The sequence below is a fragment of the Buteo buteo genome, chromosome 22 (genome assembly GCF_964188355.1).
Source record: "Buteo buteo chromosome 22, bButBut1.hap1.1, whole genome shotgun sequence".
In the NCBI taxonomy this organism is placed as follows: domain Eukaryota; kingdom Metazoa; phylum Chordata; class Aves; order Accipitriformes; family Accipitridae; genus Buteo; species Buteo buteo.
The window spans coordinates 2,167,241-2,455,598 of NC_134192.1; the positions used below are offsets into that span (position 1 = coordinate 2,167,241).

The 288,358-nt window shown below is 41.2% G+C and overlaps 4 protein-coding genes across 6 annotated transcripts in view; all 4 read left to right on the top strand.

Moving 5' to 3' along the window:
• Positions 1 to 4,686, top strand: part of ARHGEF9 (Cdc42 guanine nucleotide exchange factor 9) — a 218,761-nt gene extending 214,075 nt beyond the window's left edge. The window contains exon 12 of one of the 2 annotated variants that reach the window (XM_075053735.1): positions 1 to 4,686. This exon is cut by the window's left edge and continues 146 nt beyond it. In XM_075053735.1, coding sequence (XP_074909836.1) covers positions 1 to 36 — 36 coding nt within the window. In that variant the 3' untranslated portion in view covers positions 37 to 4,686. The other variant, XM_075053733.1, reaches the window with a different exon arrangement.
• A 54,371-nt stretch (positions 4,687 to 59,057) lies between these two features.
• On the top strand, positions 59,058 to 200,282 carry LOC142043375 (vascular endothelial growth factor receptor kdr-like). 2 transcript variants are annotated; one of them, XM_075054530.1, is made up of 30 exons: positions 59,058 to 60,165; positions 97,338 to 97,434; positions 101,423 to 101,634; positions 115,563 to 115,690; positions 119,969 to 120,128; positions 121,526 to 121,662; positions 123,183 to 123,342; positions 123,960 to 124,077; positions 125,915 to 126,090; positions 137,503 to 137,653; positions 140,633 to 140,738; positions 149,833 to 149,941; positions 157,024 to 157,317; positions 159,483 to 159,629; positions 161,337 to 161,462; positions 161,571 to 161,677; positions 162,931 to 163,066; positions 164,396 to 164,500; positions 166,878 to 166,991; positions 170,005 to 170,093; positions 171,321 to 171,486; positions 172,038 to 172,135; positions 173,063 to 173,185; positions 173,294 to 173,405; positions 178,834 to 178,933; positions 179,522 to 179,627; positions 181,358 to 181,482; positions 181,741 to 181,819; positions 185,132 to 185,226; positions 194,569 to 200,282. In XM_075054530.1, the coding sequence occupies exons 1-30, from the start codon at positions 60,102 to 60,104 to the stop codon at positions 194,771 to 194,773; spliced, it is 3,945 nt and encodes a 1,314-aa protein (XP_074910631.1). In that variant the 5' UTR covers positions 59,058 to 60,101; the 3' UTR covers positions 194,774 to 200,282. The 2 variants fall into 2 exon arrangements, with proteins under 2 accessions (XP_074910631.1, XP_074910632.1); XM_075054531.1 differs by lacking the exon at positions 194,569 to 200,282 and adding an exon at positions 185,622 to 185,899.
• A 55,614-nt stretch (positions 200,283 to 255,896) lies between these two features.
• On the top strand, positions 255,897 to 270,467 carry LOC142043376 (homeobox protein CDX-1-like). The gene is made up of 3 exons (XM_075054533.1): positions 255,897 to 256,329; positions 266,302 to 266,447; positions 270,222 to 270,467. Exons 1-3 carry the CDS (start codon positions 255,897 to 255,899, stop codon positions 270,465 to 270,467), a joined length of 825 nt encoding a protein of 274 aa, XP_074910634.1.
• Positions 270,468 to 279,835: 9,368 nt separating this feature from the next.
• Positions 279,836 to 288,358, top strand: part of LOC142043136 (homeobox protein CDX-4-like) — an 8,573-nt gene continuing 50 nt past the window's right edge. Inside the window, exons 1-3 of the mRNA XM_075053936.1 lie at positions 279,836 to 280,265; positions 285,301 to 285,446; positions 288,135 to 288,358. The exon at positions 288,135 to 288,358 is cut by the window's right edge and continues 50 nt beyond it. Of these exons, the coding sequence (XP_074910037.1) occupies positions 279,836 to 280,265; positions 285,301 to 285,446; positions 288,135 to 288,341 (783 nt within the window). The 3' untranslated portion in view covers positions 288,342 to 288,358. The remainder of the gene's footprint in view (positions 280,266 to 285,300; positions 285,447 to 288,134) is intronic.

A 288,358-nucleotide genomic window follows, 5' to 3' on the forward strand; every position in this document is an offset into this window, starting at 1 on the left:
CAAAACTTCAGCAGGTTAACACCATTCAAAAAATAATACCTAGAGAGATGGAGAATTTTAACTTAAAAGAACTAAAATTTAAAAATAAAAATAAATAAAATTATATTTATAGATGGACCTTTTTTCGGAGAAGCACTGTTGCAACTAAATATATATACATATATATATATACACACAAACATTTTAAAAATAATAATATATATACATATATGTATATATATAGAAGGACCAAAAACTTTTTTGTTGTTTTTGGGAAGCAATCTGCTACTAGATACTAGGAAGCACCAATGATTTCTAACCATGTGACCTATTTTATTTTATTCCATTGGTCGGACATCTTTTTTTTTTCCTTTTCTTCTTCATTTTCATTCAAGTCATCATTGGCATCCCAGAATGCTTTCTCGCTTGTGTGAATTCATCATCGAAGTTCCTCATGGACTACATTGGTGTATATTTTATTTGATTTTATTTATGGGGGGGGGGTGTTTGTTTTTTGGAGTGTCGGGAGATCTCTGCTCCCTCTCCCTCCCTCTCCGTCCCTTCCTTGGCTGTCCCCGGAGTTGCCATTTCAACGAAGAGCATCGACCCTTTCCCCGTCCCCGTCCTGCATTCTCTGGTCTGACTTGTGCCTGTCTGGATGTGCTCCCTTGTGCACCATGCTCTGCTGCGCAGTATTTCTCTGGCTTTAACTGTTTTGTTGTGGGCAGGTGAAAACAAGCAGAAGGGGTATCAGCTCTTTAGGAAGTGAGAGATGGGTTTTCCTCAGTTAATTTTTTGCAGTTTTTTAAGCACTGTCTTTTTCTCAATTCAGTGTGATTTGTTCACACTCGGAGTAAGACTGAGAAAAGAATATCAGGGGCTTTGATTTCTTTTGCATTTAGTTTTATTTCTGTGGGATTATCTTTGATTTATTTTCTTTTTAAGCTGAGACACGACTCTGAAAAGCCCACTCCTATCTTTGTTTTCCATGCAAAGATAAAAGCTTAAAAACTGACGGCTTCATGCCCTCCATTCCAGCTAGAGGAAAATTGGCTATTAGGCTCCAACAAATGGCCAGTTTTCCTTCTTCAGGAACTAAGGTCCCATCCTGTTGGCCACACTCACGCCTGCACAGTACTGCGTTAATGAACCACTAATTGCCATTTACAGGAGCAATGATCCCAAAAGTGAGGACCATGACTGCACTCACTGCCTGCTCTACTCTATTGCATACCAGATCCCCGGCCTCGCTTGGGACCGACCTCCCAAGCAGAACATGAGCTGCCGGTAGTGACCCCTTAGCGAAGGATCATTGCCTAAGTAATTGGAAGTATTTACCTGATATTTAATGCACCCAAGCTGCAGAGGAGTTGAGAACTGCCTTTCAGGAAAGATAGGGATGTGACCTGAGACGTTTAGCCGTATGACCGTGATTGCGTGACCTAATCTAAATCGGTGATCAGTTCAATCTAAACGGCATCAATGGTTGGGCAGAGGTGTATCAGTGTCAGTGGGCTCTGGAGTGATTAGCTAAGCTCTCCAGGTCTCTTTCTCTCTCTTTTTCTCCCTCTGGAGATTCATAGCTCTATTTTCAAAGACATTTCCTACAATTTCAGCCTTAAGTACATTTGTTTGCAAGCGCGAAAGCTTATGTTTAAGCTTGTAAAACAAATCATTGTGCACTAGGATGATTTTTTTTTCCTAGGGCAAATGAGACTGTTTAACCAGATTTAGAAGATGAACTTAAAAACTTCGCAGAGCTATTCTGCAAGCTCCTTTGAAAATGTGGGATGAAGTGATTGATCATGGTATTTATCATTTTCTTTTGAATCTGATACACCACAGAAGCACCCCAGGCCAACATGTTTTTTTCTCCCCTAGGAAATACAAGTGAATGGGAAGAGCAGAGAGTGTGATTTCATTATTTTGATGGAGCCTGTTTTATTTCAGGGCATATTGCAAGGCAGTGGCTGTATTTTTTATTGAAGTACAAAAATAATGTCAGCACTTTTTAGTAATCTAGAAATGATCGATAAACAGCAAAGCTGGATGAGTGTTTTGGAGAGGAAGAGTGGCCCCTCTGTGATAGGCAGCTGCGAAACACCGGGAATCCCAAATAAGAAGCAACCCAATTTTATATCAGAAATTATTTTTATGCTCTTTTGTATCTTTGCATTTTTATGGTCAGATTTTAATATTGAATATGTAGCAAATATTATTTTGTTTCTTTAACAGAATGGGTATTTAAAGAAGTGAATGAGATGGGTTCTCAGAAGTTAACTGAAATGTTTTACTATTTCTGAATGGCTGGAGAGATGGAGAGAGAGAGAGAGAAAGAGAGAGATTACAGACTGTTGTCAACATGATGAAAATTTCACTTATTCCTTTGCCTTTTTAATTGCTTAGGGAAAAAAAAGTAACAAGCACATTAGTTAAGCCTGTTCATTTACTGTTTTGTGCCTCAGAGAGTGAGAATGAGACATCCATAATTTTTATGAGAAGATGCTTCCTAAATATTCAGCACTAGGAAAAAAGAAACACCACCGCCACACCATTATTTGCATCATAAATCAAGACTCGCTTGATCTGACAAGGCCACTTGTTGGACTCGCAGCTTCTTTCTTAAACGGAAAGCCAAAACAAACTAGCATTGCTCGTGCTTGCCGAAGCCAGGCGGCAGGCAAAGCAGATGCAGGCGTTTGTTCCAGAGGGAAGAGGGGCTGGCTCTCAGGCAATGGCATTCAAGAAAGCTCTTCCCCTCCATAAATTGCCAAGGTGCTGCAAGAGATGGAGCATTATCACAAAGAAGAACCAGCACTGGGTCCCACTTTCACTACCTACTGTGGCTTTCCCAATAGGGAGCAGGGTTGGGCTGCCTCATGTGTCTGAACGCGCTGGAAGCAGCGTAGATGCAATCAGACTGGGGTGATTTTGACCGAGCATCTGATACAGACTTTCATTTCAATGCCAGACAGGAGGAACCCACTTACCATTCCATATGCAGAAACAAGAGAGTTGTAAAAAACTTACATGTTTACGGTATTTCTCTGTCTGAATCTATATATATATATAAAAAAATAAAAATACCCTCTTCCCTAGGTAAATGACATGCATTACCCCTTGACCTAGACACTAGAACAGAGGATCTAAATTCAAGACTTTCGCCTCCCCACCCTCTCCAAAAAGATCAAACAAGAACCAACCTAGGTGCATCTAACAGTTGTAAATAGAAAATAATACATAGAGAAATATATTTGAAATTTGTTTCAGTTTCTGGATGGTCACTGGCCATCCGTTGCAATGTTATTGATAGTACACTGTGGTGCTTTGGGTTTCTGGTTTTGTTCTCTTTATGCTCTGTCATCTTTTCATTGCAGCTACATTTCAGGGAACATGTATATTTAGTAGCTATTGTAAGTTCTGCATGGCATCACCAAGCTTATTTTTCCTTAAGAAGAAAAGAAGAGTCTGTAGGAGTTTAAAGGCACTATGACGACAGGGACTTGTAGCAGAGAATTTAAAAAAAAAAAAAAAGGTTTTTAAAATTCTAGTTTGAAGCCAAATACTGATATTTTAGTGCTTTTGGGGTTTTAACAGTAAGAGCAAAAAAAAAAAAAAAAAAAAAAAAAAAAGGATTTTGGTAACCCAGCTGATCCGCACTTGCCAGTTTTATTATTTTGTTTATATTGGACTGTTTGACCCTGTCAAACAAGTGTCAAAGTTGTGTGTATAAAACAAAAAAGTGTTTAAAAAAGTGTTGTAAAGACACTGAGCCTTATGAAAATATTTATGGAATTAAATAAAAAGAAGTGAAAAGGCATCTGAAGGCATTTTAAATCATTTTCCTCAGAGCGGTCTCACTCTTTTTCCCAAAGGCTGAGCACAAATCGCTGGGGTGGGGCTCCAGCTTGTCAGCAAAGCAGACACTAAGACATTCCTGTGTAACCAAAAAATAGGTTTGTTCTGGAAATATCCCACCTCCCCCTTGCTTTGTGTCCTCCAGCTGAACTGAGTGACATGATTAATGAGTAACCGGAGGTTCAACGCTGACAAAATACCACCTTGCAAGTGCTAGCTGGGGTTGCTCTAAGTGGAGCTCGGATCAAGTCTTCTGCGAAACATGGTTTTAAAATGCTTTCTATTACTGAACTTTGCTCAGCTCCAACCCAAACTTGAAGACAGCCGAATTCTCCAAACAGACATCTAATCACAAATACGTTGTGAGCAACATAAGGAGCATTTCAGAGCATGTGGAAGTAGAGCAGGGGGTGGGTTTTCGAGGGGAGGGAGCCTGGCCACACGCTGCTCCGCTGCAGAGGGCTGAACCCAAGGAGAGGAGCAGGTTCCTGCCCTGGTTTTCCCTTGGCGTGGAGGGAGCAAGTGCCCACAGGCAGAAGGAACCCTGAAAGGCAAAGCGCTCTCTCCAGAAACCCAGCGGCATTTTGCAGGTAAGACAGTTGAGTCATGTATTTCGAGATAGCCCAAAAATACAGTTACAACCAGGAGAACTGGGGTTACCGCACCATGGCATCCAGACCCAGCAGCGGTCGGGAGCGATGCCTGCCGTCACGTGGAGAAACACAGAGGCACACGTACCAAGTTGCCATAAATAATTGCAGCCAAAGAGCTGCATTTTCAGTAATGACACTGACTTTCTGCTCTTTCCTGTCTGTCCTGCGGGTGCCTGTCTGGGTGAGTGACGGCCAGTTTGCTGGCACCCGGACTGACCCCATCTTCAGCCCACACATATTAGGAAACCAGTCAGACAAGGGAATAAAAAAATGCAAAATCAAAGCAGCTCTGCTGTGGGAGAAGGAGAGGGAGACAGGACAGAGGCAAAGCTGCGAGCACAAAGGCTTCTCCAGGGCCAGAGTTTGAGCGGGTTCAGGAGCAGGCTCACCCAGCCCTCAAACATCACAGCTTCACATTTGCCTACTGCTTCAGCAATACCCCAAGCCAAGCTTTTTTCTCTTGCTTACATTATTGCTTGCAATGAAGAGGACATTGCTGCCGTGCCAGGGTTCACCTGTCCAAATAATCCTGTTTCTCTGGTAGCGCGTAACTGAAGTCGCTTGGGAGGATTGGCAAAGCGTTTCCAAAGCATGCTGCTGGGGAGAGCAGACGCAAAATGCAGTTACATATAAAACCTTCCATTAAAGAACACCTCTCCTACCCACACTGGATCTTTGCAGGCCAAAAAAGTTGTTTGCCAGAATTTCACGCACTCCCCTCCAAGTTTGCAAATGTGAGCTGTGGGGAAGAAGGAGGGGTTGGTCAGGGAGAGCACGAGCTATATGCATTGCCCAAGATGTGTAACATACCAAAAAAAGCCCTGACGAGGGAATGGGGAAGAAACCCGATCACTCAGCATGTGTGTTGGGAGCAAGAGCACCACCAAAGCTTACTCAGAAGCAATAAATAATCTCCATGCCCCTGCAACGCGCTCCCACCCCGGCTTGCTTTCCTGGTGGTGGGCAGAGAGAAGAGCACTCTGTGGCCGGGAATGCCGCTGCAGCCTGTAGTGGATAGTTAGCTTACGTATGTCATTTAGTGACAGTATTCGTTTGTTTTTGGCTTTCTCCAGCCACCCAGCATTCAGCCAGCTACTATGAGCTGTGGTTGCATAAAACAAAAACAAAAACCAAAGAAACCCAGTTAAAAAGTAATTTGTCTTGTGGGGTGCTAGGTACGTTAGGCTGTATTTCTGGGTAACAGACCAAACCGACCCTCGGAGGCGGCAGCAGGGGCACACCAGGACAGATGTGACCAGCTGATCTCTGAGACCTTGATGGAGAAATTCACATAAATGCATGCCTAAAAGTCCACCATTTTGCACCAAAGCTTTTATTACCTACATGTCAAAGTACAGAATTCAGTTTCAGAATGAATGATGATTAGTAGGGAAATGACTTAAAATGAACATCTACATTGATTCTGCCTGGTTTGATGCTCTGTCATGCTACTTCACCTGCCTGTGCAGCTACCGAGCTGTGTGGCTGAGGGCACGTTCCTGTGCAAAATACATGGGAATGCCATGTAGAGCCGGCTGCCTCCATGGGCACAGTCAGGCCCCGGCTCTGCTTGGGAACTGTAATAGAATGAGTAAAGCTTTTAGGCTGATATGCTTGTGACGTGACAGGAATGTTGTATGAACGACTTCGTATGTCAAAGCCATCTCTGTTTTATCCGTGTATATATCCATGGTATTACAGCCAAGCTTTTGCTTTTTAAGGAATCGGACTTTCAATCTGACTGATGGTGTGGGATTACAGATCCCAATCTACTCCAAACAATAAATTTTCTTGTTATTCTGTAGCTAAGAAGCAGCACCAGGCTTTGCACTAAGTACAGTAGCGGGTCAGCATCCTCCAAAGCATGTAATGCACCATCTGTGCTGGGTTTATAAAGAACAAACTGGAATTGCATGTTGCTGGGGTTGCAGCGGGAATAACTGGCATTTTCGAGAGCGTTTCTAAGCACTGTCCACCGAGGGTTTCGCAATCTTTTGCTGCTAGGGAAGGACGCTAACTGTTTAACTGCAAATACGATCTCCCCAAAACTGCAGGTACAAATTGTAAAACTGTGTTTATTTGTCTGAATCTCTTACCTTTGCTATGGAAATGAGAGACATGGTATTTCTTAAATGCTTTTAATGTTCACCTCCTTTTTTTTCCAGCTCTCTCAAGGCAAAAATGCATCCTGGTGAAGATTTGCACCTTCTCATTTCAGAGCCACAGTAATTTGTTACCTCTTGCAGGTTTGCCAGGGTCTCTGTGCTCAGCCCTTTCCACAGGTTGGGCCAGGCAGCAGCAATGGCTCAAAAATGTTTCCCTGTTCCAAGACACCCCCCAGCACCCATTTCCAAACCTTCCTCCAGCACCTCCCTGTCGACACAGCAGCCAAAGCCAGTCTGGTGGCATGTGCATTTTCTGAGGGACATGGAGCACTTTCCTCTTCTTTCAGTACTGGTTACAGCAGCAACAAAAAAAATCTTCAAGACAGGAACACTGTGGTTCTTTTATTTTTCAAGTAGGAGCACATATAAAAAAGTTAAACCCTTGCAGAAGCACTTGCTTCATAAAGAAAACATCAGTGCTTGAAAAAGTGCTCTGGTGTGGGGCATCTTGTCAAGCATGTGTCACTGCTGCCTACCTCTGCAGCTCACAGCTGGAGAGAAGAGTTGGTAATCGCATTTTGAGCTGAGATGAGGGCTGTGCGCACACAGGGCTTCGTACACACGCGCTTTCTTGCCCTGTTGCTATAATAGCAGAAAGCTGTAAAGTATGCAGTTAGAGCCTATCTGGCTTTTGTACCCATTGTACAGCTGAAGGGGAACAGACACACATTTTTGCTAAGATTTAGGTTTTTCAGTATAAACCATGGTACTAAATTGTCTTATAAATAACCTCTGAGAATTCAGGCTCCAAGACACTCAGTGGTATCTTCCTGGCTGGTCCTGGAAGTCAGTGGAAGTTAACTTCAGAAGAGAAGTTTTTGTCTCTTTTTTTTCATCTGAAGAAGTATTAAGAGGATATATTGGTATGTTTGCTTCTCTTTTTAGCTCACTTTTACAAAAGCTGTGAAGCTTTTATTCATGAAGCAGCTACTCAGAGGGTGTGTATGTGTGCATTCAAGCCTTTGCAAGTTCATAGGAAATCAGAAAGTAGGTGGCCCTTGCCCAGAGCACGATTTGCCGTGGGCGGTGATGCCAAACAAGTAACAGCCGTCATCCATGCCAGCAGGGCCAGGGCTCCTCTTACCTATACAACAGCCACCCAGCGTCTCCTTTGAATCAGTGGGATTTTTCCCTAGAACTGTGTAACTGAGGCTTAAAAAAACAAACAAAAAAACAAAAAAAAAACCCAAACCAAAAACATTCCAGACTGTTTTCTGAACTGGTATAAATTGGAACAACCCCAGTGACCCACCACAGGCTTATTCTTATTACAGGTGTAACCGAAAGCAGTACTTGATCCAAGGGTTTAGTGACTGGATTGATCCAGACTGGAAATGCTTGGAAATAGTTTAGCTCAGCCACTTAAGAGGAAGTACCTCTTCCTCCTAAAGACAGTGATTTTTAAGGCAGGTTTTATATTGGCTGGGTTGATACTGTATCACATTCACTGCAAAACACTGCAGAAGTGTGAAGAGAGCAGCAGGTTTGAGCAAATAAGTCATTTACAGAGGTGGAAGTCACTGCTGTCATTATCTCAGAACGTCCTTTGTCACTGGCTATTTCTTTATCCTGAGCAAGAGCTGGTCTATCTAGATGAATGGTCTGAGCAGAGCTTTGTTGAGCCGTATTGCTCAGGTCGTTCTAATGTCAACTTGACGCTGGCTGACCTGGACATTTGATAGCTTTTCCACCATCAGTCACTCCTGTGCAGCCCAGGCCACAGGGGTTTTTTGAGTCAAAGGTATTTTAGCACATCTTAAAGTGGAATTGCTTTCCATGTATTTGTGCTATCACACTAGTTCCTTGTTTTCTGTTTGGAATCTGGATAAATGCAAAGAAGTGCTATTTGCTGTATTTTAACTCCCCAGCAGCCAGACCAGTGCTTTTCCTGTGCCATAAACGCACAGCCTTCCAGCACACTCTGGTCCCCATCCAAACGTCAGCTGACATGAAAGTGTACAGTTTTTAGAGCCTCACAGGCCCAAATCCAGCAAAGGACGAGACAGGCAAATTGCACTAATAGTGCAATTGTAAAAAAAATCTGTCACTTGCTGCCTTATCTGACCTAAACCACACCATTTGTATTTCGCAATTTATTTTTCAGTTTGGCTGGAGCCAAGCTCTGTTGTGGTGGTGCCCATGGCCAGCTGTGGGGGGCCCTCACACTCCCAGGGGACACCCAAATGACACAAAAGCCTGTGGCAGCCACCAAGAGCCCTGCTCCAACAGGCAAAAGCACTGGTGCCCGTTACGTGGGTGGGTGCTGTGTGTATGCACAAGGTGGGTCAGGAAGAGGGAGGGTTCTCTCATCCTGTCGAGGGGAGCTGTAACCATGCTGCCACCTGCCTTAACAAAGCCCTTATCCTACAGGCTGGTTTTTGAGGGCATATGTGACCAATGCACTGATTTCCTCAAAGTTTCACTCCCCCACAGATACAGGGCAGCAAGAGAGGAGTCCCTGGCCAGCCCTGCTGCTGCGGTGGTTTCACGCTATACAAAGGAAATCCAGAGTCTTTGGACCAGGAAAAGAAAATAGGAGCAAATACAATAAATACTCGTAGCTGTGGTGAGAGCCGAGACGGGTGACGTGGTCTCTGGTTCTGCTCCCAGGAAGGTTTGTGCCCATTCTCTAAGGACTGTGAGTGTGCAGGCTCCCCAGAAAGCCACTGCGTTTGGTCCTGCCGAATCGCCGCCTGAAGGCATCTGCTGTTTGCCGGTGACAGTAAAGGTGACTGCAAAGGTGATGCTAAATGGCCTTTGACATGCAAGGTACGTATCCTGCCTGCAGCACCTGCCCCAGCCTGGATTCCGGCTGCGGTACTCGCAGCCTCCTTGTCAGGTGCGGGCAGGATCGCCGGGGGCAAAAGGAAACGGATGGAGAAAAGCAAAAAATTTTTGTATGCCGCAGGGAAGGGGCTGACTAACGGCATGTGGCCTGCCTGCTGCAGGCAGCGCCGGCTGTGCGTGCTGCCGGCTGGCTGTGGAGGCGAGCGCGCAGCCAAATTGCTCAAGGATGTGTCATGCTGTTGTTATCGGTGTTGCTAGCGCAGTTACACTGGCCTTATTTTTACTGCCTGGATGTACCATTAAACAAAAGTTTGATTTTGTTGCCTGATTACAGATGAGTGGTTTCAGCCTCGCACATAATTTAGTGCTACACAGGGGCTCCATTAATGACATCCCTCGAGAGGGAGAAGTTGTTTGTTGTGTGCGGATACGATGTGGTTTTGTGCTGGAGCGGGTGGTAACAACACTTACCTGGCAAAAGGAAAGAGGCGGTTGGGTTTTCCCATCCACTTCTTGCACCTTGGGCATGCTGACCCTGCGGATTTACCAACACATGGGAAACCAGACTGCAGAATTTGAGGTAGCAGAGACTGTGTTCATGTTGTCTCCTGGGGGGGTGAAAAAGAAATCAGAGCACATACCCAAGAGGCAGCACCCACCAAAGCCCACGTTCATTGTAAAAGTGTTCCTTCACACTCCCCAGACAGACCCAGTTTGAGTTAGAGACTAGAAGCAGGATCAGGACCTAACAGGGATGTTTTACAGTTCAGGAATGACAGGTCCCCAAAAAGCCAGAGATAACAACCCTGGGGGAGAGCAATGTGGAGACTGCTCAGCCCTGGTTTTTGCCCTGACTCTGTAATTCTTTTGGCTTTTCATGAAAAGGCATGTTAGTAATACCCAGTCATGTAGAGGGTTAAAGGCCATACTTATCCTGCACCAAACACAAACAAAAAGCTTTTGCTGGAAGAGAAAGGCTGATATAAACTGCTGTAGAAGTGCCAGTTTGAATTTCACTCCCCTCCAATTATAATTCCTGTGCTATTCCCAGGCTGGAGGATGAGAAATTCAGGGAGGGCAGCAGAAAAAGGGCATTGCCTTCAGTGATAGGCATTATATATATTATATTTATATTATTATAGGCATTATATATACCTGCCAGGATCCGTTCACTTGGATCTGCTGTACGGCCACTGCCAGGTGTGCAAAGAGTTTGAGGACCAACAGAAATATTGTGATGGGCTATCTTTGTGCCAATGGAAACAGATGGTTTAAATAAATAACCATGTCTCTGCAGTGTTTCTATCCAAACACTGCAGTGGAGCCCCTTCAAGTGAAACTAAGCATAAAAAAACCAGCTAGCAAAGCCGATTGCAGTTACTGTCCCTGTCCGGTCTAGCAGAGTGCTCAGAGCAAACAGCAGGCAGATTGCAGGCTAAGTGGACTGTAAAAAGACTTAGCAAATGAAGGCAATATTAATGACATAGTAATGCTTGCCTAAGTAAAATATATTGATTTTTTTTTTTTTTAAATTGTTCCTCTTGACTTATGGCTCGTATCAACTTAAAGCTGCTCGAAGAAGCATTGTTATGATTTGGCTCCCAAGAATAGAGTTCAGTGCTAAAGCTAGTGAATGATTAGACTGGAAGACTAAGGTGGTGGGAAGAGGGTGCTGTATTAGGGGACATCATTTCAAGCATGCCAGTGTAAGACATTTCAGCAGTATTTGAAAGGAACAGAAAAGTTGAGGGCTTACAAAATGAACAAAGCCAGTACTGATCAAAGGGAATCCCGTGCAGAGACCACAGTGTCTGCTGTAGCAATCGCAGGCGCCGGGGACCCTGCACAGCCCAGGCGAAAGCCTCTTTATGCCTAGTGAACACCTGCCTCTTACCGCCTGGCTGGATGCTCCTAAGGGCCACCCCAAACTGCCGCAGGGGACATTGGTAACACCACCACCCCTCTCTGAAGAAGCAGTAAGCATTTCTAGCCAGATGGTCCTGGAGAGACTGACACACAGCTGGAGCAGCCCATGCCCGGGGCAGCTGCCCAACACCGTGTGTTCCCAGCGCATCCTCGGTGACCCCGTGGCCAGCCCGCTCACTGCCTCCTGGCCCCGCAGCCTGGGGAGACGCCAGAAGCCATGTCTTCCACCAGCTTTCCTGTTTCAGTTGTTCCACAGCCCATTCACCTGCTGCCCTCTTGCTGGTCACCCTGTGCAGCGTGTCTAAATAGTCCTGGCCAAGCCCGCCATCGCAGCCCCTTTTCCCACAGTGGGCCATAAGGGACCGCCGGACTGGCCAACGTGCCACGTGTCCATCCGAACCGAACCGAGCCCCGGCTGCAGCCACTGCCAACCCCAGCACCAGGGTTTCTGCAGAGCCTTCAGCCAGGGCTGGCCTGGGCAGCAGCTCGGAGGGGTCCTGCTCCCATCCTTCTGGATAGCTTTACACTTACAAATTGATGTATTTCTTCCCTTCTTATTTTCTTTTTTCCCCTCCCTCTTTCTTGTTTTTCTTCCTCTCCTTCCTTTCTTTCCTTTTTGCTTTTTTTTATTTTCCTTTTGTATTTTATTCATTGCCTTCTCACTTTCCAGACACATCTTCCTAGTACAGCCTGTTCAGAAAATGTAGACTTCTGTCATCACCCTGTTTCCCTGCTCTGACCAGCGCTGAGCATTGTAAAGCCTTGATCGGTGAGGTGATTCACAAGCTCCTCTGCTTTCTACTTGTGATTTTTAACATGTGCTGCAATTTATGGGCAAAATTTCTTCTTTCTTGTTATCTGCCAGCCCGATGACATTACAGAAATAAAGCTCAGTGTGTGCATTCATTTGTGACAAGGACGTTGCTGTAATGTTAGTGATTGGCCATTAGTTCTGCAATGTTGTAACGGCTGAAACAAAGCCATGAGCGAGTCATTTAAACAGCAGCATTTCTTCCAGTGACATTATTTCTTGTTATTCATGTAATGGTGCCTAGAAGCCCAGCACAGATTGGGAAAGCACTGTGCTTGGGCGCTGTGTACACACCCACGCTCCCTGCCCCATTCATTTCAGTAATGAGAAAAATCAGCACACCGGCGCACCAAGATGTGAGGGGGGTCCTGACACTGCTCAGCATGGGGGGCACACTGCAACTCGTTATTTCACCTCTTATTTCCCCCCAAATCTCTTCTCACCTTACCCCACTGCCCAGGTGCTAGAGTAGAAGCAGTTAAGATTGCACCTGAAGCCTGCATTAAGGACATCCCTAACTTCAGTTGTTTGGATCCTATGGTTTGATTCAAATGCAATTGAGAAGCAGTAAATAGCATAATTAGAGCTCTTTTGAATTCAAAATTAGTCTGATGGAGCCTGGATCCCAGCTAGATAGGACATCTCTGGAATGTTTTGGGAGCAATGGCCAAGGCAAGAGCCCAGCAGCCCTTTCCTAACTTTTGTTGGTTTTAATAATTTCTCTTTGCATTTAATGATTTCCATTTTTGCTTTCCTTTTTTTTTGTTTTCATGCCAGCAGCCAGTGCAGGTGCATAGAGAACTGTATCATCCTGGCCAGGCAGTGCCAGCTCTGCTCCACAGCCTCCTCATTTCACCTTCTCTCGGTGGAGAAAGCAGTGAGATAAGGGGCCCTTTACTTTGCAGGCCTCTTGGCTTTCACTTGCAAACTCCTTTCCAGCCCACTCCCTGCTAGCTATCATCTCATATCCTGCATCAATCATTGTCATTCTCCATTTCCAACTGGACCATGGTGCCTCCCCGCATCCAGTTCTCAAGCATTTGTCTGTGCACATCCTTCCAGACCTGGGGCAGGTTTCCACAAACATCTGCAAAGCTCCCTCCTTAAAAACTGTCTCTTGCTAGGGTAAGAGGCTGTTATCTCTCCCACTTTTCCTCCTGAGCATTTTCTCTCACTCTTCCTCTGCCTCTCGCTGTGGCTAAGTTTCCATTAAGCAGTCCCAGGCAGGCATAGATGTGTTATGAGTGCTGTATATCAGCAGTGAGCCAGGCATAGAGGTTACAACTGCTATTGCTGGTGGTGGGAAAAGGCATCATTTCCAGGAGTAATGGACGTGGCCGTACCCAGTGGTACCAAGCTGCTGATGCACGTGGCACTTTGCAAAAGACATTTGTAAGCTCTTGATCGTAGGAATAAAACCTGAGCTCCACTGCTATGAGTGAACAGCACTGAGCAATCAGTTAGGAGCTATGACAACAAAATGACAGCAGTGAGGGGGAAAAAATGTATCTCAAACTAGATAGCAAGCAGAACTCCCTAAGGACAACCATTTTAATGGAAGGGATAATACTGAGCAAACCTCCTCTTACGAGCTGCTGAGAACCAGCCAGACACAAATCATAGAGTCATTTAGGTTGGAAAAGACCTTTAAGATCAAATCCATGGTCCTGGCCCATCTCTCCTCATTCCCTGGGCTGCAGCAATGTTTTCCCCCCACATTTCTTCCATGCAAAGGTTTCTGTTACCAATACTGCATTGCCATCTCTAGGGTCCTAGAGAGAAATACCATGTATTCAACAGTATGCCTTGCTGGCCATAATGGTAAGGGCACTCACGCTGCTCCCAGGAAAGGTGCTAGAGCTTTATTCTCCCCAGGCAAAGCCCCAGTGAAGATGAACTGAACCAAATCTGGCAGCAGCAGCACAGAAAGAGCCTCCTTCAAAGTGTACTGAAGTCTATGGGGAATTTTCCTCTGGATTAATCGTTAGGCTTCTGCAGTCTGCCGAATGAGAAGCTGGGTCAGGTGTTTGTTCTTTCTGGGTGTGATGTACCCACATATTCCCAGTTTTATTGAGGCTGTATACCAGCTACTCCCCCTTCAGCCTCACTTCTCTGGAGTCAGTCAGGGTTTTATTGTTGACTTGCAGGATTTCAGCCTTTCTTGGGAAATAAAAGTCCAGTCCAAGCACTGCATGAATTTCGGGGCAGCTTTACTACTTACTGGGGAAGAAAACCCCACCTTACCTGAAATGCTCCAGAAAGAATATGGTTGCTTAGGCAGCAGCATGGCTGCCTGGGAAGGCTGGTATCTCAAGTGTACTTCACTGAGCAAAAAATAAGTTTATTAAAGGAAAACAAAGTCTACATCCAACAAAGATATGAGAAGGATAATGGCAAAGAGATGAATCCACAACAAAACAGGAGAAAGCCCCTTTTCCTAGACTGTATGCTGAAACCACAGAAAGAGTGAGGTTCTGCTACTGAGAAATAAAAGGGGTTTAAGAACTGAGTGTATTATAAATAATATTCTCAGGAAACCCTTGACTACAGCAAAGTTCACATTAACAATACAGAATTAAAAGAAAGGGTTACACCACATGAGCCTTACTCATGATTGTACTAAATTCTTAGACAATTAATCCTTATGCTTGGGGCTGTTCCTCTGGTCTGTACTTAAGCAAAGATGTCTCGTACTTGCCCGGCGAGGCACATCTAAAATTAGTCACATTGGCTGGTTAAGAGTTGCACAATCTAGCCACAAATTAACAGATCCAGTGGATGATGCTTGACATTGTGCAAAAGTCCTTAGTTCCCACTCAAATATAAAGCTGGTCTGGAGACTAGAACTTGGCAGAAAAACAAGTGAAACCTCAAAATAGTATGTGGCTGCATGCTCTTAGTACTGAAAGTGCTAGCTAAATGATTTAATTAGCTTGTGTTAATGAAAAGCAAATTTTTAATGATCTTTCCTCCAGATTTCCATCTTGCCAAATGTTAAGATAATGCATTTTCAGATGCTTCAACTCCTCCTAAAGCCCAAATAGTTGGAAGCTTCGCAGTAGCAATAATCACAAGTGTCAGTACTCTGTCCATCCTCATGAATGCAGGTTGTTCTCTGACACTGCTCAGAGAAACACGTATTGAAAAGCAACGGGAAGAAACAACCTTGGTCCATGGTTCATGGTTGCCATTTCCATTGTGCTTAGTTAGAAAGACCCTCAATTCAGCCGCATTTTCAGCATCAAACTGCTTTTCAAAATCAAAGCTTTACATGGAGATGACCCAAACTGGCCAGCTAGTTGACAGCTGTCCAGCAAAAAATACCTGGTGGATGCAGGGTGGGGAGAACACCCATAAAAGTTAAATTTAGATTTCATTTCAGTGAGGGAAACACTCATTGCCTGCCAGTGCTGTGCCTGCTCATCGAGCCTTGTTTCCATCAGAAGTAAGGAAGGACACATTCTTTCCCACCCAGCAACCCTTTTTTATTAAAGACCATCTCCACTTAAAATAAAATGGGAGAAAAAATTTGTTTTCTTTCAAATTGAGCAATCTGCACTGGTTTTTTCCTCTCTCTCTAGGAGCATCATTCTTATCTTCTGGATGTGCATTAGAGTTTTAGAGAGAAAGCAGGGGCAATAGCATCTTTGGCTTAAGATGTTCAGGCAAAGATGCCAAGAAAGTAATGCCAAACCATTACAGTGGGTTAACCTTTGAAGCCATTCCCTTTGTGTGCTGCATTGCTGATTTGATTTCTCAACTATACAACTGTGTTCAAAAAAACACCTGGAAAATATTCTCAAGAGAAGCATTCATGCCAAAAGAGGGCCTGTATTGTAGCCAGAGCTTCTTGAAATCAATACAAAAAATAAATACCGTTGGAAGTGTTTTTGAAAGGAGACACACTTTGTATGACAACAACTCCATTTCATTTCTAAGTCCCAATTCTCTCACTAGCATTCATCTATGACAATAGATTGATGAGGGGGTTTTTGACAAAAAAATATAAATTCACTGACTTGGGCTGCTCCCTGTTATTCTGTTCTAATTGCCCCCTAGGTGTTTGTTATTGATGGGGAAAAAAGTTGCCCTTTTTCACAGAGTCCTAGAAATGCAGAAAGTTTGTACTTTTAATGCATACCAAATTCAGCAGAACAGGAAAGAATCAGATTTTTTTTTTTTGCTTTCAGGCAACTTACTTAGGCTATATCAGTATTTTCATTTATTTGTGCAAGTGGCAGCCTTATTTTCCATACTTATGCTTTGTACTTGCAGTTCATAAAAAGCAGAGAGGAGAGAGTGCTTTAAGTGGCTGCAAACAAATTTTGTGAAATCAATTAGCACATTAATGAATTAAAGTGTTACCATTTCACATTTCTTCTCCTTGATAATGCCAAACAGTTGAATAGGAGGGCAGAGATTTTCATGGTTTGTTATTGCTGTGAGCTTTGCTAATTATTTTTTCTTATGTTGTTGTCCCAGGAAATGGCCATCGAACAGTGGTGAGGAGGGAAAGTACAAAGCAGGGCTTATTCACCACATGTATGAGACACTTGGTAAAACCCAGCGAAAAGGGGTTCCAGATGGGAACCAATATACCAAAGCCCTTCTGGGTCCTGTTATTGCCCAAAATGTAGGAACATGGATGCTGCCGAAGAAAGCAGCTGAGGAGCAGGAGGGAAGGAAGGAGGATTGACTTGGGAGGAGAGGCAAAATATCTGTCCAGCGCTTGCCTAATATATCATTGTCATATTAATGAATTCTACATTGAGTAAGTCAGAGGTGAAAAGGGAGAAGGGAGCTAAGCACAGGGAGGGATGAGGAATTCCTAATCCAAACCCAGCTCTTCCACCTACTCAGTTTTCTAATGACAAGGCTGCAAAATATACGGTGAATCATATTTCCCTTCACTTTCCATTTTACTCTACAGCCTCCCTCCATGTATTTCACTGCTAGGGGTGAGCAGTGGTGCCAGGAAACCAGACAAACAGAAGGTTATTGCTTCATGATTCTTACAGATATGCGGGTTTGGGGGTGGTGGGGTGTGGGGGGGTTGTCTTCTCATATTTAGGATTTTAAATAAATAAATAAAAACTATTTCAATGCTTAGAATAGAGCTGTTTCCACCTAGATACTCTCATCAAACTCATCCAGTGGAGCATCCACAAATGTATTTCAGCTGGAAGTAAGGTGCAGAGAATCCATAGGGATTTCACCACATCATAATAGTATTTTCATTTCAGTGGACACATGCATCGTATCTATCATACAGATACAAGTATCATTCTCTCCATGACACCGAGTAAGATGATACTTCCAAGAGTCAATGGCCAAGCAGCTGCAGAGACCTCCAGAATAAGCACATAACTCTCTTACAGCAGTAACACAATACCTTTGTCCATCCCAGAGTCAAGGATCAGAATATACACAGGCATAAAAGTGTATGAATTCCCTTCTCCAGCCAGGCATTACCCTTAGGTCCTCATTTTTGCTGAGAGCCAAACTCAGAGGGAGCCAGGAGCTGATGTGGGAGAGGTAGGAGGTGTAACAGAAAGATGTGTGGGTGACTGTGGGGAGGGGAAAAGGGGGGAGGGAGAGTGGTGTTCAGTGGTGTTTAATTTCTTCAACTCTGATTAAGAGTCTTCTAGGTTCTAATACAGCTCTTCTAAATGGTTTGGAAACTAGGAATGGAGGAGAAGAGACTTCCAATAGCTACTTCCTAAAAGATGATGACTCACAAGAACTGTCGCTGGGGGATTTTGATTGAAAAATCTGCATGACATAGCAGGTTTCACTCAAAATAACAAGAAGAAAACCAAATATCCTTATGTTATTGTAGCAAACAGGTTAGTGAGCAAGCACACATCTGGTCTAAAAATGCTTCCTAAGGCAAAAGCTTTGCAAATGAGATAGACTCACTACATGACAAGGAAAACACCTGCATTTGTCTTGCAGGTCCCCTAACTCTTACCAACCTTGTACTATTTTATGTTCTTCTTAGGATCTTAGATTGCAAAATGAAATTTCAAAGGTTCATATATCAAGAATATTAGCAAAAAGAACTTCGGGATATCATGCCAGAAATAATGATTAAAAGGTCACAATTTGCAACATAGCCTATTATTTTGTGGTACTAAGTTCAGTAGGCCAAAAATAAGCACTTTTTTCCTGTCCATGCTGCAGCCATTTCTACTTGCAGTAGTATGAAAAGCCAGAGCACCAGAGAGAAACAAACACTAGAGGTTAGATATGAGTGGAGGGACACATTGTCCTCTGCAGCACAGGAAGAGGACAGAAGCAGAGGAGAGGGTAACAAAACAACGCAATTGCCTGGCTGGGATATTTAAAGGGTGCAAGCTGTTAATACTGACGTGATGCAAAAGACAGAACATAGCTACAAACATGGCTATAAATAGCAAAATATAGATATAATAAAATAAACATCTCATACAGTCAAGTTGCAAAAGATAGGAAGGCTGTCATACAGACAGGGGGAATCTGTTGACCACCTGCGGACACAGCAGGACCGTGCTGAGTGCTTTGGACTCCTGCACCCGGTGTGCATCAGCTTTTGAAGCTGCCTAGGCACCTCCACGCAGCATCTAACATAACATGTGTAGCACACCAACTGCCAGCTCTTTACAGCCACGTGCCGCAGGAGATAATTATGCCCCACCGGCAGCACTGCCTGACCCGCTTTGGGAAACGCCGAGCCCGGTGCACAGGGGCCGGTTAGCAGGTGCTGCACGCAGCTTGGTTTTTTGAGTAACACTTCCCGCATGGGGTAGGGGGAGGAGAGCTCCCCCCCAGCTATTTCGATCGCAGCGGCAGATGGAGGAGACAGGTTGTACTTTCTCAGGAAACACACTTCAGCAATGAGAGGAAGGGTGTGATCCTGACTTACAGAGCAAAGAACTGTTCCTGAACTGTGTAAACAAGAGTAAAGAGCAAGGCACTGTCCTTTATTTTAGCAGGGAAATAAAATTAATCTTTCTTACCATTGGCCATCTTGACCTTTCCAGGTGAGCTAACACCTGACTTCTCTCTCTCTCGGAGGGGCTTGATATTCAGAGGTTTAGCACAGACCTACTTTGATACATGTAATAATAGAAAATAAAAAGAAAATTGTATACAGTGTTTTGAAAGGATTAGTGATGAATGGGATGGACTCGGCACCACAGCAACCAGGGTGCAACAGTTACATGTCTGGGAAGGGGTTCCCAGGCTCCCAGCAAGATTGGGTTTGAAGCAGTCTGCAAAAAAGGCCTTTTTTTTTTTTTCTAACAGAAAGAATTGCAACCCCAGGAGGATTCCCATATACATATAATGTAATACATGTATATAAAAATAGGACCAATGGGGAGGGAAAGGAACCTAGATGCTCCTTTCGTGGGGAGGACCCATCGCGTGTGCAGAGACTTCCTCCTCTCCATTACCCTCTTTGAAAACTAGCTTAACATTATGCTCCTCTAATTCCACAATTAGCAATTTAGCTTACTGAGGAGGCAAAAAGTGTAAAAATGTGAAAAAATAGTTAATTAAATTTAAATTTAATTCATTCAAAATGAGCTCTGAAGCAAAATTATGTCAATTACCCCTAACTTCTCGGTAGGCTAAATGCAGAGATAATTGGTGCTACAGCCAGACAGGCACAAACCCTTGTGAAAACCTGTGATGAAAGGCCAGATCCTGCCCTTCACTCCCAAGAAGGAAGACTGGGGTGGGAATGCCTTTGTGCACACACAGGTATAGCAGGCACAGGACAGCAGCAACGCTTATTGCCTCTGCTCCGGAGCAAACACCTCTGGCAGGGTTTGGGGCCCTACAGCCCTGGCAGCCAGCAGGGAGCAAATGGGCTGGCTGGGGTGCCCGGGTGGCCCCATGTTTGCCAGGATACCCCCAAAAAGGTAATCTCATTGTTTGTGTTCAAAATCATTTAGTTATGCTTCAAAAGAGCAAATACCCAAATGAGGAAGGCTCTGCTAGAAAGGGCCACAGACACAACCACAAAGGGTCTGTAGTGCATCAGATAAAGCTAACTGGAGATGACAAAAAGGTTCATGGGACTCTCTGGGAGCAGGTTGCAAGGACAGCTGTGAGGGTTTGTTTTTCTTTTTTTGCCTTACATCTAGTTTATACCCCAGAGGCATGGAAGCATCCTGTGTTAGATGTTAGCCATGGTCCCACATGGGTGATAAGGGGACAAAGGCAGATCACAGGCCTGCTTGTGCACACATGAAGATCCTTGCTATGCCCGTACAAAAGATGGTTTCCAAGAAAATGAAGGATAGGAAAGGCACTGTGGCTTTTTTTTTTTCCAAAATAAAACAAAAAAGTAAGGACCTAGAGAAGAAATTTAAGATCCACTCCAAAGTCCTCAAAACAAGAGGAAGACTTTGGTCTCACCTTTGGACAGGTTTAATTTGCAACCCAAGGACTAACAACCCAATTTAGCAGCTCTCTGGGCTTTCACTACAGAGACCTCAAATCTTGCTGATGTGCATCTGGCTCTTTAATAGGTGAAATCTGCCATTAGAGAAGGCTAGACCTGCCTCCACTGTCCAGATTTCATAGGCTCCTTTTCCACAGTTTCCTCCCAGTTGCATGTATGACGCATCTATTGCCAAGGCTCTTATTAATAAAATAGCACTGCTTCAAGGCTGCGCAGTGGTGTACCCATCTGAGCTTTTGTTATCTCGCAGTCCCTTAGGGCTCATTAAGGTCTGAATTAGCTGACTGTCCATGGCCCTAATTAGTACCTCAGCTCTCTGGGAAGCAGCCAGGGCTTTTTTAACCATTGCTCCTCACCCGTGGCATCAGCTCCCTTCTGTGATTTGGAGCATACAATCTGCAACAGCTTTGAAACTAACCAAGATGATAGGCATTTATCCCCTTGCTGCTCAGAACTGCTTTTAATTATTATTATTTGTAATGGCCAACCCTGGAAAGTGCCCAGTGAGGGTGCATTGCAGGACACTATGGAAATGCAACTTGGTTTTGGTTTGTAAGGCTGTTCTCCCAAAGAGCAGAGGGAGGTTGCTAGGTACAAACACCTAATGTGGTGCTTTATGATGGACAGGGTGAAATATGGGAAACACTCCACACAAGGGTATAGCCATATATAGGTCCTTGCAAAACAGAGGAGGAAGTCTTCAATCTGTCATTTCTTGTGGACTTGGTGGAAAAAGCAAGGACCCCATCACTCTTGCAACTCCACTGCCATTGCTCTGGTTAGGCTAATCTGCACACACTGGGGTATGGACCCTGAGAGTGAAGTTGAGGTGAGAAATATGAATTTCACCCTCACTGCAAAATTTTGAAGAAAAATGAAAAAAGATTTAATCTGTGTTGAATATGGAAAATAGTGAGTCTTCACTACAAGGCAACCACAAGTACAACATCAAATGTATCAGGGTTTCTGTGTGTGTTTGTGTACATAAAACAAGTATGTAATTCAGCCTGGGAAACTATTAAAACTGATTATTGGCTGGATCACATTCTCAGCAATTTGTCAGAGGGCCTTATCAGAAATACCTCACAGCAGATCTAAGCTTCTCACTGAACCCAGTAAGACCAGAAGCCTCCCATGCTAATAGCTCTATAATGACCTCTAACAAACCACATAACAGCTCTGTGCCTTGATAGAAAAATGAGGGCAATACCTCAAGTGTGATGCAGTTTGGGATCCCCAAACAGCTGGCCTGTAACAACATTCCCAAAGTATCACTGTTTTTCAACAGGAATTTCTAGGCAAGTGTAAACAATACCTGCTCATTGACCTCCACAGCACCTGGCACAGCTGGGGAAAGAGGAGTCCTACAAATAAGATGAAAATGTGTATCTGTATTCTCAGTACACTTTGGCAACCTGAGGACCTGCTGGTTTCCTCAGAAGCATGTGGCAGTAACACAGAATGCTAAAGTGAGAACTATGTTGGAGGAGTTCAGGAGGTCTGGGTCACTCATGAGATCCAAAGGGATGACAAACACCAGCGAGGCAGCTGGGCTTTATCCTGAGCATAGCTCCAAGGCTCTCACCATACTACGGAAAACCATTTTGTGCTGCTTGCAAAAAGGGAACAAGCTGACAGTAACATAACATCTAGAAATAGCAGCAGCCGTGCATGTTCCCTGCCTGTGCTCAGGGGAGGAAAAACCTGCTTGTTGAAAATAGCCACTGTGGCAATAGCAGAATTTCCCTTTGAAATACAAAGTTTATGACTGGGGAGCTGAGCCATAGGATCACCTGCACGAGCACAGAGGCAGACGTCGGTCTGATCAACGGCTAAGGAATGGGAGCCATAGGATCAAACAGTGATCCTAACTGTGGGGTCATCTGTTTGGGTAACTGGTACCATTTGGTCTGAGGACAACATGCTGCAGCAGTCTGTAAGCTGCAGACGGGTCTGTCAGACTGATGACTGCTTCCTACCAGAGCGGGTGGAAAGCCAGCCAAGAACAGGCCCAGGCTGCATCAAATTTATTAATTTGGATACAAAACCTTTCCCGTCTCGCCTACATCACTGCTGCAGGCAGTGACCTCATGGCGTACTTGGCAGCCACCTAAAGGGACAGATCAGCTTCGTTTGCAAACTGTCAATCCAAGTGAAACGATGCGCTCGGGCGCTCCAGGATCAGACCTACACTCTGTCCTGAGCTCTTAGCAACCGTCAATGAAACAAATGGCTCCTCTGCTTAAAAGCCTTCCAAGCTTATTCTTAAGGAAAAAGTCATCCCATTCCCCAGACCCCCTAGAGTGCCCTAATCAGAAAGTGATCCAGTTTCATAACTGCAGAGAAAAACAGCTGAGCGCTCAGGCCTATCACTGCAATGGAAAAAGCGTGCCTTGCTGAGAGCATTAGGCCTGCACACCCAGACTGTTAAAAAATCAGAAAAATATTCCATATGACCTCCATAAATTTGAGAAAAGCCCTGCTGCAAATACTATTTCAGGAGGAATAAGGTTGGCCCAAACTTGCATTTTTTTTCTTCTTGACACAGCTTTGTCACACCAGAAAGATGACAAGCTGAACTTTCAGGAAGTGAGGTGCAACTTTGGCGCTGCTTACCCATCCAAGATTATGTTCAGATCCTGCTGGGTTCATAAAGTTCATCAAAAAGTCACAGTAGCTTTTATTCAATCCTAGAAACAAGTAAGAACAGAGACCTACATCTGCAGTCCCACCTTCTACAGCAGCACCAAGAAATGCTGGGAAATGATCTGGGACCAGAACTTGGCTTCTCTTGGTTCTAACACCAGGGTGAAGAAAGCCATACAAAACAGAGATGCAGACTTTCTCCTGTCAATGCTTCTACTCCTGCCAGCAGGTACATTAACAAGATCTCTGCAGATCTGTCTTTAAAAGAAAATACATATATTTATTTTTGAAAATAGCCTTGGAGTCAAATCTTTGTGTCCTGTAGAGGACACATCTGAGTAGTCCTGGATTCTCCAAGCAGAACACAAGATCTTTTTGCTATGGATCTTATGGCATCTGTCCCATTTGCCTGGCAATCAATCTCTTGCTTTTTCACTCATTTGTAGTGGACAGCTGAAGATGGGGGCACTACAAAGTAATGCAAATTATTTATGTGTCTCTCTGTTAACCCCCACCTTTGGTTCATGAACTCGCTGTCTCTTACAGTAACTCTCCAAGACAGGAATGGATTTTTAGTGCAGTGCTTGCAGGACTTCATGAGGTCAGGCCCCATCTGCAACTGCAGGCGTCACAGCATTAGCAGAGGTCAGAACAGATTTTGGACGCAGCTTGCAGCGTATGCAGTCATGAGCTCACATTATGCATACAGCTCTGATTATCACAGAAGTCTAGGCCTTCTGCAATCAGGCCAGCTTATGGCTTTAGGCTTCCCACTTGAAATTAAGTTAAAAATAGTTGGCCTTTGTTTTACTGAAAGCTTGGGCAGTGATGACCTTTTGCGTCTGTTAAGCATCTCCTGCAACATGCCCCTTAACATTTAGAAGATGTGGTTCTCAACTCCAACAAGCTGCTCTCACTTTGCTCTCTAGATTCTGATGGTTTTAGCCTGCAGTATTTTCTTTAGGACCAGACCTGCTGTGGAGCACCAAGTAGTTCATACAGACTTTAGCAAGATCAAGCCATTCAGTTAGGGGGGAACCCTCCTCTGGCATTTCCAGCACATGCAGGTCTGGGTACAGCACCCTGTGCTATTCTCCACACCAGAAGCTGAGTTTTGTTCCCACTGTTTTCTTCTTAGAGATTTGGCTTTCCATCTTCTCCTGTAAGGCAGAGTTCCCATGCATCCTTGTAGCTCCATTAGGGATAAGCTGAGGCTCACACTATGTCTGAAGAAATGTATTTCTTTCTTTCCATGCTTTGTACTCAGCAGAGGTGGTTAGTGTGTGGCTACACCCGGGACACACATCGAAATAAAGAGCTATAGACAACCCTCACTCCCCACTGTAGGGTTCACCCTGTCCACCCAATACCCATCTCTCAGCAAACCAAAGACCTCCCTAATAGGAATTTTCAGGTCTTTCATTTAATCTGATCTTCAAGAGATGAGCTACCATGCAGACAATATTCCTTATACCAGCTGTTAATATTTACAGTTTGGCCGAAGACTGGTGCTAAACTTTCTTTTAAAAGAGCATTGCAGCACATAAGAGTTCACTAACAATGTACGTACTTTTGGTGGCAGCACTAAAACCAGATGAACTATGCCATGGAGGCAGGCAGGAAAAGCTTGTGGTCTCAGACTTTGCAGGGAGCCATTGAGGGAGTCAGATGGAGAACATGGATATGAACAGGAAGAAGTTGAATGAAAATATAACAAGCCTCTATTTTTATTGACCACAGTAAGTGAAATGCAAAATGCAAAGGCACAGCATAGAAACTGCAGACTAATACCAGCCACAACAGTAACAGATGCCTTAATTTTGTAATTTTAAAACATCTGTCAGTAAGAAGCATTTCCTCAAAGAATCCAATTCAGAAGAGCATTTATGAAAGCAAAAAAAGCATGTCAACTTCAACATGTCCACCCACAGTTCAAATTTCCCACCAGCTTGCATCTACCCAAAATAGTAGTCAGCAGTGGAGACTAAGACACACAGAGGCTTCATGTCCCAGAGCAACCCAGTCTATGGCTAAAGTTGGTCCTGCTTTGAACAGTAGGGTAGATGAGGCAAGCTTCGGAGGTCCCTTCCAACCTGACAACACTCAGTTATCTGGTGAGGCTTTAGAAACTTGGTCTTTTGCTATTTTAAAATGTTGTGCTTGCTCCATGTTCTTGTTTCTTCTGTCTCTGCCTGAATGATAATACCAAGAAGTCTGGAGTGTTGTTTCCAAGCAGTTTATCTGTTTATTCTCCCATTTGTGGGAGGAGGTGTCCCAGCCATCAGAGGGAGATGGAAGTGCTGCATCACTGTCCTTCAGAGATGTTTTAACCTAGTGTCCCAAGACACATGGCAAATGAACGACGCAACCTCCGCAGCCAGGCTCCTGGCAGAGCAACCCAAGCAACCCGCCCCATCCAGCCACACATCCAGCACCTGCAGCGTCCCCATGTGCTAGAGACAGGCCTCAGCTGTGGGTCTGGGATAGAAATAAAAACAGACTGTGGCCTTCAGGAAAGGATCCCCTGAGCACTGTAGCAGAGAGCTGCAATGGAGCCTTCTCATCCTGAGCCCATGCAATATTCACTGCTGCAGTACTTGTGAATCAAAGTAAAGCAGTGAACTGGGAATGACTGGGAGAAGGATTATGAGTGGCTGCAAAGGAACTAAGTTTGCTGAAGACTGTTTAGCTTTCCCAAGCCATCTTATTTGTGATCAAATGCACTGCAGAACAGTTCACGCAATTTTTATGGCAGATTGAATCCAAATGATTCTGTATTTTTAAATTGTTAAAAAAAAAAAAAATTTACATTCTGTCCTTGAATGTGATCCTGACAACAACAGTGGTGGAAATATATCAACAATTTAGGATAATTCTTTCAAAGAAACAAGAGTCATTTCAGTTTCTGGAACAAGCACAGAAATAATTTTCTGAGGAAATAAACGGACACCAATACTTACTGTCATTGGTGCAGAAGAATTTCCAAAATTACTCATAGTGCATGTCAGGCATAAGACAGGAAACAGCATGGATCATGAAAGTATTTCTAGCATAACTTCTCTGAAGAAAGATCTTCAATTTTTTTCACTGTTAAGTACTGAGAAAATATAAAAAAATGACAATGTATCTACTAGAGAAAGTAAGTGGAACGTAATACAAGGAAAAGACACTCAATTGTGAAAACAAAAGATACTAAATTAATTTTGTAATGTAATAGCGCTGTTTTCCAAGAATCAGTGACAGCTAAAGTGATACCTATTATTAGGACAAAGGTTAATGCATTACAAAGAATTTACTTACTTTTCTTTCAGCACAGTAAGTAATTACAGCTCTGGTTGAAAGGACATATTTTTCTCTGTGGTCACCAATGCCTCCAACAATAGAAATGGCAAAGTGTTTCCAATAAGTGGTTGGTACTGCACAGCTGAAAGAGAAATAATGCATTGTCTCCCATGAGGCTCCCGAGTGTGTGGAACTGCAAGGATCTGCCAAGCTGCAAATGAAGCCCCTCCGTGGGGGCTGGGTTTACGCAGGACAGCCTCACCAGCAGCTGCTGGTCAGCCTTTGCTTTGGGGGAAACCAGATGGCACGGTCCCACCCGACAGCTATCTCTGTGCCCTTCTGTTAAAAGAAAGACTCACAAGAGGTTTCCGAGACTCCTGAAGACCACCGTAGCGGGGGATGACTATTCCCAGCTGCAATGTCTAATTGCAGTAAGAATGACAGAAGGGGAGAAGGTAGGGAGCCCCAATTCTTCCTAGCTATCCAAAAAAGCTTCTGGACCATGAAAGAAGAACTGTGCCATACAGTTTATGCCAAAGTGTAGAACAACACATGGATCGTAAGAAAAGTCACACACGAGAAAGCAACCCAGAGCAACACGTGGCAAGTTTTTGATCACTTGTTTAAGTACTGAAAAGTGCACATGGCAAAGGAGAAAAACTGAACAGGAATTCAGTTTGGTGGCGCAGATTGGGTCTCAACTACCTGCCATAACGCAGGTTCAATCACTTCCACAGGGAGGAAAAGGAAAGGGGGGAAAAAAAAAAGAAAGAAAGAAAGAAAAAAGGTGGTGTTCTGACGTATACCGAAAGGTTGAACCTTGCCTGAAGACTGGCCCTGGACAGTTTCTGAGGAAAGCTGTACTGACTTCTGAAAAACAAAAAGAAGACCTGAGAGGTACACGAGCTGCCTGAATGGTCACCTAGTAGCTAGTAGGATTTATCACAGCAAGCTGGACCTGAGGACAACTGAATTTGAAGGCCAAAGCATGAAGAAATGATGCATGAAGCTGTATAAAACCAGAAAGCAATGCCTGCAAAGGGCAATCCCTGGCAGGTCCCGTAACATGCAGCACAGTCTGCTCGGGCCCTCCCTGGGCATTACCTGCTGTTTGCAGCAGACCGCGGTGGCCCCCAAGACCGAGGGGCCATCCCCTCCTGTCCCTGCAAGGGACACATTTTCTTAGGGAGATAGATGTAGAGCCAGGTTTTGGTCTCCAGCCTTTCACGCACATTTGAGGCAGACAGCTTCCCTTCAAGTATCGACTACAAAGCGCGGAGCCCTTCAGCTCATTGCCCTGTTAGTGAAGATCTCATTCTGTTTTTTTAAGCCAATATCATGATTTTTGGAGAAGAGCAAGCAGTGAAACAGCTGGTCTGGGAAAGCTTGGGGTGGACAATACTGCATTAAAAAAACAAAGGCTGTGAAAAACCTCAGCACCCTGATACACACCATAAATCTGCAACTCCCTATTAAAATAGCAAGCACTATCAACTATTTTCTTTATCCTTGGTTGCCTACCATAACAACTAGATTATACAAATCAGTCACTGAAACAATGAATCTCCTGTAGCAAATATATATATATGACTCAAAAGCAGTGGAGAAAAAAAATCTCTTTAAACACATCCTCTGAAAAATGTTACGTTCAGTTTGCCCTGCAGTTCCTTAAGGACAGAGCACAAAAGATAAATATTTAATTGTGCTCTTGACAAAACCCCTTCTTTCTACTTAATCCTTTTTGTTCTATCCACATCTATTTGCAGTTTACAATGGTTTACTTATCTTATTGCTATACCTTCCTTTTTATGAGCATATATTGCCTATTGCCTTGGGAATTGAGCTCTCAGCATGCTTTATTTTCCAGAACAGGACACGAGGATTTTTTCAGTCACTCGTAGACTGCTAAACAGATGAATTTTTCTTTCTTTTTTTCAAAGGGTGACTGGTAAACACCCAGTCTGCTGTCTTTTGGCTGGAATTGGAAGAATTTCTTAATTCTGACCCAAAAGTCTTAAAGTGTTGCTGGCTGAAAGTAAGTCTTCTCAGAATTTGTATTCCTGTTGGCCATTTTGCAGGAATAAAAGCCGTGCTCCTCCTGCTCCTGCATGAAATTCTGTGCTGAGCTGACCATGTGAAGAGCAATCACCATGCTGTGGTCAGTGAAGTTGTTTCTGACTCACAGTGGCTTAATTATGAGCAGAAACTGCATTCTTCTAGGAACACCTAAGTGGCCTGTCATGCAATCTCGTCTACTAATAGAGACTTTTTTTGGTCACAAGCTGCCTACATGTGTTTATACACAGGCCACTCTGCAGTTTATCTAGTGTAGCAACAGATTGGTTTGGGGTTTTTTTTTGTTGGCCACATTTTCTTGGAATATGTCCCTCTTATATGGATTAACTTAAAATATAAATTTAGAATCATGGCAGGTGTTTTCATTTTTATCATGCCCTCACCTTCCCTCTTCCATTTTCTCGGCAAAACACACCAGGAACAAAGCTGTACCGAAAGCTGTATTAAAGGATGGTTTGTTTTGCTCCAACTGGGTATGACAGTCATTCAGTTTGTCATTAATAAAGATGGTTTTACACATCTCACTGCACTTCTTTTCAAAGAGGGTAGCTATGGTTACAGTTGTATGGTAATGGTCATTTCAGGTTACGACTGCTAGCTGCAATTCCCCTTCCTCCAAAACATCACAGCTTTCTTATTTCAACAGCACTTCTCTTACTTTGCTGTTTAATGAAAGACACAGCATAGAAAACTACTTTCTTCTCTTCGGCCTGTGCTCTGATCCACCACTGACAAACAGCATCACGTTCTGTGCCACTGCATTTTTTTCATCATCAACTGTTCTTTTCTAAAAAGCTTGGAAAACAAAGATGGACCAAGCTCTGGATTTGAATCTGGATTAAGCAGAAGCACCTGAAAGCAGCAGTGAGGTTCAGTTCTCCTGTTGCGATCAAGAGTGTTCGCAAGATCACTATGGGGATTCTAATGTTTCTCCATTTAACAGCGTGGTTCAGAGTCAGATCTGGTTATCAGGTTTCTTGAGCTTGCACATCTTGGATTTAGAAATACTCTGCAACAGCAGGCCTGGCCAGTGAGTCATGACCACTAATTCTCCTATTCATTCTTTAAGCCCACCCATGAATCTCAGAGCTGTTAGTCTTTTTTTAACTCACCTCACTGCCTTTACTAAACGAGATTACTTAGAAAAATTCTTAAACATATAACCATGGTCTGTTCTGCAAGTTTCCAGCATATAAGCATGATAAAAGTAGGTGGTCCAGACCAGTTCAACCTACTGATTACTAACAGATTTTGTGATATGCTCTGATATTTTTTCCCATTTCCATGTCTTTTTCTAGTAGGCAGTCAAGAAACTTCCTTGAAAACAGTGAACAACTTAAAACCCAATGACAAATGTAGCAGCCAGGCAGTCCATCAACCTAAAAAAGCTGTTTTGCAGGAACATCTGCACAGGTTTTCTGACACAGCCACTGAACAGCACAGTTTTTGCATAAATCTCTGATTTGGTCTACTGGAGGAAACTACATGAAAGAGGAAAAAATAAAAGGAAAGACTAACAGCATGGCAGCGAGCACAGTGTATATGAATAGCTCTCCAGTGAGCTGGAAACAACCTCCACTGGGATTTTGAGCCTTAGCACACAGGTAGCCATGAGTCTCAACTCTTTTAAGTTGTGTAGAAAAGTCTGGCAGACGCCAGCTGAAAATACATGCTGCAAGCTACTAAAACAGTCACCTAAATTATGAATGTGGGTGCCCTCCACCCCAATGCTGTCAGTGAAGAAAGGGACATCCGGAAACAGAACCTTAGTCCATCAAATATCTGAATCCCCTTTGCAAGGGCACATCTCTCTGAGGTGCCTCAGTTAAGTATCTAAACTCAGGTAGGAGGAATCTGGACCTTAGTAAAACAACCAGCCTCCAAGAACAGTTAAAAACAGATGTCTGCTCACAACTATCTTGCAGAAAAAATAGCCATAGGTCTTGAAAGTCATTCCTGCAGGAATTACACCTTTACTATACCAGCCTGGCGTGTTGCAGCAGAGAGACAGGTACCAACCCTGGAGCTAGTTGGATTAAATCCAGTGTAGACTTGTCTACACTCCACTGCTCACACCCATCACCATGTACCAAAATGCCTCACTGCTTCAGTGTACACCACCTCACTGCACCCTCCCAAGGTAGGGTCAGACACATTTCAGAGGTGAGGAAACAAGGCTCAGAAGGAAAACCCTCAGGTCACACAGGACAGCCATGATTCCTCTCATGGACCTCCAAGCCTCAAGCCAATGTCCACTGGCCCACATACCTCCTTTGTGGTGTCTGCAATGTCTGAGTTTCTGAACCTCCCCCCGCAGTGAAGTGACACGGGGCAGCCTACAATGGAGCAGAAGCAGGAGCAGACCTCAGCCCTTCTCATTGCTTAGGCAGGTGCCATAGCACCATGCCAGCCCAGCTCCTTCTCCCAAAACTTCCTTCAGGTGGAGAATTCAAGGTAAAATTGTAGAATACTTTGTTTTTCACAGCTCAAAGGAGATTTCCTTTTTTAATGCAATGTAGAACTGTACCCTTAGCGCTCGTTATTTGTAGAATTTTGAATCAAACACTTAAGGCTTCAATGTTCAGCATCTAAATTGGGTAACAGAAAGCGTGCATTCAGAGAAACCCCTGTGGAGACATACAGCAAGTGCACACAGCACCTGACATTTCCAGTGCAGTGGCTGGCGATGTGAATGGATCTGGAATTCCACATGGAGCCCTGAATAATATCCGGAAACCTCCTGAGCAGTCACGTCTCCATTTCAAATGATGCATCGTTCATGTCCTAATAGTTTATAGCAAAAAATGGCTTTAAATGGCAGGGGGTATCAGCATGGAGATACAGCAGTGTTGCTCTTCAGTAGCCCACAGAAAGGCAATGAGGCACTGAGGGTCTAACTTGGGTTCATCAGAATATAAATGGATATTTGTGCCTATCAGTCTGACCCATGCTGAAAGAGGAAGAATTGTAGCAATTTAGAGGGTCAGCTTTTGCAGGTACACAAAAACAGATACCAGCGATTGAAATGTGTCTGCTAAAATGTTTTTTTCTGATAGGAAGCTGTTTTTCAAGAAAATGCTGTCTGAGATTTTTGGAGGTTTTTTTTACTTCAAACAGGATTCATTTCATGTAGATTTGGATATCTAAAAATGAGGTTTTTAGTCTAGACTGGTCATCTAAGCTTGCTCTCTAGAGAGGGCAATGGCAAAGAAAAGTCCTAGGTTGAAAGGCAGTTTCCAACCACCTCTACTAAATGTTGCTTCAGATTTTTGTATTCAGTGTTTTTAAAATTAGAACTGAGAAAGTAGTACATCAAATATCTGCCACAGCAGCACAAAATGGTGCTGAGGTCAATTAATATTTGTACACTTTTCTTTTAAATCCATTGCTAACCAGTGTTGGAGAGGATGAGTATATTATTAACAGAAATTAGAGGACATTTGAAGTTAAGTCTGGTGCTCAGAACCGTATGTATTTGCACTCAGACAATAGCAATAGTAATGGGTGACCTAAGCCTTGACTCAATATTAGCCACCACAGCAGAAAACCTAAATATAGAACCAAGCAAGGGAAGACTGAGAATTACTCATAAAACTTATCTGATGAATAACTAGTACCTCCCAGAAAAAAAATGGGTGTATTTGAGAAAACCGCAAGCTGTTCACAAAACATTTCTAAGCAGAAATAAATAGGCAAAGTCACTGAGCAAATTATTCACTCAACTCTGATTGCATTGTTTGAACTGATGCAAAACTGTATCCAAGTTTTAAGTAAATGTTAATTGTGTCCCATTTTCTAGCTTCACTTTACATTTTGCTAAGAAATTAAATGTCAGAATGTCCCTGAATGTGCTCTCTGAGAAATGAAGCTCTCTTGAAGTCTTTTAAATTCCTAATCTTATTGCACTTAAATGTTATTCCTTCAACTGAAAGAATAATTTAATGAAATACAGTATATTTTAGGGTGCCACATCAAAAATGTCTATTTCACCAATCTCTTCTTTTATCACATCAATTTTCTATTCCACTTTATCTTATTGGAACACTGAAAGTTCATCCCACTAAGCCTCTTGTAACTGTTGTCAGAAATCAGTCCTGAAGTTTCTCAGCTTCTAGTTTACTTGATTTTTTTTCAGTCAAGCCACAGCATATGAAACATTTCTCCCCTGCAAAAATCACTGAGTGCAGAGAAAAAAATGGTTTATCTTTTTTGCCAGTGTCCATGCATGCCATCAAAATGTATTTATCTTCAGGGTCTATGTGCCAAAGGACTGGTACCCAAATCAGATGCACGCTGAGTGCCTGTATGGGGTGTCACACTTATGAACAACACCCTAATTTATTGAAAGATGGGAAACTGTTGCTCCTACATTAATTGATATCAACCTCGCTTCAAAGCCCCCAAGTCATGCTTGAATTTCCATGATCTCTGGAAAAACACAGTGTCTACTTGTGCCACCGGTGGGACTAGTGGTCTTGTGGTTGATCTGTCTTTTTATATATATATATATATATATATAAAAAAATATATGTGTGTGTATATATATAGATAGATAGATAGGCATTCCCCAGTAAAATCCCTATTAAATTTAAAATGCTCACTGTAAACTGCCCACCTGGAATTAATGGGAATGTAATTTCTGTGTTATAAATTCAGTGCCACATTGCTTATGATCAACCCTGATTTGATTGATGCTATAAGTATTTAAAATAAAAAGAATGGAGAAAAAACATTTTCTCTATTTATCTCATTTTTTACATCTGTTTATTTAAGTTGGAAAAATTAACCAAAAAAAAATGCCAGGGACCTGCCTCCAGCAACTCATTTTTGCGCTGCAATTTTTCTTCCCCCTCTCCTCTCTGCTCCTCAGGAGAGATCATTAACATGAAATGCTAGGGGACAGGCCAGCAATCCCACATTACTCACTCAGAGAGAGCAATTATTTCTAGTCTGATTTGCTCCTCTTGAGCAGGGCTTGGTTCGCAGGCGGGACCAGATGGTTCAAGGAACCACACGGCACAGGAAGGTGCTGGGATTTACTCACCAGCTGCTCAACTCCACCCTAGAGTGCTGCGTCCCACTGGTGGGTGAACACATTTTTAGCTGGTGCTCAGTAAACCTTAGCTTCCCTATAGCATTTCCTGTGCCAGGGTACTTCATGGTGTTCCACCCCCCCGGGTGGGAAAACTGAGGCACACAAGGCTTAAATCATGCAGCTGCTCAGGCTGTCCTTTCCATGCGCCATGTCCTACTGTCTCTTTTGAGGCAACATGATGGACTATCAATTGCCAACATCAGTTAGGAGAAAGCAGGGCAGATGCTGAAGAGTAAAAGATGAGCTAAAAGCAGTTTCCTAATGATCTGTGTCCTCTGTAGCACAGAATATCTGTGTAGGACCAAGATGCAAGTACAGCGAAGTGATCAATTCTGCTACTGCCTGGCAATGCTTACAGCCCCTGCTTCTGCAGCAAATTAATGGGGGCAATCTTGGCCAGTGTGTGCAAGTGCATGGGAATCACTTGGAATGAAAAGCACTCTGTCTAGAGAGTTCAGTGTGACTAATTGATTTTTACTTATAATTACTTATTATTGCTATCTTACTCCAAGTTCCCACATTATTGTTGTCATCATCTAGGTGGAAATTCACACTATTCTTCAATCAGAAGAAAATCATTAATAAATGTGATGGAAAAGCACAAAACTGCGTCAAAGCCTCTGGTTTTACCTAAGTGCATTATCAGTGGAAACACGACCACATTGCAACTCCTGTAACCCTCAGAATTTCCACAAGGCAAGGGGAACACACCCTGCCCTTTAGCTTCTTTTGACTGCTCTGGCTGTGGGAAGAGGTGCTCTTTCAGAAGATGGTGCTGCCAGACCCCTGCAGCTCACCAGGCATGGGGTGAGTTAGGGCAGCCCCAGGCAGCAAAGTATCAAAGAACAGTCCCAAGACAGGGGGAAGGTGGCAATGACCTTTCTGTTCCTGTTTAAGAGCTCAAGAACTGCGTAGGAGTGTTAAAGGCCACAGGAAACTTGGCCTTTTAGAGCTAAGTGCTATACACCCATATTCCTGCCCAGTTATCTCTGCATTTACCCTTCCCTAGGAATGCCAAACACCCTGTAGCGTCAGCCAAGACTGTAGCCCACTGTCTGCGTGCAGCAGACTCCCCTTCCCACCCTGCCCTGCCCTTGCTTCCCTCCGGATTCTCCATAGTTCATCTCTAAAATTTTTCATACGTTTTTTGGGTGAGTCTCCACCCCGTCCTCGTTTCCTTCAGAGCCGCAATGGAGCCGTCCTTGCAGCCCTTGGAAGGAAACTGGCAGCTTCACAATGAAGCTTTATCAGACCCGGATGTGTAAATATTTCTCATAAAATGTGACCTGATGTCAGTTCCCACACCATGCCACTTGGGACTGCACTGCCTTACGGTCTTTCTCTAAGTCAATCCAGAGGCGATTTTGGGTCCGTCAGCCACCCAAAGGGGCACTTTCCCTAACAAACAAGCCAAAATTGAGCGTAAGGCACAAGACTAACAATGCACCCCTGCCTAGTTGCTTTCACCAGCCATTAAGAAACAGGGAAAATGTTGGTTGATGAAACAAAGATGAGCTAGACCTTAAATTCATACCTAGAGCCCGTGCACGAGGGGATGGGAAGTTTTTTGCTGGCAGCTCTTGGCTGTAGCTTAGCCAGCTGTAGCCACCATCATATGCCCCAGCATGTAATGCCAGGTCCATCTGGGAAGGAGCCCATATCGCTGCTGTGAAGAGAAGCAGTGAGGGACACCAAAGCCAGAGGAGGCCCACACCAGGCTCCTGCTTTTACCCCCTACCTCTCCTCTCTCACAACAGGAGCTGAACCTCAGCACACATTCAGGTCCCTCCTCCGAACGCAGCACAGACGTTGCCATTTATTTCCATCTCTGATGGCGCTTCAAATCATTTCATCATCTGTTAAATGAAACCCATGGTCCTTAAGCATGCAGGTCACTCAGACAAGGCTGTCCCTGGAAGCTTCTTCCTGGTGGCGGACGGGACTGCACTAGTTAATGGTGGCACATTGATGGAAATTGCCAGACAAATGGGAACAGTTCTCATCATTTTAATAATCTAGCACTACTAGCAGCACAGGTATAGATACTTTCTAAAAATGATTTTATCATGATGGCATCAGTATCAGAGAATGTGTTTTTCCTGAGGCTAGAGAGTAGAGAAGGGAAGATACTGGGTTTCCTTGACTACCTTTCATCTGCCTTAAAAATTATGATTTTCCTTTATTAGCTGGTTTCATCAGTTATTGCAAGTAAAATAACACATCCTCAGCCCTGTTAATAACTTGCATGTTGATGGCCTCCCCACCTTCTCTGCCTTGTCTCCACAGATGGGGAGAATATTTCCTGCTCTCCGTGCTCCTGGTTTCCTCCTCTTCCCCATGCTTCTCTCCCCCCACCTACCTCTATATTTTGAATGAGAAAATATTTCTTGTTTGTTTACAAAAAGGAGGGAGAAAGTATTTTTCAAACAAACAAACAAACAAACAAACTCACCCCCAACCAGATAGGGCTCAGGTGATGTGCAGCGGAACAGGTTTTGGCTAGTTGCCAGAAGAGGACTCATCAAATTTCCTATAAGAGAAATTATTACATTTCAGATGGAGCTGGCCTGGCCCTGAGTGGTAGTTGAACCAGATGACCTCCAGGCCTGAGCTCCCTTCCAGCCTAAATTACACTGTGATTCAATGATCATCAGTCCCACTCCGGAAAGGCCCTCTGTCTCTGTGGGACAAACACCATCTCCCATAGTGCTGGCTGCATCCTGCCTAGCTCCACTTGTTGCTTACATTGTGCTCAAGCATCACAGGGTGCTTGGCTGTAATACTTGCCATAATTTTAAGAGCTTTTGGGACAATTTTCTGTGATTTTAACATTTCAGGGCTCTCTCAGATGCATGTGTCAACAGAGAAATACATCATTTTGGGCTCTGTCTTATTCCCATTGCTTTCCACCTCCCCCAAAGTGAATGATTATTTTGCATTCAGTCTCTCAATACCCAGGATTCTAAACCATTTGACAAGCCCTGCTTGACTCCTGAAATCTGGTTGCTTTTGACATGAAAATCATCAACAGCTTAAAAGCAACGCTGCGTAAGGACTTGCCTCAGGGAGTAAAGGCAAAGTGTCCTCTGACATCACCGGTGTGGCTGATAACAGGAAAAGAAGGGGAAGATGCAACAGGCTATGTCCTGTTGACATATATTGAGCTAATTCAAAAATATTATTGTCTGTATTGGAATATAAATGTATAATCTAGGTTTTTGCTGTTGTTTTAGATGCAATAGTTTTAAATAAACATTGTTATTGTCCTTAAATAATCATTATCTCCTTTTTTATGTCTGGCACAAAATAAAGCTACAGAAAAGTGCAGGGCACATTTAGAGATTGAACACAGAGAGAAATGCATTCATCCCTAGCTGTTGGCCAGGCACTTATCTATCGGCTGTCCAAGCCCAGCCAGCTCAGACATGCTGTGCTCACAGGCCAAAATGGCAGGTAGACTGCGGTAAACTGTCACGTGGCAAAGAATACTTATTTTTGTCCTTCAGCCTGCAGGAAGAGAATCTGCAGGTCCACTGAAAATTACTTTTCAGAGGGTCAGGTCCTTCACTGTCAAAATTCTTGATGTTTTGTCTGTTTGGAGGGGTAGAAGCAAACATCGGATTTTGTATGTGCTCTGCTAATGCCAATGCACTCTTTTTCTCTACTGGCAATCTTGTGAAAATCAATTTCTGTCTAAAAAGATCATTCCTGCAGTTGTTATCAGCTCCTGCCATATTTCAAGTGAATGAGAAGGGACTGTCATTGCTTTCAGCTGGTCATGCTGGCTCTTCTAGCCCCTGTTCACCTCATGGTCCTTGTTCAAGCATGAATGTTCCAGTCTGTTTCTCTAAATAACTCCTGGGTCCCTCATCCATTTGGCTCCAGGGACCCCCACACCCTCTTTATTCCTGTAGATAACTAAAAAAAGGTGCTGGTTTTCGCACAAAGTCACCAGATCGTCCAGGATCAGATCAGTGATTCCCAGCATAATCTTACTCTTGACATGGCATTTAAAAATACAATTATTTATAAACAACACACGAATGTAGCCATTTTTTAAATATTTGTTCCACAACAGTTACTGGTGAATCAACACTTCCCATCCTTCCCCTTCCAGTAACTGTCTTAGATAAGAACATGCTGCCCTTCCTGCTGCAAATCCTGTCGTGTCTTTGGAGACCTCGTCTTCTCCCTTCCTCTCCAAGGATCCACCAAGAAGGAAGGAAAAGTTGTTAGGATAATGAAATCAGGTTTTTGTCCATGTAGGGGCTATACTTTAAAATTCAGACAACAGCTTTGAGTCAGATCTGTTGAGGATTTTGTGCCATGCTGCAGAACAAAGATAATGACATGGATGTTTCCTACCAAGACGAATAGCGGTACTGCTTTGAGGAGCACCAGGTGCACATAACCCAGGTGGGCTGCATCAAGATGCACAGATGCAATTGGAGCAGGGGACATCCCCTTGCTTTAGGTCACATGTAGTAATACGATGAAGCTTGGCTACCATCTAAGAAAACTTCAGGGTCCCCAGGACCAGCAGTGCTGGCTAAAACAACTGCTTCTGCTCATGTATCCCTTGCTTTACACAACTTGCTTGACAAGATCATGTCATCAGACTAGGTACTTTGGCAGTGTTTATGTATGCAAGGAGGAAAACTGCAGAAACAGAATCAGTATATTCAGGGGGTGGATTTCCTCGTCTTCAATCTAAGAGCGCTTTAGCTGTCAGAGGACTCTCCTCAAAGGCCTGTATGGCACATTTTATATTGCAGTCAAAAGCACTTCCTGCTGATTGCAGTAGTACTGAGATGGTCCCACAGGAATCACAAGATTGAGAAACTTTCCTTCCTAAGTCAAAACCTGATTATGAAAAGTAAACATGATAGAGACACAACTGGAAGTAAATACAGGCAGATTTCAAGCCAAAGGTGAAGGTCAAATACAGGCAGATTTCAACCCAAAGGTGAAGGTCACTGAAAGAACTGCCATGGAGTTGTTTTTAGTAAGCAACTTTTCCACTCAGGAAATCCTCAGGTACTTTGCAACTGAGAATAGGGGTTGCAGAGTACACTAGTTTGCATGGGACTGCATCATTCTTGGATAGGAAGCGGGTATAAATGCAGATTATTCTTTTTGTAATTCTAAGACGGTGTAGCACAATCATGCATTTGATTTTCTCTTTTTAAGCTTCCTGAGGTACTTTGGTGAGACTTTATTGAAATGCTATTTAGTTTCATTTGACCTATTGTCACTGTATTGTCACATAAATTGGGAATAAATCTGACATACTTAAAATGCTTCAGAACAGCTTCTGCTTCCTAAGCCTGCAATTTCTCTGCAAGGTGATAAAACAACACACTGAAATCCATGTTAATTTTGTTTCAGAGTGATTTGATGTAGATGGCCTGGCATGCAACATTTCAAGCTTGTGTATCCTCTGAGCTGTCACCTAGGCTTTTCTCTGTGACTATGATGGCTAGAAACTTCATTTTACCATTAAATGAAAACCAAGACTCTCATGCAACCTCATCTCTGCAGAAACTGTCACTACCAGAAAAACACAAATTATCATGAGGCCCTACAATAAACGAGATCATCAAGAGCAATGTACTTCCCAGTGAATTCCACATTCAGGGTTTGATTAGCAATGAAAGCAAACAGAAATGGAGAAGAAATCCTTATTATGTCTTTTGGCTAGCCAGGTTTATTCACTGGTGTGCTGCAGTTTCCTAGAAGCATGTGATTGGGCAAATACCCTGCAATTTGATTTCTTGTTCCAGTCTGCCCCACATTCACAGGGTGCTGGGCTGGGCTATTGGCAGCAGGTGCAAGGCTGGTTTGGGAGGCCGTGACACTTTTTACAGTTACTTCACCCATCAGCTGAACACACATGAGTCAGTCCCATTCTCTTCTAAAAGCTCCCTCTAAATCATCCTTCCAGTTTGTAGTAGAGAAAGCAAGCTCAGCTTTGCGCTGCTGATCTTCTTTGGGGTCTCTTTAGTTATAACTTTCTGGCTTGCAGCCTCGCTGTCAATGACCACAGAGGAAGTAATTTCCATAGAAGGAGGAAATTCATTCCTGTGATAAGTACAGAGGTAACAAAGCCAAAAGTTTTAGGTACTCTTCCAAATTGCACTATACATACACTTCCTTTTTGCAGGGCAAACCATTTAACCTCTCTACCTGTTTCTCCTCATCTCTAAAATGACGAAGGCAGAACTGACCCAGTTCTTATTTCAAATGTCAAACGGTTTCAAAGCGTTTTGATGTCATTAAATAAAAGGCATTACAAAAGGACAATGCATTGTTCCTGCCACATTGCCATGTAACACATAACAAGAGGTAAAATGTGAAATCAAGGGAAAGCTTAAATCCCTCCTGAAGCTTATAAAGGTTAATGCTCTGCCTTCAGATTCAGATGCGAGAACTGTCCTGAACATGCTACACATATTTAGGATGAAGAAGCAATCGAGCTGACAAAAACAGCAGTTGCCTGTCTCTTTGCTTGTAGAAGTTTTAACACCGCGATAACAGCTTTTGCCTTAGTGATAAACAGACACACACACACTTGTAGGTTTGGTTCCTTTTATGAAGGCTACGTCAGGTGAGGATCTGGCTCCAGTCCTTGTTCTGCTTTTTCTATTTGCTTTTCCTGTTACAATGAAACTATTTCACTGTAAAGCTATTAATACTTCAAGAGAGAAGTGTGGTGACGAAAAAGCAGTCTTGAGGCACAGAGGATGTAATTCAGCTTTCAGACATCAGACCAGAGTTCACACGCATTTCCTTTACAGGGTGGATCGGCTGCTCCATCATGCAGGCACCACAGCCATGCTGAGAAAAGGGGCACCTATTGCTCTCCTTCAGGTCCAGCCACATCTGCCTCCATTTATCTTAGAATGAGGCATTACTGTTATGGCTAGAAAATAATTTAGGAATCTGTGAGTGCTACTAAGATCAGGGTCTGCGTGTGACACCAGATCATTGATTGCCTTGTGTGCACGGAAGAGCTGGTAAGAATTTGTAACTTGAGGAAGCTGAGAGAAGCAACCCCAAGAGCCAGATTTTAACCTGAGAATGAAATGAAATCTTGTGTGTTCAAATAAAGACCCTGAAATTCAGGATCAGAGGCCACACAAATATTTACTGCAGGCCCTGAAAAGAAATGTAACGCAGAGAGACTTGGTGAAGCTGTTCTGGAAGCATTTCACAGGGTGAAAAAGCCAGCCTTAAGATACGGAGTTTGCTCCTGTAGACATCAGTGGGGATTTTGCTGTTACTGCACACAGCAGCTACAGTTCTGACACATGGGTCAGACTTGTAGCTCAGAGTCCAACACATACCAACAGCATGGAGACGAATGCCAACCAGAGGAAAGTTTACAGGACATTTTTGTTGACTCTTCAAATACACCTAATATTCAACCCTGACCACCCTGGTACCACACCTTGCATCTGGCACAAACCAACCTGCTTGGCAAACTCAACCACTGACCCGCTGTTTCAGTTCCCCAGACACAGCATGGTGGGTCGGGTCAGCTCCAAGAAGGCTCCCTCACGCAAGGCTGCAGGTTGAGGATGTGTCCTTCTGCATATTCCTACAACAGCCCTGACTTTTCCTGGGGCTCTCTCCCAGTATGTGGTGTGGGGCTCCTGCCATTGGTACACTCACACTCTTGTGAAACAGAGCAGAGTAATATGGTAACGGGCTTTTATTTGGGGTCTGTCTTCTCACTGCTCCCCTCTCTGCACATTCTCTCCATGCTCCCCACTAAATCCTCTGCTTGTTTCTTAAGCAGGGAAGGATTCAGGATAAAGAGATTTTTACTTATTTTCATTAGCTGACTTGAACAAAGTGGCCAGAGAAAGAGACTCAGGACAAGCCTGGGTGCATGAGGATGACATGAAAAATTGGGACATATGGTTGAATGCAGCGGGATCCTGGATGCCTGTCTCCAGGGCTCAGAGTTGGCCAAGCTCTGCTCAGCATGGGGTCTGAAAGGAGAAGCAAAAGGACCAAACCTCCTCTCCTGAATGCCCCAGAGATAACCTGTAGCCTGAGGACAACTTCCATGTGGACACGGGCCCCAAATCTTCACCCGCTGGCTTCTATAGAGCTAAACTGGTGTTTCTAGGTGCATTTAGTTCAGTGGAATTTACATTTTTAATACTGTCATTGTTCTCCTGCCAGAGGTGGGATTTCTAGCAGTTAAAGTGTTCATTGATTCCCTAGGAAAACAACTGTCCAGAACAGAGGAAAGAAAATTAAATGCAATATTGATGCTGCTCATCTACATTTTCCTGGAGGAAAATTTATTCTGTGAGCATGAAGTGTGTTTTGCATTAATGTCCTAGGTCTGAACCTAGGATTTCGTTCTTTCACAAAGTGCTCCCTCCTCTCCCACTTCCCCTCTCATTCTCATTTATCAGACGATGTCTTGGGTAGTAAAACATGTTTTATAGGATTCTCTTTTTTTCTTTAGGGGAGAGGAAGACAGGACAATTATGACTGTCTATCCAAGATTAAAAGCTTTTCCTGTATATCCCTGTATTTAGCTCACAGGAGGCTTTTTTGTTTAGGCTTTGTTGTTTTTTTCCAGGATGTTCTGTCTGCCACCAGGGAATCTTGCGGACTGCACGCAGTTTGGGTGCTCTGAAAGTTGAGCTGGAGTCACTTGGTTCAAACCAGGGGAGTTGCTTTTTCTGTTGCTGAAAGGATGCCGCATATATTTATAATCACTCAGTGCAACAGTGATCCCCACCCTGTTCCCATCAGTAAACAGAACACAAGGCAGTTTACCAAACAGGACCTGCCAAAAAATAACCACAGGGATGAGTAACCTCAAAATACATTTTTCATGGGAATTTTGCACAGGACTGGTGTTCACGGTCTGGTATTACCTCTCCATTACAAGTTCTGGTTAGCCTATTTGAGACAGGGCAGGGCCGTGTTTGGAGCAGGATGGAGAACAGCTAAGGTGCTTGGATGAGGGTATTTGCAGGCTTTGCAGCAAGTAATAGACCCCATGTCAGGCTGTTGCTAATTAGAGGAGTTCCGTGCACAATTTTAACTTCTTTTCAAAATCACTTTGATGGACAACACTGTGGGGCTTTTTCAGCCCAAAAGATTATTAGATTGTTGACACAAAGTGAGGCAAGAATCTCACATTACATTCCTGGGTGCTGGGCATCCAATCGGCAGCTGGAAATTTGGCTTCTTCCAGTTAGTGTCAAAGTCTAATATTTATTTAAAGCTAGGCTTTATAGTGCTCTTTATTGTATTTAGAATATTTTCTTTCAGTCTCAGGGAAGCCACCAACTCAGCCAAACATGACTCCTGCAACCTAAAATTATTGCCTCAACACATTTCTGGGGGACTGAATTAGGAACATATTGACTGATTTATGCAGAGCTAGCCAGCTATCAGCCAAGGTTGATAAGCTGCTCCGTCCAGCAAGTGCTAACAGAATCATCTATGCTGAAGCCAAAATTAGGACAGAGCTCTGTGAAGGAAACAGAAGTAGCTTCATTACACCCAGGACAGCTGAAGCCTGGGGCTGGCTGAGACACACAGGACGCCCACCCATGGCTGCGAACCAGAGAGCTTGTCCTATTAACCCCCACCCCATGGGAAAATGGAAGGAGGTTCAGTGAGAAATACAAGTCCCGCAGTTCTGTGAAGGAGCTGGATTATTACTGCTCTGCTCACACTGCCTGAACAGCCTTCTAATAGTTTAGTGCATCTGAGTCATCGCTAATTCCTGGAACTGATCTACTAATCAGTAAGCAACAGCAGGGATGGTGATCATTTGCTCTTGGTGCCTACTGGGGAAAAGACCAGAAGACATTGGCTGAAAGGATGATACTGGATGAACAGTAGAAAACAGATCTCAATGTGTGGTCAAATAGCAGAGCGGGTTGGTGGGTGAGATGTGAGTGATCTCTAAGAACAGACCATTCTTGACAGCTGTCAATCAGACTGCAGACCTTGCCCTAGAACCAGCAACTGAGCTTGATGATTACTTGGATAACTGCTTGATCACCAACAGCGCATGTTTATGATTAATCTGGAACGTCATGAAAAATACTTGTGGGGCAGGAAGGGGAGGATGAAACACATAAGTGGTAATGAATCCTGTCTTAGTTTTTCATCCATATAGGCCTTGGAAGTCACATGTGCACTGAGAGAGCATTACAGACATGTTCCATGTCTACTCACAAGCAGAAAAAAAGAGAAATACTATAGAAATATAATAAAAACAAAATATAGAAATATATAAAAATACTAAATAGATCAAGTACCACTCTATGGTCTCGAGACATGTGCTGTAGTTTTGCAGGACCAATCCTACGGCTGGTACAGTACTAATGGGTCTCTCTGTCCACCTTTAGTAATAAAGACGCTGCACAGAGGACATACTTTGAAGCAGTCTCTCTTGCAACTAGGAGAGAAAGTATTGTGTACAACAGACCAAAATCTCATTTTAAGGAAAGCCAGAAAGTCTGTGGCTGCTATCACAGCCTGAAGAATTAAGTGTTTATTCCTTCTCCTTCTTCCACATCAGTGATAAAATTCTAGTATGTTTTTGAAGGAAAAGGAATCGCATTCCCCAGATCTCCTTACTTGCCCTCTGGTTTTGTGCTCTGTAGTCCCACACAGACATACAGACACACATACATACAAAGGCTAGAATCTACCTTGAAAAAAACCCCAAAGCCTCCCAACTGGCACATCCACTTAATTCCAAGCATTTGGACTTTAAGACAAATGCACTATAGTTGCCAGAGTCACTAACCCCTGAACTTCAGTTCTTACACACTAGAGTGTGTTTCCCAGGCAAATCTAGGATACTTGAGGTCTCATAATACAAATGCATCCAACTCTGTCCTTTCCCTCATGCTGGTGTGAAGCCTCACAGCAGCTTCTGTCACGTAATGCATTTTTCCACCTGCTTCTAAAGCTGTAGGTAGAGAGGGCGATATGAAAGTTTGAGTTGCAGCCACTTGCCATCGCTATGCAAAGGAAAGAAACATCTTTATGCCCAGCTAATCTGCAGGACTCATTACCACAACATGTCATCCAAGTCAAGAGCTTAGCAGTGCTGTATGCACAAGGGGAGGACCCACAGTTGCACAGAACTACATAAAAACCTGTAGCGATAAGGCAATGTTATGCTGTAAGGTGTCCACCAATTAGCATTTGGCTCAGGAAGCAAATTGGCTCAGAGAGCAAAGCCCATTACAAGCAGATGGCTCCACAATTTTTACTTAATGGAGTTGTCCTTTTCCTCCAAAGTATTGCTACAATATACCAACAAAGGCAGAACACTGGATTTTATATTGATCTCAGCCATTACAGATATTCCTTCGTTTCTCTGTCTCAACAGGAATGGCTGTGTATGTCATTTGAAGAACATCTATTTTATTTATTTCCCATCTCTTCATCCCCATTCTCCATTTTTATAGATCTATTGGCATAGAAGTTGGATATTTCAGCAAATGAGGTTAACCTCTGACCATAAATTACTGCTCCCTCAGGAGGAAATGGTAATAAAAAAGGCAACTGCCACAACTACAACGCAGGACAGCAAAGGCAGACAGATGAAGGCTTGTACAAATTACAAAACCACCAGCCCCTGAAACCCATACCAGGACTAGCCATGCAAATAATAAAGTGTGACATAAACACACACAAAGCTGGACTCCGTTTGGCCAGAACAATCATTTGTATGCCAAGAAAAATAAGCAGCTTTCCCATTTTCCCTGGAGTTTCCCATATAATGGCTCTCAGGGCCTCTGTCACACCAGAGACAACACGTGGCAATAGACCACAGGCAGCTGAAGAGAGAAACGATCAAATCATCTGTAGCATTGCTTTTAACTACCATATCATGCAAGAATAGAGGGCAAGATAGCCCTTGGTAACAGTGGTCTGTCCAGGATAAATCAGAGTGAATGCATAGTCGAGTGCACTATCAGATGTCCATCATGATTTCCATATGAAGATTGTGGTCTTTTCCCAGTCTGTGGCTGAGAATTACTTGTGTGAATTTACATGCTCATCTTAAGATTTTTAAAAGAATGAGAAAAAGATAAACATCTTCTTTATGATTAACTCCCCTCTAAGGCACCTCAGGTTGAGCTTCTAAGCATGGAGGGACCCTAAAATCACTGCCATTTGGGGGAAAGTTGCACAGGTCAGTTGTAAGAAGGGAAAGAGAGAATGAAATTCTGCAAGGCTGTGGCTAGGGAAGATGGTGCTGCTGAATGAGGGGTTTATGGTCTTCATTTAGGGGTGTCATGCACAGGTGGCTTCTTAAAGCATTCTGGTGAGAACCCAGCACAAATTGTGAGTGTGGGTGAAAACAAAACTTGAACTAAGCACAGAAATAAAGACACTTGGGAAATTTGTCTCAGAAAGGCTCCCTGTGCTTTCTGCTTTGCTTCTCTTTTTTTCTTGGCTGATGGGAAACTCTCTACAGTTGTCCTAGAATGTATTATGGGTTTATGGGGGCCAAAACCTTCCTCACCTCAACGGACTCCCATTTCTGCAGACTTGGCCTGCTCCATCTCTCCTTGAGGCTTTTTATTCCATAGGTGCAGAGGAAGTTATTGCTTCTTTTATTAGCATCAAGTTAGAGACTGATCCCCATTGGACAAGGTTAAAAAAACCCAAGGTGATATGAACTAGCTTCAGTGCCAGGACTGGTGAAGAAAACTGGGAGTTTCCAGTCTGAAAAATAGGTAACTGAGGGAGAGAGGGAATGATGTAGGTCTATAAAATCATGGGAGGGGCACAAGGAGGGTGAAGATGCAACAAGAGCTGCACTGAGAAACTTGGGGAGCAGTGAATGAAACTAGCAGGTGGCATGCTAAAATGAAGCCAAATAAGATGTTTCTGCATGCACCTTGCAGACAGGCTATGGAAAACCTTGCTGTGCGTATTAAAAGCATACATGCCCTCAAGAAGAGAGTGGTTAAGGTCATAGCAGACAAAGTCACCAAGAGTTATTAAGCAGAATGACACCACCCCTCAGTCAGCACGTGCCCAGATGGTTGCAGGCTGGGAAACTAATCCTGGAAAAGACTATTTCCTCACTGCCTTCTTAAATGCCTCCAATTTGAGCCACTGGCAGACAGGATGATGGAGTAGATGAATCTTTGATATGATATACTATGGATGGTCTTATGTTCTTAAATGCTTTTGGGCTAAATGGAGAACATAACAGGAAGCTGCTTCTCCCTCACCTCACACTCCTTCGTGCTGTTCCCAACCCAGTCTTATTTCTTACTAGCATCCTTAGATACGTGCTGCCTCTCTGCAAGCATCTGCAGGCAAGCATCCCACAGGTCTTAAACCTGCCTCTCTTCCCCCTCCTGTGCAAAAAGCAGAAGGAATGTCAGAGGCCAAAGAAAAGGTTTGCTGCCTTTCTGCTTAGAGCAGCATAGTCTTTGCAGCAATGGCAGCAGCCCCACGCTATGGTGTTTGGGCCGGCTGCTGGAGGCACACAGGGAGCTGGCTGCTCCCATGCTGTTGGCTCTCCTCCTGATTTCCAGCTGCTAAATTGCCTTAAAAGAAGCTAGGACGGTAACTGAATAACATGACTTTTCAGGGTAAGCAACTGTCATAGTTGCCAGAGGGATGTGGCCTGTGGAAAGGAGGAAGCCAAGACACTCACCCAGGGGAAGGGAAGTGTTCAGTGGACACTCACTATTAAATTAGATCCACGCTTTCTCTCCTTTTCTGGACCATTTTCCCTATCTTGCTTTTTGTTTGGCGGGGGTGGAGGAGTGACATCAACATTGCTATGAGATTGAAGCAGTAAATAATTATCACCATAACATTGCAAACCATTGCAAAACCTCTGTTGCTATCCACGCCAAGACTTGTAATAAGCTACTGCCAAACAGGATGGCAAAAAGCAAGAATTAGCAGCTGACCCTGGAACATTTTCCTTGTCATTCAGGGGCAATGGTTTCTTGACTCAAGGAAGAGGACAAAGAACAGTCAAATCACACAGAATTGAGTTAATATCAGAGCTGTAAGAATGTTGTGACATTACTTCAGCTCGGGTTTCCGGGGCTAGGAGAAGGGATTTGAAGGATGCTATTATTCAGCCATCAAGCTGTAGCATTATTTTGGTGTTCACGGGGCTAAAAGAAAAACTCTTCTACAAGAATGCTATATGCTTTAACACAGGCTAATAATTTTAGTCTACAGTTCGTGACCATACTCCAACAATCTATGGCAGACAACTCATTTGTTACTCAATTATATAGCACAGAAAGACAAACAGTGTATAGCAGCATTGCTCTACTGATTTTGCCAATATACACTAACAGAAGATGTAGCTTATATATTTTTAAACAATTTCTATAAAACACATTAGATTTCTACACAACCTTGGTGGTTTCATGCCTATTAAATTTTAATACAGTGCATAAAATTGGCAGAAAGTACCTTCTGAAACGCTCTCTGTTACATCTCTGTAGCAGTTTCCATCTGCCAGATTCTGCTACCTTTATGCATTTTGAATAGTCCCTTACTCCTGAAATAGTCCCACTGAAAGTGATGGGTTTTCTGAGACCACTGCAATGTATCTCTAATAATGGAGTAATAAAGCCAACATAGCTGGGGGATAGAAAGATGTGCTGAATTGTACCCCCACAGGTACACCTCCAATACAATTACATGTCTCCTTGGAAAGCAGACACGGTGCAATTTTCAAATCCTGCACCTTGCCTCTTTCCACACAAACTATCATCACTACTTCATCAAGGAAAGTGGGAGTGATATTATTACTAAAAGAAGTACGTTCCCTCCACTTTGCCCCAAGTAAAACCTACTCCCTGGAGTGGGGTGTTGCAGTACATGTCAAACACAGAATAACGCAATGGCTTTTACTTGCTTGCGATGAAACCCAAGGAACACAGAGCAATAGTGGCACTGTGCGGGGCGACACAGTGTTTGGGACAGCACAGTAGCTAGGCATGGACGTGTAGCATAACTGTCCAAACAAGCAAGGAGGGTGAAAGTACAGCACTAGTGGTAACACCATGAGAAAGGCTGACAGGGTAGGACAGGGTGTGAAGAGAGATCAGGGCCATGCTGAAGCAGCAAACAGCAGAGGAGCTGGTGGGGTGCAGGGGTGCACAGGCTGGTGACAAGGGGGAGCAGAAGGGTTGCTGTGAGAGGCCAGCATGACTCAAAAAGAGCTGGGAGGACATGAAGGGCTTCATCACGCAAAAGCAGATGAAGGAAGACAAAATGGTATGGCTGAATGAGATGCTGAAGAGCTGAGGGGAAGATCTGAAAACATGTGATGAGGCCATGGGGAGCTGCGGGAGGAACGTGAGTTAGAAAGTCTTTTTGCCTTTGGCTGATATGAAAGCAAAGGTCAAATCTTTCTAAAGAAGCTCCACTGTCAGTGTTGGTGTTCATGCCTGTTGGCTTCAGCAAGCAGCATTCGGCAGGTGGAAATAGGAAGCTTGGTTATGAATCCTGAAGGAAACACTGAAAGGACAACTGCTTTCCTAAGTGCTCTGGGATAATGCTGGGAAGGAAGAGGCAGCTCTTGGCCTTGCAACACCCCCATCAACCCACTGGTGCTTGCAGGTTACCTCAATGGCTCATTTCCCAAGGCTGCCTCTTCCTTCAAAAGAAGCTGCTAGTTTAATCCTTCTGCAGGCTAAAGATGTCACCAGTAAAATCCCCATTTCACCTGCACAGTGCCAGTTTATTGACTGTAAGTCAGTGAAGTTTGCCCCTTTAAAAGTCATTTATGATCCTGTAGGAATGTTGTATGAGCGCACAATGGCATGGAGTAAGGGTGACACACTGTGTGGACAGAGAGAAGTGCAATTCCTCCCCTCCTTCCCAACTTTTCTTGGTCCTTTTTTTTGAAATCTGAGTCTGGATTGAGACAAACCCAAAGCAGTCCCAGTGGTGCTCTTCTTTGGTCCCTTCCTGCAAAATGGCCAAAGCCTTGCAGGTGTGCTCCTCCGCACAGCATTGCCGCTGCTGTGGCAGCACAACCTGCCTTCACGCCAAGCGCTCCCATCATGGATTAAGCCAGTAGCAAGGGGCAATAAATCCGAGGATGTCCCTGGACTCTGGAGAAGAAGAGAAAGTTTTCTGTGACCTGCTGACTGTTGCCACAAACCTATCAGTAACAAGAGACACACAGCTTCAGAGCAAATGTGCAGTTAGTTGCAGATGGCAATTTCTCCAGTAGTCAGCGTGGACTCTGCGCTGCATGGAGAAATGGAGCAAGACTGACTCAACGAGCTTGCAGCCAAGGGAAAAAAGATTAAGCAGCAGTTTCATGTTTTGCTTGCATTTTTAAAACAGACTGAGTTTAACCCTCATCTGAATAAAGTACTACGTTACACACCACTAAAAAGGTTGCTGTGATTAGAGATCTCGATCCTAATTGCCAAACACACCAGCCAAGAGACTAAGACAAATACTTGTACAAAGAAATGCTAGGAGAGAGAAGCAGAGATGAGAAATGCACCAGTCAGTCTTCAGAGCCCACCTTGCTGATTTTTAAATCCTTGTTTTTCCTATTGAAAGCCCTTGCTACTCCCACCTCTGTCATTTAGTGTATGAAATCCCTGCAGTATTTTTCATTCTTCCTGATGCCCAGAAGACAAAGAACCTCTGTACAAAAAAGCCTTGTGGCTTTGCTAATTGCTAGGGATATTAAGGCCTTTAACAAATAACTGCTTTGTTCTTTAAATGTTAGTAAACAGGCTGTGAGGTGGCAGGTGTCTGGCCTCCAGAAAACACAAAGTTTTGGGGTTTTTTTTCAAAAAGGAGGAGCAGCATTTTTTTTTTCACATGTGAATTTCACCCGTTACTGAACCTTATGGGCAGAAACAAGCAAAACTCCCCTGCCACAGAATACAGGCTTTACAGTACCACAGTTTTAAGTCAGCTTGCCAGGACCAGTCAGTCTCATCCCCATGCCTTGGTACCATGGGAGGCTGTTGTGACGTCCTTCTCCCATTTAACCCTGAAGCACATTCTTACCTTGCGAGTAAATCTCGTATCTTGCCAGGCTGAGACTCCTTGTTCAGGGCACTATGGTGCTCGACAGCTGGTGTTACTGGAGAGTATGGAGCACAACTTTTATGAGAACTCTGTGTCTTTGGGATGTATACTTAACCCAGCTTTACAGATGAGGAACGGAAGGACAGAGACATCAAGTGACTTTTCCAGGAACATACAGGTGGGCTTTGGCAGAGGAGCAGTTTAAATCATGCTATTGAACCGGAGGCTAATGTCCTGACAACTAGATCATTCCTCTCATCTAATATCTGACATCCCACTGAGTTTAAGAGACCGCTAATGGAGAAACTTGGGGAAGGAAGAGCACCAAACAGGAAGAACATATCTGAGTTCATTTACAGGCAAAACAGCAGAATGCAGTCACCAAGAATGGCAAGGTCTTGCTAGCTTTTTTTTTACAGGAAACAGCATCCAAGAAGTATATACTTTATCTCTGAAATTCATGGCATGGACTGTGCTGAAACAAGGGCCTGAGCAGGGCTCCCTGGATGGGGCGGTGACTCCCAGAAGACAAAGGAGAGCCTGTTGTCTCCAGCTCCACACAGCCGCTCAGACGTGCTGGTCCTGAGCGCTATTCCTGGCCTTTTGCTGACTCACTCGGCGACCTTCCTGAGAAAGACTCTTACATCCAAGTCTGCCTGCCTGTAAAAGCCATCCTAAGATTGGATTCTAGTCAAAGCATAGACGATGAACAAACATGAACTATTTCTTCTGCTTTCCTTCAACATCCACCCCCTGGGGTGAACAGGAACTGGACAGACAGATGAAATTGTCCTGCTATGCTCCTATAAGGTCTCTCTGCACCTCCTTCCTTAATTTTACAATTAACTGTGTCAATGAGTCTTGGTTTTGCAGTGCCCCAGGGCTGCACCAAGTCCTTTTATCATAAGAAGGGCACACCGCAGACTTGAGGCAGGTGCTTATTTTCTCGAGCGCTTTCTGTTCATATTCATGGCTGTTCATAGTTGCCCTGTGTTCTCTTCAGTGTGACACCTCATCCTTTCCAGGTAGCAGTGGCTGGCCTTGGTGAGAGGATGCCAAAGCTGCTAGCATGGTGGCTGGTGGAAGAGAGGCCTTCTGCTAGGGAAGCCAGGACAGGTTTGGCTTTTCTGCTTTGAGATTCCAGCCTGACGGCTGCTGCTGCTGACCTATGCAAGGACAACGCGTGAAGCTTAGAATTTTTATTCAGTGTGGGACATAGCCACCTTTTGAAAAAAAACTGTATCGTATACAGATTCCCTTTGTCATTTTACTAATACCACTCTGTTCTGTTAAAGGTGAAAGGATTTTTAGAATCTAGTTTATTCATTGCTCATTACGTTTCTTCATCTCGGTTCAGAGCCAAAACTCATTAAAGGCAGTGGGAATCTTCCCACTCACTCCTATTCACTTCTATTGGCTTTAGCTCAAGCTGTTATTCAGTCCCTCTTGGCTTGGACAATGAAGATCAGTGATGGCAGTTTCACTATCAGTGTCTTTGTGCCACCATGTCTCATTTCTAAAACCTTCAGCACAATGTCCATTTGTCTTCAGCAACTGCTCCCTTTCAGATTTCAAAAATAAGTAAGTCCATGGAAGAAACATTTCTTTTGGCTCTGCATTGGCTGAAAGCTCATTTGCAGACATTTTAATTTTGGTAGACAGTGTCTCTTTGATTCTCTCCATCATCTCAGCACACCAGCCTGCTATTTTTGCCTCACAGGCTTGGCTGCACTGAATCATGTAGCTCTCTCTGGTTTACTTTGGAGCTAGTGTAACCAGTGATAATCTCAGTGCTCGTCCTATGGAGACAAGAAGCATTTACTTGTGAAATCTAACAGAAAGATGGCAGCTCAATGAAAGGAGTGCTGAGCATATTCTTGTAGCATATGCAACAGGAAGAAAAAAAAGTCATGATTAATGACATTCACATGACTGCAAGATTATCACACGCTCTCCAGCTGATGGCTGGATTGTGTAGCTTTGCTGGATGGCCTTGCTGGCGAGTGGGACATGTGGGGCTGTCCTGGCCTCTCCCCACTGGCCTTCCAGGTCAGTGCTGAAGAGAACACCTTACATTGTTCCAGATGCTGCTCCATGGTTACTGCAATCACTAAGAGGTAGCAAATAGGGTGAGAAAATAGGCCAGTACAGGCTGATCCAAAACTCCCACCACAGTTTGCACTAGGCAGCATGAGAAGGGGAAGGCTGGAGTGGGGTGTAGCATTTATAACATAGCTTTTAAAAATCTTTGGACTAAGCATCAGTATGTGTTAAGACTTAAGTGATAAACTGGGGCACAGTACCCCTCTGGTACCAAGTTAAAAAGCTCACAGTATAGGATTCCAGTCTTGTGCTATCAGTTGAATTAACCCTAACACTTTTGTGATCGATGTGGCTAGTGTCCTGATTAATGTGAGTGCTCTGGAATCACTAGTGTTTTTCTGTCTTGCCACTGTCAAGGCCTGTCTGTGCTTTTTCTTCCTCTAAGGCTTCTCTCCCTCCACTCCAGTTATTTGAATCAGACAGTTCTAATTGGTGATCGTGCTTTGGTGATGTGAGCAGAAACCTTCAGCATAAAGGGAACGTCTGCAGAGTACCATGGATGTGAATCATGTTTCTCATTCTCAGTCTTAGTGGTAAGAAAATCCTGCTTTATCCCCAAAGAGAGAGAAAGAGGGAATTAGAATCCAAAGAAAAATAAATAAAACGAGCATTCTTGGTTGCTCAATCTGAGATGTACAGCTGGATGAAACCCATTTTTCTCACACTTTGAAGTTCACATTCTGGTGAAGGAAAACCTTTTACATGAAATCTGGCCTCTGACTGAGGAAGGTCACTGCAGGGAGAAGATCTGGATGAAGGTACCTCAAAGGGATGGAATATTTTTCTTACCTCAAATGCTGTGTATGGATGAAACCTGGCTCATTAATTTCTTCCTCATTAGGTAGATATCTTTGTCTTTCTGCCACAAACTCTAGCAGAACAAAATACCAATCAAATCCCATGCCTGTCTCCTTTTGTTGATGGCTATTTATTTTCCTTAACATTTCTCTTGTTTTGTACTCTTGGTTCTTGGAAGTCTGTCTACTGCTCCAAACCAGTTAATTCTTCCTAAGAGCTGTATGGGCCCAAGGCCTAGATTATATTTATAAGCTGCAAGATCTCCCCAGGCAGCCTCAGTTATAAAGGATTCGAGTCAAACAGCTACAAGGAGATACTCAAAAACAACCTCAGAGAGGAAACACAAAGAGATGGAACATCACACATTTCCCCCATGTTAAAATTTTAAAAAACTGACTACAGTTCAAAGTGACATATAATGGGAGGTAAGTAATCTTTATCCTTTAATCTCCCATGTTTCCAGCAAAAGGATGAAATGTTCTGCTTTCCTCTGGTGTCTGAACACATGTGTTTAAGAAGTTTTTGAGGCAGGTGCCCACATTTTTGCCCCAGTGCAATGGCAAGAAAGATTGCGTGAGAGAAGAGCAGCAGGGCAGGCCAGGACTGGGGCTTGGACAGCTGCGGATGCAAGCAGTGACAAGCCTCAACTGGACAGCAAGGAAAAAGCCTGCCAGGATGGTAGGCAGGGATGGATAAAAGGTCACACCAGAGGAAAACTCCTCATTCTTGACAGTTCTTAAACAAAAATAAAATTGCTTGCAGTATATTACTTTACTTATACTTCTGCTTTGTTGTTGTTAAAAGTGACTGACAGGCCTCTTCCAGTCTTGCTTTGTGGCTTCAGATGATTCATTAAACCCTTCTTTGTCTTGTTTTCCCTTCTTGTATAAAGAAGAAAGTTGCACAGAAACTCTGTTAATGACTATGCGTGCTTCCTGTCCTTCCCTCTGAAGCTGCCATCCCACAGAGGAGCAGCAAGTCATCAGAAACGTGCCCATGGCTCTGCTGGCCCCACATCTCTTGCTATTAGGCTTCTAATCACCCGTGTACTACTGTGTATTTCAGCAAAGCTGTGCAGGAAATGTTTTTCCCAGCTAGAGAAACATTTTGTTCCCGTTCTGTGGTTGAGCCAAATGGGGTTTTCTTGAGGCCTTTTTTTCTATTTTTTCAAAACAGAGGAATAAGTAAGCAAACATGTCTGCAAGAAGGTGAATGAAACAGCCAGAGGACAGCCAATGGACTTGTTGAGCAGAGGACCCCTGCAAGATGCGAGAGTACAGTTTTCTGACCTAATTCAGGCTAGCATCTTGAAACCAGACCTTGCACACACACAAGATCACCAAGTTGCAGGCAAGGCTGGGATGGTGCTTTCCTTCCCTAGAAAGTGCATCCCTAGCAGAAGTTATTCCAACCTAAGACTTCCCACAGAAGGTTTCTTTTTTGATAACATGCCATTTTCCAATGAAAAATATTTTCATCAAAAAGTTCCCCACCCTGTTTTCTCACAGACTGCCAATGTTAACTTGTCTTTTGATCCCCAAGGGACTAGAGGCTGTGTGTACATAAAAGACAGCCTGACCAGATTGTGGAGAGAGGCACACCCAGCAATGGCTTTGCAGCTCCCCTCAGGATTAAGGCAGCTACCGCTGGCAATGCTACTGACCATGTGAGGGGATGTGGTACTGAGGTTGGACTATGATGTACCCTAGGAAGTGATGGCTTTACTTCTGTTTACTGGCTTAGGGACCCATATGTAGCCAGCACCTTGCCTGTCTTGGACATCAGCGTATGCCTCCAAGGCACCATATACATCAAATAAATAATAACTGAATTCATGCGACATGCACTGTTTTATCCCAGAACAACACAGTAAAGTGCAAGGCACATTTGCAATGTCCTGCCTGTTTCCACCACCTCTTCTGGGGGCTTGAATTTACAGGACTTGGAAAGCTGTCCATCCAAAAAGCCCTCTAGGTCCTCTCAGGAAAATGATAAAGAGCTCCTTGATACAGCACACCGCAATGAAAATCTGCGGGCCTGTCAACTCAGTGTCTTTAAAGGCAGTCACTACCCTTGTCCTCTCCTTCCAAAGATCACTAACACAGAAAAGTGACTTTCAATCCATTGTGATGTTCTGCTTGCTTCTCTTTCTGCAGGCAAAGCTCAGCTCTGGAAGCCTAAGCCAGCACTCACTAGCATAGCACACAGCTGTGCATATCAGCTCTCTCCAACTGAAGGGGCAAGTGCTGCTTTGGAGAACAACTCCATTTTGCAGAGCATGCCTCTGGTCAGGACTGTCTCCCTCAAGCTGATAGGAAAGGCTGTCTTTGTGTCGAAGGACACAGTGTAGAATTAGCCACCTAAAATTTACGCGTATAGGTTAAACTTGTCTCTTCCCTCTGCTATTGTTGAGGGACGCAAACAGGCACCTGCTAAAGGTTTGTAAAGCAGAGGTTTGCATCATGGGATGAGTCAGGAGAGCCTATCTCTGCAGTCACTAAGCAGGGCAGCCTCAATAACTAGCCCAGATTAGGCACCTAACATTTGGACAGCTACATTTAGGTTAGATACCTTTTACCTTTGACTAAGGCTAAACACAGCACGCAGTGGAGGATGCAATTCCAGGCCCGGCTCTGATCAACAGCCACTCCCTCTGCTGCGCTTCCTAGATACATGCTTACTTACGATGAACACCAACAGAGGAGCAAGACAAAGCAAAGGAGTTCCCAGCTCTGGTATCATCCCCTGCCAAGCTATTCCCTTTTAATAAGTCACGTAATCCTCTATGTCAGGCCAGTGCCATAAAGGATGGAAGATACTCCAAGGGATGGCCAGGCAAGTTGCATAGTCAGTCTCTAGTTAGTGCAGGTCTCATAGACTACACTGCCTTGGTCCTGCAAAACTGCACTCCTTGGTCCTAGCGCTTCATGGTGCATGAGGCCATAGCCCTGATATTCTGGCCAAATTCTTACAGGTTATTGCTTTCCATCCCAGTTGTCTAGTATTTCCACCAGACGCAGCAATCTTCACTTCCTTGTTATTATTATTTTATTTAGTTATGGTCATACTGATACAACTGCCAGGTGCCTTTGCAAAGCTAAAAGCATTTCATTAGGAAGTGAAATGACCTTTTCTAGCCCTACTTCAACTCCCACGAGTATTGTGAGACTAAGATATTTGTTAATATTAGTAAGGAGCTTTGAGTTCCTCAGATGGAATAGCTGTCACGGCAAAACAAGTTGTACTATTATGAAGAGGTTCTAGTCCAGTTAGCAAATGGCTTTTCCCATCTGTACAAACAGAACATGCTGTTGTGTTAGGGAAGTCTGCTATGCTTTGGAAAAGCTCTAACAGGTTGCTACAGGCATATGAAGATGCTCAGGAACGAACCATACCATTCTTAAAATGGTCTTTTTTATTTTGCATATTTTGAGGGAGAAAATAAAGAATTAAAAATAGTTCTCAGGACCATTTGGCCAGGTTCTCACACCGAAATCCTTGTGAAACTACACACTGTAGGCATTTAATCTCAGTTAAAAGATCAATTAAGTTTATCAACAGATAGAAGATTATTTGGGGCATTACACAAATACAATGTGATTTGCTAGCAGCTGGTCAGTAACCTCCAATGAATTCTTAAACACATCCCTGTAAATAAAAAATAAACTAGGGTTCTATAATTAAGCTAGAATTTTCAATCTTCAGTTAAGCTTCCTAAAAGATTGGTCTTTACTATTGTCCATAACTATTTAGAAGTCTGTTACTGCCACACAGATCTGGGAGAAGTTGTATGTTCTAAAAATTAATTTTAGGCATAGAAAATGCATTTGTCATCTTAAGAGTGATCTGGGCATTTATACGAAACTTAGCATTAACTGGTGGCTTCATGTGATGTTGAGAAAAGCGTTCCTGATTTAACACTGTGCATGAGAAATGATGCTTCTTGTTCAGAAAACTAGAAATATCTGAGGCTATTCTGTGTTCAGTTTATTGCTTGAATTTGGGACATTTCTAGACTGGGTATCAATTCTGATCTTCTGAAGTGCCCATTTTCCTTGCAGGATAACGTATGGATTTGTAACTCACAGAACCATACCTATGTCTCCCTTTGCTCTAGTGCATTTTAATGTAGCGTACATACTTGTTATGTGCATTAAGAATTTAGAAGTATACTAAAAAAAAGGCCAGAAAAACTTCATAATACTTTGATTGCAGTTCAGTTTCACTAAACCCCTTAATATAGTATAAGGTTTAATGCACCTGCTGTCTTTCTCTTCTTTTGAAAACGAACTGAGCAAGAGTAACAAAGAGATACAAACAAACCCCGCCATTCAGCCATGGGGACTGACAGTGCTTTACTGTAAGTCTGTAATAGGTCATGTAACCCCAGTGTCTCATTTATGGCATTATTGGGAATGACAATCTGTGTGGGCAGCTGTAGAGCTTCCACCACTCCCTCATTATCAGCATAGTGTAGCCGTTTGTGTACATTAAAAGCCATATAACTGGTATGTGTATTGCAATAGCACAGTATAGCTCCCTCCCCATCACCTGAGCACCGGCTGCATTTCCAGAAGTGCCCCTTATGTGCACCAGGACATCTCCCAGGATGCCTGGCACTAGCTAAGCACAGTTTTTAACCCTTGCAGCTGAGGCTGCACTGGCCCAAGAGGCACCTGTGGCTGAAGGAGCAGCCCTGAACCAGGAAAAGACTGTGCTCTCCCAGGGCGGAGGTGAAAGGGGAAGCATCTGTGCATCCCCTACCAAAACCAAGCTGTCCCCTACCACTGCAGGAGTGCTCGCCCCTGCTGAAATCCTGTCTGGCATGGCAAGAGCAAAGGCACGTGGACAGGCTGGAAGCCTCGACACGTGGGAGGATCTGTCTACACCCAAGCGCCTGGAGATAACGCTCAGGTGACACAGAAGCAGCTGCTATGAGAAACCCATGAGAGATCAGGGAATAAATAAATTCGTGTGTATAAATATAAACTGTGCCGTATAAATAATAACACCATTAGGGTTGCCTGAAATATCCTATTCAAACAAGAAACTTTCTCTGTGCCCCAAGAGCACGGGACACACAGCAGTGGCTGCCGCAAGAAGGGGGGCAGCAAGGCAAGGAGGACGGAGGTAGCATTCCAGCAGGATACACTGAGCAGCGTAAAGGGACCCCCCAAACTGCTAAATAACCAGGGGAAGGGGGGCAAAGACAGCACTCCTGCAAGAGAGCTTGTTTCTCGGGTGGTGTCCCTCTGTGCTCCCCTTCCCCGTGCCCTGGAGTCCCAAGAGCCCCGGAGCCAGGAGGGAGATGGTGACGCCCTGACCACCTTTCTGCCTTTGGGGAAAGCGGGGGCAGGACTTGGGGAAGATGTTGCCACCTGATGCTCACGCAGCTCTGGCTTTGCAGGTACAGGCGATGCTGGGATGCTGGTAGGCAGCAGGGGACAACCCAGTTCATTTCTTTGCCCCATCTCAGGCAGCAGCAGCAGCAACAGGAAATCCAGGAGCTCTGTGAAAGCACAGGGAGGGAGAGAGAGCATGAAGTCCCCTTGCCTCGGCTGGTGACGTCTCTCCTTCCTCTTTTTTTTTTTTTTCCTGTCCCTATAAAGAATCTCGGGCTCGCATCAAACTTCCCAGCGAAAGCAAACCAAACCAAACCCAGAGGCGTGGGGGAAAAGGGAAACACCTAAGGCGGGATCTGGCCATGCCCAAGCTCCGCTGCCTGCCGGCTGCCTGCCCCGGGCGCTGCGGGGTGCCCCCCGGCAGGTAGCCAGGCTGGGGGACTTGGAAGCTCCCTCTCATCCTGCCTTGCGAAACTCACTGAAGTTGAGAGATTTGTTCTTCTTCCTCACCTCTGCAGCACCTGCACCTCCTTGGATAAATACGTCTAAGAGGAGGCTTTTCGGTTCAGCCACCTTATCCCAAACTCCAGGCAAAGGACTGCTCGGAGCAGCGACTCACTGACTGGAGGAAACTTTTTGCCAAACTTTTCTGGTGCTTTGCTCTGCTGTTTAACCCCTTGAGTTGCTTTGCACCACTCAGGCGGGCTGGGGAGCCTTCTCTTCTCAGGCATTGTAACACTCCCCCCCAGGCACCCCCCGAGTTAGAAAAGCAGGGGGAAACGAGGAATAAAGTTATTGTGAAAAGGGGGGGGAAAAAGCCTAAAAACTTGCACCTCGAGAAGAAAGGAAGGAAAACAAAATCCGCAGCCCAAGGATGAAGCAGTGAATGGAAAGAACAATTTAACTGGAATCAACAAGTGGGAACTTCTGCACGCCGTCCTCTTCCCCTCCCTTCCCGCTCCAGCCCCGCAGGCTTTCAGAAACTTGTTGCTGGAAAGAAAACTTATCCCCGGTTCGCGGACCTCTCCTCCCGCTCCTCGCAAGGGATATAGCAGTCCCCGGCACCGGCGATGGTCCCCAGGCCCAGCACCGCCCTGGCCGTCTATGCCCTTCAGGGGCTGCTCCTGATGCACGGTAAGACCCGCTCACACCTGGGTTTCTCCTTCTCCCCCGCTCGCCTCCCAGGGCGGCTGAGCGGCGGAGGGCGGCGGGGCCGAGGAGAGGGTGGTGGGGTGGGGAAGGGGTCCCGGCAGGCCGCCCGCCGCTGCCCCTTGCCCGAAGACCGCCGGTACCGCCCGTGTCCCCCCCGCCCGCCCCGCTCTCCCCGCTCTTCCCGCGCTGTTACCTCAGGCGAGCGCGCGCGGCGGGCGCTAGGTGGCGTATCTACAGGGAAAATAATAATGAAAGACAAAAAAATCTCCTTGAAGTGTTGCACTTAAAGGACACTGTTTGGGGGGTGTTTTGTTGGGTTTTGGGGGTTTTTTTTGTTGTTTTTTTTTCCCTGCTCCTGATCCCCTCGAGGGTTCGGCGCTTGGTTAAAAATAGCAACTTGCGGGGCCCGGCGTCTTTGCGCCTCTCCCTCCCCGACGTGGGAGCGTTTTCGCCTCGCATTTGATGGTTGGAAGCAGACCTGAGGAAGAAAAGGCTTCAAAAGGCGGAGGAAGAACGGTGGCGTGTCTGGGAACGCTCCACGCGGCGTGGGCAGGGCGCGTGGGCTACCTCGCTTTCTTCGGGGGGGATCGGTGCTTGTGTCGGAGCTGCGTGGGTACAGATATCGCAGGCAAACGCCTACCTTCTCTTTGATATTTCAGTTCTTATTCATGTGGCGTTTCTCCGCTGCGTCCCCCTTCTCAGCCCAGATGCTCGGTTAGGTTCCCCGTTCTCCAGCGCTCATTTTACCCTGCTGCGAAGGCGCTCGCCCCCCTGGAGTTACTCCTGATTTTCGCTGATATCGGAAAAGCCAAGAGGCAGGTTAATGAGATTTAGAAGAGCTTTTCCATCTGCCGTGTGACTTTTCATTATCTCATTAAGCGTAAGGATTTTGCTGGATTACCATGCTATTCATTCATGACACTGCAAATTGTGTAAAGGAGATGGTCTGTTATTTTCTGGGGAATTCCTTCTGACAGTAATGATGATTTATTTTTTTTGATACCGAACGTATTTCATAGCACAAGACTGTCGCTTCTTTAGCATATTATAATCTTTTTGTAGTTTAATATCAAGAGCATAGCTTCTGGAAACACTGTGAAGCACCACTGTCCTTGATTTTCTTGGATTCATTCAGGGATTTAATGTATTCCTTCTGCAGAAAGGAACTGATTGGCAAGCACTAGCCCCAGTGAATTTCACACATCCCCTACAGCACCTTCCCCACAGTTGCCTACAGAGTAAATAGCTAAGCCTGAGATTGCGCTCCAAAGGGCTCTTCCTGGAAAAACTGAAGCAGCAAACCGTACAGGTAGAAAGGAGCCCCTCCACCACAGAAACCCTAGCAGTGCCCAAGTTAACCCCCGAGGAGGCAGTCCCACACCACGCCGGACACCAGTACCCACACCTTGAGTTGCACCTGGCCTGACATAGGAAGCTCATGCAGCCCTCGGAGAATTCCCGTAATGTGCTCCATCTGGCTGACACGTGCGCGAGCAGCCAGCTGCATGCTATGTTAGTTTTAACATCTGAATAGTCTGGAAAGGTTGCCCATAGAAGGCATATTACCAGAAATCCAGCGTGATTTTCACAAAGGCATAAATCACCGCAGACTTTCATGGATCAGAGAGAGATAATAACAAGTATTTGGCAGAAGGGAGAAAGCATGTCTTGCCACAAGTGTTTCTGAGGCTCCAGGATGAAGTGGAGCACAGTGCAGTTGTTACTGAGGAGGTGGGTGAGAAGCCTGGCTAGAGATGCTACCCACGTTTCAGGGCTGACTTCGGTCCTTATTTACCAGGTTATTTCCCTAATAATTGTGGTCCTAAATAACTTTGGAATTTGGTCCAGATTCACTTTCCCATTAGTGCCAGGCACAGAGAAGGCAGAGAGAAGGCAATGTCCGCATCCTGTGACAAAGAAAGGAAGGCAGGCACATTGCTAACTGTGCCTGTAGGCAAAGACTGATGATGGATTTGGAAGCAGCATTATGGATGTCAGACCTTTGCCCATCATTAGGAAAAGATAGTATGTAAGCACAGTCTCCGTGTGCCCTAATTAGGCTGGAAGCCAAACTGAAACAGGGCCAGGAAGTCGGAGGATTCTGGATAGCACTGATATTATGGAGGTATTAACTCCTCGGCCACCTTTCCCTCAAAGTTCATCTCCAGCAATGAATTCAGTGAAACTTTGTTTGACCTCCCAAGGCACAAGAGGCACAGATCTATTCTGTAGGCTGTAGGTTAAACCTTCTCTGGGATCTTTGTGGTCAAAATTAGGCACATTTGTGCTGAAGATGCTGACTCTGATTCAAACCTAAACAATTTCATCTGCAATGCAGATAGAAGATTTTACAACTGTGAAAGACATTCAGTACCTGAGGTGCTGAGTGAGGGCAGCGCAGCTGCTCTGCCCAGGGATACCTCCCCAGTCAGGACTTCCCAGGTGCCTGAGTGAAAAGAAGCTCTCTCAGCTCATACCAAACCTCAGCAAAGGAGTCTGAGTGCCCTCTCCTTCTCTATTAGTAGCTGATCGCAACCACTGTGTCCTTATCTTCTGCTCAGCAGCTTGCCAAGGCTGTCTAGGTGTGCTGTGGATGCCAGAGGACAGAAGATAACCATAGCCGTATAGTTCATCCAGATCAAAGAATGGTCTCCTCTAGAGAACTCCTGACTTATTTGGCGCTTTCAGTCCTTTGTGGGTGTTTAGCAGGGGGGAAGAGAGCATGCAAACATCATCCCAATAATTTCCTGCCTTATTATAAAACACAGCTTCAAAATATTTTATGCATCTTTAAATTTCCTCAGACAGTTCTATGAGTGTCATTAAATTTCCACTTTCTTTTTGCTTGTCACACAGCTTATGTTCAACTCCTTAGAGTATTAGTTAGGGTCTTTCTGCTCAAAACTTTTGTTGTAGTAATTATTGTGCAGATGCCAACAGCTGGCACATGGTTTAGGTATGGAGTGCGTTGGTTGAAAAATAGCCCTTTAAAAAAAATCTGAAAATAATTTTTTACCCTAGAAACACCTTCTATCTTGCATGAAAAATTTAGTATCTTTTACCCCCTGAGATTATCATCAAAAAGTTTTTAATATATAAGCAATCCAAAGTACTTTTCAGGTATTGGAATAAACTCAGTAATTTCAGTGGTTTAATACTGGAAAACTAACAAGATTCAAGAACAAAAATTAGGTCCTGCCTGATCCCTTTGAAATTAAAGCAAGTTTGAAATAAAAAAATTTTTGTTTCATTTTGCAACCTCTTCTACGAATAGAATATACTAGGGTGGGCAATTTAGCTTGCTAACATATACATTTCAATTATACCACATAGCAGTAGCTAAGTCAAAAGCTTCAGGAGCTCAGATTCCTCCTGGTTTGCCAACTAGGATGCTCACTGCGTATAGCCGGGAAGACTTTGGGCTCAGCAGTGCACTGTTGCAAATTCAGAGGCATTAAGGGTATGCTTTCACCTTTCTCTGAGGCAGTCAGTGCTGGAAAGTTGAGGATTGGAGAGCTGACAATACAGGCTGTTGATCGGTTCTAGTAAACCAAAAATGTGTCTCTTAATTGGTGTTATTCCTAAACATTTGCTTTACTGTGGGAAAATGTTATAAAAAGCAGAGAAGACTTTTTTTTGACATTGTGATATATGAGCCTCCTGCCTGAAGCTGCCACATTCAAAACCAACTGGAAATCTCTTTACACTAATTCATCCATTTAAGGCAAGGAAAAAGATGTAAAGTATTACTGAATACTCCCCAAACTTCTCAATAACAGCATCATACCCAAAAGAATACTGAGAATACAAACCAGATTGTTTGTTGAAGGTTTCAGTTACAAGAACTTATAATATTTTCTTTAAAAAATTTTAAAAATATTTATCTGCACACATTTCCCCATTGGTCTGCTAATACGTATCAATCTAAATAAAAGCAATGAGGTACATTTGAGTTATCTCTGTGCTTTCATACATTCTCTGAATTGTTCATTTTATGATGAAGTATTTGTACAAAGCAATAGCTCAATCTACTTCACCTTTGAAGTAATATATCAAGTTGGGCTAGATATATAATATTTATGGTGCTACTAGGTTTATGCACAAGGGCAAAAGGTTTCCAACCACAGCAGGAGATTTCTTAGGTACAGTCAGTGGTAGGTGATCTGCTTTTTTCGTAAGTTTGTCTTCCAGATTGCCAGCACCGTTTGAAGGAGGGTGAAAATCTGCCCTATGCCATATAAACTCAGAGATGAAACTCGTCTTTTCCTTCCAAAGACATTTGCAAAGTATAGGCAGCAAGGGTCACTTGATCATCAGCAAAGGACAGGATGAACAAAGAAGCTGCTTTCAGTTTACATTGCAAAACAGTTTTTGGGGCAGCAACAGCAACCTGCATTTTATAAAACTACGCAGGAAATTTCCAGGAGGCAGCGTTTGACTTTCAAAGTGAGCATGAGAAGGACACTGAAGCTTAGCCCTACCAAACTTCACGTGCTTAGTTTGGTATTTCCTCTGATCAGCCTTACTCCAACTTCCCTTTTTTTCTCTAAACCAGACTGATGTCACTGGAATGGGAATTACAAGTGGAAGTAATTAGAAGATGTTTGGAATGTCTAAACAACGGCTAGGAACAAAGTAGATGTGTCCCTAGTGTTTTCCTTCAGAAACCAGCTCAGATGACTGACAGGACATGAAGGCTTCTGAGTGCCGATCAAGGCATTCCTGTTCCTCCAGTCCCCACCTCCAGGCAGAGCATCTAAATGTACTCAGTCACAACAACCAAAAAAACCTGGCTACCTAAATAAGCTGCCATAAAATGTGCGTAATAGAGAACTGATCTCCTCACCAAGTTAGGCACTTCTTTAATTTTTCTTTTTAAGGCCACAGGGAAAATAGTAGAAGCTGCCAAAAGCAACCAGCCAAGGTTATTATCTGGAAATGGCATTTAATATAAGCGCATGCTTGAAGCTTGCCCCAGGGAGCAGAACTTCAGCAGCAGAGAGCTTGCAATCATCAGAAGCAAGGCAAGATTAGAACAAATCATGTGAAGCAAGGTTTTCTGTATGAGAGGTGTGACCTTAGAGACTTGTCCATGAGCCACTTCCTCAAGTGGGGAAGGAGGAAGGTTCAGAGAAGGTAGGGAGTCTGATCTCATGAGGCTGTGATGAGCAAAACCGATGGCTGCCCATTTTGTGCAAATTCCTCACTGCCCGAGTGCTGAACACACTTGCGTGGGGAACCCCAGCTCACCTGAAACCAGGTATTAACATAAATTCGGAACTGAACTAGGCAAATCTTGTGACTGCTTTTATAAGCTGATTGCATCTCCCACATTTGCCAATAACTAGAATACAAAACAGGAAAGAATCTCTTGCATCAAGTCCAGTCCCCACTTCAAAGAGCGGAATCTGGTGTGATGGTGCTTTTCTTTGCCATAGCTGAGGCAGGGCTTGCCATTACACTTCATATACCCGAGTGACTGTCTCAGCTCTGTGCTTTCAAAGGCTTTAGAAATGTAAGCAGTGAATTCACATACTAAGGGCAGCTGAGCTACTGCCCTGTGCAAATGTTGTTAACTTTTGTATTAGGCTGTTACTAACAGTGAAACACAACTACGCACTCTGGTGGAGCGTAAGTCTGTGGACTGCTTATGAGGCAGTCCAATACCCTCATCTCCAAGTCCTTGGATTAGTCTGTCTTTACAGCACATACTTTTTGTCGTCACTACATCCTACATCCCTCTCCTGCTCTTCTCCTCCGTGCCCCCCCCCCCCCCCCCCCCCCCCCGCCCCCTTTCCTGGATGTCTCCTAAACTCCCCTCAGGGCTCTGGATTCCTTGAATTTTTACATTAGAAAAAGCCAAGAGGAATTTCTCAGCCTTCCCATAACAGGAATCTGCACAGTCTTTCTCCCCTGTACCAAAATGAATTTTGCCTTTAAAATTGTGCCTGGTGCACAGATTTTGGCATGCCGAAGTGGGATTGCCCAAGACCTGCAGCTGAATCGCCTGCTTTCTGCAAGCAGATGCCCTAAGTCTTCCTGCTGTAGTGAATTTTACAAGAAGCAATTTTTGCAAGTCTTCCCCCCTCAATATCTAGAAATGCAGGAGTCACAGCTAGTGTGTGGTGTGTATGTAACTAGTGCTCAGGGCTTTTGTTGTGTCTCTAAGCAGTAAAGCTTTTAGAACTGAGGACTCCTTGACATTACAGAGCAAGAGGAAAGAACCTCATCTAACCCTTCAAATGATGAAAGGCTGAACACGCCAGTTTTCCTTTGTGCCCTGCAGGGAATGGCAAAAGCATATGGTCCCCAAGATTTCAAAATTCAGCCAAAAACTACACTCAGGCCCAGAATGTAAAGGAAATATAGGGACCAGCCTTCTATTTTCAGATCACTTGCCTTTGTCTTCTGCGTTTCCACATAGGTTTCCTTAGATCTTCCTGTGTTTTTCTGAACTGTGGGAACATGATTGCCAAGGAAGTAGAGAGGGGAGTTTTCAGCCCTGCTGGGATTGTTCTTGATTTGAGGGTCAAGGAAGCTTGACCTAGTCATTACCTGTTCCATTTTTTAGAAAATCTCCATGAATCTAAACCACCTCAGCCAAAATGTTTGCTTCCTTAGAGCCCACAGCTCAGAAATTGCACACCTTAAATTCTTCCTTACAGATACACTAAGGTCAGTTTGCAGGAAAAGCACCAACCACCATGGGGCTACTTTACCTATTCCTCTATAGCTGTGAGTAAAATGGGACTGCTCATAGGGGTAGTCCACACAAATACACAGAAGTAGCTATTCTGTAAGGCATTCATCCTGTTTGCTGTTAACTCATATCTCATTAACTGAAAGCAGTGCTGGACACAATAATTTAAGAATTAAAGCAGTTTTCTCCATGTCCCCAGAAGCCTGCAGTGGGTGATGTGAGCGTGGGCCCTCCCAGAATCCCAGTCCTGATCCTCTATTCCCTCACAGCTACTGAGAAAGGCTCACTTTGGCCCTTTGTAGCCATACGGATCATCCCTGAAAGCTGATACTGAGTCCGGACTTCCCTAGCTTTTGGGTTGGGTTGCAGATTTTAATGTGCAGATGCCTACTACAGTATGTCCTCCAGGAGTTATAAAATGTGTTTTTCCCCCTCTGCTTCTTCACTTGTTCTTCCAGCTGCCTGAAGCTGGCTCCCTGAGGGGCTGTAACACTTGCCCACACAGTGGCACTTGGAAGCCCTTCTTGTGGGCAATCCTAATTACAATACGCCTTCATACAGGAAATGGCTGTTGGAAGAGATTGCCCAGAACCCTTAACAGGAAGACGCATACGACTGTGTTTGAAAGGAGGGAAGTAAAGCACTGCGGATTATCAGTTGCAAACCTCAAGGTCTCTGTCTTTCCTTGCAGAAAAATAAATCCCACAGGTGCCATGTTGTCCAGCACTGGGTCACTAGGTCCATCCCCCACCTCCACTTAGGGAAGGGTACCCACTCCACTCACTGCCGCTTCACTCCTGAATGAATACTATCATTGCTAATTTGCAAAGATATGGGAAAGGACTTCATGAGCATCCACTACTTAAAAGCGCAGGTACTACTTTGCTCCATAACCCAGGAGGAATAGCAGAAGAAACAAGAATGCAGCGCCCAGGTGTGGGGAAAAAAGTTTTTCCCAGATCTCTTTCTGGATGTAGATGAGGCAAGGAAGTTGTATTAGCTCTTGCTGCATGACACAGCAGGACGGAGCTAAACAGCAAATTTGGCTAGTTAAAAGGGTTTTGTACTGTTACAATTAAAGGATGATTCAAGTGAATGTAAACAATGATGTCACCCTGAGAACCTTTTAAACACAATTTAAGTTATTACATGGCGCGAAGCAGAGAGAATCGGCTAACCTTTTGGCCTGCCACATTTTTTTCTCTACAAATGGATGATGTCTGGATTACTTTCATTTCATGTTAATGCACTTGGGACAAGCTTTCCTCTCAGTTACACAGGTTTAAAGCTGTAGCTTGGCTGAAGACAATAGCCTGCCTTTGAATTTTCCTTTGTGTGACTAAGAACATTTATTTTATTATGGTTGTTTATACATTTTGTGGTAGAATCTGAGTGAGAAAAGAACTGCCTGAAAGCTGCTCTCTCACTGCATGCTTTATAGAGGTAGATCTTGCTGGAAAATCCCGATTTGTTTTGGAAGTGAAAATTCACTGTGAGAAAGCTAAGTAACCTGCTTACTTTCCTGTGATGAAGGAAAGCCAGTGTGTGGCCCCTGCACCGAGACTGCAGCAACATCCCGTTGTGTGAGGCAGCACAACCCCTACTGCTACTCCTGAACGCTCCAGTGTACGCTCTCGCTTCACATTTCTTTTGGCTTTAAAGATCGCATTCTGCTAAGCCTCCTGGAGGCTCTCATGCTTAAACCAACTTCCCTTCAGTCTTGGCAAATCTTCTATTGAGTAAGGACAGAGCAACAGCAAGAGAACAGGGTTTGGCCCAATACGAATTACCAGAGAGAGTAATTAATCCCCTGAATCCTATGTCAGCATGAACCAAGCAGAGCTTGCAATGGGGAGGGATTCCCTGGGGCAGAGCCTCCTCTGGCTGTGATCTCAATGCAGTTGGCCCATCTCACTTTGCAAGAGCCGTGTGTTTCTCACAGCTCATCATCCCACTCAGTGATGACTTTTCCAAATATAATGATACCATGGGTCTCTGGGAAAGTAAGGCCCAGTTGTTACCATGAAGCTGCTAATGATCCCGTTAACAGTTTTATTACTTAATCCACTGATACATCAGGTTCTGACTTTGTCCAGAAAGGAGATAAACCCAAGTCTTCAGTGTGATGTATTTACAGGTTTGGAACTGCTCCGGGGTTTCTAGGCTGTGCTCACATTTGGACTGTTTTCTCATGGCTTTCTCACCAAGTCAAATAAACATGGGTAGCTTCGTTCTCTGGGTCAATTTGGGCAATATCACCCTACCCCAATGAAAGAGAAGTGCAGGTCAAAACAGAAAACCCAGTATGGCACGACTCCTGGGATGAAGGAACTGTCTGGGCAAGGTGAATTCAGGAAGACAGCAGGCCGCTGAGCAGGGTATGTCAAAGATTCCCCTCATCTGGCTCCAGACAGTATTGTACACTGCAATTCCCATCAGGAAATTTTGTCATTACATTTGAAGGAGGATGTATACAAGGCTGATTTCTTCTTCTTAGTATTATGGAGACATGGGATTACTCTGACCTATAGACTTTTCAAACAGAAAGACCGGTAGAGTTGGTTGTTTATATGCTATGGCTTATACCAGAAGAGCATCGTTAGACCAGAAAGAGGAACTAGGAAGACCCCTAAAAGAAATATGGGGTTTCACAATATATTAATTGGACTGTGATCTTTATACCAAGGATAAAAATATTTGGTATAAATTAGCCATGTACTTTGCCTTTTTTATTGTTGTCTACTTTGCATTTGAAATGTAATGTTCAAACCTACATGGTGAAACACCATTATTAATTTAATTTAATAAATCATGAAGTAGTGTGCCTTCTGGTTACTGAAGTTGATCTCTGTTGAATTTTTGTGCATAACTATGGTTCTTATATTGTTATTAAAAATAACTTACTAGCATTCTTTTCCTAATGTACTATCCAGCATGTCAGAGCTGGTATACAATATCATCTAGGGCAGGCATCCACAAACAGGCACTATGACATCCCATAAGTCTACAAGCACAGACTAATGCTCCCAAGAGAAAGGCTCTCCTTTTCCCATCCCAAGAATACGTGCACAATTTGTTTTAACATTCTTCATGACAGCATCTTCAGCTTTCTGGAGAGTTTCTGGCAGAAGGACAAAAGAAGAGGAAAGGATACAGTTTTGTCTGGGTATAAATCTCAGTTTTCATTTGCCAAACCTGACCTGCACTTTTGAGAAAATCGGGGCAGTAAAGCTGAAAATTCTGTGCTCACAGTGGGATTAGTGAAAAAGCTAAAACTGAGCTAGTTTTGATTTCCATGGAGTAGAGTTTGCATAGCTGCCATTCAAGGCCATTTGCTATTCCACTGTACAGTATCACAGTATCACTGTACTTTAAAACATTAATGCAGACTTTTAAATACTACATGGATTTGTGTCTGGCATGGAGCAACGCAACTTTGATGTTCTGCCTTTCTGTTTACCTATGCCTGGGACGTCCCTCAGTCTGACCACTTGACCTAAAAATTTTGGTCTCAACATCTTCCCAATTTAACTGAAAGTTTTATACAAAAATTTTGTTTTCAAGATAGTTTTCGTTAAAAAGATAAAGGTGTATTTCAGAAACAGGCAGCTATTGCTTGGGAAAACAGGAATAATCATTGTAAGATAAATGACTGGGTAGAATCAGTTTGGCCAGAAATATGAGACACAAAGCTGACAGCATGAATCTCTTACCAGCATAAATCAGATCTATTTGTAAACACTAGTTGGTCCAGGGTCTGCAAGTGCCCTGGATAGCTCGCACTGCCTGCGCAGTACTGCAGAATGTCCTTTAGGGGCTAGTTTGCTGCGTAAAGAAAGCCACTAAAGATTTTCTTGTGCAGAGAAGGGACAGAGGGATGTGCATTCAAATAGCAACGGTGCTGTCACTACTCCTTCTCCTCAGGTGGCTTCACACCTAGTGTGACCACACTTCATAATTAATAAGGTAGAAATCACCTTATCGATGAACTAGCCCTCTTCCTGAACAAGAGGCCAAGTGTAATCTTTAATCCAGAGTCCAGTGCATGACAATCTGTATGAGGGAAATACTGAAGGCTTTATTTTATGACTCTGAGATTGCTATTACAGGTTCTGGACATTTCTAATATATGCATTTCTTTTGCATCCCTGGAGCAGCAATGATAGTTAATATTGACATCATTAAAGCCACCACCATTATGGTTCAGGATAAACACTTCACCTTGATGAATCAGGTAGCTAATGCTTTGCAGAGCCATTGCTTTGGGCTTCTGATTCTTTAATTCCCAGACTGACCAATGTATCTGGTCTTGTCTGGTGTCATCATACGCAGTCTCCTTAAATTTAGCGCTAAATTTATGCTAACCAGACTTAAAAAGAGACAGTAAAAGGGGTTAAAGAGAATCATTAGGAGAGCCCAGAACAGCCTAATTCCTTTAGTCATCTTTCCTGTTTTAAAATCTTTCTGCTTATCTCAGTTCTGGTCTTGACATCTGCTAGTAGTGAAAGCAAAGTAGTGACAGTTGGGCGTGGTGGGATGTAAGGAAGGTATCCCATACGCTGATCTTCTTGCAGTGTATACGATAAAGGAATTGAGAGGAATTCACAGCATACGTAGGGCAAAGGTCTCTCTCTTGTGCTCTTTCATTTAATGGTCGAAGTGATGTCTTTTAGTGTGTATTATACTGCTAGCCTTTGAACGGCTGCATTTTTTGTTTGTTTTGATTCTATATTGTTCTAAGTTAAATAGTAGGAAAAGAGAAATCTCTGCCACCATAACATTCTCTTATAGGTCTATTCATTATAGATCCCGAGAGGAAACTGAGAGTTCCCCTGTACAATGGTCTGATATACAAACGAGCATACATTAACTTTCTGTGGTTGTATAGTCCATTTTGGCTGCATTTCCTTTACATTCTTAGGAACATGAATTCAGGCATAATTTGGTTTGATGTCTTCCTCTGCCTTGAACTGCTGTCTTGTTAGACGTACTGCACATCAGGCAGCCTCTCTGCAGCAGAGGCCTGAAGTGGAAGTGCTTCAGGCAGACGTGGTGGTGCACTGAGGGACGCTTTTGGAGTGAGTGGGAGGGCCAGGAGCAGAGGACACCAGGCCAGGTCTGTGGGGTTTTGGCTCAACGGGTGGGGGATGCTGGGGCGGCTGCTGGCCAAATGCCATGCTCCAAACCAACAAGGACATCAGGTAGGTTGGACATAAGCCACGATGTTTAAGTAGCTCAACTTCGGTCCCTTGTCCTTTGACAAACACCTTAGGGGATCTCAGTTGGGGCACATCTGCAATGGCTTTGGCTGCACTAACTCCAGCACTGGGGCTGCAGCAGGGTATGATACAGGAACACCCAGAATCTCTGGATGGGAAATGGCTGATGCAATTACAGCTGTGTTCACCGCACTAATTAGTGTGGACACTTTGCTCAGGACCACAGCTCAGTTGCTGCATGAACTGCACTCTTCAGTAGGTACCCACTCAGACCTCTAGCGCTTTGGGCACTCTGGCATTGCATTCCTCTCTGTGGCACAGGTATGTTTTCTGCTTTTGTGCCTCTGCTCTTCTTCTGTAAATCGGGGAGATTAGCACTTCCCTTCCTCCCTGGAGGGATGGAGTGATAAATGTTTTGAAGAGAAAAAGCAGCTCAGGAACTGCAGTAGATTTGCTTCATCTTTCACTTCCATCACCAGAGAAAAAGCCATTTGAAGCTACGAAGATACCAAAGCATTTAAGGTTGTAAGGATTAGGACTGGGATACCGTGATAGGCTTGGCCTGAACTGTCAGAAATGAATCTCTCCCCTGTCCTCAAGACAGACAGCTACAGAACTTGGGTTTGGCTGTTGCTCTTTTGCACTGACATGTCATGCTCTCACTTACTTTGCATGGGGACAGAGCCAAGGAGATGAAAAAGCTTAGAGACTAGATCAGTCATTGTTACCCTGCCTTCTGTAAACAGCTTTGCACAGTCTGAAGAGTGTGACTGCTTCTGAAATGCTGCCTGTCCCACCCAAAAGGTGTGTCTAACACATCGCTCCCTGCTAATGCTGGCTTGCATAGCCTGCTTACACATCCTGGGTACCACCACGTGCATGGCAGTGATGCACAGGGCTTGGTTGCAAGGCTACAGTTTTTCTCTAATTTCTTTTAACGCAGGACCTCCCTCAGCCTCTTGGCCCATGCATATGCAGTAGATTGCTAGTTTCCTCGGAGGAATAATGAAGTGCACACGCGGACGCGCACACATGCATAGGTGCAAACGGATGCAGTGTCACTCCAATTGCAACTATATTCCAAAAAGCCTCTTGGTTTTCATTCTGACTGTGTCTTCTGGCACAGAGAAATTTGCAAAGCTAATTTTCAGCTCCCATCTAATGGATTCCCCTGCTGAGTGTCTGTTACAGTTAAAGGATTCCAGATTGAGAGTTTGTTCTCGCCTCCCCTGTGCACATCTATGTTGGAGGTACTTCTTGGGGAGCTGGTTAATAAGCCTGGAGTGCCACTGAGTGTTTGTGCTGACATTCCCCTCCTCCTTGGAGGAAGGTAGCCCTCACACCCTTATAACCCATTTGTTTTCTTACTGCTTTCACCCCAGTAGAAATAAGGTGATTATAGGTATCAGACTGTGCAAGAGAATATTGGATTTATCAAAGTTGAGAAGCAAAAGGAGAAATCCCCCTTGCTAGGAGCTCATTTGTTCTGGAGCTTGCACACTTTTTGGGAGGAGGAAAGAGCTGCAGTTGAGCAGCATGCAGCAAGGTTCAAAATATACTGTTGCACTCTATTTCCTCCTTGCCCCCTGTGCTTGCCTCACTGGCCACCCTCAGAGGAGAGGGCACTGCCATCCACACCAGATATTCACTAGTACCAGCTCCTTCCAGCTCCTGTAGAAACCGAAGAGAGCCTTTCCCTGGATGATCCTGCAGCTCAGCACAGAACTTGGAGCCAATTTACTTGAGCTCTAATTCCTGCCGTGCTGCAGGCTTCCTGTACAACCTTAAGATACTTATCTGTCTTCAGTTTCCAGCAGTATATAACAGCAATTACTCACCAACCTCACAAACATGTTGCAAGGTTAAATCCCTTTGTAAGCCATCTTGCAACTAATCTTAGAAATGCAGACTGTTGTTGTTGTTATGATTATGATTATTATTATTGCCATTTTGGCACTGCCCTTTCTCAGCCATGGATGTTTTGCTATGACATCTGCACCTACCCAAACCTACAACCCACGCTTAAGCATCAGTTTCCACAAAAGATTTTTCTCTTTTTTGGACACAGTATATTGGATCTTCACCCCCAAAGGCCCTTAGAGGGTGGGCGTAGCCATGCAGAAAACAAAAGATGAACGGGACACACACATACAAACAACACAACCCATTTCATGCATCTTCTCTTCTCATACCTGGAGACCAAACTTCTAATTCTTATTTTAGTATTTGTTAAGATTCTGTCTTGAGGAATGGTGGGAAGAAGGACAAAAAGAGACATTGGTCCTCTTTGGAAAGTGTTTTGTTTTTCCCAAGCAGCTGACCAGGCAGAGCTTTAAGTATTTACTTTAAGTACACATTTCAGTCTCCAGCAGATACAGACATCTCTGGTAGGACAGAGGCCAACAGGACAAAAGGAGCCCAGGTGGGGTCAGTGTTGGACCTGGGCACTGTGTAGGGTTAGGATTAGGGTCAGGGTCAGGGTTAGGATTAGGGTTAGGAGAGAGAAGCACACAGCCTGAGTGTGAGTGGGGTTGCGAAGGGGCTGCCAAAGGAAGAAGGGGGCTGCAAGTCTCTGGGAATGAAGTGAGCAAGAGGCAGCGAAGACAGAAGCCTATAGTGCAGAAAGATGCCCCAGGAACCCAAATGCCTCACTGAAGCTCTGTGTGGTGGTTTCTGGAGGGTGTGGGAGGTATCAAGGTGTGCTGGCCATGCCTAGCTCATGAGGGAGAAGTCTGCCTCACAGAATGACTGTCACAGTCACCTCTCGGTGCCAAAAGACATGGGACTGGTATGGATGATGGTTGTCATGAACTCACACGCTGGAACAAAATACGTTTGTGAAGCCAGTCCAGAAAGGCTACTAAGCACTCCTTCAGCCACTGCTTTGGATATACCTGACCAATAATCTGACTATTTTTCATGTGTAGTTAAGCCGTCTAAAAAAGATCAAATTACTGAAGAGGTAGAAAGTTAATCTTTACCTCCAGGCTAAGCTAGAATTACAATTGCTTAATCTCTTACCAAGCAGTTTCTCTCACTTAAAAGGGAAGAGCATAAATGAGTTTTCACTGGAATATGCTATCCTAGCATTTTAATTAAGATGAAAATATATAGGTAAAACAAAATACCTGGGCATTATCAGTTTTCATGGCTATTATTCTATTTGTCAGCTGGGGCAATCCATTTGCTGTGTGAACTGCAGTGCTAAGGGTACGGTATCTTTGTGCTCAAGAGCAACATATTCCCAAGCATGTTGTCTTTGGCATGGCCAATATTTTATCTGCCAGAGCCAACGTTAATGAAAAATTCCTGAAAAATTCCACATTTCAACACAGCAACACTCTGATGGGAATAACAATCTCTTCTGACCTCGTTCAAAAGCAGATATCAGGCAGGATACAGAATAGGGAGATATTCCTGAACTCTTCTACCCAGGACTTTGGGTACTGTGTGCTAAGTTTGTGATGCTTGCCTGCCTTTATAAGTGATATCAACACTGTCAGGTTGTGTATTCCCCATAGTACCTGCATCCAAAATCAGCATTTCTCAGAATAGTCATGCATGCAGTCAGAAACACTGAGTTGGTGAAACTACAAACTGCCTTCTAGTTTTGTTGCACAACTGTCTCACCTCTTTGAAACAGAGTGATGCAGCAGCTTTATAATGAGAACATATCTGCTTATAGAAATGTGTTTGCCCTTCTGGGACAAAGTTGTGAGTCTTTTTGACATGGGGGGTAGGTATATTTGTGATCCATTACAGTCAACATTAGCCTAGATGATTTGTAATATATGGGCTCATCTCCTCATTGCGTTGGACAGTCTGGACAACTAAGGTCAAGCAAAGTGAGCTGTGAAATAAAAGCCCAGTCATGAGTAAGGTGGCCTTAAATCACTGTCACTGACTGCAAAGGGACAGTCCAGGGAAATGGAAGGTACTAGTTTACTTTGATTTGCATTAATTGAATTCACACAGCTCGTCATTTCCCTTAGGAGTTCAGAGTATCATGTACTTTTGTTGTAGGCAGGATAGTACTAAAGGTTAACTGGCATATGGGCTGTGCCACAATGAAATCGCTGACTTGAACAAGAGAAGAGTCACCCTGAATTTCTCCTTCAGTGCCTTCACTTGAGCCTTGCACAACCAGACCATCTTTCCTGCTCTGAAAAGGCTTCTTGTCAGGACAGGCAAGCCAGAGCTGTGGGAATTGTGGAAGATCCCAGCATAGGAAAGAGAGGCCATTCTCAGGAGACCTTGCAACAAAGCTTAGGGAGACATGCTGGATTTATTCACCTAGTGTAGGTCACTCAGTGAGTGGAGAAATAAGTGACCTTGTCAACAAGCAAGGAAAAACCATGTATACAGCCTCTCCACACGCTATCCTACAACTGAAACCTTTGTGTTATATGCCTACTTTTTGGACCAGAACACAGAGAGCAAAGGAAAATCAAGACTTACAGGCATCCAAAGTCAGCTTATTACACACACATCCACACCTGACAAAAGGCAGGGCAAGCAGTGTAATTTATTCTCCCCCTGTTGTCAGAATCCATGATAGCATCTACTATCAACAACTGCCTGTCATGCCCTAGAGACAGGAGAAAGCCTGACAGTACACAGATAAGAGCAGGTGCTAATTTGATGCCATGGTCCAGCACATAGACACAATGCTGTGTAAATGCTCCAGTTTCAGCCTCTAGAAGGTCCTCTCTTGCCAAATTCTCCTCTTCTTTGGAGACTTTTTAAATGGCAATTGCTCAGTCAGCAGTGAGAGCACATAGCGTTCCTCCTGTGTAGACAAGATCTTTGATGTGCTCACACTCTGAGCTGCTACCTTTATTTCAGTTTTAAAGGGGATGCAAAGGGAGCAAAAGGTTCTTGCCAATCACAGACTTGCCTAAATATTTATCTCTGCTAAAAACAGTTGAGTTTCTGGATTTAGCCCAGGGTTGATTCTGATGAGAGACATCAAACACAATATCCATGAATCAGGGACAGCACATCTGGCATTGCCTATGTGCTGTAGGAATATAAATAAAAGAGCCAGTAAACTCCAGCTGGTGAGTTATTTGTACTGCAACAAAGCTGTCAGCTTTCTAATACCACCACCCAGTGAGAAGAGGGTGCCATGAATCACTTGGGGCTGCTCTGTGGTCCCCTGTTGGCATGTGTCTTTCTTTTTGCATGAGAGGACTCAAAAGCAAAGGATCATAAACACGTTTTTGAAAATGACTTGCAAGAGTGCCGAAGAGAGTGGCGGGCCAAGCCAGCAGTGCTGCCAATATTTAGAACATGATGGTATTTTATTTTTGGAAGTATCTGATACAAATGTTCTTTTCCTGGAAAGATTCCTTCTCCTGCCTGTCTCCCCTGCCTCCCTCAGATTGCTGGTGCCAATATTTCTGCTGCAACTTCCTTGCTCCCGGCCATTTCCTACTATAGATTTCCCTCCCCTCTCTCCTGGAGCTGATGGTCCAGGTTGCACCCTGCATTGTTCTGCGGGCCTGGAAGGAGGCAAATGTCAGTGCCTGATTCAGCTGCCTATGCAGAGACACTCAGTGCTGCTCACGATGTCGGCAGGTAACGCTGTAGGCTTCCAGCTCATACTATGGAAGGGCACAAGCATCACAGAGATGCCCTGTATCTGCCAGCCCTGGGAGGATGTCTCAGATAGCCACGTAAGGCCCTAATCTTCTTCTTTATAGGATGAGCAGAACACATTACAGTGCTGCAAGGCGTGGCAGGTGCAGGTAATGGCCAGAGCTCTGGACCCATGTGCATGGGGGGCACTTAAGTACATGCCGCGTCTCACTCCTTTCCAGCCTCTCATCCAAAGGGAGCACTGCCCTCAGAAGTGATAGTGTCCATTAGCGCCTTTTACTTCATTGCTCTGCAAACTGGTAAGATAAGCATGAGCTTTAGTTGGGCAAAATTTGGCATGGAGGCAGGAACGGAAGCCTTGTAGCTGAGGGTTAAAAAAATTGCAATGCCCAAATAGTCATTCCGATCACTTTAAACAAAATCATCGTGCAGAGCAGCCATGGAGACTTATCACACTACTTCCCTGATTAGCCCAGGACACCAATTTTAGGTACTGTAAAAACAGTGGAGGTTAAATTTACTATGGAGGGCAAAGACCAGTGATTCATTTTTCCTTATTCTTTATAGTCACTTTTCACCTTGAAGAACAAAAGGGCCTAAAGTCAGAGAATGTTTGTTCTTGAATCTTGTCAAAGCCTTTTTTTTTTTTTTTTTCAATAAACCATCATTAAAACCTGGGCCCACTGCCTTGACAAAAGAAAAGAATATATTTGTGTATACTTAAGAGACGGAAAAGAGACTGTGCGCCAGGCCTAGTCACAGATAAAGGAATTCCGGACATTATTCCTTGTGCTCCTAGGGGTTGTGACATGGGATTTCCTTTCAAAGTGGTAAATAGCCCTACAGTTGTTGTACGCCAGGGTGGGGTGATCACTGGTTTCTTCAAAACCGGGAGAGATGAAAGCACATTATGAGAAGAAAGAAAGGCTGGATACATGTGTACAATGAACCCCTGTGAATGGGGGTGAGGGGTGCAGATTCACCCCCACCCAAAGCACCAGCTCAAAGCTTTGCCCTCATAAGCTTCCCATGCTTTAGAGGTGCTACCAGCTGATTTCTGCTTTGGGAAGAATAGGTCACGTCACAGCAAAATAGATTTAACTCTTAAGAGGGAGCCAAAACCTCGGGGCTTGTCAGCACCTTACATGGTCCTCCTAGATCTATGGGACATAGATGGAACTTGCGGGGAAACAGATCTCTCAAAGCCAGATGGTCTTTCCTTGTGCCCTGTGGGACACTGACTGCCAGTCCTGGCCTGGCATGGGAACAGAGAGGGTGGCAAGGGTGGGATACCATAGCTGTGAGCTTCAGGAGGAGCCTCACCATGTTTTGGAACAAGAATCAGACAGTCAGGTCTTTTGTAACTGAAAGCACCTTTCTCTTTTTTGCTGAATCCCACACAGGATTGGGGCGAGCAGCCTTTTCTTTTAAGAAAACAGAAGAGCTAAAGCTGCAGATTTTATCCTGCTTGCATTTCAAATAGAAAAATGTTCAACTTTGTACTTGGATTACTTCTTCTGTTGGACTTTGCATTAAGGACTCGCCAAAGTGCACTGATTTTGCAGTGTCGGGAGAAGTCAGAAGGGGGGAGGAACGTGAATCGCTTGATGAGGGAGAAAAGAACATCAAGCTGATTTTATATTTGGATCTGAATACAAAACGATTTCCTTTCCTCTCTCTTCCTGCGGCTGTCCTGGAGGGTCAGCAAAGACTGCAGATCCTAAACCTCATAGTTAAAGTAGGACTTAATGAGAAGGGGAAAGAAGATTTGCATGTTACTATTCTCCAAATCCTCAGGATTCAGGCCTTCAATAATAAATGTTAATTTAAGGAATCATCAGTGGAATAGATAAATCAGCATATTGCAGAAGTTCACAAATGGAAGGTACCTACATGAACCTCCTTATTGCTTTCTATTTTATTGCTAGATGCCTGAATTACAAGTCTATAATCCTTCTACCATGTAACAACACACCTGCAGATTTATTTTCCCTTTAAACTACAATGAGATCTCATGTGAGTATAGGGAGGCACATGATAAAATTCTAAAATTCAGCTTGTAAACTTCATGCAAAGTGGAAATGTCTAAGAGGTTGCACTGCTGCTTCCAGTACAAGAGCCAGTTTGGATCTGCTGCAAAGGATCTTGTTCCTCTAGTGAATAAAGATGCGCACGAAAGCCTAGAGAGATTGAAGTCATAGCTGTATTCAGTCCCTACTGCAACTCATTGGCTTAAGAGATTGTGTCAAGAGGGTCTAAGTCCATACAGGACACATGGAAGATTCTAACCAAGTTCAGAACTGGAGACTTCAAAGGAAAAATGACAAATTTTCCTTCTTTCTCTTTGACCCCTTCCTAACATCCCACATTTTTCTGAAAACCGGGAAAAAGAGAAAGTTCCCTTGTTCATTGCAGCAATAAAATAACACATCTTCTAAAATAACTGTATGGCTGGCCTAAGGATCAACAAAGACAGCTAAATGAATCATACAGACAGAATTACTCATACATACACCTTTTCAAAGAGTAAACAGGTCATGCTTAGCATTGTTAACTCGCAAGCATGCCAGGCTGTACAGTCCACATTGCTGCTTGGGTGTATTTGAGGAGATCAGGAGAAAATCAGTTGGTGCACAGCAGTAAAACTGATCTGAATCAGGCCCTGGGATTGCACTCAAACATTAGCACTTCTACTGTGTGGGTATGGGGCTGTATGGCAGTCACACATCATGAGAGTACCATGTACTTGTATGAATTGGATCACATTTTCTGAGCCCCATAACAGACCACTGAATCATGCTTTTTTGATATCCTGGTACAATCACATTAAATCCCTTAAGATGAACTATATTTTCATGGCCAAAAGCCAAACAAACAAAACTCTTTGAAAAATAAACAAACAGAATCCTTTTAGAAGAATTTTTTAAAAGATCTAATACTTGTTTTAGGGACTTGTAATTTTAAAATAGCTCAAATAAATTAAGAATACCAAAACTGATCCTTCTTCCCAGTGGTGGTGTGAACACATGAGAGTTTCTGTTTCCTTGCAGTGGAAACTGCCCCTTAGTTATGGTGCCATTGCCCATTGTCATGATCTCTTTATCTTGGCCTGCAAGGTGGAGTCAACCTGGGCTCAGAGGACTGTTCCCACTGGATAGATGTTCATATCAACACAACAGCTCTTGTGAATAAGTTTTGCAGGATTGGTGCTTGACATACAGCTCTTTTTACTCTCAAACAGTATTTTTTTTTCTCCCAAAGCTGCTTACATTCTATGACCTTGCACTAAAGCCCAAATGAAATGCCTCACAATTTTCCTAAATACTATCTTTATTCTTATGGCTCCTGTATGAACCACTGCTATGCAGTTAATGCTGTGCAGTTGTTTCTACCCTAAGACCTTTTAGCCAAGGGTTTACAATTCGGCATCTGAGGTCTCAGCCTGAAAATTCATCTTTGTTTTTATACTCTCCCCAAGAGTCTGTTTTAAATTGATATAAACATTTCGATAGCTTAAGAGTGCAACAAAATGGTCAGCCTCCTTTTCCAGCTGGAAAACAAGCCAAAGTCAAAGTATTGCATGTTGTTGGCTAGACTAGTGGCTGGTCTCATCTTGGCTTGGTCATGCAGTTCCAGGCATCTGCGTAACCTTATGGCACATCCAGAAAAAAATTAAACTCCACCTTTACTCGACTGTGCAATACTTGCTTCTTCAATGTATCTGTTTCTCTGTAGTGGGCGTTGCTTCCCCATTTTCCCGATATATATCATGCACATATACCACCATAATCAGCTAGAGACGCTAGGAGACTGTTGATTTTCTTCAGCATGTGGAGAAATCCCTCATTAACATAGTTCACATCTGCCAGACCAAAATTCATATGCCGTACTAAAAATTTTACTGACTAATCAAGACGAGAGGGAACAGAACTCTGAAAGAAGTAAATAAGGACCCCAGCAAATGCTTGCTCTACCTTGATAAGCCGTTTGCTTATTCTGCAGTGTCTCAGATCTGGATTTCATTATTGGGATTAGTTGTCTGAAATCTTAGTGCAGCAAATCAAGGCTGTATGTGTGGATTCAGGATGGGAAGGAACCTTAATAATTGCCTGCATGCATTTGCATTATTCTTTCATCTCTCACCTTGGTACTTTTCTCCTCCTGAATCCAAATGGTGACATTTTTCTTTCTTGGTGACATAAAGTTTTCACTTTGCTTTCATTCAGTGCTCACTTAACTTTCATGATTCTCTTTTCTCTTAGGCATTTTCATATAGTTCTGTATTTCTTACCAGGGCTTCTGATACTCTGCAAGAGGTACTCAGGAGACAGCTCCAAATAAAGGAGCTGCTTTCCTTGTTTAATTACTTTTACAGTCATATTTGTTGATTTTCTTAACTATCAAGCACAAGAACTACTTTTATTATTCAAAAGGCAACTGCAAGTTTTGTCTGTCTATAGGAACTGCAGTAAACTCTTGGGCTGAAGAGGTGAAATTTTTAGGAAAAGAAAACAGTGGTGTGCTTGTTTCTGCTCTGTTTGAAATCAACAGTAAAAACAGAATCAGTTAGGGGTTTTATAAAAAAATGGCTTTTCATTAGGAAATTACACTGTGGTAACATTTTGTGTAGAAAGTGGCTGGGTTAGATGCAGTTTTCCAGGAAAGGTTCTCCAGCCAGGATGGTGTTTCTGGTCACGACTCAACAATGCCATGACCTTGTCATTGAGATGCATGCGTAGGATGCTGGAAACACCATGTTCCTTGGTGGAATCAAGCCTCCGAATCGTGTCTCCCACTACCAGGGGCTGCCCTAAATATCTGGGTATTTTTAGACGAGTCTTTTTCTGTTTCTGCTTTTCATAATAAGAAAAACCTTTGAAGGTTTTGTGTTTTATCCCTATGCACAACAGGAATTAAAATAAATAAATAGATCTTAAATATTTAGACATGAAGAGAGAAGAATTTCCTGCCCAGCTTTTGCTAAGCGGCGTAGGTGGCTTTAACGCAAACCGGCTCTACTCCTGGGTACCTGGCAATGTTTTCTTTTCTTGGAAGTGACCGCGGTAAAGCACCTTTAAAAGCAGGATCCCACAACACAAATCTGCTGTTTCCAAGGTCCCTGTGCAATCATCTCCCCTATGCCCTAGTTTTTTTTGGATGATGAACTTATCTGCTGCAACCCAACCAACCTGTTAGAGAAGGAATTGCTCTAGCTAAGGAGCTACAGCAGCACAGAGGATATAGCCAGCAGCAGGGCAGCAAGGTGAAGGAGTCCTTTAAGTGTCTGACCCCCTGCAAAGTCCCTCAAAGTAAACCCAAAAGTCAGGATCTGGCACTAAAGAAACAAGTTTACGTCTGGGCATCACACCTGGTGTATCACCCACCTGCTGCCCCTCCTCTGGGCTTGTGGGAGGCTGCACCCAGACACCAGCAACTGCTTTTCTTCCAAACTTTCGCAGGTCAAGTGAGCTATTCTGGAAACCTGCAGGGGATAGAAGAAGGGACTTTTGTCAACAGGCAGCCATGCTATGTAGACTTGATAAATATGTGCAGTGCTAATTCAAAGCAGATTCCTGCTTTGCCACAAGCAGAATTCCTCCAAACCCTGCCATCAAAAACATTATGTCACAGCTGCGGAGAAGCCTAACAAACAGGGGAGAAGTTGGGGTCATGTCAGGGTAACAGTGTGGTGGAGGCTGTAAGGAAGTGATTGAAGCCCTGTTCCATGGCCTGATGGAGTTTGTCATTAAGAAGGATTTCACAAATGATTTGCAGCCAATTCCCTGGGTCCGATTGGTACTTTCCAGCTTAATGCAAACCAGTGAGGAAACCAGCTTCCAGACCTAGTTAGGCCAAACTATCCAGGGAGGTTGCGAGCAAGAGATAACATAACATCGCCTGGGGCTGCAGAAATGTAACTGAAACTGGGACTGGTTTTTAAGGAGATCGTTAGGTTCTCTCTCCCCATCTCAAGCAAACAGCTTTTATCTTGTCTCCCAAAATAGCAACCTCCCATCCTTCAAAACAAACCAAAAAAACCCGAAAACCTCTTGAGACACGCACACAGACAAAGTCGACAGAAGTGGAACACAGAGCTGATCGAAAACAGATTCCAGCATCAAGTCCAAAGTCAGTTTCAGCCCATTTCTTCTTAATGGGTAAAGTTAAGACACTAAGAAAACAAAGTAATCACCCACCAAGCAGATTTTACTGACACTAAGCATTTACACATTTCTGACACATACGATCCCTGCGATTTGATCAAATCCATCTCTGTTTAGGGTGGCACATCAATTGAGTTGATCTCAGGAGGCTCTGGCTCATTTGCTTCTAGATTTATAGCTCAAGGAAAAATGATAAAGCCGTGCTAACTGGGGTGGGCCTTTGTTCTGCTTTACTCTGACCATCCACCTTCCTCATTCTGATTTCAACCCCATCCCTCTCGTGGCCTTCCCTTGGCCTGCTCCTTCTGCAGGTCAGTGATTCATCACACAGGAGGACACAGATGTTCTTTACAAAAAAGAGTTTCCGTGCAAGCTGATATTTTTCCTAGAAAAGTGGGTTGGGGATGAGGAATGAGATGGGGAGGAGGAATTCACCACTGTGCAAAAGGCCTGAGAATACGTATTGCCCAGCTTCCACCAGAGTTTGTATGATGCTGCCTACATGACAACCCCAAGAGAGCAGGGCTGACTGCCAGATCCACACCGGCAAGGGCTTCAAGTAGGAAACCTTGGGGCATGTGGCCTGAGAAAAGAGGCGGTCTCTCTGAGCAGCTAATCCATAAGTATTTGGTGGTCAGTGGGCAGTCATCTTTCCTGATGGCTATACTAGGATTTAGCTATGGAGCCTGGGCAGAGGTTGTTTTGCAAGCCACCCTCTCATCATTCAGTAGAACCTCATCCAAATTCCTCTGTCAGCTCTTGCACTTCTTAGAAAACAGCCATAGTTCTCTTTTGAGGTCTGGTTTATGGACACTTTTGAGTCCAAAGCTGAGAACGCCCACTCTGCCTTTGAATCTCAGCAGCGCTGAGGTAGCGCCAAGGAAGTTTGGAAAGGGAAAAGACCTGTACCACAGCTCAGGCCCTGGTAGGCCATCTCAGAAGAACATCATGGCCCTAATACTGCCTAAATGTGCCAGCTGAAGCTCTCAGAAATTACTTCATGTGGGTCACCATCAAATGTTTTCTGAAGGACACCTAGCGCTTTATCTTGTCTAATTTTAAATATTCCTAAAGATAGGGCTGGCATCATTGCTTCCTTCGGGAGATGAATTACACAGGCTGATATAACTCAACCTTGGGAAGATTTTCTTTTCTCTCCCTAGACTCTTACCAGTTGCAACAGAAAAAGCAGATAAATAGCTGCTCTTGGTATCAGATCTCCCATGATTCCAACCTCTTCTGTTAAGCACTCCAATTTACAAAAATTTTATTATTGTAGCATCTAAAGGACCTGTTACAGTGTGCTGTGCAAGAAAGTAGTATCAAATCTACCAAAAGGGCTCTTGGTCTTCACGTTAAACAATGTGGCAAATAACCAGATTAGCAGCAAAAGGGGTGGGAGTTTAAAACATACTGACATTTTGCTTGAGATATGGAAAACTGGCAGAACACTTAACGATATTGAGGCAAAATTGTCTATACGAGCATCCTTGACACCTGAGATGTCAGAGTCAAGCTACAAAACTGAGGAGATCTGATTGCATGTATTTAGTATCTTAATTGTTCCCTTCCTTATATTTGGGCTACTGATCGTTGACTGAATATCAAAGAACACAGAGAAAATGATACTCTAAAATAATAACTTGCAACATGCAGGTAAACACATGCTTTCTTAACAACAAACAGCTCTGTGGCACTGAAATATTTTTGTCTTCAGTGGAGTTAAGACACCAGCTTAGATGCAGGGACAAGTTTCTTTATTCTTTGGCTTGCGAGCCACTAAACAGGTTTCCTTACTGAACTCTGTTGCACTGAAAGCCCACGCTAGTGTGTGCAGGAACGTGTCAGTCTCATCTAGACAGTTTTCACCAAACCAAAACAAATGAAGGGCTGTGTTAAGTCTCCCTCTTACGCCTCATCCGGCTCTACTGACTCAAATCACTGCAAACAAATCATTTCTGTGTACAAAGATTTCCCGAAGGAAAGACAGGACCCAGAGCGGATCCACATGGCATATCCTAGTAATTCCCATCAGTTGGGCTCAAAACATCTTTCTTCAGATCTTAGAAAGGTCATTCTGTACTGTACAGTGCTTAAGGATATGGTACAGCTAGTTTGGGGGTTTTCTGAACAGTCTCATGCGCAAGTGGCTGATGAAACAAGAAGAAAGACTTGGGAGTCACTGATTTGTCTGCAGATGGTAGAGAAGGGACATGAGTGAGCATCCTCCTCTCATCTGATACATACAGGCAGAGGGTGAATGCTGGCAGAGACCGTACAATGCTTTCAAAGAACATACTTTTTGCTAAATCAGAGTTGCAGGGATTTTGTAACTTCTCTTTTCTTCTTTGGTAATTTTAATGTCTCTCTAGGGTATCCATCTTATACTTTTCCAAAGTCTTTTACTTAGGATGAATTATCATCATATTTTATTGTCAAAGGAGTAAGCTGACATACAGTACAATAATTTAATTGACTCAGTAGTTTGAAATACTGTGTCGCTTGTTAATATTACCTTGTGTTACATGCAAAATTTCTCTGTTAATGCATGTTCTAGCTAAGAACTTAAATAGCCAGGCTAGGTGAATTTCAAAGTTATCATCCCTCAGCAGCTATGCAAATGTATGTATATATGGCAAGTGGGGTTGTATTTTGGGTTGATACTGGCCAGTGCTTTAATTTGTGTGGTATGCCCAAGTGAAATTTAATTTACCAACCTCTTTAACTTGAGGAACTTTCATTTTCATCTGTTTGCTTTTAATTTATGTGAGTGTTACTTTCCAAGCCCCCATGGTACCAAAGATCTCCTTCAGAAACAAGTCTGACAGCTCTAAATTATTATTGAAGGTTGTTTCATGATTTAATTTAAAGACGATGGGGACTAGATTAGATCTATGGCTCTAGCTGTATGCTCTGGGTGCCTGTACAACCAGATACCAGAACAGATTTTCAACATGTGTGAAACCAGTATTATTTTATTGAATTCTGGCAAAAATTTCATTTCACCACTGGTGGTTGCTCCTGACAGCAACTTTTATGGAAACTTAGGAGAAATCCCTCCTTAATAATTCATGTCACCAGCTTAACGTCTGACCTCTATTGGCAGTCGGGATGAATTATAAACCAATGCATGTATGGGTTATTGCATTGCCCCCTAAACACTTAACTAAAGGCAACTTCTTGCCTTCAGAAAAATAAACTCCACTGCATTCTCCCTGTCTCCTGCCTTGTGAACAGACTGACCTGCGTCTAGCTTTAATATTGCCTTGGTGCACCATGTCCCCTCTACAGAAAGTGCCACTATAGTATTGGAACCACTATATCTATTTCTAGTCTGCCAAGAAGTGTGCAATAATATTGCGATTAACATGTAAAAAAAAAAAAAAATTACCATACCATATCCACACAGAAAAGATAATGATAGGGTTTGTTGTTTTTTATTTTTTTAATCTGATGGCTATTGTCACTTCAATAGAAAAAGATGAGAAAGGTATAAAACTGTATATAAGACCTATTGAAAACTTTTCTGCTACCGCTCTAACTTCAAAAAAGTCCATTCTCTTTAATGAAGTATCTAGCCTGAGAGCTTTACTCTTATCCTGAGTGTAGGTAGCCCCTTTATTCCAGGTTAAAAGTCCAGTATAAATGTTAAAATTGGGTAGGAAGAAGAGAGAAATCACTGCTTGCATCAATAGAGATTTACTACTTGTTTTTTCATGACAGGTCCTGGCTCATATCAAGACAGATTTCAATAGTGACTGATTCTTTCTGTGCACATGAGCAGGTTGGGGAATAGTTCTTGGAATAGAGTCAGCACAATTGCTTTCACTATTTGCAGCTGTACAAAACAAATAAGTTTGAGAGAAATATAGAGAGGTGCCAAATTCAATCCAATTGATGTGTGAGTGAACACAGTGTTTAGTGCCGCGCTGTGACACACACGAAGTCTGTGAATTACTGCTGTTGACTTTTCAGCCTTACATGTCACCTTTGATAAATGAGCTAATCTGCTGATAGCTACTCAAAATAATAAAGTAATTTAGTTTAGAGTTTTAAAACATTCCTTCCTTAGCATCCGAAACTTTCCAAGTAACTAGTTACCACATGCAAATTACCCTGCATAGAGCAATACTGATTAAAGGGAACTGAATGTAGGGTTTTGACAAGGTGGAATCATAACTTGATCCATGGGTTACTGTCTGTAGCTATGAGGAACTGTTGGGCTGATGTGCAATAAAAATATCCAGCTATCTATCCATCAATACACAAATATGCTCCCAGGAGTTCACCTACGGTGACAATCTAGAGTTGACACAGGGACACAGGGAAGCCTGGAAAGGACCCAGTGGAGGCAGATCTAGATGGCCTTCTACCTGCCCATTTTCCTACCAGTGCTCTGGAGGAAAGGGAGAAATCTTGGCTAGATTCACTTCCAGATAAAAGCTGCATTGTGTCTGAAGACTGAGTAGCAGTAAGTCCTCATTTGTGGAGTCCTCTGGGAGGAGGTGAAGGGCAGGCAGAACATGTGCTGTGGTGGACCGCAGTGAGAGTGAAGGGTGAACCTTGGGGCCAGAGCCACCAGCAGAGAGGTGGGTCAGGCTCCTTCTCGGAGGGACTGCTCCCCATGGTAGTTCATCCTAGAGACCAAAGTGTGTCCTTGTTCCTTCTCTCACTTGCAGCCTTGTCTAAAGAACGTGCCCTCTCCTCAGGATGGTCAAGTCAAGGAAGAATGAAAGCTATGTCTGGAGTGCCTATGAAGTAATCCTGTCTGGGAATCATTAGAAACACGCATCTGCAACCCTAAAGCTTTTCTCAGGAGAGCATGTTGGGGGAGAGGCAAAGACAGTTTCATACCTCACATTTTTTGATTTTTTTTTCCCTGAAGTCTTTAGCACATAGCATGGTGTCTTTTTTTGTGTGTCTTGTTCCCACTGGGTCTGCATATTTGCTAATCATGGAGATGTGCCAGGTCTTCACTTTCCCAGAGGAATTGCCATAATTTTGATCAAGAAATAACATTCCCAGCCTTTTTTCCATCGACATGAGATTACTGCATTTCCTAAATACTTTAAACTGTGCTTGAGTGCCTGGCAGATGATTGCAGATGTTGCCACCTCCTTTCCCAGATTTCATGTTTATTTTATGGCTTTAGATCTAAGTTCTCGACTTGTCATCCAGTTACAAAGAAAGGACATGTCCCCTCACTACATAACTCAACATAAGCACAGGGTGGTGATATCTCTGTCATTCTTTAGGACTCCACACTCTGCAGTGTCAGAGGGAAAACAATGGCTCTGATTAACGAGCTGCTGCCGCCAAAGACCAAACAATTTTGACCTAGAGTTGCTTTGTGTGACCTCTTTCCATAAATCTGCAACTGATACAGTGATCCATATCATGGACAGCCAAGAAAGCACATGGCATTGTACGTTCAGGGAGTTGCCTTTGAGCAGGTGTAGTCAAACTCCAAAGGTTATGTTTTGATTACAGAAAAACAGAGAAAAGTTCCTGTTAATTGACACAGGAGCTTTAAGCGTCAGCACACAAAGCAATAAGGTGGCCTTGCTGAAGAGTTTCTGCTGATTACAGAAGGAAACCAGAGTGACCCTGTGCCACTTCATCAGGAAATGCTGATGCATCTATGGGTGAGGAAAAGCCTTGTAGGAACAAATCCCAAGAGCAGGGCCAATGTCTTATCTTATCTTTAAACACTTGCTCTACTTAGCAGTTGTTTTTACTGTGCTGTTGTTGATGTCTCCTCCGCTTGAAACTAATGATTTAATTTTTTGTTGTTGTCATTAGGAACATTTACACCCAAACTACTGTCTCTGGCTGAGCTACACAAAACTATTTGCGGCAGGCGAAGAAGAATGGGTGTGAACTACTCCCCTTTCTCATGAGTCAGCTAAACAAATACTAGCTTCTCTGGCTTGGAAAATCAACAAAAACATGAAGCCTGTTGCTTTGCCAGCAGATACTCTTGGGTTAACACTAGCATTTGAATATCCTGAAAGAATCTTAGCCGTCTCTCCTGATGAGTTTGTGATTGCTAATTTAATTTTGGATTAGCTTCTTCAGCTTCTGTAGGAATGGAAGCTCTGGCTCTGGTCTACAGGTTGCTAGTTCTGTGCCCACACACAGCATGCCTGTTGCAGGACCACTCTGGGGGATTTCTGGTTATTTCTAGGTGGAAAACAACAGGAAGATATGCTTCTTGTAACCATTCCCCTGAAACAAACAAAGAAAATAGAAAATCTTTAAAAGTTGCTGAACCATTTTCCTTAAAAATAATCCTGTTTCAATAGCAGCAGTGTAGGCAAGGGAGACAATTTTGGCAAAAGATAGGGATGGGTATTCAAGGGCCCGCTGCATGTGGGCTCTTTGCTTTTCTCACCTAGATGATGTGTCGGGCTTGCAAGAGCCAGCAGAGAGGAGCATGCTCCTGGGTGCTTTAGCACTCTGGAAGTGGTTTCCAGGTGAACCCTGTGCTCTGCTCATGCCCCTGTTGCTAAGCTTGGTTGGTGGGGGTGGGCACTTGCAGCATTCAGCAGTCCCACTGGGGTGGGTGGGTTTCCCAGCTGGCAGGAAAGAGGGTGGGTTGATCAATGGCCAAGTGACAGTGAGGTCCTGGTCCCTCGGCAGTGGCATGGAGAAGCAAGCTCCGTACAGAGCATGAGCTGCACTTTCCTGACAGATCTGCAGCCCATTTCCTATGCACTTTCCAGGGACAGGCTTTTCAGGGAGATTATATTTTCCAATTACAGTCGAGCCTGCTTCTTGAGTCCATTAATCATCTGCTTTCTTTGTGTTTTACCCTCCAATTGTGAGAGTTGTCACATGTCTATGGTTTGGATTCCTTGGCAGAGGTGGTGGAGCTGTCTTATTTTAGTTTGCCCACCGCTTTTGGGTAATTTTTCTTGATTTTGCAATTATCTTGGAAGTATCATGTAACTGAGATATCCAGTCTGGGCATGCAGAGAACAGCTTGGCTACCAGACTCCAGCACAGGGAGTACTTGTTAAAGTGGCATTCCTACCTCGTGTGTGAGACTAGGACTGAGATAGGGTCTAAACTCCTACTCATCTTCTCCTCTAGGAAAAGTAGTTCAGCAGGGAATAAACCAGTAACCTACAGGGGACTGGCCTGTAGCAGCACCTGATGAGGAAGTCACAGCCCCACTACATGTACAGATGTATAGGAAAAGATGAAGGGTTTAAAACTTTTCAGACAAATTAAAATATTACGCTCGCTATACACATGGAGAATTGAGGCTTAGGAAAGCAAATAACCCCATCAAAACCAACTCCCCGAGAAAATCAGGAGAGAAATGAAATGGGAGAGAGGCAAGCAAACCACATTAGGTCTAGAGGGTAAGTTACCCTCTAACAACCCTTTCTGACCTACGCATTCCCCAGCTGCAGCCCAACCACATGTACTGGCTCGGTACCCATCAGGTGGCCTGACACAGAACTCACTAGCCCGCAGGAAAGAAGAAAATTGGGAGGTTTGTTCCTGACTTACAGCCAAGATCTTCACCACAAGAGCATCCCTCCTTCTTTGCTGGGAAAGTCAATGGTGGCAATAATATTTAATTTAGAAAATTTTACATTTTGAATAGAGAGCATAGGACATAATGTCAATGCATGAGTCTAGCAGAATCAAAAATTGTACATCCTTCTCCCACCCACATTCACAACAAAAAGGGAGGAGGTGGGTCTTTTTAGTTATTTCCTGCTGTCTTTTTAAGCCTTTAAAATAATAGAAAATTACTTGATTATAACAAGTGAAAGTTGACTCCAGCAGCTGAAGACTTAATAAACACACCAAATATTGCAAGGCTTGTCATACAATAATGCTGACAGTACTGTCGTGTCTTCTCTTTTCACAGGGGGTAACCTTGAAATAAATCCTAAAATGATTACAGGCCATTGGTTTAAACACACGCAGCTTTTCAATGAATCCTTGAGCTTTCTAATTCCAGTGAAAATAGGATTTCCCTGGGGATATAGTCATGAAAATACCCTTTAAAATGGGTACCTGTTCATTTTTTAGATGCGCTCACACTGTGTGCTTGTGATGAGGTACCCTGGCATCTCGGAGGAAAGCACGTTGTCTCTCCTTCATGTCATTTACTGCTGCAGACACAAAGTCATTTGGAGAGACTGAGCTTCACCAGTTTTTCTGTGGCAGGCAGCATAGGTAACAGCTCTTCATCTGCATAATCCATGTTATTGGTGGTCACCATATTACGGGTAACCAGAGCCACGCACGCTGTTCGTACAGCCCCCGTTAATTCCAGAGTGCTCTCAGAGCACAGATTATGCTCCCGATCCAGGCTCTGACTCAGAAATGCTTTAAGGTAAGCACGGCTTACGAAAGTATCCCCAGTCTATTGCCAGCAATGAACAAAACAGTTTTTAAATGTTGTGTATGTGCCTCTCCCCTTCCCCCACTAAAATCAGCTCTAAAACTCTGACTTCCAGTCCTTTCTAATGGGACCTGATGTGTCCTAGGGCCCAGATCTATGCACAAGAGTGACTTTACACACATGAATAGTCCCTGGAGTTCAACCATGTGCAAAAAGCTATTTGTGTGCCCAAGTCCTTGTGGAATCTGGGCTTTAGTCTAACCTGCTTCATTTAGCTGTCAACGCAGCAGTCTCTGGTTTGCCTAGCAATTATTTCTTTGTCATCTGATGCAGAGGTTAGGTGCTTTTTGATACTGTTCTTTCAGCCTTCCCCTCCTCTGTGCGCTGCAGTGCCCAAAAGGGATACATGGATCTCTTAATCAGATATCATATTGACGTTAGCTGTCACTATGTACGATACCTAGATACGTTCAATCTCACAAGCATTTGCGAGTGCTTTTTTGGGGCTAGCTACTGGGTAGTTACAGTGCCTAGAGGATGCTTGAAGGAAGGCTGTTACAGTAAGAAACAGAGATTAAAAATAGTTTTTATTCATGCTCACTGATGGTCCTAGCATGAACAATCAGGCATTCGCTTAGCGTGGGAGGGATCTCCCTCAGCCAAGTGAGACAGAGTTAGAAATCATCTGACAGAGAGGTGAGGGAGGTCACACATTACCCTCTGCCTGGGGATCCTCCCATGTTTAATGCTGGCTGTGCTGCAAAATCAGATTATCCCAGGAAAAACAGTTTTCAATATACTTTTCTTCCCTGGTTAATGTATCAGTCAACCTTTCAATCCCAAACATTTCAATCCCAAGGATTTGTGTGGTTGTGCTGTGTTTGGGGTTTTCACCATCAAGAGCAGAATGTTAAAGTCTAAACTGAAGGTAAGAATAAACTCACAGAATTAGAAACGGTGCAATGAGGCTCTGGACAGAAGGTCTGTCCTGACTCATGGCTCTTGCTAGGGGCTATCTTTAGCCTGGTGACACTATGCTCTTGAGTCTTGCTGTAGGCAACTTGCATTGGCAACAAGTAATCGAGGGCAGGAATCTAACATCAGATGCAACAAGTCACTTCCCAGGAGGAGCCTGTCTTTATCCCTTGGTTTACAGAGGGGATGTTGTGCTAAAACCTATTTGTAGCTCTGCAGGAGGCAACAGGCTTTCTGCTAATTCTGCAGTATTATCATTCTAGCATCTTATCGCAAACCATGCCAGAGGATCTAAGAAAGGATGCTGCACCAGGTTCCCCACCCCAACCAGGCAGCAGTGTTAGCTTCACAAAGAAAACAGCAGGGACAGCCATGGTACCAATGCTGTTTCCTGGGCCTTTATACATCGTTCTGCAGAACAGAGCTGCCAAGCTGTTTGTTCCTCTGCAGAGCTTTGCTATGGTAATGAAATGGTTGGCGCGAGTACTTGTTTTTAATTTTATGACCCTTGTAGCCCTACAGCAGGACCAAAATTATTTAGCAGAGAAGAGGAGAATGTTATTTTAGGCCTGGACATTGTAATGTGAGCTGTGCAATCAGAGAACATTAGCTTCAGCAGGACTTGGTCCAGCAGCATGGGTCTCCCACCCCACCCTGGGCAGGTTGTAGGTCCTGGTTTTATAGCATACCACTGAGTACTACCTCAGAGAGATGTTCCTCAAGTCTGAGAGTTTTTATATAAAGTGCAGAGTAGCTATTAAAAACTTTTCTTGAGAAGTGTGAGACATTTATTGATTAAAGCCATAAAACCAAAATGAAATACATTAAAATGGTGAGCATTCACATTCATTCTAAGAAGAAGGAAAAGTAGTGCAACTAAGCTACATGGTGTATTTAAACAATGCTTTTCTATGGGATGCCAACATTGGGTTAACTGTGCCCTTTCCAGAACTAGATCCCACCTGCCTGTGTTTCATACCTCCTGGAATCAAAAGCTTACCAGCAAGTAAGAGACCTGCACACCATGTCCCAGAAGACTCAGTCTTTGTATAAGCTAAACAGTATCTACCTCCATCCCAGTTCCCCTGGCACCACTGACTGGTGTGGATGAGACTCCAAAGCTAAACGAATGCTAGGGTGCAGGATTGTGGAAAGAGGGTATGCACTGCCAAACACGATGCAGCCTACATGCCTGCTTCTCTCTGCAGGGAGCTGCTTGCAGCATCCTAACACCTTCTTAAAGCCATGAGTCTCCTCAAATATATAAAACAAATGTGAAAGTGGAGTAGATCCCTTTCTTCTCACCCAACATGCCTGAGGGCTGTCCCCAGCTTTGTCTCCAAAAAATGAAATCCAGCTTTAAAGGGACCATGGGAGGTTAAAAATTTTGTGGGGCATCATCCTGCCAGTTTTGGCATTTAGGCGCACTGATGTAGCACAGCCTAACCTTTTCCCCACTACTCGCTGTTTTGCCCTCAATTTTTTTTTTTCCAGTCCACTCAGCTTTGGCTCTGGTGTGCCAGAAAGGGCACATGCTGTGTTTATATAAACCCTCTGTCACCTGGCAGCTGTGATCAAATGTGTGTGTGGCAGAGGAATTTCTTCTCCTGTCCTCCATGGGGTAGAAAAGCACTGAAATTACACTTTGCTTATTCTTTTCTTCAGCTCCCGAAGCCAAAATAAACTTTGGGAAAGAAGTAGCTCAGAAGTATAAACAGAATAATTGAAAAATACTTTTCTTTCTTTTAGCAAAAACAGTCTCAAATATTATAAAAGCCCAAGGCCTGCATTGCTCTCTGGTCACAATAGCAGCTTAAGTCTAATGCCAGCTGCCTGGCACTGCACTCCAGACCCCTCTGACAGTGTCACACTTGCTCATGAGAGGTAAAATTCAGGCCTGTTCAAAAGGCCAGCTCAAGACATCAGCTAAGCCCCCTTAAGCCCTAAGAACAACTGAAGGCACAAGAGGAAAGAAATAAAGGATTATTTCAAACCCCAGGATTTTCTAAGTCGAAGCGGCACCTGCCTGAAGTCACAGCATAAACAGCCCAGAACAGATCCCAGTAGTAGCTGTGTCCCGGGTGAGCTACACAGGACCCAAACAACCCTCCGCTAGCAAATTATGTGACACTTGACAAACATATCCAAAGCTGTTGGCCATGTTTTGGATTGTTTTTGCAAAGCTCAGCACATGGTCTTAAGAGAAGTGAAATACCTCAGCACCGTGAAATACCACATGCCAAAGCTCAACCCACGCTCAGTGTGAACTGGTTGTTTCTAGAAACCGGAGGGCACTCGGAGCCAAGTGCAAGGCCATACTTGCCTGACAGTGTCTCCTCCTGCAGAGTTTGGGGCTTTTTCTGTTGATTCTTTGATAAATGTGATGCTGCACCCTGCACATGTCATCCTGAATGTGTTTAGGAGTAATGGTACTTCTTGAAAGAAACGGGAACTGCAGGGCTGGAATGCACTGGCTATTTTGCTTCCACAGCATTACGTGCAATAGCAGTTTTTAGGTAGGGCCATGCTAAATAGTGTCACACACATGCACTGGAGGGAGTTTGTGTTGGCCAGACTCCAACTTCTAATTCTGCAAAGGACTTTGGAGATAGAGCTACAGTGTCATCAGTTATGCAAAACTAGGTGGGGGGGGGGTGGGGGTGGTGGTGGTGAATGTCTCTGGTGCTGAAGCAATGGCCAGGAGTAGTTTAAAGTCTCAGCTAGAGGTCTATAGGAAGGGTCACTATGCCTTCGAAGGGAGTCCAGCAACATGCTGTCTGGGCAGGATCCCCTTTGGGAAGGATTCTCTGGTGCTGTGAGATTAGCTGACCTCCGCAGAGTTACTGAAGGGAATTTGAATGGCTCACGGGAGAAGCTAGACTCTCCAAAGTGGGAGTGATTGACTCTCCACACTGAGAGACTATGCCAGGCTAAGAGCATTTTACTCAAATCCAGCAAAAAAGAGATGAGAGTTGGGAGGTGGGAGGCAAGAAAATCACTGTTTCATCCAGTTGAAAAGTTAAACCCTAATGTTTCTCTTTTTGCTAGATATGTTATCTTCACTATTCTGCTGAGAATAATGCCTCTGTTATAAGCCCAGCTAAAGATTTCTGGCTTATCAAGTTCAAGGCAAAGGAGGAGATAGAGATTTGAAGAGCAGGAGGGGAAAGAAAACATACAGCTTTAATGTCAGAGCTTTGGAAATTGAGATACTTATCTAAGTCTGTTTTCTTCTTTCCTTGATTACTTTACTTTGAATTTGGACAAGAAAACCAGCTTGGCCAACCTCACTTCTGTTCCTTCTCAGTTTCACTTTCTGAAAATTATATTGTCATAGATGTACACTCAGATATGCATCTCACTGAGGATAGTTTCACATTCAGAAGACATTTCCAGAGCCAGGAGATGGTGATGAGAGAGACCTTTATCACTAATGTCATTAAAAACCATTGTCATCAGAGACCTGACAAGCCTTGTCACACTAGCACTGATGATTGTGTCCCAGACACCACTGCAAATTTGCCCTGGAGCATTACACCAGTATACAGCCACAATGCCCACAAAGCAAGCAGCTCGCTATTAGTTCAAATGCAGTATTTGTGAATGGTGCTTTGGAAAACAGCAGGCTTTTTTATTTCCTTTTAATATAGCAGATGCTTCACAGTCATGAATCAAAGAATTGCTCCCCAGAATTATTTGTCTTCTCTTCTCCCACTGATTAAAATGTAATGTATAAGCTCACACACCAAATTATTTCCCAAAGACCTGACTCCTTCCACTTTTATATGTGTGTAAAATCCTTTTGAAATGAATCTGTTCTCCTAAAACTGCAATAATTCAGTAATAACACTAGCTATAAATAAAAAGAGTGAAAGACTATTAGCAGAAATGCAGGTGTTCAATGTTAGAAAAGAAAGAGATGAATAAAGGAAACTAAAAACAAACTAAGGGGATCTCACGACTAACTCCACGCTCAACTGAATTGCATCAGTATAAATGCAAGCACTGTGTAGGCCCCCAAATTAGGAACTATTTACAAAACAAAAAGCTTGCCTCAACTGTATTGTGCCTGTTCTAACCATACTGAATAGCCTGTCTAATGATGATTTCTTCTTTATTTGGGTCAGGTCTTGCTGAGGAAGAATTTTTTGAGAAACCAACGCTAAGCATTGCAAAAGACCACATTGTCATCTTACCAGGAGACACGCTAAAAATAAAATGCAGGTAAGCATTGCTCCAGCCACACTGGATTTCCTTCGCTGTATTGATTACCTTGGCACAGTACAATTTCTGGGTAGGGTAGAGCAAAGACTGCTGCACAGCCAGCTGGGAAGCAGTGCTGTTTACCCTCACATGCATTTCTGCGTGGAGGAGAATTTGACGGGCTGTAATAGAGCAGGGAGGAAAGTCTCAGGTCAGCATTCAGCTTGGCCAGATTCTTTATGCTGTAAAGGGGCCCAAGCAAAATCCTGAGTCAGCACAAGGGAAAGCTTATGGGAGAGGGATGTACCATGCTTAAGGACATGGCTGGAAAATCCTCATCTGAAAATAGGTTCAGATTCATCTCCTCTGCAGCTAAAATCACTCTTTTGCTCCCTGTCCGTAAGCAAATGACAAACAAGATCACCAGGGCATGTCATTAGCTCTTTACATATATATATATATATATATATCAGCTTAAACTTCCTAACCTCAAATACCATCTAGCCTATAAAATGACATTTAAATAAACAGCAGTTAGTATGTGTACATTCAAAGACCTGACCTGTTTAAACATATCATATTCTTTAAATCAAAGATAACCAGCACTCATAAAAAACCAGACTGCTGATATTGTAAATTACAGCAGCTCTCCAGTTCTTGGCACAATGTGTGAAAACTAGCTGTGCAAGAAACAAGCAAAATTTTGGTAATGACGTGTGTTTACAGGGAGATGATCCTCTGAAAATGGGGGATATAGCGTTTGGTCACAGCCGACTGGCACACAACCATACATAATACAAAGAGTCGGAGCCCTTTCTGTTGTGTTAAACATACATTAGCTTGCTCAGTCATACAGAAGGCCTCAGACTGAGATGTACGTAGGTGTTACTTGTTCTGAATGTGATTTATATGCCAAGCTACTGTGAGAGATTGCTTTTTAAATTTTTCTGAGAGCATTGTAGGAGAGAAGGCTTAAGGTAATACAAACTATCACAGTTTCTCTCTCACGCACACATTATTTTTACACCTTCTTGCAAAGTCCCCTTGACTGTAGCCACTACATGGATGGTTTTTTGCAACAGAAGTTACTGGAAACAGTAAGAAAAAGCAGTGGGAAGGTGAATCTAAGCTGCAGTTTATGCTGACACATATGTCCCTTCTGATTTTTGTCCTACTCTATTTAATTTGTTGTTATAGTGAAAGGTAAATTTACTCACACTGTGTAAATTTGTGATGTCTTCTGGAGTGTAAGGCATTTTTTTCCAAATACCTCCAGCTAGCGGCGTGGCTTATGAGGTCAAAACAACCTTACAGTGGTATTTTTAGTTTGGCAAGGAGCAAGCATGATGGCAATAAAGTTTAAACAGTCCTTTAAAATCTAGATGCAGTGCTTCATAAAACACATTATGTGGACATGAGTTTGGTGTAGTGTTCCGGGCCAATTGAATCAATACTTTACAGCAGTTCTCCATCCACTGCCTTTTTAATCTGTAGGAACATGCTATTTTTCTCATATCACCAGATGAATAAATAGATGAAGAAATTATTAGCACTTCAGTCCCAAATTGCTTTATGGATGCAAAGCAATAAATCCACACGACAGATCTGAGAACCAGAAAAGTATGCTAGCATGCTGCCATGCTAGCACGGGAACAGAGGCCTGGAGCTCTTCAGTTCCTTGACTCAGGTCACACAAGAGCTGGGAATAGAAGCTAGAAGTGTGATTTCTACACTTCAAGATTCCCTGCATCAGGTCCTCCCTGGATGTCTGTCATCCTGCCTCCTCTAACACACCAGCATCTGCACACTCAGATTAGCTCCGGACTGTCCCTAAGGCAGCTCTGAAGTCCTTCGTACTTCCAGGGGGCATTAGTGCTGTGTGGAGCACAACACGAGGCAGCAGACTGAGCAGGTAACTGCCGAACACTGCGCTACCTCTATGTGAACATCCCTTCTCCCTTAAACTCCATTCATTTAAGCTTCTTGGCTAGGATTTCCTGGCTTTTGGCTGCCTGGGCAAAGCTACTGCTGTGCCTCCCCTCTGCCAGAGGTGTGAAAATCCCAAAGCCATAGCCAAAGTCTTCATCTTCCACCAGGATAAAATAAGCAGGAGGAAAAAGTGGGCACACGTAAGGAAGCACAGGCGTGTGAAATCCCTGACTTGCTCTGCAGAGCCACTGTTGCAGATTTCCAGCCCTGATGGACACCAGACTGGGTGACGGTAGACAGGCAGGGACGTGATGACATGCTGGGAGCTGGGTGTCTGAATGTGAAGTGGCATTGTTCCATATTCCGGCCAGGAGTCCCATTTCTTGACAGAAGCGGTCATTACGTCATTAATAACGTTAGTAAGGTAGGGAAAGAGCACTGGGTAGGGACCTCCATGTCAAAAAATAATTCAGTGCTCTGAGGGACAGGAAGCTGGTATGACGGATGAGGTGGGGTTGTCTAAGTCAACAGTGCATCCAAAAATGAGGGTGAGGCTGTTCACCAGAGAGGATATTCACACTTTTCCCAGTGCTCTTGTTCAGCTCTGTGCTGGGAATAACCTCAAGAGTTCAGCCCCATTTGCGCATCATCTTCAGGAAGGCGACAAAAGGACTGGCAGAAACGGAGGCCAAGAGGATGTTTGTTTAAGTGTCACTGAATTTTCTGGCAAACACGTTCCCTTATTGCACCTACTGCACTACTACAAAGCCACCGGCACAGAAAGAGAAGTTAGAGTTATTAGCTAACTGGAAACTTCACACAGCTTGCTTGTTAGACACGTTCGGTATTAGCATTTCTACACTGAGTTGACGTGTCTGGACCGGATTTCTCCCTGGCGACATGCAGTTGGGGAAATCCAGAGGTTCTTACTCCTTCCTCAGCTCAGCAAATGCCATTGGGTCAATGGGAATTCACTGAGTGAGAAGGGGTGAGTCAACCCCCTGTCCTTTTGAAGAGCAGCTGCTCTCTGCAAACACAGACAGAACTGCCTTTCTCTAATACTAACTTCCTCCCCAGAAAAATCCATGGACCCCCATACACCACCAGTTTCCACATTGACCACCAAAAACCAGTCTGCTAGAAAAAGACCATAATCTTCATCTCATAAGCATGTATAGCATGTAGTAGTACATCATCAGAGCCCTCAAAGTGCAGCCTAAGCAGAAGAGAGCTCCAAGAGCTCCTGCTGCCATGGTGTGGTCTGATGTTTCCAGCACAACAGGACTAGCGCAACCAGTGCCTCTTACCGAGCTAACTTAGATCAGTTGAAAGCTCTCTTTGAGTCCTGTAACAGGTTATCAAAAGGCCTTGCTTTTTGCTGGTGAACTACGTAGAATTGCACTTGGCATTAGCTATGATCATAGATAAGACAATGAACGGGTCAGGTGGGTGAAATGGTGTATCATCTGCCCCGCTAGCTTTATGTTCAAACTGCTGTGACAATGTGAATTGAAAAAAAAATGTGTCTTGAGCAGATATTCTAAGATTTGTAACCTGATTACTTCCAGACCCTTCAGAAAAATCAAGACTGAGTCACTGCTGATTAAGCAAGAAAGGTGATAGGAAGTTACATAAATGTTCTCCTCTCTCCATGCAGCCTTAGTATAAGAAAATATAAGTTAATTTAGCTGTTAAAATACGCAAAGTCCTCAGCTTGGAAGAAACATATAATTTTATCTAGTGCTTTCTAATGTTTGTAGTGGCTAAAATATAGTGCTATAAAAACAAACTCATGTTCAGGAAGTCTGTTCAAATAAAAATCAAACTTTCCTCCAGGAGCTAGCTTGCTACAGTTCCCACAGACTATTTCAGGAATCTCCCCTGCTCTGGGGAAGAGTGTGGGGTGATCCACCTTAATTTCTTATGGGTGGAAATGCAAACACCCCACAACCTTTATCATTCATTTGCAAATGACAAGAGTAGGAACACTGGGAACATCGATAAGAGTTGGCCAGAAGGAAGCCCAAATTTTGTCTGAAGTCATGAATCTATCTTTGATTTTGGTGTGTTGTGTTGACAGGGGACCACCTTCTGTAAGCTGGCTTTTGAGGGGGGACCAGAAGGAAGACCCCCGAGTGCACATAAGTAATTGTCGCAATAACACAAGGCAAAGCTGCAGCATGCTCGTCATCAGGAAAGTCATAGCTAATGACACCGGTTACTTCACCTGCAATCATGATGACTCCCCATCTAATGAGGATCTCGCGGCCAAGATTTATGTGTTTGTTAATGGTAAGGATTTCACTTTGGGTTTTTGTTACAGCTTTTTGGTAATATAAGCTGTGTTCAACTGTGGGATCTGTGCTAGGTAGAACAAGCAATCCAGTTCAGATGCTTTCACAAATCCCACCTTCCCACCAGCCCAGCACTGCAGCAAGCACCAGCTTTGACATTTTGAAGAGGCTGGATATATTTGGATTTTCATGCCAGCTGAATTCACAGGTGCACAGATGTGAGAACCAGAAATTACCTACCTTGTTCAATTCTGGGACTTGAAAACTGGATTGTCCCATCTAGTTTTGTGTTCCAAATAACTGATACACTGATTTCTTTAAACCTCTTTTCCTTTTAAGACTAAATTCTTATATCCTAAAGGGTTTTGCTATCACAGTGCTTTTCCTAAGATTCATCCTGAATAGCCAAGTCCTCTCTATTTCCCTTCCTCCCCAGGCATGAAACTCCCCCACAACATTCTTTGTAATTCCTCTCTCTCCTACACATTTGTATACTGCTTTGTCCTTCACATCTGTGAGACATACTTAGCAAAGCTGGACGACTGCATTATACATATTTTATTGTAAAAAATGGCCCATTGCTCATTTCTGTTCTCTTTGAGCTGCCTCTCCCCATGTGTCAGAATCATTGAGTTCAGAACCAATAATAAATGGAAGCAGAAACTTTGGAGGAGTGTAGTCCTCTGATTAACTGAATATAATATACTGAACAACTATTTCAATAATACAAACTTTTGTTAGAAGAATATTCCCCAAAAATGCTGGTTGGTTTTTTTTTTCAAATCTACTTGACAAATGCATTGCAAAACCACTGAATCATCTTGGATCTTCCAAGCTGACATTGTGAGTAGTCAGATAAAGGAGCTGACTTTTAGTGTCTTGAATAGGGGATGACATGAACTCCATTGGTGGTGAATAGGCTTATTATTCAGTTCCCCACAAATACTCATGCAAATGAATTAATTTCATTTCTCTAGTAAATGCTAAAATGTGATTCTTTGAATCCTCTTACTAAAACAAATGCTAGAGAGGCAATGAGTTTGTCTGATATTATTTGAATAGTTCAGCAAACTTATACTTGCAGAAAACATATATTTGCTGCGCAGTTCTGATAGTCTCATGGTAATGCTCATGATGGTGAAACTATCATGAGGCATGACTTCCATTCCAAGGGGCTTGTGATATACCCACACAGCTAAATTCAACTTCTGCACTATAGGTGAACACACCTGTTTGCTTCATGTGGATGACATTTTCCTGTCTCTTTATGTCTGTTGAAAATAGTCCCCTTCTACCCTTATCCTGCTTTCCCAGCAAGTCTTCCTCTTATCGGAAAGTAGCTTTTTGGTGTTACTTGTTAGTTCCTGCAGTCATTTTTTTCTCCCTTTCTATTTCCTTTTTTTTAATTTTTCCCTGTTACTCTAAGCCCTGGTTGCTTTATCCACCCCACTTCTTGTGCTGAGCTGTTTCCTTTTCTCATTACGCACTGCTCAGATGCCCCACATCTAATATTGTTAACCCAGCCCAATGCCTACGCATCAGGAAACAGTGCACCGAAAACTCAATTCTCTGTCCTGATTCAGTGCCCTGGCTGGCTACCCAGGCCTTCATTACTCTATGGTGGGAGCACGTGCAGGAAATGTTATGGATCTTTTGGGACTGCCTGAGCATTTTTCTTAAGAAAATGTCTCAAGTTATGAAATGCTTGCCAGCGATGCACTTGGAACAGTGCTAATCTAAAAAAAATCGCAGGATGTCCTCTTGGTTGCCTGAGACTGCTGTGCCAAGGTTCCCCTGAAAAACAGCACTGGAGGGCTGTTTCCTCTAAATCACCCTCCAAGCCTGTCCTCTCTCAGAAGCAATTTAATTGTGTCATATGCTGTCCCTGCTCTACAAGCTCTTACTCAGCCTCCTGTGCTTTAAAAGTTATTGAAGGAAAAGTGGGTAGAAAATGAACCAGCTTGTACTATGCACTCCATGGGTGAAATAGTGAGAAAGGTAAGTCAGCGGGGACCCCTCTGGTCCATGTCCTAGCAAGCCAGCTGCTCATCCACCCCAAAGCAGAGCTCTGCCACAGCAGTTCAGTCTATAAGCTTGCAAGTGCCTGCTGGGATCTGGCCTGCCAGTCTGAGGAAGCTGCTTGGCCCCAGTGAAATGAAGCTATTTATACCTCAGCATGGATGCTGTCCTCAGGGCATGCTCTTCCTCCCATTCAATTTCTGTGTATATTTGTTGAAAGCCAGCAGGCTGTTTTGGGGACAAGAAAGCTGTTCTTCAGTGAGGGCTGTACGAATTGTGGAGTTAAGTAAGGCATTCAGAATGTACCTATGATCTTCTTCAATATTTAAACATGCCTTTTTAAGGAAATTGGTCCAACGGTGTCTGGACATCACTGTGAAACCCATCAGTTGTCTCCAAGTGAAGAAACTCACAGTTCCCTGTGAGTGCCAGACAAGGGTGAGGTCCAAACAACATCTCTCCGGACGTTCTATGGAGAGAGGAGTGCTCAGCAGGGTGTTTATGAGACTGAGCCAGGTGGAGTGAGAAAATGTTGAGCCAGACCCTGAAGGCTGGAGATTCCTCTGAGGTTACAAGCCATTATTGCCAAAAAAGGAAGGGGAATGGTATTTTTTCCCTTCATTCCTGGCCTGCTGCTTGACACCGAAATGAGAACATGATTGTATCGGAAGCCCTGCTTATTGGCTATTATTTCCTGTGCTCGCTTCTGTTTTTACAGCCTCCCTGGTGGAGTTTCTAAGCTCTGTCAGAATCTGGCATTCAGCAGCTCTCCCCCCCGGTGCAATTGAGCTGTGACCCCTGCACATCAGTCAGATCATAAGGGACCTGAAGGCGGCAGGGTCAGCCACCATGCCTCAGCTGTGCACTGACAGTCTGGAGGGAGGGAGAACTCAGGATCTTAATCCTGAATAATTGTTCCCAAGGCCTTTTCTGCTTCCCGCTGCAGCTGCAAGTCCCAAGGATCATAATTAATAAGCAAGACCCCCTTGCTTATTGTAATCCCCTTCTCCTGTTGCCCATCTCCTTGTTGAAAATACAACGTAGCTTAGGGCTGGAACAGAAATAGTTGGGCGGTTTTTAACTGCATTGTTTAACTTCGTTGCAACTCTGAGGGATAATCTCTGCAGCGAAACGCAGCTTCTGGTCAAAGACGGCATTGCAGTGCTGAACGGCAAGAGCAGCCAAGCAACTCTCTCGTGGCTGCTGTCAGAGAACAGGGTGCATGGGGGAAGCCCACCCTCAGTTCACAGAATACGCTGTCTCTGCTGAGCCAGCTTTCAACCAGTAGCAGTAAAGACAAGTCTTCACTGCAAATTAGCTGCTGACATAGGAGCCCACGTCAGAAAGTCTCATGTGGATGGCATTTCCACTGCAAAGGCTGCCAAAGCCAGCTAGCCAATGTCATTTGCTTCTATCCATCTCCTGCAATTACCCTTCCCAACCAAATGGATACTTCCCTGTGTGGAACATACTCATTTATTTCAGCCTTTGAGATTGCTGTGCCAAAGGAAAGGGCAGGCTGTCTATTTTGTGTTAAAATATAGAGAGCCCTCTCTACACTGTTTCCTAGGGCACATACAAAATTTAACATGGCTTAGAGAAGGAGGAAAAAAAGACAAATCAAGCAAAGATTCTCTTCACCTTCCCAACGGATTATCCCAGGCCCCAGCCTAGACAGAAGTCAGGACTTGCAGCTCTCAGCTATTTGAAATACTGTTACTGTCAGCAAAGCAACTGTCTCAAAGTAAGATAGTCCTCAGGGGTCAGCTCAAGAGCTCTCTGTACCAGCTGAAATGCTGCCTCAGCTTTCGCAGTGATTTCCCCTTGCTCTCCTTAGCTCTATGTAGCAGTAAGGGATTTGCTACACCTTTTTGTACCACTCAGTCAATGCATCAGTAGGAAGGAGCATGAGCTCAATTCTGGTTTGCTTCCCTCCATCAGCAACTTGTCTGACATCATTACTGTGGTAACTGGAACTGGTCACGTCCTGCCAAATAGTGTCTAGAAAAGTTCAACCAACTTTCCAAGCCATGCTTTGATTCCTGTCGACACACCCCAGTAGTACTGCTTTGCTAGAACTGTAGGGCTAAAAGAAGCAATGTCCTCATCGCAGACATGGGGCGAGCAGGCCAGCAGCAGACATCCTCTATTATTTTTTATGCAAAGCAGGGCTGTTACTCTGTTTCTCGAAATAATTATGGCCATGATAAGAGCCAGTTCTCAAATAACTGCTTCAGAAACATGACTCCCACCTCCTCTCACCAAGATACTGTAATTGGCACAAAATTATGTATGTGAGCCCAATACATCAGCGTTGGTTGCTGCACAAGGGTCCAAATACACTGGGGTAGAATCACCAATTCCTTTTTGTGCCTAGCATGGTTCACTCTTTGAACACATAGATTGGTGAACGTTTTAACAATGTCTCCCCACCCAGAGCAATTCAGCTGCTGGTGATTCACCATCTCAGTGTTACTGTGAGTTAGGAACATGGCAGGATTGAGGGAGTAATTTGTTTCTATACATTTGGTTTTCAGCACTGATGTTCGCAGGAACACAGTGTAACTAGAAGAATTTGAGTTCTGGCTCCTTCTAAAGTTCATACGGACACCATGAAGCGCCAGCACTGCAGGCTTGAGCCAGAGTGCAGTCCTGCCAGGAGTCCAGAGCACAAGAACTGGAAATCAAATCTGAAGCAAGACAGACTTTTATATGGCAGCACAAGTTCTGTTAAGGCCGTTCTGAAGGAAAAAGGGGGATGCATCCAATCAGCTTGTCCTGTCAGAGCATGCATCTCACTGCTCGTCAGCTCCAGCAGCAAGGCATTCACAAGGAAGAGTATGAGCTGTCCCTTGCTAATGCAAAGAATGAGGAGGAGAGGTGGTACAAGTACTGCATCAGGGTAGAGTGTCACATCAACCACAGTCTCTTCTTTATCAAACAGTACAGTCCAGAGATGTGAAGCCCCAACTTCTTCATCCCTTCCCCGCCAAGGGAAATCTAAAGAGGATGGAAGTGCATGAAAGCACCCCTCACATGAGATCATATTTTGGTTCTGATGGTCTTTGAAGCTGATTTCTGCCTCCTTAATTCTCTTGACAGTTCACAGAGATAATCCGAATGTGAGAAGCAGAAATGCAGGGCCAGGGTGACAGCCCTGACTTGGGCTTTGGCTTGCTTTCCAGAAGATATTACCAGTGAGAACAGAGCTGGAGCTGCATTTCTTCTTTCTTACACGCTGGAGACACCGAGACAGTTACACTTGCTGCCAGACACTCAGCAAGCTGCGATAGGCAAATGCTGTCCCGTCTGCTCAGTGTGGAGCCCAGCAGATAAGCTGGCTGTCTTGCACAGACTGGTGGAAGGGTTTGGCACCATATCCTAGTGTTTAGGGCCACGTGGCATGGGAATATAGGCTATGTCACTGTGCAGGACCCTCTCTGTTGTTCCTCAAGTATTAAGGGCTGGATCCAAGGGAAAAGTAAGATGTTTTCCATTCTGAATCAAGACCTTCAGTATCTTCAAATCATATCCTAAAAGATCACTTTTAAGCGGAGGAGCCTTGTAAGATATGATGGTGAGCAAGCAGCGTAAGTTCCTGGCACTTGCTCAGTGACAGCACTTGACATCCCAGCAGGAAGAGGTAATGATCCCCTCCTTCTCAGTGATAAAGAATTTCTAAATGAAAACCTGACAGCCAAAATTACACACAAAGTTCCCCCACTTCTTCCTTTCCATTTCTTATCCACTCAGTAATTGCTAATTGCTGAGCCTTACCCAAGGTCTGTGGCTGGCAGCAGCTAATGTAGGAGACCTGTTCTTAATAATGCGACTTCAGGTAAAGCTGGTCAATATTTTCTACAAAGTCTATGTCTGCCTAAAATCTAGGAGTCAGAGTTTATGAATTCTCCTGATGCTTGAAATATAATTTCAGCCAAAGTATGGAGACTTGTTTTTTTAAAAAAAGAAATCTTTCCATGTTGGTTTTTATTTGTTTGACAATGAATGAGAAGCATTTGCTTCCACAATTTTTGAAGTAACACTTTTTAAAGTGATTTTTTTCTCTACAAATATGCTTGTGTTTCTAACAGTAATCTCCAGGGGAAGAATGTATTTCATTTGACCAAAACAGAATGCTTCATGTTGACTCAGAATGGCTTCTGGGGGTTTTGCAGTCACTTTTGTTTTGTCTAAAGAGAAAATATTCTGCTTTCTGTTTAATCTAAACATTCCACCACCAATTCTTTTCATTGGGCTGCCAAACTGAAAAGTCCTTTATTTTCAAAGATCCAGTTTCAAATCAAGTGACTTTATAGAAGTTACTCCTGTACCTAGAAGAAGCTTTGATGGGTTACCAGGAGGAATGCAGCAGACTAGGCAACTTCCTTGTAAAGCTTTCCAAAATACTCTGACCAAAGTGTCATTTAACTGCTAATAATCCCATTAATGTAAAAAACAGATCATAAACCTCCTCAGTGTTTTTGACCTTGACGAAGACAAACTTCATGTGGATTATGTCAAAACATTAATTTAAAGAACCTGTGAAACTCTGCCCAGGCTTCCCAGCTAAGGTATGATGGAATGAAGAAAATAAATAGTGAGGGTGAGAGAATTATCTTTAGCAGGAGCAAAGTGAGAAGCAAAATGAGAATGTTCAGGAATTTCACAGACATGAACAGCCATGGATGACTGTCCTCAAAGGCCATTCAGTGCTTATCATCTCTATGGGCTGGTGGATAGTATCTGAAGGGAGAGGTGATGTTATCTCCACAGCTTTAGATATGATACAAATATCATGAGACAAATTGCCATCACAGTGTACGAAACACGAGCAGAAATGAAAAGCACCCAAAATCCTGTACAAAACTGTGTGTGTGCATCTCGGGAGGATGTTCCGAACACACAGGCAGGTGATACAATGCTGAAGAGTAAAGAGCTGTAGGAGGGAGCCCGAGTCTACAACATGCTGGGTTCCTGGGCTGCAATGCTGAGGGCTTTTAAGTCCCTCGGCTTCATCAGCTGGCAGGACGGGGCCCATGAGCCCTCTGGAGAGTGGGATTCAAATGGCAAGTGAGCATGACATAATTACAGACCTCCACTACTTCCTGGTAGATAGCCACCTATATTACAGATAACACTAAACAAAAGAACAGATGTCACTGCGGGGCAAAGGAGTCCCATATCAGTGTTCACATGCTGTCACTGCGGAGGCTTGAAGAGAGAACTGCACGTTCCCCGGGCAATTGCTATTACACCGCTGAGTTAAAAGGGACCCTCCCTAAGCTCATCTCAAGCAGCAATTAATCTCCTCCTAGACAGAACAAGAATTTAAAAATGAAGGGCTTCACTGCCTGAAGGTAAACAATGTTCTTGTAGGCACTTGACCTTTGAGTTGCTTTTGTGTGCGGCATGCTTGATTTTTCTGCCTGGCTCTGTCCCCATGGCTGGACAGCAGGCCCCCTTCCCCTCCACTGTCCTGCTGCCTCTGTTTCCTTCGCTTTGCTGTTTGTGTTCCCTCTTGAGCTGTGCTGGGTAAACAGTAACACCCTGGCCTGGCTGCAGCTTCCTGCAAACTTCCACTGACCTGGAGAGCTAGACAGCCAGTCTGAGACTGAAGGGAAGGGGCCTTTCCCTCGCCTTGGAGCTGGTGCTGCAGCTGATAAGTCCCTAACGTGCTACAGCTCTTGTCTTTCTTCACATGTAATGAGCTTTGCAGCCCATGGTAAATTATTCTTTTTAACTGTCCCATGGGAATTGATGGGTGTCTCTTTATGGGTGAGATTCATAGGGCGTATTACCTTCCCAAGTCAGGAGGAACAGATGTGCCAAGCTACAGGGAAATACGCTATTTTCACAAAGCGTTTCTTTGCTGAGAGTTTTTTCCCTTGGAGTTCAGTGCTGGTAACTGCAGAGAGGACGACACCTGCATTTCCCATGCCACAGCTCTCCAAATTGCAACAGTTGAGTGCAACTGATTTACACCATCTGGAATTAGAGATCTTCCTTGAGGCTAAGGTTATCATTTTTAAAGAAAAGTGACCCTGTCCCTTTTGTTTCCAGAAGTTCTGTCTCTGAGAGACTTTTTTACAAGGAGTTAACTGATTGCTGGTTAACTTAAGGTGGTGAACATGTTTGTAAAGCTGGCAGTGACACTCCCGATGTTCCAGCAGATCATTTTTCCATGCCACAGTCAGTCTGAACTACTTAGGAGTTTCATGAAGGATTCACTTTTTTGTCTGCACAAACCATAACAAAGGTATCAGCTGGCAGCTGATTAGTTCCCTATTCAGTATTTATTCTTTGTCATTTTGTTAAGATCCAAAGCTGAGCCACTTTATATTTGCTTATCTGTTAAGTGAACAGTCAGGCTGCCTGGAAAGTGCTCTTGCTTAGAGCGTCTCCTTCCCAAGGCAAGTGGGGTCGGCTTGCTCCTGCTTATGTGGGTTTTTAGAGCAGCTGGGGTGAAGCACAAGCAGACTGCAGGACGCACAGAGATTTGCTCCATTCCTCTGTGTGCTGGTACTCTTCAGTGCTTGATGATATTATTTTTTCTTTTGCACAGACTTTCACAGTTAGGGAGGAAAAAAAGCCTCCCTGGCCTCGCTGACATACCCGGGGTTATTTAGTGAGTGCTTGACCTTCACCTGCAACTGCCTTTTCCTTTCATTCCAGAATCACTTTCCACTGATGGCCAAAGTGTAGACCTAACTTCATGTTTAACCTCTCATGCCAAAACCATAGTGGTTTAGCCCTGCAAGTACCTGCCACCTTAGCATCTTCACTTGAGGAGCTGCTCCACTAATTCACACAGGTATCACACCCTGTTTAAGAGCTGCAATATTGCAGACTGAAATAGGGAGGAAAGGAGGCCTTTAGCAGACAGAGAACTCTCTTTAGGCTAAGGCTATAAACTGGATAAAGCACTGAGATAACACAAATTACAGCCATCTACTTACTGCACAGGGCTCTAGGAAACCTCACTTACTGTAGGAAAGAGAAGGACTCATAAAATATAAACCCTTTTTCTCTCTTTTTTTTTCAAAACAGAGTGAGAATAATGTCCACAAGACCTGACATCCACTAGTGATTAACAATCAATTACAGCTCAAGCCATCCTTTTCCTTTCCCAACCCAGTCTTTATAACCCAGAAACTGCCTTTTGCTGTTGTTAATTGCACAGTGATTTTAAAACACTATCTAGATTTCACATACTGATGGTAGAAAGCTAGATTTATGTATTTTGGCTTCCAATTCAGATTATAGCTTATTATCTGGGATAGTGTAATTCTAGCTACTGGCTAGACATATGGCAATTCAGGTGCAGGCTGCTATTAAAAATCAATTAGGAATGAAATACACCTTCTGTTACATACACTGTAAATTCATGCTTCCCGTTTAGGTGTTCTTCACTAGTTTAGTATCACCATGATGAGTATCTGTCCTATTTACAGCTTAAAAAAGCAGACTATTTTTAGGTCTGTTGTGAATCTGAAAATCTGGTAGACGTCAGTCTTGGAGGTAGGGAGAGATGATGGAGGAGAATGGGGTTAAATAATTATTTTTTTTTCCCTGAACAGGAAATATTTTTGAGAAATTTTATGCTGTTTTGACTAAGATATTTCAATCATTGCATAATTCAATATTTTCTGACATTTTAAGATTATTTAACTTTTGCTTAGCTGCCTTCTTTTGATTTATGTTACTTTTTAAACAAATAGTGCTATTCTGAAATTCCCTCTAAAAATACTGGCACAAATATTTTTAAATTCAGTGTTCCCATCTTTTCAGTCAAAACAATTAGTCAAAAGTTGATCCAGGTTTGTGAATAGTTTGGTATCAAGAAGCTCCTTTTTTCACAGCAAGTTTCCTCTTGGCCTATATTCTTGTCCTATCCCCCTGTCACGTGGCACATTAGTTTTCTCTCTTTTTTCTCCATAGACTAGAAATAGATCTGAATACACTTCCCCTGACACGTTTTGCACTCCCAGTGTTTGTTGCAAATACAGAAAAACCTACTTTCTCTGCTTTTTCCTATAACAAATAATCCAAGGATCTTCTTTTAATAATCCAGGGTCTTCTTCTAAGTAGAAAGGCCTTTCACCATTTGAACAAGCTTTAAAATTGGCTATAAAAATATCACCACATTTGATACCTCCAAGTATGGTTCAGCTGGAGAGCAAGACTGCAGAGGTATTTAGCAGCACTAATGCTCAGGGACAAACCTTAAAATTGGCTATAAAAATATCACCACATTTGATACCTCCAAGTTTGGTTTAGCTGGAGAGCAAGACTGCAGAGATATTAAGCAGCACTAATGCTCAGGGACAAACACTAAACACATTTTCATAATGTGACTCAATAGAATAATTTAGCAGACCTGTTTGGGAAAGTGCATAAAACATTGGATTGAGTATCAGTATTTCCTATTAGTTTTAGGGATTTTAATAAGCTACAAAGTTGTGGTCCGGAGATCAGGTTTCTCAGCTCAAGGCTTGATTAGAACCAGTGCCTGCCTAACCAGATGTGTATCTGAAACTTCCTAAATGTGAGGACATTACAGGTCTAATTTTTAAATTCTAATTAATCTCTCTCCCACAATGTTTCTTGCAATGCCCTTACTCCCACGTACATGCTTTTAAATAGACCAACCCAGTCAGAATAAATCAATGGCATGGACTAAAAGCTGACATGAAAAGACATTACTAGAAATGATAGACATCATCCAGATTTCTGGTCTTTATCTTCTGTTTTACTGCTTCATGTTCAGTGCTACTGATCAGCTCCTTGTCATAGCTCCCCACATTAATCACACATCTCTTGTACTTGCACAGTGACCCAAGTGCCTTTTGTAAAACATCATCATAACATGCGACCCTTCGGATACACACAAGGAGCTCCAACATTTGCTCTCATCATGATGAAACATGGGGTACATTTTGTCCACTAGGAATCCTATTTCCAGTTCTTAGAGCTAAAATTAAGCAATCAAAATTACAAAAGGCAACAGTCCCACTCTCCTGTCTCAGTCTCTGCCTTTCACCCTTCACGTTTTTGTGAATGAAACTGTTTTGGATTGTGGAGCAAAGGAACTCCAGCTCTGCACCGAGTTAATTCTTCTAAGATGAATTCCAAGGGACAGCACTTGCGTATTTCCATGACATTCCTTAAGCAAAGACTGTTGTCATTAGCGAAGAAATGAACATTGATATCCCCAGATGAATGACCTGTTCCCAGAGGAGTTACCAGTCATGGGGAAATAAAAGACAAAGCGAGTGACCTAAACCAACTCTGTGTTTTCCTTTGTCAGTGGAGCTGTGGCAGCGCAAATCCAAATCTCATACTCCACGTTCAAACTGTTCTGCAAGTCACCAATACACATAGTTACATCACTTACATGTAGAACACTTGTTACCCAGAAAAATTCAACATAAATAAGCACTTCACCTACTGTTTAATTACAGATCCTACAGTATGGAATACACAGTTCCTTGCCAGGGTCCAAAGGGTGAACATTTGTTTTAAATTGAAAAATGGATCCCCACTGATTTGAAGCAAAAGACTGTTTGCAGGGATGGAGTACTAGGAAAGGAGAAATTCTGGAGGGTGTCACAGTTTTAGACTCTTTCTCTAGAACAGGCAAAATGGCCAACACCCAGAAAGGGATACTTGGAATTTTTAAAACTCCATGTATGGGATTTTTTCCTCACTAGCTAAAAAAGTTAGAGAAATATTTTGCCATCTTTTCATGGAGATTTTAGAACATTCCCCATTTTGCCAACAGATGAAGGAGGGAGAGCAGCCTGATACGGTAGTACAAGGATTAATGGGATGAATAGATAGCGTTACTCCAACACGCTTCAACTGGGGCTTTCCTCAATCACGGAGCAGCTGCCACAACAGCCTGAGATGTAAAATGAGAGCATGCGTTTAGGTGAAAGGATCGGGGCCAGCTGGCCTGACGCGTTGGTGCTAAACCAAGACAATCACACCGTCCAGGCTCTTAAACACAGCCCGTGGCTTTGATTTCTGCGTTCGAGAGGCGTCTGATCACAGATGAGGGTACACGCAGCCTTTACCGGAGATACTCTCATGCCGTGCTGGCGCAGTCAGGCCAACGCGTGCTAAACCGAGGGGCTGTAAGAGAGGAGAGGTGCTGGCCCTGCTGCCCCCGGGCGCTGCCCCCGGCGCTGCCCCCGGCGCTGCCCCGCCGGGAACTGTCCAGCACGGCCCTCCTGAAGCGGCTGCTCCTCCGCCTCGGCCGGCCGCCTCCGGCTCCGCTCTCCTCGCCCGGCTCCAGCGCCGGCCTCTCGGCTGCGGAGAGCGGGAGGGTTCCCCGAGATCTAGAAGGAGCGTCGTCGTCTTGATTTGGTAGGGTGTGGGCTTTTTCGTGGATTTGCACGGAGGCAGGCCGTGCTGGGCAATTTCTAGATGAAGTGGGGGGCTAGATCCACCGAGCTATAAGTCATTGTTTTTTTCTCTATAAAACATCCCCTAATATTACATCAGAAATTAGGGAGGAAACATGGCATGAGGATACTAGGGGAGTTCAGGAAGTACATTAATGACCTTCATCAAGAAGGACATTTTTCCTCATTATACAACATCGGAGAACAGGTTGCCTACACTATAGGTGTTTCCCTTTTCCAAAGCCATAAAGTGTTTGGCCATTGTTGAAGGCCTCCTACCAACCCAAAGCGCTGAGATATGTCAGCCCCGGCCGACTGCATTCATTACCAATTTAGGTCATTTGGGAATAATTAAACATTCTTTTGAAAACTGATTTTAATTTCCTCATAGCACATCCTTTTTTAAAGTACTGTCAGAATGCTTCAGAGCATATTTTTGCAAGCTAGATTGTTCACAAACCTTTCATGTCAGCTATTTCCCATACTTTAGGTGAAGCCATTTCCAAAATATAATTAAGTGTGTGGAGGCAGGTCCCAAGCCAAGGATAAGCAGGTTGAGGTTATTGTACAGGGTGCACACCCTCCCCTGTCGACAGTATAATCCAAACCAAAAGCGGTTGACTGCCTACACTGTGTGGTGTAGTTGGTGTTGCATTAGCTGAATGGTATTTGAAACTTTATACCATAAGAATATCAAGTCAAAGAATGCTTTTTAGAAAAATCTTGAAGCTTTTAGGATTTCACGAACATTATTTTAATTTTCTGATGACCATCACTGTATTCATACAGGGGAAAATCAGTGAATGAGACTCAAAAGCTTTATTAACTTAACCTACCTCAGATTTTTATTTATTTCTATTGTATATGTATATCCAGTCTGATTTATTGTGGCAGTCTGTAGAAAATCCCACAGTTCCCCAAGATTGTGACCAAGTTACTGCACTGTTAGGTTAAACAGATTATTCTTGCCTAGCTTTGAATATCGTGGGTCTACATTCCCTTTTTGCATGCTTTCTGCAGTATTATAGAGATTCTCATTTACAAAAAGAAGCTTTTTTTCTTTCAGTGGATTTACCTTCACTGCTGTAAACCTATTGTAACACTTAACTGCTGTGGAATTCAGGAGTGCTGCCATACAATATCACCTATGAAAGAAATTCAGACTGCTGGGGAAAGAACTAACTCCAGTGCCACGAAGACCTGTGGAGCTGATTTATTAAATTCATTTTTACAGATGGACAATGGATAAGAAAAGGAGTTTTTACAAGATTACACTGCAAACTGGTAAAATAGGGTTAGAAATGGGGTATTCCAATTCTTGGTCATTGGCTATAATCCCTAGATGACACTGGCATTTGCAAACAAGCAAGATGTGACTGGAAGTCTTGTCACACACTACAGTGAGCCTTCTATGGGCAGTTACCCGCTCAGATTTCAGTGCCCTTCTGGTCATTGACCAGTAAAGGAGCAGTTTTTCAAATAAATGTTCTTTTCCCTGCAGACTCCAGAAATCCATTTGTGGAGATTCACCCGGAACATCCCGAAATAATCTACATTTTAGATGCTAAGAAAACGGTTGTTATCCCTTGCCGAGTTACCTCGCCAGATATCAAACCTAAGCTTACCCAGGTAAGTGACTGTTTCAGAGAAACTCAATCAATTCAGAGGTCTGGGCTGCCAACACAATGGGTAAAAATACAAAATAAAAGGTATGAAACTGGGTAACTTTCAGAAAAAAAATAGCAAAGACACTGAAAATCCAGAAGCACAGTCCTGCTCTTGCAGTGTACAAGGGTGTTTTGGGGATTAGGCTGAGTTTATCACATATTTTTCTCAGCTTGTGGCTTCATGTTCCTCCATAAATTGGCAAAGGTAGATGACAAGGCACTATTTTTCTTTAGAATTCTTTGTATAACACCTGGCTATTAGCTATCCTTATGAAAGCTTATCTCTTTTTATACCTTGAACCTCCTCAGAACATTTGCCCATTTTTTATTGATTTCATAAATTTAAACCAAGTTTCAGCCTTGGGAATAAATGGCTACAGCATCTATCCCTTCAGCAGCAGTTACATCTGAATGTCAAGGTTACAGAATCGTCTGTGGAGGCCAAGGCCATTTTGTATTAAAAAAGTGGAAATTTAAGGTCTGGGGCTTCCTCAATTGATGGAGATCTAGTTACTCATTTAAAGGGCTTTAGAACTGCTCTATAGAGAAGCCTATCATGGACTGAGGAACAGAACATAGGTCTCCTGACTCCAATCCTGTCTTTTACCTAATAGGTTATGTGCCTTTCCATTCCCCTGCTAGGCTGACTGCTTGAGCTGTCCTAATGGGAACAAGAGCTCATCCTCTGCCTCTGCCCCTTTTCCACGGCCTGTTCTGGAGGGGCTGTAAGAGATGAGGTTGTTCTGTTGGATATAGCGTGATAGCAGACCGCATGCAGATGGGCTGATGCTGTGCTGGTAGAGGGGTCTGAGGACCTCTGCTCCTTTTAGCAGTTAGATGTCTTAGTTGTTAGATGTGTCCTTCTCCTGGGAGACAGCACATGAAATCACGGAGGCCTGAGACCGTGCTCCGGCTCCTGCTGAGACCAATGGCAAATTTCCAGTAGACGTGCAGAGGGACAGCACTGGCCTTATTGCTTTAGCAGATCTCTATTTTTAAATTCTGTCAGTAGGGATTAAAGGGGGGGGAATAAGGCTCCTCTCCAGTTACAGCTTATCACTTTAGCCTGGATAAGTGTTATCACCTTCTCCTCCTTGGCTATAAAAATGAAACATCCCCATCATATTTTAGCCTACTTCAACCAAACTCATTGCTGGAGTACTGCTGCTGACTTCGGCACAGTCACATAAGCCTAAATGTGGCCTTGGAACCTCGACCAAGCAGACCTCCACATTTATCCCCTTATTTATAGGCAGCCCTGCTCTCCCTGCTTGCCAGCTGAATTCTCTCCTGGTAATTTCTTCAAACACAAACTGAAGTCCTTTACCTTGCTGCAGGCTGCTGCTGGAATGAAATCTCCACTGAAATCTCCCTTTCGAATTGCAAAGAAAATTGTCCCCAAAAGATTTTTCCCCTTCAAGGGAGAGCAGCTGGACTGCGGGGCAGGGATGTAGGTGTTGAGTGCCACTCCCCAGAGACACTCTCCTGAGGCTGTGAGCTGTGAGCTACTCAAGGGGACGCGCTTTGGGAGGTGTGTGTTGGCTTCAGGAGCCGCCAGCCCCCGGCTCCCATCTACGGAAAGTCACCACTTGTTTTGCCCTGTCTGGGAATGTCATAGCGCCGTGTGGAGCCAAGGTGGCGGCTTCCCATGCGAAGAGGAAGCGGGTGGGAGAGGGGTGGAGGTAAGGATGGGGGAGGAGAGGTGAATAAGGCGATCAGACAAATTTAGAACATCCTCTTCTTCCAAATTTAATCTCCAATAGACAACAAACTTCAAAGGGAGGAAAGCCACTGTGATTTCCTTCAAGTAGCATTGATGCTTTTTGTTTGATTGTTTAAGTATATATTTTTTGAATATTTTATGAAGACGTTTAATATGAGTGTAGTGTTGAAAAGGGCCTCCTGAGTAGGGTTATTTTTTCTTTCCTCTTCCCCTAGCCATCAGGGAGCAGAGCTGCCAAACCATGAAGTTCAGCTTTATCACATTTTATTATTCTTGTAGAAAATGTACTTTTTTCCACCGTAAATTAAGTTCCTTATGTTACCATTATACTTTAAAATCATTGCACTCTCTGGCCTTTAAATATGTATGGGGAAAGGTACCTCTTGCTAATACTAAACAGATCCCAGCTAACTCTACATATCATCTTTGTTATTAATAAACCCATGCTAAGACACACAATTCAAACTTCTAATTTTGCTTAATGTGATATTAATCCTGGGCAAAAAAAAGCATTTTCAGTCTTGTCAGATCTGTTTAGTCACTGATCTGGTTCAGTGTGCTTTTGCCACTTACAGCTTTGACCTTCATGGGTGTTAAAGCATGATTTAAGCCTCAGGTCTCAGATCTCTTTCTGTAATTTTCCTGAATTTTCCTAATGGTTCTGAACAGAGATACCACAGCTTGATTACTTTGAAAGTATTTACATGAAATCCATGTTTCCTCCTACTGCCAGAAGAGAACTGCTGTTCCAAAAGAAAGCAACTGCCTCGCTGTGCCTCCTTCCCCACAGCGGCATCACCAGTCACTGCCCCACAGTCATAATTCCTTTGTCTTTGGTCTCTGCTGAAAATGTAATAACAAGCGACCTAAAACAATGCCAACCTGATCAATTGTGTATTCATATGAGGGGTATGAGCATCAGCTCTCAAGGCCTGGAGCTGAAATTTCTTCGCAATAGGAGTATTATTTAAACAGAATCCTTTTTAAACTGCACTGCCATACAAGACTACTGTTTGTTTGGAGACAGAAAAATAAATTGCATGGTGCATAACAACAAGAATAAGAGCAAAACTATTACATCATTGGGGAAATTCCCACTTGTGGTCCCTAGTGCAGCTCTTCCCCTGGTTAGCTCCAAAAGCTAAGGTAGCTCTGAAAAGGAAAACATTAACTTGCCTCATCTTTGAGAAGCCAGTATATGCTAAGTAGGAGGGAGAAGCACTGTGCAAATAAACTTATCATGTGGCAACTGTAGGCACATTGAGCTTTCCTCAAACTCTTCATTTTTCAGCCAGAAGTGATCTCAACACTCCTACAGCACATCCTCAGTCCTAAAGAGCTTTCCTGTGTCCTGCTGGAAGAGTCAGACCAACAGCCTGTGCTTCCACTCACCTGCCTGCAAATAGGCTGAAATGGGTGAATTTCAGTGATCTGCTCTTTTACAGACTCCTGAGCTATTTGTCTGCATTTAATTTCACATATTTATTTTCTACTTTATAATCCAGGATTTTCAAAATTATTGGAAAGTAAAATGCATTTTCTCAAGGAAATAGAGGATTTCCCCATGTGGTAATAATAACAACAACAACAACAACAACAACAACAACAACCTCCTAAATATTCCCACCAACAAAAGCTAACCTGCTTGACATTGGTGCTGTCCAAGGGTATACAGAGTGTTCATTCTTACTAAATGAATTTTTGCTCTAGTTTATTTTCAACATTTTCCTTCTGTATCCTCACTTCTTCCTCATAAGCAGAACTTATAGATACTGTTTCTTCAAGAATCTCAGAACATTACAAGTATTTATGAATTTAGGGAAAAAAAAGTCTATGTTACTAAGTCCCCTTATTTCTGCCATCCTATGATTTACGATCTTAAGTTATCCAGGCTGCTTCTGTGCCTAGTGGAAATCAATAGGCTGCTTTGAAAATGTCTCATCCCTTTCTGTGATATAGAGTGAATCTGATAGATTCATAGACCATAGCTTACAGATGACTGCCATCAGGTGAGTTAGTAACATGAAGAATTCTGATTTTGGGGGGTCTAACTTCACATTATTTGAAAGTACCGTGAGATCCCAGGAAAACATGTGGTAGCTGCACATAGCATTAGGAGAAGCAAACTTTGTCCTTAAACACTTCCAAAAAGATTACCCTACAAAATCCATATAAGATAAGCATAATTATTTCCAGTATAGAGATGAGGGAAATGGGACCTACAATGGGTAGCATGGCATCTTGCCTAAGATCTGAGAGGACAGGGGCTACTGAATCAAAAGCCCCAGTTATGGTGTCCAAGTTTTGGATTTCAAAGACAGTCATACCTTAGGGAGGGCTTTTCTATTTGCTTATGTTGATGTTGCTTAAGATATGTGTGGAATGAGACCACCAACCACTCTGAAAGGTCAAATATCTACCCTGCCTGTAAAGCAGAACAGCCTTGGCTGGTCGCCGCTATGGTCTGGGAGGAAAGGGAATGTCTCACAAGCCTCCTATCTGTCTGTTTTCTTTCAGTATCCTTACTCTGTAGAGATGAACTTCAAGAGGATGGTGTGGGACCCAAGAAAAGGATTTGTCATCCCCTCTCATTCTTTTGTTTACTCTGGAGTACTCACATGCACTGCAAATGTCAATGGAAGTGTGTTCACCTCCTATTACCTAGCACAGAGACTGGGTGAGTGACTACTGTGAGCCAAGGAATGACCACAATGTTTCTATTCCATAGCTAAGCCCCTGGGTATTATTTCTTGGTTAGCCTCAATTATATTTGATATATCTAATTGGTATGTGTCTGTAGCAAGTCCAAGCTGGAATGCTAAAAGCAAACTCACTCTTCCCCTTTTTTTCCTATTCAACAGAACTTGGATTTGATCCACTCTTGGTTTTGAAAAATTACCAAGTGTTGAGGTGGTACAAAATAGGAGTATTTTATTCAAACCCCACCAAGGCTTTGTTTGCTTGGATTGAGCTATATTTACATTAAAACAACTGCTGGTTTAGGGTAAACCAAACAGTAGCTTTCTTTTTGCTTCTGGTCATTAAAAACACAAGATCATGGTATAAAAATCTCATTAAACTGCTAATTCAAATCTTTGCTTTTTTATATAGTTTCTCTTGGTGATTTACTATACCCTTTCCATTGTATTTACAGTTGAGCTTCAGCTCAGAATTAAAATCTGAATTTGAAGCAATTAAACATTAAATTGTTGAGTGCTGGGGATTTATATGAAGTCAATTAGCATTTATTTTTCCTTTGTTTTCAATGTATGTTCTTTCTCTCCTCATATATTATATTTTTGACAGAGGAGAGTTTATTGTGACTTCATTCCCATTAGATCATGGCATCCTTCTATACAATTAGCACTCAGCTTTACACAACAGGCTTGTAAATTTGTATGGCAGCCAAATAAAAGTCTTGTAAACATCTCTCTCTCTCTCTCTTTCTTCATTGTTGGAGTAATTATTTTTTACTAGAATCATGAATGCAAAGCTAAAAAACCCATTAGGTCATCCCTCTCTAGCCCAAAAGGACACAGGCAATACCTTACTCTATAATATGTTACTGTACAGTGGTCAGATGTGTGTTTGGTATGGGGCACCATAAACATAATGCAGGCTTATTTCAGAGTTGATGTATTTAAGGCATTAATAAATACAGAAGACCAAGATTTGGGGATCCCATTCAGAAAGCAAAGGTAGCTGGTTATCAGATGGCAGGAGAAACATGTTTCATGAGACTCTACTGAAAACTTGATCTAAGAATAGCTGAGAGCTGGTGAGTGAGTGTTGGAGCCAAACATGGAAAATGCAAGAAAAGTAATTCATAAATTAGTCTGTCCACATGATCAGTTAGTTTGATCAGCTGATGTTCAGGCATTCATATAACTGACCTAATGTTTCCATTGTGTGGGCATTTCCAACAATTTCCATAGAAATGACAGAAGAAGGTGAGGTGTTCTGGAAACTGTGAAAGGAGTGGATGTTGGAGAGGCAATCGGAGTGCAGACTCCATCTTAAATGTCATTTATGTAGAGAGTGCTGCAAGGTTATACCTTTCCTTTTTCATTTCAGAGGGCAGAGTACAGAACCTGGCTCTGAAAGCAACTCCCAAAAAACTGCTGGTTGGAGAAACTCTTTATTTGGAATGCAAAGCAGAAACCTTCATCAATGGGCGCATTGAGCTCATATGGACATGTCCCAGTGGGAGAGTGAGTTGATGAAAATTCAGTATTCTGCCCTCATGCAGTCTACCCCTACCCAAAAGAAAGATCTGTTCACAGGGCTGAGTAAACCCTAACTACTACTTATTCTGAAATACATCCAACCATTTGCAAGCCTACAATTGATTGTATTTTTAGTTTGGATGAATCTAAAACTTATCTGACCATCTTGAACCTGCGAATTAAACTGCAAATCTCAGGCTAAATATGTGCTTGCAAGAAAAGACAGGGGTGTATGTTTCTTGTTGGGAAGAATAGCTGTCCCATCTCTTCTGGCCTGTTTATTGATCCCAGCTTACAGTGGCAAGTTTCAAAGGCAGCCATGAAGGTTGCAAGTTGTCAATCTGCTCATCCATCTTGGCATTTGTTAAGTAGGAAAAAGTGAAACAAAAGCCAATTGTATCTGCTGAAATCTCCACCAAAGAATGAAATCTAAATTCTGAGTGTAGGTTCTTGAGCTTTCTGTGGAACGCAATACAAAAATGCCAAATTTGAAGCAGAAACATGTAAGAGGCTGAGCATTTTCTTTGATGTGCTAAAACCTTTCAGTTCTATGGAAAAACAGCGGGAAGAAGGGGTATTTTCCAAATCAGTTCATTTACCTGAGATATTACTCATGGTTCTGTTTGATCCTCGGAATTAAAATGATTGCTTTTTTTCTTTTTAGTTCAGAAAAATATACATTTCAAAGAAGCATCTAAGCCTCTTGGAAAAGTGTAAAATGTGATTCCTAAAAATTGATTATTTTTTTACGTATTTTGTTTGCTTAAAGAAAGAATGTCTGATTTTGTTTTGGTGAAGAAGCTACAGAAAATATAGTATAGAATTTACAGAAGTGCAAGCAATATGGAGTTACTGAAGTTTGTTTCGTGGACCCTATATGATGGAATAGAGTTGTTTTTCTCTGAACCCTCCTTAGATTTCTAACATTTTAAATGTAAAATTTTGCGGCCAAATCTCTGGGATCAAAAATCCTATCAGAAGCGATAATGCTTTCTAAAATTCTTCAACAATTTGTATTGGCACTTGGCTGTCATAAGATATTATATTTCTGTCACAATATATTTCTTTTAGAAAGTAGGAGGGTTTTAAGACAGAAAAAACCTGACTGTGACCAAAAAAAAAAACGAACAACCAAAACAAAACCAAAACTCAAAGCACAACTCTGACCCTACAGATACCCACAGCATGTTTGCACTGAGATCCCTGAGATTTGATCCCTAAGAGGGGCTGATCTGTGATGCATCCCCTTATTTACCTGCCTGCCCAGATTTCAGTAGAGAAGCACCACAGTTCCACTCTGTTTCTCTCTCTTATTAGACTTGATAATGAAACCTCACACAAGAACTCTTCCTGCTGATTTGTCTTTTATATTATTTATTTCAGTGTTGGGGAGATATGATAATTTTGATATGAATCACTGTTTTTCTTTACTGGCAGGCTTTGAAAGGATGAACAAAATAATCCAGTTTATGCCGCTTTTTGACCCCCTTTTTTCTGACTTCCAGCACCCTTATCCTAGAAGAACAATAGACCAGACTGGCATGGTGAATAAAGTTGGCAGTAGCCTGACAATTGAAAACGTCACCATGCAAGACGGAGGCCTGTATGTATGCAAAACATTCAACGTAACAAGGCTGGAGGCCAATGTCACAGTTACAGTGTATGGTAAGTTCTGCAGCTAAACCAGAATACCCAAGAACCAGGACTGTTAAGCTTAAACAATAATGCCACATTATTAAATCTGTTGACTAAGTCTGTAGAAATGGCATTAGGAAGCATGCCAACTAGTTAAAACAACCATTTATCATCTATAATCTGTAATCAGTCTATGAGAGAGGCAGCACTCAGCACTACATTTTCAAAGAAACTTTAGAGAGTTCAAGACTGAAACATGTCTGAGGACATGGATTAACTGGGAGCTGAACTGGCTTGAAAAAGCTGGCACCAAATGTGGTTGCTGATGCCCTGGAAAATCTGGCCTGCTGGCATTCACATGGACAAGAGATACCCCAGGCATTTTTACACACTGCTCCAGGGGCAATGCAGATGTGTATCCTCTGCTTTAAATATAAAGTCCTTCATCTGGAGATAGACCTTACTGGCTGTGGCCAAGCTTTGCAGGGGAGCTGCAGTAACAGCTTGTCATTCCATTTGGTTGTCTGCAGCTTCAACAGATCTGTATTGCAAAAAATCCAGGGTAGACACAACACAGTTCAAAGATGTGAGCACTGTACTGTGGCAGATCTGCCATTACTTGTCTTCCTCTTCGTTTCTCTTTCCAGACAAACCTTTCATTACAGTTTCACATAAGAAAGGGCCTTACTACGAGATTACATCAGGACACAAGTCACTGAAACTAGCTGCAAAGGTTGACGCCTTTCCTCGTCCAAGCGTCACCTGGTGAGTACCATCATCTCGAGCAAAATCAGGAATACACAACCTTCTTTCGGGCTCCTGTCTAGAACAGATTTTCACTGTTCCTTACCACACAGGTAAAAGAGGAGAGCTGGGAAAGCTCGTAGCTGTGGTCTCACAGTTCACCTCAGATGTGACTCCCTTCTGTGCTGACATGCTCTGTGAAGCTGAGCAAGCCATACCTCTTTCCCATGCTATTTTTCTCTTCTAGTCCTGTAGAAAAGGTCCCTACAGGAAAAATGGGGGTTTTGTTACCCTGGACACAGAACAATTTGGAAGATTCAAGTAGAAAGCTGTTGGGGAAGGGTTGCCAGTTTACCACCGTTAGTGGTGGTCAGTCTGCAAGGAGGCAATGCATAACAGAAAGCTGCAGGACACATCCTCAACATGAGAAATTGTTTCTCTTCATAACTTTTAAATAACTTTCTCCAATCCTGTACCACCAGCAATGTCAGATCCTTGCAGGCAATGCAATGAATTCTCTCGAGCAAACTAGAGGCTCCACCAGTACTGTAGTGGATCAGCTTAATAGGAGGGGCAACATGTCAGCAACTCCAGGAGACATTCATTTCTCTCATTACCCTTTCATCGTGTGTCCTCTCTCTTGCTACTTTTTCTGTGCTTCATTCTGCAGGGGCTCTTTAACAACCTCATCCAACACCTCATACACCTTTAACTGTATGAAATCCCGTATGACAGCTGGCATGGGTTTGCCTGTCCTGGCAGAGGGGGTGGCTTGGGTGAGTTAGCACCCGCACAGTGCACTTTTCCTTGGCCAGCCGAGTGCTGCTCAGGGGGGCCTGGCAGTCAGCAAAAGGTATTGGTCAGGGAAGGGTTTGCTGCATTTTTTTAGCAGTGAAATAACATTGAATTCTCTAATATTCAGTCAGACCAGTGAAATCAGTGCTGCCAGGAAATATTTTTAATTGTTGCTGTTATTTAGGAGGTGGAAATATTTTTGTGAGTTGAAGTGGGGACCGTCTCCCTTTTCTCTGCCAAGGCTTTGTTCTCAGGGCTCAGCGTGGAGCTGCGTGGTAGCTGCCTGGGACCACCAGAGCTGCCTTCCCTGCATGTTCGAGGCTACAGCTGTTGATGTTGGAGGTCTCTCAGTACAGTTGTTTAAACGACTGTAAAGGAGGTTTCCAGCATTCTCAGGCTGTAGGACACATGCCCCAGCTTCTCCTTCCACCAAGCCTAAAGCTCTGTGTGTGGCAGTCAGGCCCATTTCATATTCATATCCCCAATCTGCATGTCGGATTAGCAGTGAAGAGGAGTCTGCTCTCCTACTCTTAGCTGGTGAAGATACAAGATTGTGGATTCCTCACTGACCTTCCTATAGACTGTCAATTTTCCAGGTCACAGACTTTAGCTTTTTCAGAGACAGTAAAGGGTCCTATACACATATCGAAAGACAATTCTATTTAATTAATACATTGTTTTAAAACTGATGCCATAAATTTTGGCTAGTCCATGATTTCCTGCACTTAGTATTGCACATCCAGCATAATTTGGGTGCATCTAGATGGACATTTCTGATCATAGTTGAGCATGCGAGAGGCACTGCTCATTCAGATCCATTAAAATGTCTTTTTTCTGTTTGTTAGATGAAGCCACCCCATAGCACTGCAGATGCTACTCAGTTTTAGTGTGGAAGGATAAAAGGAATAGTTGTCCAATTCAAGCAGCGATTATAGATCTGTGTTTCCCTTGCTGTTTCCAAAGGATGACTCTTTACCCACCCTAGCTTGGGTAAGAGTTAAGTTTTCTGAGGGCTAACATGCATACATGCACATGATGAGCCTTGATGGGACTTTCAAAACAGGTACAAAGATGGCAAACTGATCAAGGATAACCACACTTGCTATGAGCCGGATCCAATGAAGTACAGACTGGGCATAAGAGATGTGAGACCAAAGCATGCTGGAAACTACACCATCGTCTTGAGCAATGCAAAATATGGCCTGTATAAGAACCTCACCATGCAGCTGGTAGTGACAGGTAAGGACTTGGTGTTTCCAATTACTTCTACTGGGTTCTTTCTCATTTTCTGCTTTACCAGTCAGCAGGAACAGGTGACATGTCCCCATGTTTAGCTGATATGAGCTGATACAGCACTGTGCATAGATTACCACCTTACTTAGGAAGCGCTGAAGATCCACCCCATTTCACCACGTTAAATCGAAGCAACGGAATGGAGAGCTGGTGTGAAGAGTTAGTCTGAAACTAGGTCATCTAAAGTCACTTTCCACTGAGATACTGCACCTCAGAAACAGCCTACAGCACCTTGATGTCAGGACAGTGTCTCCACAGAGGGAAGCAGAAATGGCTTGAAAGTGAACAAACAACAGAACTTAAATTTTAATAGGAGTTTGGGAGGATATCTAGTAGTGAGGTCTTAGAGCTAGGGGAACAGCTTCCCAGGAGAAGTGATGGAAGTTTTATCCCTTGAGATAAAAAACTACCTTGGGCAAAGCACTGGAGAACACCTGTTGGGACAGGAAAAGTCCCAATAGGGCTGACGGAAGGAACTAGATAAGCTACCCTGTCTTTTATGTCTCTCCATCATCCTGCTACAGAAATACTTTCTAAGTCTGTATTTTATGCATTGTCATTTATGTGCTGGGAGCACTTGAGAGACAGGTTCATTTTCAGGGGAATCTGGAGAAAACTGAAGTAAATGGTGGTGTGCACTGAAGCAGGTTCACTTGACATAGAGGGAAAATAGATATTGGAATCACATTTATTAATCTCCCTTGCTGGGATAATGGAAGACAGAGCCACATTGTCTCTTTGCACATCCACTGCCTCTTTTAATCCATTGAATTTGGCAACAGAGATTGAATCATGAGGCCAAGCAGGAGTTCAGCAAAAGTTAGCTCTGCTTCCCTTTGTACTTCCCAAGGTTCACTCAGGCAGTGAGATAGATAAAGTTATTGAGATAGGTTTGCTTTCTTTTCTGTGGTTAATTCTTTTCTCCTTATCCCCTTTACACCTAAAAATATTCTTAGTTGTCCTGTTTTGTATACTTATGTATTGTTGCACCCTGTAACTTCCAGCATTTGTGTTTTTCTCATTTCACCCTTCACCTTTCAGAAAAGAATAATGCCTAACAAATGGAGAACTTGTCACTTAGGCACATTTGGCCTATTAAAAATCCTAAATAAGATATGGTTGCTTAATCCACCTTAAGCATTACATAAACTAATAAGTTATTTAGGAGCAGAGAGAGCTAAGAACATGCTTATGGTCAGGTACTGCAGCTCAGCTGATGATGAGCAATGTGTTAAGCTGTGGTAATTTGTTCACTTGAGATTGTTTATCCATACAATGGTTTTGCCGTCTTGTTAAGAGAACGGAAACATTCAAAGGAAGAGAAAATTAAGAATGATAATAAACTATCTTGTCAAGGTAAATATTGGTGTTTGCATGCAAAAGAGAATGTTTACTTGAAGAGTAGCCATTCCCCAAATAGGCATATAAAAAACAAACAGACCTTGTTTGTATCAGCAAGATGCTATTTCAGGATTAAACCATCCCATGCTCTTAACTACAGTGCAAGCCTTTCATCTTTATTGTATGTACAAGTATGTGGTATTCAGTCTCTCACACACAGTGCATGCCTAGCATGGTGCTCATTGTTAGCCCTTCTGAGAGATCAGCCCAACAAAGACTTCAATCAGGAATAATTATTTAATTGCAAAACCACTGTTTCTCAAGGGTCTGCAAAGTCCAGCAGCTGCAGGAATGTTACCCGCTGGAGAAGGTGTTGCATGGTGAAGCACAGGAAAAATGAATAGCAAGTGTTTCTTTTCTGGTAAAAGAAAGTCATCCCAGAAATGAGAGCAAGCAAAGGAAAATATCTGCCAAAGAGTTCCATTGTTTTTAAGCTAAAGGCTGCAAACAATGAGGATATTTGAGGACTGACACAAAACACCTAGGAAATCTCTCTTGCCTTTGCCAGGCTCTTCTCTGCAGCACTAACCTGACATGCTGTATGTGAAGCACTCAGCCCAAGGAGAGGGTCATTTTGCCGACATGCACGTGGGTAGAGACCAAAAAAGGCAAATTTTGCTCTTGATGCTTATCCAACAGCAGCAAACTGCCTTTTTTCATGTGTTTTCAGTTAGAGTAAAGGGACTGCTTTTTCAGATCTGGGCATCATTTGCTTTACTCTCAAAAAAAAATACTGAAGCTCCAAACTGAATGCAGATTTGAATTTTTCCCTTAACTCCTCAACAAATAACATGACACTTTATCTCCAGTCATCATGACTGATATCCTGGTATCGCACCTGAATAGATTAAATTGCTTGGAGTTTCAGCAGACACTTAGACATGGAAAAGGAGACCAAAACATGCTTTCTAGCCATTTTATGCAGGGATTACCTTGCCCACCACTGAAACACAACCACCTCTGAGCTGGGAGGGGTGATTAATGTCTCTGCTTAGAACCATAGGCAGTCTGCAATTACTGAAGCTGGAATTTGAACACAGGGATTAGCAGACTTGATGGAAAAATCCTTTTGGGTTTGCAAGTGAACACAGTGGTAGGAGCATCAATTTTGCATCAAGTCTAAAAGGTGGAGGAGCCTGCAGCAATTCAGCAACTGATAAACCTCATGCTGAGTACATAACCATGTACCAGCTCCCTATTACTGAGGACTAACATTTCTTGAGTAACAGCATTGCTCCCCAAAAGGCAGGGTCAGTCTTTTAAATTTCAGAGCTGCATCTGTGAAAGTGAGTGAGTTCTGATCTATACTATTAAAGAGAAGATAGAAAATTATTTAAATAGACTTTTGAATGAGAAGATAAATGTCATTTGAATGTGTTTTCTTTTGCTGCAAGGGGACACTGCATTGAAGAAATTATAAGTAAGCATACAGCCCCCTCTCCTGTGAGTCTCTTCAAAATAATACATTGTTAATGTTCCTGAGCATCATAGATAGTATAACTGGCAGTCAGCATGCTGTGACAAACCCATCAACTGTGAATTTGAACTAGGTGTAGAGGAAGTTTATAGTGTTGTGAATTGTTGTTCACAAACAAAGTATAAATAGCAGCAGGACTCCGTCATCAAATTGCACTATATTAATTTTTGCAGTGTATGTTATTCAATAATAATGGCAGCAGAAGAGAACCATTTAAGCAGGATGAGAACAAGATAAGTCATCTACTTGAGCCCTGCAGGACAGGAGCTTATATGCAGTGTATCTCCTGACCTGCTAGAAGACCAGCACTGCTGCAGGCTTTCCTTGGAGTCAGGTCCTGTATACTTAATTTGTAGCAATCACAGTAGTTCTGACATAAAGCATACACTGTATGTGCAAGGTATTTCACTCTATCGTAATAAGTAAAATCTTAGGAGTTATTTCCCCGCAAAGTTTGATATGGCCATAAAACTGATGAGTATCTGCAGAGTCCAGAGGTATCAATCGTCTCAGCTCCACAGAGGCAAGAAGGAGCAAAATGGGCAAATAACTCCCAGAGCTGCAGGGTGGGAACTGATAGCAACACCAGCCCGAGGCGAGGACTTGGTTGACAATATGCAGGAAGGAGCATGCTGCCTGGCCAGAGGGAGAATCATGCTGCTATTCAAAAAATGTCTCTTTAAGAAGTGACTTAGCTGTGCCTCTGGTCACCAGTGCTCCCACTGCAGCTGGAATTTAATCTTGCAGGAGCACATATCTCCCTTGTGGAGTCACCTTGGCTCGTTGTAGGACTCAAGTCCCCAGGAGGTAGCTGATTGCATTTTCAAAACACTCCTTTACATATTTACACATCAAACACTGTCCAAGAAGCGGCGGGTTGCTGCGTTTTTGTTTTGTTTGATTAAATTCTTATTGAGAAAAGCTTCAAGAAAATAATGTCCTGAAGAATTTGGAGGGGAGGGGGCAAGGAGAAGGAACAATCCTAGCAAACAGCTGGTGGCTGCACATCTGAGCCAGCCAAGAAGGAGAAATGTGGGAGAAAAGAGTTATTCCAGGCTAGAGTACAAAGCAGTTTCAGAACAAAACATAAACAAAAAAACCTCAAATCTATTTATGGGCAAGCAGGCTGCATTTCATTCTCACCCTTGTACAAGTCATCTGCTGTATCAGGGTTCTTGCTGAGCCCTTATAGAGCAGTCAGCATGCTCTGACCACCATGTTGTGAGTGAAGATTGTATTGAAGCATAAGTTAATTCAAAAATGGGATGAATAACCTCCTTCACCACTTTGCCTTTCTTCTTTGTCCCGAAGTTTCTCTCCTGTGCTCCTTCAAGGTTCTTCCAGCAACTATTGCTTTGGGTTCCAGCTGCTCTAGTCAATTGAAATTACATTCCCTCGTAGAGTCCTTGACCCCCCAAGCTCTTGTGTTGTATCTAAAAGAAATGCAGGATTAAGTGCTAGAAATAGCCTCCACCACAAGCAGTAGTAATTCACAGGCTCCTTATGAATTTCCTCTCTCATGGGCAAGGACTGGAATAGAAGGGGTGCATGGAGAATTCACGTGTGCATTGCCATGTGCTCCTTGTTATGTCAGCGAGGTGACGAACTATACCTCAATTTGTTACTGGGGAGAATTAGCTCCAGAGGACTTAATGATGCGTATGTTGCCCTACTCTGTAGTCAGGCCAGCTCTTCATATTTAGTTTAAAATCAAAGGCAAAGGGAGTTCTGTGCCTGACCTACTTTGGCTTGCAAGGGATGAGTTGACATCAAAGGAGTCCCCAGTGATCTCCATAAAAGTTAATAAATATGCGGTGATGCATGTGAACAATACCCCATCACCTCAACCAGACCCAGAAATAGTCTGAAGAGGGAAATGAGCCTTGAGGATGAGGTTAATATATCTGGGCTAAGCCAGTTCAGAGAAAAAACTCTTAGACTGATGGATCTCAATTAAAGCCAGTTGAAGACAGAGGGGAGACTCCCACAGTCTTTTGTGCAAATTTCTTTGGATTATTAGTGCAACCCAACTGATGTTTATGTTAAAGGACTAAGTCAGATATGAGAAGCAGGGCTACATAAAATTATCTACCTTCACCTTGCCTGCATGCTTCGGTATCCTGCCAGGACTGGTTTTCCTTTGTGTATCATATCCATCTCTTGCATAGCTCCTTGGAGGATGACCCATTCAGGAAAAGTCAAAATGGAAAATCCAATTTTCCACCTCCTGGTCCAGCCGAGCAAACTGGAAACCCCAAAATAAAACACAGCCTGTCTCCATCCAGTTGCTGTTCCAATGTTTTCCTCCCCGAGCCCATCACTTTGCTTTGCTCCTGGGTACTGGCAGCAATGGCTGTGGCCAGTGCTTTGGGTGGGCAGGATGCTCAGCTGAGAAGACCAAGGGCAAAGAGATACAGTGCTCCCGTCTATCCTTCAAGTCTCATTTATCAGACACAGGCAGGAGAGAAACAACTGACATTTTCTGGGAGATATATGAAAGAAAAGAAAAAATGTAGCAGCACAAACAGACTGCAGTGGGCCTTTCCGGCACACTAATTATCAGCAAATTATGAAGAATTTTCTCACTGACATCATGCAAACCCTGCACACTTGCAGCTCTGCAGTCCTGCCTCCACTCAGCCTCTGTGCGCTCCCAAGAGAGCCCTTAATGAAAAAGTCAGATGAGCTATTTTCATTTTGTTGGAAGTAGCCAAAGCAATTTTAGGAAGAGGAAGGTGGGGGCCTGCTGGAGTTTGCCAGAAAAATCTGAAGCATTCAACTCACGTCTTTGCAGCAGCAATCTCTCTCTGACAGCCCTTAAAAACCAGAGTGGTGGGGGGAAGTTGGAAAGTGGCAACATGTGGTTTCCACGCTGTCTCTTAGCCAAGCCTGCAGGTATATTAACTGTTGTTTTTCTCTTTTGAAAAGCAGGCAAAGGGGGCAGAGACAAAAATCTTAGAAAACTGTCTGCTCTGCTAAAAATTAAGCAGTGCATCATTACCCATTTGCTTTTGAACTCTGTTTGGCCACAAAAAATAAGATGGGGAGAGACAGACAAGAGAATACCTTTTTTTCCCCCAAAGCTTGGCTGCATTGGGGTTGAATGACAGAACTGGGAAAGGTGGTACAGGACTGGAAAAGACAGCTTTCTTCCTGCAAGGTGAAGACAGACACATCCAAAAGTGACCATACAAGGTCAGAAAAAACAAAACCAAGCTGCACTACCATTTTAACAACAAAATTCCCTGTAGAGTAGGTCAAGTGCCCTGTGATTTTTCTTAATATCTGTTCATACAGTATCCAACTGCATGGTTTCTCTTCCATTTGCTTCCACCCTGCTGGCATTCCCAGCCCATAACAGCAGGTTACAATGGAGCAGCAGGGTGTGTGTGCTACAGATTAGGCGGGCGACTGATAATCGGTGACCCTAATTCTATTCCTGGCCGTGGTATTGACTCACGGAGAGATTTTGGCCACTCATTTCACCTTGGCATCTGCTTCCTCAGAGGTACTGTGGGCACAGTGCCGTGCACACACTTCACAGCAGCCTTGTGTGTAGTGCAAAATAAAACAAAAAAGCAAACAGAACAAAACAAAGAAAACCACCCAGACGAAATCAGCTGGGGTCAAACACAATGTTCTGTTCAGCTTGAAACAAAAGTTTTGTTTTCAGGTCATTTAACTCATTTTTTCCTTTCTTTCCCTTTAACAAAAAAGTAAAAGATAAAAAAAAAACCACCAACCAAAACCAAACCACAGAGATCCCTTGTAAGCCGAACACAGACAAAGTGTTTTTACTTTGGTGGAAATTTCATCCTCTTTTTCCCATACTGTTTGGCCAGTTCAAACTTGTATTAATGAGTTTCGTATCTACCTTACAGAATATTCACCTAGCTCAACTTGCAGAGCTTATATTTCCATTAAGTACTGTACAAACATCAGATGAAAGACTCTAAAGTGCAAATTATTTTTGCTTTTGGGAAACAGAAAGGATAAATAGAAAACAAGTTGCCACTCTATCAATAGTTTTAATGAAGCCCCATGTCCAGCAAAGTACATAAGGTTGAGACTAAATGCTTCACTGGACCACTCTTATGTTATTTTAATGATGTGCTTACTGTGAAAATGTTTTTTGAAACCCAGTTTAAATGGCAATGGGGAAGGTACGTAAACAGCAGTTCAGTCAGAAGTCACTGAAAGTAAAGCAAAGTTTCTCTAAAAAAGGCAGGGAAACTTTCTATGTGCTGTCCTTTATATTTGGATGCTCCTTTGGGTGACAAGTGTGCAACCCCGTAATAACATCTGCAATGATTTTAGAGACAGAAGAGTCTCTTGCAGAAGGTGTAATGCCCGAGGGTTAATGTCCCAGTCCTTGCACATATTATTTGCTCCTAATGCCACAAACTAAAGATAACACTAGAAAGTAAGGTGAGATTTACATAATGCTGATCAATTTGAAACTTACAGTAAGCAGAACTGCTTTTTGATTGCATTTCACAGTGCAGCAGCAGCAAAGTCTTTAGTTATTCAGGTCAGCTCTCACACCAGCAATTGCACCTCTGCAAAGTGAGTTGGGGATACAATCACACTTCAAGCCAGAGAAGACGAAAACCCATTTATTTTGATACATTTAAAGCCATCTGAACACAGCTTCCCAAATGCAGCCAGAGACGAGAAAGCTTTTAAGGTTTGTTTGGCTTCTGCTTGAGAAAACTCAGCCTGGGGAGGGCAATGGCAAGGGATGGGAGGCAGAGGCTGAAAGTAAGCAGGCAGATCCCGGTGCAGGGGGGAGTGGGAAGCAAGAAGTGGGATAGCGAAGGATACTTCAAGTCAGGAATGGAGTGTATTTAAGATGTCCTCTTGCAGTTCAGCCCTACTGTAGCAGGCAGAACTGCTGGTTGGGGGCAAGGCTCTATAGGAAGGTGTTCCGTGAGCCCAAGGTTAGGATAGCAGAGGGTGCTGTAGGTCAGGCTCTCGGCACAGTCGCAGAGCTTCAAGGAGAAAGGAGGACTCTGCATTGCACTCGCTGGGGGAGGCAAGGTGTACTGCAGGCTCTGTGCAGAGGCAGCTTGCTTGTTTACTCAACTTTTGTACTGCCATTAGTCCAATGCTTGCTAAAGCTCTCCATTCCCAACAGCTTTTTTTTTTTTGCGTGTTTAAAAAACAGCCATACATTTGCAAATGTATGTATGTTGAGGAAATCCACACTTCAGATGCATAATTTAAGGTGCAACCAGAAATAAACTTGGATTTTGGCAGTGCTTACAAATGGATTCGTACCCCAAGCCTTACCTCACACCTAAACATGAGCGAAGATAAGAGTTTGTGCATAAGCCACCATGCTGCTTAGTAAGCAAACATGAAAGAGAAAGCAAAGTGCTGTTTGGGGGAGGCAGAGTTATCTGAGAAATACACTCCTAGGTATACCTTAGATAATCATTGGCTTTAGGCTAAAAACTCCTCATCACGCTAATGTGGAGAGCCTTTTCGCAGGTGAGTTTGCTGCAGATGCCAGCCCACTGAGCCAACTATCTAGTTACAGTCTGAGCAAATCTAAGAGGCCAGTACCCACCACAGAAGCCAGTTAATTTGTTTCCATCACTGATGGAGGCAACTTCTGTAAATAGGATTTGGCACAGCAGCAAGCAAAGTGAATGGGAAAGCTTCAGTTGCCTTCAGGGGGCATGGTAAGAGGTAAAATGGCCATGGCAGTGTGCAGAAGTTTGGAAAGTTTTCAGCCCAAGAAATATCCCTCATAGGAGTACCCCACACCCCACATTACAAACCTGCGGTGTGCTGGGGCCAATGCCAACACCCTTACAAGCACAAAGAAGGCACATTCAGAATTGTGGAAGGGCCTCATCCCCACTGCAGTAGTGCCGCAGTAGGAGTCATTTGCAGAATGACACCCACCACCATTACCACCTTTGCAGGGAAAAAGTGAGAGACACTTATAAAAATTGCTTCAATTTCTGAGTGTCATGCCCATAATTAGCTAGGACCCCACACTAACTGTGTTATAAGGCACTGTGAAAGAAATGATGGGGAGGCATTTTTAGCCAGCCCCTCAAGTTTTAAGAAAATAATTGCTTAAGCCTCATAAATAATAATAATTTCAATTGATGAATCATTTTGACTCATGTTAGGTTTCAAGTAATATTTAATAGTGCCATGCAGTAAAGTAATTGTGGAATTAAGAATTCATTTGTCAGTCATGTATGTTCTTATTTGAATTAGATCAAGTTCAAATTATTATTTCTTTTTTAGAAGGATAATTTAAATGACAGTCAACGTATTCATCATTTCACCAAGAGTACAGAAAAATCTCCTAGTATTAAAAGATTGTAATCAAACATTGTCCCCCCATACTCTTTCACACACACAAAATCCCTCCCCAAGTGTGTAAAGCTTTGTTCTTCCAGCCCCGAAAACACTTGAGTAACCTTTCACACTGAACTTAGAGTGTCTTTCTCCAAGTGAAAATCACGCTTTTGAGGTCAGTCCGGACATGCCTAACACAGGATTTGAGACTGAAAAGAAAAATGTCCGAGATAATGAAAAATGTGCCTCTCTCTCCAGGGAGTTTTACAAAATTATTTTTATGATCAGAAATAATTTACTGATGAGAAATGAGATGCCAGTTACAAGGAAATTCAACATTAGTCCCAATAATTTGTCCTGCGAATTGCTTACAAATCTCAAAGCACTTGATCAGCGATACGTTGCATAACCCAGAGCAATGTGGTGCAGGAAACACTGTGTCCATGTTACAGATGAGGATGTGAGCTTAAGAGACCCTAACCACACTCCGAAGAACTCTCCAGTCTGCTCCCTTCTTCACCTTCTCCTTCACAAAAAGACAATCCCTCTCCCAGTTTGAAGGGACAAAGGAGTGAGGAGCAGATTTTTACAGCCTGATAGAACATCACCTGCAGGCAGACGGGGAAACAAGACTCAACCAAAGGTGCTCAAAAAAGCAAAAGGGAACACGAGAGCAAAACCAAACAAGGCCTGTCATTTGGGTTTGTCAAGTGAAATGTTAATCAGGACCTAATGAAGGTTCTTTAAAGTGGCTAATGTTTTACTATGGCATGGGAGTTAGGATATGGCTGAACCAACCATTCAGTCAATACTCCTTTCATGTGGTGGGGAAGGAAATGCTGATGTATTTTCAGGCAATGATGAGGTCAGATCTTTCAGAGTCTGACCTGGCAGCCAAGAAAAATGGAAAGCGAGGATCCCACCAAGACATGGGATCAGCCTGGTCAGTCTTCTTGTAAGAGTAGAGGGCTGGAAGGGAAAAAAAGGCTATTAAAAAAAAAAAGGGAAAGGGCTCAAGATTGATGAGGTGGGCAGTAGCTCATATTTACATATCTGGGGCCTCCCTGACAGCAGAAAAAAATAAGTTAACCCGAAAAATAGAAATCTAATCTACATTCACTTCCCAACTTGTCAAAAGCCCTCAGTGTAAAGCAGCCACACTTGGCTGCACAGAGGTGTTCCACAGAGGGACCCCAACCAATAAATCTGTTTGATTTCCTGTTATGAGAAGCAGACAAAGAGATATGGCTAGGGATGGGCAGAGCTGTCTGCATAAGGGAAGAGCCTGTGCTTTCACCCCAAACTCAAACCCACCCTCTCCGAGGTTAGGAAAAGTTCAGTTCACTTTGGGGATTTTTTAGCATTATTTCTCATTTTTGCATGTTCCCGTGGGAGCTGGAACTAGATGGGACAAAAGCATTTCTTTCCTGCTGGCAACAAGGAGCCCTGAAAGTGTCACACAAAAGTTTGGTCCTGAGAGATTACCAGTCCAAGGGTGTGATCTTGCAACCCCTCCAGATGTGAATAATGCAGTGACATTTTTAATGGTTTTGCTGTTGGTGAGAATTTCTTGGCATTACTCTACGAAAGTGTTTTCTCCCCACCACTTCTTCCTTGCTTTCTTCACCCCTTCATCCAGCGCACATTTCACATAAACAGAAAAGGAAACCAAAGTTTTCAGATCAAAAAGACTTTTCTTCCAAAACCCTGGGGAGAACCTGCACAATGGTAACAATATTGCAGAACAGCAGCTGTTCGATAAGGTTCCTCTCAGGAGGTGACATCAGAAGTCAAATGCTATTTTGCCCACAGTACATAGACTAACAGCCTGATCCTGCAGTCCCTGACCAATAGACGTTTGATGGCATAAATTTTCCAGAAGTATAGCAGGTCCACAACAACATTTGAAAGCAATTAGGATGAATGTGGTAGCATTTCAGTGTATTTCTGAAACCCTACAACTAATACCCATGTTTCTGTGAACGTATACTTTCAGTACTGCTGGTAAGTTGTCTACAACTTCAGTAGCCTTACTACATCATCACTCAGTGATCATAGCAAAAAGTTCCAAAACCTTTGATGGAAACAGGAACATGACTGTGGATGTAAATTTGCTCATTTGCATTTATTTTTTTGTTGCCTTTTTTTTTTTTCTTTAGAGAGACCCAAAATCTATGAAAAGGAAACTGATTTTGATAAGATTGAGCGGGTGGAATTACGAAGCAAACACAAAATCCAGTGCACCGTAAGCGGGAATCCTGACCCGAAGATTGAGTGGAAGTGGCAGCCCTGCAGCCTCACAGACATGCTGTAAGTGGACATTCCTATGGATGAACATGTTGCAAAATATTTTGGTAGTTTCAAGTCAGTTTTTTCTTTCTAGTACATCTTATTTATCTTAGTAAAAAATCACAAGCAGTGATTCCCCACCTAAAGATCTCAAGGGTTATGAACTCAGCAGACAACTAGTTGTGTATGATCTTTTTGGAGTTACAAGCACGTTCTGTATTATCAGATTTGTGTCAAATAAGTTTAAAGTGACTAAAGATCAGGCTTGAATATTCTTTAACTTGACCAGCAATGTCCCTCTGATTTACGAAGACCTTTTCGTACACCTCTTGGATGCAGCCTACATGGTTGACAAAGGAAAAACAGATAGGTGCTTTCTGTGTAGAGGTAACACACTTTTTTCCCCTGTAAGAGCTATTGTCAGACACACCTGCTAAAGGCTTGGCTTCATTTAGTTGCCAGATGGAATTTATGGCACTTCCTAAGGGCTGTCTTCACTAGTGCACACTGAGCAGGGGCTCCTGTGGCAGCATCTGTGTTGTAGAAACTGGAAAAGGTAGCCAAGCCTTCACGCCTTACTGAGGGCCCTACTTTGCTAAAGTTTGGTGGCAGCCTGAGGTGTAAAGACACAGAAGCAAGTCACTGGGTCAAAACTGTCAGAGGGGAATGAGGCAAGTTCAAACACAAGATGCCTTTCAAGATTCGCCTTATACAAGTAGACATTCTCTTTGCTCCTGCTGTTACATGAGCAGAGTGATCTATAGAGGTCAGTCTTGGCTGAGGTCTAAATGCTTCCCCTAGTAGCCCCAGGGGACATATAGGAGCCATGTATAACAATTCTGACTGCACTTCAACTCTTCCCTGCAATGGGAGGACTGAAATCAGGTTCTCCATCCCTAAAAAAATGAAGACAGGTCTAGGAAGCAAGAGAGAAAATTGCTGCATCATTCCTTATTTTCTCACTGTTAAAAAGCTTTTCCGAATGCTATGAATGGCAAGTCATGAGACAGGGAAAAATCACAAAGAGAAGCTCCTTTCCCAGGTTCTCTGCTGCAGCAGTTGCAGTGCTGTTGGGTGATCTAGTCTCGGGTTGGGTCTAAAAAGTGACCTTGTGTCCCTCCACAAGTAAAGTGGCCCGTTACCGCATTTAGGTAGTTACACTGCTCCTGCAGGAATAAAATGGCAGAGATTTGTAGGCTTAGGTAGGGCTGTTGGCATCGCAGGTCAGCAGAAGGCACACAAGCTGCTGCTTCAGAGGTGTTCAACAAGAGCAGAATGGAAACACCATAGGGAAACAGGTTATCCATTCTGTAGGCAAGCCACAGAAATGACCTGAAATCTTTTCCAGACCTTTCTGTCTAGGGAGAGAGAATTGGTCATGAATGCCGAATTAAGCCAGATTCAAACCAGTGACCTGGTGGCAAAAGACCTCATATAACCCTTGTTCCAGTTCTCTGACTCTCTGATCTTATCAATTTAAATACAATTGCAGAGTGGCGTCTACCTCTTCTGGCCTCCGGGGCAGCCTTATCTTTTTCCAGCAGAAGCTGTAGGAGGATTCCTGTGGGAAATGACACAGACCCCATTTCCTTCTGTTGTCTCACTTCCTCTCTCTCTCTCTTTCTCTCCCCCCTCCTCACCAGTGCACTTTGAATCCCAAAACACTATCATTGTTCCTTATAGCTGTGATGTGATTTGCTTCCTTTGAGTTTTTTCCCTTCGTCCTCAAGACAGAACTGTGCCTTGCAGGAAGTCACTCAAGACATCTTCTAATTAGGTTCTTTTGAGAGCTGTAAACCCTCCCTTGACCCAGGGTGTTACCATGCATCTTGTGTGGATTTGGCAAAGGCACGACTGATAAATGGATTAGTTTTCTGCATCATCGGCCCTTGGTCATCACCTATACAAGTCCATATTAATTTTACCTCCTATAACCCTAATCTGCTAGGGAGGACTCAGAAGCCGCTGGGACCAACCATGGGAAGCGCAGCACCTCTGCTGAGGCAGAGGAGGCAATAAGGACACTCTCCTGTTACGCATTGTGATGACTTGTGCAAGCTGTGCAATTGCAGCTAGTGGTGGAACTGAACTGACTTTAACTTGCCGTCACAGAGTCACCATTCGCGACACTCAGCCATGCTGGACTGGAGCTGAACTGGGAACTTTAAAATTAAAGACTTCCTCAAGTTGCACAGCTGGCAGTGCCTTCAGCCAGGATGCCTGGAGCTCCAGTCTTGCTGAAGCCTTTGCGCTCCTAATCATGAGAAGGCCTAGGTCTCTGCTCATTTATTCCAAGGATTGTAGTTAAAGAAGATAGAAAAGCCTTTTGCCTTGGATGGTGCGGATATAACTTTCTGCACTATGTGCTACATACACTGGTCTTTGCCCATAATTCAAAAATGAAGATTGATAACTGACAGAGATATGGTTATCTTCTGGGGAATATGCAATATTAAAGGAGCCTTCTGCTATCGTTACCCCAGTATTTATCCACTCTACTTCCTCAGCCTGCATTTCATGTCGGAAAGCTGAGCAGACAGACAGACATGCTCAGCAACATTCACGTCCCCACAGTTTTGAATGACTGGCATTTTGAATTTTGAAATGCGCTGCAAGTGCTAAAAGAGCACTTAAAAAGCCACAGCTGCATTGATTTGGGGTATAACTCATACAAGCCAGATTCAACTCACATGATCTAATTACTTGTCCAGTATTTTCTATTTTCAATCTTCAGGAAGTTTGGGTGGTTTCCTTGCTGGTCATATACTGATCTTTGACTATCTCTGTTACGGTGCTTTGTAAATAATTTTGAAATGTTGTGATGAAGGAATACAGTAGTTTCATGAAGAGGTAATGATCTCCAGCAGCAATAGCTTTTAGGAGTCTTTAAGACCTAAGACTATTGTCTAAGAATTACATTCTCTCTCTTTAATAATGCCTCCCTGACTTATCTGCAGTGAGTTGGGTTCTTGAACACCACCTTTGCTTTTCTACCTCCAGATGCAATCCCGATGGGCAAAAAATTGTGGTTCACGAGAACATGTTAATAGGCAACAAGATCAGAAGCATTGAAAACATAACCATGAAGCATGGGGATAAAAGAAAGGTATGTGTCTGATGAAAATCTGAGCAATGATGTCATGGAATAGCAGTGGGCTTTACAGAGGGGATGCTGCGCTCACACAGAGCTCTCTCCCCACAGTTCCCAAGCTACTGTGGGTTGTTAGCATGCTTTAAATTCCACAGCCCTGGGATCATTTTCAGATCGTTGCTGTTTATAAATGCCGGGATTCTGGCAATGATGTCACATACCCTGTTTAAAACTCTCCAAAGACTTTTAGGTCAAAAACCTCTCTGTCTCCCTCAGTCTTGAGAAAGTGTAAGACTGGTTCAGTGCAAGAGGGGTCCTGTGAAGTGCACACAACTGATAAGGACTCTGAGTTCATTAGAATGCTTAGCACTTAGAGAGCACTTTGTACTGCCCAACCTTGCCTACTCTCCCAGTAGCAGGAGTTAAACAGCTGTGTAATTTAAGAGGCCTACAGTGGCCAGAGATAGCTGGCCTGATTTTCAGAGTGTGTAAGTGCCTGCAATACCTGCCTGTTTCGGCTGGAGTTGTCAACATTTCTTTACCCATTTGGGTTGCCAACCATGTTACCGAGTCAATGATGTGGGAAGATCTCCTTCCTTCTACACTTCCCTGCCAGCTTCCCCTTCCAAACAGCAGTGGGAGCACACTTTCTGCATGAACTGCAAAGATCCCAGCCATGAATTATCTGTCAAATGCCTCCCGTGTACCTGTGGTGATACTGAGTGATACTGTTTATGGACGTCCATGCTAATCCTTGAGAAAGTGCTGCAGCTGTTCTGCCATAGATTCACAGACTTGTGGCTATGCCTTGGAGAAGATACTGTGGTCTGGCTCAGACAGTTGTTTTACCCCTGTTGGACTTACAGAGGTCTGTGGCTTTAGGAGTGGTTTTGCAGCTACAGGTTTCGAGGTGGGTGCTCCAGATAGTTTAGTGCCAAACCCTGCAAGGTGCTGAATGCTGCAGTTTATCTCCTGGTATACCTTTAAGCATATGATAATTCTTGGGCTACTCCCATGCTTAAAGTTAAGCACAAGGCTAAAGTGCTCTTCTGGATTGGATCCAGACTAAATCAGCATCTGGCAGGATCAGTGCCTTAGCCATCTGCTCTTTCTCATGGAGACTTTCCAGCTCTAAACATAACCTAAAACAGAGCTCTGAAAACATGGAGGTTGGGCTGGGAAGGAGAAAATCAGTGTTTGCGTTTCATTCCTGAGTTTTCCCCTTGCTGGATTATATTTATAAATTGGAATTGTTTAGATGGCATAGTGCCTCTTAAGCTCTGTTTTTAATGTATTCTCTAAGAATTTTAGACCTTAGGTAAAAGCAACTACTTACAAAGTGCTAATTATTTGTGAAAAATGGAGGTTGGTGACATGTGCCTACAAAGTTTCTTCCTTTTCTTAGACTTTCTGGTTGCTGCATGGATTGACAAGAGTTTTGCAGCTCTCATGGCTACTGTTTCTCTCCATAGACACAGTCTGTCTAAATATACAATCTAGTTATGTTAGTCCCCATATAAAAGTGAAGAGTTTCACAATTGCTGTGACTCAAAAAATATCTGTTGGTTGCTGAATTGTCCCACATGCTGGTATAGCGAGACACCTCAACAACACAAAATTTGAAACATTTTTCTTTGTTTTATGCATATATACACCACTCCCATTTCTTCTTTTACCAACTTTGCTGAGGCAAATATGCACCTGGGTGAAATTTTAGTGTGCTAGTGGACTTAAGATGGGATTTGTTTGCAGTCTCTGAATGAGGTGTTTTAGGAGTACCACAGATTTCCTGGATCCAGCGGGACACTCCAAACACATCCTCAGTCTATGCTGGTGCATGATTAGGGACTTCCCAGCTTTCCCTTATCACCTAATTTCCCTAGAAAGAAAAGGTGCAGCCATCTCCAGGTATAGCAATCAGAGGAAAAGTAGTGCTCCCCTCCCACAGAGGACACCACAGCACCTACCCACAGGTCAGTTCTGACATCACCACATGCCTGAGTTTCCTGCCTGTAAAACGTGGTGCGCACTACAGTGCTAGGAGAGGGGAGGTGCAACTGCTTAGTGGAAACGAGGACCATGAGGGAACCTCAGTACAAGGACCCCACGCACTCCTCAAAAGGACTCCTCTTGTTACCTAAGAGCTTTACTGCTGCTTACACCTTTTGAGTACCACAAACAGCCCCGAGGCTGCTTCTCGCTCTGCCCTGCACAGCCATCTCTGCTCTTTCTATAGACTCCAGGCATCCTGAAGTGCTCATTTTTAAGACATGTTCAAAAGCTCAGCCTACAACCCTTTAACTTAGGCTTTTACATCTTTCATTATTAAAGTTTCATAAAAATACTTCTTTACAAGTTACATAATTTTCAATTTATAGTATATTCATTATTTTAATCTCCTGCTGATCCACTGGCTGAAAATGCATTCTGAGGTGTTTCCTAATAATTTTTATGTCCTGATTAAGATTTATTCAAATTAATAAAATTAGATTTTATGAATCTCGGGTTTCAGCACTTTGTCTCCCTGCTTACATTAGCAGACAATTCCTCTCTTTCCCCCTTTCTGAAGTCCAAGGCTATCTGTGTTAAGTGGAGTCTTTAGATAATAGAATATAATTCAAAAAAAGACACTGATGAAAACTCATAGCCTTCAGATTTCTTCTTGTGTCTTATCAGTCGGTACTCCCACCAGATATGGAATAGACAGGAAACAGCCCAATCCATTCCCACCATGTCCTAGCAAGTAATTCATCTGCATAGACTAGCCAGATGAAATAATAAAGATATTGGAGTCTGACTGAGCGCAGCTTTTATTGACTGTGTTATGAAGCTGGGATTAGCTGAGATTGGTTATTTTTCCTGTGTGATTTGAGCCTGTCCAATGATAGCTGAAGTCTCAGAGCAGAAGGTGGAAATTACCTTGTCTCTAAGATTTCTCAGCATCTCTAGAGTTCACTCTCAAAGAACTGTTGCAATATGTGCTGGTTCAGTAACATGAAAAAATGCATTTTAGAGCTGCTAAGAATATGGGAGCAAACCCCCAGAAATTACCAGATCCAGAATCTTGCTTGAAAGCTAGCTTGCAGGGCTGCAAGCAAGGATTTTTGCAGATGACCACTGATGCTTGATGTGATCTTTCATCACATCAGGATCTTTAGACATCTATTTGACAAAAGTGGCATGTAAAATTGAGACCTCTTGTCATCTTCATCATAATGATTATTCCATTATTATTCCACAGATAGAGAAGTTAATTTCACCCCCTCCTGTCTTCTAAAGAATAAGTCTCATTCCTAAAGGAAGGCATGTGGTTATCATTAACATTATGATGTACTTCACTGAAGTTTTGGTCAAATAGTGGTTGACACAATTGCATCATGCTAGTTTAATTTTCCCAGTGGTTTTGAGTCAATAGTGAACTTTTCACTTTGTGATTTAAACTAATGTGTAGCTACCTCTGAAGACTGCTTTTTAACACCAGGTGAAATACCTGTGATTGCATGAATTGCCTGAATTTTCTCTTCAAGTTACAAGGAGCTAGGTTGTTGTTTTATTTTCTTTCTTGTTAGTAAACTGAACATGCTGGTCTCAGCTTGGGAGCACAGGACATAGCAGAAAAGAATAGCAAGACCCATACATAATTCAGTCCTCACTGGGGTTTTCTTTTCGTCTCTTTTCTCCCTTTCATGTATATATGAGAGTGGCCTGGCCATGTGGATGTTTCCACAGTGAAACTCACACATCTCTTTTGCTGGTGAAATTCATAACCACTCAATTACATTGACCAAAAAAATGCCAGGTTTAAACGTCCTGAAGGAACAAAAAGACTACATTAGAGTAGTGGGATGCATTTGGTGAAAAGTATGTGAGCAACTCAGTAGGGCTGTTTAAATCTGTCACCCTGTGTGGGTGCCCATTTTGGTGAGCTCCCACAAGCCTTGTCACGTTAGTCTCTGGCAGGGGAAGGTGAACAGTCATGCGACTGCGTTTTTGAACAAAGCATCCACTCTCTGGGACACTAGCCCAGATGTTTCAGGCACTACCTAGGTCTTCTTGAGAGAGCTGGCTAGCAGCAGGGACATAAGAAAAGGCCCTCTGTCTTCCCTGCCCTCTTAAATTCATTAGGTGAAATCACTGGGTGCAAGGAAGAAGCACGGGGGTGGCAGTTGCTCATGACTAGCAAGCACCTACCCACCTGCCCTAGGGCCAGAGAGTGATCAGTCCATCTGTGCTAGAAATGTATACCAGTTCCTCCAGAGACACCTCAAACCTCCGGTTTCCTCCAGTTTCCTGCCCTGTCCAGCGCCTTTCCTGATCACACGTTACTACCATCAGCTCTGCCATACTCTGTGAGGAAGGCAATGGTTGTTCTCACTTTACAGGGAGAGAAACACCCACTGCCAGAGATAAGAGCAAACCCTAGAAGGTTTCAGTCAACTCACAGACTTCTCTTATCACTTGTCCTCAGTCCATCCCTTAGCATGATTTGAATGAATGAACTAAGATCATGGATCAGAATTGTCAGGCTATAAAAATAAGTATTATTCTGTGCCATTCAAGTAGATGGATTGGGAGCCAGCTGAATATTTTCTTTGCGGGGTCTTTGTTGAAGCTCCTATAATTTCATCTCCCTCTAGCCACCTCCACCCCAGCTCTGCCAGTTGACAGCTGAGAAGTTTTCCACCCACTTTTTCTACTCCTCATCCTCACCCACATATAGCTAACGAAGTGAAAGAGAGAAGAATTGTTAACTAAAGCCGTTGGAGGGAGGGATTAGACAAAGGAAAAAGAAAGCAAGGAATAACAAGATATATTAATTCATGCTGGCTCCAGCTTAAAAAAAGGTCTTGCTGCTCTGTCCTTACTACAAGATGTCTTAAAACACTCATGGTATATGGCTGTGGAATGTTATTTGGCTGCTTCTAAAATAGCTTGTTTTTATCAGTTCGGGAACATTACAGTGCAAGACATATGGACTTTATTGAACTATTCCATTATGAGTTTTCCCAGCAGCAATGTCTATTTACTTGTCATAGCTGTTCTTCAGAGATCAGTCATTTTATTTCTTTTCTTACTGAGTTTAAACTTAGTTTATTCTTTTATAGTAATTATTTATTAGCTAATAATCCCTTCTTTGGGCTCACAGTATTGGGTGGCCTTTAGGTTAAGTAATAGGAAATGGAGCCCTTTACTTCTAAATTCAACCCAGGCAATCAAAACTGGTCCGAAGGATGTTTAGTGTTTGGTATGCAGTGAACTCATAGGATCTCAGTCCAGCTCCCACTAGGAAGATGTCTAGACATTACATGCCAATAATTTGTTATTAATTATCAATGGTTCCAGCGCAGTCTGCACAGAAGCTAAGGACTGAACAGCCACGTAGTTTGTGCTACCACTTGTGGCTGAGGTACCTTGGCAAGGGTTAACATGTCATTTAGCTTGAACTGCTCTTGACTAGGACTTGGTTTGGAAGGTAAACTAGAAAGTGCAAATTTCCAGGCTGTAAATAGTTCACAAATAGTAATTTCACTGAAGAGATACAATTTTTCGAGGCAACTGCAGATTTCACATAGGCATCGTTATTTAGGCTTAGCAGAAACTGCTGTGCTCTGTCTGGGAGCAGAGTTTTCTGATTAGAAGGCATAAGAAACAGCTTTGATGTGAGACCTGCTTTGAGTAAGAGGTGGGACAGGAGACCACCAGTGGTTCCATGCAGCTAAAGCCTTTCTGTGATTTCATGAGTCTAAGATGTGGTAAATGCCCACGTGCCTCAAACTTTTCTATCCTGGCTCTGATTCCAGAAATGGAAAATACTTTGCCAGGTAGGTGCATGGACTAAGCACAAAAAGTAGATTATCCCCTCAGAATTTTTTCCACTTTATACTGAAGATCCTCAAATGCTGGAACGGTGCCACTCCACTGAGAGAGAGAGAAGTCTGCTAACAGTTTTCGCTGTTAATTATGGGAAAAGATTCCTATGTTTTGTTGCTTGAGTTCAAACCATTTTCTCATTCAACTTCTTTTTGCAGACTTTTCTTGCAATGGTTGCATTGAAAATATAGGGATGACATTTAGAAGAACAAAATCCTTACCCCTACCTGTCACTATGACCAAGTACAAATTTCAGATTTTCAAATTTTCAAGTTTGTTCAACTTGGGTTGCCTACAGTAACAGATGATGAACAACTGCCAAAACATCAACATTGTGAATACTATGGGGTTTAACATCTGGGTTAATAGGGGTTACTTTTCAATGGGATCTCCTTGATTGATTTCAATAGGATATCCCTGATCTACAGATACTACAAAAAGCAGATACTGCTGCTGGCTTCCTAATGTTTCTTTCAGGTTCCTTTTGGTAAAAGACAAAACTATGTGGTCTTATAGGTGGAAGGAGGATTTGGATGCCCTTTGGTATAGCATGTTAGTGTTCCATAACATCACTCTGTTGAGGACTAAACCTGGATCAGGTTAAGTTTGGCAACTGAGAACTTTAAGATGCTGGAAAGATAATTGGACTCCCAATCTCAGGATCCCTACCCGGGAGCACACAGCTAGAGAGAAAAGTTGATGCATAATGATTTCAAGAGATTCATCTTATTACAATAAAATCACTTAAAATCATTCATTTCTGGCTCTGAATTCACATATTTCTCTGCTGGATGCTGCTGGTTTAAAAGTCACATTTTGAGGACTCTGGGAGGTGCTAGTTCTAAGACAAGAGAGTAAAGCGCGTTATCTCTTGTGCTCAGGTGTGTAGCAAACTGGTATCCAAGTGCGTAACAGTGATTTTGAGCATACAAACAAGAAAATTACTTCCTCTCTTTTCCTCAGTAAATTTTTCCCAAGAATTTGTCCCCAGATTGCTTCCCATCATCATTTTAACAACTTTTTCACCTTCACATCTAGACACAATTGAGATTAGCTCAGATAAGGTCTTGGTACAGCTATTTGCTCTTTTTCCCCCCACCACTACCATGTCAGACTTTTCTTGAGTTACGTAGTTAAAGATGTTAGCATCTGTGTGTGTTCATAAGCATATGTGTGCATTTACCTCTGGGCCACCAAATACAGCTTGAGGCATTGCCTCAGTTTTTAGAAGAGTCACAGTGTAACCCCTAACACTTTGGACTTATTCCAGAATGGATAATTACATTCCCCTTAACGATTTTAACTCGCTCTACAGTATTATCCTCAACTTCCCATCTAGAGCTGTCACTTAGCAAGACTAATAGCTCTTAAATAGCTGTCCAAATTTATCCCCTTCTGTCCTCAGCACGTACATTTATATTGGCTTTTTCTATTCCCAAATATAAAATTCTAAGATCCAGTAATCATGAGAAGAAAGATCTTGGTCCTGATTCAGCAGTAATTCAAAAGGCAGTGTCTAATGCTTAAAGTCAGGGGTGGTGCTCTGAACATGTGCTTGTTAATAACCTGTGGCATTAGGCCCACTGCTACAGCAAAAGAAAAAGGAGGAGGAGCAGAATGCTTCTCTGGGTGATTTTATATCCAAGTTAGAGCTATTTTCACATCATAAATAAATCAGAACGGCACAGCTCTTTCTTTGGTGGACACCAGAGGGAGTTGAGTTTACCGGTCTCCTGTTTTCACCCCTAAATTTGGTTTGTCCCTATTCTTGGTTAATTTCTGTGTTTGGTGCCTATGAAAAATAGATTCTTTTCCACTTGCCCGTTATTCTGCTGGAAATGTTCCTCATTAGAACGTAAAATGCACATGGGATCAAAACCTTTGAAACTCATTTCCCTACAGGATTTAAAGTGCCAAAGCTCAGAAAATCTTAAATAATTCTCTGAAAATACATCCCACACAGCTATAGACACATTCATGGTGCAGCTTTATGAGGAGTAAAGGAATGTCTTGTGTGAGTTTAGTTTAGGATATTAAAAAGAAAGTCCAGAGATGCTTTTGTGCACTTCAAAGCACTCTCTGGAGATAAGGACAAAGGGCCAGAGGGTGTTATAAGTTTTGATTCTCAAAGTCCTTAGAGAGGACGGCAAAGAAAGTGATATTTGTTCCAAATGTGAGGGCTCAGAGTTCCTCAGGTGAATGGCTGCAGGGGAAGCAAAGCAATCTTTCAAGAACATCTCTGTCTTGGTGGGTTAGACCCTGCTTTCTTGCTAGCAGCCCCAAGGAAGTACTAGAAATAATTAAAGCCATGACCTGTGGATAGTCCTCCATGAGCTTATGATGTTGCATCACAACAGGGACAGGGGAGTGCCATATGGCTGGCTCCTCATTAAGAAGGCCCTATACAGAAGCAGAGGCTTAGGCTGTTTAAGGAACACAGGTTCTTAAGGACGTGTTTGAGTTCAGCCCCATGAGTAACTGAACCACTTCCTTTTTCTACGTGATGAAGCCAAGGGCAAGTGTTCCTTCCTTCTCCTTCATGATTCTCCCTTTCTTTCTGCATTTGCCAAGTGTCTGAGCACAGGCAGCTTCTCCAGAGCTTCCCTACTTACCACACAAGTTCTGGTAAGGCTCTGAGGAAGGATTATGGAATCAAAGGGCTTCCAAGCACAATTTATAAGAGTGAGCTGGGGCCCAAATGAGCCATGTCCCTCCCTCCCTTTTCTGGGGTTATATCAAAGTAAAGCAAAACAAAATCCTGCAATATTCTTTATACCACATTCATATGAATGACCTGCTTTCCATGCAAATGTGGGTGTCCTGTTACCCAAGGGAACCATAACTGAAAAGCAGAAAAGAAAATAGGTGAATGTGGGGCTTCATTACCAGTGTCTTAGCTTAATGTCCTAGGTCCTCCACTTTAGCTTTTTGCTGACGTTGTCACGCAAAGACCTTCGCAGTCTATCAAAGGGGAACCTGTTTTTCATGGGCAAGACAGGAAGAAAAGAAGGGGAAGGTTTAGGAAAGAGGAGGGAAGAGAATTAACTGGGCTGAGGTGATATGAGATGAGAGACCAAAAACCTAACAAAAGCACTTGTCTGTGAGCTTCACTCATTAGTAGAAACACCTTTGTTAACTGTTTTTCTACCATAAAACATATAGTTATCGACTACTTTCAAGCCTCTCTGCTAAGCCTACACTACACTCAAAGCCTTTACTTCTTCTCTTTGTCTGGCAGATTGTGAGCACACTAACTACGGAAAACAGCAGTGCATCAGGAATCTATTACTGTGTGGCTTCAAACAAGATCGGTGAAGAAGAGAGAAGCATTGAGTTCTACGTCTCAGGTAAACAACACAAGAGACACTACACAAAAACTAGATGCTGATGATCTGATTTACCTTAAAGTTCTATATGGCTGGTGAGTGCTCATTAAAACTTCTGGGAACCCTGCATGTCGTGTTTTCAGAGCACTCCCAATCACACAGTCCCAGGTTCTTCACCACATGCAAGGCTGGGTCCTGCGTCAGTGCACAGCTGAGTTTGACATGTCCAGCATCAGACCTGATGCCCCTTTTGCCCTTCTCAAGCTGCAGATGCAGGCCCTGAGTCTAGCTACCTGTGTCTTAAAGCAACACTCATGACATTTCAGCGCTGTCCTCATGAAACCTCTAGCAAGAGCCAAGTCCTCTGTAGTCTTCCAAAGGCCTGAAGCCTCTCCCTGACTCAGGAGAATGGTTGGTCTCCAATTAAGTCAGCAGACAGAGCGAAGGTGAGCTAGGCCAATATTCAGACCTAATCCAGGGCTGATAACGCTGGGAGTTGTTGTGACATTGGATCCCTGCCTGAGCAATTAGCCTTTCCAGTGCCCTTTAAGGAGGGAGGAGGTGGACATGCTATTTCTCCAAGGAACACAAATCCAAACAAATATCTGCTTAACCTTTCAGCACAGAAATTCTTCAGTAGTGAGATCAAGACCTACATAATGCTTTTAGGAAAGATGGGAGTTTAAAAAAAGAGAAGAGTCCAGGGACAGCCTTGTTCAAGTGCTTAACCAGAACAAACTGAACTATTTCTGTGCTCACTTTCTGGATGAGTGGATGTTGGCTGGTAGAATTTGCATCAAAATAACAATTTTTAGAACAAAGAGTGCAGAAGTGTCCTGGAAGGTAAATGTCTGATTCTCACTACTTGGGTTCTTCCCCATGAAGCAGGTTCTGAGGGCGAAGCTCGCTTGTGGCAGTGGTCTGCACTCTTCTGCCTCTCTTGTGTCCTGTGTTGTTTGACTCCATTGCTCTGAAGTAATTTCAGCACATTTCAAATCAGGCTAACGTAAAAGGGGCTCACTAAACATTGTTACCATTCTTACTACACAGAAGTGCTGTGTAGTGCACAGAAAAATGTCATCCAACAATAATGAAGCTGCTGCCATATGGCAGAAAGATTTCACCTCCACTTACAGCTTCTTTGTACTACCCCAATGCCTTATGGAGACAGAAGGGGGTTTAAGCCTCCAAAAGGTATTTTCCAAAGCCCTAATTTACTTAGGAAAAAGCCCTTCAGGGTGCACTTTTGGGAGATACATCTCAGACATAAGAGGTCCTCAAGATGTCCAAGGCAGGCTGAAGACCAGCTATTAATTTTACACTTCCCCACTTTCAAGCGTTGAGTCTTCACGTGGGTTTGTTTCTGCTCTGAATTCTGTCAGCTATTATGTTTGGATGGGTTACTCAAAGCTGTATGTTTCCAAGCTATTCACAGTACTTTGTAATACTTGGTGACTAAAACCAGTGCTGGAGCAACTAAATAAGCAACCAGCATAAGGTCAGATTCAAAGGGTTAGATCAATCCACACACTTTTCACAACTATGTTTTATTTTAATAATAAAGTTATGTAGGGTTTTTTTTCCCCCACAGTGCACTAATATTTCAGATTTTTTATTTTAAGATCAATCTAGCAATGTTTTGAGACTAATCATGCAATTTTAATTATGAAGGAAATGAATGACTGGACATTGCTGACAGCAGTTATGGTGGAAATATTTCCACCAAAACACCAGGAGGTGAATAGGGCTTGGCAAGACAGATATATTCTTGCCTGTGAAGAAAAGACTGTGAGTCTGTGACATTCTGGGGAAGAGGCAGATGCTGAACAAGCATGACTGACTTTTATAAGTGCTGTGTTTAAAAATAGTGGTGTTTATGATTAGAAAGAAATTAAATCTTTCTAAATGTGGCCATCCTGATCCAAAAGTAGGTCATGTTGCAGTGGTAAAATAGCAGCAGAGTGACCTGTTGCTGGGTTTCTTTACATGATGGTCCTCTGCTGAGTAATGCATATTACTGCAGCAAGTGGCCAGGCTGCTCAAAGAGCTTCTTCCTGCCAAAGGTCTGCCTCACAGATGAAAAAAGCGCACTGTCTTCTACTGGGTGCACTTGGAGGAGGCTAAGCGACTGCCAGGTTACTCTCACCAGGAGTTGCTTCTAATCTCAGTGTTGGAGGGACATTCAGGGACAGTTTGTGAGGTACCAAACAGGGGAAGTCCAAGAGCATAAGGCTTTAAGCAGGTCTCTTTACAATTGCTAGGCTGATTAATTTTATGCAGATCGAAGCTAAAAGCTGAGATAAAGGCTGAGTTAGAGTCTGAGAGCACACAAGTGATGTGTGGGCCTTTAGGACAATGTCTAGCAAATGTTTGTAGCACTTCACAGTGCTCTGTTCTCTGCAAAACAGCTGCTAGTTGTGGGACTCCATAACTAATTCAGCAATTTGTGGATTTTAAAGACCTGATCTCCCATTATCTCCTACCGAAAAACAAGCTGGTGGATCCTGAGCTGCTTTCAAACATTTTGGCTGAATTGAGCTTAATTAATTTCTCCCTGGCAAGAAATCTGAAGATGATACAGAGGCTACACTCTCTTCTTCGCTCAAAAACCTCTTCCACTAGGTCAGGGTTGAAATGTTTTGTCAGGATATGGCAGTGTTACAGAGAAACTTCATCAGGTGTTGTCCAGGCTGCACCTGCTTTCTGGGGACATGCCTTACTTCAATCTGCTGTTTTCATCACCACCATACTAATTTCAGAAAAATGTATTTATCCCAATGGAATAATGTCAACAGCCATTTTGTTCTTCCACTGCAGAGCCCCCCCAAAAACTCCCACGGACACTAGAAATAGCACTGGTATCTATTTTTAAATCATTTCTTTGCCAGCAAAATTCATTTCAGTGAAGGGTCAACAGCATTTGGAGATCATGCTGAAACCAAACCATATAAGGGGTCCAACATGATGAGAAATGTTATCATTCAGTGACAGCCCTGAAGCCTCTCTGAGCTCCTTCTGCGGACGTCCTGCCTGTCAATGTCCCACTGAATCTCTCCTGAAGTTGTTTACCGCAGCAGAAACTCCCCTAGCAATGCAGTAGCAGTGTTATCCATCATGCCCTAGCCTAACTCTTTATTCCAGTATTTTTGTTTTGTGTAAATCCTTTTTACTGTTTCTTGCGGTTACAAAATCTGTCTCCTGCCTATCTTGCCTACCACAGTTTTGACATCAGTGTTCCCATTTAAGTCAGATGACTTTTTTGCCATAGGCAGAGGTAATGTGGGCGAGCCATCAGATGCTCAGAACTGCCTCATGTCATTGCCTACCACCGGTTACGCACCAAAGGACACTCAAGGCAGACTGCAACCTTCCTAGTGCAGTGAAAAACTGACCTGATGTCTCCTGGCGGCATTCTCTACCATGAACAAGTATTATTTACCTTCTAATCTCTGGTCTGCACCTTGGAAAGGGCAACTATATATTACTGTAGGTCCACATTAAATCAAATTCTAGCCTTTGTATGATTGTACTACGTACAACAAAATGGGATCCCACCCATATGAAACCTCTGAATGTTCTTGGAATATAAATTAATTATGATAAGAATAACAAATAATAACAAAAGCCCCTTTTCAAGCGCTTATCTGATTGCAAAAACAACTCAGAAAAATGGAGTTAAAGATTTCTACCAGAAAGAAAATGTTATATTTCAAACATGAGATAAAAATTTGCTATCAGATACTAGGACAATGTATGAACTGGGCTGTTGTACAACTGCTTGCCACTCTCAATTTGCTTATTCCTGACATGTTTACAGGATTTATGAAAAGCTCTGCACTGTTTCAGATGGTAGGGCTCACCCTTTCTTTTTCTCACTCTCCCTACATGCATATGCTTGATAGCAACCCCCCCCCACCCTGACAGGCACGGGGATGGAATTTGGGAAAGAGCAGAAGTTTTGAATTACACAGATTATTGTGCAAAGCACAGGAAATTAAAACCAATTAATTCCTTGTAAATACAAATGGAGCCAGACTTTCTTTTGATTTATGCTGACTTTTTACCTTCCCCCAATGGCTCATTTCCCTATTTTGCCATGGAATCCTGCATAGTCAAGAGTGAAATTCGCAGCTACTACACTGTAATACAATACAAAAGACAAATGTTTGGTGACTGCTGATAAAAGAGAAAAGGCCCCATGGTGCATTCTTTTAGCCAACTTATTAGGAGTCTTATAAAACACTGTATCTGTTCAGAGAGAGGAAGTTAATCACTGCTCAGGTTCAAGACTGTGTAAGCAAAGTAGTCTAAGAGATGAACTGACTTATAATGTGCTCTCAAAGCTGCAGTTACTCCCCAGATAATCCAGGTAGGAGGAGAAAAGAGAGACGAGAGCAAGAAAGACTTTTTTTTTCCTCTCTTTCCTTGCACTGTAATGAAAATCAATGAATATTCTATTGGAGCTGAAAGAACTTCTTGAAAGGCTAACAAGATGGAAGAGAATAGCACAGGTTCCAGCTAAAAATATTCAAAATGCTAAATAAAAAATGTCAGTAGAAGAAACGATAAGAAAAACAAGCCAGGCCTCTGCTCCCAGAATGTTAAGTTGGTAGAAAAAACCCTGCACTGGTGAAATCCAGCAGCAAGGTGAAACTATCAAGCTTCCTTCACAATTTAGGGCTTAGAAATTAACACATCAAATTAACGGGGAATTTGCACCAAAATGTCAGAGATCTCTGGGTGCTCCAGCCCATGCTGTTACGGCCACACACAAGCCAATGCCTCATCCCAAGAGATGCAGTATTTCCCTTGGGGTGGGCTTTCTCCCACAGCCATTCAGGGAAACTCACCCTGCAAAACAAACGGGGCTGCAAGTTTTAAGAAGAAATTCTCCTGAAGGAAAGGCTTCCTGAGAGGCAGAAGCAAGGGCAAATGGGGCTGCCAGCCTAACTGCTTAAGGCCAAGGTTTAGCTTGCCCTGCAGATCTGCAGGTTAAGCCACGACAAGGGGTTCACTGTGTTTTACCCCAGGTAACGTGATCAGACTCCTACCTCATCACTTTACCTGGAATCCCTTTATAGTTTCACTGAGACCCAGCACTTAGGATCATGGGATAATTCAGGCTGGAGGGGATCTCAGGAGGTCTCCCAGACCATTGAGCTTACTAAAGCATTGAGTCTAACCAAAGATCCATCTACCTTAGTACTGTAACTCTTGCTGGAGCAAACAGCAAATGCATAGAAGAGAAACTAAGAAACAGGCAATTTAAGAGGGCACTTTTTCCCTATTTCGGTTTGACAGATTCAGGAGAGATGCTGAGATGCTGCTCATGCCACAGCCCAGTGTTTTCACTGGACCTTAATTCTTCCTCTTTAGAGAAGTTCTGCTGGCCTCAGACTTTTCACCCTTTTTGATAAGCATCATCTTGACATGTTAGAACCACAGGACATCAGATGTGAAGAATGGATGTATTACACAAGTCAGTTTGAGCGTGCAGCTAGCACCAAGCAAGAAAGAGAGCAACTGAGCCTAACAAAACACTGCATAAAGTAAACTGAAATTTCATGAAAAGGAAAGAAAAGAAAAATAACAATTGCCACAGCTGTGGCCTGAGGGGTGTCTTCTCTTTTTGGATCTTTTGTAAAACATTTTTGGTGCCAGTCTTTAAAAACCATGAAGCAAAGCTTATTGGTTCTATTCCAGATGACTTGTGAAGAAGAGAGACTTTTAATCATATCTGAAAGCTCCTTCAGGGCTCTGTATTTTATATAATATATGGTTTATTATAAGGCAGATTGGTTATTTCAACAGCCTCACTATTTATGTTCAACTATAGCTTCAGCAGAACTTTTTGCAAGAGTCGGCAGTGTGACCCCCTGGCCAAATTCCAGCTCCCATGTGGAATTTGTCAGATTGCAAGTGCAATATGTACTTGCTCCCCTTTAACTTCAGTCCTTCTCAAAGTACCATCCATTTCATCCTAGCTCAAGAAAGCATCTTGCTAACAGCTTGGTACTGAAGTAACAATCTATCAGATTTATTGCAAACAGTGTTCATGTTCAGAAAGTAATCCAGAGCAAGTCCTCCTAAAGTGTCCCAGCCCTGTACTACACCTGGTAAAATTTATACGGGGTTCCTCGTAACTCTCAGCTGCTTTAAAATCCTGACCTAACAGACAGAAGCATAATTCCAGGTCACTGTGGTTATCAATGCACTTTCATTCAAGTCTGCTGGGTGGATAGATCACTGAAACTAACAGAATAAAAAGGGAAAAGAGTATCTTTCAGACACAATTTAATTGTAGATCTCTGGCAGCTAATGCAGTAATAGGAATGTGTCTATAGGCCAGACTCCGGTATTCTACTCAGAAACATGTTTTCTTGTCTTCAAATGGATTCAGTTTGCCACTTCAGGAAAACTGATTTTTTTTCTGGAGTGAAAAGTTACTAAAAATAGAACAAGAAACAGCTTACTCTTTTGTGGATAGATTGGACTCATGCCTCAAAGTATTTCTCTGCTAAATATAAAGGCCTCAAGGACTTATACATCATTAGATCAGTTAATCCATTCAGTGACCAAGTAAACATCACCAAGGCACACGTGATGAAAATAAATATCGGCATAGCTGAAATAAGAGAGAATTGGGAAGATTGTTCAGTGGTGAAGAAAGAGAGTGTTACTTCAGAGAAATGGGAATAGGTTTCATTATTGTTATGCAATTATGCTTTCAAGCACTGATTGCAGATAGAAAGAGAAGAGCTCGCGAACACATTTGTCTACCTGGATGGCAGTCTCTCTTGATTAAACTCTCTTAGTCCATTAACTGCGTCTATATATAAACTTTCAATTCATTACTTGAAAATGTAATGATTAGAATGCTGGGGGCCAAATTACCACAGGTCAGCACTGAGACAGGAGAGGTACATTCATTTACCTAATTCACAAGCACCAGTGCCTGTTTGCACATGCAAATGGGGGTCTCATTAAAACTAGCTCATTCCATTATGGTTGGTCTTTGAAATTTGACCATCAAGTTACAAACAGGCAGCCAAAGATCTTCTCAGTTGTGACTTAATTGCAAACATGTTTTCTCTTCCTCCTAGATGTGCCATTTGGGTTGCAAACAGACCCACAAGTCACAACCATTGTGGGGAATGATGTCCGGCTGACCTGCCGGGCCTCCAAGTACATCTACAGTCACCTGGCCTGGTATTACCCCTCCTCAGAGGCGGCTCTCCGTGACGCAGTGATCAAGACAACTGACAACTATTCCATTTCTTTGACATTGGTCATTACTAACATCACGAAGGAACAGAGTGGTCTCTACAAGTGCAGAGCCCAGAACCAGCACAACAGCACCGACACACTAGAACAGCACACTCAGCTCCTCGTCAGAGGTAGGTCCTGCCAACGGCAAATGGCAGTGGGACATGCTATCGTTCTGCTGCCAGAGCAGAAACACTGTGCATCTGCTGCTCCCTTTGAAGCCTTTCAAAGAGGAAGGTGCCCAGCATTTCTTAGGGACTGTCCTAATATAGACTTTGTGCTCTGGTTTGGGGTTTTTTTTGATTACTGTATGTGGATTGACACGTAGCCATACATATTACTCATCGAGCCACTGCTGGTTTTGTATAAAATATTTGCCTTACACATAAAGGTGATTTCAGCTGCATTTTATCTTCCTAACTCCATGGTGGGTACAGATATAGTGTTGACTGAGGAGAAAAGGCATCACCCACCATGTGACTAACAGCACAACCCTGTCATTTGGGAATGTCAGCCCAGATCTGTATGACTTTGGTAGAAGACTCCACCCACTTACAGCTGTCAGGATGATACGAATACCTAAGTAGATTTGGACCCAGTAGATGTAATCACAAATGTCACTGGTCAAGTGTATATATCAAGTGACATGTACCATTTATTCTGGGTAAGTGGGATACACTTCATTGTAACAACAGTATTTTCTTACTTATACCCAACCCCCCAACTCTTCTATTTTCATAAAAATAGTAACACTACAGATTCTGAAGCCTGGCTTCTTTGGCTATGTGAATATAAAGCGCAGGACACTTCTTCCAGTAGAAACTCACTGAAAATTAGTGAAGTTTCTTCTGCTTCATAGTGATGAAAGTGAGTGATTGGCTCTAAGCCTTCTCAGAAGAAAAAGTGGTGCTGGGATGGGTGAATTTATTCTGTATCTTCCAATGGTGAAGAAAAACCTAAAGCACAGAAACAGAGTAGAATTGAAATAAACAGCAGCAAGCCAGGGTGCAGAAGACAGAGTTCTTCAGAAGCCGAATTAGACAGTGATTTTCAAATTGGCTTTTCTGCTTACATTAATGGCTAATGAGACATCGAAGGGACAGCTATGCTGCCATAAGCACTTGTCACTTAGGTGAAAAACAGGCCATGCAGTGCTGGCTTCATCCTTGTTTAAGTGAACGAGCACATTTCCCATGCAGTCTCCTACCCCATGCAGCCAACATCATTCTCACAGTCCCTTCCCCCTCCATGCAGGCACACACACAAGGAGAAAATGCTCACCCACACCACAGCTGTGGCTAGCACAGCTCAGATACCTGAGTGGGAGGTGATTTATTTTAAAAAATGGCATAAGCACCTGCTTCTTCCTGAAGTGCGGAGGAAGGGAAAGAATCTCACCCTGGTATTACAGAGTGCTAGTGGTTTGGCTTGTCCCCACAGCCGGTACTGGAGCCACCTGTCAGCATCATCTGCCATGGAGACACTGCGCTTTCTCTGCACTCTGCATTCAGGCAATTCACTTTTCTCTCCCCTGGCAGATATTTTTATTCATTTAGTCAAATTTCCACCTACACAGACACCTACACATGATGGCTATGGGAAAAACACAGCTAAACTGGGAATACATCCATTGGAGAACTGGAACCTTGATCATATTCTTCTGAGAATTACTAGGCTCTGTTATTTGTCTGGCACATGTCAGAGAGGCAATTCTTCTGGAGAACATGCATGGAAATGCTCCTCCAAACCAGCCCTCCTCTCCCTATACAAACAAGGTCTTTTAAAAGTACTAACACCCATCAGCTACTGTCCTTATTGCAGATTTTATGTATTTTTTAAGCTGTGCCTGTGCTTTTATACATTGCTTTCCTGTACCTTTCATAAATGAACATAAAGTGGAGGTTAACATGCTTTGTAGTAAGCAGATAACTGCACTCATGATGGAGGACACGGAATCCTTAGAACTGTTTCCTCTTTGCCTCTTCCTTTCTTTTTTTATATTCACTCTGCATTCGCTCTACCCACTCACTGTCCTCTGTTTTCTTCAGAGGATGAGAAACTCAAGGAGGTTGGAGCTGAAGCCGAATCTAAGCTTAGTCAGTTTGAAAATAAGCCAAATAAACTCACCGACTCCTCCTATAATCTTCGGGGGGATTTTTGCTACCACTCATCAACCAAATCTTTGCCACTTCCAGCCCAGAGAGGCCATGCAGGTGGCCAAAGGAGAGAAGATGGCAGAACTGAGGGAAGTGCCTTCTGAAATCTTACTGTGTACTGTTTTCCTTCATGACTGTAGCAAAGGCAGCACCGTATGTGATACAAAACCTCACAGATCTGGAGGTTAACATCAGCGGCAAGATCATTCTGGAGTGCAGAGTCAGTGGAACACCAGAACCTCAAATTACATGGAGGAAGAACGGCTACCCCATTTCAGCAGCATCAGGTGAGTGTACTTGCTTCCTGAGCATGCTGCGGTGTTGTATATAACACAGGTTAATGGACTTGCAGGTTCACCACAAACATAGGACCTACAACTCCACGGCTACTGCAAGCATGGCTGAGTCAGGATAATACACACAACGTCGGGAAACGCACGCACAAATCCAAATATATCAGACCACTGCAGTAGTCTCCAACTTGAGCTTTGAGGTCAAAGCTGCCAACCGGTTGCAATCCAATGCCTGCTTATGCAGCTTGCCTTCTGCATGTGGCAATGTTCGTGTCTGCAGAGTCAGCCAGATAGTCTGCATACATTAGCATAGCATTAGTAAATCAAGGAGTACAGCATGCTGCTGTTCAGTCTGATTGTGTGAGACAACAGTACGTCTACAAAACGGAGACAGAGTGTATCTGCTTGTCAGGTGGGTCTGAAAACACAAGCCTGACCTGTCAGATATCCTTGGGGCCTGATCAGAATATGTTGCAGCAAATTGTGGGCAGTCACCTAACAGTGAGGTCCAGGGCACACCATGGCATATTACACATCCTTTCTTTACCTCCCACAACTTAGTAATGAGAATGCACTCTCAGCTCAACCGGTATAGAGCAGTACAGGTGCAGTGCTACCATGGGCAGGGAGCATGGGCTCCCTCATCTGAGCCTGGAATTCCTTCTCAGCTCCCTGTCCTGAGATCTCCTATAAATCATGAAGAATCCCATGTCAGTAGCTGGTCCTGTGACTTTAATTTTGCATCTTGGACTAGGTAGGAAATCCAGGATCATCCATAATTCAGATCAGACCGTTCTGAGAGAAACTCTTTATAGCTACTGAAATTTTATAAATAATTCTAGAGGGACAAGCACGTAACTCATCCAACCAGTGGAAACATAAATAAACTATTTGGAAAAAGCACCTCGGGGTAAATATTTCAGCACAGTGCACGGCAAGTTATGTGCAGCACTCTTGTTAACAACAGGATTCATAGGCACAACACCCAGAAACTCAAAATGTCCTTCCCTTTTGGATTCAAAGTCTGACCTGTTTCCCTATTTCTGCCCCAAAGACATCCATAGTGAAGCAGATGAGCTCGCAGTTTTGTGCCAAAAATCAGGAAAAATTAAATGTGGAAAATTAATCAGGAAAATTAAATGTAGAAAAGACTCACATAGGTCATATCTCGTCAACCTACCTCTTCCCACTCCACCTCCAGCCCCCGGCTGCCTGTGAATCCAGGATTGCTCCACGCAGTGATTTTTCCAGGGATGTGCATAACCTGATTCCCATGTTCCACATGTTAGAACTCCCATCACTTCCCACAGCCTCCGAGACATTGGCTTTCTCCAATAATTTCCCTGAGTTCCCTTTTTCCCCAATGTATCTCATTGCTATCAGAAAACCTATCTTCCCATCACTTCACTAGGTTTCATAGAAGTTTTCTCAGGCTCTGTCTGCTCATAATAAATTAACAGCCACATTTGCTGTTGGTTAAATGAACCCCAAGCAATTTACACAGGTATTGAGGAGAAAAAAAATGTCAGGGAAAGGTTGTTGCCAGACCACAATGAGGAGCATAGTATTAAAATGCCTCCTAACAACAGTGCATACCAGGCCTGCGTGGATAGGAGCTGACTTTCAGTTCTCTTGACTCATAAAAGCATTTGTAGGCAGGTAGGTTATTGTGATAATATTAACCAAAATCCCTTACAACAGGAATTTCCATGGAAAATAATACCCTGGTCATTGAGCGAGTGAAAAAGGATGATGAAGGGCTCTATGAATGCAAAGCATCTAACGACATGGGCCAAGACAGCACATCAGCCTTCATTAAAATACAAGGTGAGGTCCAAGCTAAGGCGAAATGCATATATTGTGTTGGACTGAGAACTATTGTTCAGTCATGGACTTTGGCTACATTTAAAATTTGGTTGTACATTTAACCTACAGGTTCTGAGGAGAAATCCAACATTGAAGTTATCATTTTGGTCTGCACTGGTCTAGCTGCTACCCTCTTCTGGCTTCTTCTGACCCTATTCATTCGGAAACTGAGAAAAGTAAGAGAGGTTCCCTATTGCACAAAGGGTCTGGGATTGGGCCCAGTTTATGCGTAGTATCAGAGTTTAGGGCAGAATGTTTGGGACAGATGGTAGAAGAACTGTGCAAAATGTTCCTATAAAATTTCAGTCCAAGATTTCTGCTGATAGTCCTTTGACTTCTCAGGAGATCACTTGCACTTGTGAAATTTCTACCCACTTCCATGGTATCATAAAATCAGGCTCCTCCCTCTTCATGAGTCAAACTGGCTTGCAAGATTAGGAAACCGAAAAAAATCCTAAATCCCCTAAAATGAGGGCTTGATTTCAGCACTTGTCCTGTAAGATTTCTCTGGAATGTAGGTATTAAAGGGGGCCCTGTTTTAAGAAAGATCCTAGGATGTTTGCTCTAGAAATGAGCTCAAACAACACAGCTTATTTTGTCTCCAAGACTTGCTATTCTTTCACCTCCCTTTTGTGACTCAAAAAAGTAAAGTTTCAGTAAAGATCCAAGGAAGTTAGGTCTGTTTTTCCTAAAACAAACAGCAAACAGAAAGGCAACCACAGCTCTCTGCTCTGAAGCTCACCAAACTACAGTCCCAGTGTTGATCCCCAATACTTGAGTAAAATTTCCCCTCCTATTGCAAACACAGTGATTAAATTAATGTTTTCCTCCCTGACCTCAATTTAACAGTTGTGGACAACAGTGAATTGCCTATTACATTTTACACCCGTGCAAGTCTGCTCACAGGACCCACCAAATCACAATTTCTCACTTAGCAGCATTAGAAGTAGCAGTTTTCACCAGCTTTCAATCAATTTTAAATTGTAATAAGCAATAGCCATGAAGTGGATAACTATGGAGAATCAAGACTGCAAAACAAAGCACTATGAAAATGCCAAAATGCTCTGCAGTGCACCAGGAAATGCAACTCGTGGAGTTCCCATAGAAAAGTACTGATTTCCTTTAACAGATACAGGTAGAAGACAATGATAGATTTTGTGTCCTCAGAGTGTTTACCAACATTAATCAGTGACTCTTTCCAACACCTATGAGTGGCAGGCATACGTAAACGTTTATTTCTCAGCTATAAAAAAACAGAGAGGCAGGAAGCTGAAGTGATGCATTCATGGTTCTGAATAAAATTCACAGCTAAGTCTGGAATTCAGGGAACTCCCCAGACAGCACTCAGTCTTGTAGATGACAGCTCGCTCTCTCCCATTAGAATTGCAGGGTAAATACTGTGAATAATTTCTCCACACCCTGTTTTTAGCCTGATGCCACAGATATTAAAACAGGATACCTGTCAATTATAATGGATCCAGAGGAAATGCCTCTTGACGAGCAGTGTGACCGTCTTCCCTATGACAGCAGTAAATGGGAGTTCCCAAGAGACAGACTGCGGCTGGGTGAGTGGTTTGGGTATTAGTGCTGTAAAGAATGATTTCTAATGCTCCTTGGTTTCAATGGATATGTTGTATAACCCAAGATGCAGCCTATCGTTTAGTGCCAGTGCACTGACATCCTTGGGGAGAACTGGCAGTGAGTCACAGAATTCAGGATCATCCTTAATGGGGGGTGAAACAAAGGATTTGGTAAGAAAAACAAAGATGTTGTCTCTCTCAAAATAGCTACCACCTCTTTTTCTTTCTTGGGGAAGTGAAGCCAAACTCTTGACAGGGAAGAAAGGTACCTCCAGGTACTGTCCCTGCCAAAAGTATGGTTTCACACCCATAGAGGAAAAGGGAAAGAGAATTAAATCTGAAAGGTGACAGTCTTTCAGTGAATTTTATTTTGAAGAAATTTATCAATTCATCAAATAATAAATTCTTTATTAATCATTTGAACTTGGCGTTGAGGTATAAAGAGCTATTATGAAAAAATGAACCAAATTTCATTCAACAGCTCAGCTCACTGGATGATGGAGCAAGAAAATATAAAAAGCAGGTTGTGTTTGTATAGAGAAACAGTAAGATCTGTGTGCAATGATGAGCGTAGGGAATGTATCTGTATTTGTGTGTGCTCTTGGTGCTTTAGCTGGAAAACATAGAAGGAGGAAGACAGACAAAAATAACAAAAAATAAGATGATGGGGGGACATAGGGTCAAACTAGCAGAACCAAAAAGCCAGACCATGATGCCCAGTGTACTCTGCTGCATTGTGAATCAGAGTTCTCAGAGCACGCTAGGTAACATAGGCATGAAAATTCAAATGAAAGGGAAAATAAAGCAAGATTATCATCCTAAATTCCATTTAGTATAGCTTTTTACTTCAAATAAATGTCAATAACTGAAGGGTTAAAGAGTTCTGACTGCCTGAGTGCCTTAGCTGGCTATCTCCGTGACTGTGATTCATGAGAGATCAGGGTTCCACAATTCTATGTTTAACCCAAACTCTGACTTTCCTGGGATTCAAGACAACTATACGTAATGTTTTTAACCTTAAGCCCTATATATGTATTCAGCCTTGCCTTCAGCTGAATGCAGATTTATTTATTCTACTCTGTTCTATCACATACTGTATTGCATTAAAGTCATATGGATATAAATCACACCGTTTATATCCATATGCTGCAAATATGTGATACAGGCTTCTATTGACTATCGGTCTACGTCTACGTTGTGCCTGGGCACTGGAGTCTTGTATTTCTTGCATAGCTGAGAATGCATGTTTCCCTCTTATCTGATGCAGACTGTCATAAGTCCCCTTTGGCTCATTCTTGACTCTTGCTTCTCTAGGTAAAACACTGGGTCATGGTGCTTTTGGGAAGGTGGTGGAGGCGTCTGCTTTTGGCATTGATAAATCTTCAACCTGCAAAACAGTTGCCGTAAAAATGCTTAAAGGTACATATCCCTCTGAGATTCTCACAAGACTCCTCAGGGAACGTGTGGGCAATGAGGTTTCCAGTTCTCAGCTCCAAACCAGTCCCAAGTTCATTGTCTTCAGAAGGGAGTGGGTTTGTCATATGGGAGCAATTAGTCATTATACAGTGGATGTTAACGTGTAGGAAATGACAAGCGGGCTCCATGCAGTGCTGCTGATTAAGTCTTGTATTCCTAGAGGAGGAAAACAGCAGCTTCCAGGTCTGTGGGGTTAGGAGGGAAGCAGATTACAGAATGTAATTACATTAGATAGTCTGAAATTGGATCTAAGCTTTCGATCACAGCCCTTCCAGATGTAGAACAGTTCAAGGGGTTGAAAAAAAAGCAATGCCAAGGGAGTGAATTAGAGACAACTTGCTTGCAATTATTGAAATTAAGGAAAGCTTTTACCGTTCAGTGGTGGGGAAAGGGGGAACTTGGAGACTATTCTTTCATATTATATTTACATACAAAGCCTCTGCAGACAGCTTATGAATAAATGCATCAGCCAATACATTGACTACTTGGGTTAGAGGTTTTTAACTGTTCACTTAGGATTTTTTCAGAGGTACAATCGATGCTCACTTGATGGCTTTTCATAGCCCACATTGCTCTGCATTGCTGCTGCATGACTGTATTAACCCCTGCAAGGCCATGATTCAGGAACTTCTATCATGGTATTTGGCTTCTGTTGCTAGCTGCCTCTCCTGATGCTCTGCTACTTCCCATCTCTCTGAAATGTTTCAAAAACATCTGTTTATCACCTGTCTGGACCTCCTCCAAATCTGGTCTCCCTTCTCTGCATTAGTCTGTAGATCTTCAGATCATCTTCTCTCCTGCTGTTGTTTCTTCAGTTCCATGCCCATCTCCAGATCCCTAAATATCCTAGAAGCCCCTGATCCAGACACACTCCCTTCTCCAGCCAAAACTTACTGCCCCGGATAGCTCTGGGTTTTCATTCACTTCCACGCTGTGCTTCCCAACTGATACTCATGTCAGCTCTACCCTGCCTGCACATATTCAGCAACCTATTTGACAGTTCCTCCATCATTTTATACCTTCCTCCCCAAGCGGAGGCAGCAGCCTCCTGCTCTAACCTGTCCCTCCCCAACTAACATGCCCATAATTCATCACTTTCCTGAATAAAGCAGATTCTCTAGTGTGAGTCAATCCATTCAGGGAGCAGGGGGAGGGAAAGGCTCTGGAGATGTCTGCATTTCTGTAATTCTAGCATTATCTGTCATTTCCATGAAGTAGGCTGCTATCAGTTCTGGGTTGAAGGCTATAACTTAATGTGCAAGATCATCTGAAACACTTCCCGCTCATGCCAGGGTAAATCAGGAGTAAAACCACCCATGTACACATCCATCTACAAACACTGTTGACTGAAGAAATCTTGGGCTTGGAATAGCTCCTTCTTTATGACACAATTTGGTGAAAGGTTTGTTTATGGAGAATTCTACAAACAGATAAAGAGGTTACATTTGTCACACCAAGTGATCTGTTAAATAACTCTTTCTTCATATTTAAATCTTACATGATGCAAAGGCAAAAACAGAGGAAACAGGACACAACTCCTTTTATTAAAATACATCATTAAAGTTTTGGAAAGAAGGCAGAGGAAACAAGCCAGCATCCAAACAACATTCTGGTCTGAGAGTGCCTTCCTTAGCTTTGGCAGCAAAAGAGAATGAAACTACAGTATAACTGGCTAGCCAGTGCTTCATCAGGTGTCACATTCATGGTTCACACACAAATAACGCCCCCTCTGCTTTGCTGGAAAATATATTTCTTGGGTGAATGAGATCTCACAGGGCTGAGACTTAGTAATGCTGTAAATTCTCCAGTACATTTTGGGACCCACCTCCAAGATGTGTTGGATTCCTCCATCACCTGCAGTGGAAAGTTGCTCAGTACTGTGGAAAAATATATTCTGAGGTATTGTAAAGAAGTACTACTAAACTGCATATCATCATTATAGATGGAGGAAAACATTCTTCTGTGTGCTGTTGTTGCTTGGAGTGGTTGGTTGTTCCTTTGCTAAGCTTGCAAAATTCAGTCCTTGCAAAGGCTCTCTGGAATCTGATTTGGGGGGAGGGTTCTCCTATGGGACAGTAACCCTCCATAACCCATGCTAGAGAAAGGAAGAGTCACCCAAAAGATAAAGTGTTACTCCACTTCATAAAGGTCAACAGACAATGAAACGGATGAATTATTATCTGTTTAAGAGTCTGAAAAGCAAAGATACTGCAAGTAACCTGGGTGGGTTTTGTTTCCAAGTATAAACAGGATCTTGCTGTGTCCTGTTAAAAATATCCTGTTGTGTAAAGATCATTTTTTTCCTGTTTATCTTAAGCAGAATGTGCAACTACTAATGAATGCAAGGCTTTAATGTCTGAACTGAAGATCCTCATCCATATAGGACATCACCTGAATGTAGTCAACCTGCTGGGAGCCTGCACCAAAGCTGGAGGTGAGAAGTCCTCAGTAAATAAGGAGCAAAGAAGAAACACTTTTCAGATACAAAGGTGTTTGGATGTATCTGTGGTGGAGTCCAAGTCTCATGTGCATGCAATTAATGCAAGCACAACCATTTCTACCTCTCTGCTCATAGGACAGCTCCTGCTACTGCAGAATACAGCCACATCTCATCAATGGTTTCTGACCGTCTTCTCCCAGCCAGCGGTGTCACTTCTCTATTTTCTTTTTCTCTGTCCTTTTTAAGCTTGTTTACAAAAGGGATTATGGACCAAAGGGAGGCAGGATCCTTAATTGCAATTAGGTGCCCAATTCTTCCACATAGGCACTACTGATCATTTCAAAGGTTCTTTTCCCTCTTCTTCCCTGCCTTATCAGGAGGATGCACCAGGCTGAGCCCTTAGCTACTTGAGGCCCCCTCCTTTCCCAAGCACTTCACTCTTGCTGGGCAAATGCAGGCATTTCTTGCATAGTATACAGGAAGCCTGAGGCAGTCCAAAGCTGAATGGAGCAACAACATGGACTTCCAAGGGACTGAGCTGACACAACTGGCTGTACATCATTCAAAGGATCTGCTGCAAAGTGCAGACTTAAACAAAGGACTCCATAAATCTTAGACCTTTGTCACTAAAACATCCCTTCCCATCCCATACTGCCATACAAAGCACCCTTGCCTCTTACTCTACTGTGTTTAACTTCAGGATAACAACTCTCAGAGATGCCTCTTTACTGCTTACAATGAACCTTCAAAACAATTCCCAAAGAACAGATTTAGGAGAACCGGGGGCAAAAAAAACCAGAGTAAAATAAATGAAGGGGAAAGAGTGAGAGAGATGGTGCACACATCTGTTGTCATCTGAGACTCCAAAGCTATCATTTTTCCAAAGAACATGTAGTTGTCCAGTCACAGGGGTGGAAAGAAAACTTCAGTCAGGTAGATTTGGTAAGATGCCAGGAAAGAAATCTTCCCTCCAGCAAGATACTCCCAGTTTCTCAAGAAGCAGTCAGCAACCAGCAACCACAGATACTGCTGTAATCTGGGAGCCATCAATGGGGAACTTGCAGGAATTGTTGTAGCACTGCAGACCCCAAAAGCTTGTATGGGAGGACGGCCAGCTTTAGCTGGAGGGTTTTAAGATTCAGATGCATAAGCAAGTAGCCTTTGCTTGGGACGATGAGTAGAGGGGAAGTAACATTATGAATGCTGGTGATTCTCCTCTCCTATCAAGTCAATGAGGTAGCTTAGTACAAACAGGTGCCTAAAACATGGCAGCATTACTAAGAGGTCAATAGTTTTTAACCAAAGCACTAATTCAGGCAGAGTTCTAGCTGCATAGTAAGACACATCTCAGTAACGGATCAAATACTGTGACCACCCAATCTCTGAGGAACTTTTTCTCCTGAGAGTCCCTCAGTTTCCCATTCTCCAGGCTGCTCCATCGTGATTGCCTTCCCGGGTGAAGAGGTAACCCTTACTCCTCCATGCTAACTGCCTAGGAAAACCACCGATTACTCTGGGGAGCAGTGGACAGAGCACAGCAGCGCAGCACGGCCTTGCAGGGCACTGAGGAGCCTCTAGGCAGGCACTGGCTTGTTTACCTTTGAGCAATGCAACTGCAGACTAATGAAAAATAGCCTTGAGCTCTCAAAACAGACACTGGGATAAGAGTTACTATTAAAATGCCATTGCAGAATACAGTGCTTTCTCCCTCCTTGTTAGTTTTTATGTAACCATATAACGGTATTCCTGATAAAGACTGATATTAAGTATGCACGTATATTATTTTAGCAATATAACAAATAACAAATTTTAACACCTTGGCTGAGTGTCTGATGTTAAGCAGTTAGAACTAATGCATAGTATATGCTTTACAATGAGGAAATAAAATATGGAGGAGCCATGTCTAGGAAGCATTTAAAAAATATGAATAAATCACTAACTGGAGCTTTAAAGCTGTACTGGAATCCACATTTCCTCAGGGCATCCATAAGGGACATTCACCTTTAGGTTCTTCAAAACAATGTCCCCCAGATATCTCTCGGGCACTGCCAAATCCCAGCACCGCTGCCTTTAAGCCCAAGTGAGCAGTGTTGTGTGGTCAGCAGTAGAACCGTTGACAGCTGCCTTACAGCCGTACTCCCTCCCTCCTTCCTGAGTGGCCAAATGCAGCTCTCAGCACTTTTCCTTTGAAGTTCAAACTCCTGAGTCTGAACTATGGACCTTCTAGACAGAAAAAGGTTTCTGTACATGAAAGTCTGGTTGCTTAGGACTGATAATAATACATGTTTACATGCATTCTAGTCCCACAACTTCACCTTATCTTACATTTGGTGATTACAAAAAGCAGTGATTATGCTAATGGTAGAGAATGTAGCTTTCCCCTTTCCTAATAGCTCACACTGAAACATAAAAGCATTTTCAAGCAGATCTTAAAAATATGCATAATTGTATAAAAGCAGCAATTACAGTGAACTCTGCAGTAGTTTGCACAGAAATAAGAAAGGAAAAAATTGATAGGACTTCCCAGGCTTTCAAAAACTTCACATTAAATATTTTTGCAACTTTTGTTTTAGATCTGTCTATGATCCTGCATTCCTTTATTGCCTCTACTGGCACCAGTCCACCCAAAACAATTGTGAAGGCAGCAGTGAAAAACGAAGACTTCCCCATGCTATGGATCTATGTATAGACTAAAACAACCTTAACAGCATATGGGATTGTATATTCTTATTTATCATTCTGAATTTTCCTTTGTTTATAAATAAGGAATAAATACCAACTGTTACCATCTAATGGAGAAAACTAGGAATCTGTACTGTATTCCCTTCTCTCCATATCCACTACTGATTGTGTGCTTCTGGAGTGTCACTTCTCTGTTTCCTAATTTCCTCATCTGTATAACAGGAATGACAGAACGTACTTACTTTAAAGAGGATTTGTGAGGATAAGTTAGTATTAAGTGCTTTGCAGTGCTTCAAAACTCATTGGACTTTCACTGTCTTTTCAGGTCCTTTAATGGTCATAGTAGAATATTGCAAATATGGAAATCTGTCCAACTATCTAAGAGGAAAACGAGGAGATTTCATTGCATACAAGGTAAAAAAATGACTGGTTTCTCATAGTCACAAGGCAGAGAATTAACAACCACTGACCACAAGCTGGATTTTTTTTCCACATTGGCACTGAGAGAGTTTGGTATTTATATAGGCACTTTATTTTCTCACCACATTTGTATGAGCAAGAAAAGGAAACTTTTTTCCCTGAAGGATCTCATTCCCATCCTCTTCTTTTCTAGCACCTACTAAAGAATTAGTTGCAAAAACCCAAGCTGTCTAGTGCATTTGAAAGAGAGAGGGGATTATTTGCAAGATAATACCCACCACATGGCAGGCAACAAAGTAGTAGCGAAAAACTGGTATTAACTGAGCTGGAGAAGGTGAAGTCTCCAAAACTACAAGCCCAGTTTGGGGATTTTTGTTTCTAGGCCCACCTCCTCCCAGCTACTAAAAGCCGCTCACCCTTCCATCATCTGCTCATTCCCATCTTCCGTGTTTTTCCCTTCCCCTGTGCCAACCTAAAAGTCTGTGCTGTATGCAGCGAACTGGATCATGAACATGGTCTGCATTAAAACTAACCAAATGGTTTTGGTTTCCAAACAGTTGTCAGCATCCACACAAACATTTGTGCTAGCACAGGTTGGGCTAGGATATGGAAGAAGACACAGGAGACCAGAAATCAGCAATGGGGAGAGTATGAGACTACCTCCTCATTGTGAAAATACAGCATCAGAAGGGCTCTCTCATCTAAGCCCTGCCAGAAACTGGAGCCTCCCCAAGATTATTTTCCTGGATGATTCTATTATTATTATTATAGCTACTGTGTACAGACACAAAAGTACATAAGGTACTTTGTGTAAGAGAAGGAGATTTTCCTGGTACAGTCACTCAAAATTTCTTTTCTCACCATTGTTTTCATGAATTGCAGGGATTGGTTATGTCTCACTCCCCAGGACAGGGTGAGACAGACGCATTTCAGTGCACATCATGCACATTACAGTATCTCTCTGCTCACCTATCAGTCTCACCCAGCCAGCTTCCAACTAACTTTTATGGTGGAATACTGCTATGTGTAAAATGGGAGGTTCTGTATTAATAAATAGGAAACCAGGCTTCATTAGTTCTGCTATTCAGGGAATATCATGTTCAAACATGTTTTGAGATCATCTTCAGAGGACGCTTTCTCCATATGCCATTCTGTTACATATTTTGAATCCCCCGGTGTTGCATCATCCAAAGCTAAAAATCAGTTTTATACCATTTCTAGTCCCAGGAAAACTCTGACCAAGCAGAGAAAAGTCTGGATGAGTCCAACAGTGATTTGACCGAACTGATCAAGAGGCGTCTTGAGAGTGTAGCCAGCACAGGAAGCTCTGCCAGCTCAGGATTTATTGAAGATAAGAGTTACAGTGATTCAGAAGATGATGAAGAAGGTAAAAGAAACCTACCTAATCCGAGATCTTTTCTTGTACAGATTTCTGTAACTTGGCTAGTGCCACACACAGTCACACACTTTACAAGCCTTTACACAGCTTGACTTGCTCCTGAAATCGCACATTCTTTCTCTTGCCTATGCCCCACTCCAACTTTCTCACAAAAAGAGATTTGCAATAATGTATGCATATAAAAGCTGCTCCTGTTGTGTAAGAGGAGTAATAGCAATATTTTACCAGAAGATTTGTGGGGCCAGTCTGTCCCCAGTCTCATCACTCGCTTGCTATAAATAGTCTCCCTCAATTTTATCCCCAAATGTTGTTTTCCCCATAGCTAAATGATATGATTAATGTTGGATGGAATTTTTTTAATCATTTGATCTTCTGCCTCTAGGTCAGCGGGTCCTAAACCAGAGTTGTAATCCTAGTAGAGAACTCATGTAGCAATTCTCAGGTGCAGGGCTGGGGTCATCAGCATGCAAGTGGCATAAGTGCCAGACAAGTTTGGAGCTGTTGCTCTAGTGTTTTGCTGTGTCTGTGATCTCTCCTAGATGCTGAGGATCTGTACAAGCGTCCCCTGACTTTGGAGGATCTGATTTGCTATAGCTTCCAAGTGGCAAAAGGCATGGAGTTTCTCGCGTCCCGAAAAGTGAGCTCATTAAAATGTCAGGGCTGAACTTCTTTCACAGAATCATGAGTATCTGATATGAAGAAATCCAAAAACACTTTTGAGCCTGAGTAATCTGCTTTTTGCTCTTATATTAAAGTGTTGGAGACCACTTTAGCTCTGGTGGTTAAGCAATAAGTAGCACTGAAGGAGCTGTGAAGGAATATCCATCATGTTCTTGGCTACAAGGATTGGCATCTGTAACATGAGCGTTTAGATAGAAGGAGTGAATACAGATTGTGAGACAATTCACGGAACTGTCTCATAAATAAATGCAGAAAAGGCTTCTCATAGGGAAAGATCCTTCTAGTATGGTCAATGAAAATACTACTGAAAAATTAAGAGGGAGTATCCAGCTATTTATTTAGCTTGTCAGCAATGTTGGAGACTATCAGCAAAGTTAGCACCTCTTTTGGATATAAAAAAGTATGTTTGTAGCCTGTGGAATACCTGCTTTTCAAGTAAATTGAATGTAATAGGCATGCCAAAGTATGCACAAAACTGAGAGCTTGCCCTTATCACACAGCTACCAGGGTAGCACACACAGAAATCATGACTACATTTGCAAATGTAGCTGCAGCTGCTTTTTGACCTCTCCCAAATTTCCTGCAGAACAATTAACTGGAAAATGGCACTCCCTTTGTCTCATCCTACCTGTGAAAGTTATTTCATGTAGAAAAATCAGAAAACTAACAGTAATACTTGGCTTGCTCCCTGAGATATTTTCTCTTTTGCATATGACAATACATTTGCGGCAGATTCCCACACACATTTTCCTTCTCTAACCTGCTCGCAACAGAAGTTCATTTATCCTTCCATTTCCAAAGAAGGTCTCACACTTTCAACTCGTAGCAGTGGCTCATTGTCCAGGCAGAACCTCTGATCGTGCTTGTCCTCACTCCTTCACAGTGCATTCATCGGGATTTGGCAGCAAGGAACATCCTTCTTTCAGAGAACAACGTAGTTAAGATCTGTGACTTCGGACTAGCCAGGGACATTTATAAAGACCCTGACTATGTACGGAAAGGAGATGTAAGTGGAAGAAACTTGAAATGCTAATCTCAAGTTTTTATTCCCCTAGGGTTTGGGCACATTAGGAACAACAGTTGTTGCAACATGTTGTGTCTTTTGCATTCTTAGGCAAGACTTCCACTCAAATGGATGGCTCCAGAAGCTATTTTCGACAAAATTTACACAACCCAGAGTGATGTATGGTCTTTTGGAGTGCTACTATGGGAAATATTTTCTCTAGGTAAGAATGCTTTAAACCCCTTTTCCCTCCTAATTTATGGCTGTATTGTTAAGAAAAGCTTTTAACAAAAGGTGATAACACGGTGCCATGTTTCCATTTCAGTTAGTACAAGTGCACAGTGCAGATCAGGTGTAAAATAAAGTCACTGGACTGAAGTCAATGAGAACTCCACCTGGCAAAGTACATGAAAACAGGGAATATTGGGAAGGGGAGAACAAAACAAAATCCAAACCCCTTGACCTAACATTTGTAATAACTGAAACCAACAGAGCGCAGAGATAATGCAAGCCTCTGCTGCTCGGGAGTGAAATACTTCTTTGAGAGCAATAAAGAAGTTTCTCTGTCAAACTATATTTTCCTCTAAGCAGTCTGCTTCAGGAAACCACATAGCTCAGAGGTTGCAGAGGATTACACTGCTGTTGACATAGTGGTCTGACATTGCTAGTGGCAGCCCATGGAACACAAAGGAGTTTGCCCCCATGATATTTTATCCCAGATTGATTATTTTCCCCACAAAATCTAAGTAAGATTTTCTAAGTAAGAAAAATATATTGGCAGCAGCTGCCATCAGGTTGATATGAGAACCAGCGCTAGACTCTGCGTAAGTCATTTTGGCAGCAAACAGGTAGAATGCTTACTCTTCTGGCCATATCATTTGCAAGCCACAACATTTTTGAAAGAATAGTAATGGTGTTCTTTACGTACTATAGATTTCATCTTACAGTGCTGTTAGAAATCTCAGCCTCACTGAGATCTGGTTACTGTCCAGCAGATAAAGCCCTGAAATTTAGACAAGCAGTCTTACAGATAGTTGGGCTTTGCTGCTCTCAAATTCTCCCTGCAGAGTGGCAAGTTTTGTTTTCCTGAGGGAATTTAGGAATGTCAGCTCTGGCTTTTCAATCAGCATTTGCAGACAAAAGAAAACAAGAAGCATTGTCAACTTAAGCTGCTGAATTTTAAAGTAAACTCTGTAATCTCCTACTATCTTTGGTTCATGGATCAGTTGAAATTAATGATCGGGCTGAAGATGCCAAGTTCAGATCTCACTGCAAAGTCTGGAGCTGTTTCTATCCTAATCTTTTTGTTTAGGGCTGGCTGCAAAGATCACAACCTGATTTCAGTCCAAGTCTTTGATTTGGACTTTTCTCTAGTTCACATCAGCACGCAAAACAGAAAGTTCACACTCAAATGGTTAAAACAAGTGGCAGTTATTGCCTTCTCCAGAGTTCAGTCCTATTTATTTAGAGTTTTATTATTTTGGAGTAACGCCTCCATGGCTCTCTAACAGCATCACCTGTTGCATGTGTTTTGAAACACCACAGAAAGACGAAGCTCCAGAAGCACCATCAATGTCCCAATTCTAACAGATTATTCAAGAAGATGTATTAGCATTAGCATGCAGAGACACACTCAGAGGGGACAGTCTCTCCATTGGGCACCTCCAGGGAGCCAAATGAGCTGAATACTGATGAATGGCAAGGACCACTGCAGAAGGCAAACTGTTTATATCATTCCCAAAGGTCCTGCCAGAGTTTAACAGATGTGAACTTTGGGTCATTTGGCCTTTAATACCAAAGATGAATAAAAAGTAAAATATAGTCACTGAATTTCATCTCTATTTTTAACTACTTTTAAAAATAATTTATCTGGTTTCTTTTAATTTTAGATAGCCTCTTTTCTTAACGAAGGTGCTTACTTGGAACAATAGACCGTTCTCTTCTGAATTCAGAGGAATCTACTAAATTACTCCAAGGGCTGCCATGCGTAGAGCAGCCTCTGCCCTCATTATGACGTAGATCACAAACTACTTTCTTCAATCCATGGCACAGATTCAAAAGCAGTCATTTTCTCTAAGAGGGTTTTTTATACAGATCATCCAGGCATGTCTGTGGTTTGGCACTACTCACATCTGCAGCTCACACGATAAATATTTAATTAAGGATTTGTGTCACTGATTGAATTCTCTTATATAAAAGTTTTACAGATCATTGAGAGTCAAGGGATGGAAGTTTTTTGTCGTTGCTACAGGGTATGTTTTGGCTCCCATTTACAACTGCTGCTTTTTACTGGGTCCCGCAGACTTAGTGCCCTCTAAAAAAAAGGAAAAAGTACTGATTAGTAAAATGCACAGTTTAGTTTGGACATGGGTCCTTTCAGGGTCAGAAGTTGAATGAAGCACGATAGGTATCCTCCAGAAAGGCTGGCAGACTGGATCCATTGTGGTGATAGGCAGGGAAATCAGGACTTGAGAGACTGTTACTTTTCATTTGGGGCTGAGTTTGCATTGAGCTTTACGTTATTTAAATGGGGTCAGCACACCTCATGTCAGGTAATGCCAGCAATGTTTAATACATCTTAAAATCACTTACATGGCACATTACAGAATGTTGGTGTCTCCTGGACTTTAAGTGTACACTGTTCAAAAAGCAATCAAAGATAATTATGTAAACAAGCAGTACCTGGTAGTATAACATCAGCATCTTATTATCCTACTAAAATAAAATCAAGATCGAAAGAGTGCTACCATATCCAATGCATGCCACATCTTTGAGCATTTTGGAAGAGATTTCCCCTAAGGAAAATGCCATGCATAGACCTTACACCATATGTTTCAGCCTACATTTCTCCCAAGCTGTCTTAGCATCCCAAATACAAGTTATCAGGCTTATCACATAGTCCAGAAGAAGTACAATGGTGACTGGAGGTAGAAAAGGGAGAGTTCCTTGCTTTTATGATCTGAGCTGCCTCCAGCTGGTAGGAGGCCAGCACCCATCAAAACATAAACTACCAAAAGATCTTGCAATCAAGAATTATTCTTTTTTGCCTTCCTTGTACTTGCTCTCACCAACATATTGCAGTTGATATGATCAATGATGTAATCAAAGAAAGATAACTGAGATTGTGAGATCAAGTGGAATTCTCCCATCCCTCCTCACCCAGTTCTACCATGTTGCCCTCAAGGTCTCAGTTCCAATCAACATATATACAAGACTAATTCTTACCAATAATCTCTGCTGTGCTCGTGACCCAGATCTGGCCAGTGATACTCAGCAAACTGAGGGGGTTCTTTTGCATGTCAGAATGGTCAGTGTAGAACAGCCATTCCTCAATGGCATGACTCCATTCAGCTCCTCCTAACAGAAGTCGGTTGGCCATGATGGCACAACAATCGCATAATGCAGTTGGAAATGAATGAAAAAGGCCACACAGCCCATCTATTCTCTAATGAGGGTTGTTGTTTTCAGTGTTGCCCCAGTACATTGACAATCTAGGGCTAACTAGAGGCTTATGCTCACTTCTCTGGATAGGCTGCACCACTGTTAAATAGATACGGGATCAACCGGACAAGTTGCAGAGGTATTCATGAAGCCTCAGTACCTTGTAAATGTTTGTAAAGATAAACCTGCACAGATGAAAAGACAAGCCAGTGAGAGTTCAGGAGATGTACACAGACAGCAGTTTAGTAGCTTGGACAACAGTCAGTGCCCCCAGAGCCTGTTCTTATCCTTACCCTTCTGTCACAGTGTAACTGTGAGAAAGCGACCCTATAGTTTCCATCCATCAGTTTATTCAGAGAGATCTTGGAGTTGATAGAAGCCTGTTTTGAGATCTTTGGCTAACGGGTGATGCCATGTGAGCTGAACATTTAATTACCGGGTTATTATGACCATAATGACAGGCCAAAGACAAAACTAGGAAGGAAAATAAAGATATAAAGCAGAAACGATGCTACTGACTATTTCTAATCTACATAACTCCAGGAAACACTCTTTAATACTGTGATCTGATACTTGCACATCAAGGAAATTCAGATGTGCTGTGGCTAAGCATCCCTGAGCTTTGAATGTCATCAGAGCCTATCTGTTGTGTTGAGATGCCCTCTTAGGAAGTTGCTGGGATCTTTGCTCCCCAGTGCATAGTTTTGCAAATTGAGCAGTCAGATTCACAGAGTAGAATAATTCTGGAAACAGCCACATTTTGGCACCCTCTTCACTGCTTTTATCCAAAAAATTTTTGCTGTGCTTGTTGTGCCCCCAAGTGCACAGCACATGATGCTGTTTCCAAGTGGGGAAAAAAAAAATGCAGGAAATAGGCAGGAATGTTATAGACGGTAAATCATATACAGATTCTTCGAGGGCAGGATACAGATCCAGATTCCATTCAATCCCCTATGTTAAGACTTGATTAAATTTTTTCCAAATTCACCAGCCAGCCTCCAGGATGCCAAAATGTGAAAGACAAGGGTTGCATTACACATGAAGCCTTTGCTGAGAAGGAAGGGAGGAAAGCTTACAGATCTTTTAGGTCTATCCACAATAGGTCCAGTAACCTTTCAAACTTCAGTGCAGACATCTCTTGAATTTTAGCTAGGAGGTTTGGATTACTCAGATGCCAGAGCACTTTCTCAAATTATATATGTGTTCCCCTTATTTACGGTGCATCATACAGTGCAGGTGTCAATCAACAAAGATCACGACCTCTGAAAAGCCCCCATTCGCTCATTAGTTGAAGACCACATTCAATGCATACATAGATTTATACTAGTAATTCCTGTGAAGATAACCAATTACACAGGAAAGTGAAATAAGTCTCACTCCTTCATTTTGAAGATTGCTAGGCCAACTTTTGTCCAAGTTAATATAACGCTACCAGTCCTTTTACAGAAGTCTACCTCTTAAAAGCAATTCAGTTGCCATGAACTGTCGTCTCTGGTTTAACACTAACAGTTGAGTGGCCCTGAAAATAAGCAGCATTGAATTCACACTCAGAAGAGAAAACAAGGCTAAAAATTTGGAAGGTCATTTTCCAAGGAAATGTTATCTGTAAGACTGCATAATATATATACAATTTTAAATTGGTGAATCAGGAGAGGAGGACTACAATTCCACACCTGAGGTTGAACTGCAACGTTCTCACAGACTTCTGCAGGAGACAGATACCTACAGCTTTCTCTGCACTTACTCACAGAGGCCAGTAAGGCCAGAGATTCTAAGACAATGAATGATGAGCTGGACTTACTTACTTCACGTGTAGTCACTTAGTGCAGGATATTGGCAAACCATATGTAATCAATTGAATGATCTGGAACTTTTCTACCACTGACCAAGAGGTCATTTAAAGACTCAAACTAATAAAATTTATTTCTCTTCTGCCATATTTTACCTTGGAGTGGTCCTAGCTGTATCACAAATGCAGAGGAGACAGCATGGTTGAAATCTCTAAAGAGACAGTGAGTCTGTAACAGGTTTCCAAACAAAACATGTAGGTAGTAAGTGACTGCAACCCCTTCTTTGCTCTAGCTTCTTTTACTGTCAGACTCTAGGTAATCTCGAATGTGCAGCAGAAATCACTGATATGTGTTTAATTCACTGGACTGGGAAACAGGCATTGTGCCATTCTGGAGCCTCCTCCTTATTTCTCCCATCAGGTGCCTCACCATACCCTGGAGTGCAGATAGATGAGGACTTTTGCCGACGGCTCAAAGAAGGAACGCGGATGAGATCTCCAGAGTACTCTACTCCAGAAGTGTAAGAGCTCCTGGTTTTATATTGAGAGCTGATACATGTTATTTCAGTATTACAAAAGAGATTGTATTTAAGTGTGGAGGAGTATGGAGACCTCATCAGATGATAGCTATGTATTTTGTTTTCAGTAAACACTGTAGTTGTGCATCTCTCGGGTGTCCTGATTCCACAGACAAATGCTAAAGACAGACCAAGTCAGCCTGACCTTTGCCAACAAGAAGATTAGCAGATCTCCCCATGTCAGTCGGAGGCCATGAATCTCAGTTCAGGAGACTACTGCGTCTGCCTTGATTTCCAATTCCATGACAGAAACTAGGCATCCATAACTGGGACTTATTTTCAGTGGGGCCTATCAGTCAAATTTTAAGTTGGGTGAAAATAAAAAGCCTATAGGCTCAGTTGAGGCAGGAATATAGAAGGAAAAACCATCCCACATGGAAACTAGAATAGAATTTCAGCACACGGAGATTTGAACCTGTCTTAATCCAAAACTATCCAAACAATGACCAAAACAAGCAGCAGCAGAAAGAAACAGTTTGGAAGCAAAGCTCCTATCCTTTTTCTTTCTTAATACCTGTGTTTTTCGTCTAGCTACCAGACAATGCTGGATTGTTGGCATGGAGTACCCACAGAGAGGCCTACTTTCACTGAGCTTGTGGAGCGCTTAGGAGATCTTCTTCAAGCCAATGTACAGCAGGTACAGCCATACAAACATTTCTTCAACAAAGGTGTACATATAGATGTATATGGATATGTGTATGCATGTGCACAGCTAAAGACTATGCTGAGCAGTAATATTAGATTTGACATCATAACAGAGGTCACAAGGAAAAGGGCTGCTGGGATGAGTAAAGAAAATGTTAACTATTCAAATGGGATTATATTTCAAAACTAGATGTTTATCCAGCCATAATAAGCAGAAACTTACATTAATTAAAAAAAACGCTCAGTTGCCCCGTAGAGGAACAATAGTGTTTTATCTCACAAACAATTTTAATTAGATTCTAACATAGTAAACTGCCAGTAGTTGGCCTGAACTTTCTCTCTCATTTTCTGAGCTTATGCTCATCAGTGCTCTTAGGAGCTTTAAAATGATGCAGTTTAAAGCTCAGAAAGTCAATTACATAATTATTAATTTCATAATAGTTAAATCAGTTGTTTTCTTCTTCAGTAAAAACAACCAGACCAGTTATGTAACTGTCAATTTAATTTAAGAAGAAACCAAACACACTCCTCCAGCTCCTTCCTGTTTGCAATCAAATTTAGTGAAGCTAAGTTGAAGAGGACCCAGTTTGCAATATGAAGAGCTTGTGAGTTTTATCCTATAACCAAAGTAAATTAAGGAGACATAAAAATCATGATAAGGGAATAGGGCACTTAACTGCTTCTCAAAATTAAAAAAAAAAAAAAAAAAAATCAAGCAAAGGGAAATTTGGACAAATAGTTTTAAGACTTAAAGGAAGACTAATTTCTGAAGATTACTGCAGGGGTGTAATGACAATGCAGAGTTTATTAAGATGTGTACTGAATTCCATTAAACTTGCAGCATCAATTTCTTGTAAGGACAAGAAATAAAATCCTTTAAGGCTACCATTTTAAGGACCAGCTCTTCCTAAGCTACAAGTCTTTAAGATGAATATAAGTAAAAAGTCTATACATAGGCAATATTCTTTTAGCATTTCCAAAATCTGTTAGTCATCTCAGCCATAGGGGTTTTGTGACTTCATGCCACTCCCTCCCTTCTCCCAAACACATAGCTTAAACTTGGATTTAGGTGTCCCTGAGAAAACTGGTCCCTTGGAATTCCCAAAGAGGCCAGCTCAATGACAATATAGAGGACTGCTTTCCTGAAGTGCAGATCAGTGAATTTCTGTTCACCTTTGCTGAGGCAGAACAGCCACACATCTAGAATGTAGTAATGATCACAAAGAAATTGCTGCAAGCTCATCAAAGATGCTGCTGTGAAAGTCAGCAAAGCCAGCTACTTTTAAACTGGATGCACATATATTGACACCTTCAGTACAAACGTCACATTGCTGTGCCATATGTGAGGGACATTTAGAAGTCTGGTAACTGCTATAAAGACCAGTGAAGCAATAGCTCAGGCTGAGATGCCTGGAAGAGAGAACACACTAACTGCAGATGAGCACTGGAACATCAGAGACCATTCTCCATCGTAGGTTTCCCAAAGTGTACCATTTTCCTCATACAAAGCCTCCTACACAGTAAATGTCGGATAAAGCTATACATTTGAACTTCCACATGTTGTGAAGAACATCATAATCACTTTGAAGAAACATCATAAAGTTAAAATCTAGTCCTTTCTCAGTGTAAAGCTCTGTAGAACACAATAACCTTTTACATCTGAGATGTAGTACAAAATGAACTTTACCAGCTTTGCGTTCTTTTATGTTATTAATTATATAGGATGGTAAAGACTATATTCCACTGAACATCACCTTGTGTCCTGATGGAGAATCTAACTCCAAAACTTGCCCTGTGGAAGAAAACTTGAACAACTGTGTTAATCGCTGGAGTGCAGTGGAAACTGGGTAAGAAAATATATACAGGGGGCAGGAGGGAAAGAAATAATTGATATAGCTGGTCACTGTTTGTTGTCCTCTCTAACTATGGCTGTTTTAAGGGAGTTGGACAGACAAATTTGTCAGGGCATCATTTATTAGTTACAAGAGATGAAAAAAGAACACCAGTCTAGGAAATTGAGCTGTCTCAGGGATGTTAATTGAGCTACCAACTGGTGCAGCATCTGCTTGGGTTTTACGCTGACCCCTCAACTTTCTTGCTTTCAGTATCAACAGCAAGAAGCGACCACTGAGTGTGAAGACATTTGATGAGGTGCCAGTGGAAAAGGAGAAAGTGATGCATGAGGTAAGTGAGGTGATTGCACCCTTCTCCACCAGGTTCACAGATCACTTGTCACCAGCACCAGAAACACTTATTAGAGCTTTTGAAATCTGTTTGGTAAGAAAAAGCTTTAAATCAGGCAGATTTGGTCCTACTATCTCACACATAGGTCCATGTGGCAACAGAGACCTGCATTTAGCTTAACAAATAATTTAAAGAGAAGCTCATGCATGATTATCCTGGCTTTGATCAGGCTAAGGGGTTTCATATTACATATTTCAATATGTTTTTTCCACCATAACAAAATGGCAGCTCACTGAAATGGAGCCTTTTGAAGGAAATGTGTCCAGAACACATTCTAGCTGGCTGAGAGAGCCAATAACTTGGTGGTGGTGAGGGTGTTCAGTTCTGGATAGACAAGACCAAGATTCAAGTTCCTGTTCTACTTGATTCACACAAAGGGCTCTAACCCTGGATTTTCCTCACCCTAAGTGAACATATTTATTGCTAGTTTAATGGCACTGCAGGGTGGAAGAGTGTTGAAAGGTTTCATTTTCACTCCAGTGGAAAACAAAAGCTTGTTCTGTTACAGAATGATGGTTCTGCTTGTTGGCTTCCTCTGAAATTACAGGTTCCAAGGGTGGAGGGTTGTGGGTTTTTTTATTGTTTTTTATTCCTTATTAAAAAAAAAACCAAACCCAAACCCAAAAAACAACACACAGCAAAAAAACCACAAACAAACCAAAAAACCCAACAACTCATGAATTTCCTCTATGGTTCAGGTACTCACTGGCTGCAGTGCCAAATGCATTCCACACCACTTGCCTCGATGACAGATCCTGTACCGCTAAGGAGGGATCTTTGTAACGCATGCGTGTTTGAAGCAGATCAAAGTTTAGGGAGGAAGCATGAAGCCCTCAGGAAACCTTCTAACAGAGGAAGAGGGCAAGCATCAGATGGCTAGAAGCAGCAAAAGAAAAGAAGCAGGTGTACAGTTTTATAGAAACAAGCCAGTCTGTCTACTCTGCTAGTCAGGGAACTGTCCCCCGAGCTCCAGCTAAGACTCCCTCTTGGACAGACAGCCATTCCTCAGACCAACTCTCTTGGGAAGGGTCAAGTCTCTAGCTACAACCTGTCCTGGACATATTTCATGTCCTTGACAAATAGAGTGTATTTCTCATCTGTTCTCTTGTTAGTATGAACTGATGCCCATTATTCCCTAGTATTTTGCCAGATGCAATTTCTGTGCCTTTATCAATGCATCTTAGGGATTAGAAAGCTTAGCATTTTCTCTGGCTCCTGCATCTTTCCTCTTGCAGGATAAAAATCTGTCCCTCTGAATCACACAAAGACATTTACTAGACAGATCTGTTATCAGTAGGAGATTACTGCTGCCAGCATGAGCATTACTTTCCTAAATGCTCCCTGTTCATGACATTTTAAAGTAAGTTCTTACATGAAGGAGGAAAGTTTCCAAAAAAGGGTAATAATACATTAACAGATCAGAAATAAATGTAATGTTTCAATGAGGATCTTTTAAAGCAAAATTATGGTGTGATCTACTTTTGGACAATGTAACTGCACTTAGGTTACTAAAATTATCTTACATATCAAGACATTAATACTGATTAGATCATTATTTCAAATAGTTGCCCAGGAACTAACTCTAAAAGTGCTCTACCACACCTTCCTGCAGTTGTGCTACTTACCTGTAGTGTCCGTTGATATTCTTTTAACAATTCTTCTGTAAGGAAGATGCAAAGCAGCACTCAGATAAATTGTTTCTAGACCACGTATTTTGAAGGGAAATAGTCAAGATAAAAACTAGAGAGAAAAGCTGGGTTCTACTGAGGTTTTGACAGACCTAATTAATTTAGGATTTTACTTTATACTTTGAAAACCAGTTTCTAGACTGATCTTATTAACAACTGATACATTACCAAAGCATTTATAAAAAGGCTTTTGCTTTTTATTTATTGTTTGCTGGGATTATTTTTTCTGTTTCAATCAGATTGACTGGTAAAATAAGGCTAACTAAAGCTTCACTTCCCATGTTGAAGTCTTTTGCTTTCTTGGCTTTGACAGACAGACAGACATGCAACTTTCCAGTATCACAAAATATTTCAAATGCAAAGAAACCCCCCTTGAACATTTAATATTTCTTAAATTACTTAAATCAAGGACTGTGCATGTCTGTGAACTTGTGTAGCACTTAGCACAATAACAGCTTGATATTAATTGCAACCTCGTGAGTCAAACTTAAGTGCAGTGGAACCAGAACCTCAACTTTAAAACTAATCAAGACAGTTTTGTTGGACAGCTCAAAAAAATCCATAACCAAACTACAATGAGCCTTTTAGGCTAGATATCTTTGCAAAGCACTTGGATTTGCCAAAATGATACTGAACTTCCACTTCCTTAAAATTTCAATGTTTCTAATAGTGTATTTCTAGTAGGCATTTAGGGTACTTTTTCTCTGAGGAGTCTAGCCAGTATTATTGCATATATTTTTTATGAATTTCTGTCTATTCATATCTCAGCTATCCTACCTAGATGGTATCCATATGTCATGCTTAATATCAATTTCAAGCTTGAAAATGTCAAATTATTTTTTGATATGTTCATTTTAAGGGTGCTCTTTCAAAATACAGATCAAAACTTTACCATCACAAAAACAAGGCAAATGTTCTTAGGCTAAATAGCAGCATTATCAGGAACAGTTGGATAAAAACTGATAATATAGGCCCTGATAAGAGAATATTCTGAAGAATAGGCTTAATGTCATACACCAACTGGACATATCTATGTGTTAAGCACTTTACTACATAGCACACAATTGAGAGTTTTGATGCAAACATTTGCCCTCCAGGTTGTTGGTTGAAATATTGTGATTCCATAGAATAGCTGGTAGCTCCTACATGAGTTCCAGTACACAAGTATCAGTATATAACACTACAATATAACACCTACAGACGGCCACCTTGTTGGCAGTCTCTCCCTGATAACTGCATAGACAGGGATCCCCAAACTCTACAGACCACAGTGAAGGAGAATTTGCATTCTCCTGCCCTTGCATTGTCTGCTCTGTAGCTGGAGACAGTTTTATAAGGTGAAATTCTATCAACTTGCCTAAAAGCAGTATCATCACAAGATAAGATAGCTGGAATTTGGTATTCTAAGTAGCTCCTTGGCTTTCCTTCTCTACTGACTTTAATAGCCGTTTAGTCTGACTTTTCTCCACACTCTCCCCATGGAAGCCATTTCTAATTTAAAAGTGCTCCATGCTGTCACGATCATTTGGCACTCTGCTGATGTTCTCTTCTTTTTGCTGCTCAGGAGTCAGACAGTGGGATGGTGTTGACGTCAGATGAGATAAAAAGCCCGAAGAGGCTGGAAATCCGTTCTTGGCCTTACGGGATCATGGCTCTAGCGTGAGTACTTTTTGTCATTTCTTTTTAAGACAGCATCCCATTCAGAAAAACGCTTCTGAAATTTGCAATTTTGTTTCTGATTCCAAAAGGAAAACTGTTTAGACTATCTAAACAAGCTAGAAGGACAAGCAACTCTGGATTTCAACCCTATAACTGAAAGACCATGGTTAATGTATCAAGAAAGTTGTAATGTAAACTTTGCTTCCAGAAAGAAGTTGAACATAAAACAGAGTTGCAAGTCTCTGAAAGGAATGCTGCACTGTTGCATTTAATTTACAGGAAGGTTAATTAACATGAAACATGTTGATTCGCATGATAAAAATGAAAACTTATTTCATCAGCTTTGAGCATGTAATGTCTTGTCAATCAGTTTAACTCTTCTTCCAAAATGCCAGGTTACCTTGTGATTCTGAATCCCATTCAACAAAATAAGAGAGTGCTCTCAAGTGAAGCTGGCGTCTCCCATTTGTGATCTGATATCCTGGGGCAGAGAATATTCTGCACATGGCAAATAATAGGAGCAAAAGAGCTAAGAATATATGTATCTACTTTAGCTGTTTCTTGACTGCCTCTCCAGTGTTCTCCTTTACTGATGGAGCAAAGTTAGAACAACTTGATTTATTAATCCAGAAAAGAACATTTATCATTATACCAGCATCTAACAAAGCTATGTTTTAACTTTAGATGTACAGAAGGACTGGCACCTTTGCAATTGATGGATGTGAGAAAAGTTAAAAAGGCATGTATAGTGAAGAATAGTATAAGCACTGCAAATAAAGTACATTTACCACAACCGTGATTTCTACATTTGCTTTATCACAGCTATGAAGACAGTCCTACAGAGAAGTCCCTCAATCCTACCACCTTCGTGATCCTATGAATTATATAGTTCATACTGGGTTTACAAATAGAGGCTGTGACAGTGTTTGCTATATGTTTATCCATTCATAGTATAGACGATCACAGAAGAATAAAAGCAGATATTTAGCTTTTAGCTAACAGTTAGCTCACAGTTCTCTATATTTCTGTAACAATCAGGCGCAGGCAGAGAGTTGACCTAGTAGTGAAATAGGTCTTCCCCACCTTCCTAGAAAAGTATAATAACAATAGTAACCCATTTTACTGATTCACACATTAACTTGTAGAATTTCAAAGAATAGCTATACAAAATATTAAAAAAAAGAATCAATTCTATAGCAAGGAATTCTGTGCCTATTCAGTTAATTAAGCTAATTAGACTTTTACTGAATTGCCTAGTTTTCTCTAAAATCTATTGATGAGATTTCTGTTAGTTTCCTCTGTATTAAACTCAATGATCTTTCTCACCAGAGCAATTGCTTGTTCTACATCAAGTCACCATTCTTCTACATTAAAGAGAAATGATACATGAGAAAAAACTAGCGCAATTTCTGCATAGTATGGAAGAGTTCACACGAAAGTGCACCGTCAGAATCTAACAGTATTACAGAGGAGCTAACTCCTTCACACAGTGAGAAAAACGGGATGGAAGGAGCTTGCCTTGTCTTTTCAGGCCTTAAAACCATAAATTCCTAGATGTTTGAAGGCAGGAGAGAAGGAGAAAGAGGAAAAGGGAAAAAGTTACATAAGGAAGCCCAGAGAGTCTTGGAGCACTAACAGGGAGCATTCAAATGCTACAGATTCTGCTGGATAGGAGTGTCACTTCAGGAATAATGTTGTTCAGCAGTATTTCCCCTGTAGTACTGTCCCAGTGTTGTACCTGTTGGGGGATTAGCAGAGATGTACACACAGTTCCATGTTTTTACCCTGTGCACATGCTGAGAGGATTTCTGCACAGCAGAGTGCATTGCTATGGAGACCAAATGGCATCAGCTCCAAAAGAAGGAGCTCAAATGTCAGGAACTACATTACTATGATGTTTTACCTGGGCTGATTTACATCTTTTTCTGCATGATATCATGTTGACACAAATCCGACACATACACACAAACAGCCTCCCTGATAGGATTTATCCTTCTAAAGATTTCTGTCTATCACCTCTTGACTGCTGTTTCCCCTACTGCATTTCTCCCATTTGGATAAATAGTTGGCAGAGGAAGGTTCTCTCTCTCCCTATTAGAGGCTTTCTGCTGAAAATCAGAAAAATCAACATCCAGACAGATGTAGAAACACAAAAATTCCGTAACAGCCTGTTCTTTCGAGATTTCCAGGAAAACCTTCTGAACTGCTATCAGGCCCACCGGGAGTGAACATGAAGTAACACAGCTCTGCTGCTTTCAGTGAATCTCTGCCTGACCCACACCATCTGGGGCTCTCCCCATTTACAGTCAACATTTCCATAGGGATGCCATTCATCACAAGATACCTGATACCTTCTGAGCCAGCCAGACCATGAAAGACCATCTTAACAGAGATCTGCTATAAAGGCAAACCCTGCAGCAAGCTGTATTTGTTGTCTCCTCCTTACCAGGACCCTAGCTACCATTGAATGGACAGAGATGTGCTTTTTCTTGGCCACATCCTTCATTGAGTGTTTGAGGTCCAGCTGAGAAAGCTATTTTGTCAGCTTGCTTTTTTTTTTCTCTCAAATCTTGCAAACTATCATTGGCACAACTAACATTTTTAACATAGTTGCAGAGCATCCTGATGCCCTCTCATTTGAGGACATGACACCCCTTGGCACTCCTGCACTGCTAACTTGAAAAAACAAGCCTCAAAAGCATATAGAATAGTCTAGGAGAGGTCAGAAGAGAGTGCTGGTTTAATAGGGAAGATAAAGTCACCCTTGTTAATTGTGTATCTCTCTCTATCAAAAACATTTAACCTGGATCCTTTTCAAACAGTCTTTCTTTTCTAAAAGAAAACTGTTCAAAGGCTTAGCATGTTTTCTAAACCAGGGTGGCTGCATTTATTATTTTTGCCAAAATCTTGCTGTTTATTTATCTTGCATTCATTTCTCTGTCAAGTTTAAAATTTGGCAACACTACACACCATGGAGTGTCAGTGTCAAGAGTTTATTGAAGATTAATCTGATACTCTGGGCATGGAACCACTGTTAGACTGGACTAACCATTTCTGAGCTCTAAGCATTTTATACTGCTAAAGAATGAAGTCACAACAGCAGCTGAAGTGAGAAAGAGAAAGACTGACCGGGATAATGACACTGGAGTTAGCATTCGAGGAAGCACATTCAACATAGAGGGGATTTAATGATGGGATGACTCTGGTGTCAGGTTTCATCTCATAATATTAACAGGCTACTGCCAAGCACTGCTTTAAAATCCTCCCAGAGACTCTATAATCAAGTTATTGTTTAAAATTACAATAGGTTTGATATCTGCTCAGTTGTCCCCCCTCCATTCCTTCCCCCCCCCCCCCCCCAACCCCCAATTATCCTCAGTTGCTCTGAAATTACTTATCTGGTTCTGGCCAAGGTCCATGACACCAGCTGACTGAGGCTCAGATGATACGCTCCTGGGCTCTGGATGCTGCATCCAGATCACATCACTGAGGGCTCTGCCTTTGCCAAAGCCAAACTGAGCCTAAAGCAAGTCAATAATATTGAAACAAACTGATTTTGCTCAGGAGCATCAGGCATTCATGTCCAAATGCAAGGTGCCCAACAAAAACGCAAGCCAGCTGATTGGGCTAGAATCCTTTTGCACCATCTCAAAAAAAAGAGGCATGGAAATAGATTTGCTCCATAGCAGAACTTAGTTTCAGAAGATTTTTCTTCTGCAATGAGCACGCTGAGATAGCAAATGTACTTACTGTTGTGTCATGCAGCACCTTGCACTATGATGTGACTTGAGCTTTCCAAAATACAAGTAACTTTGAATGAGTAGCTACTCGGGAATTATGTAAGCCACTTTTTTTAGGATTGCACTACATGCTTACAGTAGCAAGGACTAAAAGGAGAATTGTGAAAGGCTGTGGTGCCCAGCTTGGTTTTGACTGCAGTGCTTTTCATCTGGCTGCACTTTCAGTGCTGCAGCTAGCGTCAGGGACAGCTGACCAACTTTGCCACGCACGCAAGGGGATGCATACTTAATGAGTGGGTGGCTTTGGCCTGTTAAAACTTTGTTAGCTGTACTTTGTATTTAGAAGTGTTTCAAAACAATGAATTCTTGATCCTAACCCCTTGAGTCCTGCGTGCCAGAAGACTACTGATGCACTGATATGGCCAGAGGGGAACCCAGGATTAAATTCTTACTGCACAGCACCCTGTCTAAAATGTGTTAAAGCAAACCGTGAATCAGTCATAACTATCAGAAGAAAAAATAACCCTTTTACTTCTTTAATTTTTTTTTAATTTTTTTCTGCAATTAATCACTCTTACTCTGTGTCTCATTAAACACCTATGAAAGCTATTAAAAAGCCCTGAAGCTCCAACATGTTATTATGAGAAATGGTCATGAGACAAACTGCTCTACTTGGCAATGCTCAGCCCAATTTCTCATCTTCCCCTAAACACAGCTTCTGAACAAGGCCAGGATTTCTACATGGACAAAATAGTCTATTAGTTTTTCCTATCAAGGGCAAGATACTTGGGCGTCTTATTGCAAAGCAATAAGAGCTGCTCCACAGCCTGGAAATAAGTGCTACACTTGGTACTGTAGTCCCTCACTGGATAGGGTGATTTTCTTACAGTCATCTCTCTTTCTCCATGCTCCTCTTTAAGTCATTGACCCTGAGATTCAGGCTAATAGAAAGTGGCTCCCTCTCACATAGAATAAACAGCTCCAGTAACGATTGCTGAGCTCTTTGATGATTTCAGTATTTTTCTACCTCTAACCAAAATCTCTGATTCATATGGTAGGATTAAAAAGTCTCATTAGGTCATTTAGGCCTTCTAGCTATTACAGGATTATCCTCTGTGGTATCTTCTAAACAACTTTGACACCTCTCCAGAAAACTTAAAAAAAATTGTGAAAGATTACTTAATATTCAGGCTAACTTCTCCTTCATCTAGTTTAATTCCTAGACTTTTCAGCTTCATCTGTGCCAGGAAATCTGACACAGCACAGTAAAAATGGGAACTGTTAACAGTTCTCGCTACCCACAGTACCACACTAAAATCCACTTGTCCAAGCTTTTGTCTGGGTCATGAGACCTACTAACTACATTGTGGCCCCGCACACACTGCATGTGCATGCAATAGCATAGAGCCCAAGCTCTGTGATAATCAGGCTGCTTGATGCAGTCCTATTTACAGACCAGGTAGGCTTTCAGTTATCAACACTGGGTCCACACCAGTAGGTTCCTCCACGTCATTTGGTTTTACATCTAACAGACTTGACACTGGCACCAGGCTCAGGGACACTACAGAAATACAGCCTGATGCGTAGCAGGATTTGCTGGTAATTATGAATGTCACTCTTGGTTGATTTGCTGCTACTGATTAGCATTCTTCTAATCTTCTCGTATCAGTTCCTTCAGTGCTTTCACCACTTTTGTACTTCCACCATAAACCTCCTTAGCTTGTAGGTATCTCTCTGAAAGAGCGGAGTCCAGTGCTGCGCCTTGGCTAACTCTAGTCTCAGCCTATGAAACAAGGCTGAAGCCAGCTTACCACATTCTGCGAAACATGTTTCCCCAACCAGCACTCCACAGAAACGTGCACATTATGAAAGAGAGTCCTTTACATTACAAAATCTGTTTGAGGTCAGGATATGGCAGTGTTCAGATTCTCATCTTTCCCCTCATCCTGCCCCAAATGGTACACATTCTTGCAAGGACAAACGACTTTTCAGGTTGGTCATTGTGTAAATTGTGATCAGCTTGGTCAGTGAGCAAATACGTTTCAGTTGAATGTCATGGTATTCACAAGCCTAATCTTCAGTATTGTGCCGTGGTGAGAATACCAACAGTCAAGGGGGACTGAGCTGAGACACTCACAGTTATGAGCAGTTTTATCAAAACTGAACATCTCTTTTATCGCCTCCTGCAGCTGTGGCACTCAGAAGTCAGGCAGAGGCAAAAATCAGTAAGGAAATACCTTTCGGGCAGTGTAATGCCAACCCAGGAGAAGCAGTGAACCAAGTAATGGCTAGCTTTTAATGAAATTATTTAATTACATAACCATTATTAACTTCTGCAGCTGCATAATTGTGTGATTAATCAAATCTAATGCCTTCAGTCAGAAAATGTTTATTGGTGGGAGTCAGGGAGAATTTTTCTATCTTATAGAAGGTAGTACAATTGGCTCAGAGCATAAAGGGGTTTTTGCTTTCCTCTGAAGCATCAAGTACTGACCACTGCCAGAAGCAAGACTGATGTCTGATTCAGTGTGGCAGTTTCTATGTAGCAAATGAGATTTCAAGGACAGACAGAAAAGGGATGCTGCAGTCTCCTCTTCCAATATACAGTCCAAGCATATGCACATTTCTCTGTCGCTGAGGATGAACGGAATAGATTGAAATGTTAGTAATATAGAGTATTAAAGGGAAAAATGCAAAGACCCCTGGATAGCTTTAATTTAGGAAATGCATTTAGATGAAAGGAATAGTTTTGAAAGTTAATTGCATTTTGGTCTGCCATAAGACAGCTAATGACAAAACTTGCTTCTGACCTAACTCATCAGCTTTTTGTCTTTGGAGCAAATATTAGATGTCAGCATTTAAGAGTCCTTCTTCAAACACCAGCATGATTTCAGTGATAGGCAGAGTCATTCCCAGATATCCAGGCTCCTGACCTACAGGGACAGAAACCTAAAAAGAACACTTGCTGCGAGTCTACATGGGTCTGAAAATTTCCCATTGTGTGGCCAAACTAAACCCTAATAACATTTCTTTTTCTTCAGCGCTCTGAGATATGCAGGCTGGGGGCCAAGTTAAACAGATACTTTCAAGCTTCTCTCCGTCTCCACTGACAACTTTAATACCTGGCAAATTAGAAGCCAGAGCATCCATGGAATTGTCTGACACGAGTCAATAGAACTGAGCAACAAAAAGAAAAATACATAAATAAACAGTGAAGCAAAGTTGTGGTTCCATTGCTCATGCCAGGGAAGAATTTATCTACAGAGAAAGTGTGTGTGTACAGGAAGGGACAGCTGCCAAATGTATAGTATACAGAAGAAGTTTCCACTCACATTTTTCTCTGGACAAAGAGGAGAAACTTAGACTGTGAAAGCAGAGTGTGCTACATTTTTGTTGAAGTTCTCAGGGTTACTATTTATTTTAGAATTTCTGCTTTGCCACTCAACAGGTTTGGTTTCAATGCCTTGCACAGTTATAAAAGCACAGTAACATTAGCTTTAATCTATAACCTCTGCATTTTAGAAGTCACAGAACCCAAGTTTATTCTAGATGTGCAAGACATGATGGGCTGGCTCTCACAACTCAGGGAAGTGCTGCGTTCACTTCCTAGAGACAAAGCTGGAGATGCAAACATGCTGTAGAAAGCCACCACAGCACACTAAAATCAGGCAACTATGAAGCAGCCAGTCTCCCACTGCAGCTGATTAGAGTTGCAGCTGTTTGTTATGTCTGAATTTGGGTGAATATCTCAGCTCCTGGCTTAGAGACTGGCTTTGCAGACTATGATATACAGAGTATCACCTACTCCACACACTCCCCCAAGAAGAGAACTACAGGGGTAGATAATTTACAGATGGACCCTACAGGCTGTTCAGTGTGGTTGTGCACAGATCATAAACCAGTGTTCTACTCTAGCTAATGCATTGCACACTCATGACCTTTGCGGAATTCGCAAAAATTTTAATTGATGCTATTGACACTAGTTCTGTCAGCCAGACTGAGAATATCTACAGCTTGTGGGAAAGCTGATGCTTTTGACAGGTTCCAGATTAAGAGGCAAGATAACTTCTAAAGTCATACTAGCATAACCTAGCAGGACATATTTACCCTTTCATAGCTGAAGGGATCTGGGCCTACTGTATATTACAATTCTGTCATGCCAAGCATCAACCTGCTCTTAAGCCTGCAGTGGTTTTCTCTGCTGTACCATCACAAAAACTTGACAGTGTACACAATTGGTGTCTTGGATCTGCTACTTTTCCTATTGATTATTTTTGTTCCCCTTCCTCCAATGACTGTATCTGTCTCTTAGCTCTTGTTTTATTTCCTGGAGCAGGAACTGGCTTTGCTTTCTTTCTAAAGCACCACTCTTAATCCATGATCAACTGCTGGGGACTGTAAGCACTGCAGCAGTACAAATAAAATAAGTGTAATGAATTATGCAATTATTTGATGAACTGTTGATTATTCAGGTTTGGTTTAGGGTCATTAGAATGTAGCTTTATGCTCCTTTAAACACGTATGAAATATACACACAAAGTGCTAGTACTGCCTGATTTTACATTCTCCCAGGCACATTCATAAGTCATTCTGAAATGAGACAAGAGCAATACCATAATCAGTCTGTGAGTGAGGCTCATCCCAAAGAGATGCATGTTAAAGGGTCCCTAAGCAAAGTGGAGAAGTTCAAAAGCCATTCTCAAATTGGGATCCTTTTGAGAACCAACCCTAAATTTTCCAGACCTCTTCCAATGAATTCCTTAGATGGAAAAACTTAAGGCTTAACAAAACATTATTTTTAAGGCAGCCTATGACAGAAAGTACCTTTTTTCTCTCCACACCACTTGCTGTTCCTCAAGGTCACCTTGTGATACAAATCCTCTGCAGGGTTCTTCTACTTTTAACATTGAGGTTGCTCCATGTGATGTAAGTTGCTTCTCTCCCACTGCCTTCATCACCTATAATAAGAGAAGACAGCAGAAAATGAAAGCTGGCTCGCTTTAATAGCCTCAGTTACAGGTCAGCAGCTGTAATGGGGAAAAGTGCTGCCCTTCACTAGCATACTGCTAGTAATTTTAAAGGGCTACAGAATATAAGAGAGATTTTGCTCTACACTACAAGAGTGTGTTCAACACACACTCTTGCTTTCAGTATCATTTTAGATTAGAGTCTGTCATAGGTTATTCATTATTTCATCCTTTATTATCCTTAAAGAAAAGTCATAGCCTTCAGTTCTGCTTTCAGAAGAGTCAAATTTTTACTGACCTGTGTCAGAACAATGAGAGAGAATATTATTGTATGTATAGGACAGGTGCATTTATAACTAAGATATACATAGTGCACTGAAATGCGGTAAGCTAAAAAGACACGGTAGTAGAACTCCTGGATTTACTCCTAAATCTACTTTTAAAACACTGAGTTATTTGAAATACCTAATTCAGTTTCCTTACCCAATCTGTAAAATGTCACTGTCTTACAGGATGCTGCAAAGGTAAATTGAAATGCTTTATATATTTTTTTTAATAATTTTGGCCATTAATTACACGTAGAGACAAAAGTTTATGGAGACAGGGTCAATATATAATACGTTTGTTCTCAACAGGCGGAGAGCTGTTACCAAGAGCAAAGAATCCATACTATCTGATCATGAGGCTGTCAAGTACCAGCCAGCTGTACAGGTAGAAGAGGACACCATGGACTTCACACTGGAAGACTCTGTTCTCCTTCCTATGGATCCAAACCTGGAATGCCACAGCCCACCTCCAGATTACAACTCCGTCATTCACTACTCGGCCCCTCCAGTGTAATCAGCCTAACCTGATACAGAGCATCTTGCACCTCTCCACCATGCTAGATTCTTACATGCCTCCATGCCTGCGTAAAGAGGCTGGTTAAAAATGGAAGGGAAATCTGACAGGACAATGGTTCATATGTTTCTTCTGGCACATCTCCGATGTGAGTGGAAACGTTTTAAGAGCATCTTCTTTGCTATCTTTAAAGGCCTATTGCAACATATGCAGTAAATTAAAATTCTATCAGAATTTTAAGTAGGAGCTGTAACCAAGAACTGCTTCCACTCCTTCCTCCCTTAGCTGGGACTGTTCATTGGCATTTGCAGATTTACAAGTTCCTTCATTCACATTTTACTCCATAAGAGTCACCAAGAGTCACGTCAAGCTAGTTATGAAAACAAGATTCATTCTACTGGTCCTGCACACATCCTGCAGGGATTGTTTAGCACGATGCTGTAAGGGATCAGTTGAAAACAACAGCTATACACAGTAATGTTTTGGTTTTGGAGAAAATCCAAAACTGAAACATCATTCTTAACTTGGGATCTCACCTTCTGTAAATATTTCTGAAATATTCTGAAATCCAAAATATTTTTGTTTCAATTTGTGATTTAATAATTTCCACTGCCTATAGGATACACTCCTAAAAATGATATAGCACAGACAAAGCAGTAGCGCTCATGTATCAAGAGGCAGGATGGTCTTTTGGGCCATCAGGGCATACAATGTGGTTAAATCTGTTTGCCTTTATTTTCTCCTTGTTCAAACCGCAATTTATTCAGCATACATGCAATAAGGAACCTTGATGGAGATGCATCTATAATGATTGCAAGGCAAAATCACTGCCTTAAGAACCTTCTTAAGCTTAGACAGACAGAATTTCCCAGCACACATGCACGTTTGTGTGAGTGTGCATAAAATACTCATTAACAACATGAGATTTACACATAAATGCACACATACCCTTGAGGCACCAGCAGCGTTGCAGTGTTTTTATGTTTCCTTTTTGCACCCAGGCTATTTACTAAAAAGAAAGAAAGAAAAAAAAGAAAAAAAGAAAAAAAAAAGGCATTTCCTTTGGATTCCGTGGCAGGTGCCCAACAGTCTGATCCTGGGAATACTAGCCCATGCTAAACTGTAAGCATATGTGACACATATTTGTCTCTGATTGTCTTGCCAAGGTAAATATTGGTATGATATGCAATGCCCTCTGCATCTAAACCCTTCATGGCTCCATGGTAATTCAAAGCTTTTTGTGCAGCCTAATCATACAAGACTGAGTGGATCACAAATTCTCACATTTGAGAAATTCAAAGTTTGTTGCCCCCTGCCCAAAAGCTGTGTGTGGCAGCGACTGTTGGTCTGCAGGTATGCATACCCAGGTCCTATGCATACCCCATGCATACTCACAACAACTTCAAAAATAAGCAAATAATCCTTGTCATTTAATGTGCTACGTAACAATCAGAGTTGACTTTAGAAATCTAGGAAGGGAAAAACTATCTAGATTGCAAGTAGAAAAAGCAAGGATGAGAAAGATGTTCATTGACAGTCAAGGCTATAACCTCCTAAGTTAGAAACCCAGATCTGTAAATGACTCTGTGCAGTTTCCTCCAAGGTCTGCACAACCCTTTCCTTTTCTTCTTAGACTTGACACTGATTTGACTTCTTCAGAGAAAAAGAATTTTTCTTCATGATTGCAAACTGAAGGGGAAAAAAAAATAATCCAACACTTGCAAACCAATTATATTACCTTGGCAAAGACAGCCTAAATACCCTCGCAGCAGTGAAGAAAACATTTCTGGATGATCAGTTACAGTTGGTTACATTGAAGTAAACACAAACAAGCCTCAGGTATTATCAAATGGGGAAACAAATCTCCAAACCCCGCACCATGTTAACTGTGAATGCTAAAGCATCTGAAGTATGGGCTCTTGGGAACTGCACTTCTCATTCTCCTTGACTTCAGATTCAATGTATTAAGGAATTCAGCTGCAGTAACTCATGAGCCCCTTGTTCATAGCGGACCTGCTAGATAGCTGTGGTCTGTAGTTGCTTTATGGTCATATTTGCACTTCTTTGTATTTTAGTACCTATGTATTAAGTAGAGCTGGTCATATAACAGAAGAAACTACTGGGAAAGAATTCATCTGATGAGCCCCAGAAAGCTCATTGGATCGGTTTTCCATCAAACAGTAAATTAACTATCTATAGCTCTGATCAATTAATCAATCACTTCTTTTGGAAATAATTTATTCACGTGGCAAAAAGAAAAAAAGGTGCAGACGTTTGTCTGGTTCTACTGTTAATGGCATCAGTGTGAGATGGTTTGTTACTGTGCCTTTTCTGGAGGGTAAGAAAATGACAATGTTTAAAAACCTTTGCTTATAAACTTTAAAATAAGTACATATAGGGGAAAAAACGTGCAAGTATGCTCTCTATTTTGAAGAATGGGAAACACTGCTGGGTGAACTGTCTGCTTCTAAGAGAGCCGAGTATATTATCTTTCCACTTTAGCAAGGATGAACTGTAGAGGTTTCTCTGAGACTCGAGGAACACGAAGCATGTTTCCTGAGTGGGACCCGAGCGGACACTCTAATGGAGCGCTGGTAGCCAGGTCCCTTTCTGGCTCTCAATAACGTGTATCAGCCTTTCTCCATTGCGTGAGATGATGTGAAAACAGAGCGCAGGCTCAAGTGCTCAAGACGCATTTTAAAACACTGGTTGTGTTGACAGCCCCCTGAAAACTGAGGGCTCCTCTGCAGTAGCAAAATCAACAGCCGCCTTGAGCAGTATCGATGGCCATTTCTTCAGAGAGCAAAGATACCCTCCTAACCCGTGATAATGGCCTTCAAGTGTTCTGGAAATGGCAGGTGACTCATGTTTGGGCAGCTGTGTTTCCAATGTTTATTTTGAGTGGAAGTTTTTTTCCTCCTTATAGTAAATGTAACAAGCGAAATTATTGCCTGAAAAGTATTATTGAACATATGTCTTCTATTTTATTTACTAATATTTTGTTTGTCCTTTTCTCTCCTCCCTTAATTTAATTATTGTTCTTTTCTTACAATGATGTATATAGTTTACCCAGTAGAAACAAATATAGTGATTCATTTATATGGTAAAATTTGTAACATTTTAGTTAAAAGAGAAAGAGATACCCAGACATAACAGAGTTAAGTACTGTTACTAAACATTTCACTAATGCTTGCAGGCCAGGCTCCTGTTTACAGTACCCTACTAGTGCCATTTCATAGCAGTTCTCCTCTTGGCTGCGAGTATCTCTGGCTGTCACTTATTCTCCACATTATTTAGTTTCAGTTAGGAAACAGGAATCTGGAGGAATCTGGCAGGTTTATCTCATTCCTGGAAGTGTCACCATGCAGCTCATGGTAAAGGCAAGGAATTTCCACTGCCTCCGTTTTAACTGAAGACTGGTGTATTGGCTAGAGGATCAGAAGGGGCCAAACTGTTTAAATGATGTGATGTTTATTATTTTTTCAGACTTCTCAGGGATTCTTACTCGACTCCTCTCAGCCACCTGCTTTATCTAACCTGACTGAGCTCAATGGTATCTGATATTAACACATACCTTTGTTTTCTTTAATGGTGCTTACTCCTACTGTTTTTGTCCTCTTGTAACCCCAGAGAATTAGGGCAAAGGAACTCAGAGCTCACCACAGAAATGTGTTGTCTTCTCTCCAACAGTCACCTGCCACACAGGTGTCCAAGGATAAGTGCCTTCACCTGCATGTTATTGTTCAGGCTGGTGTTTTTAACAGCCTGGTTTCCTATCTCCTCTTTTCTCTACTTTTCATCTGTTTCTTGATATTTGTTCTTCACAGTCCCTTTGGATTGCTTTTCTCTGCCTTTTGAACAAGATCAGGTATAGGACTCACTTCACTCTGCTATTTCCTGTATATTCTGCACTTGCAGAAGCTGAACTAGATAATCTAAAGCAAGTTTTTTTCACATTAAAATTTTCAAATATAGGCAAGGGAAACTAGTTTATATTGGTTTGTCTGGAAGCCTTTCTGTATCCTTCCCTGAATGAGCGAAGCTTTTTAATCTATTGATTTTTCAATATTTGGCATCTGGAGCAAAACAAAGGTTGGTGACTATCTATGTGAATCTCACGTTTCTCCTAGTCCTTTATCAAACAATGAGGTTTCTCTTAGGTTCTTCCAAGTTATCCTCACAAGATAGGGGTCCTAACCAGGATGCTGGGCCCACACAATCCACTCAGGATATCAAGGAAGGTCAGATAGAAACCTAAAGTCTGAGTAATAGCCTCAAACAAAACCACTGAAATTTGAACCCACTGAATGCTGAAGATGTACATATTTACAGCTGCCTGCAGGCATAAACCGCTCTGCTTAAGACATCCCACTAATACAAACACTACTCTTCAGTTAGCCTCCTTGGCAAATGCCTAGGGTCACCTAGAGTGTCCAGGCACTTCTCTCTTGTTATTTACACTCTTGTATACTGTAGGAATGCTAGTCAGCGTGTAAGCCTCTAACTGGCCAGTCAACAGTTTATGACTTATCTACTCAATGATCCTTCACGCTGAGCTTTGGCACTGCCTTGTCATGTCCTACCTTGCTTTACAAATTTGATCTGGCCCTATTCCAGCTGTATGGGTGTGGTCTTAGGTCAATGGTCTCTAGCTCCCACCAGCACCAGCTGGACAACACCAGGAAATGTTTGGAGGGCAACATTACTAGCAAATAGCTACATGAGAAGATAAAGCATTATTGGGTTTTCCTGAACACAGGACTTAGCCAGGATTAGTACCATACTCAGATATCAGCCTATAAGTATTTTCTTATCCTAAAGTGAATGGAAAATACAGAAGGTAGCATCAATTCTTTTGTCCCTCCCTGCAAATATTGGTAGCCAAACCCTGAGATCCATTTTCCTGTTTTTATACTACACCACAAAAAAAAAACAGAAAGAATTTTGCCAAAGTAATGACACCAGCACTATCTCACGCAAGTAAAGTTCAGGGAGGACTTCTGGATTTGACCTGTCAAGAGTCAGTCACTATATAGGATGTAAGCATTGAGCCCAAGCACTGGTTTGCTTGTTTGACACCTGTTGTTTTCATACTGTGTTAACACAGAAAACTTGCTGGACTGCGTCATTTGGGACCCCAAGCAAATATGATGCCATAAGGGCTGTGGTTACAGGAAGACTAGTGTGGTATGCACTGAGCAGTGTCCCATTCATTGTCCTGCCTAATAATCCTGTGCCACAAGAGCCAGCACATCCTTATTACTCAAATTCATTTTTCCTTAGACCTTGAGTTGTCAAAGCAGCTAATGAAAACTGGGAAAACCCAGTAATTTGGGACTTAAAGAAAATAAATTAAGTGCCATGTAATACTCAAAACACTAAGGAATGTTTGTCTGCCATGTTCCTGTCTGTCTGAAGAATGTATGCACTGAAAACAATGCTTTCTTATGTAGTCAAAAATTGTACTGTATCTATTAACCAAAAAATAAAAAGATTCTATATTTATACAGCCCAGGGCTCCTTTGTGTCATCTCTTGGCTTGAAAAGTGTTGTCCTTGAAGCAGAATATAAATAAATAATGCAACAGTTTGGAGAGATTTTTACAAGGCATAGATCTCTCATTAATTTCTACAGGGGGTTCAAAACTTAGGATGTAAGCCTGCCACACTGTCACTGCTCAGAGGTATCTAACCACTATATTTGCTTAAAAGATTCACAGATCTCACAAAATGCTGGCCCAATTTGCTGGAGAAATACACAACTCTAGCTGCTGCCAAGAACAGTTCATGAAACAGAGAGACTGCTGTCTTGCTAAATTTAAAATAAATAAATAAATGGGGCTGACATAGTAAGTACTTCAGTCTGTGAAGATGATTTGCAGAACATGGTAGCATCTGGGAGTTGTTCAGATTCAAAATTCCAGAAATTGTGTTTCATTTAGCTTACCATAATATTCTAAAAAGAACACAAATAAATATTTCCCAATACACAGGCATGATGATGTTACTGAATTCTCACTTGAATCGACTCTGCACTCTTGAAATATAGAACATTCCATGCACTTATTTTGTAGTTAAGCTCTAATATTTAGAAGGCTGAGGAAAAAAATCTCCCAACAATAGTCAAGTACAGCAGGCATGCCATTTTCCTTACCAGCTGGTTAATCTTTCTGAAATACTATTTCCCATTGCTCTTTCCATTTGTGTGGCACAGCAGGTAACTACTGGCAGAAAAAATATGAGATCTTTGCAGATTTTTACAGACTGACAAATACTAGTTTCTACTTATGTCTTAAAATAAATACAGTTATTAGGGGGAAAAAAAAAAAAGTGTGTTAGAGTTTCAGAGCCATTCTTCCATTAGCACAGTCTTAAAAGTTATTGGTCTGTGTATTTTGCTAGTCACATTAAAAACTATGAAGCACTCAAGTCACTTCAAACATTTTAGTTTCTCTTCATTCCCTGTTCCAAACAGTCCTAGAAATAAGTGTCTAAATTATACATGTCATTTGAAATGCAGCAATCTCCTTTCATCCACATAATGAGCAAGAACATTCTTCTCTGTAAACTATAAAATGTTTTAGTTACTTATATAACGCATGAGTCATTGCATGCTAGGCAATATAGAGTCTCCTTTATGGGGAAACTAATGTATTAAATGGCGGAAGGAAAACATACAAAATTAACTCTGATTTGCTTTTAGCACAAAATGTGAATTATTAAACACATACAGCTTGAGTTACACTTGTGGAAGGTACTCTGTTATGGCATGCCTTGGAAAAGAATTTTGAGGAAAAAAGTACAACGCTAGGAATCAAGAAATGTAAGCTTTTCTCTCAGATCTTGGCCAGGATACATAACTTCTCTGTCCCTTACTTTTGGCATATATGATGTAAAAGATTTTTGGTTTTACAGCAACAGCATGTAGAGATGCAAGACTGGAAAATCTCAATCTAAAGTATTGAAAACTTGGTGGTTTGAGGTGACAAAAATCCAAAAAGAAAATAGGGACTAGCAAGATTTAGGAGTAAGATAAACAGATTTTGTGGTGGTCACATTAGAAAGCTGAGAAGAGACTCCAGCTGATTTCCAGTCAGGTCCTTTTTCCTTCCTCCCATAATAAGACTTAACTTACAAGGGTTTATAAAGTTCAAAGGCTTTGAAAGAGTGGAAAATACTGTTAATTTTATACGCTCTGTACACAGTGAGGGCCATAAGCAGTAGATAATAATTTTGTCTCAAAACCTATGAAGTAGCCCACGACTTTCATGGGATCTCAGTATATATTTTTATCACTGGCTATTGCCTGTTTTAAGTGGCACACTGAATGCCCCCTACTGACTCTACTGTAATGAACTTCCTCTGCATAAAAAGTAGATGAAGCCCTACAAGGGCCATAAATATAACCATTATTTTTAACAGTACTGACATCGGTTATGATCAGTCACAATTGTTATTACAGCCTGATGAGTTAGTATTCATTAAAACTTAGGAGAAACTATTCTGTTTGAACTACTTCCTTCTCCAGGGACTTAGGAAACAGAATGCAGGAAATGATAGTTCTGGCAGTTCACTTCATCTTTCCTCATCCACACCAATGTGCAAAGTGAGACGTGTCTGTTCCTTTCTTCACTGCAGAGTCAGTGAATGCTTACTCCATATCTGCACAAACCACCAGCGCAGAGTAACATGGCTTCTAAATATTCCTATTCCATATTTCTTCAAGTAGCCTTTAAGATAGGGCTGTTGCTCCCAGGAAGTGATAGGACTGAAGGGTATATCAAAATATAAGCTGACATAATACCAAATGCCAAATGTCAAGGTAATGAAATTAATGAGGAGAGCCTCCCATATTCTTCCCATGCATTTGTCACTGATGATACTTAGTCCGAATATGTGAGGTACACAGAATCCCTTGGGTCTGAATCTAGCCTATTCTTCACTGAAAAGAAATAATACCCAGTAAAGAAGAAATATATCCTCTGTGGTTTAAGCTGTGCACTTTCTAGGTCCAGAGATTTTTCTTCAGAGTATGGGTTGACCACAGAGGAGAAAAAGAGGTGGAGTTAGTCTGTCAGCCCTTCACTGGCCGGTAAGCATACAGAAGTAGCTTTAGTTGAAATAAGAACTTGCAATATTCTGTGAAAAATAAGTAACGTGTGTAACCCAATGTAGGCAAATGCAATTGTTTGTGTTCCTTTAATGGCAGGTGATTAAAGCACGATTCTACCTACCCTAGAAAGGGTAGGAATATGTCTACTGGGTGCTCTTGTCTAAATCCATGGTAACGATACTAAAGGATTAAATCTATCACTTGCATACTTCCTAAGGCAAACTGTAGCTACACAGGTGGTTTACTCAGTTCAGTGATTTCACTCAGAGTAGGATCTGACCCGTTCAAATGAAGAAAAAAAACCACCAAACCCTCTTTCAAATATTAAGACCGACATTAGGAATGTTATGAAATTCAACAAGGACAAAACCTGCACTTGGGAAGGACTAAACCCTTGAAGTAATACATGCTGGGGACTGACTGGCTGGGGAACAGCTCTGCTGAAAAGGCCCTGTGGGTCTTGGTAGACATAAACTGAAGGGCAGCAGCATCCTGAGCTGCATTAATGGGAGCTCAGCCAGGGGAAGTGATTATCCCTCCCTACTTAGCACTCATTAGACCACATCTAGAATACTGCATCCCCTACCAGCACAAGCAAGACGCTGAGAGCTGGACTGAGTTCAGCAGAGGGCCACCAAGATGGTCAGGACTCAGAGCACTTACTCTGTGAGCAGAGGCTGAGGGAGCTGGGCTTGTCCAGCCTGGAGAAAGGACAGCTTTGGGGGTAGCTAACAGCAGCCCCCACATGCCTGTGATGAGGCTGTCAAGAAGGAGAAGCCAGACTCTTCACAGTGGTCCATGGCAGGAGGAAGAGAAAGTGAGAGACAAATTGAAATGAGAGGTGCAGATATGGACATAGAGAGGAACTTTTTTCTCCACAACAGTCAAGAGGAGCAGGTTGCCCAGAGAGGCCCAGACTCTGCTCTGTGCAGGAGGGTTGACTACAGACCTCTTGAGGTCCCTTCCAACTGAATTATCCTACGATTAAGTCTGACTCATTGTTTCACTCTAACGTTTGTCTATGCAGTCAAATTACCACCAGAAAACCTCCATGCCACAGAGGTCTAGCCTTTCAAAATATTAGTGATTAGTTAGCAGTTAGGTTAGTGATTCACCTTGAGCCTCAGCAGAGCTCTGGGAATCATATGTAAAGTGGCATCTGCTAATAGTTAATGACTTTTTTTGTCTGCATCAAAACAGAAGGTGTGGCAACACTGATCTCGCCTACAGAGGTGAAACAAATGGCATTCTTCTTGGGTAAGTAAGTGTAAGCTGGCTACTCTGTGAAAACTCACAGGCAATTTTATCTTACGGCTTCATATATACACTTCTGCCTTTTGTTTTTTCTTAATGCCACTCTACCTCACTTGTCAGATAACAAATAGTACTCAGTGTTCTCTCATACCATAATTTATCCATTTATCACACCTAAACAGTGAAACTAGTCATTAGCTAATCATGTTCACTATATTAATTGTGAACTGCCCATTTCCCTGAACTTCGTTCAGGGCCACATTCTTGCCATAATTCTCTGGAAGGGCAAGTCTCCAAAATCAAATCAAATTTCTACAATCATTATAGAAAGTTTTTAAAAACCTAAGACAATAGTCTTCTCCTTTGCAAATGAAGCAGGAATTTTATTTCCTCCAGGTCATGTGGAGGAAAGAGGACCATGCAGCTGTCAACCGAACACTGTTCCTTGGCTGAGTCAGATATAAGAGTGTTTCTCCATTTTCCACAAATTTTTTTTCATAGTTGTTACTGTGAAAACTTTGTAATTTATAGCTTTTCTCTTTCGTCTTTCTCTCTTCCACTGTAACATTGCTAAAAAAAAATTCAAACCTGACAGCAGATAAGACAGAGACCAATAGCATAATTAAGTCCTTGTTTTGCCGCTGAACTAAAAAAACCTAGCCCCACAACTCCCATATGTAGGCCTGTGCCTTCTGCCCTTCCAGGCTGCTGTGGATAAGCAATATTAGCGTGACTTTTTAGAGCTAGGACTACACACCTGGGGATCCTCAGGGCCAACAGAATAAACCTGGACATCTCTGGACATTCTACTTGGAGTATCAGTTGTTTATTTTTAAGTTGGACCATTGTCACAGTGAATTCCTCAAAAACCCAAAGGTTAATTTGCTTTTCATAACTATGCATTAAAAAAAAAAACAAAACACCAAGAACTTTATTCTTTCCTGGGAGAGTTTTGACCTTTTATTCGTGTATATTTTTCAAATCCTGTCTTCCACTGTTTACGCCCCAAGCTAGAATGTCACAAGCCATCTTAGCACGGAGCAGAACTAAAAAGACAAGCAGGGGTAAGGCAAGGAGAGCAGGTGGAAGGGGGTGAGAATCATGAATGTGGTGGATCAAGGTAATGAGCTTCCTTAATCATGTCTACTAAAACATGTGGGATGTACAGCATTACTTTCCTCTCTTTCCCCAAAGCTTCTGAAACAAGCAACAAACCACCCTTGTGATATGATGTCAAGACAGATGCGTAACATGACTTCACAACCCCATGAAAGCACTAAAATAGCTAAATCAAAATCTGAATATCACAAATTACTTCTTGTCTGATGGATTGTTTCTGAACTCCAAGCTGCACTGGAGGTTACATCAATAATTCCTCCTCATGATGACTCATAAATGGATCAGACCATTGCACTGACACCTATTGACTCAGCATCCCTCCACTGCTGAATGATGTTTTTGTCTGTGCTGATGCAACACTGCTTTTCATCTTTGAATTTGTGAGATCCCAGATGCCTTCATGAATCTGTAATAAGGGGAACATGCCAACAGATTGCAAAGAAAAACTGAAGTTGTCTTCATCTTCATTCCTTCCCTTTGTACCATTATTTCCTTCCAGAAAGGAAAAGCTAGAAATTGAGAAGAAAATATGTGCTCTTCCTCAAATGATGCTAAAGACAGTTTTGGAGCTGGCCATGATGCATTGCTTCTCTCTTGTTTGTAAGTACCCACTTCTTACTGGTGCTTGGTCCTGCATTGCTGCATCAAACTTCCTTAAGGGAACTTCCACTCAAACACAGAGAAGCACTAATTTTGCAGTTCTCTACTCCATGTCTCTCAGACTACATATGTTTCAGTCAAGGTAAGAAAGAATATCCCCAGCTGATAAAGACAGAAAGCTAGATTTCAGATGTACCCAAGAAGAAGTTTTACTTATTCAAAGTACAGCCAGAAATTTTCTCTGGACTTGAGCAAACCACAGCTCTTTAAGCAAAAAATGTGATGCAATACTGCCCTAAACCATGCTAGGTAGTTCCTTCCACCTAACATTTTCCCAAGAGTGGTACAATTAACAACAATCTATTTCCTAAGACTTCAGTTAGTATTTAGGTGTCAGGGAGTATTTTATTTAAGCAAGACTAATGCCCATCTTTATTTTTTTCTGTTTTAACCCCATTCAGTAAAGAGCAATATTTTTAATAGGCTTAAATACTAACTGCTAACTGAGTAGTCTGTAAGCAAAGAGAGAAATGGAACGAGTATGCAAGCCCTGTTCATGCTGCTCTATTCCAATCTGATATAATGGGAAAAGACCTGAAAAGGGAATGTAAGTACTCACAGTAGCTTGAAAATCTATGCAAAGGCAGAGGAATCTTGGTACTGTGACACTAATAAATTTTGCTTGCATTAAGGATTTAGTTAAGTCCCCCTGACACCACAGACTGAGCTGCACTGATGTATGGATTAGTGTATAGTCAGACCACTTGATTCTCTCAGATATAGTCCACAATTTGCCCTTCAGAAAATTCACTCCTTTTCTGCTCCTGTGCAAAGTGCTCAGCAACAGTGCTACAGAAGAAGGGATGTCATCCGAAGCGAAAACCAGAAACATCTCCCAACTATTTCTTCAGCTGAGTATTCCCTTCTGTTTTGGTCCTCCTTTTCCAAGAATAGGGTCTTCAACTTAAACTGATGGCAGAAATTTCTCAGTGCTCGCCAAGGATACTGGAAAGTACTTACAGTGATTCAAAAGAGAGTACACAAACAGAATCAGAGCAGTATTCCTGTTGGACTGTGGGAAAGTAAGAGACCAGCAACTAAACTACAAAAACAAATAAACAAAAAGAACAACAAAAAAACCCAAACCAAAAAACATATTCATGTGAACACATTTATGAGCAAGTGGTAACTAAAGCTTTTTAATTTGTGGGGATCTCTGTGGAAAATTCTGTAGACTTGTGCATGTATGTGAATATATAGCATAACAGAGGTTTAAGGGACATAGTACGAAACCAGAACAGTATAGGGTATTCAATATCAAGACAACATTAACAAGATGAGAATGTTTAGTCTGCCATACATCAGAAAACAAGAAAAAAAGCCTATTAGCTCATAAAGAGCCTTGTAATTTTCTCTAGAGACCCTGTTTCATCCTCAGTCCAGGTACTCCCATGCCCACCTCTGTAAGCTTAGCAATGGTCGGTGAAATCCCTGCTAAGGGGTAGTTGCTAGTGCATCATTATATGTTGCAGTTTGTCATGGACTGTATCAAGTTTCCATAGGATTTTGTTGTTCATTTTTTTAAATTACATATAAACACTTGACAGTGTTCTTGGGCATCTGCCAATTCAGACTGAGTGCAACAAGAGACACATAAGGGAAAATTATACTGTCCTTTACAAGGTAACTACTATTTTTTCTGTTTTACAACATACAACACACAAATATTCTTATCATGATAATGAATACCTAAGTTTTGTTTTTTCTGTAGAATATTGTTCTCCCAAAAACTGAATTATACCACCACAGCATGCCACTAATAAGACAAAACAACAAAGAAATGTTTACGTGAGATTTATAAAGCTCTGATAGGGATGGACCCTATTGTCCTCAAAGTAAGTAGTATCCCTGTTATGTAGCATAACCCTCAACAAAAAAGAAGCTTAAACTCCATCTCTGCCTGTGTTTTGTAAATTCAAATAATGGAAGACCAAACACCTGATGGCAAGTATCTGATCAGCACCCATTGAGTAAATATCTACCTCCAAAAAGTAAATACAAAACTATCTCTGCAGTTACTTTTGTCTTTGAAACCACCAGCACAAACATGGAAAATGCAAGCCGAGGCCAGTGTGTAAATCAGTTCCTAGATCTTCTTGCTAGCGTTGTTACTGGTTATGGGGAGGTTACCACTTTCTCTGATGTATATGACGAAGATCACAGCTGAAGGAAGACTAAAAACATCAAAATGAAGCGGACCATTAGACCACTTCATTACTCTAGTTCCCTGCCATGTATTTGGGAGTTTAGGAAATTCAAACCAAATGACTATGCAGGGAGCATACTTGATTTGCTTTAAAGGCAGACAAAGGCTGCAAATCATTTTGTAAACACAGTACAAGTTATGTCAAAATATGTGAAAAATGTCTGGCAAAGGACAGCATAAATCCCAAGACGAGCTCAAGACAGTCCCTTTGTTTTTGAAGACTCTTCAATGGGAGCCTGAAATCTGGGAAGAAATATTGAATAAGCTGCATTTCATGGGAGTGTATTTGCTGGTGTTTATATTCCCACATGTCAGACCTCATCTCACCATTCCCAGTTACTCCATTTGAGTTGGGCTAGGTCTTAGCTGTTGCTCTGGAAGGATCAGGCATATTTTTGGTTATTACTAATAGCTAAAAGATTCTTTCCTGATCTGTTCTGACATCTCAAGAAAGTAAACTGTGTGTAAATACAGATTATGTATTAAACATAAACAAAAAACCCCAAACAAACAAAAAACCAAACCAAAAAGACAAAAAAAAAAAAAAAACGGGCACAGAGAAGTTTAGGAGGTTAGGTAAAATCTAGACCAAGGACAGACCATCCATGGCACAGGTGGCCTTTGGAACAGGTACAAACCAAGTTTTCAAAGCACTGTCACTTCTCATGGGCAAGGAAGTTAAAATGCCTGAGGGCTATCACAAAAGCAATGAACCACCAAAAAACCTTTCAGTCTTAAAAAGTCCCAAGATGAAGAGACAGAAGGTGAAATCACACTTGAGTAGTGCTACAGTTCCAAAGCAAGACAAGCAGGACAAAGAGCCATAGCAGAGCCCATCCAGGTCCTCATCTGTCTCGCTTTTTTTTTTTTCTGAGGCCATAATAGGATATTAGCAGGCTTCTAGCGAAGTCTCAGGCATTTTTGCAGCTGGTTAATTCTTTTCACCATCATCAAGATGTCGTTATGAAGTCATACCAGAATGAAGTTATGAAAATGATATTGCAAGAAGTCAATTGGAATCAGGTTGGCAAAATCAATTTTTATATATAGAAAGTATAAGCTCTAAACTAGAATTTTTGGCACGTGATGACAAAGCCATAAAGGAAAGTGTTCTTTTTCCAGCATGGTTATATACTTATGAGGAAATGAGCTTAAGATATATTCCAGATAAAGAAAAACTCCCATAGAAAGATAACTCCGTAGTATTGTACTTTTATTTTAAAATCTAAGTCCCAAAAAGTGACATGAAGCATCATATGAAATATTTCTAGTATGAAATTGAAAGAAAAACATTTCCCAGGCAACTAAAAGAAGTTTGTCACATATGCCTGCAAAGAATGCTTGTTAGGACTCTATTTTAATGAGGGATGAAAGGGATTGCAAAGATAGTCAATGAAATTTTAACACAGATTCAATATTTACATTTACTGGTGAACATAATTTGCTCACAGAAAGACTGAAAATGTAATAGTGACACTTCATGTTTCAATATTTTTGTTTGCCACACAGATAAAAATGTGTATACATTTGCAAAACCATGTCAATCTAGCATCACTGGCTCATGTGTCTTACGGAGCTGAGAAAACGTGCAGAAACTATGAAAATTAGTAAAACATCAAGTTTGATCAATTCAGACTGGACACTACTTGTAAAGATGAGGGACTCCACAAGACAGAAAAATGACCATAGTTCTTTACTGGAAAAGTTTTTGGTTATGGATTTATTAAACTGCTAAGACTTCTGTAGTTTTTTAGATGAAGGAGTCTGTGGATGGGAGAGTTTGGTTTTAGTCGTGTTGATGTCTGCAAGAGAAAAAGTCCTTTAAAAAAGACTTGCAGAAGGCAAATAAACACATGCTGAATTTTCTGAGAAAAAGATGTTAAAATCTTGAAGTCTTTAGGATTGAAAATCCATAAAGAGAATTGAATAACTGGCTTTTTTTTTTTAAATATGTGTAAGGTTTCATCTCAACCACTTCAATACACATCTAAAAGGAAAGATAGTCCCTCTGTATACACTTCAGTTGAACTATCTGCTTTCTGACAACACAGACTCAAAAATCTGCCACGCAATAGCTTGGGCCACTTCATTTAAAACAGCTGAGAAATTATACTAACAGAGATGTAAACTATGAGAAATGCTGAAATACAATTCCCTTTCTGTTAGACTCATTTGAGTGTTGATGTAAAGATTTTAAGGCATTAGAGAACCCTGTGATCTTGTGTTAGTCTTCTTCCCCACAGCTCCTGCCACGGATGTTGACAATTTCTTCCCGGATTTACAGTTGGAACTAAAGAAGTCAATTCACACTGGGGTAAATTCACTCAACTCTATATATAATGTTATTGATACAGGACATGCCACCATTCTGGAAGTTCCTCCCTTAAAACAGATTTTCCTCAGATCTATTATCTTGCTTTTTAGTATTTGAACAGATTTTGGTCATTTATAAACACTTTTTGCTGACTGATCTTTGCAACAAGGCCATGGCAGAGATGAATCCAAGAGTCAACTACAATGTAAAAGAATATTTCAAAACTCCACTAAACCATCACCATAATATCCTGATTACAATTATTTTGTGTTAATTATAGTGAAGAACTACGTGTCACTGGAGTTTTAGACATTTTACTACTAATACTTGTTCTGCTAATGAAGTAGCATGGGACATTCATCCCATTTAACTTTTACTTCTATTCTTTTAGGCAAATATTGTTGAATGCTTAAATAACCAGGAAACAAAATAAAACTGACCTTCTCCACAAAACACTTATTCTCAAGCAAATATATCTTTCTTGTTCCTACACACAGGAGCTACAGATTTTGCACTGGATTTTATTCACTTACCTGTGTGTGACATGTAAAGATCTGACATACAAACCCTGCTAACATGAGACTACAGAACACTGTAGCTCAGCAGCTGAACCACACAGGGTGTGTTGACAAACAGGGAAATCCAGCATTAGGTCAGGTGCTCAGTGTAAATTTGTTCACCTCCAAGAATTTCCTGATAGCATGAACAGGGTGTGCTGAACAGGTATTCTGAGAAATAGCTGTGATTTCAACAGTTGGTTTGATTGAACCAGGCCTAAACACCTTTCAAGGCCTGAATTGAATCTATTGTTGCTACTTCACTAGTCAAATGGAAAAATCGAACAGAAATGAGACACTCCTGTGAAGAGGAAGCATGTTTACTGGCACAGCACTGTCACTCCCAGCTGACCCTATAGCAAGGGGTTTTATTCAGATTTCCTATACCAGCTTGTTTTATTTTGGTGCACATATGTAAGCCGTTGCACCTATAGGGATATTTGCGCAGGCTAATTCTCAATGTATTATTAAAAACAAAACAAAAAACCAACAAAACACCACAACAAAAACAAACCAAAACCCCCCACACTTGAGGAATAAAAGGAAACACAGCATCATTGTTCTCACTGCCACTGCCTTAAGAAAAAGGAGAGATGGAATATCATAAATATCCATAAGTAGATATGCCAAAAATTCATCCCTATCTACAACATACAAGAGCCAAAGAAGGAATTTACCATCCAACAAATTATTCCTAGTTTTGACACTATTAAACCAGGATGCTGGAAGTTTGACTAGTGTGGCACCGTATCCCTGTTGTACAAACACAGGTAACATGGCTCAGAAAAACATACGGCGCAGTAAAAGCTTAGGGCTTTTATTTAACGAGCTTCCAGTAATCTGTGACATACCAAGAGTAAGAATGTACTTTCAGATCTTGCACTGTGAACACATGAGCGACACGGACCACAAAGAAGGAGCTGATCCAAAAGCTTTCAGGGAGATTTATTTAAAGGGTGTTAAATACTGTTTAAGATTGCAAGACAGCACAGTAGACACAGCAGCCTAGGAAGTGCAACCTGAGGCTCAAATTGTGGGACTGCATAGAACAAGGATCTTGGCAGATACCACAGGTTTAGTGGTTCACTGACAGCTCTTAAGTCCCTGATCCCAGACGTGAAAGCATTGGCAGAAACAGCTGAGAAGCAGCATATCATTGATTCTGCATTAAGGTGCTGCAACATCCTCCAGGATACAACCCAGTCAATGCTAAGGTTCATTTCAGTCTCCCTCCAAGAAGCCTCACAAACTGATGTCTGTGCATCTAGCACAACTGCCAAGGAAACCAGAAAGCGATACAGCCAACTGTGAGAACACACTGACATTGTGCCAAGAGTCAATACAGAAGTGATTGTTGAAAGTTTCAGTGATTTATGAGGTGGAAAAGGGTGATCAGGATGCAGAAAGAGAAACAAGAAATTTTCATTTCCTACTTCATGTGCATAGGGGACTGTACAAAATAATGCAAGACACCAGGTTCGTATACATGTCTGAAGTACTATGACCCTGAAAGGAACAATGCAAATGATACCAGACAAACAGTGACTGTGAATACAAACAACAGTCACTATCAACTCAGACACAGCTTACGTGCAAGAGCAAATACAAGAACCATACAGGATTCTGGGACAAAGCCTGTAGGATTTGGGGGTTTCTGAGTTTTTTTGAGGGGGGGGGTACAAAGAACTCTTTTTTTCACCCAACACTAGAGAAAGCACCATTTGACTGTGCTTTATTCCTAAGGCAGAGGTTAATCCAGAAAGATTAACCTTTTCCACATCCTTTCCTTAAAAGAATCTGCACATCTCAACTCCCCAACGTCTAAGAAGATGGCACTCTGAACTTCTTACACTGATGCTGTAGAAATCACTGGTGACATCAGCACATGGTATATGTTAATTTTTCCACCAACCACAGGACAAGGCAGGTTCTGTTACCGATCAACTATAATGACAAAAAGTTTTATGCAAAATGCAGACTTTGCTATCAAAGCATTGAGCAATCAGCTTGGCTAGCCAGTCAGACTACTCTAGAAAGCCAAGAGGGATATGTAGAGGAAACTGGAGGTAAGACTGTGCTAGCGTAAAAGAGTGAACAAAACCCTAATTAGTCTATAGATGGGACAATATATATTCTAAAAGTGCAAAGTATCTTAAAACTATTAATTTCTTTTAAGCATTTGGAAATAGGGGGAACTTGAGTGAAATTTTGCAGTATTTTGTTAAGTTAATTATGTCATCATTTCTGATCTTCTGCTGAAATGTGCAGTCCTCTGCCAGGTGTCTTAGCATACCACCCACAGCACATAAATATCAAACCAAGAATATTTTTATAAAATGTTCAGCTGAGCATTCTCTGAAAAACTTGACAAAAAGCACTCATCAGTTCAAGATTGCAGTTAGAATAGGGAAAGGGAAGGCAAAAATAGCTGTAATCCACCTTTGCATTGTTCATCAATTCAGACAAAACTATTACTTCTGATTTACTTGGGAGCTAACAGCCTTAGGGCTGTTGCAGCTTCACTCTGAACACAGAGGCCAGCAGCAGATAATCCCCAAGAATGGCTAGCACGAAGCATGCAATGCATTCTGGACTTTCTCAGTACACCCAAAATGACAGAATATGTTGACATGAGTCAGTGCCAGGGGATTCCTGGTTTTTATAAGGGTCTTTGTGCAATGGAAAAATACCTTTTATTCATAAACTCAGAAGGCTGGTGTACACTGAGCAAGAATGGGTGTAAGGGAATTCCATTATTTTTCTTTGCTTTCACAGTATAGAGACTCAAAAGCACAATGTCTTTGCTTGCAATCTTATTGCTGGCAATGCTTTTGTTAGGGTGCCTAGAGGCTTCTGTGCAGGCAAGAGCAGTATGTCATTTTAGTATCAACTCCTGCCCTTGGAAATTATTAAAATCCAGCACATCTTTTGAATGAGAAATGAAATGTGTTCTCCAGCAAACCCTAAAACTGCTCATGTTGCTGGAAGCTATGTTAAAACAAGTGTGTTCAAATAAAATTCCTATTAAAAAAAATTGAATTGAACTTTTCAGTAGAATTAGGTTTTCCTGAAATTTTATTAGCTGGCAGGTTCATAAACTACAACAGAAACAAAGGAGGAAAACCAAATCATTCTTTATGAGCTATAAAAAGGTAGCAAAGGGGACCAAAAAAAGCACTTTTTTGAAATATTAAGTGTACGAATGGTAATTTTATCTCTTTCTGACAGTAAATGGCTCCTACAGATTTGCTAAGGTTATAAGCTTATAAAACGCAGAATAAAATGAGATCTCTACTAAATTTCAAACAGCACTCCCAGCTACATTCCCATCACAATGTAGAAGGGGATTAAAAAGCGCCACCAAACCATCAGTACCCAGGTGGCATTTGCTTTTACGAATATTCACAGCAACTACACAGAATGGCAGTGTGTTCTCAGCAAACTTCATTGTCACTGACTGGGACTGAGAAGGAAAGATGGCTATTCAGCTTTGCACAGCAAATCTGTTGAGGAACGACAGTGGCAGGACCTGCCTTGGGCGATTGCTTTGCACACTCCTTACCTAAATATCATAACTCATCTTGGGGCCTGGCCATTTCTTGTCTGAAGCCCAGCTTGTCCAATTAACTCCACATGGCAAATCACTGCACCTGCATATTCTTGGGTCTGTAATACACCCAGTCAGTCTAGATGATCCAATAGTCCCTCCTGGCCTTGTAGATCTATGAACAAGCAAATAGGCTTTGAGTGACTTCAAAGAACTTCCTTTTGCCCCTTGCAGGGACAAATTATAAGGGATCCTTTTGCCTTCCGTCCTCCTACATTTCTAGTTAAAACTATTTTCTTCACCTGCTGTCTTCAAACAACTGCCATGTAGTAATTCAAGCCACATTGCATTCTAGAAGAGGCTGCATTCCAGAGCAGGGCAAATTACCTGGTTTTCTATAAGGAATTTTGTAGAGATGAGTGCTTCAGTCTGAAAAGCACTGGAAAAAAACATTGTTTTCAAAGACTTAATTGAAACTACTCTTGAGGGGCAACACCTAATTCACTGTCACCTTTGTTCCACGTACTTCTAATACCTACAAGACCACAAGGTAGAAACACTTTCAATTGCTGCTCAGCAAGTGAATAAATTTGACTGAAACCTTATAGCAATATACTGAATATATACAGCTACTTCTGGTATATCAGCTTAGTTATGTCTCTCCTAAAACTACTCAGCAAAATAATACAAACAATAGCTTTGCCTCCAGGAATTGGTTGTCATAAACAAAAGAAAGAGAAATTAAACAGTCTGAGGTCAGACAGTCCTTTGACCAGGGGACAGGATCCAAAACTGTCCAAAAAAACCCTGTGCCCCTATATAACCAAGAGCATCTCTTAATCAGCATTTTAAATGTTTTGAAATTAAGTGAGAAGCTTCTAGGGGAAGCTATGAATTATGAAAGAGTGTAACTGGTCATTCAGCAAGGCTTACATTATCTATAGCCCTATACAACATAGATAACATTATAAGCTTCTTACTGTCCCATCGCTAATAATATCATTAATGCTAACAGAGAGTAATACTTTTACTACACACCTGAGCAGAACAGTCTTCCAGAACAGTCTGATCATGTCTGAAGAGTAATTTCAAGCTAACCCCTCCTTTTCACAGATCCTGTGAAAGGTAATGACTCTACATTAGCTACACCTGCAGCTTTACAGGAGCTCCTGGGGGGAAAGGAAAACTGGCAAAGCAATGAGATACAGATGCATTGCTTGTTGCTATTTATACTGAGCAAGCCTGTTGTGTGGACTGTATTTCCATTGCTCCAAGAGTAAACCCACTACCTCACCAAACCATTTTTGAAAGGTAAATACATTTATAATTTCAAATAATGACAAAACTGCATAGGATATCCAACAGAAAGGGTTTCTTTGAAGTAATCTCTTAAAAGAGTGAATGGAACGTTGTCGTGCTGGAAGCTAAGGGTCAGACTGTCCTAACTACCAACATTTGTGCATATTCAGCAGTGACTCATGAAATTATGAGCCAGAGCTGGTGACCTGCAGGAATTCAGTAAGAGCCAAAAGAGAACTGAACATTTGTGTGGATAATTAGAACATCCACATTTAGAAGGGGTCAAAGAAATACAATATTAAAGGAGAAACAGAAACCCCTTGGGATTCAAAGTCAGAATACATGAGAGAAACTTTCCCAAAAGTTGCTTATTACTTTTTCATTCTCTCTGCAACTTTTTGCACCTTTCTCTGAAAGGTCTGGTTCTACAAAATGCTGGATACTAAATGTAGCAGCAGCTGGGTGTGAGATGGCACCCTGTGTTCTCATGTAACAAGTGACTTCAAAAACATTCATTGTGAAATGAGAACTAATAGTTTCTCATCCATACATACTGGTTGTGAAGAAATAACTTGCTCAGGAGCAACTGTGAGTGCTCCACTCTGTACAGTATCTGGGAAGCATCTGTAAAGCATATAATAATCCAGATGTGTTCCCAGTCCCACTGCTCTGTAACACTGAAAGTGCATTTTCAGAAGTCCAGCATTATGCCCTCCATTTTCCCTGTTACTGCACAGAGAAATACACAATTTCTTAAGCATGCTGCCTCAAAAGTCACTTCACTAACAGTTCTTAAAACTGGAGGCCACCTTTTTGATCATGGAAGAAGTAGGGCACAGGGTATGATGATATGCATCCTTGATGATATGTATCCCACCTCTAATGACAGCATGTTCCTGTGACTCACTTCTTCCCTTCTGTTGAAATCAAGCATACAAATGGAAGTGCTACACCGTGATAAGAAAGTCTCATCTACATAATAAAAGACTCAGCTTCACAAAGCCATTTTAATATCATCTACTCTGTGGCATTTCTAGGGCTTGGTTCCAAATCAGGAATATTTCTCTAGTGTACAGCTCAGATTTGCTCTCAAAATACAGGTATGCAATCCAGACAGACAGTCCTGCTCTTTCGATATTTGCTTGCCTCTTCTAGAAACTGGGGCTTCCTCATGAGGGATTTGCCTACTCAAAGTGGTTTTCCACATCCAAAGGCCAGCAACGAAAGCAGTATCTTGAGACATTTGACGATAGTAGCCATTTTGTCAGCTCTTCCGAGAAGCTGAGTATTAATTCGGGCAGCTTTCCAGGAACACTTGATGCAGTAACTACCACAATTGTGCATGATATAACTGCATTGTACTACACGGCACTACAAATCATCTTCTTGATGGGTTTCAAGTTTTAATTTTTTTCCAGGGGACAAGAAGCTGTTAAAGAAATTGCCATATCTATAATGTCTTGTACGCAGCATTTTGAGGAAAGGGTCAATAAATGTCAATCAACAAATCTCTATACCACAAACGGGAATGTGGGTGCTTTGCAGAGAGTGTTCTCTTAACGTAGCACACGTAGTATGGTAATTCAGTCTCCAAAAATTCTCATAGCACCTTCATTAAAGAGTGATTCCCTGTTTTTTTTTCTATTTCTAAAACTGACTTAAAATAACATTAAATAGAACAAATTTACTGAGCTACAATAGAGTTAATGGACTGTCTTAAGTTTGCAAAAAGTGTAGACCTGATTTCCTCTTACATCACTGTAAATCACAGTGTAACTCAACTTGATAGTATGCTCACACAAGCAAAAAGGAATTAGACCTTCATTTTAGGTTCTCCTAACCACTTGTCCAGTGTGAACACTTTTTGCAAGACCAACAACATATTACCTGGTTTCAGACATTCTAATCAACTATGGTTTCTATTTTTTCTGCTAATTTATTCAGCAGCCATATAGTTTTCCTGATATTAGAGACCTCACTCGAGCTTGTCTAAAGATTTTATAAATGTGAACACGTTATCTCTTATGGTATCTCCTTTTTCTGCCTTTTTAAATGAAACAATAACACAAAATGATACAAACCCAATCAACAAGTGGTATAGAAAACATGCCTTTGAAAACAAGGTGCTCATTTCACAACCATATAAACCTCACTGGAGGATGTGGCATTACACCAGTAGGAACATTAACCCATATCTGGAAAGAGATGTAAACCCATCTTGAATAAATTACTTGACAATCACACTATACTGAGGACTTTCTTTAACTTTGCTCTTTGTATACCCAAGGCCTAGGTAAGCAGAAAGGATCATGGAAAAAATGGAACAAAAGTAATCTATGGCTTTTTGTTGATGTGAATTTGATTCTCCAATAATTCAGCTCTACTGAGAAAAAGTTCAAGTTCAAAGAGCTTTCACACCTCAAAACAGAATAAAACAATCAAGGGAATTTTTGGTTAGGCAAAAATCTCTACTTATCCTGCATTGTCATTAAGACCTCCTTCAAAGACACCTGACTAAGGAAATGTTCTGCAAAACAAATTAATACGTGAGGGACTGAATCAATCCTGGTTAATGCTCAACTCGGGTGTAGGGATGATACTATACATCTGGTATGACCCAGCACAAAACAGTGCTGATATGAACTGAAATACTTCTGAAACAGCATGCTCCAAAAATTAGCACAGGAAATTCTGAAGGATGGTTCTTTACCAGCATTTTATTAAAGTACACTGCATGGTTTAAGGAGGTGTATGATAGGAACAGGGTAGGAAGTATGTAAAAGAACTAGTACCAATATTTACTTGCTCTTCCACAATTCAGTGGAGCAGCACAAAGTAAATTTAGCTCTGAGAAAAGGTAATAGCTTCATACAGAAGCCTGCAGAACAAAATGTCTCTTAACAATACCAAGAGCCAAACTTTCTTAGGAATCAAGAACTATTGTATTAGTAAAGATAAAAGATAACTAAATATTCAATCTCCAGAACATAATCACAGACAGTTGGTGGTTGATTTGATAAAACCTCTCTGGTCAATTACAATTTTGTGGTTCAAAGGTTTTCTTGCACATCTAGGATTTCCAAGGTATCCAGTTCTGATCTGTCAAAGAGACTTTAATGAAAGTGAGACCCAGAGGTCTCATACAGCATGGCAATTCCTATGTTCTACCTAGCCTGCAGTGTCCCAGTGTCATATAAAAGAGCGCTGAGTGTATACAATCTTTCAGATTAGGCCTAAATAGTGTTCTGATCAACTGCATTTAAAAAATTCTATAGATGAATCAAATGTATTAAAGAGAAATGGCACTGAAAATTGCTACTTGTGTAATTATAAATTGCTTCTGCAAAATTTCCCTTGTGATTTTATATGGAGACACAATCTTTCATCACTTCCTCATCTAAAACTGCTGAATAGTGTCATTGTGATTTTTTTTCAAATCATAACGCACAATTCCTGCATAACCTTGTTCAGCCATAGAAGACTTTACCTCACTGGTGAAGTAAGTTATTCTTTTAGGTAAAATCAGCACATTTAGAACAAGGGTCTATGAAAATGCATCAAAAAAGAGAAAACCCACTTCTCTTCTTGATTTTTGTGTTGTATTTTATTTGTCAGATTACTATAAAGCATGCAGTTGGCTGGCAACTTGGTCAAGATCATTTTTCCCCAGTGCATAATGAAGATTTCTACAACTTAAAACAGTCCTGTTACTTTCTGGGAGCTCTGCTATATTAGATTTAAAGTCTTGGAAAAGAAAATGAGCTTCAGACACAATCTTGACAGCAAAATAACAATGTCTATGTCAGCTATTCAGAGCCCACAAAATAAACACAGGCCTAGTAACCTCATTAGGAACTAATTCCATGAGGTGGCCATTCTGGTGATGACTTCACTGATAAACAATTCCAAGTATTTATAGCCTACTTGGATTGTAAATTAGAAATATTAGATGAAAAAGGAAAAGAATAGGTTCGAATTACAGTTGCATAAGTTTAAGTTCTATCACAGTAATCCTACTTCTCTGCTATTTTTATAATCACAAGAGCATTCTATTTCATTTTCCCCAAGGTGAATGGCTCAAAGGCATATGGAATAAAATGAATTTGCCTTCTTTAGGACTATATTATCACCTTATTTTAACAGATGAATAATAGCAAATCTCTCATCTTCTGCACAGCAAATCTTTCTACCCTTTATTCTACATTACTATGTATGTAGCTATGTACATGGTCTCATACATACAAATTTAAACAATATTTGAAAAACCAAAGAGCAAAAAAAATGACGTGGGTTATATAAAAATAGTCCTGATTACAAAGGCAAACAGCAACATTACCATAAGGGCAACATTCACTCAGAACGTGCATTTATGTTAAGTCTTTTTAACAGATATTTCCTCCTATTTTCTTTCATTTTAAAAGTTGAATTTGAATTTGTTCTCTGTGTTTGCTCATAGAATAAAAATTTGTCAAAATTGTCACTCACTCTGTTAGCCCCCTAGAGCATTACTGACGTCATTATTGAAATGAATGCTGACCTGTAACTGATGGGTTGTTATTAATATGTATACCACTACACAGCTAATAGATCGTTACAGAAACAAATGCAGACAGATTCATAACATACATATAAACAGTTAAACCAGACTTGTTTCAGTCAGAAGACAATGAATGCAATTCAGGGATGTGAAGCTGTATTCCTAAAATCTGCCACTGGAGTAACAGTATTTACCTGACAGGACTCTGTTAGGGCTTAAGTAATTTTGACAAGCCACAGCCTGAACAGTGAGAGGTAAATGTTCATGTAATTACATGTTTAAAGGGAATATCTCCTTTTCTCAAAAGTCCTTTGCATGTACAGTCATCCAGCATGCCATCCAGCATGCCATCCAGCAGCTTTCAACTAGCAAACAGCAAGAATCACCAGAGGCCTCGTCCCCCAACAACACAGTGACATCTCCCCCAGAAGCATGAGGCATGGAAGAAGCAGCCCTGCATTAGCTCCCATCTCTAGATAACAAAGCAAATCTCTGCAAAATGTAATCTGTAATCCTGCCCAGAACCCTTTTTTTTCTTCTCCCTGATTAGCAAGTTCTGCTTCTTCCTGGATTCAGGGCAATCACTATATGCAGTAAACAAAATCCAGGCATCTCAAACTCATATTCAAAAGGTGGTTGCGTACTATTTTAAAAGTAATCACACTCAGCACTTCTTATGTTCAGGGAATTAAGTAGACAAACATGTATTAGCATTAAGCAAAGAAGCATTAATGAAACAGAGGACCAAATACTATATACACCTAGGATAATATTTTGGTAACATTTGGGACTGGCAAACAAGCTTGCTGCTTTCCTGAATTCCCCCTTTGCTTCCCACCTGCACAGCAGGGAAGGAAATCCGCAATCCTCTCTATCTTGGTCACCTCTCCAAAGCTCTACCTAACCTCCCAGAAGTTCTCCAGAGCTGCCATCATGACACTGAATGCAGATATGAGGCAGTGCTGCCTGCACTATGAAGGCAGGAGTGGCTGGAGTAATGATGATCGGTCAGAGACATCTAATGGTGAAATTAGTGAAGTGAAAGTATTTTTGCATCCCTGGCAGAGCTCTCACTTGAAGACAAAAGGAGAGGAGCTTCAGAGCACAGACCTTTAGATACAGTACTTGCTTTGTTATTTTGAGATGGCAGACAGAGTACTGCAAACTGGTACGGTTTATAGGAGCATCACATGGGCCAAAAAAAGCAAAATAAAAAGGACAGAAGCATTTTTGATAATAGGCTTCCAGGTGCCTTGCTCAGCCTGAACGAACACACAGGAATGTCCTGTACCCACTAGAACAACTACTGCCCAATTGTTGGGGCTAGATTTGCATGTTTAATTTAACTTATGCTGTTTGCATCACCCCATGTAGTCTTCTTAACAACTGCTGCTTCAGTATCCTTTTAAAGTTGTATTCTTATTCCACTAGGTCACTGCTCAGCCAAGTGATTCAAAGGTGATAATTTTATCTCTCTTCATGAGTCAGTGTGATCCAGACTTGAGATTAGTGTCTGGCAGTTCAAAAGAAAGAACTGACAGATGATAGCCCTGCTTGATAGACAGAAATGTTTTAAATAAGCAAAGAAAAAAAAGTTGATAAATTGGAGAAAGACAAGAAGCCTAACAGGTTATCCATTCTACTTCCCTTGCTACTACTGATTTATTTGAAATACCTTATTTCTAAATAGAAAAAGTAAAAATAAAATTAAAAAAAAAAAGGTAGAATTAAGAATTTTAGCCTGATATGAAGCAGCCCAAGCTCGAGCTCTGTCCTTTCTGTTCCTTAGCCCTCATTCAAAGAAATTCCAGTCATCTAGTACAGAAAGCAGCTTTATAGCCTGCTCCTCCCACAGTTCTGCACAGCACAGGCAAATTGACACCAGACATTTAATTACTGAAGGAGCTTTGTGCCTGTTTCTTTTAAAAATTTTGTGAAAACAAGCAGGAATGAAATTATAGGTTTAGAAATACCTTCTTTGCCATTTTTTGCTAAATCAGTTAGAAAGTCCAGCTCCCTCCCTTCATGAGCATGCTCCAGTAAGATGACTTTAAGAGAAGGAAAAGCCAATAACCCAGCTTCCCCAGGGTCAAGGGCCTTGCTTTGCCTTTCTTCTACAGAACTAGCCTGTGGGTGTAGTATTCCAAGTGTAACAAAATGTTGCATGACCCAGGTCAGTAACTTTAATAATTCCTTTCTATCTATGACTAAATGTCCTTCTTCAAGATTGCAGGTGCTTGCAGACAAAAAATTCTAAAAGGCAACCTCATGCCTGAACTTTTGTTAACCTCTAGGACTTCCCTACGGAGGGGTAATGAGGAAGGAAAAGCTCGAGCTTGTAGGAAATAATTTTTTAATTTATAATATCTTTATGTTTGGGAGTCTGGTTTTTGTCATGAAGTATTATAAAATGCCTAGCTCTTGAAACAGTGATTATATTTCATGAAAACCAGGTCACTGTGTTCGGGGACCTACCTCAATATCTAATAATTGCGGAAATAATTTTTGCTACTTAATTCTAAAACAATAGTTCAAAATAAAAGAAATCTGCAGCTTCAAAGATAAATTATAAGTTGATGGGAGAGCTGTTGGAACTGCATCACCACTGTAAACTGTGAGGTCCAAAATGGGCTGAAAGCAAAAATTTATCTGAAATGACAAATAAATAATTTTTGAGGCCCTGAATCAACAGGGGACTTAAGTTTGTTGCGTTTGTTGGCTTTGGGTTTGTTTTTTTTTTTTTCAAAATTGCCTTTTGAATTGCAGAAAACTGATCTATAACATTTTATTTTCCTGTTCTGGGCTAGGATTTAAAAGTGCACTCTTAACTTAAGCTAATAGTTTAATAGAATCATAGTCAAAGTAATGAAAATTACACCCTAACACCTGCTAAACTGCTGAGTTAAAGTTCAGGTGGAAACTGCATCTTTCTGTAGTTTACAATGGGCTTCTTTATTTAAGTTTCTAAACTACTCTGTCCAGGCTTTGAAGTCCAAGTCTTGACAAAGCCTGTTAATTGAGCTGTAGGATTTTTGAAAAAAACGTAAAGAAGCCTCTAAATTTACTTCATAAAAATGTTAGCCAGTAAAATGAAATGCAATTAAAGTAAAATGGCCTGAAGAATATGGCTGATAATCAGCGTCTCTCTTTACAGAACAGCTGTTGCTTTCCTTCAGCTATTATTCTAGCATTTTCTCCAGTCATCATCATCTAGCTTATATGAAACCTGCATTGGCAGTAGGTATGATATCTCTTTGTATTTTGTGTCCTTGTAATAAGTTACAAGATTTTAAAATCCTAGGGAATGCACTCATGCAACAGGTAGAGTTGTTCTAATGGAAGTTCATTGGGTCTAATCTCTGTGAAACTCAAGAGGAAATTTTTCCTCAAAGATGCAAAATGACTTTAAAACAGACTTTGAGCAAAGCAGAGAAACTGAAGTTGACTGAGATAAATACAGGACGTCTGGAATTTTGAGCTATAATGGGCCTCAGAGGCTGGAAATTGACTTCCTCCCTCTAGAGAGGTCAATGTGTATTGTAGCCTCATCCATTCCTGACGTAGAGTGTTAAAGCTATCTGCTGGAGTGACTCTTTACTGAAGTTGCAGAAATTTCTTTTAATCTCTGGGACAAGCCAATGCAGTCTAAGACGTGTTAAATTATTTCTGCAAACAATGTTTTTTCCATTCCTTACTGGAACATTAGTTACATGAAGCCCCACTGAACACATGAAAGCTAATGCTATCTGATTTCCTCTGGGTTTAGATTTGAATGCTAGTTTTTAGCCTGTGCTCCTTCAGACATGCCTGCCTGCTGATTGAGCATAGTTTTTACTTTGGCATATAACCAAACACTGTAATTTCCATCCAAACCTTACATAGCATACACCTGCAGCATCCAGATGGCAGGTGCTATTTTAGTATTGAGTGCACTACTTCTACTTCCATAGCAGATCCCAGATTTGATGCTCTTCAAAGATATGATTTATATGAAGTACCACAAGCCATTAGAAGAAGAGTCTTTAAAACTGTTGGAGAACGTGGACTTAGTGTTAAGGGGACGTGTCTTAAGTCATGGGAAATGGACACATGCCATCTCAGCCTTCTTCCCTTCACCTTCACCCCCCATTGGAGTTCAAAAATACTTTAATCTGTCTAGGTGGAAATATTCCGGCTTTGTTGTTTAGCTTTCTTGAGCACAAACTAGAGAATGCTTGTCAAGTTTATCCCTAATCTACTTATAAAAGCTGACACAATCACCTCAGAGTAACTTTTATATTAGTGTGATGTGGAGTTATATCTGAGCCAAGTTCTTGGAGGTAAAAGAACAGTTGGGTTCATTGTACTATCTAGACTGTTAAATAAATCACAGGTTAGCCTTTCCTCTCCAAGTATGCAATTATATTACACATCATCTGTCCCTAAGGGGGAAGTCAAAGGGTTTAAGTATGCGCAAAGGCAGTATAGCATGTGTGGCACCAGCACTTTAATACTTTGATGCTGACACTCTTCTGACAGTTTCAAGTTAAGTGATCTCCATGTGGTTAAGGCACGTGAATAAACAGACCAAAAGACACTAGTGCTTCTGCAGACCTTACATGTCGGATATTAAACTTGGAAATGCTCTGGTACATACGGTTTAAATGGTCACTGATTACTTGATTGCCTATCAGTACTTGCTTATTTATCTTCTAAAAATAATCTGGATCATATTTTTAAGTTTCCTTACTGGGAAAATCTTGCCTTCTAGCGATGTTGCAACCCACTCCCTAATTGGGATGTCATGTTTGTCACTGCTTCATGCTGTGCCCTCCCAGGACTTGATATAATCTCACTCCAAATAGTTAACATAAAGAAGAACTTTTGTGAACTTTGCTATATAGAATCTGAAAACACTGATTCTGATCTCCTTTGGTAAAAAGCAGAAGTACATTTACAAATGCACACAACCAGTTCACAAAGCATTTTTTGGTACCTTGGTAATTCATGAAAAATTGCAACTTGGCTGTGAGAATTCAAATTACATTCATTGGCTAGGAAAAAATTAAAAAATAAGATCATCCACTGTATCTTTCAGTACTGAGTAACTTTAAAAACATTTTGAAGGTTTTTTTGTTGGGCCACTTTTTCTCTACAATTTGTAACTGGTATTAGAATAATTACATTGTTTCAACAAAGCAGGATGAAAATAAGAAGAAATCACTTCTTTCATCAAAATACCTCAGACTATACCAATGCCTTTTGGTGAAAGTAGAAGATGATTGCCTGTGCTTAAACTCTCTGTGGCTCTGAACAAATTAGTTTCATGAAAGTTTTGAGATGTTGAAGATTTTCTGTCTGAAATGGGCCTCCTGTCATTTAATGATTAACAAAATTAAGAAGGGTAGCTTAAAATTTTGTTGCTTGAGTAGGAAGGCAAGGTCTCTACTACAGGAATTGAGTTGTATTTTGAGGATTTATGCGCTACAGTTCAAGTAACAAGATGGCATATGTCCTACAGGTGAATATTCCAGACGTGGCTGTATAATTGGGTAGGCATTGCTTTTTTCTCTTTTCAGTGATTAACGCTGTCTTTGTACTTTGGAACCACGCGGCACTTCAACGAGTGTCTGACTTCCTCATTTAAATGCAAATGCTGCCACTGAAAAAGAAGTTCCACTTGTATGCAATAAGTTTAGCAGTAGTTCTAGCTGCTCCCATTGTGATGCCTGTTAATCAGGGCAACTTCTGTACAGAGGTGACTGACTAGGCAGCTACTTCATCCTCTGGTGAAATCAAAATAGGTCCCTCGTGTTAATTCCCAAATGTTTCCAGGCACCGAGTTCAACAAGATCTTTGTGAAAGATATAATTCACCCAATTCTACAGCTTCCCTATTTCAAGATGTGTTTCTGAGAAAAGCTGCTTTATCTGGAGGTTTTTTACTATTACTCCGCTTAATGATGTGAATTACTTCCCCAGTTAAAAAGATGTATATTTTAAGTGACCTGGCAGATTTAACATCCTACCAGTTCTTTCTTTGGATCATTTTTACTTCAGATTCAGCAAGGTGCAAAAGCAGTTATTATATACTGGGTGCAAGTATTGTTCGCTTCTTGGTTATGTCCACAAAGAAAGAACAGTCTTATAATAGGGAGGAAAACTTAAATTTGGAGTATCAATTTCTATTTTTGCTCCCAGAATACTTAAACTAATTGACATGACTAGCATCACTTAGCTGTACTGTTAGTTTTGTGTCCCCTTCTGTCCACATGTCCTTTTATTTATCAGCACTTCAGAGTAGTGACTGTCCTTGTAAGTGCAAAGGGGTCCTGACCCTACCATACAGCTCAAAATTAAATAAATGCTGCCATATAAGGTAAAATTAATAAGAATTGAAAAGGTCCTCTTTTCCACTGAATATCTTTTCCACTGAATATGTTTAAGCTCTCCATTAGAAGATGCGGTGCCAGATTACAGATCAAATTCTTTCTTGGAGACAGCAAGCAACAGTGGTTATTTCACCTGCTTATACAATTACCAGGTTTAAGTCCTAAATGCCTTCTCAAAAGACCCCAGCCTTCATATACTAATAGATTATCAGTGTATTTATCTTGGCTTTGTTACCTCTGTATTACTGGCATAAGCAGGTGTGGTACTTGGAATCTTGGAGAGAAAGAGACCCAATTCATGAGAGGTATCATTTACCTGAGGCTGAAGAGTGTGAATAGGAGAGAATAAATTAGAAGTCTAATGTTAATGGTGTAATTTTAAAAGGTAACTTAACTTTGATTTGCCAATGCCAGCTCATGGCACAAAAAGTTAATATATGGATGTTTGTGCTTGGCCAGTACAATCACATGTAGTATCTTCTGTGCAAAGAGGCACACCATTGCTTACAGTATGTTTAACTACAGAGTGGCTTTGTTGCCTTTTTGCTTACTATTTCAGGCTCAGTAAGACTGAATTGTTTCTGGATTACACATGTAAAATCCTTTTACATTAGCCATTTATGTCTTCATGAAACATTTATTCAAAGTGATCAGGAGAAGCTATTTCCTTATCCCTGCAAGCACAACAAATACAGAGTTAAATCTTTGAGAAACAAGCTCTTGCTGTCACTGAATTGTTCCCTAGCTACTGGTACTTGAGCCTTCCCAGAGGCAAACTAAACCAATTCTGGAATGCTCCCAGACTCTATCAGCTTCTGAAATGAACCTCCTTCCAAGATATAGTTTGTTTTCCATAGGTTAGCTTGAGGGTCTGACGTAGCAGAGACTTTAGCAATGCACTGAGTCATGCTGGGCTATCAAAACATCTTTGGGGTGCTTTGTTTGTGCCTCATGTTGCTAAGCTGATAAGCAAGGATGATTGTTTATCAAGTCTCTGAATTGCACCCTGTGACTTTTGGATTCAAGTCTCAAAGAGAGATGGAAGGACAAAAGCAATCTTCTCAAGTGCAGACACCCAGAAAGGATCTAGGAGATACTAAAGCAGAGGACACAGGGGTAATTTCTACCAAAACAGAGATTTAAGTCACTCTAGTTTGGCCCCACTTACTACTCCAGTACAAGGTTTACTTTGAAACATAGGATGAAGGGATGCCCCATGAAAATAAGAGGCTTTACAAGTAATACTGACCAAAGGAACATGACAGAGCTGCTTGAACATTAACTTGATTCACAAATGCCTTTTGAGGTTTGGAAATATATTTTTGTTCTGTATTGGGACATAAAGAAACTCTGTGACTGTAACTGTGCTTACCTTCCTACTGCACCAACTCCAGTTTTCTAAGAGACTCTCCCTCAAGTAAGGGCAAATGTGTTTTTAAATAGTTATTCATGGAATGAACTGCATCAGTTTAAATTTAAGACATCTGCTAACTCATTACAATCCCATTTATTAACAACACAACTTTAATACCTAAATCCTGTGTCTTTGACCACAATGTATGATGTAAAAACTAAACTGATTTTAAAGGAGACTATTTTATGTCATTCTTCTTTTTGTAGAAAGTCTTTTACTTTCTGACAGTCCCAGCAGAGTACCACATTGTAATACTTGGCAAGATTGGAAACAGTTCTTTAAAGTTTTTAACATTTAAAAAAAAAAAGGTAAATTATTTTATGAACTTCTAAAACTATTTCAGATCTTAAATTACCAGAAATCACCACTTACCTGACAATTCTAAGCCAGCCCTTGCCTTCCCCTTTAAAACAATAGGGAAGAATCTGTTCATCTGGATGATGAAACTTTTGGAATTAAGAAACAATTTTAATAATTTATGAAGTAGCCTCTGAGATCAAAATCACATTTACCATCAAACCAGTTCAATGGATACAGTAAACTCTTCAAAGTGTGTCAACACAGCCCTGTATGTACCTACCCCTTTAGCCATGTCCCCCTTCTCTCTTCAGCTCTAACAATTCTGCCTTTCCCCACCCACCCATTTTCCCTGCCTCCACAAACTAGGAGAGAGGAAAATGAGAGAACATAGAGGTGAACTTAGGGCTACGCAGACTCAGTGTTTCACATTTCCCTTGCAGGGCCAGATTTGGAATAGTTGAAGCTTCACCTCTCTCCTACCACTCAGCAACTGCACAGCACTGTGCAAGTTAAAGGTCATCTGGGGCTGAGAGATCTCCAAATGACACCTGAAGACCCTTCAGGATGAGTAGGCTTTGTCCTTGCATCATCTAAACACTGAAGGCATAACAGGAAAAGGGGAAGTTATTTAAAGGTCCTCTCTAGCAAAGGTTGCAGGAATTTCCTCCTGCATAACATCCAGCTCTCTCACCTGCTCTGCAGGTGGGAGATGATGTGCACTGTAGCAGGCTTCTCTGGCTGACCTGCCAAGAAGGGAATTGCTCCACCCACCACTGTGCTACTGCCTTTTGCTAACAGCAACCTCCAGAAACCTAGGGAGGCCAAAATTAGACACAGCAGTTTAGATAACCCTGGGAGATATTACAGCTTTTCCTTTGTTCATTCAGCATCACTAGTACAGCAGGCCAGCTCCTGAAGCACTACATTTAGTTCAAGTTAACATCATTTGGTCACACAGGGGGATGCATTTTACCTACATGGTATGTTTGAGAGTCAGATAAGCTTTGCCTCCACACCCTTCATTTTGTATTTGTAAACAGTTCTCCTGGTTCAGCTTCATTTCTCATTCAGCTATAGAGGAATGACAGAGGATTTCAAGCTGAAGAGTGAAACAGGAGTTTTAAAAATGCCTGCAGCCCCTTATTTCTTCCTCCCTCATCCAGGAGTCCTAACTCTCTTCTGCAGCTATTTGGCCAGCAGCTTGTTTCATTGGAGCAGTACAGTCTCAGTTGATTAGTGACTAAGTCAAAAGTATGGATGGCTGTTTAGCCTGTGTAAAATAAGCTAGTGGTTTTGAGGCTAGGTCTTCACATCATAGGAATACAGCTGCCAGAACCTCTGTCCCAGGAAAGGCTGACTTAAGTCCTTTAACCTCAGTGCTTCATTTCTTATTTAAACACACAAAAAGCTAAATGAGTGATCCTCATTACAAACAGCCTTTTCTCCTCACTTGTCTTGTAAGGTCTGTGCCTTGCTGCAATGCCAACTGTGGGTAATCACTTGTTTCCTAGAGTCTTTGATTCAGAGTTTTTCTGGCATCTCTCTCAATCAGAGCAGCCTGTTGGCTTTTGTACTGCCTGATTAGCCTCAACCAGGAGGCAGCTGATAAAAGAGAGGTGAGGCAGGGCCCATGCCTGCTGAAACAGACAGGCCACCTTATAAAATTACCCAGGATTGTACATTCTGTCAAAGCAAAAGAAAAACAGTTATCAAATGACTGTCCTAGTAAACAAGCAATATCCAGGCACCAGGCTGTAAATTACTCTAAAGGAAAGGTTTATTTTCTTAATATGGAAAAAAATGATGGCATTCTGTAGCAATTAAAAGGGAACTGGAGGCAGACAAGGGATAGTGTTAGATCAATGGACATAAATTTGACCGTGGTAAGGTTGTTAAACAAAATGTAAGAACTGAGGATGGAAGAGAGGAAGAAATGTCAGAATTTAATAGAATTTAATCAGATACCCTCAGGAAGCAGATTAAAAAAAAAGTCATGCAAATATTCAGTCCTCACATCTAAAATGATCCAGTGTAATGCCTAGTGTTTTTGTTTACTCTTCTACTGAGAGGAGTAAGCACTGTTCTAGACCTCTGCAAACCCCACTCTGCTAAGGTGATTTGCTGGCTGGGCCAATGGATTAGGATTTTGCACTTTGGGAATTCTGTTCTCTGTTGTATTCCTGTTCTTGCTATGTAGTTCCTAAATGAAGGTCATTGATGAAGTTCTTAGTCTGGAGAAGTACATAAATTATTTTCCCTAGAAAGGATGGCAAACACTCCAAACAACTCCACCTACAACATATCTGGTACTTACTATTGTCAGCCTTAACAAATGTTTCTCCAAAAGACATTATGTATATATCATCATGGGTAGAGATGCATAAATTAGTGACAAAATTAGCTTCAAAATGCTCAAGTAGCTAATAGAGAAAAATATTTCTTGCAGGCAGGATCAGCATTTGACTAGGCCTAGTTCAAAATAAGCTTAAGCAACTTATTTTACTAGGAATAAGTAAACACTGGAAAACAAACTGGCTCAGAGCTTTTGTTGTGTTGCGCAGATACATCTAGCAATATTTTTGCCCTGTACTTCCCACAACAAATATGCTGTTTCTCATACAATTATGTCTGTCTGCCAGATACATTCAGCTCAGGAAAGCAGGCAGGTACAGACTTGACTGAAAAATAACACCTGTCAGTCACCATAAGAAAAACTTCACCTGATTTAAGTTGTCTGTTTCAGTCTTATAATGAAGATGTACCTGGTGTTAGAAGTGGCATGAATTTTGCAGTGCTAATGCTTTTCAGCTAAAAATAGAGATTAAATTTTGGGTTTGTGTTAAAAATGTATTGAACATGCTGAAATAAAGCACCTTTCTTTTTGTCTCAGATCTTAGTTGTGACTTTCAAAGCTGTAGTTCTTTTTAGTGGGACCTCCTCAGTATTCTGTGTTTAAGCATGGTTCAGGCTGTGAATGAGTTCTGAACTCTGTAATGCCCAAACAATTTAGTAACTGGAATTACCACAATAAGACTTTGAAGAGCAGAAAGGAAATAGATGGTTTTACCAAAGGACTTGAATGCACGGACTTCTGCACTATCCACCTTCATGTACTATAGACAGACACAGAACAGAAGCAAGTAGGCGGCTGTTTTCTGTGCTATGTACAAAGAGCAGCACTATCTTTTGAATGGTCAAGAAAAAGTATGAAACAAGGTATGCTGTCTCATCTCTGCAGCAGCATAGCTACAGATTAGAAGAACCCAAAGACTTGTTGGACAAGATGGCTTAGAGTTGGCAAACTACATGGAAGCAGAAGTCTTTAGAAAGAATATGACTCCGGTTCTGCAGAGAAAAGCATGAAAGGAAGACTATGTGGAACAAAATTATGCTAGGAAGATGGATTGGACAATCAGGGTGGAGAATAACACAGCAGAAGTCTACACTATAACTGTCAGCTGACATGCACTTATGCAGGATGAACAATGAATGAAAAAACTAGTAAAAATATCAGAAGCCTCCACCGTAATTTAATTACCACACTGTTTATCAATAGGGGTTCAAACCAAAACACTAGCAAGTCAATGATAGTTCCTGTATGTTTGTCTCAGGCTGTCAATGTGCTTCAGAGGACAGAACCTATCTAATGTCACTGTTCTATGATTTTAATTTGCTGTCTCCCTCCACAAATACGTGCTAACAAAATGAAGCAAGCCATTAAGTTGAATAACACAAAATAACTTAATTTCTAAAAATCTGTAATTTATTTCCTCCCTGTTCTTTAATATCTAGTTACAACAGAGAAAATTTACTCAAAATGTGCTCTGACATACTTTATGTTCCCATAAGTTAGCTGGTTTTGTGTGTGTGTTTTTTGTGGTGTGGGGGTTTTTTTTCCCCATTGATTGGGTTTTTTTACCAAGAAAGTAGTAAAGAAGTTTCTTCCACAAAGCTGTTGGAATTCCGCACAGACATAAAGCCTTTCTCTTGTCACAGAACTCAGTCAACATTCATAACCCATAGTAATGTCACATAGATCCACTGTGAATACAACTATAAGTAAATGTTTAATGAAGGTACCTCTATATACCTCTGTTGAAAGCAGATTTTGATGGTCAAACTTCTCTACTCAGCTGCTAGTTACTCAGCCATCTCTAAGTGGTATCAGTAGAGTGTCACCTGATTTTAAATACAGGTATTCTGATTTGCTTCTCCTAATCTTGATCTTCAATTTAAATGTCAAGTGGAGGAGGAGCTGTGAGTCAAGTGGTTTTTCAACAGTTTTAGCATTTGCATATTGCTTTGAAAGTATGAGCCAATACAGCGTGCCAGTCCTGGAAAGCCTCTGGCACTTCTGTAGCACTGTAAAGTATATGCACTCAATAAGGCCCAATCTTTGTTGGAGGACTTTACCTTTGTTTCCTGAATGCCTTCATTTCCTTTCATGGGTATCAAAATTAACTGAGTATCACTTTCTGAACCAAGCTTTTCCATCAAGCAGTATATTGGGACAGCTGAGCACCGAGTTTGTGGCTTATACATCTGTACCCTAGAGGTATACCTGCACCTGGAAGATGACATCTACTGCAAGTCACAGATGCACTGAGAGGCTTTTGTACATTCCCAATTGCAGTGATCCTATGCGCCATTGCAGTACTGGGAAACAAATCAGGTATGAAAATTTCTAATCTGTTCTTCTGTGTATGATGTGCCATTGGCATGTCTCCTGCAGTCTGAAGATATTAATCTGACATACACCCACTGTGATGTTCCTCAAGCCACAATATTCCTCTTGGGAGCCTTTCAGCAGCCTTGCTGCCACATTAGGTCAGCTCCACTGCCAGAAAGTGGCTGCAGCACAGCCAGAGTTTCCCCATTCACTCCCCCTGAAACATCTTCCTAGGTTTCCGTAATGAAACGCCTTGTGAAAGTGGCAAGTGGCTGTGGGAAGTCAGGTCCTCACATTCGGTACTGCACAAGGGAGAAGAAAGGCAACTCACTGGGGAATCCCCCCAAAAAGGGAGTCTGGGCCTTGTCAAACTGTGTAAAGATACAAACTGTGAATTCTTCAGGCACAATGCTCTTGGCAATTCCTGTTTCCTCTCTCCCAGAGCATCTCTAAGTACTGTTATGCTACTATGACATCTGACTTTGAAGCAGCAGAGTCATGAGTGACACATGTCTTTACAGCCCCTGACACAGACATTGTCATTATGTAATCTGTGTGCCATCACAAGTTTATTTTTGCAAGCAGTTTTGTGCCCTCTGTAAGCACTTAGCAATTACTGGTGACACGTGCTCCATGATTTGGGGACACAGGATTGAAAAGGACATCATTGGTTCACTGAGTGCAGTCCCCCGTATATAATCCTGTTAACAAGTTAATCAAGATTTAATTTAAGACTAGGTACAGCGTTTGCCTCTGCTGCTCCTACTGAATGCCTGTTCTGGAGTTACTGAGTTCAACACAAGAGGTATCTCATTGTCCACCACTGTGAACAGATGAATACCGAGGCTGTTCTGCACAGGAAACAAGTCCAATGAGCAATGCAGGGAAATGGTATTGCCTCCTAAGAAAACAGTTGCTTAAATGGAAAAAAACCCCTGCAGGTCCTGTTTCCTGATCCTCTTTATCTCTGTCTCCATCATTTCAGCTGAACAGATCTCTACACTGAGTAGTCAAAGCATATCTGCATGCTGAGTAGGTACCTCACAGCTACACTACACTGTTTCTTGCTGTGCTCTCTGCAGAGCCTTGCAGACTTTCTAAGAGGAGATGTATGAGAGAAGATCATTTTGGGGAATGACATCAGATCTTTGGTGGGTAATGGTGCAAAAGGTAACAAACGTGAAGCATCTACTTCACAACTTTTCATTTTGTCCTGAAGACTCAGAATTGATCAGAACGATTTTGCATGAAAAACTGCTTTTCATGGATGTTCTTTATTGCTTTATATCAATTTAATCAAATACTTATTTAAAGATTTTAAAGCATGAATTTTTAATTATTTCATGTTATTGAAAACTGAGGGGTTTTTAAATCTTATGATTATTTTTACATTATTTTTTATATCAACAGTACTGGTGTTAAGAATAACAGATGCAAAGTGGGAAGGTGTTTCAGTATGCAAGAAGAAAGCATCTTGCTCTAGAGAAAAAGCAGATATCCATCACAATAAGTAGTGGAATTTGCTTAATCATTGTTTCTCTGTTACAGATCATCTCAACTATAATGTTATGCAAAAAAAGTAAAATTAAAAAAATACCTAGCCAGACCTTCAGTTTTAGTTGTATGTTTATAAAATCTCCCCAAAAAACTTACTTTGTATTTGAAATCAATGTTCAGGTACAGTCCTTTCTACAGGTTTATTTCTCTTCACCTGAACTCCAAGACAGCCTGATGTAGGCAAGCATCAGTCTAAAGACTCTTTTCAGATTCATTGATTCCTCCTGCAAGACTTTGGGATCAGTGCTTACTTATGTTCACCAATTTCAGACCACATGAAGAACATATCAGACTGTGCAGAAGATTGTGCAAAACAGAAGATTCCTTGTATTGAGACCAGAATTTGTTTTTCTAGAAACTGAAAATATTTCATGACCACATTTATTCTGCTAGAAAGAAGATGACTGCAACTATGCTCCCATACTATCTTGGAATAAAACATAATATTCCCCATGTAGATGAACATCCATCTCATCACATAGAGAACTCAGTGGGGCTATTATCCACTGTCCTGGTGGAAAAAAACTTTTAATCCAAAGGAAGGTTAGGTATAAGCATTTATAGGAGTGGTACCAGTATTTTACAAGGTTTATGGCACAAGTAGGCAACAGAGGAAGGAAGCCACATAAAACACCTCACAGCACTCAATAACCATTTAGGAGTAACTTTCTGTCTTGAGATTGAATATAAGTAAATAAAAGCCTATGTTATCTACTCTTGAATTCAGGCCAGGACTTCAAATTTAAGTAAGATAACAAGCTCCACTCAAATAAAAAAATACCACAGTGTCATAATTGACCACAAGAGGTCAGAAACTCAGCAGTCCATCTTATTCCAAAAGGAGGCCGGTTATATTTGATTTTCTATTGAAAAGGCTGAGTATCCTTAACCTTAAACAAATGATTGTTTTTCCTTTGATTCTTCTGTGAAGATATAAGAGGACTTAATCTGAAAGCTTTGAAGGCCTGAGTTCTGCCCTGGGCTGGCACATTCTCTGTATACCCTCAAGCTGGTGATGTCCTTCCCACCCAACTCTTAGGTGATGCTTCTCTTCTAGCTCTACTGATAAGTAATACTCAGTAAATACTGTTCTCTCCTTTTTTTTTTCCCTCCCACTTTTTGGCTGCATTATCTATTAGACTGCAAGCTCTTTGGCAAAATGAATGAAAGTTACATCTGCCTGTGCAGTGAGCAGCACTCTAAGATATAAGAAAGAAATGCTTATGATAGCTATATCAAAGGTAAAAGATCAATTAATGTTAAGGCAGAAAACACTGAAGTCAGGGATTCCCAAACTTGTCCCAGCTTTGAATTCCACTTTTATCAGACAAATACTATAAACCCCGCCCTGAATAACTGGGGACCCTACTTAAAACTGCCAACTGAGCTGCAACTGCAAATTTGTTAACCTCTCACTGTAATGGCTAAGCACTGTGAAAGAAGCTGTTTCCTCTGTGGAAAGGCTGAGGAAGACAAATACAAAGGTAAAATTAAGAAACATCACTTGAATCCTTGTAGCCAATTACCTCCATAATTCCATAATAAATATATAGCACAACCTCTACTCCATACAACAAAAGCTACAACCTTCTCGGCAATCTACAGCAAGCTTAAGCCATATAATTTGTAACTCCAAAGCCACAAACCACAAATGTAAAACTTCCAGTTACACAAGAGCCACTGGATAAAATATTAAAAGCTATAATATATAATACAAGCTGTGACTTCTGCTGTCTGTCAGTGTAAGGGTGTTACCAAGCATTTCTGCACACCATTAGTACAGAATAAGACACTTTATTACCAAGAAATTGCTGCAGAGATTCAGATGGCAGGCAATCAGTTTCATTCTTTTTTGCATGTCCCAAAATAACAAGTCATTGGAACAGAAGACAATGATAATAATATAGATTAATTATTATTTTTCTCAGCTCAATCCAGGGCTTGGGAGCAGGGGGTACTGGTCATAACATGGTTTGTACATTATTCCTTAACAGTCCACAGTTAGAAAGTCAAATATGTTTTTGGAATAATGATGGCAGTTGCTCAAAGATAGATCTCTACGTTTTGATAAAATAGCAATCCCCTTCAGCTAAGACACATACCATCCATATAGGTGAAATGAGAGAGGGAAGGAACAGCAACATCTAAATACTTCCCTTTCAAAGAAACCTCAGCTAGAATTAGCACTGTTCCCATCTAGCTGTGTAACCAGGCAATGAAATCTTGCGGACTTGTAGTTCCTAAATTCCGAAACAGGCAATTAGCTTTTCTGTGCCTAAATTTTTACTACTTGAAAAATAGGAATAAAACCTAATTGGTAAGTAACATGTGAGGATCAGAAAAGTTGACCTGCTGTAAAGAGTAGCAAACAACTACTCAGTACATAAAAAATAGGCTAGATTAATATATTTGCTCTATAAACAAGTGTCTAGAAACTACTCCTGCAAGTCAAATGATCACATCACAGCCACAAGTTCTTCTTTAAAAATGAACACACTCCCAGTCCACTTGGTTATGGAGACACAGTTGGCAAACATGAACAAAACAGAGTGATACAATCCCAAGTCTACCAGGAGAAACTGCTGCATTCATTTCCCCATCAGGACAACTTCAGGTATCTGTATTTCCTAGCAGAGGAGGATCTAATAGGATGAGGATTGAAATGACATGGTGTTATCCAAGCATGAAACTTCCAAATGTTAGCTGCTGCCACTTGTGTCTCTCTGATGACAAACAGGATCCCTGCTGGCTACTCTTGGCACTTAATGACAATAATGGGAGACCATGCTTCCACACAAGGGGAGCAATGAGTCCCATAAGACTGCCCATGACTGTCAGTTCCACGCAGGTAGTAACAGAGGTGACACTTCTGTTGTCAAAGGGATCTGATGTCACAGCAATGCCTGGTGGTCTTTTATTTTCCACTAAATTGATGCTACTGTGGAATTCTGTTCTGTTGTGTTCCAGTATGGGGTTAAAATGCTCTGTTCTAGCATTGTTGCTTGCTTTCTGGTGCATTCTTCAGTAAGCGAAGCACAGTACCTGCTGAGCCCAGCGGAGGGAACCCCATTCCTCAGAGATACTACATAGTGTGATACAGCATGAAAGAAATCTCTAGCCCTTCCTCCCTCTCATTTGTGAAAAGATGGCTGCAAAGATAACGAACATACAGAAAATTGCAGCAGGTGGTATAGTGCCTGGCTAATTCCAGCAACAACCATCTGCCCTCTAGTTGCAGCAAATGGAGGGGGTGGATGTGGAGGTGACTCAGCTGAGAAAAGCAAGTAGCTCAGCTGAAGTTGAAATCCTACTAAGCTTAGAACAGTCCAATTATGTTTTTTGAAGGACCATTCCCATGATGTGAAAATACAACCTAAGAAACTTGTTTTGGCAAGTATTTGTTACAGATAACACCAGCCCTCAACCCCATTTCTTGGGCTTTCCTACCTACTCCTTTAAATCGAGCTTTCCCAAGCACTGCTCTGAACTATAGCCCTCATTATTGACTTGGAAGATGTCATGACTCAAACTAGGTAACAAGCCTTCCTCTGACCTGGAAAGGCACCAGATCTCCTCGTACCCATTTCTTACTGCCCAACCTGTTACTGCAAAGCAATAATGCAAAATTAGCATGCTCCCTCTGATCTCATGGTGCTACATATCAGGACCTGAGACCAGCAGCAGTCCAATGAGAACTGCAACATGAATCTCTGAGGCTTAGACTCACACTTAAAATTTTTCTGAACTACCTGATTTTGAGGAGAGTGACCCCCCCCAAAAACTCCACGCAAACATAGCATGACTTGAAATATAATAGCAAATTATTTTTTGCCAGTACAGCGGAACTATTTTGAGCACTGGTTTAGATTATACAAAAAAATAAGTCTTTCATAAGCTGCATTTCCAGTAGGCTACTGGTAGCTTGGTGTAGACTATAGCTATCTTGACAAACCTTTTAAGGATTACTAAGCTCTGAGATAGAAGCTGTATTTTCTATATACTGTGTTGCAATATGGGATCTGCAAGAGCCACTCTGCTTCTGTTTCTTTACAGTATCACCAGAAGTGAGCAAAAATAGCTCCCATCTCCTCTATGATATAGCAAATGCACAAGGAAAGCAATTCTGTTCTCTCTTTGTCCTACTGTTGAGCTCCTCTAATCACACAGAATGGAAGGGCTTTTTTTCCAAAAGGGCATTAGAGTTTGCTTAAGATATTGCTAGTTATTGTCAAATGAAGATCAGTTCAAAATAATGTGCCTTTTTTGCTTTGCTAATATTTATACCACCCCTGAAAAGAAAAAAAGGACAGAGTAGAAAGAAAAAAGGAAAAAAAAAAAGAAAAAAAAACCCAAAAAAGCAGTCTGCAAAGCTTTCATTTTCTCTCTCATATACCCTAAGCAGCATTCATATTAGCTAAAATAAGAAAGGAACATCTTGAAATAGTTCTTCCCCCCCAGTCTGCTTCTGAGCAGCTGCACTGTGCAGGTGAGTTTGGGCTAGAGATACTACAGAGAGGACAACATTTGCATCTTTTTTTAAAAAGTTCTCCTTGTCACAGACTTGCTTATTTACAATAGTGTTTCTGTTGATATTGTAAAATATATAGATGTATAGGCTGAAAATAATCAAATGATTATATTAAATCAGTCAAGCTTTTCTATACTTGAATTTCAATTTGACTACGGAGAAGCACAAGGGAGCCATTTCCCGAGTTGTGCACTCAAGTTGTGTTTCAAAGCTATAAAGTATCTTCATCTGACACGAATACCACCCAGTAACAATTGTGCAGAATACCTATCTCATCACGTTTATGCACAACATTATTTTATGATTTCAGCAAAGTCCTGGCCAAAGAAGCGTATGAAGAAACTCATGCTGATTATTCTAGAATAAAGATGCAACAGTTCTAAAATTCTGTATTACAAGCTTGGGGACCCTATCACAAAACAGTGTTTGCTTAGACCTTCAATTTATGGAACTGGAAATAGCAGGAAGAAATATTCTAGTTCTCTTGACACTAACAAAACTACAATACATTTTCACCTTCATCATTTAAAGACATTGTGGCTTGATCTATATGCTGTTTTTATAATTACCTTCAAAGCATTTAGTGTTAACCAGAGATTCAAAAAGTACACTGGGCTCAAAGACTCCTAGACCTCTTATAGTATTCTCTGGCCTAACGCCTACAAATGGAGGCAGAGAGTCTCCTTTACCTCCTCCTATTGTGTATTGACACTTTATAGAATAATTTATAAATAAAAGCCTCTCCCTTTGATGTTTCACTAGATCTTTGTACAGACCTGCAGGTCTTTGCATGTAAGCTTCTCTTCCCTGATCCATGAGGCATGCAGGATATGCACAACCTCAGGGATCCTCTCCCATCTGTAATCTCATTTTAAAGGCAATCCTTAATTTGCCATTATTCTTTGTAAATCTACATCACAAAAAAGTCCAGTTCTTTCTCTTTCTGGTGACATCCCAATAGAAGAAATATTATATTAACAAGTCTTCAGCAGGTCCTGTAAATACTAAAACTCACTTACTCTGCATCATCTGGCAAGAACAAACCTATATTGGCTTTGGATCAAACCACACCACTGCAGCTAGCTGAGATTCCCTGCTGTCTAATAGCAAGAGGATCATTTGCTGAAACAGCAGCACTGATCACCAGCTGGGGCATTTTTTGTTGTCACTTATTCATTAGGCAAAATCAGATGCATTCAGTGGATCTGGAATATCATTTTGACATGCCTTGAAACCAAACAACATCCCCTATAGTTAATGTGTTCATAAATCAGTTAGAAGTTATAAACAGGAGAAAGATGCAACTCTTCTTGTTTACAATAGTATTCTTAGTAATATAATTAGCAGTATTCATTACACTGATCCGGAAGTAGAAGCTGCAGTTCTTCATTAGTCTTTCTCAGGACTACCTAAACCTATCAAAGCGTCTTTACTGTTTCCTTCCCAACAATTTCTGGAGCAAGGAAGACCTCACCATACTGGACTTGTGTTGTACTATGTCCAGCAAAGAAGACTGGCAAATTTTTCCTGAAACATACTTTAAGAACTACATATATCTAAAAGTAACAAAAACCAAACAACCAAAAAAGGGTAATCACACGCACAGTCAGGCTTGCAGAGATATTTCTATACCAGACCCTGGTTGATTGGCAGGGGGGGTTGAGGGGTGGTGTATTAGTGGATCAGTCAGCAGAGCCAGTATCTCAGCCCAGATTTTATAAAATGAAACTTTTTGGATGAGACAGGAAAAAATCCTAGTTGTAGAAAACTTTTTAAAATTTTTACATGCAAGATTTGTTCACAAGATGAGGTTCGGGATTACAAATGATAACCCAAATGGAGACACTCTGATAAGTACCAATATCCTCATCATAAATTCCTGAGAAACAAGGCTGCTGATAAAGACTATCATTACTATAAGGCAAGAAAACACCTAAATTTATGCAACTGATGACATATCAAGATCCATATAGCTGTACTGAGATATATTTCTGTGCAGAAAATGAGAAGCATGTTTCCAACTCAGTCTGCAGGTATGGCATAAGCATAATATATCTATGCTAATGAAAAAGTAACTAACTGTTGTCAAATGTCATCCTTTGCCTCTGATTTGATGAGACTGGTAAAATTTGACAATGGAGGAATTTCTAAAATCTCTTAGAAGACTGAAAATATGTCCCTGTAATGCCACATCTAATATTCTGTCGTAGAAAAACTCCTACTGATTACATATAATCAAGCAAGGGCTTAACATAAGGTTGATATTTTCACTTGCTTTAAATGTTAAAATTGTTGCTATATCATGAAAAGTCATTTTATTAAAATGTCATTAAGCAAAATCAGCATTAACATTTGAGCAGCACCACTACCACAAACTTCCTCTGAGCAATCAGCAGAGCAATAGACTGTTTTGCATAGGAGCTGGCCAGATACATAATCTTGACAGGGTTTCTCACAGGTATGACTGAAGAGAAAATTTGTCTGTGTAACATGATGCTTAACAGTTTCCTTTGTAAAGAATACAGATCGTTCAAGAGCTGTTTCTCAGGCTCTATGAATCTAAAAGGAATTTAAAAAAAGAAAAGTTCGTCACTAAAATGAGAAGATATCACTTTGAACATGTTTAAGGAATACCTCTTCTGAGGAAGAGGCTGCTATTTTTCCCTGTTGGTTTACAGAGCAAAACTATATTTCAGCAGATGGCTCATTAAATTTTTGCACCATGACTGTAGTAGGGGAAGAAAAAACAAAAAAAACCAACCAAACAAAAAAACCAACCCAACACCACAAACAAGAATAAGATCATTGGCTTCTTGCTGTGTAATAAAACCTTTTTTTAGTTTTTATTCATGCGGTGATCAGCAGACTTAATATCTAGACCTAGTTTACAAAAGAATTCTCCTCATGTTTACAAGCTAGTCTCTATTTAAAAGTGGCACTGTTTGTGGGTAAGATATATCTTTAGACAAAAGACTGAAAACTGCTAGGACTTCTTTTCCTTAAAAAGCTTCAAAAGGGAAGGTTAATGTTTTTGTTCTGTATACCTTCTGCTAAAATTTGAGATCCAAGTTTGGAAATCTCAGCAACAATCTTCATTGCCATCCATTCAATGGCCTGCCCTTCCTGTTTTCCAAAAACAAAATGCTGTATCTATTTCGAAAATGGGATATCCTGTTGGAAGGCTTTGAGAAAAAAAGAAAGAACACACTGAGCCTGGGACCTCAAGTACTTCTTCCTGTACCTTAAGAGAAATAAAGACATAGTCCTACTCAAAAAAAGGAAACATGGCAGGAAAAAACACTTGGGAGTTACAGTCAGAGCAATACTTGAGAAATAAATAGTACCGAAATAATTATAATTGTATAAATGGTTATTTTTTCATGGAAGATCCTACATACTGTTTATAAAGCCCTCTTTCAATATTGTAAACTTGGAGTAAAGCACTTTGACAGGAACACGTACGAGCCCCATTCATGGACTAGACTCTATAGTATTGCTCTTTAGCAGAAGCAGAACAAACAGAGGGTCCTTTCACTAATCAGTTAAAAAATTTTTGAATCTTCATTAAATATAAGTGGGCTTGCTCCAAATAGCCATTTGTATAGTCATCTCCTACACCGGAAATACTTATTTCAGTAGTATTTTTTCATGCTTTTAATAGTCCAAGCAACTTCCGCATTAGCCTTATACAGCAAGACAGTAGATGAAATCATGACAGTAAAAATGAAAATGTGAGGTTTTCCTCATGTCTTTCCGAGTGAGACCCTTCAGAGCAGGTAAGTAGAAGGCAGCTACAGCTATATCTTACCTGCCACAGCTGGGCTCATCAGAACTTAACTATCAGAATTTTTCTTCATTTTTCAGAAAGGAAATTACATTACAACCATTTCCCAAGTTCGTGGTCAGACTTAGGAGTCCACAAATGGTCAGTGCTAAGTAAACCCATATAAAATAGGAGGCAATCTCTACTACCAAAGCTCGAAGTCAAAAAGGGGACATGACATGACAGTTAGGAAGGGATATTCACATAGCAAAGATAGAAACAGAAGATAAAAATTATTGTCATTGAAACAATCAACATTATTATAGAATTCTATGAATTGGAGCTTCTAATATTATATTTAATTAAATCAATGCATTATAATTGCTAAGACTGCACTTTCATACCTTACTTTGTTTAAAAAGTTGCTGGAGTCATATTAGGTTTACAGCTTAAAAATTCAAGAATGCCCAGTATATCAGAATATGGGAATTAAGACTGTACGACAGAACCCTTGATGTTAATGAAAGAGCATATTTAATTTAGCCAATTTTTAAAAAGACATTTAAATCAAAGACACCAGCTGAATTTTAGCACAAAGCTACGATAATCATTATCCATTTGTCCTAATGTTCTTCTGAGCAATCATTTTGTGCAAAGGCCTATGTGGGACTAGGAGAAATTCTCATCCCCATAGGAAAAAAAAAATCACAATATTTTTTTCAGTAAGCAGAATCCCTTCTGAAATCTTTACAGTAACTGAAAAAACAGATTGCTTGCAAAGGATGAGAACACAAGAACACTAACACTGCTATTCTTTATTACCTGTACCCTCAGATATGAAGAAAATAAAAAACTCCATGGTTATTTATAAGGTGAAAGGAAAAAGGCTTTTGTAAGCATGACCTGTGCCGCGGGGTCAATCTATCCAGGCTATCTAAGTCACAAACATGCACTAAGTAGCTCCCTAGTCCAGTCTGACTCGCTGTGAAGATTCAGAGTGTTGCTACAAGAAAGAGAATGACATTTTGACAGATTGTATACAACTAAAACTGTTCTAGCTACAATATACTAGTTTTCTGAGAAATGGAAAATGAGGCTACTGGGCACAGCTGGGTTCTGAGAAATTCTAAAGAGAACAACTATGACATGACTCAGAGGGAAACAGGAGAATGTTCGAGAATTGTGTAAATCCGAAAAATTGCAGAAAGCAACTGATACAGGAAAAAAATATAGTCAAACAGTCTACAGAGAGCAGAGTCGAAACTCCTGGGAAAATTCTTGGTTCTGTTCCAGAGTCAGTGTGACCACAGGCAAATCTGAGCACCCCATTCTCCCATATGAAAAATGAAGCTAACACTTGTGTCATATTAGACTTATGATGCTCATTCAAAAGCTTTTTGGAAGTTCCTGGATCCAACACAGCGTGTATTTAACACTTTGGAGACAAATACCACCCTTTACATATCCATAAAGGGGTCAGAGATATTTGGAATTATAGCACTACTTGAGCAGCTCTCTAAATCAGTTAATAGAATTATTACCTGTGTGGATAAGGTTTTTTTAATCTCCAAAGACAATACATATTCTTTGGCAGGCAGACTACCAATGCCTTATAAAAATATGGGAAAAGTTCTATGTATTTGCATAGCAACCATACAGCAATTACCTGCATGCATTTTCCTCTTTCTGTCATTGTCACCAAAAGCTAAGAACAATAAGCACCTGAGTGGAAAATAAGTCAGTGGGATACTTGGAGATCTTCACTGTGGCCTTCAAGCTTGTTTTTGGAAAAGCTTTGCTAGTGTAGTGATAATCACCTTTAAACATCACCTTGATTTTAAAGTATTTTTACTGTATGCCTCCTCTTCAACCCCAACAGGATTTTTCATTCCACCCCTTTCTGGATCCCCATATGTGGATCACTGCTCAGAGGACTCAGTTAAGGACAACCAGAGAACTAAGACAGCCAGGCACTTCCAATAACTTTTTCAGTCCTAAAGCCTGTCTAGAACTAACAGTGCTGGTACAATAATCCTGTTTACTCTGTATTTGTGAGATTTCCTCTGTATGACTGATGGCTATTGAGAAATGTCTGCCATAGCAACATCAGGCACTGTTTAGTCACACAGTACCTTTTGATCTCCTGCCACATTGGCAACAGCCCTATTGTGCTGCTTTCAAAACTGAAAGGTATCTCTGCCTTACTCGGCACAGGACCTTGCCTGGCTGGGGTTGTAATGTTTCATTTTAAAGCCTTTTGAGGCAGGGAAGAATTACTTCAGACAGACACACTAGAAAAGAAAGAACTTACTACAGTTATTTTATGCTGTCTCATTAATACACAAGCAGCATCTTCTAAAACCTAAATTCAGGTGTCAGTCAACAGCTACAGAGATTGAAATAAGAGAATAAACTGATGTAATTTTTGCCTTCATTTAGAATTTCTACATGTAAATTATGCCAGCTGAGACTCTCTCATCAACTTTCAAGTTCAGTCCAGTGAGCTGAATGGAATACTGCCTTCCTCTCCACAGCTCTGCATTTAAGTGTTGAAAGACCTGAAAGAGGTCTGAAGGAAAATTTATACCTCTTTAGATTTGCTTCGAATTTTACTGCCTGTATCTTTTGGAGACTCACCACTTGTGCAATCCAAGGAGTAATTAAAAGAAATTTTTATCAAAAGGGTATTCTTCAGTTATTTTTCCAGAATCCATATACTAGGACCATGTGTGTGTTACTTCAAAAGGATTATTTGCAAAACAAGGTGGGGATACAATGGAAGAGTTCTGACATGCCTTTTTTTTTTTTCCTCCCAGTTCTGACATTGCTACTGATTTCATAATCAGGTTTCACTGCTTCAACACATCATACACATCGGGTCATATGCTCAGTGATAATTTAACAAGTATAAAGGAGAACAAGGAATGACACAGTAGGTAAGACATTGGGTTGTGCTTTAAGAGATATATTCCAGTTTTACTCAAAGTTCTTGCTGTACTGTTGACTTCTTGCCAGATGAATTCTCTCTGCCTCATTTCTCGATCTATAGAAAGTGAGTATTATTTTTGTACCTGCAAGTAGTATTACAAGGCTAACCTAGTTAAAGGTTGCAAAATGATCCAATGTTCCACTAGTGGTAGTAGCTATGTAAATAATTAGATATTCAGGAAAAGTGTATGTAGGATATTAAGCTCAGTAAACATGCAAGTAAACATTGTTAGCCATGAATCTTTATTCTCAAAATGTCCTTACTCCATATAATTATGCCAAGTGATTTATAAATAGTTCATAGAAGTATCTATGCAGATAATCATCTACCCCCAAACTCTCTCATGCTCAGTTTAGCAGCCATAGAAGTCGCAATGTAACAGATTAGATTTGAGCAAAAATACTTACCCAGCTGCTACAAGTATAAAGATAGAAAATATCTGCAAAATACTTTGATCTTCATGAATATAAGGCACTATAAAAATGTATGAAATACTATTACACAGCTGTAATAGTGGAGACAAGGATTGTTATGCAAAACGAATGCAATGATGCATTTATTCAAGTGTACTGTCTTTCAAATAAACAGAACTTAAACTAAGATACTTTAGAGAAAACTCCAGTAAACCACCCACTACACAGTTCTGGAAAACTACCCCTGACAATGTGTACCTTGAAGCTCAAGGACTGAGATTCTTTAAACGTTGTATTTCCTGTGACTCATGTAATTATCACATCTTTATCCAAATCCTTCTAAGCTCATTGTTCTGAATAATATCTTGCAGCAGTAAATTGCACATGCCATTTGTCCTTGTATAAAAAACTAGAGCCACTCCCACTCAGCACCTTTTGAAGAAAAGCAGAGAGGAGCATCTATGCATTTTCCCTCTTAGAAAACATTTGCCACTATATCTGTTTGCTTGCATAACTCCCCTCAAGTTCTGAGGTACAGATCTGAGTAACAGCCTCCCAGCTACAGATTTTCAGCACATTAAGGCTACAGTCAAAAAGGTCACTCACTGGGCAATGACAGGTGTGGTAGCTTCCCAAATAGACAGATTCAGTGCCCACACATGCCTATTTTTAAACCCATCTTTTGCTTCAATGTTGTAGATGCTGTGCACTTCAAGCAACAGCTGTACAGTTACAAACCTCCCACATACGACACTTCAGAGCTTCTTTCAGGGTGACATTGGAAGTTTTGCTCAAATATTTCCAACTCATAAGTTTATGCTGGGATTTGCAGAAATACATTCAACTAACCAGTACAAGTGAACCAAAAGTATTTGATTTATTTATAATAATCTCACCTGGTTCACAACAAGTTTTTAATGATGCTAATTGCAAGCCTACTACTTAGAGTAGCTTCCCTCAAAAGGGCACAGTCAACATAATAGCTTAAAGGCTCTTTTTGAGTTTACTGAATAATTTTGAACCCTATAAACCACTCAGAAGACCATGTGCAAGCTTAATACTCAAAACCACTTACATACCTCAGCTGCTGAGAACGTACTTGTGTCCTTAACAAGAGCGAGATGCAATCCAGTTCAGTTCTCTCAGTGACTTGAGCTCATCTGCTTATAACTCATGGTGAAGAACAGGATTTCATCATTGTATCCCTGAACAGGTCAAGATTTATTTTACTGCCATAAATTAAATAGATTAAATAATGTGCCAACAGCAAAACTGAACTTGGTGATCTGAGCTGAAAACTGATTCCAGGTTTCCGCAGCTGCTGTTCAGTATCTTTATCAGTTCTGTTCTCACCAAACAGCTGTACACGCAAAAATTTAGGATTTATTGGTGGTAAACTGACGTGTGATGACCACTGACCCCGTATCTGTCAATACGACTCTGTTACAGACACGTATGTTTAAAGCCTTTTCAATGCCTCTATCTATTCCCCAATAGCTTTCAGTCTGGGCAGTGAACATCATGTAACTTTACTGAGGGTCTTCTCATTCTTAGGCCTTGCCTATATTCCATCCTGAATAGATTACAACTCACTCACCTCAAAACAAACAGAGCAAGAATTCCTGTGTTTCCTTCAATTTTTTTTCTTGAAGCTCCTGTGCAGTTCCAACAGCACTGGAAACCACAAGAGCTGGACAACAAAGCTTTAGTGTAACTAAATTCTACACTGTGTGGTTTTTTGGTCACGTGTCTCATGTATAGAAAGGGCATTAAGTAGACCCATTTTTGTAAAGTGCTCCAAACCCAGAAATGAAACATTAGGAAAGTTCAAATAACTATTCTCTAAATATAAAAACTAATACTACTCAGGTGCCTATACAGTTTTCCCTTTGCAACTCCCATTTTTCTCCAAGTCATTTATTTCTTTGCCCTTTACTTCCACTGTCACTTATGTCCTTGCTTATTGGCCTATTTTATTTGTGCATACTCCAGCCTCCTGCGCCACTCTGAGTAGAGCCCTGAATAGCAATGGGAATGGAGCTTGGCGAGTTGACTAGGAAGAAGCATGGAGAAAAGCAATGATGTTTAATGCCTGCTTGTGTTTCTTAGCAGTGGGGAAATATAACAGTACTTAATTTTGGTTGTATCTGGCAACTTAAAATAAAACTTGGTTTTTTAAACAAAGCTATTACATTTATTTTTCCAGGGAGAAAAAAGATCAGTTGGGGGGGGGGGGAATTGGTGGGGCAGTGGAGAAGGCTGGATGCAGGGATTTGAAGAGGGGATAATTTCTGAGCTAATTCTCTTTTACACCGACTGAGTTGGGGTGGGGATTTAATCAATGTTAGTATTAAAAGGAGCTGTGAAACTTGCTGCAGGCAGCACTATGTTGATCCTTTTTTAGCTTAGTCAATTACTAACTACAAATTTGAATAGCAGTTAATAGGGGTACTTAATCAGCCATGTAGGCTTTGTCTATGGTATATATTGAAAGTGCCACCTAGTGGAAAATATCGCTTTAATGAGAGGCTATTTCTGTGATTATTTTTAATTCATGAGTGACTATGAAATGTAGCTGTGGATCACTCATCACCTATACTGAGACACTCTGTCATATCCAGGGATTTTTTCCCTACTAAAGTGGGGGGCAAGGGGGGAAGGCACACTAGTTCCAGCAGCAACACCCCCCCCCCCCCCCCCCCAAAAAATAAAAATCCTTGATGCTAGGTAAGAATTAGATTAAAATAATCCACATACAGTCTGTGGTCAGCAGCTAACAGCCTAATAGTACCTACGGTGCAAAGAACAGAATGTGCTTCTATGGATCTGTGTTCATAGAGCTCTCAAAACCATTATCTAAGATAAAAGAATTTCATCAGACAGGATTTAGCAGCCCTAATTTAGTTTTGCCATATATTAAAAAATAACATAGTTTTCTTCTAAATTTCAAAGAGCTGCAGACATGCAAGTTTCCACCAGCAGTATATATAGACAGCATATACACAACCACACAAAAAGCAGAGTACTGGAATGCCAGATTACATTTTACTTAACTCAGCTGGCCACTCAATTCATAACAAGCATTCATCTCACAGTTTGTGGGGGTTTTGGCAGAGACTGAAAACCTTCTGTTATGCATCAGGTCTGCTGCTATGTCAGGTATGAACTGACCAAAGTGCGCTTCTTGTCTATAGAACAAGTTGTCCCTCCTATTCCTGCGGGTAGCCAAATTGATGAGCTGAGGTCCTGCAACAACGGCAATAGGCAAGTAGACTGCGGCAGTGAATGGGACTTCAGATGCGTTTGTACTTTGTTCTGGAAAGCTTATTGAGCAGACCATTTTGGTTAATTCCTACATTTGGTAGTGAATTATCAGGTTAGGCTGCAAGAATTTCACCACTTTCAATCACATTGCGTAAGTGGCATGACTCACACAGCCCAAGGAAATGCAGCGCATTGCAAGGTGTTAAAAATTCAAAGCATAGAGCAACCTGAAAATAACAGATAGGAAAAGAGATATTCTTTTCAGAACTAGCGGACATTTTCAGTGTTCTTATTTATTTTATTTTAGCCATCCTAAGGGCTAAACATACATCAACATATGTTAGCTAATTCATTTCATAAGTGATTAAAGAAAGAATTCATGTTTCACACTCCTCATACAGGTTCTCTTTTGTGGCATTTACTAAATTCTATCATATCACATGAGGTCATGAGTGTTACTTCTATTTTACAGATTAATATGGAACCCACATTATCTGGTTAGCCCAAGGTAACTAAAAAAACGAGTGGCACTGAATCATCTGTCTCAGTGTTCACTCTACCTCACTTCTACATCTTACTGTCTACTCAGATATGTCGGTTCTCTCTTTACACAACAGAGTGCTAAGCAGTGCTATCCTGGAAGTTTGTATAAATTTTTTAAGAGCATATATACTGATTAACAAAGAAAATACATTAGAAACATGGCTACTCCTTAAAGAATACAGGATGAAAATACTACAGTCCTGCTTTGTTCTTCGCTGTCATCACTTCATAAGACACTTCTACTAGTGTGAAGCGGGTGTGAAATACCATCATTCTGACTAGATGCCACATTAGATTACCTGAGAGGCAATGTATCAGTGTAAGAGAGATCAGCCCTGTAAACTCACACACTGAGCTGTGTGCGGCAGCTCAGTAATCCAACTCTGTATTGCAGCACATTTTAGACCTTTGAGCGCTCTGTTAAACAGAAAATTACTTGTAGAAGTTAACTTTATTAAGTTAAAAGTTAACTTTATTAAGTTAAGCCTGGCATATTCCATAATAGTATTACTTCAGATTTCAAAAGACAGATGCTACAGTTAATTAAATAGCACAACAAAAATCCCTGCAACATAACCAAAATTCTAACCCAGGACTCTTCACTAGCTTTGCTGCTTCCTGCATCTGGGCATGTGACAGATACAATTCACGTTACTTAAGGCACTCCTATTCTGTATAGAGCAGAACAGACCCAGAACTCTGAAATCTGAATAAGGCCATAGACTCTGAAAAATTTGAAACATATCCTTGCCATTCAGCCAGCTGACCACTAGCTGTCCCCATTGCTTCACAGGAGTAAACGATCAGTGTTGGAACTGGAACGAAACATCCCTCCAAAAATGAGTACTGCTACTTCTAGAGGGGAAAAAAAATGAAAGCTCAGAAAAATTAAAACGACTTACTACAGTTCTGTCAGTCTGTAGATAAGAAAATGGATGGGTAGGAGAAAGCCTACATCCCAGGACAGTGGTGTGGTTACAACCTGAGACAAATCAGCATGGAAGGCTTAGGATACAATCTTAGCAGATCTATGGCTTTATGACATGACAAAGGAAAGTCCTGGAGACCCATTCATGGAGCAGAATAGGAATAATCAAAGTGGACCGGAGCATTCCAATGTTTCTGTGTAGTCTCTGACCACAACCATCACATCATCATCTGCAGCATCTGATAAAACCACCTTAAGAGATATTTTCCCAACCAGTATATACGGTGGCTGCTTCTTCCTAAGCTCAGAATATAGCAACTATGCAAACTTAGAACTGGAAAAATGTATCTCAGAGAAGTCATAGGGTGAAGGTGTTTTAGGCTCATCTCAAAACCATAAAGTTCTTTCCTCTCCTGAGGATTCAGGACAATTTCTCATCTCCATTCATGTTTTAGCTTCTCAATGTGAGCCCAGAACACAGAATTGTTAGCTATATTTGTTAGATCTACAAGATTTTGGATTTGGTCTCTTCACAAATCAACTTGGAGAAATCTTATTACATATTGATAATGGTTGGGATTTATTATCACATAATAGATGCTATTAAGAAGGCAGAATAATATTTTACAAGGCAAATAATTCCACCTTAATTGCCTTTTTAGACTTAATGCTGCTACTCACAAAAGAATGATGAAAGACTGTAAATGCTTAATAAAATTTATGTTATAAATTTGGATGCTATTTATTGCTTTTTGTTCAGCCTTTGTAAATCAGACCTATTATATGCTCTATAATATTTGCTCATAAAAATCAAAGACAAGGCAATGTCATTTCTAATGTGCCAGGCCTCCAGTACACCCCTCTAGCCAGTGAAACTGCTAATAGGCCATACAAGGGCAGTTGTCACTCAAGTCAGCTATTTAGATCAGAATCTACCTCCCCCCCCTCCTTTTTTTTTTCTTTTTACAGTCAAGCGAAGATGAGAAGGGTCATAAAGGTTAAGATTACTATATTCTTCAAAATATAGTTATAGGGAAAACAGTCAGGAAAGAGAGACAGATTCCTGCTTTGTTACTCCAAGCTTCTGCTCTGGAGGGACCTCTCTTCTACTCCACCACTATCATTCCTGCATGCCAAAGCATAATGCACTAAACCAAAATGTTTGCAGAGAGCTTTATTCAGAACAGCAAAATTAAATTCAGAATTGTCAGTGCAGGATTGTTAGCAAAATAATATAAGAAGTAAAATGTGAGTTCTAAATTTCACCAAGTTGGAGAGGAAGAGTTCAGAATTCAAAATATATTGGCAATTTTCTTTAAAATGGGCTAAAATCCTGAACCAAAATTCCTCTCAGTTTGAAATCTACAATTTAGTTCCAAATTCTGAACTTTGCTGTATGTAGTATAAATGTAGACAAAAATGTTGGGCATCCAATGCACCACTAGCTACCTACTGAATGCCTGTGTGAACTGTGATTTTTTTCACATATCAATGCACTCTATTAGTGCATTCTAACAGACTTTAAGTTTTATTCACCAAAATAAGTAGCTCCAAATACTGTACACATATAGTACTGTGTACAAACACTTTACAGATGTAACAAGTGACTGGAGAAACTTCTGAAATTTTTTTCCAGAAGCAGCTTTCACTGAAGAATGGCATGTTTATAAAGGATTGGGTATACATATTGACTGATCTCCCCAAGACGACACCTGTTACTAATACATATTCTTGCTAGAAAGTATGAAAAGCAACTCAAATCCAAATCCCTTTATAATTTGTGTTTGAGAACCTATTAAAACATTTAATTTTAAATTAACTATATCAGCATGTCATTATTCACATACCCCCAGCAGTTAAAAAACATGTAAGTCTAAAGACTGGTTCAACTAATAGGTTAGATTCAAATTATATAAATTAAAAAAACTTGGACTACCCAAAACCAAAATACAGCTTACTGAAACCAGACCAACTTAGGGTACTTGGGAATTCAAAGGAAGCAGTTTCCTGCTTAATGGTCACAGCATGTGGCCAGAGGAGTAAAGTATTGTCCGTTGAACAATCATATATTCTAAAGTACTTTCTTCAAGCAGTATGGAACAAGGAAAACAGTCTCTTTCCATGTCAATATACAAATGCTAGTCAAAAGCATCAAAAGGTATTTTTATGTCATAATTACAATTTTTTTCTAATAAACATGAATAAACACTACTGTAGTACTTTCAGTAGCTTCATGAACCAAATTATACCATTATGAAAAAAATGATCAAAATGTTTCTCACGTAACCATGTTGCAGTAGGATAGAGAATGAAGGCATGACAATAGTCTGGTGTATCCAACATTCTTGAACACTGAAGAAAAGCACATCTAAATCCAAACTGCAGTGAGACCCAGCCCTTCTGCAGCATTTTATGCTGTCAGTACATTAGGTAGCTAAGGCCTGCAGGAAAAGTTTTGTCAAATGAACATAATGAGAACATTTTCCAGGCAGCTGGAGGGCTACAACTAATGCTACTGTAAATGAGCAAATGCTGCTTCTTCCTCTGCCTGATTTATTGGTACACCTGCATTCAGGAGAGGTATAGAAATGCTTAAAAGGATGAGTCTTCAACAGTTTTTAAGAGGAGGAAAGGAAATTGAAATCAAGTTACGACAAAAAAATGTAAAGAATCTTTCTTTGTAACTATTTCAACAGATTATGAACTTGAGAGCTACCAAGCAACCACACTGCTCTAAGTGACTGAGAAAGGAAGTGAAACACTCCAGTTAAAAAAAAAAAAAAGAGAGAGAAAAGAAAAAAGAGTTATATATAGATCATGCTACATTTAAATCCCATTGCATTGGTAACTACAGACACAGGCTGCCTAGAGACACCTAATTTGTAATTAGACAAATATGATTTATTTTGCTGATATAGGAGAATTAAGCTGTTCAGATACATGATGTACTGATTATTGACTTCCCTAGATTTTAGGAGTCTATACCAGCAGCTATACTTGGTCATTTTGAATGGCCAGCTGTCACATATGTGTAAATTGCAACTGAATAAGCTCACATATGCAAGCAGAAGAAACAGCTTCTGCCAACTTCCCCCCACCTAACGATTTTTAAAATACCTTTCAACAATTACGCTGGCAAAACTTCATCCTCCAAAAACTCACAAGAAGCAAGAAGTAAAAGAGCACAAGTTGTACCCAAGTGCACAGTAGGAAAATCTTAAATAGTCGGAGAAAGTAGCCTGTGCTTCTCCACCTAGCCCAGAAATTAACAGTTAAAAAAAAGGTTTTTCCACAACTACAGCCACAACCCATCTTGTGAATACAGCCTAAGGACACCATTCTCTCACTAAGGGAAACAACGGTGTTGTCAGGTGTGCGAAGTGATTCTTTCCTCCTGAGAACCAGGAGGAACCTGTAAGTTTAAATGGTGTTAAAGTGCAAAAGACTCTCAAAGAAAAAATACACCTCTGAACAAAGAAAAAACTCATTATACTTTGCACCTGTTTAAGAAAAAAAAAAATCCTTTTAACAAGTTGGTTCATTAATAAAGGTGCAATTAAGTATCACATCATTAAAGGAACAGGAATGAAAACAGAGTAAATTCTCATTAAGACACAATGCTAAGGTATCTATCTCATTAAAAAAAAAAAAAAAAGAAATCAACACTTTCTCTCCTCACTTCTGGTTATAGAGAATCTCATAGGAATTTGTTACTTACAAACATAGGATTGCTCCTGAAAGTTAGGAAACTGCTTTTTTGAGCTAAAAAGCTAGAATTTGCTCCCATATTTCTAAGAAAAGGTGTTACTTATTGTGAACAAGCACAACAATGAGAACAGAAAAACCTTTAGGGAAAACTACGACTCATTTCAATATCACAAACAAGACATAAGCATAGGGAAAGTGACAAATTTTGCATTCTCTCAATAACAGATTCTCTTTCTGTTAACATTGTAAGTTAGAATAGAGAAACTTCAATCACTGTGGCAAGCAGCCAGCTCATGAATAGGCTTGCTAACATCAACAAGACTATTCGTATGAACAAATGCTCAAAATGACTATGAGACTTCTTGTATATCCTTTGTAATGTTAAAATCAGTAGGATTACTGTCGTTTCTAAGTGCTCTCCCACATGGACTAAGAGCTGAAGTCAAGAAGAGTGCTCATGTGAGAAACTATGCAAGAGCTGCAGTTAAAGACTGAACTGGTCCTTTGTTTTCAGTTTAAGAAAATAATAGAGCACATTCTCACAAAAGAACTACGAGACTAACAGATACCAGGCTTTAACTAACTATAACCTAGTGCCTGAAGTTAGATTCTGACTTGTATTGCTCAAGAAAAATACTACTTCTACTGTCTGAACAGTTACTGGTTAACTAAGTATGCAACTCTGCTTGAAGACCATGAGATTTCAAACTACATTCAAGAAGTATAGAACCGGGATGGTAATATATAAAGGATCTGTGAGAAAGGAAGCACTAGAACTAGCAGCAAGGTGGGGTTGCCTGCATGGTCAGCCCTTCATTTGAATGCAAATGTAATTTTGGGGCAGGCAGTTATCTGTGACATCAGGCAGGACCTTAGTAAACTGTTACCACCAGCACCTGGTAAAACCATTGTTAATCATGTGTAGTAAAGGGACATCAGGGCTAGCATGAGTCATTTATAGAGCCAGTCAGGGCTAGAAAAGAGAGAGAAAGAAAGAGGAGGGGAAGAGAGATCAAACAAACACTGTGAGGAGCAGGATGTCCCAGCAAGACAAAGCCAGGCTGTGAGCATCATGTATGTGAGTTATCTTTTGGATAAAGAAACCAGCATGTATCCAGGATCTGCAAGGTGCAGCAGCAACAACCTGCCAGTGCAAAACTTCGTGTCTACTCCACCCTATTCAGATTACATGGGATATCATCATGTGCCAACTCTGGACACCCATGGACAGCCTGCGGGAACCTGGGGATCTCACTATGGCCCACAGAGGGAGGACTGGAACGCTTATGGCCCAGGACCTTCCAGCACGGTTGCTGCTGCACAGATCAATGGCTCATCTCCTGGGCAGGTCTCCTACAGTTCTGCTGATTACAGCTCCCTCCATCCTGCTGGATCTGGGGGGTTACCTCCTGTAGATACAATTAATACACAGCAAATCTCTCCCAACAGCCAAAGGCACAGCTCTTACGAATGGATGAGGAAAACGGTGCAATCTACTTCTACAGGTATGAGGGCACTGAGGTTTTATGCTGAGAAGATATTTTACTTTTTTTGCATTGTTGGGTTTTTTTGCCAGGTTCCCTGTTTAGAGGGAAGCGTACAGTTTAATAGAGAAAGATCCTAACTGCTCTGAAGGATTCTCTTGCTAGCAGTTAAATATTGGTTTGATTATTGGATGCTGGTTTTGATCAGCTGACTATTTCTTGTATTTCTTTCTTGATCTTTAATGCTGAGCCAAATGAAAAGCAATGCCCTTTGACAGTGAAGTATTTTCACTTCAGATATGTTTAAAAAAATTGTGATATCAAATAATTGCTTTTAATAGGAGTCCTATAGATTGGAATGAAGCAGCGTGTCTGTAGAAAGAAATCATGATGAAAGTATTTCACCACCACATATACTTTGCTTATTTTCCTCAAGTTTTAGAGTACATATGAAAAGTTCAAGTGAAATATATATAGTAGGGGGGGTGGAAATAAGGCTTTGTATTAGAAATAACCTCTCTAAACCTCCGAACACTGAAATGAAATGAGATCTGCAAGATCAAACAATGAGTCAATGCTTTAAAAACAGGAATGATAAGGAAAGGCTTGCTTTACTTTGTAGTAGTAGCTCTCAGAATATGCAGGAATACAAAGATCCATGGTAATACAATCAGTTAATACAGTGACAGATCAGTGTCTGATGCATAATAGTCAATGAGTACAAACCAAATCTTCAGTCGTATTTAACCAGTAAAAGTAAGTCATGAAGCATGAGGCAAAGATTCTGTTTGATTGTGATGTGGAACAATAGAAAAAATATAAATATTGAGCATCCCTAAAACAAAAATCTGTACCTTCTATGAATAGAAAAAAATGTATGAAACAAGAAAGGGGAGAAGGAAAAGAAAAAGGGAAAACTGCCTGAACAGAACATAGGCACAATCCACTACATAAAAGTATTTGATCCTCTGAGGTGCTGAGCAGCTTTGACATGCGCTGAGATCAGTAGAAATTAAGGATGCTCAATACCTCCCCTAAAGAGATGCTCACAGTATTTCAATGTTACATCCCAGGAAGTTTCCTTTCTTTTCAGCCCTTCTTCCCACCCCAGGTCTGTTCCACACATGCCTGTAAATAATAGTTTTCAAAGCAAGTACTGAATCAGTCTGATGGATAATTAATTACTTAAAACATACTTTAGAAAAGTGAAAGCAACTATATAGCAAAATTGTCTGTATTAAAATAATATATCCAATTTATACGGACAGACTGAGTCATCCTCACTCCCGCTAAACACAACTTTAGTTCATAGAGAGTCTGTAGAAGTCAACAGACAATAAGAGTAGGTTATTATTCTGGGTAAATAAGAATTGGGGGTGGGGCAGGGGAAGTAATTAATATTTTTAAAATCATAGTTGTTCTTCACTGAATACTACCCAAGAAAAAACAAGAGAGGGCCGGTCTTGGAAAAAACCTTACAGCTTACTATTGAGTAGTCCTTACAGGGGCAATGAAATTGCTCACAAACTGTATGATTTACAGATGGCAGAATACTTGTTCAAAAAACCCACTACTACTCATCTCTTCTTTACTTACCTGCCTTTTGCTCCTGGGGATTTAAATTGCAGCCTCTCTGAAAGACCTGATTTGATCTGTCAGCGCTACCCTTTTTATAGTGGGGACACTGTGAGATAGATACATAAAACAGACAATACCACATTCTAACTGCCTGCTTAAGAAGCATGCTTAGGGCCTTCTAACTTTCCAAATTTCAAGCCTGCAAGGGTCAGAGCATTCACAGGAGGTGTTGGGAGTCTCTCCATTCTGGAATGGTCCAACAAGATATTGAGCATCTTAATCTCAAAAAGAATTGAAGAAAACAGCGTGTCATAGGAGCATATCCTCCAAATGCCCATGGGCCAGTGTAAGGCCCTCTGAAGTTAGTGGGAGCCTATCCATTCATATAATAGGTGCTGGGTTGTGCTTTAGGGAAAAATCCAGATAAGTAATTCTCCTGCTGCTTCTTTCCCTCTTATTTTTTTTGCTAGGCCAGGAATGCTCAGTGCCAGTAGATCTGCTTCACTGGAGTCAGTTCCTTTTTCTTCATTTACTCCCTTTCCTCTGTTTAAAAGCAAGGGCACTTTTGTTTTTCCCATTTTCCAAAAAATAAAATAATTTTTAAAAATTTGTCTAAACAGCAATGTCAGATCTAGCAATGCACTTAAGTGAGTTTGGTTCTGAGCGTGCAAGTGTTGCAAGTGGCTTCAAATGCATGACTAGGCTAACTGCAACTACCAATGTCGTTTGCTGGATCGTGATCAAAATCCTCAGCTTTTTCTTAGATGAATCCATTGCTTTTTACATCCTTAAAGCTGTATGCATACATTGAGCATTACCCTTCCATCTCTTTGCAAAACCTTTAGGAATTTCACTAGAGGTTTTGTACATACAAGAATGAAAGAATCACACCTATTATTTATTAGCTTTCCTTAAATCCTGTGAATATGAGCCACCATCTTAAAGATGGAAAAACTGAGGCTCAGACTTACCTGAAGTGATAAGAACAGAAATTAGGCAAATTCATTTTATTATTTGTTCATCACTTGTTGCAAAATACTAGTTATCAATAATAATATTATTTCACTATCAGAACAATAATTATTAAGGCAAGTGATTTTTGCAAGATACTCTTGAAAGTGTACAAGAAATGTTCCTGTAACCTTAACCCTTTAAGATCAGGAAAGAGTCTCTCCAAAGGTTTACTTACATTGAGTAATCTGACTTGTAACAGCTACAGAAACAGGGCCCAGAATCAATGACATTTCCATCTCCAGAGATTTCATGAAGACACCACTTCTCTTATTGGTGCTTTGTGGCCTCATGACCTGACAGATGACAAACAAAATACTTTATTGAAATTTCTACCACTGCCTCATGCCCTACAGGTCTGTAGATACTCTGTTATCTACACAACTAACCTGGAACAAAAGAAGAAATTAATTCAAGTTTTACTCTGTAACTTTAAAAACAACATCCAATATAAAACCATGTCTTCAACTGGTCTTAAGTGAAGTTGATGAGGTTACATTACATTACTTGAAAACACTCAAAGATCTCAGTATTTAATGTGAGACTATCATTCTGGTTTAGCGTTACTAGGATGCATTTCCCGCAGAAAAGACCTACTAAGGCTTTCTTTCATCCATCATTCTTTCTCAGGTTGAAGGATGTCTGAATGTCTCTCCCTGCAGCTTTGGAACTGGAGGGACTGGGACTTGATCCTGAATGCAGTGCACGTAGCATCCAAAGCCTAGTCACTGCATTCTTGAGGGTGTTCAGGATACAGGAGAAAGCAAATGTGTTTTGACTCAGAACACTTGAAGGAGGAAACACTAACTATTGAGTATTTTCAAGCAAGAACAACGATTGAAAAAGACCTTTCTCTAACCCTTATACTGCTCCTGTCCCCTGTCCTAAAACCCTACTTTAAAAGGGTGAGGAAAGACAAGACAACTAGCAATTGTAACAGAGAACACAACAAAGCCACAACAACTAGAGATTTGAGGTGGCAAGTCCACACACACATAAAGCGTAATTACACGCAAATTCTTAGATGGAAAGTAGAATAAAACCACCTTAGAAAAAGTTACAAATCTCTTTCTGTTGATTTCAATATTTTTATGGAGGTATGCAATCACTGACAGAGGATTAGACTCTACTTTTTGCCTTTGTGAGAAAACAATATACATCTGTGGTAAAACTATGCCCAAAACAATGATTTTGAACAGTTAACTACCAGGCAGTTTCAGCAGCAATGAGTATTTGCTCACAAAGCTGAAAGTACATCTTAAGATCATCAGCTACCATAAAATAGGGAGGGAACAAGTTTTGAAACTGAGGTAAACTAATTATGAGCAGGGACTTTTCCCATAGATGACAACTCTCCTATCATTCTTGTTCAATAAAAATTTACTCTAAAGACATAAAGACAGTTTTTCTGATGATGATGACAACAGGTGCTGATAGCATCATTACTAAATGCACTGTAAACATATACCATTCAGTCTTTGAAGGAAGAAGTTGTAGTCCCTCAAATCTAAGGAAGAGAAACAAGCCTCTTAAGAAGCCATTCCTGCAAAATGCTGAATCCCTAAAGAACACACAACACTTGGAAAAAAAATTCAGTTAATCACTTGCTTTTTAGTCTATACAGTCACTGGCAATGGGATTTACTCTGATCTTGCCACTTAGAAATCGTCCTTCTGCAGGTTGGGTCCTTCTCCCAAACAAAATCCATATAGGGTTGCCTGTCCAATCACTGTTTAAAGGTGATAAAAATTACTCTGCTTTGGATTCAATTACTTATGTATGATGAAGATGAATGGAAAAGTTTACACTAGCAAAGGGAAGGACAGAATTTGGCCAATGAGCTTTATTACAGAATAGCAGAACATATTCAAAATTGAAAACATTAGCATTTTAAATAGAAGTCAACAGAACAGAAGGGAAAAATCTTCAAGTCTGTTGAAAAGTTCCAATTCTATGATCCTATTCTGTTCTTTTCAGCATGAGTCATCTGAACATGTTTAACAAGAACAAATGATCAAGACCCAGCAGAAAACACAAACATAGAATTTCACCATGTTTCACAAACCTTTATGCATCCAACTTTGCAATAACAAATAGTTCTACTCATCACACCAAGACTTCTGGCAGGAATATTATTACTCACATTATACAGGATTGGATCCATGTAACATTTTCTAATACAATGGCAGAGTGGTTTTTTTGGTTTTTTTTAATTTAACTTTACAGAACACCATGTGCAGAACAATGTCCATCTTCAAGATTTATTTGAAATTACTTTTGCTTCACAACTTCAATTAAGTCAGTGAAATTACACTAAGGAGAATTTGCCCCTTTCTTTTCCTATACTTTTAAAGTGCATAAATATTTAGAAATAGTCCTAAAACAAAACTCTGGGGCCTGATCTCTGACAGTCCATATCTTTATAAGCTCAAGACCTAACACTAATCTCTCTCTCAATACTAAGCTAACAACGATGCAGATTTGAACTAAACATATCTTCAGGCCAGAAAGCTGTTCCATATTTCGAGCTCATTTAAGCTAACTTCCAATCATCAAGTACAGACATTAACTTCTTCTGAAACAATGTTAAACTATGGAATCCAAATTACAATGCTTTGTAAGTAATCCAAGAGTAATCCAACACTATTCCATACTATGACATCTTCTGTCTAAACTAGGTAGCTTCTGGATTTTATGAATATTGCCAATTTCAGCAGACGAAGAATATTCCTGTAAGGTTAAAGAGAGGAGGCACTGAAAAAGGGGCCAGGGCTAGTTCTAATGCTAATTTATTTTGCTTTGTAAACTAGTTGTGAGGTCTGATGGTGGAAGTTTTTTTCCTTTCCTGGGCTACATTGTCTGAGGTTTTGAGGCCTATCTGTCATATTGAGGCAACAGACCCTTTTAACACTTCACTTTGCTTTGATATGCAGTCTTGTCTCTTCCTTCTCCCTCTTTTCTTCAGGAGTTATATTGCCGGAAAGGGTGATGATTTTCACAGCAAATAAAGAGGCCTTCTCCTAGCTTTATTGTCTTCAGAAGAAATGCTCTGCGAATTTTATGACCAATGGGAAAGCTGTTCCCTTCCCCCAACTCAAAACTTGGCCAGTCACAAAAATTGCTAGAGTGGGTGTGATAGAACAGGGTTGTTAAAACTGTTTCTCATGAAAAGTTTTCTAAGTCTGAAATGTCTTATTTCTTATTACTCCAAAGACACTCTTCAATAGTCACTACTTGCAAAATAGGTTTTTGACAAAAATCACTGTTCTTAAATAGCTCATTAAAACCAGGAAATCCAGTCCCCCAACACAAAGGCAGTCATACTGCAAAGGTAGTTGCTTCAAAGCTCTTTTGTTTCATTTTTCTTCCACCCAACTACTAATAACCTCTCCAACCACTTGCAATTCCATAGTATAACTGTCCATGACAGAACACTTTTCCAATAAAACTGACACTATATTGTTGATTAAAATGATAATCTGTCACTAACAAAAGATTAAGATTGTAGAAAGTTAAATGTTGGTAATTTCACTCACCTAAGTGACTAAAATACGCAGGATTTGACTAAAGAATTGGATTAAAATACTAACTTTTATCATTGCATCATTAAATTCTGCCATTATCTCCTAAAGAAGTCTGAGAAGTGAAGAACATCCTTCTGCTGTCTCTGGGGTGAATCCATTAGTGCTACCTCAAATTTTACTCAGGTAATATTTCTCCTTGAAACAAAATGCATCACTGTAAATAAAACCAGTAGAAGGTCTGCAAGACTTGGCTTAGAATGCAGTAGAGTGGATCTACTCCATCTAACAGATGGAATTTAGAGGCTAAAATCCCCAAGTGTTTAGTGATAGGTTTTGTTGGAGCTGGTTGTTAACTTTGGCAAATAAAAAAAAGTGTACTTTGCGTTTGAAAGGAAATGCCATATGCAGACTAATTCCAACCCAGCATCCAACAAAGGCATTAAGAAGACTCTCACTGACATGAATGAGAGTCTGGCTAAAGGCCTAACAGACTAAACCATGACTCTGCCAGAACTAAAAGTATCCTCTCAGAAAACCCTGGAGGATCGCAGCTCCCATTGTCTGTTGTCTCTCACAGAGGGTATTACTCTACACAAAAAAATCAAATTATTAATGACAAGATTTATGTGACAAATCATAGAGAATTTTTCTCAGATTGTTGTTGACTTTTAGGAAGAAAATGTTCTCCTTTTGCTTTTCTACTTTTTAAATTATTCTCTTAACTTACTTGAAAGAAAGAAATTAGATGTGAAAGCTCCCAATCTTCCTTCAAAAAGAAACTAGATATTATCATTCCTACTAAAAATAAACTGAAAGCTACTCATATGAAAATAAAAGATTTTATGGGAGAAAGTTCTGTTTTCCATATACATTTAATTTCTTCTTCAGTTTAAAAAGCAAAAAACCCAACCCTCTCCTACTCAGATAATAAGGGTTTCAGCAGTTAAAACCAGAAACAGAAAGGTTTATCTTGAAGTTTACCACCTTGTTTTGGCAACAGAAGAACATTTGATATTTGTCTGTGGCTTCTGTATAAGAATAGAGTTCAAGATAAGATCAACTTGTCGCTCTTTTGTGTACTCCATCTTAACAACAAAAGGAGACTAAGGAAACATTTTAAACATTTTGTCTCATAGAATGACCCCAAATTTTCATTTAAAGAGGAAAAAAACCCTAACCAAACCACCAGCTACAGAGATGAAAAGTTAAAAAATATCAAGTGAGGCATTAAAGCTCCACAGGTGACCATATGTTAAACAAACTATTTACACTTAGAATGAATGAAAACAAATGTCCTAGTATTTTTGTGGACTGAACTGAGTAACTGCTGTTCTTTAGAGACTCTAAAATTCTTACCATAATGTTGTAAAATTAACACCACTTTTCACTTGATTATCAGTGTAAACATAATTGGGCTAATTCTGCTTTCACTACAGTTTCGTAATGATAGAAATGCTACTGAAATGAGAATGTCCTATATATCTACCCCAGCCAAGCACAGCACAGAACCTTCACAGGGAAGTTAACAGATTTGAGTCGAAGGGGTTCTGGCTGCACGGATTGAGCAGAAACCCCAGTGTAAGGAACAAACACAAACATGCACACACCTATTTTCCCTGTTGAAATATTCCAAGTAAACAGGCTGATGGCATCAAGACAGTTGGAAAATGCCCATAGCATTGTAAACTCACTATTAATGCACAGTGCTTTCCCAGGGTTGAATACCATGGAGCATGGAAGGTGAAGGATCAAATTCTGATGTAGACTTTGTTCCACAAGCCTGGGAAGAGTCCTAGGGAAACCCTGTCACGTAAGGTGAACCAGTTATTATCCACAACCAGAGGTGTAACAATACTTGTTTACAGCATTGCACTGACCAGGACTTCCAGTGCTAAACAACTCTGTATCTAGGATCTATACAAACAGTACAAAAGGGATCAGAGCCTGAAGATCCTTCTAATGCAGGCAATACTTTGGTGAGCCAAAAATTCTTACAAGTAGCAAAGTACTGATGGTCAAATGCTAGAAGAGAAAAAAGTGGTATGGCTCTCAAGCCATGCCCATACAGTATATACCGCAAGTGGAAGGCAATATTAACTTTAAATACGTACAGCCATGACAACAAAGAGACATCACATCTTCCTCCACCGATGGAGGAAAAAAATTAACTCATGAAACCAAATCATGAATTAAGGGAGAAAGTACTTAAAGATTCTGCTATAGCTCTGTACCCTGAGTTCTGATATTTGGGTGCTGCTTCAGCTTCAAAAGGAAACGGAGTTGGAAGGAGGGGCTGGGGAGAAATCGGGCCTTTAACACCATCAATACATGACATCTCCAGCTATTCTCTCCTGCGGGGGGGGGGGGGGGGGGAAGCTCGCTGCTTTGGGGCAGTGTGCCCTGGTGATCTACTCGGAGACTCAAATTTTACGAACTCAATCCCTGAAAATCTATTTCAGTCCTCTCCATTCAAAATTAACTGCTCTTATTAGGAGTGCAATTATTATAAGTTTGAGGAACCGATTTTTTGAAGAGCTAGGCATCCACACGATCTTTTCAGAAAAAGATCTGTGAGCAAACATTAGCTGTTGTATGAAGCTAAGCAGCATCTGCAGGAATAGCAGACTGTTACAGGCAAAAAGCCACAATATGCCCCGAGTTTTATGCATCATCTGAGAGAATCTGAATCTAAAGGGGCTGTTCTACTGTAGCGACCACTAAGGACACAAAGATTGACAACCTACAGTACCACAGCAGAATACACTGCAAAAAAATACCAACTAAAAATACATTCCCTGTCCCAGATAATTTAGAGTCTAAATATACACATCTGAAGAAATGTCCATATAAATATAGACCTTTCAAAAATGTATGAAGACCTTAGGCTAGGGCTCTGGGGCCTTGGTTTTAAGCAGGTGTTGATCTCTGATATACTGATTGCCTAATATGAACATTAATAACAGGAAAGGTGGGTAAGAAAGAAAGCATCAGTAGCCTTTCCCATTCTCAATTCTCTTTTACTACTGCCAATGCATTCTGTGCTCAGAAATTATCCTGTATGGAATCCATAAAATTTCAGCTCCTTGCATCTGTGTTCACTGGCTCATGTCATTTGCCATTACCTTTTAACGACCCGGATACCGCTGAGCCATGTCTGCTTCAGTCTGCTGTACCCACAGCTGAAAGGATGCGGCAGTGCTGCTTGCAAAAGAACAGCTGCTGTAGTTCTATTAATTTTCAATGTCCTTTGTAAAATATTATTGCTTTCTTTTTCTCTTTTTTATTAACTGTCATCTGCGAATCTATGTTACTATTCCCTGTGCTATTATCAAGTTGTGGATAGACTGTGCCAGACTTGAAGGAAAAACACAACCGCCAAATTGCAGTAACAATCACAATATTGTATTAATTTTTCTAGCAACAAGAAGCGAGGAACTTTGGAACATCTCAGTATTTTCTATGCAGTAGAATATCCTTCACAATTTCCCTCTGAAGCAGGTAGCAGTGTATCAGCTTTACAGACAGAGAAACAATAGCAATTCAATGCCAAGCAGGAATTGGGAGCCGGGAACAGAACACAGATTTCCTGGCTCCTTGTTTTAACAAAAAAGCCTTCCCTTTCCCAAATGATAACACAAGGGTGATAAAGAATATGAGAAGCAGTTTATCATCTATTTACTAAAAAGAAACCCAAAATCTGATGGTATGAATCTCTTGTGCTGTAAATCAAGACCGAGTCAAGGCAGTTACTCTGGGTAAGTGCATAGAGAATCAGGCCTAAAATACCCACAAAGATATTTTCAAATGTAAAGCCAGATATTTTGTGTTACTAAAGTTAAAAAATTCTAGCTTGAAGCAATGTGTTCTTCTTTCAAAACAGGTAAAACAAGAACAAGAGAGAAGTACCGAGTGGTTTACACAGATCATCAGAGATTAGAATTAGAGAAGGAATTTCATTACAACAGATACATTACAATCAGGAGGAAGTCTGAACTTGCTGCAAACCTAAGACTTTCCGAGAGACAGGTAGAGTATGGATCACCCATTCAGGATTTCCTTTGAATTTATTATTGCTGATGAGGAGATAACCATACTGGTTAAGAACACAAAAATGCTAATGCTTCTAGTAACCAAACAATGCGACTGGGTTCACTTTGCAGTGTAGGAACTCGGACTATCCAGCTGAACGGCCTGACAGCCTTGTTCACACTCATTTCTAAATATCCCATCAGCACTACTTCAGCTCTTGTCAGGCAGCTGTGCAACAACACAGAAAAAGCAAACACCAGTCTTACATCAGTCCTGTTCTGAGAAACAGGAGTTTAAAAATATCAGCAAAATCCTGCCCAGATTTCTCTCTGGTTTACTGGGGTAGTGGTAGCAGGGAGAAATTTTTGCCGAAATTTCTAAAGCAGAAGTTCTGGTTCTGCTTAAGTCAATGGGAATTCTATAACCGATTTCAATAGGGTCAGTCTTAGCAGAGAATGGAAGTGACGAGCTCAAGTATGTTCAGGACACTTGAAGGTGTTTGTGTCTCTGGCTGCCTTTTACCTTTTGTTAAAAGATTTCCTACATACTTGGTACTCCTTTCTCCTGCCCCTATTTCCTCCAAATTCCAATTCTATTCCCGCAACATAAATCAAAACAAAATACTTTCTGGTCAAAAGATATATACAATTTGCTCTGGAACCACTCTGTGCCATGTTCTTCAATCATGCAATTGTAACACCTGTGCCACTCCCTATCAAAGCAAAGCAGGTACATGGCCTCTAGCTCTCAAGTGCTTCAGCTGGCTGATGCAAACCACCAAGATGCCAAGCTAGATCTCCCACAAAGACACTCACAACATGCGCTGAGCGTATGTTTGCTCCCATTTTACATGGGACTTTCTGGATGCAGTACACTGAAGTAAGCAGCGAAACATAAAATTAAAAGCTTTACTGAAGGATGTCCCTGAATAGATTTCAGGATACAATATGCTCATTTGTTGCCTTTTCCATTACAGCAAACCATCACAGCACTGTTTTCTCAGTTATTATGCAGTATCATTCACTGAAGATTATGCCTGATTCACCATTGTTTTATGGGCTCTACTGAGCAGGGATAGACTAAAATCCACCTAGTTGTAGCACTGTTCATCAAACTTGAACTCATCTTACACAGCGCACACTTAAAGAGCTTACAGAAATGGAGAAGCAAATACCCATTTTGCAAATATTTCTCAATCTGTTGCTGAATACAAGTATATAATTATTGAAAATTAAAATTATTTTAACCTGGTATAAAAAAATACTTTATGTGTCTTTTTGCTGGCTGTTGAAACCTTAATAACTTGACTTCATTATGCTGAATTTAAAAATTATGACCCTGCTTCTGTAACCGACCAACAATATTTACTTGAAACTTCCTAGTTCAGTGATAATTCCCGATCAACCTTTTTGTTAGTATATTTGAAGTGGTGATACAAAAAAGACGTGATACATTTCTTTGACATATATTGGGGAAACATGGCAACAGTTTTTCCAATATTTGCTCTTCTTCATCATTCATATATGTCATGAATGAAATTAATTCCTGTGCATCAAGCCCAGATCTCTGAAGTCACTTTTGAAAATGTAAGATTAAGAAATACCTGATCTATACTCCCACTACTACCCTTTCACACAAATTAAACAACCCCATCATATGAGTACAACTCAACACACACTGTCCTATCCCAAGTTCCACTGCACTCAGCCTAAAACATGAAATCATCTTCTGGAAAGCCTTTTTTCCTGGCTATGCCAAAACCCTATCCAGGACACTGGAAGAAATACCTCAAGACAAAAGAGCAATTGTTTAAGCAAGGAAGGAAAGATGTAATATCTAATGAAGGAAAAAAAAAAAGGCAAACCAAAGCATTGCTAATATAGGAAGGATACAGAAATAAAGGAGTTGACAAGGACAAGAAAGAAGAGAGAAAAATAGACTTCACAGCAAGAGTTACACAACTGAACAGTGGGGAAAAAAATACTGAAAGGAAGGAGGGCAACAGGTGAAGAACAAGTCAGACAGATGCAACTGACCATGTTAGCTTTTAGTCTAACATTACAGATCGGTATTTATTTTTAGTCATTTGATAATTGGCTTATGACTGCGAAGTGCCTACTAAAATTCTCTCTGGATCGCTGCTGCAGGTCTGCATCCCTTGTTTAGTAACAAACCAAAACAAAAACCTAAATTCAAAGGCAAGTAAGAACACTGAAGCCGGAAGGTAATTCTGAAACATACGTTAGTTTGGTTTTTAGACTATTTCATCTTTTCATGCATTTTGGCAAATGCACGGTGAAACTAGATTACCTCAGTACAATCAGAATGCAAGAGATCAGAGAGTATTTAAGATTGATTTAATGGAACATAATTTGGTACTGAAATGATATTCCAGAAACTAAGACAACAAAATGAGCTGCCAAATGTCTCAGATGATAGCCTGGGACTTAAGAGACCTAGTTCAAATTACCACAAGCTTTGCATGTATCTGAATTCTTCAACTGTAAAATGGTAATAATAACGCCTCAAGTATAAGGACACAAGAATGTCAGAGACTCCTTAAGATGTTGTGTGGGACTTAACCAGTGGTTTTCTTTTAAAACACAACCTATTAGCTGCAGATATTATCACCTCTTACTGTTTTACCTCCTTTCTGACCATCATTCTCTTTCCCTTTCTAGCTTCTAGCAAAGGATGACTAAACAAATAAGTATTTCTCAGCAAACCATTGATTTTTCTTTGGGTTATAGAAAATGGTGACAGAAGTGTTTCCTTTGCCATCTGAACACCATCAAGAAAACACAACATATCTGGATGAGGTAGCTTGACTTACTACACTGCCTAGACATAATACAGAGCCACTTCCAAGAATAAATAGCTGTCATGAACCACTTTAAATCCAACATTGGGGATTCAGGTCCAAAGACATTTCTGTTGCCATAGAACATTCACCCTTTCACACCTGAACAAGTTCTGCTGTATTTTCAGTTGACCCATTACTCATCAACTTCATCTCACGTCCTCACTTTTTCCACCCCAGTCAAAAGCCATATACTCTTCACTAGTTACTTCATTGCTTCCCAAAGGTGCCTGCATTTCTGTGATAGAACAATGACTATGGTATAAAGCAGTGGACTGTGCAGGAAGCAGCAGCAGATTCTGGCTCCATCTACAAATGCAAGAAAAGGCACTTAGCTATTAAGGCACCACTTATACAATATTTTGAAGTAATGTTGTGTACTAAGAGTAGTGCACTGGTGAAATTCTGCTCAAAAGTGTTATTTCCATTGATTTACACATTAGATCTAACCAATTAGTGTGCAGCACCCAAACAGGAAAGCTTTTGTGCTTCAGTTTATAGGCCAGTAACAGGTTTTGACTTGCTCTGACTCGTACATATAGTTTGCAACGTAAAGATACTCTCAGATTCTTCTGGCCATCACTATGACACATGAGATTCTGTTCTGTTAGATTTTGTACCAAAAAAAAAAAAAAAAGAAAAAAAATCAAAGCTCATTCCATAAAGAAATACCTCCTAAAACTAACACTAAAAAACTCTTTTTATCAAGCTATTAATGAATATTTTATTACCAAGTAGGAAAGATTACCTGTATGAAAAACAAGCAAACAGCTCTGTTGTCTCAGTTTGCCACTGCCTTTCTCACTGGTCCTCATGCAATTGATTTTACCTATGACCCTTGACTATATACATAAAGGACCACATTGCATTCTATTAGCAACTGAAAAAAATGTTCCTCTGCTCCTCTGCAGGTGAAAATCTGGTTCCAGAATCGCAGAGCCAAAGAAAGAAAATTAATGAAGAAGAAAATGACTCATTTTGATGGCAGCAATCTTGGCTCTATGCAGAGTGACTCTGGCTCAGTGAGCCCGATGCCAGTTCCTGACCAACAGACTCATTCAGAAATGCCCAGTTCTTTATTCCCACCTCCACCTCCACTTCCCATGAACGGTTTGCAGCACAACGGGAACCTGCAGCAGGTAGTGGCCTCTCAGTAAGGCTGCCTGAAGAGCTATTGCATAACGAACACTATAAACTACCAGTACATGGAGCACTACAGCATGAAAGAGAGAGGACAGCTGTAGCTGTTTTGCAGGAGTCCCCAGCATGACACAATTTTGTGCACATAAGCTTCAAGTGCAGTAAATCAAGAGCCACTTGCCAGGTCTGCAGGATAGCGCAAGTTCCCAAGGGCAATGGAAACGGCTGTGTGCCAAGAGTTCTAGTTGCAGGGAGCCTCTGCAAGAGGATGCCATGCCGAGTCTGTGCCACAAGGCAAGCATCCCTCCAGCCATGCAGCAGGTGGGTAGGCACTGGGAGGGAGGAGAGCTGAGGACCAGATATGGCCACTTGTTACAGTACACTGCAAAGGAAAAAAAAAAAAAAAGCACAAAAAGGGCCACAGGCAATCCAACATTGCTGAGGCAGTAACGGCAGCTGTACACAAGTGCTCTGTCTGTCCCTCGCCCCTAGGTAAAGAGTATATTCCTTCTCCTTTGATCTCCACACAGGTTCCATATACTAATCTCACTTTAATGGACTTTACACATGGATCTTGATAAATGAAAACCTGGCTTATATGTTTTGACCCACTTGATGGAAAGCCTGGGTTGTGGTGATTGCACTCACTACATGGTAAGGGCAAAGGTCAGGGTGGAATTTTTTGGTTTTGACAGGTATGATTTCCAATGCTCCATACACTGGTATAAACATGCACTCTTCAATATTACCATCAATGTTTCAAAATCATTCTAGAATTGTGAATCTTGGCCCAAGTTCATTTTTGATAGAACAAAAATCATGTCAGACTCATTCTGTATCCTAAAAGAAAGAGCAAAAGGGAGGAAATCCTTTTTAAAAGTGTAGGTGTTTTAAAAAGTGACTGCATTTCATGAGACAGCATAGCCCATGGATAAAGACGCAATAATTGCATTCAACTAATTTTAAATTTGGTCCAGTTTGCAGACCTATTGCGACACTAAAAAAAAAAATATCTGAGAAGCCAAATTAATGGAAGACAAAGCAAAAAAAATATTTCACTTAAATATAAGCTCTTGGCATTTTTTAAGTAGGTCTCCATTCCTGAAGTGCTGATCCCTTCCATACTAAGCAGAATTTGGTAGGTAATCAGTACTTAAGAATAATCCAGATATTTACTTCCTAAGATGACTAACAATTGCATGTGCATAACTTGTCTGTAAAAGGAAAATTTTTAAAGCATGCAAGTGATTTGGGAATTTATACCCTCATTGTCAAAAGCAGTTTAGAAATTTAGGATGCCTATCTTCACTAATTTTCATCAAGGTGTCCTCCTAAATATCTCTGTCACTGTCGCAAATAAGACTTAGGAGCATTAAGTCATTTAGGCACTACGTTCTTGGTTTTTTTCCTTAATTATAACAAATAGTACTATTAGGTCATCAAAATGTTGGTAATGTAAAATTACTTTGTATATAAAGAATATTAAAATAAATGACTTTTTCATAATCATTTTCCAACGTGGTATCAGCTACTCTAGCAAGTGAACACGCAGATTTTCATGATTAGTCTGTTATTGAATTGTAATACCAAATTTAAAAGCAGGGTGATCATAAAAAAGCTTACAAAAAGTAGAGGAGAATGGTAAGACCAGGATGGTTCAGGGAGCTGTCAGTTTTCACTGTTTCACTGTTTCTTAATTTTATTTATAATTTTATGGTTATGAGAAGGACTTTTACTAAATAAGAGTAAAATTCCAACTTTAAATGGACACGTATCTACGTTGTAAAATTCCCACTCTTTCCTTTCACACTGCTGCTCCATTTGCTGGCAAAAGCAGTCTGAAGCTTTGCATAGCTAACACAGATGAGATGAAGAAACTGCAATTCAAAGTTCAGCAACAGAAAGACTTGCTGATTTCCATATATTATGAAAAGCAGAACATGACAAACAACACATGGGAACAAAAGTGATTTACCATCCACATTGATGAACATGGCAACCAGACCAAAACACTGGATGTCCCAAAAGAGACATCCCACTGGAAGTGTCCAAAAGGGAAATCCATTGGAAATACACAGAACAGCCATTTTGTCTACAGAGGGAAATGCTACAGATTTTACCTACAGTTTATACACACACATACACACATGTAACTTAGAGACTGAAAAAGGTTCAACAAGAGAAGCATCCTTACATTGACCAATTAACCAGAATCACGCTTGCATACTACAGAAAAATCAATAAAATTTTTCAGATTTAGACTTTCAAAAGGTAAGAATACAGAGGGAAACTTTGCCTTTTGTACTGATATACAGTAATTTAGGACCTAGTTCTAGTTAAGTGCACACAACCCTGGCCCCAGGGTTTTGCAGGATCAAGTTCATAGCTACCTATTTTAATCACATTTCCATGACAAAGTTTAATTTTGTATCAGAATTTTTAAAAGGAAAAAGAAAAAAAGTCCTTCAAGAAAGAACAGTAAGAAAAGACATATATCTGAACACAACTTCTTTCCCTTTAAAATTATTTAAACATCATTCAAAAAGAGGGGGATCTGGCAAAATGACCTGTTTTATCTTGTTTACATGTAGAAGAGTTATTGAGGAAGATAAGCGACCACTTTGAAGATCTGCCTCATTTCTGTTCCAGTTTGCTGAAAGCATGCTTGCTATAGGTTGCTATGTGTTTCCAATCAGAAGTTGTTAAGTACACAAAATAAGGCTGGATTTTATTTGCAGAAGCACATGTTCAAAGGTTAAAATTTATTGCTCCAAAAGCAGTATCTATAAACCAGGGCAATAGCTTAGAGATTATTAACCTCCTAGTTATGCCAGTGATTGTTTTAAGTAGTACAATTTTTTTGTAAAACTTACCAGCAATCTATTCAACTAAATATTTTCAATGTGCTTTAATCCTTTAAATAGTTGCCCACCAAAACCAAAAGAAAGCTTTTTTTTTTTTTAAGAAGCTTGTGTAGTGCTGTTGCTTAGATGCAGTATTGTGTATAATTATCAATAAGAGAGACATAAAATTGGAGCCAAATCAACTGAAAGTATTTTGGTCCAACATTGTGAGTCATGAAATACTGGCACCAGTCCTCAGAATAATACTTATTTTCTTCCTAACTTTGGGTATATCTTATAACCTATCACATCTAAAAACTAGGGACACTAAAGCAGAGTTGCTGTGAAGATTGATTGGTTGTTAGCAAAGTGCCTTGAAGAAGAAAAGCATACCTTAGACTACATCACAAGAATATCTAAGCCCTTAATCCTAATTGTGATTAAAAGAACGATCAAGATATATCCAATTTTCAGAGGAATTCACTAACCTTTAAACCTCATTTGCCAGCGAGAATCATGATCTATATGGTACAAAAAGATCAAGGACAGCATAGCAAACAGGACTTTCTCAAAAACTTCACACAACTAAGCAAGAGATAGAATTCAAAATGACATTTTTAAAACAAAAAAATTCAAATATGCAGTATCTGCAATTGCTTAGGGGTTATGCAATCATTAACATACATATGAGAGAGCATCAGGTATGTGCTACCTTCTACCCAAGGAGCAGATGCAAAAATATATTAATTCTGGATGTTACCATAAAAATTAAAAAGCATATTCCTACTTTAGCACCCTTATTCAGTTTGCTGGTGCAGCACAGGCTTACGCCAACCCAAACTTTTACACCCAGAGCATATGCTGAAATGACGGGTCCCTGCAAATGACTTACACAGTCACATTTTGGGTACTGTATGTTACCAGTTGAACACAGTATTGTGCAAAACTCACTAGGTAAAGGAATAGGCACAGGTTTTATGATGAAAATGTTTGCCAGCTGCTTTCATACTCAAAGAGCACAAATACGTTCTTGTACATTTTGTAACAGACTCTGTTTTAAGAGGTATCACAATAAATGGAGAGGCTTAATTAAGACGCACCCTGCATGTTCTTGGTCTTCTAAGCCACGATAAAATACAGTCACTCTAAGGCAGGACAGACTTCACATAGACAATAATCTCTCTTATCTGGGAGTATGAAAGAAGAGTTAAATTTGTGCAACAGAAATGGCAATGTGCCAGGAATATAAACCATGTGTATGGCAAGATTGGCAAACAGTATAGGTAATCAATTCCTTTATTACCTCATGAAAGAGAGACCCCACCAAAGAACGTCTCAAGGACTCAATAGTGAGCACCCAATAATCCCATCCAGCTATACTCTGGTCAGCATGATTAGTTACAGTAAGTGGGAGCCCCACACTACATGACTCAGGATGGAAACCAAATAAATATCAATAGAGGACGTGCTGTTAATTTTCATGGTTCTGCTAAAAAGAATCGATTTAACCTGGAGTTCACATGCAGGCTCTTTAACTCCTGCTGTACTAAGTCTGCTCGTTAAGCAGTAAGACGTACTCATTACTGTTAGTATTGATTTTGTAGCAGATTTTAAATTATTTAAATTTCAGAACAGTAAGACCCTCCTTTAGCTCCAGACCATGCTTTCCTGGCAGACACAACACTGATGCAGATCATACATGTAATATATTGTCACTATTTTTAATAAAATGTAAAAGTTAACATTAAGAAATGAAAGATAGGTCATTGTCAGCAGCAATTAGAAAAACAGTAGTGGAATAGATGGAAGGGTAAATACAATCACCATGCTCCCAACAAGTCACATTTCATCATTTTTCAAAAGGATTTGTTAACAACCAAAATTTCAGAGCATGGAATTAAAAATGAAACCATTGAGGAAGGCTTCAGGGACAACTGACATCTTTATTTCTACTGTTGGTTTCTTATGAAAAAGAAATGCACATTAGGGATGAGAGACACAAATAGTACAGAACTGAAACTTGTGATATACCCCTTTTTCTTTTTTCCCAGAAGAGCTCAGTTCAGCAAGTGAAAATAGTTCAGCTACCACTGCTCATTCAGCTCTCTAGACTGTGCCCCATCTGTCAATACAGAGATACAATTTGGCATGCGCTAGCATGTCAAGCCCTGAAAATGACACCTAACTAGGGCGTTGCATATTAAACCAGTCCAATTAAAAAGGGTAAATAGAATTTTCAGAAGTTTTGTTTGTAGAAGCTTCAGTGAAAGCAAGAGTAGTCTCTTCAGCTGTGAGTTTTAAAACTTTAAAACAATCTGCCTTCCTTCATGACTAGTCGGATATTTTTCAAACAGAACTGACCTCAGTTTACAGCATGCTACATACTGACTGACCTTTCCTCAAGATTTATACAGCTGACTATTAATTTTAGGAGGAATGGGTGTGCATGCAAAGCCCAGCTTGAATAAAGGGTCAACAACACCTCTGAAATACTGCATTAAAACTATCAGCAATACACAGTTCACTAACTAACTCCTTAGCTAGCCATTCCATTGAAATTCCAAGCATGCAGTTATAAAGGTACGGGCAAAAAGCATTCCTAAGCCTGATGTTACTGATGTGTTATTAGAGTGGTCATCTGGAGGCAAGAAAACAAACATCTATTCCTATCACCTTAGCCAGAGTGGGACATGCTAAGCTCACCCGCTTTTTTCGCCTCAGAAAGAAAACCCAAGATAGATTTCATATAATTTTCAAGCTTCAAAGATGGACAGATTTGTTTCTTCTTATCTCCATATAAAAGGAAGAGTAACTTAATGAGCACGGGTTCCTAATAAAAATTATCACAGGTATAAACACCTTTAATATAAGTTATTGTTGTACAGGCCACTTTTAATCTACCACTAGTCCCTGAAATGTCAGTTATAATAGCCGTCATTAAAACATTTAATTGCACGTTTGTGATTATATTATTATTATTACCTGTTTTGGAAATGCTCTTTAGAACAGCACATATACGATAGTATACCATCTACATTGCCTGTACAAACAAGACTTAAATAGCTCCAATGGTTATCACCATGCTTGTTATTATTGCTAGATTTTCATCAACCACTTGTTAGAAAACTAGAAAGTTTTCTCCCCCAAAGATCTCAAAGTACATTTAATTTTACACACATATAACTTTACTTCAACAAACATTGAGGCAAGTCTTGCGGACACTGGCTAAGTAGATAAATTATACATAGCATTTTAACAGGTAGAGAAAAAAAAAAAAGGAAAATTATAACCTTGGAGTTAGTTACTCTGGCAAGCCATCTCTCTGAACTATGCCAAAGAGCATAGCACTCTTGCTGCCAATACCACACAGATCTTTCCTGTTCTGCCTTTATCACCCACTGCAGAAAACGGTATAATTACAAACCTCCATATGGATGAGATTTCTGGATCTAGCCCACTACCTCAGAACTACTTTCGCTTTCCCACCACACCAGAAAGTCAGGAGAGGGCCCATGCTAACATGACAGTTCCACAAACACTTTACACAGGCGTAGACAGCACACCAGCCCTTCCTCTACCACCCGCAACTCACTGCCATCCCCTCACAGTGCAAATACGGACAAGACAAGGGCAGTTCACTTTTTTCCCTCCTCCTCTTTTTTTTTTTTTCCTTTTTTTTTTTTTTCTTTGACAGCAATGCCCACTGAAAGTGTTCCTGGAACTACAGTGTAAATTACTGTTATACACTGAAGATGCAGTTGTTCTGTGGCTCTGAAGCTACTGACATGCTGGATCTGGGCAGGAAGGACACATCCGTGGCCAAGAAATGACCCTTGGGAAGGCAAACTCAGATTAACAGTCAATTAGCTCTCAAAAAACATCAACCCCAAAATTTTGGTAGCCTCAAACTACTAGACTACATGCAAAGGTATTGTTCCTTTTTAATACATCCACATGGTTCCGTTAAACAAAATGGGAGGCCTAAGAGTCAGGGTGCAGATCATTTGAATGTTGCCATTTTAGTTATCTTATTCTCACTTCAGTGTTAAAAATCTGCAGTCCTACCCAGCAATCTTATCCTGCTATGTAAATCTTTTTAAACAAAATGCCTTATTCAAAGCTTACTATTGTTAGCTGATATCAAATCAGTGTAGCAATTTGCCATCAGCGTATCTTGATCTAATTACGTTCTGGAAAGAATCGAAATAGATCTAAAGAAAATTCAGATAATGGAACAGGCAAAACAAGAAAGGGAAAGGAGGAGCATAAACAAAAGATAAAAGAAGAACAAAGGATAAAGCTCCAAGATACAAAAAATAGGATTACGTGATACTGAAATTGTGGGGGGTATGTGCAGAGGCATCCCATAAAGAAAAAGGAAGACCAAGGATTAAAAATGTTACCATCATCTAATGCATTCTATGAAATCAAATGTCATTCACAGAGATGTGAAAATGGTGTGCTTAGAAGTTGAACAATGTGTCTGATCTGAAATCTACGAGCAACCAATGTTCATTTGTACTATGTCAATGGATTTCAAATACAGTCAATGGAGACAAAACTTCACCCTCCTATGGATCTGCCTATGACCGACAGCTCTGTGTTACTTTCAGTAATACATTGCAATTTAACTGCTGGCATAATGCTTACAAATAGGTCAAAGATTCCAAGGATACTTCCAGTATAGGAAACATGTCTTGTTTAATTTGGATGATACTCAGGGGAGTTCTTTGTTCTTTTTAGTGCACATCAGTACTAAAAAGTCTGTGGGCTCCCAAAAATTGTATTACAATTCCTTTTCTTTCCAGATGAAGGGAACAAGAGTGTCTTCTGAATTTTTTTTAATGTCTATTTTTATAAGGGTACACTAATTACAGAAGGCCTTACTTTTTCCATGTCCTATCCCATGGTGCAACTTTCCTCAACATTGTTAGGATCCCAAGGATTAATAAAGAAATCTGTAAATATAGCAAAACCTTTATAATTCACTTTGCTACACTTCTCAGTAAAAATTCGTTTCTCAAAAAAACCCAAACCAAAACCACAACCACTCCACAGAAAACGAATATCTTTCCTGTCTTTAAATACACACTTAGAATCCTTTAGTGCTGGAATTAGAAGGGATGTGTGAATATGAGTAGTGTCAAAATACAAAGGATACTGAATGAAAAACCACACCTTTGTAAAGGGAAACAACTCATTGTAATTTGCACCTCTTTTGCAAGCATACCCTTTGACAAATAGCTCATTGCAAAGAAATCCATCCAAGATAAAAATGTATCAAATTCACTCTACAAGTTGTAGCTAAACAACCACAGAGAGGCAGTTCTCAAGTCATAAGGTATGGTTTAGTTGTCCCATGTTAATATCAAGCTCTTAGTAATATAAAACCACCTTCAGAATAATTTTTCTCAGTGGGAACGCTTACATTGACATATGGGGTACCCATGTGTCAGGCACTTTACAGAAAAGCATCAAGGCAGTTCTGATCCACTAGCTTGATAACCCACGTTTCTCCTTGCTGATTTCACTTACCTAAGCTGCCACTGCTGAAAACAGACTACTACACAGCAGTTTCAGAGGAAGGAACAAGCATTTCAGGCAGATAAAGGTTGTCTTCAGTTTGAAACAGAAGCCAACAATATTACTGGGCCCAATCAAAGACTTTTTTCACTACTTTTGAGAGTCATTTTCTTTGTACTTCTGGCACTGTCTTTGTTAGGAAGATTTATTGTCTGCTTTTTAAAATTTATCAGTTTGCAATGGCCAACAGATGAAGGGATCTCTTTACATGACTCTGTATGGGGAGAGTGTGAACATGTGCATTACAGTTAGAACCTTAATTTCTCCCATGCTGGAAAACCACTTAGAAACATCAATAATGAGGGGAAAATTTTTGAGACTGTTATATTCACGACATGCTGTTTACAAGATGCTGTGTATTCTGAAGTTACTGACTTGCAATTATACAAATTGACCATGTCCCTTAATTTGAGAAGTAAAAATGAATTTTTTTTCAGTATCTGAGAAATCAAGAGAGTAACAGATTTATTTGTTGATTGATAACACATCACAAAATAAAGGTTTCAGACAAGAATCATTTGAACACCAAACGTTGCTATTACAGTTACCACTGTCTTTTCTTAAAATAAGGTCTACTTACTAAGTTACAAATACAAGCAACCATTGCATCATCTTACAGTACTGGAATTGCTGTTGGATATCAGGGAAGGGTAATAGGATAGATAAAAGTTCTCTAAAAGAGAAAGCACCAGAACTAGCAGAAAGGTGGGGTTGGTCAGCCCTTCATTTGAATGTAAATGTAATTATGAGGCAGGCAGTTAGGCTGACGTCAGACAAGATCTTGGTAAACCATTACCACCAGCACCTGGTAACACAGTTGATAATAAAAGAGGATGAAGTAGAAGATTCCAAGCAGAGTGGCATTATTAGAGAAAACCAAACACAATTATTTTTAAGCAGTGAAAGAAAATACAGAAGAACAAGATGTTATGACAACATATTTACAATCTGTGACAATCATGTACGTGAGCTCTCTCTTGGATAAAGAGAACAGCATGTATCCAGGATCTGCAAGGGGTAACAACAACCTGCCAGTGCAAAACTTTGTGTCTACTCCACCCTATTCAGATTACATGGGATATCATCATGTGCCAACTCTGGACACCCATGGACAGCCTGCGGGAACCTGGGGATCTCACTATGGCCCACAGAGGGAGGACTGGAACGCTTATGGCCCAGGACCTTCCAGCACGGTTGCTGCTGCACAGATCAATGGCTCATCTCCTGGGCAGGTCTCCTACAGTTCTGCTGATTACAGCTCCCTCCATCCTGCTGGATCTGGGGGGTTACCTCCTGTAGATACAATTAATACACAGCAAATCTCTCCCAACAGCCAAAGGCACAGCTCTTACGAATGGATGAGGAAAACGGTGCAAGCTAACACTACTGGTAAGCGTATATTCAACTTTCAACCTGAGAAAGCATCTTCTGCTATCACTGATCTTATGAATAATTAACTTTACTTGAAGCACATAGGTTGGTGGGTTATTTATGACATTTAACCTACTGCTATTTAATGCAGTTTTAACTAAATTTGCACTAGTTTCAGTTTTGTCCCATAAAGGCTTTATACGGTTACTATAGTGGAATGGCTGTTGTGTTTAGATATGGCTGCATCTCACTCAAGTCCAGGAATCTTTGTTCTAACATTCTGTAAAGCATTTTGGATGAAAAACATGATGCTCTTGGGAATGTTATGGAACCATGAACGCAGCAACATTTAACAGTTACAGGCAAAAATACTACATAATTATTTTGTGCTGCAAGGTAAATATCGATATAAAATCAGGTTGATCTTTTTAAATCTTTACAGACTTTTCAATACTTTGTGCTCTGATCCAACTGTAGTGATTATGCAATTTTCTGCTGTTGTTCCTGTCTTTTATTTTTCTACCTAGATTTATTAGGTGAGACGAAATATTCCTAGAGAAGTAATCCGACTCAAATGATCAGCGTAGACCATTTTGTTTGCAGGCCACATATCTCATCAGTTAAGCTTCCTTTTCATTTAGTTTCAAATCAGTTTTACATATTTTTCTCACATACCAGAATTTTGCAGCTTGCCACAATTACACAATTAAAAATCACTTTCTTGCAAGCGTCATTTGTTGATGTGCCTGTTTTTATCACAAGCTGCATGCCAGATGAACCTTTCGGTGTATATTCCCAAGGTGTAAATTGGGTGTAGCAAGGTTTGCTAAATCTATTGTTAAGGTTAGAAGTAGTAAGTGTGTGTTAGAGAGCATCAAAGAAAATGCTCTAAAGAAAGAAGAGCAATTACAATTGGAGCAATCTTAGAAGACACAGAAAATCAGCACTGCTGCTTGAGACACAGTCGTACTTCAAATGGTTATTACTAAAGAGCAAAATTAGTCTGGTAATTGTTTCTTAGTTGTAAAGCAGATACACACCATTTTCCCACTAATACTAAATATAAAATACTTAGTGAACATTAAGATATCCCAATGCAATCCTTCCACTTGGAGCCTCTACAAAGGTCTTCAAAGCCAGGCAGATTTATAGTCTGTTTTTTCCCCCTTATGTATACTCATGTAAATCAGTAGTAACTTCATTAACATCATTGGAGATTTCCAGGTGTAGAAGTGATGCAAGACTTGAATGTAAACCAAATTCAATCGGGACTACTGAATGTCAATGAGGCAACCCTGTCCCTGTCATGTTGCCACTGAATTTTAAATGTGTTCGCATTCTTAAAGAGTAAAACAGACTTAAAAATCTAAATCTTAGTTTTACACTTATTGCACAGACATGGAAGACCCTGAAAAGTTTCCCACACGCTTGCTCAACTTCATAAAACATATATGCAATTCAGAAAAGCAGTTATGTGCTTAAATTCATCTCTAGTCTGAAAAGCACTTACACAGAATTTACACACATGCCAAAATACTTTATGAACAATACTAGACAGGTGAAACAGGGCCTGTCAATAGATACATGTCCCGAGGCTGTACATTCCTACAGCCCAGTCCTTTGAAGTGTTAAAACCAGCTCAGGACTTCACAGAATTGGGCTCAAGACATCAACCCAGCTTAAAAAAAGGGTTTGGGAGAATAAAGCATGAATGTGGTATTTTGCAAAACAAGAAAAGTATCAAGTAGATTTAGCTTTTCATTGGTGTTTTAAAATAATGTTCACTGTAAAAACTAGAAAGTTATAATACCGATACATAAAAAGTTGTGAAAAATGAAAGGAAATTCAAACAAATAACGACAAGGCTAAGGTGATGCACGTAACAGCTACTTATTAACTTATCAATGCTTTTTCTAGAAGATAATGTAAGAAAACTTACTTGATGCCACTATAACCACTCTTTGAAACAGACTTGGTCTCTGTTTTTCCTTATTGCCATAATATTTATTACTCATCCTATCAAACTGGCTACTGGCTCCTCCCCTTCAATATTATCACTGCTTAATACAGTTCATTGCTCTAAAATTTCAGAATTACAGCCTTAAACTTTACAAATATATTTATATACATAAATATGTGTATGTCCTTAGCTTCACTAGTGGTGTGTACTCACATCGATGTATGCGAGCAGCATGGAATAACAGAAATCAAAACACAGCTAATTAAATGAGCGAGCTTACTGAAATACTGTCCTAAAGCCAATGGGAATTATTTTGGGGGATGGGATGTTAATGGGAATTTTTCCCCCTCAATTTAGACTCTGTTAAATATACTACATTCTGAATCAATATTTGTATTTAGCATTTTATACAAGAAATTAAATTACAGGAAAAGTGAAATGAAAATTTACCTGACCAAGTCAACTCTCAGGATGAAACAACATCATGAATACAGAAATACTATGTCCTTTCAACAGATAAAATTTGATTTGAAATTATACATCCTCTTACTAGAAGACTGTAACTGTATATTCAGAACCAAACCTTTTTTTATTTCAAATACACAGACATTGCAAACATATGAGGCAATAAGTAATTTTAAAAAAACAACCATCAAAAGTGGGCTTGCTAAAGGTATCTTCCCAGACAGGCTATCAAAATGAGAAAAAGAACATCTACAGAATTCCTTACAGTCTGATCCCTTTTTTACTAAAAATCAATGACAAAATGCCCTATCAGCTTCAGTTATGTAAAAGCAGAACTTCAGAGCCATTCATTTCTAAAAGCTGTGTAATCAACAGTGTAAAATGTGTGTTTTATGAGAGCAAGTGAGCCTTCAAAGCATGAAGCTTACTGAAAAGAAGGTATCTAAACAAGGGCCTAGAAAAAAGATTTTATATCTTTTAAAACTTTACATGAAACTTCATGTGGGAGTGATCCTTCTCAGAAGGAGAATGGACTTTAAGTGGACTAAACAAAAGGACAACATTATTTTTATATTTTGCAAGATCAGCCTCAGCTTTTTTTTTTTTTAACTATAGTCAACACATTTTATGTCTTTGTTTAAACAAGCAGTGCTGTACAAGTAATTCAGATTACATCACAGCAGAAACACAGCCAGAAAGCAAAATAGAAAAGTAGGAAAAAAGGCCAGGCCTCTGCTCTAATGCTAATTTATTTTGCTTTGTAAACTAGTTGTGACATCTATTTTCCACTGGCCTACATTGTCTGAGGTTTTGAGGCCTATCTGTCATATTGAGGCAACAGACCCTTTTAACACTTCACTTTGCTTTGATATGCAGTCTTGTCTCTTCCTTCTCCCTCTTTTCTTCAGGAGTTATATTGCCGGAAAGGGTGATGATTTTCACAGCAAATAAAGAGGCCTTCTCCTAGCTTTATTGTCTTCAGAAGAAATGCTCTGCGAATTTTATGACCAAGGGGAATGGGGAAACCTACTCCTTTTCTCCACCCCCTCAAATCATGGTTATATTTGCTGATTATAGTGAAGCCGGAATAACCCTGTTGAATTTTAACTTGTTTTCAAAGATTACCTTCTAAGCCTTCAGTTTACAAGGAACCTGAATATCTATACTATTGTTAACATTTTAACTATCACTTAGAGCAAACATTTCAAAGCCAACAATTTGTACATTGCAAAAAAGTAAACTTAGTTTGATGATTGTTTTAGTCCTGCAAATTTAGGCAGGAAAACCTTGTACACTAGAAGTCAAAGTGGCATAGGATTTGGGAAAACATCCCTAATTATGCGTACTTCAAAATGTCTTAAGCTATGTCTACCTCTAGCCTTCAGATAAAAATATTGCAGTCTATTCTCAGTGTTGGTCCAAAATTAAAGAGAACTGAGGAAAAAAATATTCCTTCATCTACTGCTGTCCTTTTTTTCTCTGCTAAGATGAAAGAGTCTGACATTTGTTTAGGGCTTGTAAATTCCAAACCAATTGGTTTGTGTTTCTGAATGTGAAAGGGGTTCTTGATAAGATCTCCTTGTCGCTCCTTTGTGTGGCGTGTGCTTCATCTTAACACCTCAGTGGATTTTAGGGAACCACTTTAAAGGAGTCTTTGTCCTACAGTTTGTCCCAGAAAACTCACATCAAAAAAAACCTGAGAAGATCAGAAGAGAAAGAAAAACTATCTAGTTGGCTGTTGAAAGTGCAAAGGAGAACAAATAAGTTGAAAAGTGATCTCTCTGTATTATTATTACATGAAGAATTGTTTAAAAATGTCTATGAAATGAGAGGTATCTTCTACGCATCAAGTAATGCTTCTCTTAACAGTATTAATCCAATATATCTAAGAATATTTCTTTTATACATTAGAGAGAGGATGATACTGAAATCCTTTCACAAGTATTTTATTGCCTCGTCTTACAAATTCCCAAGTGCCTTCAACTCAAAAGGGAAGCTCAGCACAGAGAGTACCCCCAGTAATACCTCTACAGGCACTCAGCATCTTGCAAGACTGGACTTTTTTGAAAAAATAAATTCAAGATACTATTAGACTTATAAGCATGTCCTATGGCCACACAAGAAAGCAAAAGCATTTCTAGTATGACATTTATTTGTGTTAGAGAGCTGATACTCAAAAACTCAAATAAAGAATTAGGACATGGTGCAACTAAATAAATTGTGACTGAACTTCAGTCTTGAAATCCTGTGTATTTATGCCTGCATAGATGTGGAAGTCACTTCAATGAGCACTGAAATGAAACCCCTTTGAGATCAAATACAGCCAGCACCAATTATGTACTGCTATGAATTATTTAAGATGCTTCAGGGTGTTTTTCACTTAAGAGCTTTACATTTAAACGCATGTTTACAGAGAGAGGGAGATAAAGAGGCAAAGACAGTTATGATAACCAACACTCACTCACTTATTCACCCGGCACCTCATATTCCTTCTCTGTAACACAGAAAACAATCCCATGCAAGTACTCCGTAGTTTAATTAATGTCTGTAAACTGTTTGAGATGTTTGAAAGAAAGATGCTATAGAAAATCAAATTCAACATATTAATAATATTTCTTTCTTGAACAGGTAAAACAAGAACAAAAGAAAAGTACCGAGTTGTTTACACAGATCATCAGAGACTAGAATTAGAGAAGGAATTTCACTGCAACAGATATATTACAATAAGGAGAAAGTCAGAACTTGCAGCAAACCTGGGACTATCTGAAAGACAGGTACACAGAGACTATCCATCATTCGTACGCACCCATTCACAAGACACCGTTACTGCCAGAGGACATGAGCAGCATTCACGTTCTTTATCCAAAAGTAGTGCACAGGCAACCATGATATAGTTTCTGAATATATTTGACACACAGAGAATACATTACGTAAATACAAATTAATAAATAGGCTAATTTCACAGAAACCTCAAATTATGGGTAACTAACATAAGGAATTAATTTATACTAGAAGTAGTATTTATTCTTACGTGCCTAACTGCTTGCTAGACAGCTAGAATTTGAACAGTTCAGCTTAACATTATTTTAGCTATGTTCTCAATAGTTATGACATTCACCATTTTATTTCTTCTTGCAATCACATAGAATGGTGGCCAGAAAAAAATCCAAAGCATTGGATATATTTCAGCTGTAAGCTAGGAAAATGAAAACTCAGCATTCAAAGAGCAATCAAATGAGATATCTATGTATTTTTTGTTACAAATTTATTGCCACTGTTTCCACAGGCCTCTCCACTCTTCCTCAATCAGTTAGATTTCAGCACATTTTAAGGAGTTTTTACAGCCTTTGATTTTCAAGTCAGGATTTCTTTTTGCTATTATGTTCACAGGTACTTCACCTATAGTAGTAGGTCACACCCACTATATACAAGATGCTTTAAGCGATAAAATTTGGTGCCAAAGTTTTATGCCTGTTATACACATATATGTATCCAACAGTCTCCGTTCAGGAAATTTTCAAGTGCATACTTAGATCCATTTCTTCTTTGAAAAGCAGCTCTGCATTTGTTCATATCAAGTACATATTTAAGCTCTGTCCTAAATAAAGGTAGTCTCCTGAGCAGGGGCCCAGGTTTCTTAGCTGGGTTCATACAAAGACTAGAGGAATTCAGGATAACGAATTTCCTAAAATCACCGAGTTGGAGAGCTCACTTATGAAGCACAGCTCTGCAGTCTGCAAATACAGTAACTGTTGAATGCAACCCTCCTTATACAACAGAATTGCAATGGTTCTGCTACAGTTGGAGGATAAGGGAAGATTTGGCGATACTGAATAAGGCATCTCATACCTTAGCACCCAGATTTATTGCCCCCAGGTAAATTTAAACAAGAGATCTTTCCTTTTAGAATTTTACAAACTTTTGTTCTTTCTGAATATAGCCATTCAGTTCTCTAAAATATTCTCCTCTTTCAGTGGCCTCCTCTGCTTCTGCATTCATTCTGTGCAAGAACATGGAATAGAGAGGGACCAATTGAGGCTGGAAGCGTAAGGATGCATAGATAAGCAATGGTATTTTAGGATCAAGCACTGGATTTTTATAAACATACTGTAGTGCAGTGATGTTCAATCCCAGACCCAAACAGTACATAGATTACACTGTGCAGACTGTAAGTGGCCCCAGAAAGTAACTACGAAAAACAAGTCTATCATTGATGGACTAAAGTTTGTTATACAGTAGGATATAGCTGCATTGGAAAATTTTCAGAGAACTTATGAAAATTATGAAAGATTCAAAACCTCCACCTTAATGTTATGCAAGCTGGCTGATTTAGAACACAGACATGCCTGGAATAACCAGTGATACCACATAAAATCAGTGGTTTCCTGTTACATAGCTGTTGCTCTTAAAGCCATCCAATTTTTGACTGGTAGATATTCTTCAAGTATAATGGAGACAAAATACATAATTTATCTGCATTTCTACAGGACCAATGACAGACAAAGATAAATGCTTCTTACTGTCATTACCAGTAAGGTAATAAAAAATAAGTAGAAAATAATAATGAGATTTTTAATACAAAGCAATGGTATAACTTTCTATATCATACTGTATTCAACACACCTTAAAGGATGCAACAAAACCTGTAAAGTAAGAACACAAAAAAAATGAATGATAAGGAAAACAGTGTTTTCTACTCATTCACACTTCCACATCAGGAAAGAAAATATAGATAATTAAACTAAAAGAAGATTTCAAACAGATGGGAGTCTACATATGCACAATTAGCCTGGGAAATTCACTGTTATTAAGTAATGCTGATGTACCTATCTATACACAACATAGTAAATATGTATCTGTAAAATACATATACATAGTCCAGAAACAAAAAAATTCAAAACTTTTAAAATGCATAAGAATATGTATACACACAAAAATCACTCACAATATAAATGAAGAAAAAGAACTTTCACTACCTGGGTTTGAATTAATCTGTAACACAGATAAAGAAATCTTCAAAATTATTCCATAACTACATCTTCCTAAAGTACGACACATCCCACTGTCAACGCTTAGATGATGAATTAGGTGGACTCTGAGTCTAAATGAGTAAGTTGATTCCTACATTCCTAAATGTAACACAGCAAATTCCCTTTACACCAGGTCTAAGAAAAGAAAGTAATTTTTTACTGATTATGATGCAGAAAATGAATATAGAGTAACTAAAAAAATTGTTCGCTGCACAAGTCCAGTGTTTTGTTTTGTGGTTTGGTTTTGGGGGTTTTTGTTTGTTTGTTTTGTTTGAGGTTTATGGAGTTTTGGGGAGGGGGGTGTCTGGGTTTTTTTTGTTTGTTTTGGTTTTTTATAATTTTTTTTAACATATCTATATTTTCATTGCTATTATTACTGTAAAAAGTTGACCACTACTTTGAATTCATCAGGCATCATTTATAACACCACAGGTGAAAATCTGGTTCCAGAATCGCCGAGCAAAAGAACGAAAAATGATCAAGAAGAAAATATCTCAGTTTGATGGCAGTGGGGGCTCAGTTCAGAGTGACTCTGGTTCACTCAGTCCAAACGAAATATCTAGTTCTTTGTTCCCACCATCACATGGAATAAATGGATTACAGCCTAATGACATTCATCAAGTCATAGTTTCAGAATGAACAGAGGGGAAAAAAAA

Bases quoted from the DNA above. Each gene is read 5' to 3' on its own strand.
- LOC142043376 (XM_075054533.1), top strand. From the start codon at position 255,897: ATGTATGTGAGTTATCTTTTGGATAAAGAAACCAGCATGTATCCAGGA. The intron at 256,330-266,301 runs GTATGAGGGCAC...CTTTCAAAACAG, and splicing joins GGTGCAATCTACTTCTACAG to GTAAAACAAGAACAAGAGAG. The intron at 266,448-270,221 runs GTAGAGTATGGA...GCTCCTCTGCAG, and splicing joins TAAGACTTTCCGAGAGACAG to GTGAAAATCTGGTTCCAGAA.
- LOC142043375 (XM_075054530.1), top strand. From the start codon at position 60,102: ATGGTCCCCAGGCCCAGCACCGCCCTGGCCGTCTATGCCCTTCAGGGG. The intron at 161,678-162,930 runs GTAAGAGAGGTT...CCCTGTTTTTAG, and splicing joins TCATTCGGAAACTGAGAAAA to CCTGATGCCACAGATATTAA. The intron at 164,501-166,877 runs GTACATATCCCT...TATCTTAAGCAG, and splicing joins TGCCGTAAAAATGCTTAAAG to AATGTGCAACTACTAATGAA.